This window comes from Strix uralensis, chromosome 26 (assembly GCF_047716275.1).
Source record: "Strix uralensis isolate ZFMK-TIS-50842 chromosome 26, bStrUra1, whole genome shotgun sequence".
NCBI classification, from domain to species: domain Eukaryota; kingdom Metazoa; phylum Chordata; class Aves; order Strigiformes; family Strigidae; genus Strix; species Strix uralensis.
Genome location: NC_133997.1, coordinates 2,219,644 through 2,499,536, shown reverse-complemented (window position 1 = coordinate 2,499,536; position 279,893 = coordinate 2,219,644). Strand labels below are relative to the sequence as shown.

Genomic DNA, 279,893 nt, shown 5'->3' with positions numbered 1-279,893 from the left:
TAAAATTGAGACAAACCATTGGAACAGCTGCATCAGCTGAGCTTACTACTGCTGTGCCCTTCTCTCAGCTCCGGATATTTGTTCTTTCTCAGAATTCACAGAACAACCTATTCATTCTAAGGGATTGCCTGAGTTCTGTAGGAAGTTTCCTTCTCCTCCTCGTGCACTGCTTAGCTCATATCACTGCTGCTGACTTCAATCACGATGCCAACCCACTCTTTCTGAGGCTTTTTTATCAGGTACATCAACGTGTTCCAAATGTAATTACGTTACAGCAATATTCATAAAAGATGACCATTTTAAAAGTAGGGGGGGGGGTAACACTTTTGTACAACTTTCAGTAATAAAAATCAAAAGGAGAGATGCAATAAGATAGTTAACTATCACCTGAACTGCCATTACAGTTACAGAGTGGCCTTTCACAGAAAGATTCATATTCAAAGTTCCAAGAACACTGCTTCACCTTAGGTAAAGCGCTGAGACAGCAGAAAAATCCACCATATCGTGCATTAACATCCTGCCTGTGTACAAACACCACTAACTCAGAAATACCTATTTGTTCCCCTGACAGCTAAAGAGATCAAAACAGATGACTACATTCTAACCATCAGCTGGCCAGTACATGGGAGAATCAGAGAATGCACTTTCATAATTGTAGTCCTGACTCAGAGAACAGTTGTACCAGACAGATTTGTTGAGAAAGAAAAGTGAAACTGCAGCGTTCTTCCCATAACATCTTGATGTGATGCAACCCTTTCCATTCAGCCTTCAATGAAGTGCAGTTTTGAATTGCAGGGGATAGCCATTATCATCTCATTTTCCCCAAAGGGATTCCCAGAGTACACACAGTGATTTTAGTGCCCTACTGAAAGCTATCCTTTATCAATGATGGTTCTTCTCACGCGTGGCAAGGGCTACCAGCATTGTCTAGAAACCAGCATAACACAAATATCCCAAGCAGGATTCCTCTCATGCAAGGCACCATGGTTTCATCCTGATCTTGTCTTTAACAGCTGCATAGTAACCACATTACGCAGCGTAGCTGTGCTCTGTATCAAATCCCCATTAGACCAAAGAAGTTATTGTTTCACATTAAGCAGGCTTCAGAAGTGAAAACCAGTCTTGACGCCCTGCTATTGCTTGATTCCATCTTTTTTCTCCCCCTTATTAATATCTCTATTCAGTGGTTAGCTGTGAAGAATTGTGTTTGACTGCTTCCAGGTGTTCAAAACAGTGGTTTGTTTTTTTTTTTTTCTAGGCACTAAAGGCTTGTCTTAGTGAAACATTCTCTCTCAAACTCCAGCTCTCAGCAGTTCTACACAGTGATAAATCTTATGAGATAAGTCAGATGTTGCTAAAGGAAGAACCATTCTCCAAGGAGGAAATAAATCTCATCTCCCAACTTTTTGAGGTGAAAGTAAAAAGTCTGCCAGACATGGAAGCCTTTGAGAAGGTAATAAGAAAGATCATGAGACCTAGTGTGGTTGAAAGCTCACCATTTGCCATTTTGTAACAAAGAAATTTAAACTGGCTTATAGATGCCTGCCTCTCCAAATCATGGCTTGGTAAGGTCGGACTCCAGTGGGATGTCAGCAGAAGCTCTGCTCATCATTTAAACTCCTAAGCCTAAAGGTACCTGTAACGTATTGGAAAGGCACAGCATCAGCTTTCTGCAGAGATGTTCATAAGCCATGTAGCCAAAAACCTGTTCAGCCATCCCATGAATACCCAGATCTAGGATTAACTATCCCATCTGCACAGTGATGGTAAAATTACTGTGACTCAAACTAAGCTGGTGAAGAGAAGGGCCATTTGCACCATCAGAAACAGGTGTACACTTAAATATCCTGAAGGATATGCATATGCACAAGCAGTTTGAGCTATCTGCACATAAGCCAACTCAGCTGCAATCCAGAGGGGAAACTGCTGCCATCCAGGGGAACCTCAACCAGCCAGAGAAATCGGCTGACAGCAGCCTCATGAAGTTCAATAAGAGGAAGTGCAAAATCCCGCACCTCAGAAGGAGCAACTCCATGCACCAATAGATGCTTGAGGTCGCCCAGGTGGAAAGTAGATTTGTAGGAAACTGAGGGTCCCAGTGGACAAAGTTGAACATGAGCCAACAGCTTGCCCTTGCTGAAAAGGTGACTAACAGTATCGCAGGCTGCATTAGGCAAATTACTGCCAAAAGGTCAAGGGAGGTGATCCTTGCACTCTACTCAGCACTGGTGAGGTTACACCTGGAGTGGTATGTCCAGTTCTGGGCTCCCCAGTACAAAAGAAAAATGGACATAGTGGAGAGAGTCCAACAAAGTGCCACAAAGGTGATTAAGAGACTAGAGCATCTCCCCTATGAGGAAAGGCTGAAAGAGCTGGGACTGTTTAACCTAGAGAAGACTCGGGGGGAATCCTATCAATGTACATAAACGTTTGCAGGGTGCATGTAAAAAAGATGGAGCCTGGCTCTTTTCAGTAGTTCCCAAGGACAGGGCAAGAGGCCATGGACACAAACCAAAACACAGGCTATTCAGTCTGATCACCCTTTTTTTACTGTGAGGATAAGCACTGGAGCAGGTTGCCCGGAGAGCTTGTGGATCTTCCCTCCTCAGAGACATTCAAAAGCCATCTGGACACGGTCCTGGGTAACAGGGTCTAGGCGGCTCTGCTTAAGCAGGGGGGTTGGACAAAATAACCTCCAGAGGTGTCTCCACCCTCAACCACTCTGTGGTGCTGTGGGAGGCCATAACCACTGTTTTAAGTACAATGCTGAGAAACTTTTTACATGCTTTAATATTTTAAGAGCACAAATACCGAAGAGAAAAGCGTGCAAGGGTTGAAGTGGGCTCCCGTATCTTTAGCCATAGATACCCAGCAAATATAACTGTGTTACACAAGTTAAGCTACACAAGCAGCTGTCATTTCCATCTGAAAAACCTCATATCAGGAAAAATTGTTTGGCTTCATGCAAATCATTAAGACAGTATAAAAAGCAGTACCATGAAAAAAATGTGTTTAAGGAGTGTATAAGAAGTCTTTTAAAATTAACACTGATCTGCTTTCTCCGTTTTTGTGCTTATTGCCTAACACGTGAAGAACCACCTCTTGCTCCAGACGAAATTTCAGGAACCACTAAATGACAAATTGCTTGTGAAGAAAAAGGAGAATTTCCTTCATGCCTCAAGCAGCTATGAAAAGGGCAGCTTGGGCTGGAGGACACGGTAAGAATGATTTGACAGGAGGTATTATTAACTTGTATTAAGACAGCAACAACTGAACAATTTGGGGGGGTTGATACAAAGCAAATCATGACACCTCTTCATCATGACCTCACTTTATACTACAAAGCCAGTCTCCATAACCTTTTACATCTGGGCATGTTGTGTAAATGACAGATCAAATTTGATGCCAGGGTATGTCACAGAAAGACTGATTACTTCTCTGTAAGCTACCATCACTCTCTCAGCAATAGAGAAGTTAAGTTTCAGTGAAAATTGTCTTTCTGGCTTGCTCTTGTGAAGAGTCTATGGATATCACTTTAACAGTGGCATTTCTACTACCTCATTTTAAGCATTCCTTTCCATTTTTTTTAGCTTTGAAGAGGAAACCTGCGCTTACTTGTCCCCTTCAGAACTTGAGGATAAAGTGGATGTGTTAACTGAAGAGCTAGTGCATATCATAGAGGATGAACATCAGTTTTTAAACAGTAAAGGCAATGAAGACTTGCTTTTTTACTACCTCGAAATAACTAGTTTGGAGAAAGACCGTTTGGTAAAACAAATAAATGCATTAGAAGAGAAAATAGCCCTAGGCAGAAAGTTGTAATGGTACTCAAGAGAGGACTTGGTGGTTTGGTTTTAACTTGGTCCTCTGCATTTGTCCTCAGGCTTTAAGCCAAGGTAAATCTTGTACTTTTGTTTTAACTATAGTGTATTTTTTTCCCTTCATACTAAAGGCTCATTAAATTAGGAGTGAAAGCAATGTAGTAATTTAAGTGACAAGACTTTAGCCTAAGTGACTGACATTTCTGGTTATATCCAAGTGGTGAAGAGACAAACATGGCTGTAAAAGCTCAAACTCAGAGTTTCCAGAAACAGAAGAAAAATATAGAATCACTCGTAAGTCTGCTTAGTGTTTAAAAAAATTAACTAACGTATCACTCCACTACACATTCTGAAGCCTCTGCAGACATCAGCTGATAGTTACAGAATCACAGAATCATCTCGGTTGGAAGGGACCTTGAAGATCCTCCAGTCCAACCGTTAACCCAGCACTGACAGATCCCAACTCCACCAGATCCCTCAGCGCTGGGTCAACCCAACTCTTAAACACCTCCAGGGATGGGGACTCCACCACCTCCCTGGGCAGCCCATTCCAATGCCCAACAACCCGTTCTGTAAAGAAATACTTCCTAATATCTAGTCTAAACCTTCCCTGGCGCAACTTGAGGCCCTGACTTTATGAGACAGTGAAAACTATAGATATAATCAACCCAAGTAACTGTATCTACACAATTACGCGTCACGAGCAAGAGGTATTACCTCCACCACTGAAAGCAACTCACCCAGCCCAGACAACCTTCGTTTGTTCTCAAGTCACCGTGTTTCAGCTGCTCTGTAGTGCCCCTATACAGGAATGCAGGTCCTGCACTGCCAAAGACTAGCCTTGCTCTTAAGCTTGGCGAGACAGTCTTTCCTCCTCCCAAATTCAAGCGCCAAACCCTGAAACGCATGAAACATCAGTGAAACGTTACCTCTTCTCTGTCTACCACAGCCTCTAGTTTAGGTAAAAAGCAAGTGGGAAAGAGTAAAGTCACCGAAGATCCTTCCTTCTCCGCCAGTTCAAGAACTCATGGAGGCACAGGACAAAATTCAAATTCTTTCATAAATCACTGAATACCCTCAACACTAATGCTGTTACCTCATTATACATCAAATATTCAACACTGAGAAGTGGTTGGATTACTATAATGTCACAAATTATGTGTCCATTCCCTTCTCTCAGAATTGCTGCATCAATTGTTCACACCTTCACCCCATACACAGATGCTTATTTTGGTATTTCTAGGACAAAACCCCACTCCTGATTACAATAAAGGGATTAAGTTGTAGAGTACAAGTTCTATTATCAAAGCTGCAAGACTTTGTTTGAAACAGTGCTTCTGACTTACAGTAATGAAGAAATCTCTCCTCACATCTTGTTTACTCAGCTTATTCAACACCCCCCAGATTGCAATATTCACACATAAAAAATACTTTAAAATGAAGTCTTCTAAGAAAGGAAATTATCTCTAGTTATAGGAAGTGGAGGATTTTTACTTTTTGTATGAGTGATCTACCAAACCCAAGTTTATTGCAAAATTCTTGTGCAAAAGTACACGTGACTGATATGGGTTTGTTCTGAAGAAACATGGACCAAGCCATGGTGAAGCATGACCCAGACAGAGCTGTGAGAATAGTTGATTACAGCCCTTAGCCTCCTTCTGATTATTCCCACCCACATCATATTTGAAAGGTAACCTAGGATGCAGTTTATTGAGCACCTGTGGCTTGACACAGCAGATGTTAGTTTTTCACATCTACTATTAGCTAAATAAATTTCACACCTACTTTTAGCTAAAAGCAATACTATAGTTTTAATTTTTGCTCTTTGTATTCACTTATACAGGTAGCCCTCCAGTCTTGAACTGGCTCCTAGTCGTCTGCTTTTACAGGACAAAAAATGCTCCTGTTCAGGGCTATGTATTAGCAGGTTCTTTTCCATCATTGCTTATTAGGTAATAATAGTTTGACTGGAGCAAGTAGAAATGGCTGCAGTAAGTGACAACCATAGGTATTTACATGAGCTCTTAAGTTTTGACAAACTAGTTTAGCATTTTAACAAAGTTAATTGCAAACCAGACATTACTGACATCACTTCTGTAACCCTTATGCTCCACGGTTTAATCAGCAGGCGATGATGAAGTAGATGTCAAGTATAGTCTGTGGGAAGACATACTACTGCAAGTCAACAGAGCAAAGTTATGTTGATTCTGGTTGTTTGAGACCACTTTTCTACTCAGTACTGGAAACATTATCCCAGAGCATAGCTTTGAAGCCCAGTAGTATTCCAGGGAGTCCTTTCCCACTGAAAGGGGAGTCTCCCTCTGTCTGGACTTCTGGACTGCTAGAAGACAGTTTGACTCAAGTTGTCCAGAGCCATGAGAAAAGCTTCCTATGGGCCACACTATTGCAAACTGGCAGGCTAGACATCCTTAGAGGTAACAGCTCCATCATTCTACAAGGTGATGTATTAGCTTACAGCTGTGGAAAGCTACACCACCATGTATTCACCCCTCTCCTGCCCCTAAGGCTGTGTTCTTCGGCCAGGCAGGCTATAGTCTAGAGGCAAAAGCCTAGCTGGAGCCACAAGGCAGTCCTTCACAGCTGCATACACCAAAGCTTCACTCAAGGGGGAGCATAGAGGTGATTCTGCTTATGATGTGTAGATGTTTTGCTCACAACGCAGCTGCCCTTGCTACCTTTGCCAGAAGAAAGCAGACTATCATTCAAAGCAACTTGGAGGATGTTTTTATCTTCCTTGACTTGCTTGTGTTTTCACCAAAAAGCTTTATAACTCCCTTCAGGGCACTGATAGTAGATCAGACAGCTTTTAAGAAAAAACACGAGTAGATTTATTGATATTTGCATTTCCTTTTTACCTTACAAGTAGAGTTTCACATTAATTTTCAATCTTATGTTAACATTAATAAAACATTTAAAAGGTTATATAATAAAACCCCGAAGTTTCAGATGCACAAAGACATAAGGATTAGACGGGAAGTGCTTTCTGGTTTTATGAAACTTCGTAGTGCCAGCCTTCATCCCATCCTATAGCTCAGTGTTTCAACAGCCTCTAACACGTGCAGCCACAGATCTACCGCTTGGTATTGATCCAGTGGTATCTATCAACACGTGGTCCTGTGAAAGCAGCTGTTGGCCCGTAGACTTTGTAATCCCTGTGCTGGGCATAGTATGAGCCATCAGTCATATAGGTCTTCCTATGAAGGTACTGAGACCAGGGCTGTATGGGTGCCTTGCAGTAGTCACTGAACTAAACAGCAAGAAATGAGATAATGTTAAAATGTGTTTGGGAAAGAGGGGAGATTAGTCTGGCCATCAACTGTCAAGTCTATTGCATTCCTCCATAAGGGAGCCTAGAGGACAGATGTTAGCTCTTACCGAAAGCCACATACCGTTACCACATGCTTACCTGGTAGACACTGTTAGGGTTGCTGACAGTAGGGATAGCTTTTGGCTCCTTGTTGAAGCTCTCCTCGTCTGAAGAAATGCCAGAATGATAGTCTAGTGCTGCTCTGTCAACAGCATACCTGATCTGCTGAGAAAGCTCTGGGTTCTCCTCTCCTTCAAAGTGGGCAATTGTGAAGGGCCGGTTCTTCTCACCGTATCTGAAAGTGACTGTATCTGTATAATGCAGGTCTGCACTAGCAGTACGGACATCTGTTGGTTGTCAGCTGACACTAGTGAGTAAGTACACCCTCAGACACCAAAACTCTTGTAACAGGCTTGGAGTTGATCAGGTTTGTAGAGGGCACTTTACGTGTGTTAGGCACAGCAGCTCAACTCACCTGCAACACACCTCAAATGGGTCAACCCATAGCGTCATCTCTTTCGGCAAGCCAAGCTTATTAAAGTCCACGTTACTCTCCACACAAGCTTGCTCCAGCAGTGGATCTCTTGTCTGATGTTTGTTTATCCTTATACACCTAGGTAAGGACAAAGTGCAGATGGATTTAAGATTTCACTGCAACTTTGCAAGTTCTGCTCACATGGAAGTATGCTTAAGCTCACTCTCTATTTTCTCAACACATTTACCCTGTTGATGCAAGTTCTCATTTATAGCCCCAATCAGCAGGTTAGCTTAACTAGCCGATTTACCAACCCAAACAAGATGTTGTTCTAAACACAATGCAGCAGTTCACTTCATTGGTAATTTTTAAGAGAATTAAAAGCAGTTAGAACAACTCCACGAGTCAGTCTAAGACCGCTTGAATTCTGCATTCAAGAAGTCAGAGGGCTACTTGATGCTGTGCATATTGTCTTAAGATTTCCACCTCTGCTTTCTCATCATACCTACACAGGCACATACAGTGAAACCAGTTTCAAAATAGGTGCCTCTTCAGCAGTTATTAACACTTCTTCCCTCAAGCTTAAGGGATTCTCTTTCAATTTTCTATCACTTATTCCCAGTTTAAGGGCTCCAGGCACCGAAAGGGTATTCACTGCATCTCGAGTATCATACAAAGCTCCATTCCCCCTCCCCTCCTTCTAAGGGTCCTCTTACCTGAAGGCTTGTCCTCTAGATGGATTGTCCAAGTACCAGTGATTCTTATACTTTTCAAACAGTATTGTTGTTAGCTTAGCTGCAAATTTCTCCATTTTATGCTTGCTCAGCTTATCTTCCCTTTTCACTAGCCTCGTGATGAAGAAGACTGTGGCAGCAATTTCATCTTTCATTTTAAGTTGAAGTGCACAAGGTGCTTTAGCTGTTGGATAGTCATCAGTACAGATGAGACACTACACTAGAAAGATTTAATAACATTAAGGTACTATCAAGTTTCAAGGATAGATATTGCAAAACCTGCATAAGCCATGACAAATAGAGCTTAGACAAACCCAATTACTAAGCAACTGATAAATATAGTTCTGGGTAGTGAAACAAGTTTAATGCATTACTACAAGGCACTCACACTAAGTAAATTAACAGAGTATAAAAAAAAATCAGAAGATAGTACTCAGTATATATCACTTATATATTACAGTCAATAACCAGCAGTTCTTACAGTCACATAGTTCTTCTACACACAAGGAAGACTACAAACATTACCTTCTCAGACCAGATTTTTAGAAAACCTGAGATGTCCTTTATAAACGGCTTTAAATAGCCACCAACAAAACAGACCTAACACTACAAGTACCTCTATCACTTATTCATAGGAAGAAGGAAAGAAGAAGAAAAGGAGAAAGAAAGAAAAGAAAAAAAAAACCACCCCACTACTTCCTCCTTCTTCCTCTACTCTAGCTTGTTTAGGGTTTATATAGAACAGGAAATCATGTGGCTCTGAGGAATGTAACAATATTCAGGTGTGCACTGTTAAGACTAACAACATGCTGATTTCAAAGCTATTTCCAATCTACTTGATTTTATTCCAGTATCAGCTCCTTCTTTTAGGGTATATTTAATTGATTCAGTACTGTATTGTGTCCAGCAGTCTATCTCATAAACATCTGTGAAATATTTAAGTGAAATATTCACCATGAGAAAAATAGTACCAGGCTTATTAATTCATTATTAAAATTGCAGTTGACTGCTTCTAGCAGACTTTACACAACACAAGGTGCTTTCCTTATGAAGCCCTCACATTCGATATTCTTTATTCTGAAAACTGTATGACTCTTGTTTTTATCATAACATTAATCTTCCTAGTGATCTACATAAATGTTCACATGATTAGTATAGATTTTTTTTTTTTTTTGAGGCATTTCATACAGAGTGGGGAGGCTCTGTTGAAGAGTTCATACACAAGCAGTTTCTCAAATGTGAGTGCTTCATTGTTTAAAACTGCAGGCAATAATTAGCTGGGGCACATTCAGCGAACAGCTGATGTGCTCTTTTTTCCCTTTGCTGTTTCAGGAAGTTGTGCCTCCAGTGTCAAATATCAGGAACTGTCAAGACAAAAGAACAAATTAGGGTAAAAAGAGCTGAGTATTTAAACTAGCTCTTAATTTGACTGTAGATGTTGCAGCCAAGCAATTCAAGTGCTTACATTTCAGTCGTGTCAATAGATTATGATACAAGACAGGGGATAAGAAGAATAAAGCATGAAGGCACGAATTTGCAGAAGTGCACATCTTTGCAGAAGTATACCCTAAACCTTGAATTTCTGACTATTTCTGGATTTCTTTTCTCCTCCACTCACATAGTTAGTTCCTTGCTCTTTACAGTTTCTTTCTGCATCACAAAAAAAAAAAAAAAAAAAAAAGACAACTTATCAAGACATTTAGTAGAAACATAGAAACACTGGTTTTAAGGAATGACTAATAAAATACAAAAGAAGTCTTCTCTTTCTTTTCCTCACATATTAAAATACTTTCTTAATGAATGGGGACCTTTCAATCACCACTCAAATGAAAGAGAAATCAAAGTCAGAGATAGATAATGAATCTTCAGAAAAAGCATTCAGCAGTACCAGGAGTTGAGCTTTAATATAGCACACCAGTGTTTTGACCACAAGAGTATCCTTATCATGTGCCCTGCGCTGCACTTGGTTGCTTGTGATGACACATAAGGATTTTATTCCATACACAAGCCATGAGTCATTCTTTTCCTTTGACATATAGCATAAGAGGGCAATGGTAGCTGGTCCTACGCTTTCTGGAGAATGATGTAGGACAACAGGAAATCACTGCTATACATTGCCGGGAGGAATTTCCACACAACGTTTTTTAGCAGTTGCTTAGCCTCTTTCTGTGCAGCCTGTGAAGATTTCAGCTTGCTGACTGTCTGCATCTGGCACACCAAAAGTAGCTCTGGGCAACAGATGAGCATTCTTGAACAGGCAAACTGGATTTTCATGCCTGAGGCCTGAATTTTACTCTAGAGATTAAACTTGCTTTAAAAATCTCAGGCAGTTTTTTGATTTTTCTGATCTGAAAGGATTCCCTTGTAAACACTGGAGACGATGTTTACAGCCACATCAATTTTTCTTTGTTTTTAAGCATCTGCTGCATGGTGACATGTCAAAAGAACGAAAAAGTGTTCTCAAGTGACTTGAAACTTCTGATCACATAGATTTTGGTACAGAGTGTAGCTGCATAAGAAGTGAGCATTATAAAAAAATGAGGATTTGTTTCTCATTTGAAGAGTGAATCCATCAATGAGAGGGGCTAGACTAACAGATACAGCTAGATACAGATCTCCTATAAATAGGTCTTCACAGACTCGTTCATGACTCACTGTATGTCTCATGGTGGATTGTCAGCTCTCTCAACAGCACTGGAACAATTTTCAGTCCTGAGAGGCAACGTCTTGTAACATTCTAACCCTGCAGGATTTACTCACAGCTCTGCCAGAGCTATACATTCCTGAGAAGCATTCCAGCATTCTTATCTAGCCCCCTCTGTGGTCCCCACATATTATTTCTCCAAGAGATGATACTTGCTTCATGAAGTATCTTAAACGTCTACGAATTTTCTGCTAGAGTTATAAACAAGTATCCCAGGGCTCTGCAGAGGGTAAAAGCTAGGATAGATGCTAAGTATGAGGCAAATGCAATTAACTGATCCCTTTTCTACTATCTTTACTTCTAAGAAAATGCAGCTGGGAACAACTACCACAGATCTGGGGTTTTTTAACTCTGCTGACAAAATCAGTGTCCAGGAAAATATCAAATGAGAGAGAGATTTTCTACCCAAAAAAATTATGGATAATGCACATAATTATAGTTCTTGAAGTTCTTCTCAAAAACAGTTTAGTCCACTCTGGGTTTCATGCACAATCACAGACATAGAGATTGTGACTCCTCTAGTGATGATGCTGTCTTTTCTGCCAAAGCTTAGGAAGTTGTTATTTAGTCTGGTTTCTTCGTCTTCGTGTCATTTTTTCACAATAGCATATTATAATCTAATAAAAGATATTATTTCTTCCTATAAAGCTTGTTTTCCTTTTATTCTTGAACTATCAAGGCTAAAATAACATTCCCACTGCAAAACAGCAGCAGGCACCATAGGGAGTCCATCTGGTGGCCTGGAGCTCATAATTTGATCATAGTTTCCATGTGGGATCTGACCCTGACACAGTTCAGTCTCAGGAATTACCCAGGTACTGTCTTTTCCTCAATAAATGCCTAACTTGTTTGGATCAGCAGGACACATCAGTTGGTGGGACTTTGAACCGTCTCCTGACTTCCTACTTTCTTCAACTTGTCCAGGCAGGCCCTCTGAGTTAGGAAATTCTGCGACAAAAGAGTGAAGTGACTAGATTCCACAAAGGACAATCAAAGCGAAGTCTGAACCCCTACAACACCTCCTTATGTTGAGTTACTTGTTTCCATAGTTAACATACAAACTGCAAGTCAGCACTGAATAAACTCTTCACCTGAGAAACCCAATTACAGCAGTACAATCAGTCATGCAATAAGGTGCAATTTCTTGCATGTTAGGAGGCAAAACCCAGGCCAAACTGCACACATTTATAACAACAAACACAGGAAAACTTAAGCAAAGTTCTTGGCAATTCATCCAGTTGGCTGTAATTATTGAGGTCGTCATTGTTACAGAAATAAGGTTCTCAGAACTTTTTAATTTGGAGTTTTCAATACCATGCGGGAGTTCAAAAGTACTTCTGTTAATGGCACAGAAACCAGAATAGCAGAGAGTATTCCTGGCTTCCCATTTCAGTGACAAGAAAAACTGGCTCTGTTAATTAGGTAGATTCATTGAACTCAAATGCTGTCAGTTGTCACTGACTTGAAGAAAACATAGCCCTGGGTACTCTGTTTGAATAATAAGCAGCTAAGAAACAAAATGGCAAAACCAAAATTTGAACATCCCAATGTGAGTTCCATTGAATAACAGACGACAAATTGTGCTTCCACTCATTCCCAGTTGCATCCAAACAGGAACTGTTAGCATCCCAGCAGATTTTGCAAAAAACATGATGAATAGCCAAGTGTTCTGACTGACATGATGCATGAGATAAATGAGTAGACATTTGTGCCATTTGTTAAATGGTGCTGTTGTTTTGTAATCCTTATTAGGAATAGAAAAATCCAAACCACTAAAAAATGCTGCATTACAGTGGTTGGACATTCATGGTACTGATCCAGAGCTCACTGAAATCAATGGAAATCTGTCCAAAGACTTCAGTGGGATTCAGATCAGGCCCCTAACTCAGCACAAGCATTCTTAGCCAGATTAAATTATGGGTCTCCTGGGTCACCAGGCAAGCCTAGGCATGAACGACAAAGGGAAAGAGTCAGACACAGTTTCTCTAGTAACTGCAGGCCAAACCAAGAGCAAACACTGTTTCCCTAAACACACTAGTGGCAAGACTCACCCCTGCAGAATTTTTTGCAGTTTTCTTGCTTTAAAGGATTGAGTACATGGAACTAACAAAAAAAAAGCACAGCTTGCTAGTAGCGATCTTCCTCTACAAGCCATTTGATTTGTGGATGGTGGATGACAGACAATTTCTCCAGGTAAGCAGCCAAAGCTCATAACTATTGATGTGAAAATCAGTAAGCCTGAGTTATTTTCATATGGGAAAGCATCCTAGGTGACAATCTGAGAGTAAAGCACTTTGCGTTTGCTTTGTCAGGCTATAGACGGTCCTGCTCGCATTCAGAAGTACGGTGTAACAGCCACGTACAAACGACAGTGGTGCTGCATGAACACAGCATCAATTCAGTGGGCTCTGCTGCAGCGTCGGAGGGCAGAAGAAACCTCACGTCCGGATGCTAAAAACTTACACCTTTACTTAAATCATGCAGTCTCTGTGCCAAGAATTATTTTTGACTGAAACGTGACAGAAACTGATTCCAATCAAAGCCACAAACTAAAATATTTGTATGTTGATTGCTCATAAATTTTTCCCTTTCAGCTTATATAAGTTGACACTTTCTGGGCCTGACGAAAGGGCCTAAGACTGGGTATTTCAGAAATGAGCAGTGTTCCGATGAAGGTTTTCATCTTCACTTAATTACTTCGTTAGTGGGCATTCTGTAAAAACCTAAGTGATAGTACTTACAGACAATTTTTCTGGTTAAAGATTTTACCATGAGTACTGTATTTTATTCTACAAAGCACACATGACGGTATGACCACGCTAATTACACTGATCAGGAGGAGCCTCCTGCCCAAGGAAAACATTTGCTGGGGTAAAAGGTCTTTGCAACAAGGTCTGTGAGAACACTCACATTGTGCAGATAAGCAGGCAAACCACGATGGTAGGACAAAACAGTGTCACACAGGGCAGATGCAGGAGACAAGATGTAACTGCCAAGGAGGTGTATTCCACAACTATAGAAGATGTTCTGGCTTGCAACTCCATCTGTAACAGTTGACTTCAGGACCTGCTTTTACCTTCATTCTGTGAACTGTCATCTTCCCTTGCAGAGGAGAAAAACTCTACAGTTCATGGGGCTATGTAGCAATGTTTAACACCTTCTAATACTTTTAATTCAATTCATATTACAATATGGGAATTGGGAAAACTTAAATTTGCTTGAAGAGGATCTTAAGCGTTTGAGCACCACATATGGCCAGAATTTAACTTAAGATCACCAGTCTTCAGCAACTTAAGCAATGAAATAAACTTTTAAAAAAAGACTGGTGCTGGTCTAGCATGTTCTAAAATTAAATAGCAAAGGAAAGACTGCAAAGCTACCTGGGCAGTCTAAGAGCCATTGCTGTAGCCTTGTAAATTTTTCTGCTAATGTAACCAAGTGTTGATTACTTCTGTCCTTTCTTTCCTCCTCCCTATTTGCATGCCATGATCTTCACAAATGACAAGAGTTTTGAGCCATCCAGCTGGACACAATTTACACGGGCCTTATAGAGGTATGCAGTTTTTGCATGGAGCAAAGAACAGCCTAAAGTGGGGACAGTCAGCACGATACCAATCCCATGGGCTTATCTATCTGCCTTCTGCCCCTCCAAACATAAGTGGCAGCAGGATGGGGTTGTGTTGGGGCTAATTGAGAGGAAGCAAAGGGTTACTTAGAGAAACAAGACCTGAAATGCAAGGGAGTGAGAGGACTGCAGTGAGGTAAACAGGCCAAGGGTAAGCATACAGAAATGGCTGGCTAGGCGCCCAAGAAATAGGGAGAGAGGTGGTGTGGGTCACCATGGGTGAAGATGTGCAGCATGTGCCAGGAGCACAAGACATTGATTCTTTTGAGCTGTTAGTCTGTCTTTTTGGGGCCTCCTTCTATGGCAGCTAGACTCCTGGTATGAACAAAGCCAGGCTGAAGCCCCCGTATCCAGATATTAGCCTAGAGGCATGGGCCTGGACTGCGACACTAAAGCCGGGATCACCTTTGCCGTCTGTGACACAACCTGTAGCCATTTGTCCACAGGAGCAGGGTGGAAACGCCGTGTGTGCTCCATATTGACTTTGCCCATAGAAACCTCTTTTACAACAAAGCTTCCTATGCCAAGAGCCATGTGCACATTTCAAAGCAACGGTCCAGTCTCCATGCACAAGCCCCAGCTGAGTGACCATGACGACAGAATGTACACAAAGGTTACAGGCATGGGGCTGACCCACAGCCCAGACTGGGGACACTCCAACGCAGGAGTCCCAGGGGAAGAGATGGGGCACGCAGGGGCCACCTGAGGAACCATTCTCAGAGGCATGTCTGCCAGTGCAAGACTGCTGGGTGCTCAGCGAACAGGTTGCTGTGCTAGCCGTGGAAAAGGGAAAGAAATGAAGAGTGAAGAAGCCATCTGTTTTTCCCTTGCCATAAATCTTTTAAAGTATTTTATTATAAATGCAGTTCTTATCAGGATTATTACAAGGTAAGCTTCTTGAGGGTAAGTCTTGAATTCTTTTTATGCGTTTTAACAATAAGGCATTTATGGGTGAAAGCTAACAAAATCGTTTAACTTGCGGACAAACTTATCCTTGTAACCTCACAGACTCTGTCTCATTCCTGATTTAGGAAAAGCCTGATAAATCTATATAAAATAGTTTTATCACACTATTAATTGTGTATACCTGTATTAGACACCAGGCATAATTGATTATAACTACTTACACATTCAGTTTTGTTCTGCAGAACAGATTGGCTAATTTCTTTCGCTACCACAAATTAGTGTAAAAGGTGTGAGCAGCCTGGCATCTGACTACCAGCACGATCTGTGTCCCTACTCCCATTTTTCTGGGAAAAAAAGCTTTCTGAAGTTCACAGAGCTAATGAAATTCTACCATTCTTACTGCTGCTGTAGTTACACGCAGTTTCTTCTGAAAACCTTTAAACGGAAATTGCATGAAACCTGTGCTGCAGGACATCAACTCAACTGCCCTGACGAGAGAACAAGGATAAGTAGGATCACTGTGACATAAGCACTAACAGCTGACATGCTGTAAACCAGGCAGACTGTTACTCATGTTGAACATTTTGTCTTGGCCCAAATTTGCACCTGTCTTTACACTTCCAGCTCTGAATGCAGCTACCACCTAGTCTGCGCTCAGGTAGCAAGGACTGCGCACCAAGGCTTTTCTCATTTCCCATTTCCATTGCAGTGCATTATAATAATTTAAATTTTTCTATTTCGTTGCTTTGTCTTTGCACTCCTGAAATGACCTTTGTGATGCATCCACTGCAGTTTTCAATTATCAAGAGCAATTAATCTGATATAAATATTGTGGATTTAGTAGAATAACACTAAGGGTGATATGACCAATGTTTTCTATTATTGTCAATTGCTTGTTGCTACAGGAGCATTTGAGGAGATAGATTGTGTTAATAAAATTATTGGAAGTGCTTTCTTTTTTCTAGGTTTGAATACCACGATCCCATCACAAGAGTAGTGCTTGGTTTGTAGGCAGTGTAGTTAGCTGATTGTATCCATTGCTTCACAATCACTAACTTCACTGCCATCAAAACAAGGCACAGGATTCCCTGCTACAACCCCAGTACAGAAAACTGCTCCTACTGCAAAATTATTAATAATGTTTATTCATTTACAGCTTTATTTCCAGAATTTTAGGTGTCCCAACAGAGGCATATGGTATATGTTGGCAATAGCAAGTGAAATCTTAGATTTCTTGATGTTGATAGGAAATTCCTTAGGAACTTGCCTGCAGCAAGAATGCTGTGTGTTGTGTTTAAATTCTTTAGCCCCATGAAGACTAATTGTATACTGAATTGTTTATGCACCAAGATTGGACTAAGAATTTTTTTGGTTGTACCCTTCAGTTTATCTGTCACGTATTGGGAAAATAGTTTTCATTCAGCTTTCATGTCTTATTTAACAAGCTAGTAAGTGAAGGGGGTTTTGAGCAATGATTAAATATTAAACTCACCGTATGCTATAAATGCTTTTTACCCTCACCACTTTGTTTAATGTACAAGAATTTTAATAATGGAGAAAATACTTAATAGTGCTAGAACCTGCTCTAAGAGGGGTTTTTAACAAAACCCCAGTCTTCATCGATGCAGGAGTTGAAAGCAAACTGTGTCTTACATCAGCCTAGTTACTAGGCAGTGTAGTTAGCTGATTGCCAGAAGTAACAATCACTAGCCACACAGCCAGGTAAAAAGGTTTGGAAGATATCTCAATGGAAATCAGACGCACAGGAATTTTGACAACAGAAGGCAAATAGACCAACCTCTTTGCAGAAGCATCTAATAGACAGGCATGACAGTGAAATAGAACAAGGGAAATGTACTGGATTGCTTGTCACACACGCAAGAGATATCAGTGCATTTGTCAAGCCAATTTTAACTGCACCTTACTAGGTGAAACGCTTCCTTCACCACCATTTTGCATACAGGACACCAAAACACATCAGAACAAACTGAAAGGTTTTTTTCTTCCCAGAATTTGCAGACATCAGCTCCCGTTCTGATTGTGCTCGTCTCGGCCTTACACTTGTCTAAGGCCACAGTTTTCACATTTACCTCCATTTACTCTGGTTGAATAAATAAAATCGAGGCCTGTGGTGGCAGCTATTTCTTGTTCATAGAGAGGCCCAGGGTAGACTTGAGTGAAAATGGGCTGAAGACACTTGAAATGAGATGTACAATGTGGGCAGCCTTCTGGTTTTCCACGTTCACTGTGACAGGCAATGTGTCCCTTACAGTGCAGCTGGTTCCTCAGGCATGTCTGTGCTGCCATGTCCCCTCTGAGATGGCTTCACACCTTCACTACAATCCTTCCTAGTGGCCAGGAATGCCAGTGATGGCAGGGAAAAGGGAAGGGCCCCAGCAGAATGGTCCTGAGTACCCACCACAGCAGGTGGCAGCAACAGGGACGTGTCAGTGGCACAGGCAGCACCAGGGTCCCACCATCCTCTTGCTTCCTCGTGGCCACAGGGCAGGAGCAGACGGGCTGAGCTGGGCAGACCCACCTCATGGAGAGGGGACACCAGGACACAGCCCCATGCAGAGCCAGGACAGCACCTGATGGGTCCCTTTCTTTGCTGGCTCAAGCGCAGCCAACGTGGGCTTTGCCCACAGCTTCTGGACCTCGGCCATGTTCCCACTGCCACTCGTGTCCTGGCTAGGCCCTGCCACCCTGCCCCATGAAGAGACCCTGCCTGGAGCCCTACAGCATCTCTGAGGCTGCACATCTCTCTGCAGGGTCCTGCACCTTACCTGGGTGCCCCTCTCCAGAGCCTCACACGTTTCCTGGGGTCCCCACACCTTCCCTGGGGCCTCACGCATCCTCCTGAGGCCCTGTGCTCTCCTGGGAGCCCCACACCTTTTGCCTGAGCCCTGCACCCTTTCCAGATCCCCCTGCCTCTCCAGACCCTCATGCTCTCCCTGCACCACTCCCCCTCACCTTCCACGGTGCCCTTAACTTGATTTTACTTCCCAAGAGGGAAGTACTGCTCTCCAGGGCCCACAACTTTCTAGAAGTAAGTATGAAGTACTGTGTGTCCCCAGCTTGCTAAATCTTTGTTGCCTAGGTTTCTGGGAGGAATGAATTCTCAGGAACGAATAATGACTCATGCCAGTAAGCTCTGGCTGACAGAAGAGCCACGGTCCCTAGTGTCCACGACTGAGATATTTCAGCTGATACCTACTATCTTGGGATCCAGACACTGGGATCACTAAACTTTCCAAATGGCCCCAAGGTATGCTGTGGTTCTGTTGCCCTCTGTAAAGGACAGTGGTAGTAGGAGCACTTGCTCATTTGTCTCTCATCTGTATTATTTAGAAAGTGAGAAAAACAGTGAGAAAGAGAGATTCGCAGAAACTCAAAGCATGGGGAAAACTAAAGTAAAAGAAAAGTATCTTCTGCAGGTAAGAACCACTGATTCCTACTCTTTTTTCATAAATAATTCCATTCACCGTGTGTCATTTGGTGGCATACTGGGACTTGGGAAACGGTGAACAGTAATGAAAATCACCTGGAGCTGGCCCACTGTGTGGTTTGCATGATGCAGTCTATTTCTTGATGGTTAGCTTAAACTTGCTCCCAGTTGGGTCATGCTGGTTTGGGACAGGGCTGAAAGTACCTCATTTCTTCACAGTAAGCCCATAATGTCTGTTCTGATTTAGTACCTGAAAGTAGCCAACCGAGAGTGGCCAGATTCAAAAGTGGATAATTTTGGGGGGAAAAAAAACACCGTGCTGTATGCGCTTTCACACAAAAAATCCTGGCATAGAGACATTGAAGCAGAGCTCAAAGCATAAGTTTATTTCTTAGTTCTCTTAGTTATTAATAGATCTTCTCCATTAGCCTGTGCCCAGCAGCAGCTAGTGCCAAGAGTTCATTGACTGAGAGGTGCGGGAAATTTGGTAGTGGGCTTCCATGGAAATGCTTCTGCCTTAGCCTGTCACTCAGGGCCAAGTTTAGGTGATATTTTGAGAGAAGCATAATTCAAGAACTGCTAGACCAAACCATTTCAAATTTTGTAGAAACTACTTACCTGCAGAACAAACTGTAGATTTTAGCACACAACATCAAAACTGCGTTTATAGATGATGCTGTCTTTCCAAATGAAGGCGTAGCTGGGATATTGGAGTGCCATTTGGGTTGGATCCTTCTGGACTGTGCAGAGCCTTCTGACTTGGTGGAGTGCTAGCATCCATCTGGCATGCAACCGCTCACTCAGCACTTTAGTTAACAGTTCCTTGTAGTCTGCAATTGGTGGACAGGATCAATAAACTTTAGCATGCTATGAGGTATATATACTCATGTTTGTGCAGCGACTCAAGTATTAAATTGGCCGTGAAAAGAAGCAAAATAAGTGACATGGTATCCGGATCACTGGGGTTCATCTCCTGCAAAACAGTGGGATTGGACCAAGTATATAGAGCTTGGGGTTTCTCCTACTAATTTGTCAAGAAAAAGAAGATGCAGACAACAGTTGTGCTTGCTATTGAGACACTGACACAAACTTCTGCTGAAGCTTTTATTAATCGAACTGGTGAATTAGTGTTCCACATATGAATACAGTTCACACGAGTAATGGAAACTAGGACAACTAGTTTTAAATATTGTAATAACATTTTTAGCCTGACTCTGTAATTATACTTTTTTTTTTTTCCCCTCATTTTAGTAAAACATTCCACATTCTCATTGAAAAGCCTCTAGCCTATATTTGGGAAGGAGGCCAGATGAGAGCAATCTGCAAGAGGTGCAGAAAAGTGCTGAGGTCTGCAAGTCTTCCCTGCAAGTCAGCAATACTTCTTTTGCAATTAATAATTCCTGAATGCATCTCATCCATTATCATCAGTTAGCCTTCTTTCTGAATTCTGGCTGAAGTTAACAACAGTTCCCTGAATCTTCTTTTTTTTCTAAATTCAGTAACAACAGATGATAGCAAGGTTTTGCAGCTTTGGGCGTCTGGCAGCTGTAAAGATGACTGATTCATTTCAATGAGTAAATTATTTTATACAACTACAGGACATGACTACATAAGTGTAAGAAAATTAAAATTAATGCACCATATGAAAGAAAAAAAATGTTCACCTTATTATCGTTCATGGGTGTCATTTCCTGTTCAAATCCAGATTTCAGACTTGATTCAGACATTCTGTTCCTGCAGAAACCTGGAGGCTCTGTTGTGTAGATCTGGGAGGTGAATGTTGTCTCCACAGTGGTACAGGGACAGAGTTTTTTAGAAAGAGAGCCTACCTGCATTAACACTGTTATTTCACAAACTAACTGCGAATTAATTTATTAGAAATGCTTATTTTAATTAGTTAGCTAATTTCATATGAAATAGTAATAAGACACATGGCAAAAAAGCTGTTGTCTTTTGGATGTTTAGTTCACTGGACTATTCTGTAATTCATTAATTTCCACAGGCTTTAGTATGTTTATTCATCTTGACATTTGGAGTGATTCCTTCTGATTTGAGGAAAGAATGATTATTTCAAACCTCATGTAAATCTGGGAAGAGAAGTTTGCTCTCCCAAGTAGTGTGTTTTCAAGATCTCAGATCAAAGAGAAATCAAAGAGAAATCGAAGTACGGTATCCAGCAACCTGTTACGCCTCTTTCTGCTGTATGTTCACTCTAGTTCTCAGCTTCAATGAGGAATTTAGAATTTACAATCAAGTTAAGTATTACATGCTTTTAATTCATTTTTCTGAGCTTGCTGTGGTAAATATATTTCATTTCAGGCCAGAGGAGAGAAGAAATGCTGGCTTTTCTGAGGAAACAGAGAGAAGAAGGGATGGCAGTAAGTCTGATTCCTTTTGATTATGGATGCATCTCAAGGTTTGTGCATGCTGACAGTATGGACAGCGTTCAGAGGACCATAGCCCAGTGTATGGGGGTTCATGAGGTATTGCAAACTATACCATGGCATCAGTCTTGCATAGCAAAAGAACCTTAGTTTGAACTGAGTAGGCATGCGGAAAAGTCGGCTTTATTCAACAAATTCCCTAAGCAAAGAGGATCCTGTAGGCTGCGTGATTCTGAAAGTCTCAGGCCAGACAGCAGGAAGCAATAGGCACAGAAGCCAAATGAAGTTTAAGCAAGCTAAATGTGGTTACTGGACAATTTCCAATCTGAAAACCACAAGAAGCAAGACAGTGATATTATAAATACTTTAAAGTGTTTGAAGGTCTAACTGACTGTTTCTTGATGCTACCTCTTCTTTTTGTATGGGTATATCTATAATTCAGTCAGCTACAACACACTGGTCTTGATTACTTTCTCCAGCACAACAGCATAGAAGAGTCATTGAGAATGGATTGCACGTCTTGCAGACTATCTCAAAAGGATAATTTCATACATCAAAATTCTCATGTGGAGAAAATGTGGAGATGCTTGTGGGAGAAGCAGACGGGAACTGAGGCTGACCTCACTGGTGGAGGCAGACAGGGAACAGGGCAAATATGAGAAAGTGTGGAATCTTAAAAACTGGAAGAACTTGGGACTGAAAAGGGAATAGAGCAGAAGCAATGACGACACGCTGACCGAACGGCAGTGAGGATGTGGCAGCACCCTGCTGAAGGCCCTATATTCTATATAGAGATACATAACGAAAGGACCTCAGTTATTTAAATTAAACCAATTTTAATACAAGTATGTTCAAGTGTCTACCTTACTCAGTTTAATATGCCAAAGGAATCTTTACAGCCTGTCCATTTTTAGTTGCTTTGATTTTTTTTCATTTTTGTCTCTAGGTTTTTTTCCACTGAAACACTGAAAGTCAGTTTATAAAAATGTTATTAAACTACCTGCAGGTTTCACATGCTCTGCTCCCTAAAAAGCCCTCATAAACTAAATTTGAGCAATAAAAGGAAGAACTCCATTTAGGGATTTTTATTATTATCAGTAGTGAACTGTAGATTTGCTGATTTATAATGGTTTTGCTTGGCCTGGCCGGATGTTTATCAGGAGAAGAAAACTCAAGAATAAGAGGTCTGTATTATATTAAGGCACTTCTTTCCTTCAGTTGTAATTCACAAGATACAAAGCAGAGATAGATGAGTTTTTACCCCATATAAGGTCAAACATCTGTCATTCTGAAGAACTACATATCCTAATCAATACAATTTAATTACTCAGTAGTCGAGAGTAGAACTGAAATTTTGAAGCTGGTAAGTGTAGTGATTTGAGAAGTAACTTGGGAAACAAAATTTCAAATGATACTTTCAGAAAGTACGTATTCATTTTAGACATAAAAGCCTCCTTTTTTCTTCCTCCTTATTTAAGCTTTTAAGTTGGTTCATATCAAGTACTTCCTCTCCTCAAAGTTTTAATAAGTGCTGAATCAAGAATATCTACTTTGTCCAAATTCTATGCATTAAAGCTAGGCCTGAAACAAAACATGAGTCTCCCTCCTTCTGACACCATAACTCGTGTGAGTTTTATACTCTGGACCACTCAGGTACCACATTAGCACATGAAAAATCCCCAAACTCTTTACTATTGCTAGTGTAGTCTTTTGTTTCAGTGTTTGTATAAAGCTGTCTTCCAGGGTAAACAGTAAGTTTAGAATGAACCAGTGATAATAAGTCTTTCTCCTTTTTAGAAAGAGCTGATTTCTCATCCACATAAACCAAAGATCAAAACCGATCAAGGTAAAGAAAATGCTTACAGTAAGTTCGGTTTTGGGTTTTTTTTTTCCTCTGTCTAAATAGTCAGGGCCTATTTGTGGGGAGAAGATGCTCTGGGTTTATCATTATTGTTATTATTTTGAAAAGAACTACTCTGTTCTATCCCATATTAATACCTATTATTATAAAATTTAGACAGTAAAAGGCTGAAAGTCTGCTGCTGTTGTTCTGTACTTTACTCCTTTACTTTCTATATACATTCAATTATAGTAGTTAAGGGAAGGAAGTAGAAGCTTAGACATTTTTAAAAAGTTATGAAGACTTTAATTTTGCTATTCTAGTTGGAATTGAGAAAGTCAGGAAAAAGACCAGTTGTCAAAGTGTTTCCATATTTCTGAAAGGGCCAGGAAATATCAGAAAGCCTGTTCCTTTCCAATGCATGTCTTGGCTGAATGAGGGAAGAGGCATCAGTGTGACCCTGTCAGTAGTATCACACCGTATTTCTTTGGTTATATTTTTGGTTCTATATTTCTTTGGTTATATTTTTCCAAATTTTAAGAAGTTTCCATGCTTATTGCCCTGCTATAGATCCAAAAATATATCACCAAAATAGCATATTACATCATCATGTCATGTTGCATGAGATGACTCAGTCACATTCTTTGGAAAGTCAGCCTTACAGATACTGACACACAAATCCTGAGTGAGGGTTTGATCCTGAAAATTATTCTGCCTGGACGCACTGCAGCATTCTTGTGGAGCCCTGTTGAAACTGTCTCTGTCATCACACATGTCTGTAAAATACAGCTGGTAAACTAAGCCTTTAGGAATACCTGAAGATTTTGGAAATATGTGGGATGAAGTGACCTGAAGTGTAGACTTCGCTTAAGTTTAGGCCAGTGACATAGCTGCAACAGTTGATGCAAGTGGCAGTGAAGGATTCCTTAATTTGTAACAAGCATTAGGCCTGAGAGCACTGACGATCTGGTCATGTTATGTGGGACAGTTTCCTTTCTGGCTGTGACCTCCTGCCAAGTGCTGTTACTTTCCAGTGTCAATAAGTATTAAAATAAACAGGATCCCTGCAGCTGTCAGGTAGGGACTACGCAAGCAGAAATACAAGTTTAAGGTCATTCACTGTTGCTGTTAGTCTGGGATTGAGAAGAATTGGAAAACTGCCCCAGCAGAACTACAACAGCATGTTTTGGCTACAGGCAGCGTTGTGCTTCCTCTCCCTTTATGCCGTTTCCCAAAGGGATTCTCTCTTTTTTTAGATTAAAAGGCAGCTTTTTTAACTGGTAAGTCATTTCTCAATTTAGGATAGACAGGATTATTAACTAGTGGCTAGTTGATTTTTTTCACATTTACTGCTAATACTTGGTACAGAGAAGTCGACGCAGTTGCTTTTGCCCTTAAAACACTGCCCTGTCTATCCCAAAACGTTAATCTCCTTCCTCAAATGTAGTTGTGTCCGTCAGACGGGACTACGAGGGCAGTCCTAAAGATGTGTTTGGGCCATGGGCTGCTACAGTGTCAAGAGTTAAAGAGAAGAGCCACCCTTACTATGAAGTTGTTCTTTATTCCTAAAAACTGCCTCATCTTTGAAAATGCTGACAAGGTACCTCACAGCCCTTGATTCAGCAATTTCTTCCTTTTAATAAATGCCATTTAAATTATTTAAGTGAGGCCATTTTTCTCTCATTGGCACCAGTTTAAGCAAGATGGTGCCACTGAATAGCCACAACTTACAGACTCAGCAATGAATCTGCAGCTTACAACTCCCAACTTATCATATGGATATGTAAGCTGAGAGATGACTGACAACAATTCATTTTGAAAGCAAATAGCTCAGGAAAATACTGGGCATTAAGTGGAATTAATTTGTAGTATGACTGTTACCTTTGAAGTTAGCTATAAAAGAAAAACAGAAGTATCTGGAACAAGTGAAAAGGCTGAAGGTGTAACGTCTGCTGAAGTGAGCAGTTGCAGGAGGGAACGACCTACAGAATTCTCCCTTCTATCATCAGATACTTAGAGAAGGAAAGCTTAAGCTGTCTTGAAGCTGGGCCAAAGACAACCAGTGCAGCTCTTTACCTGAAATGGTAGTTAATTACACGGGGAGAGTTAAGATTCACGCTTTATGTAGCAGCTTATGGCCTGTGAAGAAAACTGCAGTCCAGTTTATTAAACTATTACATTTTTTCTTTTAAACATTTTAATCTGAAAAATATGCACTGCTGTATTTACCGAAGCAAACTCACCCAGAGCATAGGGTATTGATTACTGCTGTATTTAATTAGAATAATTGTGTTTTTGTAATGGTCTGTTAGCACTCATTACTAGGAAATACGATCATACCAATTTTACTAATGTCTCATAAAATATTTATAGTCTGTATTGACGAAGATGATCCCTGTTTCCAGTGGCAACTCAGATGAATGGCTGAGAAAGTATTTCATAATTTGAGAAGAGCTACATTTATAAAAATATTTTCCACGGACAGAATAGACTCCCTTCCTGATTCTTTTTTCCTTCAGTGGGCCCTCTTTTTTCTTGTTGCTCATCTTTTTCCTGATTTCAGCAGACTCATGATTTGTGCATGTATTTTCATAGGCCTTCACTTGCCAAGTGTTTAAAAGTAGAAATGATTTCTTCCTTACCAGTATTCAGAGGAAATAGCTTAAATAGTTCACTGCTTTGGGTTTTTTAGATTTGTTTAACCAGCAGCTTGGGGTTTTTGTACTGAATTTGTGTTGCTTTAAATCTACAAATCAATACAGATCTATCAATGTAAAGTTGTATGTACTGATAAAAAGAAAAAAATATTTCTTCAGAGAAAGTCATTAAGCATTAAAGTCATTAAGTCATAAAGCACTTTTATACTGACATATAATTACATCCCTATTGGGAATTCTATTGGAATTGCTTTCCAAAAAAAATCTCACAATAAGCTCTGTACCTTTAGCCATGTAATTAAATGAACACAGTATGTGCATGTTGAAAGGGTTTCATCCAACTGCTTTGTGCCTGAGTGTAGAATATGGAATAGGAAACCTGTGCAGGACTTCACCTGATGAAATGTGATTTTTTTGTTAGCTTCTATACTGCCTTTGAAGTTTTTCTCAGTCAGCTTTTCTGTAAGTTCTGATACTTGTAGGGGCATTCTTTTGTGTGGACTTTCTAAACCTCTGTTCTCCTTTCTACACATAGACAGGCATTTACAAGGCATCGCAGCATTTAGATACACATATAAGAACCTAACGTGACATCATAGACTAAGCTAAAAACTCCGCACCCTGGCAGCTATTTCACACTGACTCTTCTCTGTAGAACTGGCCAAAAGGTCAAAACCCACACCATTTTCAGAACGTTGGTGTAGCTGCAACCAATTGACATTTCATGTAGATTAGCTGCAGCTGCCCCATCACCAGTTTACTTTATCTGATATAGCTCTGTTATTTCCAGCAGGCAGAAGGTGTCCAAAGCTGACTTTATGGATTAAGCAGCAGTCCTTAAATAGTTCAGCTAAATTGTCTGGCAGAATAAAGTGTTTCTTTTCTGCTCCAGAAGAAATATCCTGCTATCAGAACCATGCTGCTTTGGACTTCAAGCCATGTACATTCCTCATCTGACTACGTACCTAGTTGTTCCTACCGAGACATGGCATGAATGTGACAAAAGCTGTGGATAGGCTTGCAGCAACTTCTCAGTCTATCCATAAATTCCTTTGTTTTGCTAAAGTTAAAATAAATGCTTAATTCAGAAACATTTTAAATGATGTAATTTATTTACTTAGTAAACTGTTAGTTCCTAATGTGCTGTTGATGATCTTGGAAACGCTATGTTTTTTATTTCTCTTGCTTTCCTGTTGTCTTGGCATTACAGCAGCGAACAACGTATGCCAATAGCTGCTTATCAAGGCTCAAAATCACTCTGAATTCTGTTCTTTATTGGCATCTTACACCAGTGTACTGTGAGACAGAGCGGGGGGCTCATTTACTGCCTTCTCAGTGTGCAGGAAATGAAAATACTTTTTTCTCTTATGGGTTTTTTGAAGTTGGCAGCATGAAAGGAAAAGGGCAATAAAGTGCAAAAGTGTCAAGCATTTGGGATCCTAGGAATTCTAGAACTGGAAAGACATATGCTTACATCTTTCTACAAGACTATATATTTTCCTCAGGTTTGTGCCAGATACCATCTATTAATATAATTTGCTTCGGGAAAACACATTTTCTATTCTGGTGCTCTCACGTTCTCTTTCACACATGTGCACCCCTCTACCTCAATTAAAGTACCAGTTTTGCCTGGCTAACATTGACATAAATCTTTATCATCAAAGTTAGCTTTTGAAATATTAATGCTAAAGTATTTGGGAGCCAAAATATGTACCTCGGTAGTTGTGGACTTGTATTCCGCGGGCATCTGTGGTCCTGGGATTTCTGACTTGCAGGATTTGAAATCTTCTGAATTTACTAGACAGCTTCCAAATGGCACACGGCTATGATCTGAAGGGGCTGTTAAACTGAATATATGCACTTCACATGTGCTAAATTTACCAAAATTATAAATGAAGAGCAACTGCTTTGGCTATGTTAGGACTTGTTTTTATAAAAGTAGAAAACACATCAAATGAAAAAGTCTGTGGCTAGTAATGTTAAGGCTGCACAATAAAGACACTAAGTTTTGCCACCAAGTGTTATACACAGTATTTGAATGCTTGCAGCTGACCTTTGTTAAAAACAGCTAAACAAAGGCTTCTGTCAGCTGCTGCCATTTTCCTGTTGAAGTTAGTAAAACCTTTGGTAATCACTTTGCTGCTGTCATATGACAGTGTATTCCTCCGTTGTGCTTTTGATATGGGAGAGGCTGTAAAATGCAAGTGGGAGAATATTTATGTACCAGTAATTCAAGAAAGCACACTGATAACGTTGCTACTACTTGCCATGGATATATTCAATTTTTTTTTCCTTCAGAGCCATTACAGAAATGCTTTCCAATGGATTTAGAATACAAAAATGCTGAAAAAAGGAGAGTCTTCTAAAATGGTTAGCAGAAGGGTTTAAGTTGTGTTATAGAAATACCTACGTCTGTAAAGAAGGTGAGGTTTTGTTTAATTTCTAGAAACGCTGTAATTATTTTGTTTACTCTGGTAAGTAAACAAGAAAAAAACTCCCCAAACAAACTTTCCTTTGGCAAAAGTTCTCCAAAGAACAAATGTACTAGTGGAGCTTCAAGATGAAGAAGATCGGCTTGATAAAGGCTTGACTTCAGGGTTACAGCTCAGGCTAGCCAGTTCAGAAGCTTGGTTCTTCCCTGTATTTGGGACATTTTCAATTATATTACCTAACAGTTTAGAAAGAGTTGAATGCATATGTCACTTGCATTGACATACCCCACTTTGAGTTGCTTTGTCTTCTAAAATAAATGCAAAACTGTCCCACTAAAATATTACTCCTCATTCAAGTTCATGAAACCAGTTAAATTGCTCCTATCTGTAAAGTTGCTCAAGTGCCTATAGTTATTTACTAAATCTAAGCCTGGATCACCAAGGACTTGGGAAATAAAAAACTTCAGTTCTGGAATACCACTGTCTTCACTTCACAGACATGGCCCATGCTGCAAAGCCACAGCTTTAGTTCAGTTCCAACACCTACCTCTGAGATTCCTGACTTCTGGTGACCTGGAGTGGAATGTCTTAAGGATATTTTAAAGGGGATCTTTCTCTATTTAAGATATTGAATTCAGAAATAGATTCTCCAGCTGGACTCCCAAGAGTTGGTCTAGGTTTTAAATCTCTCATAAAGTCGTTAATCTCCCATTTTAAAACATCGATCCCAGCTAGTCTCTGAGCAGAAACTGTAGCTCTTAAAGCTCCTGTATTCGTTCATTTTGATGATCTACCCCTTTCGGCAACCTGCAAGAAGCTCTTGGGCTGAGCCGGTAAAATCTTAGCCGGATAGCCAGTGCTCCCGGGACCAGGCGCGCACCAACTCCCCAGGCACCGGGAAGCAAACTCAGCATTTATTACAGCCTGAAACAAAGTTCCCGTGTTCTATTTTCAGTGCCGAGGCAGTTTCTTAAAGGCAGCTGCGCATCAGTCTGGGGAGGGTGAGCCCCTGGTTCCAGGGACTGCAGGTGTGGTTTCTGTCCCTCTCCCTTGGGGTGGGGGGAGATGTCTCCTGCGCTCACGCCTTGTCGTTTAAGCGTGGGACAGGGAAGTTACAAAGCTGGAGCGGGGGGAGACCTGCCGAAGTGATGAGGTGTCTGCAGGGTGGCACAGGGGTAGCTGGGGAGAGGTGCCCCGCAGCGGGCGAGGAGCAGAGATGCGCGGCGAGGGAGGCGGGTCCCACTCCCGGGCTTGGGCTGCGGGTCTTGGCCACCACCGCCCCCAACCCGCGCAGGGGCTGCGCAGGGGCTGAGCGCGGCCCGGCCCGCTGGCCCGGAGCCCGGGGAGGGAGGGAGGGAGGAGGAGATGGCTCCTCCCCGCTCCCTCCCCTCCTGCCCAGCAGCCGGGCCGCGGGCCACTCGCCCAGCACTCGCCGATGGAGCCGCGGACGATGCTGGCGGCCGCGGCCCTTTGCGCTGCCGCGCTGGGCTGGCCCGCGGGGGCGCGGCTGCTCAGCGGTAAGGCGGGGGGCGGCGGGGCGAACCCTCCGCCCAGCCAGGCCGGGGCCGGGGGGGCCGGGGAACGCGCGGGACCGGGCCCGGGGCTCGCGGCGCGGTCGGGACTTGTCCCCTGGCCCGAAGCGGGCATGCCAGCTCCGCCGGCCGCTGCCCTCTGCCTGCCTGGGGCAGATGTGGCGACGCAGGCGAGGATGTGTGTGGCCTCCCCGGTCCAGGCGCTTTTCCCTTCCCACTCCCCTGGGGAGCCCCCACCCGCATCCTCCGCTGGGGGGAGCATCCCCCGCGTCCCTGCTGGGACGGGCGCACGCCGGCAGTCCGCGTTCCTTTTCCTCTTCCCGCTGCTCTCTCCTGCCGTTATGCTCGGTTCCAGGAATTCTAAATGCTGCCCTGGCTTCCAGCACTCCTCTTGTCATCCGACCCTCGGCGGTAATTACCAGCCTGGCTGAGTTTTCAGCCGTCGGTGGGTTGTCTCGCTCTTCCTCTACGAAGTCTCCTGGTGATCGGTCTGGTCTGGTTTTGTGCAAAGGAATGTTGCCTCTTCCGACACCTTTCCTAGGAACAGATAGATGGCAGCTCAACGTTGAACCGGCAGCATTTTTAGATGTAGTACCCAAACCAGGTAGTCTAGTCTGGTTAAAACCAGTCTTGAGGGAAGTTTCTGCCTGTCTCGATAGGTCGGTGTATTCAGCAGAGAGCCTGAACACTGTCACCCATGAAGCGTTCGTGTAATTCCAACATAAGGCAAATAGTTTTATTATATCTATAAATACATTTTTAATTCTGCCATGCTCTTGTCTGCAGTAGCACTTCTGTAGGAGTGAGTTAGAGGGCTCAGCTGCCAGCTGTGGGGTTGGAGATTTATTTATTTTCATGAATTTTTTACTTCTCAGTGAGTCATCCTTAGTCTTGCCTTAACCAAGGCTCACTGGACTCAGCAGGCTTTGAGGCAGATCCCATGTAGGTAATGAGGAGACAAGTGGAAAATAGGAGGAACCCTTTCAGCATTGCTGAGAGCTACATATCCAATTGTCCTCTGTTACCTAAACTGTGTTTGGGAATGTAACTAGCGCTGAAGCCCAGACAATAATCAACTACAATAAATTTTTCCTTAGCTGAAAGCAGTGGCACGTTTGTCTGATATGGCAGAGATTTTCTGCCAGTTAATGGGAAAAAAACATGTTGGCGTATCAGAGAAGAACCCGAGTGCAGTCTGTGGCATTAATTTCTAGACCGATAACGGTGGTAACGGTGTGCTGTCTGTGTTTTTCTTATGTCTTTCACAATAGCAGTGGACATATCCCTCAGAAGAGGTAAGGGGTTTTTGCCTTTTTCACCAAGCTCGCATGAGTGTTAAATTACCAAGAGAAACACAGGTTATACCTAGAGATATATTTTTAAATGCTGCCTTTGCAGTACAGCCAGTTTTAATTTCTGTGTAAAACGTTGGCAGATTCTGAGTAACTTAACTGTTCAAAAATTCCAGTACGAAGGGTGTTTAAATTCCCACTCTTAGAGTGGCCATGCAGGAACGTACAAGAATAAAGAAAAGCCAGCCTATATCCCATAGAGGGGTTTCTGATGGCCTGTCCTCACATCCCATTTGTTCTGAGTACCTTACAAATGTTGCTAAATGTTTTTCGTCTGTAAAAACATGTAGATTAGCAGATTGTGTCTGAAAAGAAATATTTACTGAGTAAAACTAAACTGTTTGTTTCCACAGTCTAAATATTGGGACTCTTCTGCTGAGAAACATACAAGTGCATAATTTTAGATTATGTATCTTTTCACTTTGATCTTTACTTTTCTTGTAATCAAAATAAGCCATGCTGCTTCGTGCATGAGAAAGTCCTTGGCTTATGACAGTCTGAAAACAGACGTTGTTTACTTCCTGGGCAGTCAGTAACATCACAGTGGAGAGCAATGCTTACAACTGAACTGTGTGAACACATCTTGATACACTGCAATATATACTGCATGAAACCGTTACACACACCCCAGAAGATAAATCATTATCTCTGCTTCTGTAAGGGGATCTCTAATTTTAGCCATTTAAATGCCTTAAAAATAATAGTACTTAAAAAAAGCCTCCTTGAACCCTTGTAAAGGAACTCTCTTTTTAAAAGGTTGCCTAAGTCAGCTTGCCCTCTGACACGGCGTTGCTTCTTTGTAAGGAACTCCTAGGGTCTTCAAATCGCAGAACATTCATGAGGTATCTGAGAAGCGCAGGACATGAAAGAACAGTGCTGTGCAGATCAACCTAAACTGTTACGTGCAGTAAGAAAAGTTTGGAGATGCCATTTGCCAGTCCAAGAGGCTTTTTACTCGTGTTGTGTTTTCCCTGTAAACTATCGTACAGCGCAAAACTCAACCAAATGGAAGCATTAGCATGCACTTTTGGTACTAACAGCCATAGTTGCTGTAACAGGTTTCTTTCCATTTCTGCAGGACAGGCAGTTTGCCGGGGTGGAACACAGCAGCCGTGCTACAAAATGGTTTATTTTCATGATGCTTCACGCAGGATCAGCTATGAAGAAGCACACCGTGCCTGCAGAGCTGATGGCGGACATCTAGTCAGTATTGAAACAGAAGCAGAGCAAAGACTGATTGAAAAATTTATTGAGAGTCTCTTAGCTTCTGATGGAGATTTTTGGATAGGGCTTAGGAGGAAAAAGGAGGAGGTAGACAATAGTACAGAGTGTCAGAACCTCTACTCTTGGTCAGATGGCAGCTCGTCCAAGTTCCGGTAGGTACCTGTGAGTGAGACGGGGAAGCAACCTGGTCAGGACTGTCACCTGCCTTTAGCAATCCGAAAGGATTCTTTCAAAAGAATCAAGCAGTGTTGTCCCAGCTGTCATCTGTGGTCCTTCTGCAGTCACTGAAGAGTGGGAGTATCTCCAGAGAGCAATTCATCCCATCCAGATGTAAGCGGTAGACAAACTACCCTCTACAGACCCTGCTCTCTCTTTGTTGCTCTATGTAAGACACCTAGAGTGTCAGCTTGGGCTAGATTGATCATTTTTAATTGCTAAAAGGAGATGGAAAAATGAGCGATCTGGTCTTAAAAATCTCCAGTTAGGCATGGACAAAATACGTGCTTTGCCCTGAAGGTTCCTGCACTTCAGATCCCCTGAAGTTTTGTCCCTGATGTCCTGAGCAAATGGCCCTTCTACTTGCTGAGGGAATGGCATTTTTCTCCTGTGAGACAGTAAAATTGGAGAGCTGCAGTATTTATTGTAGACATGAAAAATTAAAATGTTCACAATACCTGTGCGATTTCTGCCTCCTCGTCTTAAGGCAAGTGGAACCACAGCATTTGCTGTAATTAAAATATAAAGACAACATTTACAACCAATACAAGTTTGCTCCAGTCGTTTTCACTACTTTCACATCTCCGTTTAGCATAGAACCAAAATGCGTTTAGCCTCAGAAGTTCTGCTAAATTAGGATTTGATTTCAATCATGAGTCTCATTTTTCTAGACAAAAGATATTCTTAGATCCAAGCCTACAAGGTCTGGCTTTCTGTGGTATAGAAGTAGAAAATCAGCTCTAAACATTGCCAGGTTGCTGAAAGCCTTAGCAATGAGGTGCCAGCTCTACAGTGAACTTCAAGTTCGAGGGAGTTTTGCCTGATAGATATTTACTATTGAACCTGTGATTAAAGTAATTTTAAAAAATCAAACTATACAATGTTCACTCATTATCCTGAACTTCTGGCTGCATTTACAGTGATTGAACTGCAAATTTCATTAAATAACCCAAACGTTCTTTAATATTTTATGGCAACATGTCATATGTATGACGAGTCTGCCTAAGCATTCTTCTTGATATTGGACATGTGTAAAAGTAACTGTTACTGTGAATTTTATGAGAAATTTTAGTTGCTCTGTGCAGAAATTAATAAAACAACTGCTTTTTGTACTGTTGAATATATTAAAGTTTCTCCTGTAGTTCAGATATTGGGGGTAGATAATAGGAAGCTAGACCCAGATCTGCTGCTGCTAAGAAACAAACACAGCTTTATTGCCTTTTATTGGTGAGACATAGCTTATGCTGAATGATAAAGCCAAGGAAAAGATCACGGGCATGGCAGCAGGGGGACGCTAGGGGAGGAAGGAAGCGAGGAAGGACTACAGCATTGTAATGATTGAAAAAATACTGCTTTAACGTGAGGGGGTTTTCCCGTGTTGAATACCTTGGTATATCTGGAATTATTTATATTGTATGGATCAGTTTTCAGAAAGTGCTTGACATGCAGAAAATTGCTTGTTCCAAAATCAGTGGGTATTGGACATTTTTCAAAATCAGGATACAGAAGTGTTTCTCTGAGATGCATAAAATGCCTCTTCAGTCACAATTGTGTTAGAGTGCTAAGTAGGAAGCCTCCTTCCTGAGTACTACTTGGAAGGGCCTACACAGTTCTCCAGTGGTGAAGTTTATTATTACCAAAAAAAATTATCTGCAAGACAGAGTTTTTTAATGTTAGTGTTTTTCCAGACAGAGAAAAAAACGATCCCACTTTAGCTTTTTTTCATTTGCTTTTTAAATAGGTGTCAGAACTTTGCAGGCATTGGGCACTGAGGCCAGAAAGCAAAAATTATTTTGATAGATGATTTTGCACGTCTAAAATTAGATAGAAAAAGTCAAAGTTCCCCTGAGCTTTTACTCAGCCTCGCAGAGGAGTTTCAGCCAGGGAGGGACACAGCCCTCACTCCCTAATAATTGTTGAACACTTTGCTTGCTGAGTCTTTGAAAACTAAGAATTCCAAAAAGAGAAGATACACTGTAAATAATTGTGTTGTTATTGCTCCTACTTTTACACAGTGGAAGTGGGGGGTGAAGGAGGGGTGGGGTGTGCTGAGCTGTAATCCTCTTTGATTCTGCCCTCTGTGGTGCCCTGCATGCTGTATTTCCATTGGAGCTTCTGCAGTACAATGAAAAATGACGTCAAGTCTTACTTGACATGTTTGTTGTATTTTCTTAGGAACTGGTATGTAGATGAGCCATCCTGTGGGAGTGAAATCTGTGTTGTGATGTACCACCAACCATCTGCCCCACCAGGTGTCGGAGGTCCTTACATGTTTCAGTGGAACGATGACAGATGCAACATGAAAAATAACTTCATTTGTAAATATTCTCTTGGTAATGAGTCATTCTGTAGCTTTAAAAACCAACCAGCTCCCAGTCCCCAAGAGGAGGTGTGAGGAGATTGCAGTAACAGATAGGGAAACCCTTTCTTAGCTTCACTGGGAAGATCTGGTGGGAGACAGATACGTTGAAATTTAAGCAAGACCCGGAGAAATTGTCTAATATCTGTAGCTACCTGCCTTCTGACTTATATGAATTCTCAGGGGATTTTTATAAAGTATTTGAGATCTCAAACAGGGCCTGAGGGAGAGAGAACACTAAAGAAGGGTACTCATGTTGTTAAACTGTATTGAGTACACTTGGTCTCCCTACTCAAGCTTATGAGGAAATTGTCATATCTTTTTTCTTCTAGAGAAGCCAACAAATGCTCCAATAGAGAACTCTCAAAAAGGTAAGTTACAGATACTTGTTTGGGGCTTTTTTTTAATGATATGCTAACTTTCGGTAGAAATACTCTCTGTTACGTTCATTGTCAAGGCCACTCACAGACTGAAAACTTGCTGAGCAAGAAGGTTCCCTGCAGTTTGCACTTTCCTCGTGCTGTTCCATAATCTGTTCTGCAGGAACGCGTCTTCCTGTGGTTGCTGCCATAGCTGGGACTGCTGGTCGTGCTGCAGAAATCTAAGCAAAAGAGTACCAGTACACCTTACACATCTTTGCAGCAGGCAGTCTCTTCAATCTCCTCTTGGTATCCCTTTTTATGATTCTTAAATGCTTTCAGATAACATCTGCAATATTAATTAAGCTGCTTCTTTCCAGATGTTGTAACAGAGCCCTTGAACCCAGTATTCCCAGAAGAATGCCATAAGAAAGATGCTAATGTAACAGTTGTAGAAGCCAAAGGTATGTTGTACATTCAACAGCTGGCCTGTTCTCTCTCTAACGGTGGAGGCCAACATTTCTCAACAGTCAACATTTCAGTTTGAAGTGTTCGACCCTAAATGTAGAAGTCTGAATTTAGACAACTTCATCTGGAAAAAAGACTTCCCTCAAATCTTTTCCAGTACATACCTAAACTGGTTGCTTTGGCTACCAAAATGTTCTAAATCTAAAGCTGTGCAAAGTACTTTGGGTCTGAAAAAGGTACTTTTAATTTCTTGAAACACTTTTGAATGTCTAAATTGTTAATGTTTTGTTTGTAAGTCTATTATTAACTATGAAAAACTTTCAGTTTCTTCTCACTATACTGACTTCTCCCCTACCAGTTCACAGATCTTAAAAGACATTTTGCTTTCTGAAATCTTTTGGCTGGGGGTTTTCTAAGCTTTTAAAAGACAGCATAGCTCGTTAACTTGCACTCCCGTTGCCTTCTTACAGTGAGACAGCGAGGCTTGGTTCCTCATCTTGAAGATTTGAGCTTATTTTACTTTAACCTGCTTAACTAGATGATCAGTCTCCGTTAGACTTGCTGCCTTTGAGAAGTTGATACTGCTAGACTATGAACAAGACTAGAAGCCCATGGAGGTGTGATGATGCTGCCTTTTGCAACTGTTAGTTTTTCTATGAAATTCTGTGCATGTCAAATGCAACTGGAAGTGAATAAAAGTCAGAATCTCATTTTTACCCCCAGAACCTGTTCACAGTCTTGCCTGCATCCTTATTCCTGGCATTCCTGTGCTGCTTCTCCTGATGGTCGTTACAGCCATCTTCTGTTTTTGGCTTTTTGCAAGGAAGTAAGTGACATTTTTGTGTAACAAGTGAACCTGTGATACCTTGTCCTGGCAGTCATTTTACGGCTAGCTTCAGGATCCTGTCAGATGCTCTGGAGAGGACTGCTTTCAACCAAATAAATGTTTAAAAAGTGGCATGGAAGCTTCAGGCTGAGTTACTTGTGAAGTAAAATTTTATGTAAATCACATTACACCATTTTATTCTGTTAACAGACATACAGTAGTTTGGGAATAGTGTGAAACAAGATGATGATTTTTTGTTAGCAGTTAAGTTTTCTTATTAAAGAAAATATTTAAATTATCAGAAGATCCCCTTCAAAAGTGAAAACCGTAGTAACAGAAATAAAAGGATATCCGTTTGGAGCAAATGACATTTACCAGTTTCCTCTCCTCGCTTTCCCTGCGTGCACAGTACCTCTGGTGGGGATGCTGACTGTGGTTTTGGCAAGTGTCAGTGTTGAGTTTTGCTGCCTCAGCATCCCAGCTGGCAGCAGGGTGCGAGGGGTTCCTCAGCACATCCTGCCATGGGACTACCCCAGGTGTGCAGCCTGCTGCCACACACCCAGAACGGCACGTAATAAATGTCATCCTGAGTCCAGGCTCTGAGTGTCAGCTTTCCTCAAGGCTCATCATTAAATTGCTGTAAGAGGGGTGTGGTATTGTTTTGTATTCGCCTCTGTGAAAATGCGTATTATGACTTGTCCTCTTTCTCTAAGGAGACGGAACCGATTAGACGCAAGCCCAAAGAAGGAAGATGCGTGGCTGTCTAACCCCAGAAGGAACAGTCCAAATCTGGATATTTACAAAGTAATCAAGAAACAATCAGAAGCGGATCTGGCTGGAACTAGGCCTGACACTAAGCATTCTTCCTTCCGTACACAGGAAGATAAGGTGCTTGACAGCCTCTCCAGGGATTATGATGATGCAGCAATGAATACATCAACGAGTGGCTTTGTGACATTGGCCAGTACTGAAAGTGGCTTTGTGACCAATGATATCTATGAGCTGTGTGGAGATCATGTGGGGAGGAGCAAGGAATCGGCCTGGGTGGAGAATGAGATCTATGGATATTAAGGAAATGGACAGAAAAACCCTGGAATAGGGATGACAAAGTGAATGTCAATACGAGTTACCCTGTTCTCCCTATGCACTTCTTTTCATAATAGTATATGTGATGTTTATCTTGGTTTTGCATTGTCCCTATATTCTTCTCTTTTTTGAAAGAATATGGGTTTTTAAAGATCCAGACTGAAAAGAATGTATATATTTTGCTTTGCATCAAGCCCCCTTTGCCCCAGGAATGGCTTGTTAATATTCCTGATTCTTTTTTGTACTCCAAAGACAGGCCTTTGAAACTAAAGGACATTCCAAAATCCCTATTTATTTAACTGACCTACTCATCTTCAAAGGTGTTAAAACTCAAGAGTCAATCACTGGTCACACTTGGATTCTCACAGGTGTCCCCAAGAAAGCTGCCGTGGTTGCAGGTTGGTGGTTGTTTCAATGTCAACCCATATCCCTGCTGTGTTGCCCTCCCTCACCATCTGCCTATGACACTGACGTTTCACAAGAAGGAGAGTAGTGTGGTTTCTGCTTCTTTCCCTCCCTCCTAGTTCTTACTGCCAAGGCAACGTATGTGCGTCACAGCACATAACTGCGTGTCACGCCATGAGGTTGGTTTTTGAAGAATCCCAGTAAGCACTTTAGTGTCTTAAGGCTAACTCTGTTCCCTCACTTATCCTCTGGCAAAAGGAATTGCAAAGCAAGGAACAAGGGACTTCTCTGCAATGCTAAAGGGAGGGAGTGGGGTACTCCAGAGCATTCTGATTGGGCTGGGAAATTACAGCAGCCTGGTTAGCTGACTAGAGATGTGCTGATTTAGCCTAAATGACAAATTAAGTACCAATTCCTTTCTTGTAGAAGGAATAGCCAGTTGTGGTTTTATTCCAGGTGTTTTTTCCTCCTTTGGCCTGTGACATGTACTGAATTCCATGGAGACTGACACCCTGGTGTTAATTTTCATAGAGATGGAATTTATGAAAAGGTCAGTGAATGTAAAGAATTGAATTAAAAACAGCACTTTGACAGGTAAACTAAAGTAGCATGCTAATCAGTTATAATAAATTATTTGTTGTCTTCACATATTCCAGTATGTAGATTAAATAAGTGTTAAGGTGAGGTACTGAGGATAGTTCCTGGAATGACAGTGTGAGGGAATGATATCTTATTTTACCACAGTTTTTAAGGCGTTGTTTTTGAAGCCAGTATTAGATGCCTACCACTTTCCTGCACATTTGGAGGAGTAGAAATGAATGGCAGGAGGGCATAGCAACTGCCACACAACTAAACATAAATTCAGGTGAAATGAGAACTTTCCTGTTAGATATGGAGAACAAGGAAGAATATGAAGCAACACCATTTACCTTGGACAAAATTCACAGTCTGTAGTTCACTGCTTGACTTCTAAGGAAAAGAGATGAGACAGTCCTTCACACTAGGGTGTTTGGGGTTTTTTTAGATCATTATCTCTGCCTCTGTTATTTGCAGCACATTTAATAAAGGTGTTAAGGAGCTAGAAGAAATCATGAGTATGCATTTGCCATGGAAGTGGTATGAAGGACCTGTCCAAATTGCAGAAGCAACTTCAGGCTGGAGTTTTATTCTCTCTAAGGGGTATAAGGAGCCAGAGCAGACTAACAAAGAGTTGCACTGAGTTTAATTTCTCTTTATTGAACAGAGAATGTATAGTTATTTTAGCCAACTGTACATAAATAAGAGCTTTCTGGTGTAGGAAGTTAAAAACAGCTGTGATGAACTGTTCCAAGATAAACTGAATTTAACTTGGTCATTGGTGTGTTTTAAGGCCTTTCAAAGCACACTTCAAGAGATCACTTGTATCACGAGAATAAGGAATATATATTGGAAAAGGGAGAAGGTGGTCACACGAATCTTTCTTCACAGCACTGTCTTTTCTGCTTGGAAGAATAACGTCATTTGTCACTGAGAGTGCAGAAAAGCAGCTAAATGAAAAGTTGGGTGCCTAGCATTTTCTTTAAACTGTGCTTGCCTAGCCGTGGTTTGGTGAAGAGGTACCTGGAGTTACCCACAGCAAACTGAATAGCACACAACTTCAGTCACGTAATCAAGAAGGTTCAGAATTTGCCCATCAGCACGGATTCTTAAGTAACTAGATGTCTTTGATTTTGAACTCATCGCATGGACAAGTTTTCATCTTCCATGCATTGACAGAGGACATTCCAGCATCTCCCATACAAGCTTGTAATTTCCTATGCCAGGTACTACAAAGAGCATCCCTGTGTATGTTTGCTGAGAAGAAACACAGCAAAGGGGGCTCAGGAGAAGTGCTGACAACCTGGGATCGTGATTAGCTTGTTTTTTGCTAGGGCTTTCTGATACCTATTTTGTTCATGAGATGTGATCAGATCAATGTTTGTCTCACAGTTAGAAGGACTCAGTGACCTTCACAGGGGCTTGAGCTAATTCCTGTGGCAAGGTCTTTGCACTGTTGCATTTGTAACAGGAGTTTGGATAAAAACTGAGAATCATATTGAATATGCTTGGGGTAAAATCCCATGTGCTGCTGGATATGGGCTGAATTAGCTGAATTCCATTGTAAAAGTTAGTTTACAGAAGCTGGAAGTCTTGCATTTACCATTTTGGAAAGGAATAGGAAGGGAATTTGGATTTATCAAATAAGCACGTGATCTGGTTCCATAAAGGACTACTTTCTGTAAAATGTTTGATATTAATACTGAGATATGCAAAACTGAAAATACGTTTACAAATATAAAATGCCCCCCACTGAAATGAACAGGCACAACCCATCCCTGTGCTCCCCAGCTGCTTCAGTCTATAGACAGACAACACAGCATTGTTTTGCACTTTCTGCTTTTTAAAGATGTTTGTCCTTACCTGAACACATTGGTGCTAAACAGACATGTGGAGTCTAGAGCGTAAGTTCTGCAGCTAGTGGTAGATTCTAAGGCAAAGTCAGTGGCCATGAAGTACTGATTGCAGCAGTGTGGCCTCTGGATTTTTTTCAGTACAGAGTTAGTCTGAGTTTCTCTTGTGAATTGAGTCTAGCTGTTAATACCGAAGTCACGAATATGCTTAGAGGTTTGCAGTCAGAGCTGTACAGCTTCTTGCTAGGGATCTTTGCATGTTAGCAGCTGTGTTTGTGTAGAAATCACTGCGAAGTTTGGCCGTTAAGATCTATCTGTCCTGTCTGATCTGATATTTCAGCTGTTTCATACATTGGTTTATATATTCTCAAGTCAAGTGTATTCAGCTTTGAGTAAACCAGCACATTTTGCTTTGTCTGCACTTTTCTGTTTTCAATTATTCCAGCAATGGAGCTGTTCCTTAAAAATGGAGTTTTATTTGATTGTGTCCCATTGAACTGAGAAACAAGTGGGAGTTCCACGTAGAGAACCAAGTACGTGGAACACTGGCAAGCTGGACATCTGCACTGAAGAAAAGAAAGCATTTAGGACATTCTCCTGTATCTGGGGCCATTTGGGTTCAGCTCTGTCTCAGTCTGATCTTAACTACCGAGTGTCTCAGTCCCATGTGAAAACCAGAAATAACAGCATTTCACAGGTTTCTAGGGATGCCTTGAATCTAAAAATGAGTGACTCTGAAGTGATTTTGAGACTAAAATAACGAGGCCTTGTAATTGACAAAACTTTAATTTTATTGTCCAGCAGATCTGTGCAGCAATTTTGAAGCATGTCTAGACTAACTCATTATGTATAAAAATTTATTTGATTAAAGATATGGTTTGGACGAGCAGTTCTGGTACCTGGCCCTGTGTATAGCAAGTAATCTTTCCTACCTACTCTGTCAGATCATGTTCGACCTTTTCACAAGACAAATAAAAATAGTAAATGCCTGTTTATCTATCTGTCTATGTATAAAAAAACCCCACAACACCCTAAGTTTTGCCATTCTGTATTGGTTGCAATTATATCAACCTTTCAACAAAGCTTTTGTCCATAGATCTCAGTCAAGCACAGGACTTCTGAACACAGGAGCACTTAACAACTGCTGGTCACCGAAGTTAGTCCTTAGTGTTATGATTTAAACAGCCAAGGGAAATTTTTAGGCTTTATAGCCCTGTCTAGACTTTGCAAATCCTTAGTGCAGATTTACTTAGTGGAGTCTTAAGCAATCCTGAAGGTTGCTGTGTAACTCTCCGTCATTTCTCAGCCAAACACCACGATTTAATAGCCTGCCGTATTGTGGCAAGGAAAGGTTTCTGTTCATCTCCTTTCCCTGGTTGAACATTTTCATTAATTTACTTTGTTTAGGATACCTTGTGTACACTGTGATGGACAGAAATGTGATGTGGTAGTGAAGTGCCCGTGTTCTGCTGGGTGAGTTTTGCCTGAAGGCGTACAAGATGTAACGCAGACCTAAAGAAAGGTGCAGGTTGAGGCAATCGTGAGGGTGTGAAATGCTTACTGAAGCCAGAACTCTAAGGAATACATTGTTAAAATCACAAAGAATTATTTTGGCTTTGTCTGGCTTTCCACTAGGGATTTGCTAAACTCCAGGTTTTGGATCCACCTGGTTTTTGGGTTTGTTTTCTCCTCCTTTGGTCAGAGACCATCTAATGGAGGGAGAAAGACCAAGCAAATAAAGAATGCCAAGCAGGAACACAAATATTTCTCACCTATTGCTCTGCAGGTAAATATTTCCAGTTCCAGGAGAGCAACATTTTGCTGCCAAACAAGTCTGTCTATGGAGCATCTGAAATGAATTCAGTTCTTGACAGGGTTCCCTAAAAGTTTGCTCTTCTCCATTGTATTGAAATAACTAAATAGGAAAATGAAGCAAAACCGATTTGCATAAGCCACCAGGAATAAAAAGGTGTGCCAAAGGCTTTGGCAGAAGGTGTTTTATGTGGGACTGAAACAACAACAGAAATGAGTGTACAACCTGGCCATGAGTGAGCTCTGCCAATGTAAATATGCAGGAAGACTTTTCTGGATCTGTGTGCTATTGCTGCCTGTTGCAAACAGGGAAATATTTCAGTTGGGTGCTACAGCTGCTTCTCTCGCTTCCTGCGTGTTACAGGTGAGGTTGATGTGCACAGTGGCTCTGTCCTGTGTATCTGCAGTATCACAGAGTGTCTGCCAATCTCACACTGTTCCTCCACCAGACAGTGGTGCAAGATGAAGCCCTGAAAGAAGTAATCCCTAAAAAAAAAAAAAAAAAATAAAAAAAAATATCTTCTACCTGTTTTGAAAATGACAGCCAGTTAGCAACCATTTCTCCTGAAAAGCAAACTCCTGGTATAGGAGAGTAGGCATTGCTGGGCGCCTGCAATGTCCAGGGTTTCTAATGCAGCAATTAGTGTTCTTCTATCAAGCAGCTGTGTGTCTATCCACTTTTACTCTTGTATGCTTGGTCTCTTCTCTTTTTTTTTGGCAGGCACTAAGCATCTTTTAGGCACTGAAAAACAGGAAATGAGAGGAAAAAGCTCAAGTCAGATGTTGGAGCTTAGGTGTGTAAACATGTAAAGCCACATTTTGGCAACTGTGTGCCCTGGTCTTTTGAGCTGCTGGCTTATCGAACTCAGGCAAGGTCAGCTGCATGTGTTTAGCATCTCTGGAAGTTATTAGAAGGCGAGGTAGCTTTATAATTTCTTTTCTTTGACATCGTTGAGCATCACAGCAGTAGCGTTATGTACAGGAACATTGACCACAAGAGGGCATGTGTGCTCCACAGTCTGTGTCATTCAGCCCATTGTTGGAAATGGCCTGGAAGAGCTCCTCCGTACCAGTGTTTGTCAGAAGCACTTGAATCACTTTTCTTGAAGCACAGCAAAAGCCATCAATGGCCGCTATAGGCTGCTGGACAAAGAATGTTTTGTGACTGCAGTTCCTCTAGCAGCGTTATTAAGAAATGTTTTTGTAACCTGAACTTTCAGGTCAAAAATGGCATTGTGGTGTGCAGCATAAAAAAGTTTCTGCAAAAGTTTTCTGTTGCAAACACAAAATCCGACTTAATAATTGATTTTGCACCAGTCTGGTGAGATTTTACATGGATGAAAGTGGGCAGGAACCAAATATTTTATTACTAAAAATTTTATTTATAATCAAGTGACTGAGAATTAATATTAAGCAATATTTTGCACAATGTAGAAAAAGGTTACTTTTAACACATCAAGCTTGCATCATGCTAGCATTACTGTTTGGTCAGTGTTTCAGATTTCTGAAAAAAGTGAAGCACCCTATAGGGTGAAGCAGGAGTGAAATTTCACAAGTAGCAGTTTGGGATGACACCATTTTCTATTCAAGTGGGATTATGGTAAGCTTGCTCATGCGCCTATCAATCATTTAAAAGGGTGGATGTCTGACTAACTCAAGTCATCAGTTAGTCACTGCCAGAACTTCTTAAGGGGATAAATAGAACAGTAACAACATGGTTATTATCTGTAGCAGTCCAAGTCAGCAGCATCATCTCAAAATGTCATTCCTTAGAGAAATCTGATGAACTGCAAGTGCAGTGAAGGACAAGCATTAACTTTTCATGGACATCTTCAGTTCCCTTGGCAGAAGAGTCATTGCTGTTTGACACACATAACAAATTTAACCAACTTTCCACAAGTATGAGGCAGCTTTACATGTAAGGCATGTATACAAAGGGAAAGCAAGAGACAGAAGTTTGTTTGTTGCATTCTTCCACGCACTTTTTGTGGCCATGCTCTGTTTTGAGCTGTGTTTGCATCTGCTGCACTCTGTGTTCATAAAAGGTCTGTAACTGTTGCTGAACGTGCAGCTGATTCAACAGACACATGTGCTCTTGTACCATCAGCTTCAATAGAATAGAATAGAATAGAATAGAATAGAATAGAATAGAATAGAATAGAATAGAATAGAATAGAATAGAATAGAATAGAATAGAATAGAATAGAATAGAATAGAATAGAATAGAATAGAAGATAGTTCAGTTGGGAGGGACCTACAACAATCATCTAGTCCAACTGCCTGACCACTTCAGGGCTAAAAGGTAAAGCATGTTACTGAGGGCATTGTCCAAATGCCTCTTACACCCTGACAGACGTGGGACATCCATCACCTCTCTAGGAAGCCTGTTCCAGTGTCTGAGCACCCTCTCAGTAAAGAAATCCTTCCTAATGTCCAGTCTAAACCTCCCCTGAGGCAGCTTTGAACCATTCCCACGCATCCTATCACTGGATCCCAGGGAGAAGAGCTCAGCACGTCCCCTCCTCAGGAAGCTGTAGAGAGCCATGAGGTCGCCCCTCAGCCTCCTTTCCTCCAGACTAGACAAGCCCAAAGTCCTCGGCCGCTCCTCACTGGACATTCCTTCCAGCCCTCTCCCCAGCTTTGTTGCCCTCCTCTGGAAGCATCCAAGCACCTTAACATCCTTCTTAAATTGTGGAGCCCCAAACTGCACAGGGTACTCGAGGTGAGTATTGCGTGATGCCGATGGGGATTTTGAGAGGCTGATGGACTCAGAAAAGGCATCTTTCTGATCTGGAATAACTTGGTCCACTGGAAATGCAGCTCGCTGCCAGGGAAAGGGTATTTTTGTCAGGAAACTACCCCCAGAGTCTGACCCCGGTGCAGCCGCCCAGGCTCTTCCTGCACCCGCGACCCTGACCCAGGGCTGGAGGGACACCTGGGTCAGACTCGTTGCTTCTCCTCGTCCTGCTCCTGGGGGCTCCTGGCGGCCCCCCCCTTCCTCAACAGCCGCGCGGGGCGCGCAGGGCCGAGGGGGAGCTTCCCCGGCCGCACTGCAGAGCCGGAGCTGGGGGGGCGCCGCGGGGAGGGGATCCGCGGAGGGGCCCAGAGCAGCGCTGGGGGGGCCCTGGGCCGCCACAAGCCGCGGCGGAGCCCCCCGAGGCCGGCAGCGCCCCGGCCCCGCCGCGGAGGGGAGCGGAGCCCGGGCGGCCGCCCCGGCGCGGTGCCTGCGGTTGCCATGGCGACGCTCCGCCCCCGCTGACGCGCGCGGTGACGGGGGGGGGGGCGGCGCGGCTCCAGGGCGCCGCAGACAGACTCGAGCCGCCGCCGCCGCTCGCGCCGGAGCCGCCGCCGCCCCCCGCGCCCAGCATGGTAATGGCCGAGCCCCGGCGGCCCCCCCCGCTGCTGCCCCGCGGGCTCGGGCCCGTCCGCGTCGGCTTCTACGACATCGAGGGCACGCTGGGCAAAGGCAACTTCGCCGTGGTCAAGCTGGCGCGGCACCGCATCACGCGCAGCGAGGTGAGGCGCGGCGGCCGCGGTCGCCCCCCTGCCCCGGCCTAGCCAGGCCGCGCCGCCAGGCCCCTCCCGCCGCCCCCCGGGCCTCGCCCGGCCGGGCGCTGGGCGGCAGCGCTCGGGGGCCCGCAGGCGCCGGAGCTCTCGGGGCTTGGCGGCGGCGGCGGCCGCGGGGACCGTGGGGCGCTGCTGCAGGGTTCGGGGGGCAGCCGGCCGGAGGGGCTCGGCGGGGCGCGGAGGGGCGGCGGGCCGTGGCGGTGCGGGGCTCCGCCGCAGGCCGCGGGGCGGACAGCCGGCCTCGGCGCTGCGGGGCTCTGCCCAGGAGCTGGGGGGTTCCTGGGGGCGGCCTGGGTGGCTCGGCGGGGCTGTGCAGCAGCGCCCTTGCAGGCTGCTCGCTCCTTTTGTCCCTTCCGGCACTGGAGCCTCCCCCTGCAGGGGAGGGATATTTTATTTACTTGAGGTGTTCGGCTGCGGGCGGGCTTTGGAGCAGGAGCTCTGGCCGCCGTTCTTGTTTTCTTGCTTTCATCTTCCCGGCGAGGGCAGCGATAACGCCTCCCAGCCTGGCTGGAGCGGAGTGCCCCTGTGGCTCCGGCCGCCTTCGGTGTGTGCCTGTCACCGTAAGGATGCTGGGGCTGGGAGGGGGCAGGGGTCAGACAGCTGTTGGCTGAGTTGGTGAGCGTAGCCATGGGATAGGGATAACTTTCTGTTAATAGGGAAGGTTCACTTGTGCCTGCTTTCGTGGCCTGTATATTTTAAGGTTTCCTGACCTGGCTAGTACTTGCAGATGAGCAGTCCTTCTACCTTGGTAATCCGTTTTAGCAAAGGAACTTTTGTGCGTGTGTCCTGAATTCTTCAATACATCATCCTGCCAGTTAACCAAATCCAACCATTTTTGTCTCTTTGTTTAACTGCACCACCCCCCCCCCCAATGTACGTTACCTGATGATTACTAGCCTGTAGATGGTTAATGTCTTACCCTTTACCTAAACCAAAATTGATTTGTAAATCTGCATGGATAAAATGTAGTCACGTTCTCTTCTTAAAAACAGGTATCTGATGAAAGTAATGGCTTTGAAAGATCAGCTTCCTCTTATATTTTCTTTGGTAGTTTTAGTCACTACACCCAGAGGTAAGCTTTTTGTGAGGCTCTGTTATGGTTGCTTTCATTGTTTACTGAAGAAGAGCTTACTGTGCTGCTCTGTACCAGACAAAAGTGAATAAAATACTGTCTGAAGTACAAGGTAAAAACTGAGGAGACCTGCAATTATTCAGTTACTGTGGTAAAATCGTCCTTTACAGCCATGAAAAATGCCCTTAGTGTGGACTTCAGCTAAGGAAAACAAACCTGCAATACCAACATTGTTCTGGCCATGCAGTGATAAATGTGCTTTGCATCCCAAGTATCGGAAGAAATTTCTCTTATTGTCCTGTTTCTTAAGTTTCATAATAAACTGGTAATTATTTTTATGCTATTTTATGCTATTGCTGAAGAGCCAAGCAAGGACCTTGCAATGTTAGTGTTCTGTTCCCAAGTTGGATGGCATACGCCAACCTTCTAAACGCTTCACTTGAAGATAGCAATTTGTGGTTTACTTTTTAAGTTCTTTTTTCTTTGGCAGATTTTGTAATAGGGAAGAAAACAATCTTAATTTTTGTTTGACTTGTTAGAAAGAATATTTGCTTAGTAGTGTTCAAAATAAGAAAGGTTACAGAAAACTTAGAGCTTAACAGTTCCCCAGCTCTGGTATGATTTCCATCTGTGTCCTAAGGAATTGCTGAATTCCAGTGCGTTCTAATACAGTCCTGAATTTTTTAACCAGCTTTCCTTTTCTGAGGAGCCTTGTGTCCAGTTTGAAGCCTTTTTATCTTCTGCATGATTTTTACAGCAGATGTGCCTGTGTTGGAGATTTCTGCCAAGGTCTTTCATTTTTCAATACAGCTACATTGACTTTCTGCAGTAGGAGATGCACAAATGCTTATTTGGAACTTAATTGCTGAGTAAGTTGCTGGAAGTATTTACGTGGCCTTTGAGGAAGGGGAACACTATGAAGATTGTCTGGTGCTGTCAGGGGAAGTTAATTCTAGCGGAATACTACTTTGAATAAGCACTTCAAGTTTGGACCACCTCACTTGATTCAGTGGTAGTTCACTGTGCACATCAAGTGGAAGTCCTGCTTATTAATGTTTCTAGCTGGAAGGCTGTTCGTGTTGCATGTTTGTTCTAAACTGTTGCTTAAATTTTTTGAGTTGCTAACTTCTCACATTCATCTGTGCCTTTATTGAACTTTCAGTGGAAGAATATTCAGCTTATTAGGTTCTGGAAAGGCTGTAGTTGAGTACCATCAGGTCTGTCCTGTGGGAAGATATGCCCTGTGTTGCTGTTGAGACTTGCTCAGAAAACTCTTTTAAAAACAACTATTTCCTTGTCTGAGTTTCGCCTGAATCTCCCATTTGAACCCTTTAAATTGGGAATCTGTTTGTTGTTGGGCTTTTATAGCATCAGTACTTTGAAACTGTATTTAATATGGCTTTGACCTATAAAAATATTTGCCTGTTTTTTTACATAACTGACTAGCAATAACTGTCAAAGTAAAAAAAGATGGGCTCTTATTACCTTAAAAGGTCAGCACTTATGGATTCTATACAGAATCCATCCTATTTATGGAAAACCTACATATCAGAATATAAATGTATAATTGGAACTGAAAATAGTAAACTTAGCAAAGTATAGGTGAAAATAAAATAAAACCAGGCATGAAGCAAAAGATACTCATAAGACAGAGTAGTAGATGGTGTATGCAAATGAACTCAGAAATCATAACTTGAATCCTATATTAATGCAATGCTAAAATTGCATGACTAAGTAATCAATCAGGGAAAAAGTATGAAGGCTAAGAAAAATGGGGAGATTGATATATATTTGTAGTAATAGAGGTAGTGCATGACTCTAATGACAGTCCATACAGTGTGCCTCACAGGGGGCTACATGGTTGAATGTGACCTTTGCTTTGCTTGTTGTTTGTGTGTTTGTTGCCATTTAAGTTAATGACACGTGCTTTTCTGCCATGGTAATTTATCCTGTTGCTGAGAAATCCTGTGATGTCAGGGTAACTTTTGTTAAATGAGGCATGCACAAAATAAGTAAAATTTTTCCTCTGAAGCAGAAAAGGAGACTAAGAAAAGAGAACAAAAGTAATTGGAAGCATAAAGTTCAAGAAGATGGATATTTTCTTCTAGTGAAATATGATGATGTGTGAAATAATGAACAGTAGCGAAAAGCTCTTGGAATAGGTGAAGGTACTACCTGGGAAGAAGCAATGCACTTCAAGGATGAAGGAAGGCCTTTGTGAGTAGCCTATGTGTGAAAGAGTCATGTTCCCCACCAACCCCCAAAACTCTGTAACTAATACCCCCTGAGGATTAGTCATCCACAAAAGAATACTAGCCATTGCTCCTCTGATGAAAATGAAACCCTCCTGGCTAGTATGGCCTTACGGTTCAGTTATGCTTTTAGCTGTGTGGTATGTTATAGGTGGTTTGCACTTTTCTCTGAAAACTATACCAGCTCCTGATACAAGATGTGAAACTAATTTAGATGCGAGTGCCTGATCAAATGTGATTAAGTACATGTAAAAGTGAATGATTCAAGTGGAGACAGCGGCTCCCTGTGCTATATAGCACACAGTTTGAGTTAGTGGACTAATTAAGTGGGAAAATGACACCATTGGCCCCCCTCCACCCAAAAAAAAGTCTCAGTGTGCTGATTTAACTGTTGGCAGCTGTGGGCTCTCTAGACCTGTTGCAGGGGGGAGAGGAGGAACACGGATCTGGAGACAGAGTGGGAGCTCGCAGGTTGACCAGGTTGAGCATAATGTGCTTCGTCCTAGGGGAGGTTAATGCTTTTATAAGTCTGATAGCCACTTTGCTGTTGCAAATTGGAGTTGCTCCAGATTGCAGGAAGTTGTGTTTGTTAATGCAGTTTATTTGCTCGTGGGATGTACTGGGTTAACAACTCAAATCTGAATTTCTGTAACCTGCGCAAAACCTTCAAGCTTGCGCTGACATGGACAAACTTCTTGTACGTTAACTTGTCAGGCCGTGTTGGGAGGGTGTTGTGGTGGGGTGGGGGGTTTTGTCTGGCTTTTGTTTTTAAAGACTAGTCAGAGAATTAATTTAATCGTGTAAAACCAATGAAAATTGAAAGCTGCAGTAGCTGAAGGAGAGAAGAACTTTCTTATTTTTTTGACAAGCATTTCGCCTTCACTGCTTGACAATTTCGATTCCCAGATGTCAGATAAGGATTGAGCAAACTCCAGTTCCCTAGACCTTCAGTAAAAGAGGGAAGGAAATGTGTGCTGTACGTAATATTTTTAAATGAAAAGAAATCATGAAACTTGCAAGGATTTTTTTGGAATATAAGTCATTAAGCAGCAAAAACTGGTGATGGGGAAGGTAAGGGAAGGAACAGGATTCCCTTTTTTTGGGTCATTTGAAGTATGTACTAATACTATGTATTGATGCATGGTTGGGATTTTTTTCAGCTGTTGTCTTTTATTTTCCTTAGAAGTGATAACTATTTTTTTAAAAAAAGCACCAAAACTAGCTGCAAAACTAGTGTAATAGTCCTTCATTTGGCATGTGCCAAGTTAGGTTGCTTGTGCTGTGGCAGTGATGGACCATACTAGAGAAATGAGAATTCATTCCTGCGTGCAGTCTCTTTGCACTGTCTTCTAAAGATTAAAGTGATGTTCCAACATCTCTGCAATATGCTAGTAGCTGTTAGCAAGCTATATATTAAGGAACAAAACACACTTTTCAGATAGGAAACTGTTCCCCATCTTGAAGCAGCTTCTCCACCTCTAAGAATTACTTCTTTTTTTCCTGTCATGGTGACACAGCTGAGATTATGGACAAAAGTGAGCTGTTGCTGTTGAATGCACTGTTCCTTCTCACATCGTTAGCAAGAAGTGGCTGGATTTTAAGTATTTCCAAGTGTTTTTTCTCCGACTCTTCTATGGCCCTGGCAAGATGCATGAAAACTGAAGATTCCAAATAGACTGAGATATCTCATCTGCATTTGACTGTAGAGGCAGTGGTGCCAGCTGCTACTATGCTGCTTGTCCTATAGAAGCCTGCCACTGTGTGCACATATGTATTACACACATTGAGAGTTGTACGAGGATTGCAAACAGCAAATTTTTTTCCTTCAAGTAGGCACATGCTTTTACTCTCTGTGTTCGAAAACAGCCACTTCATAGTACCAAATAACTCCACATTGTAAGACAAAACGTGGTTTGGTGTAATGTGGTGGGTTTTTTAAGCTAAAAATCTGTTTAAACTGGAGATATCCCACTTGTTCTTCATTAGTTTGCATCTCTTCCTCTTGCATCTCAAATAAGATACTACTAATTAGTGGAGAGCTGTGCTTAAAATTAACTCAGATATCCTAGAGACTGAACTGATGTGGTTACACAACACACACGTTTATGAATACATTAGTGATAGCTGTCAACTGAATGATCTCGCTAAAGAAGTCTTGTTTTATCTTTTTCGAACAGATTATGGGTGCAGCAGCACAAAATGCATTTCTTAATATCATGACAGAGGTAGCAAGTAGCCTGCTGAGACAGTGACTTGTTCTGTAGTGCTCCAAAACAATTTGTTTTCCAACATTTGCAAATTCACATATAACATAATTTTTCTAGCTCCGTAGTTGCCTGCAGGAGTTCAGTATTAACTGACTTAATAAAGAGCATTTTATTAGTGCTGGCATTATTGTCTGGCAATATCTTCATAAAAACATTTTTGCAGAAGTATTCATCCAAGTCCCTGATGCGTTGTTGTACCTGAATGCCCAGTGTGTAAACAAAACTCATCTTTTCAGACTCAAAAGCTATAAACGCGTGATAGTTCCATCACTGATACGTGTTAGTGTTATAATTTGGGGAGTAGGTGAGTGATTGTGTAGACAATATAGAACGTTACGGTGTGCTTCTGTGGAGTGCTGCTGTTCTGTGACTTGTTCGAAATCTACGATCAGTTTTTATTTGTGGTATGGGGAGGTAAGGAAATGTTTCAAAACTACTGAAAGAGGATTTTTCTGGAGCCGTTCTGCTCCTAGAAATGTGTGACCTGAAGACTTGTTTTCTTGCCCCCACACTTTCAGAAGAAGGATTTGATTTCAGTCTTTCAACAGTCTCTGGGAATTGTATTTCTAAATGTGTGCAGCAAGGAGATAGGATAGGAAACTTCTGGAAAAAGAAGAAAATATGAAACATTGGAACATGAAGCTCTGTTCTTGGCCAGAAAGTATAGTGAAGGTTATAGCAGGATTTGTAGCCATGCATCCCAAATTTATGACCCATTCTTTTTTTATTATTCTTTTTAAAGTGCTTCTTTCCTCTAATGACATTTTACTGGCTGTTGCTCAGGAAATAAGATCTGTTCGAGGATTTTAACCATGTAAAGATGAAAAATGTCTTCTGCACATTTTTATTTTATATAAAATTACTTTTAGTAACTGAAGTGATTATATAGTTGCGGTCTTATTAACCTCGGAAAACATGAAACTACAGCAGGCACTGATTATTAAGAAACTGAAGTGGAAATGGAAGTATTTAATCCTTAAAACTGAAGAAGGACGAAGGAGTTATCTAGGTTTTTCTAGGGAAATGGATACTTTCGTTATCTGGGAAAAGAAAGTTTAAAACTGATGGGTGGTTTTTTTTGTTGGAACTCTTTGCAGATGTTAGAAGCTGGGAACTGCAGCGTTCAAAATAACGTCTGATATCTCTGGAGAAAGTTGGCAACAGACACTTGTAGATAGGCTTGGAAGTGGTAACAGGCTGCATTTGAAGTGTTGGTACTTTCAGTAAAAGGAATACTCAAGAGCAAACTGAGGAAGTGCCAAACTATACTGAAAAAACACCGAGAGTCAGTGTACTTGTAAAGTGAGATTTTTCAGTAGGATAAGGTGATGGGAGTCAGGCTTCATTGGGTAAAGTAGCACTAGGCAAGCTGTACAGTTGCAGAATTCTCCCCCCTCCCCACTAGGAGTAGGTGAGAAGTATAAATATTTGTGCTAATCAAACTGATGGTAGTGTGATGGACAGATAAACAAAAGTTAGACAATGAGCCCTAGAGAGCAGGCTGCTGGTTTGTTTTTTTTTCTTTTCAAATTGTCCAAACCCACCTTACTTATTGCTTTGCTGCAGTTTCAATTGTTTGGTGGTTTTTTCCTCTTCTATGCTAGACCTAACCTCTTTTCTTCAAAGTCCTGTATTTGCTTTTATTAGCTTTTCTGTACTGCACACACTTCCTATATGTAAGAAGAGTAAATGTGAGGAAGTTACTGTATTTTTTTGCTTGCATTTGAAGAGATCTTTGTAAAACACCTAACTGTAAGGTGAAATCAAATGAACCAGAGCCGGGGAAGGAGACAGTCTTAAAAGCTGCAAGGGATGCAAGTTTTAGGTAGAGCTTCTACACTATGTTGTCTGTGTGAAGAAAGAAGGAGGTGAAGGAAGAAGCTACTGTAAATACCTCAAGTTATTGAGAGGCTGATGTTGTCTGTGTAAATTGCTGTCTTAATTAGATTGCCATTAAACTTTAAATACAAAAAAAAACCCCACGCAGCTGGATTTTTGTTTTTCATTACTCTAGATCGACAAAGGAGGCATTTAGACTTTCCTGAATGCCTGATCTATGCAAGATTGGAGATACCTTATTGCTTGACTGAAAGATGTATTACTGTTTTGTGATAGGAATGCGAGATTGCTACAGATTAATCTTTTCATAGGTTTGTAAATAAGAAATAGTGGGCTCCATTCTTCTTAAATCTGGAGGTCACTCAAATAATGGGTATAAACTGGGGTACATGGGGAAAATGAAGGAGAAGCCAGCTTGTGTCTCTGATTCCAGAGAGACAGCATAAAATAAATCAGAGGAAGGGGAGAAACGTGACACATGGGTTGTTTTTAATAAATATTTCCTGATGTATAAGAATTCAGTCTGATTTTAGTGGTTTGGTTTGATTACTTTGACATTTTGTAACTTTATAATGAAGTGATTTCTTCTTAAGCTAATAAATTGTGCCTGCAAAAAATAAACAATAACCAGAAGTCATTTTATTAGGTGTGATCTTAAATTAAGCCAGGGAGACTCAGGGGTTTGCGTAGTGCTTTTTCTTAAGCTGCATGAATGATTGTTTGCATCCTCTGCTGCCACATGGCATAGAATCAGACCAAATAAGGAAGCAGCTTGCTGTTCTGCCTAAGTGAGCACCAGAGGACCTGCTGAGAGAATGAGCAATTGCTGTAGGGAGTAGTCAAAGGGACTGCAAATCTGGCAAGGCCAAGTGGGAAGTATGCATTTGGATAGTCCAGTCCCATGCATGTTACTGCTTTTCTTTTGCCTGTCCCTTATTCCTTGCATGTGTGAAGCCAGGCCTTTATTACCCAGTTTTATATGTATACCAAGTGTAAGATAGCAAATTAATATTGTATTTGGATGGAATGGGAATAGGATGGGGTGGTAATAAATAGGAACAGAAGCAGGTGATCTGCATGGTTTAGAGATAGTGTCTTCACAGTCAAGAGACGGAGGCTTTCAGAGGCAGATCTGTACTCTTTTAGGACCTGCCATCTCGAGCATCACTGTTCCTGTATGCTTCCCAGTCACTCTGCAGTGTAATGTGAGAGGGCAGCGTAGATGCATTATGGAGAGTGCTGTAAATACAAAGAGCTAGCGGAAGACAACAGGGGAAAAAGCATGTTTTGAAAAGATTAGGCATCAGGATCCCCTAAATTGCTCTATGTTATACTAGGACAGAAGAAAGTTGCAGAGAGCTGGCAGGAAGGAGTGTGCAGTGTCAGGTGGTTGAGTACTGGTTTAGGTACCACTTCTTCCAAAGTGTCCACTGTTATGTTTTGAAGAATAAAGGCTATGGAGTCACTCTTGATTAATGCTGAAAATGTTGTGGGATATGAACCTTCTTGTTTTCTGTCTAATGGCTGTGTATATCATTAATCTTAAAAATGTGTAGTGGTTTTTGATAAATTTAGCTTCAGTGAGTTCTACGTTAATGTTGTTTAAAGAAAATAAACAACCCACACCTATGTTTTGAAAAAAAAGGTTTAAAAATTGCTTGTTTGCTTTGGAAAATAGTCTTGTTCTGCTTCAGCCATGTAAGAGTGCATCCTGCATCTTAAAAGCAAAACCAAATTTTCACTGATTATAAGGCTAGTTCAGTTTATTAATTCATAGCAAATCTTATTTTTCTGGTGATTGGGGAAGACAAGTGACTTTGAAGAGGTTATCAAGCAAAAGCATACTGAAATGAAGTCAATAAATAGTTAATTCTGAATTCAGGTGGGTCTATAATCAGCTCTACTGGAGATAATGAGGTTCACCTCCTGTGGATTTGTCTCCTGCATAGCAGCTGTCTCCTGTAGTTCAATAGTTTGTGAAATGCAGTTATAATTGGAAGCATTTGTGTGACTTATATTTTCTCCTGCTTCAGCATTAATAATGTGATATTCAGGGTGAATAAACACCATTTATATATTCAATACTCCTTAGTATTGTTATCCCTTGCATGGTTTTTTATAGCAGCTATATTTTTCTTCACGGTTTAAATTTATTTTTTAAATATCTTCTGTTTGAAATTTTTAGTCTTCTAAGCATGTGTAGTTACCTGTAATTCACTTTGCAGGTATTGGCTAAAACCCAGGTCAATAGAACCAGGATCTGTTTTCTAAACTAATTGAGATATGTTTGCAAGGTTTGACTGACAAACATATCTATACAGGTTTTTTCCCTGAACAGATGAACTGCAGATGTCTTTATGGTAGCAGCATATTAATTACAGTTAAAATAAGCATGTAACAGTTGAAACTACATGGATCCACCATGTTTGATTATGTTGAGTCAACAGTTTTTCTTTGAAATTAAGATTTTTGCATTTGTGGGATTCAAATTGGCTACCTTGACTCCAGAAATGGACACTGTTAGTGTAAGCCAAAATGGTAACGTTAGGCTTTTTAAGAAAGCTTTTGACTTTACAACAGTGCTCCACAAAGGGTCCTCAGTTGTTCCCATGAGCTACTGATACAAAAGCATTCTGCACCTGGACTTATTGGAGCACTGACCTCATCACCCGTTCTGTCTTCAATTTCTTGTAAAACTTTCTTTTTCTGACATGCTGATGTAGGTGATAGTCCTGCAGCCACTTAGAGGGACTACTGCCGGGTGCTGTTGTGCCGCTGTATTTTTAAGCGTGGGATGTGTATTTCTGAGCTAGAAGAAAGCCCCCGGTTATCTGGGGTTGCATTATTTCCTTTATAATGAGGAGAATGTTGGGGAGTTTTAATCCCACTTTTGCTATTTGTTTGCAGGTGGCAATAAAAATTATCGACAAATCTCAGCTGGATGCTGTGAATCTGGAGAAGATCTACCGAGAAGTGCAGATAATGAAAATGCTTGATCACCCACACATTATAAAGCTCTATCAGGTATGGTTAGTGGTGTCTCTTTTTCTGTTCTCTCCCACTCTTTTGCTCCTGTATGAAGAGTTCCCTCTACACCAGTAGTGACTTCTGGCAGATCACCAGTCCATGACAAACTCAGCTTTTCTGGAATCAATTTGCATTAGATAAGTGTTTTTAACTTTTTTGAAAGTACAGCAGTTGTGGTCTCTTTCGTTCTGTGGTACCAATTAGGCTGGCTGTGTTAGATACTCAAGCACACCTGAAATCTGCTTAAAATACACAGAAGTTTGCACATTTTATGTTAGTGAAAGAGCTGAGTTGGCAATACTTGTTGATGAGACCTTGCTGTCTGTTAGTAGACAAGGTTCTGTGTAAGCTAGAGCAGGGTGGGAATATTCAGCACAATGCATCTAGCAGCGAGTGTGAGCTGGGAGGATCTGTGTGGATAGAGTGGTTTTCTTTAGCTGAGTCTTGGCTCAGAGTGCAGGTTGAGGAGTACTTGCAGCCTTTTTTTTCTTATCCAAAGATAAAACATGAGGATACATAAATCCAGATTCTACAGACGTGCTTATGATGTAAGTGCACACACCGAGCAAGAGCTTCCCAAACACTTTACCTTGAAGTGCATTTACTAGGAGATGGATAACTAGTTCTTTGGATTTATTTTTGTTGGAGTCTTGCATATTGCTTCTGTTGTGGATATGGACAATATGATCTTTATCCTAAAATGAATTGTGTACGTTGTGGAATTGAATGCATCCCTTTCTAACATGAAGGATAAATAATTATGGTATAACAACGTGTCTTTACGTAAGAGATAAACCTGCATTTGTGATAATGCAGACAATGAAAACTCTTGAAGGTTTTTGCTTGTGACTTTTTTTTAGTGCGCATAGTTTGTGTAATAAAATACAGGTTTGTTTTATATTGTTTCTCTTCTGTTTCATTTTTTGTTCCTGCTAGCATATTGTAAAATGTTTGAGGTTGCTGGATTTCTACTTCAGTTAACTCTTTTAAGGCTTTCCTGAGAATTCAGGCCCCCCTTTGGGATCGGTTACTGTTTTGTTTAACAAATCACATGGTGTTTCTGAGATAATCTCTTGCTTGTTTCAAATAAACCTAGCTCAATAAACAAATGAAGATTTGTGCATGCTAAAACCAAACTTTGAATTTAAGTTCATCTGATGATATCTATAAAGGCAATGTGAGCCCAAGGACTTGGACCTATGGCATTGGAGTTGTTCTACTGAATAAAGACGAAGATCACAGTTTAGGCTTGTTCAGCTTTAATTTCATTTTATGGGAAAGAGACTGGCACTTCCTCTTTAAAATATTGATTCATCAGGTGGAGGTGTACCTTAGGGAGTTAAATTTCTAACTAGCTTGAGTAATGTCTCTACCACAGTTCCTTCTGAATGAGTGACAAAACACAAAAGTGATAGAGAAGAGTCTGAGAATAGTTAAATTAAGTCTGGAGATCAGCAAGATAACTTGAAGAGGAGGATAATTGTTACGTAGTGCTTACCCCTTCACTATTAAGGGATTGGCTTGTTAAAAATGCATTTGGTAGCTAGGTGAGTTTGTTTTTTTAAATAGCCTTCAGTCAAGTTGTTTTAGTAGTTTGCTAGTATAACATGCCCATCACTGTATTGTGTCCACGGTACAAGCTTCTGAATTGTCTCATGTCAGGGAACTACTGAGGATTGTCACAGTTAGGTAATGAATCTAGCAATCTTGGCTTGATTAAGAATGGTTCCATATATGTAATCTACAGGCTGTTGCAGCTTCCTGTCTCCAAATGTTGGTTTAAAACAGTCTTTACAAACTGTTTTGCCTTCCAGATACAGACATTTAAGTCATAATATGTTCAGCTGTTGTAGAATTAAACAAGGGTGCAGAAAAGACTGAAGAGCTGCCATCTTGTTCTGTCTGCTGGCTTGTCAGTTTTCTGGTAATTCTGCTGTTTTTATAACTATATATCTTTCAGGATTTGCCTTTTTTTAAAAAGTATTCCTCTAAAAAGAGTTTATTTGTGAGCAGTCTTCTAGTACTTTCAAGCTTCTGCATAAATAAAATGCAAAAATTAAATTTGAGAAAGTCTTGTCCACAGACAGCTCAGGTTGAACTATTTTACTGTGGTCATTGAAATAGACCCAAAATGTGTTGAGTGTTGAAATTTTTGTATTGTACTGAAGGGAAGTCCTAAATGACTTTTTTATTTTGAAGTTGAAGTCAGGTGAGACCGCCAGGAGGCCTGCATGGATGAACAAGGTGCTCCTGGACAAGCTCAAGCATAAAAAGAAAGCCTACAGAGGATGGAAGCAAGGACAGGTAGCCTGGGAGGAGTACAGAGAAACTGTCCAGGAAGCTAGGGATGAGGTTAGGAAGGCCAAAGCCCTGATAGAATTAAATCTGGCCAGGGACATCAAGGGCAACAAGAAAAGCTTTTATAGGTATGTGGATGATAAAAAGATGAGGGAAAATATGGGCCCTCTCTGGAAGGAAAAGGGAGACTTGGTCACCTGGGATATGGAGAAGGCTGAGGTACTCGATGACTTTTTTGCCTCTCTTCACTGGCAAGAGGTCCAGCCATGCTGCTCAAGACACAGAAGGCAAAGGCGGGGTCTGGGAGAAGGAAGAACCACCCACTGTAGGAGAAGATCAGGTTTGAGACCATCTAAGGAACCTGAAGGTGCACAGGTTCACGGGCCCTGATGATACGCATCCATGGGTCCTGAGGGAACTGGCAGATGAAGTGGCTAAGCCACTGTCCATCATTTGCCTACAGGAAAGCTGGGGAGGGACTCTATCAGGGAGTGTAGGGTAGGATGAGGGGTAACGGTTTTGAACTGACAGAGGGCAGATTTAGTTTAGATATAAGGATGAAATTCTTCCCTGTGAGGGCGGGGAGACACTGCCCCAGATTGCCCAGAGAAGCTGTGGCTGCCCCCTCCCTGGAAGGGTTCAAGGCCAGGTTGGACATGGCTTTGAGCAGCCTGGGCTAGTGGAAGGTGTCCCAGCCCGGGGCAGGGGAGTTGCAAGTAGATGATCTTTAAGGTCCCTTTCAACCCAAACCATTCTATAATTTTTCACTTTCAGTGTATCTTTTGATTATGCTATTTGTACAATGTATTCCTGAGTAGCTGTTTAAGCAATTGAGGAGTAGATCATTAGGAAGAAAGCTGCAAGATAAAGGACTGGACTGCCGTATTCAACTTATGTCATGGAAGTATGGACTTTTGAATTGTTGGGTGAAATCTTTCTGTTCAAGGCCGTGAACAGCTGTTCACAGAAAAGTTTTGAAGTCTTCCCTCTTTCTTTTTTCCTGTTTATCTCTCTCTATTCCTTCCAGCCTCCCAAGTTTTTGAATTATGAGTAGTCTGTTCTTGCAATAGAAAGGCTGGAACTCACCAGAAGTGACAAGCAGAAGATGCTTTATGTTTGGTTTTTTGTTGGTTCCCCCCACCAGAGGATATATTGAGGATGTGATAGTTCTGTAGCTGTACTGTCTGATTGTACAACGGGATCTTGTGGTGCTTCTACCTGAATTTTGCCAGGTTTTAAGATTGCTTATGTGGTTTTTTTTCTTTCTATAACTAGAGAACTCTTGGTAACAAAGGTCAGTGTTATCCCCAGTCTTTTTTCCCAAGCACCAGCCATCAGCATGTTAGCAAGGGAATTACTTTAGGCCAGTTCCTTAAAGGAAGGTCTTTAAACTAGCTGCTGAGGATACTACCATTTTGTGTTAGTGACTCGTGGCCAAGAATCCTGTCCACCACCACCTCTATACACTGGCTTTATGAAGTATTTAAAGCTTACCCTTGTGCTTAGCCTGCAAATGCTTCCCTTGAAATTGTTGAGGTAATGCTGGGAAAAAAAAAGTGAAACATTGTGATAGCTGTATGTGCAAGGCAAAGACTTTCACATCTTTACCAGAAGACAACAATGAAAATAAGTATCCATTTGGGTGTTTGTTTGCTTTTTGCTCTTCCCACAAACAATCTCATGTGCGATTTCTCCATCAACAGGTGATGGAGACCAAAAGCATGTTGTACCTTGTGACAGAATTTGCCAAAAATGGAGAAATTTTCGGTAAGCAAGAGAATATTTTCATGTTCAACATTTTAATGTTAACTTCTGAAGTTTGTTGATTGTATTTATCTTGCCCAAGGATCCCTTCTAGTGCAGTATGTCACTTTATTTGTCAAGAAATGTGTAATAACTGTCACTGTTTCTCATTTTAGAACTTTAGGGAAAATTAGCGTAAGCAAAAAGTTAAAAATTACTGAAGGTCCTTTAGCAGAAGACACAGCTTAAACAGAATGGTGCAGGATAAAATCTCATCTCAGCTGACACAATTATCAGGTTTTCAGCACTTAGGTGAGATGAAAAACTGTATTTAAATGTTCAGCCTGATAATGAGCAGTGGCCCAAAACAGTATTTCAGGTAAACTGAAGAATCTGTTTCCTGTGCGGTTGTGCTGATTTGTCAGACATGATTTTTTAATATGTTTTCAGGAAGAACATGGTGGGCAGGAGGGGGTGTCAGGGTGACGTGGAATAACACTCATAAAAATTTTAGGTTGTGTGTGATGACCTGCATGGTCAAGTTCACATTAGTTCTTGTTCTTCGGCTAAAACTCATCACTCAAGCAGGACTCCAGTGTTAAACTTGTTTGCAATATGTTGGTTTTTTTTTTTAGTTGTATTACTTCATGATGGAACTTTTTTGTTTTGTAATGCTCAGCTTCAACTACAATAGAGATATTGTTCTATTTCTTTGGAAAAAGTTGCTACTTAGTGCAGGACAATTGTAGTATATAAATATTCTGAATAGATAAGACTTCACACTTGCTCAGTCCTCTTCTAGTGTACATGATCGCTCAAAGAGCAGAACACTAGAGAATCCTTCAGTATTTTGAAGGACCAGAAGATTTGAGGAAGCTTACTAAATTTTAAAATCTTCTGATGCTGATTACATAGAAGGGAATTTGTGAAGTGGCTGTGCATCAGCCTGTATTCTGCCCAAGGGCTATGGAGTGAATAGTAAAAGTGATTCTACACTCCTGAGGCTTGTGTTCTAGTATTGAAGGTGATTTCTGCACGCTCTCCCCCTTCTTGATTGTGGTGATGGACACAGTAAAAAAACCCTGTGTATGTAACAGACCTAGTTATGGCAGCCAGTCTGTAGCCTTTGAGCTGTCCTTCAGGGTAGCTTGAGTAACTGTCATAACTCTAAAAAGTCAGGTTTATGGCATCTGCTGTGCCGTTATCTGTTATCTCTAGGGCATTTGGTCTTCTGTGATTGTACTGCGTGTACATGTTCCAAGTTACTGTTTGAGATTTTTCTAAGCTATTGAGGCTAGGGTAGCAGTGAAGTCCTCTCAAAGAGGGACAGGCTGAATTTTTTCCCAGAACTAGCTATATTTAGCAGTGCTCCTTTTTAGGCCAAAAGAAGAAACACATAGAATGTGACTTGAAGTAGTTAAATCCATTTCATTTTGACCTGCGTTAGTGCCTTTAACTTTAAAATGTGCATTAGTCATCAAAGTAAAAATGCTTTTTTCAGCTCCCGCACGTGCGACAAAAAATTTGGGTAAGCCTGTATTCTTCTGACCAAAGATGAACTTGCTGTTCGTAACCTTTGAAATGGTTGACAACCTGCAGCACAGCAAGACAGTAAAGACTGAGATGATGAAATACCAAGAATGGGACTAGCATTTCTGTATACAGCATGTTAGCATAGGTCTGGTTTGGAGTCTGGTAACCTTTGGAAATCTTGTGCATTTCTCAGGCTTTGGTTATTTTCGTTTGGTTTTTGTGTTGTGTTTTTCTCTCAAGGAACAGCATAATTTGCTTTATGCTGTGATTACCATCTGGAAACACTGAGTAAGAAGAAAGGGGATTCTGTTTTTTCTCACCTTCTAAACTGCTGTTCTCAAACCAGTGCTAATCTTGAAGCCCGGCCATGAGTTGCAGACTGGCCTAAAACTTTTTTTTTCCCCCCCTTTCTAAAAATCTTTCCATTCATCTTATTACATGCCTTGGGATCTACAACATGGGAGGTTGTTTATCTTGCAAGATTTCTATGCAGACTTGCATCAGCGATAAGCCAAAAAACTATCTAAAAGTTATACTTACTTCAAGTTAAGTTTGTGTATTTTGTGTAGTTTTAAGGTTTCATATATGAAACATTCTGAGTACTTAGTCAAATTTCTGTAACTATTAAGTTGCATTTACACGACCAGAAGGTTTTTTTTGCTGCTACTTTATGTGAGAAAGTGAGATGGTCATAGGGAAAAACGAATTAAGAGATGGCAAAAAATATAAAACTTTACCCAGTGTGGCTAAAGATTCTAGAAGTAACTCGGATGGTGACTTTTTTTTGCCTTCTTATTTGTTTTGGCTTTAATGTGTATAATTTCCTGTAAAACTTTGACTTGAACTCTTAGTTCATTCTGAAGAAGCAAAGCCTTCTGGGCTCTGAGACTTTCTCTGTTTGCAGATCCTTTAATGTCTCTTTCAGATACAGTTTAGCTAATTCTTAGACCTTGTTTTCTCATTAAAATAAAGGAATCTTTCTGGGTCCATTATTAGAGATTTAATATTTCTGTACAGGTTTTCTCTAAATATTTTTTCTGATTCATTGGGATGATTTCTCAGAGTGACTTTTGTAATTAGGGATGGGATATTCTGCTGTTGTATATGCTTGCCACTTATGTTTTTGTAGGAGGAAGCAGAAATGAGGTAACAGCAAAAACATGTTAAAGTCTCTTGGTTTTTCTGCAGGCTCTCAGACAGGAGGTGCACTGCAACAGTTAAGTGCTAGGTGAAGAGCAAATGGTCACTGTCTAGCAATACTTAATGACAACTTTGTTTTAGATTTGAATGGTACCCAGGACAGTGGGTTTATTTTCCATGAATGAGTCTAGCATGTCCTAGTACAGTAACAGAAGAAAGGAGCAGAAAAATAGCAGAAGAATAGAAAGGTAAAGAAAAGCTTTTTAGCTGGAGTATTTCATGTGTATCAGGTATTGTTGCTTTGTTTGGGAATTGGACTGAAGTAACAACTTTTCCTTAATAAAAGCTAGTTTAATGAGTTTTATGCTTGATACCCAGGTACTTAAAGTCTTCACAAGCATTTTAGTCTCAGTAACAAAATTGGAGTTGCTGAGAAGGTTTCACTGATACTATCAGTCAACATCAGGCAGAATGACCTCAGAGGGCAATGGAACAGAGTTCAGCATGTAGGGAGCCCTGGTGATTGGAGTGCAGAAGAGGTGGAGACTGGCTGATCTTAATTTTTTACACTGGGCGGTGAAGGGATGGATTTCATGGAAACAGAACTCAAATGTTCAAAGTCCCTTCTTGTCAGGGTGGTTTTTTGTTGGTTGGGTTTTTTTCCCCTTTAAGCGCTTAGTATTGGACTGCTTGTGTCATAAGCAGGATACCATGCCCAGAGCAACTTTGATGTAACTGGAGAGTAGGGTAGTATTTTAAAAAGTAGAAAGATGACTTGAATGATGAGCTTTTCCTCCTTCCTGTCGTGATCCTTGGAGTGTACTGAATTTGCCATGTCAAGTCTAACAATGTGTGAAATAAAGTCTCCCTTTTATAACAGTTTTCAAACAGCAGAAGTAATGGGATGCTCTTCTGGAGTCCTGTACCCAAGTGTGTTCAAAGTTTTTAACACTTTGCCATGCATGATTCTGCTTTTGGGGGGATTTTACTTTGTTTTCTCTTGTAAAGCAAGATGATTAGAAACCTGTGGAACCTGCTATTTTTGTAGTTAATCAGTCTCCTGACAGCATTTAAGTATTGTGCTTCGATTTGTTCTTTGACTAACCTTTGTTTGTGCTTGAAGGGGAGCTTAAAAACAACAAAACAACCAAAATCCAAACAAAACTTGCTCTGGGTTTGTGGCAAGAGCAGTTTACTTAAATTTTTACTCAAAGGCAAATGAGGTTAGAGAAGTATATTGAGAATGACAAACTTCAGTCTGTTGGGGCTGATCTTCCTATATGTTCCCTCTGTAATCAGAGAAGTGAGAGGCTTCTCAGGGGGCTGGTTCAGAGCTTTGACTCACCCTCCAGAGGACCCTCTTTTTCTTCTCTGAATACAGGAGGAGCTGAGAGAGATTAGACTCCCTAGGTTGAAGTTAGCCTTTATGATAGCTCTTCTGAGTAACTTTGCTACTCGGTGATATACAAAATTTGTGAGAGTTTATAGAAGTCCCTTTTCTATATTCCTCTTGAATAAGACACTTAACATAGCATGTTCAAGATCGGTGTCAGTAGATGGTAGCTGATAAATGTTCTCTTAATACCATGTCAGGCTTTGAAGTTCACTGAGAGTGGCCTCGTATGAAGCCTCACTGAGTCTTTTTAGCTTCGATAAACCATCATTTCATAGTGCTGACTTGTAGTTCTTGGACAAGATTATTTTTAACTCCTGTAGTAACATTCTTCACTGTGACTTCAGTGGAATTTTCTATACTCAACAGCAGTTTTGAATTTGCCTTTTGCCAGGTAATGTTATTGCAGTAAATAATGTTTTTAGCCTGAACACTTCAAATGTTGTTACATTTTAGATTTGGTTTTTAAAAAGGTCTTTAGACTTAATAAAATACTTGAATTAAAAAGGTTTTGGTTGTGCTTCATACTTTACAGATCTACAAAGTTTTTAATTGGCTGTTTTCACTATGTATTTGAAAGTATTGTTACAGCCACCATCTTGTAACCTTCTTCAGCATCTCTCACCTGAAGTATCTAAAACAGATGAGATGCAGATTATCTGTTAGCTAAACTAACTATGGTGAACCTGTTCTGAAGGACTAATTCTCTAGCTTCTAATCAGTGACTGTTTATATTACAAGAATCCAGACTGCAGAGGGGGAAGCTGACTATTAAGCCTAAAAACAATGTAATTGTTCAGCAAGGAGAAAGGGAATATCCAAGCTTTCAGTCATGGTTATTTCTACTCCCTCTTGCTTGCTGTCTAACATTGCTACAAGTGCATTTTAAAAGCAGTAAACTAAAAGCTTGTGTGATTTATGTCTAGCTTAACAATTGTAACTAAAGGAATATGCTGAAGTTTAGGAGCAGTTATTTTGATCTCATTCTTCAGTTGCCTCATGTGGCCTCTCACTGGGTTTTAGCATGAAACTACCAAACAAGTGATAATAGCACAACTTCTTCATCTAGAGCTCCAGTACAGTATTTGACACATGACAAGGTGACTCTACCTATGTATGTACTTTTCAGGTAATTTTTCTACTTCTTGCAAGAAATATGAAGGACAGAAAGACTAAGGAATAGTTAAGAGGCAAACATTTCAACCGCAAGACATGGTGCCTGGGAAGAACAGCTTAACTGCATTTACATACTCACTCTGTTATCTTGCATCTCATAGTTGACTTTCCTGATCGTTTAGGTGTTCCTCACAACCTTCAGTCTGTTTTGCAGTTGGACAATAGCTTGCAAGGACCTTGGTGCCTTTTAGAGAACCTACAATAAATAATAGGATGCTGTCAGGCTATATTATTGTACTAATACTCCTACTCTTACACAGGATCTCAGTTTTATTGTGAAAAACCGTAAGATTATTCTGAGATTTTCAAAAGTGTTCACAGTGGAAGCAAAATGTTTATTTCTTACTCTTGCCAGATGCCAGCCAGGGCAGCCACCACCTCATTTAAAAACATACTTTTGTGGAATTATATAGTAATGCACAGAAATGCAAAATAAGCTCTTTCAGTTAGTCCTGTTTATGTTTTTCCTCTCTTGTCCCAAAGGGTGCCTTGGGACTTAAGCTTGTTTTTGCAAGAGGCTCTTGTGTCCGGTGGTTATATGGGAAAATAGATCAGCCCAGGCAGTCTGGTGGGTGTCATCTTCTACACACACAAAATCAAACATTCCTGAGAAGTAGATCTCAATCTGATTTTGGAATAGCAGAGCACTGAATTTGCAGAGAGACTGGTAAATATTTGGAAAAAATCTCTTACTCAAAACAGCAGCTAGATGCTAAAATACTCTTACATTAAATATGTACGATACCTAGTCACAATCACAGAATCATCAAGGTTGGAAAAGACCTTGAAGCTCCTCCAGTCCAACCATTAACCTCACACTGACAGTTCCCAACTCCACCAGATCCCTCAGCGCTATGTCAACGCAACTCTTGAACCCCTCCAGGGATGGGGACTCCCCCCCCTGCCCTGGGCAGCCCATTCCAACGCCCAACAACCCCTTCTGCAAAGAAATACTTCCTAATATCCAGTCTAAACCTTCCCTGGCGCAACTTGAGGCCATTCCCTCTTGTCCCATCACTTATTACTTGGTTAAAGAGCTTTCTGCAACCTCCTTTCAGGCAGTTGTAGAGGGCCATGAGGTCTCCCCTCAGCCTCCTCTTCTCCAGACTAAACCCCCCCAGTTCCCTCAGCCGCTCCCCATCAGACCTGTGCTCCAGACCCTGCACCAGCTCCGTTGCCCTTCTCTGGACACGCTCGAGTCATTCAATGTCTTTTTTTGTAGTGAGGGGCCCAAAACTGAACACAGTAATCGAGGTGCAGCCTCACCAGTGCTGAGTACTGGGGTAAGATCACTTCCCTGTCCCTGCTGGCCACACTAGTTCTGATACAAGCCACCTAAATGAAGGACAATACTTTAAATGAAAAGCATTGACCACTGGGTTTGCCAGACAATGTGTCTGAGTCATATGTTTTGAAGTGAATACCATCTTAATCTTTCGATTGTCTAGTAAACAAATGTACTTTGGACTACTGAAAAGACTGGACAGGAAGCTGCCTTGTGACAAAAGGCCTCCTGCTTTCTGCTGTGAATCCACATGAATCTTAAGATAGCTTCTCGTTTCTATTTTATTACAGAAAAATGAAAAAACCCTACCACAGAAACGTGTAGCTGAGGGTATGACATAAGGGTAAGATTTGTCAAAGGATACATATATGAAAGCATAGGTAGCTTTGCTATTTCAGTCTTTGCAAGGTACAGCAGGGTGCTTTGCTCTAGGTATCTGCAGTAAAAACTAAAGTCATGATTCTTAGCTCCAGAGGTATATACACGCATACTCAAACAGCGTCCGAATTCTGGCTATTGTGGCAGAATGTCTCTAGCAAGTTTCAGCTGTCTTAAAGTGGTTTCTGTAACCCAGAGGCTGGCACACTGCCTTGTGTTCCATCCTTTCCTGTTTGCAAGCTAGTTAATGCACAAACAGCATCCTTGCGCATACCATCACCTACTTAGATAGACTGTGGTGTGTTCTACTTTGACAGGAGAGAAAGCGGTGTGTTTCAGAATAAATGACCTATTCTATGCCATCTACTAGACTTTGTGGAATACTTAAGGCCAGGGTGGTTTGGAATCTTTGAAGTCCTGACAGGCTAGAGCCATAAAAGCAAATGACAGCTTGAATTCATTAACTTGTTTGCTGCATTGCTAACAAATGAGAGATTAACAGTTTAAAGGGCTGGCTTACATTCAGTGTAATTTAGTTTGTTGCTTTAATACCTGACTTCACCTTATTATCATATGATTTGATAGTCACTTTGTGACTGAATGAGATTTAGCATGCAAATATTATGATCTCCCCTTAGTGCCAGGCTTTTGTTTGTTCTCGTGCTTTGCTGAGTTAAACCAGTTGAAATTGTATTAAGATTTAGGTAGGTTGGAAGCTCCGAGGAGAGTTTTCAGATCTGCAGTTTCCAGAGATCAGATCTAATGTGCTTTGCTTAAAAACATTTTTTGAAGGATGCTGAAATGAGTATACTGCAACTGAGGTCTCTCGTCTGCCACTTGAGATGGTTCAGGAGCAGCCACTTGTGCGCTTGCAGAACCTGCTTGGAAGGGAGTAGCAGCAGCGCATGAAATCCTTCCAATCCTACTGCAAGTAAAGCAGAGTTAAGTTACCTCAGTAACGGGGTATAGAACTCTTTCCTAAATGATCCCCCTATAAAACATCTTTGAAGCAAGCCTGTTTCACTGAGCGTATTAAGCAGGTGGTGTTTTAATGATTGCGTTTATTTATTTAAACTATATGAGTGAAAAACCAAATTCAAAAGTCACTTTGATAATCAGTATGACACTGTGTGGAACACTTAATGGGCAGTGTAGTCTAGTGACCCAAGTGGCATGGAGAACCCATGATGTGTAAGAATGCAGGGTCAGTGAAGTTGTCTGTTTTATATGATCCAACCACAAATAATTTTTTTTTCACGTTTTTCTGAATATTTGCAAAAATCTTCATGGTTTGTGGGTGGGTCTGTGCTCCCTCCTTCTGAACAATATATTTCTTTGTCCTTATCTGTAGTAAGCAGAAGTGCACTGTTGGTGAAGTTTTACTGGAAATGTGTTTTCAGGTTTTAGAGTGTGCTTAATGTGAGCTGCTCAGGCCTTCTCTGCTTATCATAGAGAAAACAGAAAAGCTTAAATTAAGATGTTGCAAGCACCTGTAAAGCCCCTAAATGATATTTTATTTAAAAAAACCCCACAACCTAACAAAGCCAGGTATTGTGTTGGGCAAGATGATCCTTTTTGGATCACTGAGATTACATAACTAGCTTAGAAGATACAATTAATCATTTTACTTATGGATTTTGTCAGAGATTCTTATAAATAAAAGAAGTAGACTCAAACCCTCCATTGCATCATGCTCACTTTTCAGCTTGCAGAAACAGCTGTTTTAACCTGTTCCCTGAATTCAGACAGAAATGTTTGTGTCAGCTGGTCTGTAGATGATTCCTGTTCATGGGACTTTCTCTATAAATGATAATTAGGGGGGGCTGGTGGCAGCTCCAGCAGTTTAGTTCTTGCTCGCTGTTTTTTATTTAACTACAGTATTAGTTGTGATGCAGCAAGTGGTTGGAGATTGCTGCGTGTGTCTATGTTCAGCCCTTGCCTGTGGTCACTGGGTACAGTATCTATATGCGTTTGCTGCACCTTGGCCATTAACTGCACTATTTGTAGGATGCTGAAGGCAATCCTGAAACTACCCTAACAGGTGATTCTTTGATGTTAATGCCTTGTAAGAGAAAGAATAGAATTGGCTATAGAAACTGTTTCTGTCAAGACTTACACAGCTGCTGCTTCACTTGGTTTTGTTCCTGAGGATAAATGAAGTTTTCCGTTTCAGAGCTATCATTTGTTTCTGGGCTAACGTTAGTTTTAACAACATAATCAAATATGAAAACAAAATGTTCTTTCTGCTTGCGATGCAACGAAGACAAGAGAGAGGTCAGGATGGGTACCTTATGAGTGCTTGTTTTACTTCCAGGGAAGAAAATACTTTTAGCCATCACACAGCCTCTGTTGAGGTTTCAGAGGGAGAAGTATGGCATGAAGCTTGCATGAACTGGTAACAGGCTAAAGCTTAAAGTACCTTATGATGGCGAAGCCAGTTATTCCGAGTATTCCCCATTACACAGGAGTTGTGTTATATGAAAATATTTAACAGAATAATCCGGTAACTACAAAAGACGGAACAGAGAGTAGAGTTTCAATATACAGCAGCTTTTCCTTACTCCTTTTTAACTATAAGTACTCTAAGATGAGTACTTAGGTAATCATCTACCTGGACTTGTGCAAAGCGTTTGACACTGTCCCACATGACATCCTTGTCTCTAAATTGGAGAGACATGGACCACTCGGTGGATAAGGAATTGGCTGGACAGTCGCACTCAAAGACTTGCGGGCAACAGCTCGATGTCCAAGTGGAGAGCAGTGCCGAGCCCATTTCTCAGGGGTCAGTGGTGGGACTGGTGCTGTTTAACACCTTTGTTGGTGACATGGACAGTGGGACTGAGTGCACCCCCAGCAAGTTCACCAACGACACCGAGCTGTGTGGTGGGGCTGACACGCTGAGGGAAGGGATCCATCCAGAGGGACCTGGACAGGCTGGAGAGGTGGGTCGTGAAAACCTCCTGGACTTCAACAAGGCCAAGTGCAAGGTCCTGCCCATGGGCTGGGGCAATCCCAAGCACAAACACAGGCTGGGTGAGGAGTGGATGGAGAGCAGCCCCAAGGAGAAGGACTTGGGGGTGTTAGTGGATGGAAAACTGACTGTGAGCCAGCAATGTGCACTCGTAGTCCAGAAAGCCACCTGTGTGCTGGGCTGGGACCCCCAACATGAGAAGGACATGGACCTGATTGAGTGAGTCCAGAGGTGGCCACAAAGATTATCAGGGAACTGGAGCACCTCCCTTATGAGGACAGGCTGAGAGGGTTGGGGTTGTTCAGCCTGGAGAAGACTCTGGGGAGACCTTAGAGCTGCCTTCCAGTGCTTAAAGGTGGGCCTACAGGAAAGCTGGGGAGGAACTCTTTATCAGGGCGTGTAGGGATAGGACGAGGGGTAACAGTTTTGAACTGACAGAGGGTACATTTAGATTAGATGTAAGGAAGAAATTCTTCCCTGTGAGGGTGGTGAGACACTCGCCCAGGTTGCCCAGAGAAGCTGTGGCTGCCCCCTCCCTGGAAGGGTTCAAGGCCAGGTTGGACGGGGCTTTGGGCAACCTGGGCTAGAGGAAGGTGTCCCTGCCCATGGCAGAGGGGTGGAACTGGATGATCTTTAAGGTCCTTTCCAGCCTAAACCATTATATGATTTTTTTTTTTTCATTCTTTTTGGAGGGGAGAGTGGGAAAATAATGGGTCAGAGACTGGGATTGACTGAATTTTTGAGTTTTCTAGTGCTAATTATTTGAGAGAAATCATTTAGTTTCAGAATTGTTGCTTGCTGTCTAATCCATTTAAACCTGCTTTGTTTTGACAGATTACCTCGCCAGCCATGGCCGTCTAAGTGAGTCTGAGGCCAGGCGCAAATTCTGGCAGATCCTCTCAGCAGTGGAGTATTGCCATGGTCGAAAGATTGTTCACCGTGACCTGAAGGCTGAAAATCTTTTGCTTGACAGCAACATGAACATTAAAATAGCAGGTACTCATAATGTAGATGTTACTCAGTAACAAACACCTTATTCTTATGAAGGCACTTCCAGTAATTCAGTTGCTGCTGCCCAAGATACCCTGCTGTGCTTAAGGTACAGAAAATCAGAGTGATAATACATGTAATATTTTTGCACTATGGAATATCGCAGTACATGTAGCAAAAATAATTCCTAGATTATTTCTATTATACTTTCAGGAAAGAGGAAATAATTTTTAGAGTTATAGTCATTTTTTATGGGTGTCATAACATGTCTATAATGCTGCCAGATGTTCAGGTTAAAACAGAGTTAATCAAATAACTTCTTTCAACATTAGAAAAACTCAAAATGGAAGCTTATTGATTTTTTTTTCTTTTTGCATGCATGATTTCATTTTAATTATAAATTTAGACACAGCAGATGTTGCTAGCAGTGGAAAGCATTTTGGCGGTTGTCAACTCATTACAATTCCACGAATCCTTCCATACTGACTTTAGCCCAGTGACACTTGAATTGGTAAAGCTAGATAACATCTTGATCTGGAGGACTGTTGAACTTAAGTCATCAGTAATACAGGAGAGCAGGAAAGGAAGGCTAACCGCTGTAAGGAGCTAGCTTGTATAGGAGTGAGCTTGCTAGCTCTGAGAAGGAAGTGTGAATAGATAGCCAGTCAGGCTGGGAAAGGCAGAGTGATAAAACATTTCTGAGTTGTAGTTCACTACTGGATTATTTTACCCTTGAATCTCCTCTTTGGCATTTCTGAAATGGCTGAACTGGAAATGTATCTTGATCTCTAATGCTTTCTGTAAGTATAAAATTGCAGAAAAATGTTAAAAGCGCCAGCAGCTCTCTAGAAGATGAGTTCCTTTTTGTCTATGAAGTATGAAGACAGTGTCCTTAAAGATTTTAAAGGAAAAGTTAACACCCATTTAACTGGTTAGCATCTGTGTCACGAAGATTCACCCTGTGCTCTGCAGTACTACAGCAAACATGGGGAAGACTAGGCAATTAATTCTGGGGATTTACTTCACCCTCGGGAAAAATCTGTTAAATCCTTTCAAGTCAACTTTATCAGAACAGGAAATCTACACAGTCTTTTAAAATGAGCCCTCACCTTTGAGATGAAAACTATTTCTTGAGCAATAATTTTATCCTCTTAAGAGAAAAGGAACCCATAGTCATTGGTATTAAAAACAAACAAACAAAAAAACTCAACATAGGTCACCTTTGCCTATGAAATGGGATTTTACTGATGGACTAAGGATTTCTTATCAATGTATCTCTTAATGGAGTGGCTTTCCCAGATCCTGGATTTTGTTGCTTTTGTATTGACCTTTGGTTTTGTCTCTACATTTAAAACATCCATTTCTTCATTCCTTTATCACCACCCTTCCATCTCTAGCATCTTTTTCACATGGTTTAAGAGTTTACAGAAGGGTTAAGTAACAGATAAATTAAAACTGAGGAAAAGGAAAATACAGCTCTGTGAGTTCCAGAACCATGATTTTCATAGAATATTAGGCTACTGTTTGTTATCCCCTTACTGTTTGTAACCCCTTACTGAGTGTAAGGGGGTTTTTTTTGCCAGAAGGAAGTGTGGAAAACATTGTCTGAAGCTAGAGAGGGAAGCCTATTAATCTGCTCTTTGGCATGTTCTCTGTATTTCATGGCTCTAGCATCTCAGAGTGGGAATTTTACAGTAGGTTCATAAAAGCTGTAAAAATTGTTATTTAACGCTTTATATTAATAGCAGAGTCTTTGTGCTAGCCTCTTTTTCATTTCAGTTGATATTAAACTGTTTATGGCTATCTTTTAATTTCCTTTGTACTCTATTATGGGCTTTCGTATTCATGTTAAACTGTAAAAATATTAAAATCTACCATCAGAGGAAGTAAAAGGGTTTTGCAGCTGTTGTAGCAGAAAGATGCAGTTTTGGTGTAAGTTCTTGTTTAGGACATTTGATACCTGAAGAAAGCTAAACAAACAGTTTGGGATGGAGATGATGTCTGGACTCTATGGTGAAGTGGCCCAAGTAAAACAACTAATCACATTAAGTTGGTGGTGGTGTCTCAAAATTATGAAAACTACTAGGGCCACCCACACTGTTTGCTCACAGCTGTTGGTAATAAGGCTGTGAATCTGACAGTGATAGGGGTTTGGTACTTTGTTGAGCTTCAATCAGGCGGGTTCATCAGCACTACCATTTGTAGAGTGTTTTTACTTTTCTCATTTCTGATTTCAAACTTGCATTTATTTCTAGCAGCTACTGACAATCAGAGCACCTGGAGATTTATGACTGACATACAGTGGTATTTACCAGGACAATGTGTGGCTTCAGTAAATACTGTGTCTAAGGGCCGCAAGTCACATGCACCCCACTTACTATGAGTAACTGAACTAAATATAAGGGATTTTTTGTGCTATTGTTCATCTGTGCTTTCTTTCCTTGCCTTCTGATCTGCTGCTCTTCCCCCTATTTTTACTACCACATTCTGTGCCTTCTAATTTCTCTTCCTCCACATCAGCGCTCTGCACAGTCGCTTGTCACATTCAGCCTGGCATAGTTTTTCAGAACTCCTCAGGGGCCTCAACTGCGCTGGAGCGGGGCCGTATTCAGAGGTATTCCTTTCATGGATGTCCTTAGCACTGCAGGGATGCAAGTTCCCTGCCTCCCTGAACGCTGCAGTGCAAGCGTGACACAGGCGCACAAAAACACTACTTCAAAGGCATCTCAGGAGACCTGTTAACCAAAGAAAGGTTAGAGACATGAACTGTTCTGTCACAGGGAATTTCAATGCCTAGGTTCTCCAGGGAGTCAAATAAAAGCACTGATAAATGGTAGTTACTAGATTCCATCAGCTGCTGCTCTCTCTTTCCTTCTCTTAGTTGCTCTTGTGCTCTACCTCTGTATTACAGAAAGCTAATTACAGATGGTCTGTATGTAAATGATCACGTTAACTTGCAGTGACTCATATGGTCTAATTCTTTCATGTATCTCTGTCAAGCTTTCAGATTGATAGCAATTTCTGTGTCCACCTTTGGTGATAAAGTAGCTGAAGGAAAGTTATGACTTTGTAGAGATTTGTGCTGAGTCAGTTGTTCTATTTTTCTCTGTAAAGGAGACAGACGATGAATTCCACAAACGGTTTATTTGTGATTTTGGAGTTAGCTGGTGCTGTGCAAATACCTGAGAAAGGTCTCTTCCAGTGGTTCATATTCTTCATGGTTCATTTATCAAACTGTGGAAGAACAAAGGGCAGCCAGGATCCCAACTCTGATAGTTAGAATTACTCTCTAAGGTGAAGGGTTCAAGGCTAGGCTGGACAGGGCTTTGGGCAAGCTGGGCTAGTGGAAGGTGTCCCTGTCTGTGGCAGAGGGGGTGGAACTGGATGATATTTAAGGTCCCTTCCAACCCAAACCATTCTATGATTCTGTGATTTCTTTAGTCAGATACAGAAATTTACCTCTGTATTTCAGCTACCAGGAGAAGAAACTAAGATTCAGAAATAATTGTTCCCAAAACTGTGAGCTGATGAGACTGCCACCCTTTATGCTTAAACAAGGAGGCTGGACTGAAATGTAATAGTTTTGTGTTAATATTGCTTTAAGAAGAAGAAGATAGAATTCAAAGGATCTTTCTTTTTGGTCTTAGTAACTGGAAAAGAAACAGGATGTGTAAAGATCTTGAGGCGAGAGCTTTGATAGACTGTTATTTTCTGGAAGATACCAGGTGGTTGGGAGCAAAAGCCTCAAACCTACATTTTAGCGTAAGTAACATTAAAGAAGGTATTAATCAGATAAAATGTCCACTGCGAAGGTTGTGGCTGAAGAATGCCAAACTAGGCAGTCTCCATCAGGTTTGACATCGAATTTGGTTTTAGGACTAGCAAGGTGTAAATCTTCATGTTCTTCTTGAAGTTATTGCCTGTAGATAGCTGGATTGTTCATGTACCCTTTATTTTTGCTGGTTTTTGAAGGGATCGTAGGGACTGGATTTCAGTTCCTGATCACTGATACGCTATGCTGTCATCAAATAAAACTTGCTCGTTGTCTGTACAGTGAAACATCTGTGCATTTGTGAAAATTAAATACAGCTTTGCATTGAGGATGGAATAGTGACCTCTCTGTATACCTCCAGTCCCACAAAACTGCCAGATTAAGATGCCTTATAGACATCTGCAGAAATCATGCCATCTTGATGGTGAAGCTGCTGTGTTTGAACCCGATGAGGTAGGAGAGACTGTTATTTTGAAGCAGGTTGTAATGCTGGTTTGTCTTGCTGGTGGACAGTAAAATATGCATTGACGTCAGAACTGGCTGATCAGCATTCAGTTCATGAAGTGGGTCAGGTTTGTTTCTAACACACTCATACCTTTCCTTTATCAGTACCTCTCTCCCGATTATCTCCTTTGCTCATACTACTATTATAACAAAAGATCCATGTGGCTCTATGAAGCCAGGCAGATTCAATTCTGTTGGTAATTTTAGAAAAATGGATTAATTATAGCTCTGAAGCTAGTATCCTTTTTAAAGGATTTTTAGAGGTACAAATTAGAGACTACCTCATATTGCTAGATGCACAGCAGAAGTTGCAGTGGCTCTGGCAGGGAGCTTCCATTTCTCAAATTGCAAACAGGTTTGAAATCTTAGTCTGTTTCCATTTTTAACGGGAAAACAGATTCCATTTAAATGATGTATGTTCAAAAAATTATACCTTCTAAATTCAAGATTATTCTAAAGGGGGTAATGAGATTGAGAAACAAAATACCGCAAATGTTGAGAGCCAATATTTGCAGATTGCACAAACACAGAGTTTATTCAACTGAGCACAATGCTGCAAATGATCGTATTTTTTTAACATGCAGATTCAGGCAAATGTTAAGAAGATCACTCCATTATATAATCTCAGTCCTCTGGTAATGAGTCCAATTTCAGTCGTTCTAGAATTCTGTGGCTGGCATATTTTTTTTTGAGGCTGGCACATTTTTCCCTTAAACATCAGTAGGGTTCTTAAAATCTGTTTCTCTGGAATGAGAAATCTTAATAGTGTTCTTAGGTTAAAAACGATGACCTTTGATCCAGAATTATTATGGTAGATCACCACTTACAAAGTAGAAACAAAGTGGAGGGGGAAAGAGAGAGAATGAGAGACTAGTGATTGTTTTGTATTTAATTGAATCCTGGCCATTGTAACACTCCAAACTAAACTGACAGTGCAATAATTAAAAATTGAGGAAGCCCAGTGGACCAAGCATCCAGTATCCTATCTAAATCCTGAACTTTTTCTTTGAAATGCTTTTCATGGATGCTATTAATTCTTGGGTTCTTAAGAAATAGTTTTAAATCATTTGAAAGACATAAGTGTAAAAAGCATAACGGAAACAAAAAGAGGTTACCATAATAATTTATGTACCCTAACAAATAATGCTGATCTCCCTGCACAGGTGATTATTTTGCCCAACAATAGAATATAATTGGATTTCTAAAGATAAGAGCAGATTGCTGAAATAATGCAAGGATGTTCTTAAGTCCTATGTTACATGGAAAAGTCCAGTATGAATTAGAAGGAATCTGGCTCTTACTTGCTTTGTATTGTCAATGCATGTTCTTTTTTCAGCAGAAATTCATAAGTGAAGGATACTGGTGTTCCTTATCCATGAAAAAGGGAAAAAATTGACGTTTTAGAACGGTAAATCAAAGGCAGAATGAAGGAACCATTTTCCAGACACGTACTCCTAGACAAGGTGCACAGACTCATGAGGAATTCCGTGCTGGGTCAGACCCATCTAGCAGTGAGAGTATTCCAGGCTGGCCATTTTCTGCAGCCTGTTCCCCTTGTGCTTGTCCCTACCCTCAGACCCCAGCAGCCAGTATTGTTGTATTAGCTCTTATACAGAGTGCATCCTTGGCTACCCCTTCTAGTATCAATTTACAGACTTTTCATTCATGGATTTGCCTAATAAAACTTAATCATCTATGCTGTCACAAGACCGTCAGATGCGAGCCAGCTGCTGCTGTTTCACCCAGTCAAGCGCTGTCTTGACAGCGTAAGTCGTATAATTCTGTTGCTCAGATAGGGAGCAAAGGTAACAGCCTTGCAAGGATCACACCATTCAGTTCTACGATGTCCTTGCTCTTGAGCTACTTTTGGTAACCAGAAATAAAACTATTATGTTTTATGAAATTAGGCATGTAAAGGTAATAGTCAAAAAGCAAAAATCCCAATTGTAACATAAACCTGAAGCTTCTCTTATATTGATTGGCCATACTTAAAGACTCTGTTCTGTCTTTTACTATTCAGACTTGTTCATATTTCTTTTTGAAGTGGCTTCCACGTGTTCCCATTCACCAAACAGCTAACTTTAAATCAGTCTGGATAGGCAAAGAGTGTCACTTTCTTTGGAATTGAAATCTTGGCTATTTCCAAGCAGGTCATGCTTTCTATAGCTGTGCTTACAAATACCTGTACTTGTGAATCTGATACGAAAATTTATGAGAGTGGCAACTGAGTAGGAGCTGAAGTTCAGACATAAAGATTGGTATTTATCTGCAGTACTAAGAGGATGTTGAAGATCTGACAAATTGAAGGTAAGTGAAGGGAAAGATCAGATTTAATGACACCTACACAGATGGGAGAATGCTTCTGAGAGAAGAAATTGCTTCATGTCTCCTGAAGTATTGTCAAGGTTGCCAAGCCAATTATGTGTGAAGAAAAGTCTCCTCAAAGAGAATAAAAAAATTCACAACAGAAGTCTAGCTGTGATAGGGAAAAGGCAGGTGACATGCAGTGATTGGGGGATTTCTTGGTAGAAGATTTTGTTGTTTCCCCCTGTTATTACAACTGAAGTTGCAGTTGTTTCAGAGCTGAAGGAGGATGTAAAAGGAAGGATAGCACGTGTGTTACATTCAGTGTTTCCTGTGTAGATTTGGGATCTGAGCTGACCTTGGCCATTTGCACCTCCAGAGTATGGTGACATGCCAGGATGCCATTGTGTAACTGTTCATGCAACCGTCGGGCTTTCTGTGTGCTTGCAGAGCTGTTAACGGATCTCACATTGGTCTGACCTTCAGATAGTCTTTCTGGCATTGTTGCTTTCTTACTGATAGGCAGCGGGGCTCTTTGATTATGGACAAGTCCCAAAAGTTCACTGCTGTGAGACTGGATATCTGATTTTCTGACTTTGAGCTAATACAGTGACTTTGGACTGATGTTGGAGATTTAAACTCTTGAGGGTTCCACCTATAACAGATACTTAGAGCAGTGTAAGATGTTCTCTTGTAACAGTATGTTAATTATCTGGAATACAATATTAATTTAGGGATATTGGGGTAAAAGGGTAGAATGAAGCTTAAATACTTGTCTGTCTTTTAAGTTTCCAGTCTGATTGTTGACAGTGCAAAAGTAGATGAGGGGTACAAGTATCCCATGTCACCACAAAAGTGACAGCTCATCATTAGCAGTCAGCACGCAGATACATAAATCTCTAAGGAGCTACAGTGGTTGTAGATCTGGTTTAATCAATCACTGTTTCCAGCAAACTCAATCATTTGTATTTGAACTAGACTTTATCTTTTCAAAAGTCCTTAAATTTCCAGTCATATTTTTATCACCAAATACTACTATGCTGCTCTAGAAGATGATTCTAAATCAGATCTGTTAAGATAAATCATGAAATATAACCGTTTCTAAGTTATTTATGCCCCAGAGCCCCTTGACCAAGCAGTTTGCTTGAGTCCAACGGTTCTGATCATAATCTTTCTTCAGTTATTCTCAGGAATTGTTACTTCCAAACTGAAGCCAGGGGCTGGAGCTCCTTATTTGTCACTAGAATCACTTTAGCAGATTTGATGTCAGATAAGACCTGTAGTTCTAGTCTGGATGACAAGGCTATCTAATGACCAAATCAGCTTTCCTAGAACAGAGATTTACCTGTTCAGTACAAAAGCATTTAGGGGAGGAAGAAAAAAACGTAAAACTGCAAGGATAGAAGAGATGTATCTATTCCTGCTTTGTGTGAATGCAAATAATGGGTATGGTTAGTTTGAGATGAGAAGTAAAAAGGATTAATCCCACAACTGTGGGTGACACTGAAGAGCTCCATGGATTGAGTTACTGTAAGCAGATCTTATTCATGGAGCGTTAGGGACCTGAATCTCTGCAGAAGTTTTGTCCTAGAGGAATTGGCGTGCCCAGTTTCTACTGACTTTACTGTGTTGCTATTATTGTTAGCCCTTTATAATGACCTTGCAAATCTCATCCCACAGGTATTTTGAAGTTTCTAGAAAAGAGAAGGAATATTCTATTCCATACATTCTCTGCTGTGTATTAGAAGTGGTGTCCTAAAATTACTTCCGTGGTTCAGCTTTATCTGCACCAAGGGTTCCTGCAGAATGGTGCAGTTAGTATTTGTGCAGTTGTCAGCTGTCTTGGGAATATGTCCTGTGTAGCTGCACTGAGGCCCTTTGGGATCACTTCCAGGACAGATAAAGATCAGATACTTTTTTTTCTGCAAGAGGAATTACAAGAATGGCTTGGGAGTTACTGGTACCAGAGGAATTTAGCTCTTGTCATTCCAGTAGAGTTACTGGACTTTACCTGGAGTGTACAAGGAGCCAGAGCAGTTACCTGCCCATCTGTCTGTGAAGCAAGACTGAGTTTTCAGAGTCCCTGCAGATCCAAATAAGAGGTTCTCCTGGATGGATAACTGCAGGGTTAGGGCAACCTGGGAGAAGTTTCTGACAGCCCACTATGGAATTGTCTGTAACAGGCTCAGCCCCTGGCCAAGTTTCTTTTAAGGTGTCTAGACAAATAAAGAGCAGGTTTTTGGCAGCTTTGGGTTAAGACCTAGAAGTTTCATGTGTGTGGTCAGGTAGTTGAAAGTAGATGCAGCCCATTTTCCTGTGTTTTCAACACAACCTGGCTGATGATGATATTTAAGCCAGTATCTTTATCATCCAGTCATGGACTAGACTTAATAGGTGTGTTCTGCTTATTTCTAGACTTGATCTTTTATGATAGAAAATTCAGAAATCTGATACAAGATCTCACAGAATGACTAGTTTATTTAGAATAAAACGCAATTTCTGATCAGTTGTTGAGACAGCGATGAAGTATGTACAGAGTATTGGACTGTGTAGTTACAACTGAAGAAAAAATCTGTAAGGCCAATGTTTACAAAAGGAAATGAGACTTAGCACTTCACGTTATAGCCTGATGTATTTGGGTCACTGGACTGAGATGTGCCCAGAGCACGTGATGTACGTGAAAGGTGGCAGAAAGTTTACAGCAGAATTACAGCATCGAATTTCAGGCTGTGGGAACGTTGAGGCGGAAGTCTTCAGCAGAGAGTGACTGATTTCTATTTGCTGTTTAGAGAATGACCAGGCACTTCAGTTATGCTTAGCCCTGGCCTGGGTCAGTCCCTGATTTGTTACCAGACTAGCCCAAATTTGAGTAACTTCTGTGTTCCAGTGTCCTCACCTGTAAAACTGGTATGTTGTTTCACACCCTAAAACCCCTGATAAGAGAGACAAAATCCCATAATCAATACCTTGAAATTCCTAAATACAAATACAGCACTGCTGGTTTATGCATGTTGCAAAGTATTTTTAAAGATGCATTTTTTGGTGGAAGAACACTACTGAGAACTGGTCTAAGTGAGGTTAGACATTTATATTGCTGTATTTAGCTGTTCCATCAAGAAGACTGCAAGTGAGCTTTACAAAATGGAAGGGTAAAATGAGGACAGAATGACATTGATTGTGTGTGTATAACTGTGGCTGATCTACAGTTACCAGTTGCTTACCTGAATCCAATGGATTACCAACACAAGGTATGTAAAAAAGCCCAGTTATACCATGAATGCCCCCCAGTAATATTGCTACTAAATGGAATAGCGACTGTTTTATTACCTTACAGTGTATGTTACTCACTGTAGAGATTTCCATACTGAGAGCTGAATGATTGCATAGTCTTGATTCTGTATTATTCCTAAGTAGTGCATTTTATTAAAGACAATTAAAAATATCTGCTTATATTAGTGGTACTGTCTAACACAACGGAGAGTCAGCAGTGCGATGCAGTAAGGAAAGAGAGGTGAGGAAGGCAGTCTTTGTAATAATTAACCAGTGGTACACAAAGACTTGGAATCTTTTTCTAAGTCTTGCAGATTTCTTGCTGAAATCTTTAGTGACCTTGTAGTTAAAAGAATTAACGAAAACAGCCAAAAGGCCTGTGAGATCATGCTGTTTGTCTATGTTTCCCAGATAATTTTTGAACCTGTTGCTTGCCTGTAACCCAGTTTGACACAGAGCAGGAACCTCAAAAGGCAAATACGTTCATGTACAGGAGTTAGAGCAGTGGGTGGTATGTCTTACCTGTGGAAGGAGTTGCGGAAGGAGCCACAGGAACGACCAGAGAGATGGAACACCTCTCCTGTGAGGACAGGCAGAGAGAGTTGGGGTTGTTCAGCCTGGAGGTGAGAAGGCTCCAGGGATACCTTTATAGTGGCCTTTCAGTACTTAAAGGGGGCTTGTAAGAAAGATGGGGATGAACTTTTTAGCAGAGCCTGTTGTGACAGGAAAAGGGGTAATGACTTTAAACTAAAAGAAGGTAGATTTAGACTAGATAATAAGGAAAAAAAATTTTATGATGAAGGTGTTGAAACCAGGTTGCCCAGAGAGGTGGTAGATGTCCCATCCCTGGAAACATTCAAGGTCAGGTTGGGCAGGGCTTTGAGCAACCTGATGGAGGTTGAAGATGTCCCTGCTCATTGCGGGGGGGGTGGGGAGGGTGGACGGGGGGTGGACGGTGGACTTAGATGACCTTTAAACGTCCCTTCCAACCCAAGCTGTTCTAGGATTCTATACCTTGTTACATGCTAAGGAAAATCTTGGAAGACAGAAGAAAAAAAAGCTCAAAAAAAAGCCTCTTCAGTTCTGGTATTCCCGAAACTGCTTCTTCTGCCTATGTTTATTTTTTATGTATGTTGCAGGAAGAGTTCTATTAAAAGAACTGCTGGAGCTCTTGTGTCCTGTTAGGAAAGCAACCAAATACCTTTACTGTTAAGCTCAGTGTAAGTAGTCTAATTCAATTTCCATACTGCTTCTCTAAAACAAGTCCAGGTTAACTTTATCTAAGCTTAGTAAGTTTTTGTTTAATATCTCTGTATTGTTTTGATTCTGAGGGTTCTGTCATGGTTTTGTAGCTCATGATGTATTATGCCAAGGGAGCGAGGCACTTTAAGTAACACAACCTATACAAATAGAAGTAAACAAAGTGGTACCAGCAGTGCCTGTACCGTGTCTGCTAACCACAGTGTTTATCAGTTTTGCTATCTGCTGATCAGCGCTGTATTGAATTAACATACCTCTGAGGCATTCAGTGCTTGATAGTACTGAAACCACAGCCTGATTACTGTTTATCAACACTGTTGACTTTCACAGGATTCCTCGAGTCATACCAGCGTGCAGTATTACTCTGCAGGAGCCTGGTTAGCTACAAGGGTAAAAGCATTATCACCTTAAGAAAAGAAACACCTTCTGTAACCTTCTACTGCATAGTTTGCTCCAGTGTGGAAAGAGTGGCAGGAGACAGTTAAATCATTGTTCAGATGGAAGTAGACCAGTGACAAACATAAACAATGTTGCTGTGCTTGACTGTCTTTGCATGTCACTTGCTAATGCTCTATTCTGTATTTCCTTCAGAGATACAGCTGACCAGTTAGTAAATTGAAGCCACTTTACCTGAAAGCCTTAAATCCAAAGAATATTTGTCCCTGTTACCAGATCTCTCTCCTTGAGAACAACTTCTTTGCTTTAGTATGAACAGCATGTGTTGTCACAGAGAACATAGAGGGTGGCCTGCAATGCAAGTGGAATAGAGGACCAAGCAGTCAGAGCAGTAATGCTGGGAGCAACAGCGAGAAATGCTGGCATCCTTGATTGAATTCCATGAGAAAACTCCCCTAGACTTCAGTGGAGCAACTATGTTGATTCATGGTGTGAACAGGTGTATCCAAACACCGTGCCCCAATGGCTTTTATTAAAAGCCTGATGAATAAGAGCCTTGTGTGTTAAAACTAAGGAGTGTCATGGAAGGAGTGTATTCAGAATAAGTCTCTGCAGTGGATGTAGGAAGGACTATTATGATCCTGGCAGGAAGAGTAAAGAATGCTAAAGCAAATGATGTATGAACCAAGCAAAGGGACTGAGAGTGATGGCAGATGTAAGAGGAACTGGAGGATCTGGGCTGTGAAGAGCTCCAAAGACACTGGTAAGAGCGGAGTGGAAGGCAAGAGAGCTACAGATCAGAGCACCAGGGAGTTGTAGCAGCCACCTAAAATTCTGTATTTTGAAAATAATCAGCTTCAGTTCAGTTATTAAGCCAGCTTCTCAATATTAATGTTGTTTGCTGTATTGTTCTAGTAAAAAGAAAAAAGGCAACCTGGGAGAGCAGCAACAAGGGAAGCTGAAAAAAAAATTGCATCAGACTCTTATCTGACTTCATGTCTCTGTGCAAGTGGCTGCCATTTTGCTTTTCACTGTTGGATTATTACAAGTGGTGACTAATACTTGAAGGCCCATGGGACCCACATCTGGTCCCATATTAACCCATAAAAAGAAACATTTAAAAGAACCACTTAGCTGTGGAATGGTAGATTCCAGTTGTAGATTGAAAGGGCTGTAGACAATCTCAGTAGCAGTTTCCTTCCTAGCAAAAGGCTTTGTTTTCCCTTGCTTGTTGCCTTTGGCAGAGTTCCTTCCTCCCATCGCCAAAGTTGATGCTTTTGTTGTCAAAATCTGTTGTGTAGCCAGGCTAGTGAGCACCTAAAGAAAACTCAGATCTAAGTGCTGAATCTCAGATAGCTCCAGGCAAGTAAATAAGCTCATATGTATGCACGATTGTCAGTTTGTTGAATTTTAGTGATAGCTATTTATAAACTTGGATTTAGCAAACTGGTAGAAGTTTACTCAACTCCTACAGGTTGTGAAGTTTTACAGAGTGTTTTAATAATTAGATAGTTGTCATAAAAATAGCAGTATAGGACATTCAGCATCCCAATAAATATTTTCAGTGGGAGTACTGATAAAAGGATGAATGAAAGTCAGCTTTCAGGCCTAGTCCATGCATATAATGATTCTTTCTAATGCAACTAGAGTTTGGAGTGACTTTCCCCTTAATTTCTCAACAGATTTTGGATTTGGAAATTTCTATAAGAGTGGTGAGCCTCTGACGACATGGTGTGGAAGCCCACCATATGCAGCCCCAGAAGTGTTTGAAGGACAGCAATACGAGGGACCCCAGCTGGATATCTGGGTATCATTATTCTTTTTTTAACTGGATCCAAGTCAACTTTTAGGAAGCTGGAACAAAGGAATCATCTTTGACTTTTCTTAAGCTGCAGACAAGATGTTCCACTTCGGCTTTCTTTCTTGAGTGTCATAAAATGCCTCTTAACATTGAGTGGAATTGAATTTACCTATCCAGATGGCTATTAAATGTACACTGTAGGTGTATGTTAGCCCACTAGAGGGAAAACTGTAGCTCCTCCAAAAGCTCTCCTGACTGAATGCATGAGCTTTGCTTTTTTTCAGTGTATTTAGTATCTTCTGTATTAAATGGGAATTGAACTTGAAGGCTGTAAGTTCTTGATGAGGTTAAAGGGATTCTGAGCCACTGAAACAGGAGAGATAATGACTGCTTTGCTCTTTGAGCTGGAAACAAGCACATTTGTGCCACACACATTTCTACCATAGGCAGCTGCATGTTTTTGAATCGGTGTGTCTCCATGCACACTGCTCTAATGGAAGAGGATAGAGAGCACAATCCACATTCTTACGCAATGGAAAAGGGAGTAAAATGAACTGAAGAAGTTCTGTGCACCCTTCACACATTGTCAGAGACAGCTCTTCATTCCTCATTTGGTTTTCTTTGGGTGTTTTTGTTTGTTTTTTAATTTTAGTATTCTGGTACTTACAATGATGGGTTCATATCCTAAAGCAACCAGAGGCAGTGCAGTTTGGCAGTCTCTGCTCTGGCACCAGGCTTGCAGTGATAATATTGCACATAAGCATAACAACAGTGGGCACTGACATTTTGGTCTGAGCCTGCTACACAAACAGGGCAGTTCATGGAAAGTCACCTTCAGCTGCTGATCTAACTTAAATTAATCTAATTGCACTAACAAATGAAAACTGTGCTTTTAGATACACATATTTGTGTCTATGCATGTATCTATGTGCATACACATATATGTATGTAGCTAGATAGATTTTTTTTAAAAAGGCTACAGCCTTTCTGAACCTTTAGTAACACCAGACCTCAGCTACGCTTAACTGTTTCAAGTAGCACAGGCACTGTTTGAATGTCAGAAGTGAATCTCTGAACTTTAGTAAATATTCTTTAAATACATAAGATCCTAAATAGTTAACAGGATCTGCCAGCCCACAACAAGAAGTGCACGTGTTCATATTTAAGAGAAAATCATCATCATCATCTTCACTTCAGAGATGAGTTAAGGATTCTGTATCTCTGCAACATCCAGTCACAGAATAGGTCTGCTGAAAGTGCTAAACTTGCAGGAAGAATGCCAACAATCCACAGGTCACTTTTTGGCAGGTGAAGGAAGTGACTTTTAAATGTATTTAATTTTAAAATACCTGTGTACTTAGAAAGTTTTAAGGTGCATGTCGAATGCCTGCTTTTTCCCCTTGAGAAATCCAGTGCTGTGGCTATCTGTGCCAACTGACATGAGGGTCTGGTGTGGTACTGTGGTTTTTTTGGCATATACTGCAATACTATTTCCACTTGCACTGCCAATTAACTTGCATACTTGCAAAAATGAGTCTGGCAGTTGGAGGACAGCTCTTGCCCAGATTGTCTCCTTTTGCTCATATTAAATATTCCCTCGTGCTCAGCACTGCACAGAGCAGTGCAGAGTTATTAGTTGGTGTTCCCCAAAGCTGGCTGTTCATGTCACCAGTGTGCCTCTTACCCAGGCTTCTGCAGATTGGTAAATGTAAAAGGTTAGTTTTTTATTTTGAGCGGCTGCTCTCCGAGGTTTGTTTTTGTTTGAACAACACTGAGATTAATAAAAAGTATCTCTTAATTCTCACCTGAAGTTGGGACTCACTTTTCAGGTATCATTCAGTCACCTGCATGGAGCTTCCTGCTAGCAGCCAGAGTCTCTAACCCATTACGCTTCAGCGTACCTGCTTATCAGCACGAGGTACTGCAAGCCTAGCCATTTTGGGTTAGCTGAGTGTTCTTAATGTTTAGGGATCTTCAGAAATCCAACTCCTTTTTGTATAAATTTCCTACTTCTGCAGAACATAATTTTAATTTTTGCTGTGACAGGATTTGGCTAGCCAACCTCAGAAACTTTGCTTGTAGCTTGAAAAATGAAATGAATATTCTCTCTTACAGAGCATGGGTGTAGTTCTTTATGTTTTGGTCTGTGGAGCATTACCTTTTGATGGACCAACACTCCCCATACTGAGGCAACGAGTTCTTGAAGGAAGGTTCAGGATCCCTTACTTTATGTCAGAAGGTAACAATGTGTCCTCTTATGCTCTTGGTGTGCTAAACCTTGAGTAAATTCTAGAATAATCTCTGCTGTAATACAGCAAAGGGTGGTGCATCTGCACACTAGATCATGGTATAACACACTATTCATTTTCCAAAGAAACACAAATAAGCCTAGGTGAGCTGTATGCGTTTGCAGGTAGGCTGCGAGGCAAACCAGCCCATTTTTCCCTGCGCAGTGCATGGACATCCCAGTGTGGCTGTGCCCATAGGCAGGGAGAGAGTTGAAATGGAAGCTGAAGGATCTCTCAGCCCACTGTGAACAGAAAAATGGGGATGCAGGGGGAGAAGGACACTTATGTAGCAATTAGCTTTTGGTCTGCAAGACCATATACATTTTAACGTGGAAAGAAAATACACTAGGAGCAATATCACTGTGAAACGAAAGCTGTGGATTGGGTGTTTCATCGTTTTTGACAGCATCTGCTAAACAAGAGCAAAAAAAAAAAGTGCACATCTAGTTCATATGTCAGATTCTCACCGTCATGTATCTGGCACTCCCACATGTAACTGACATCTCTCCCTCACTTAATTGCCCCATCTGTTGGGTTTCACTCTCCCTCATGCCTGTTCAGACAAGAACAAGTGAGGCCACTTTTATACAGGGTTTGATGTTGCCCTTCAGCTTCCCTGTATAAAAGGGTCTCTAAAGCAGATTACTTCAAAACCACCTTCATGAATCAAATCCTCTTTTGATATACTACTTTCTGTGCCTTTTTTTTTTAAAAGGGAATTAAATTTTTTTATTAATTAATGTCTTTGAGCCCTGTTGTTAAGGGTTCTGTGGCATAAAACATTCTGATCTTCCCTTTTTCTTGCTGGTGGCATGTACTCCTGTGCACCACCTCTGAAAATAGCCACTGGTGTATCTGTAGTGCACTTGGTTGTCTTTAGCAATGCCATTGTGGCATCACAGCAACCCCAGCTTCATGGGCATAGTTTGCAGCCAGCACAGAACAGTATTGTGTTTCTCTGACTTCGCTGACATGGGTGTGTGAGCTAGATCCAGGTACCTTTCCGTGAGTTGTGATCATTGCTGCGACTGCAGTGTAGATCAGCTCTTTGCTGCTCCCCTCGCTGGTCATTTCGTGATGCAGGGAGTGGGGAAGGGTGTGCCTCTTCGCAAAACTGAAAACGAGAGATAAACAGGAATAAATAGCCAGAAATCTCTCTCTGAACTATTTGTTATAACTACCTAAATGGACCGACTCATAACAACTGTACTGTAGCCATGTCATTGTCAGGTAGAAATGCACAGCAGATTGATAAGCTCCCTTAAAGGAACTTACATTAACTTCCTATCATATACAAACTGCACGTTCATCTCTCGTGTCCTCATCTTCCAAAAACCAACTGAGATCTGAAGAAAAATCTGATGGTTTTAATGGTGTCCAGCATGGCGTGGGCAGAAAGCAGCAATGGTTTGGTGTGTTCAGAATTATTCTGGCACCTAAAGCTACTGATTGTGCTTTGGTCTTCAAATTAAAGCAGATAAACCTCTAGACCCACTGGTTACTATTCACAGCCATGGAGAACTTATTTTTACCTTTGTTTTTGTGACCACTAGGGCAGAAATAAAAAAAAAAAAAAATCCAGACACTAACCCTAGTTTTGCCAATCCCTTGTTTTAGGAGCCTAGACAAGCTATTTCAAAATATGCTGGAGAAGGATGCTAATTACTCCCTACCACACCTCACAGAGGTTGTTTGAACCTGATAAGTTAATGTTGGCACTGTACTTAGAACAGCACAAGCACTTCCAAAGATGTATTAAATATTACTGTTACTCTCATGTGGGAGCTGTGTAGAAGGAATGGCACTGTTAGCCATACCATGCATTTAAAGAAGTTGTGGTTTTGTCCTTAATGTGACTTTTAATCTTGTTTTCAGAGATCATTTTAGCCTTCAGGAAATGTATTTAGCACAGAAGTCGGCTAGAAGTAAGGCAGTTTCCTGTTGTCATGCTCTGTAGTGGTGGGTCTCAGGTGAATATATGCAAGTGCCTCTTAGCAGGTTGGTAATTTTTTTTTTTTCCCCAACAGAATGTGAACATCTGATTAGAAGAATGTTGGTCCTAGACCCATCCAAACGGTTAACTATTGCTCAGATTAAGGAGCACAAGTGGATGCTTATAGAAGTTCCTGCACAGAGACCTATTCTTTATCCACCAGGACAGGAGAATGAGCCTTCCATTGGAGAGTATAACGAGCAGGTCTTACGGCTAATGCACAGCCTTGGAATAGACCAACAGAAAACTATTGAGGTAAAATAGACTCAAACAGGTATTTGTCCCTGAGGGGAAGGTCTCCTGTTTTGTTTTTATGGCTAGAATTCACTACCAGAGTTGCTTGCAACATTATTTTCTCAACAGTTAGGGGGAAAAAACCACAACAAAACAAAACTGGTGTTGTATTTTACCTGGTCAGACCCTAGCAAGGGCAAACATTTTAAACATGCAGTGCTGCTGCCTCCCTGTCCTACTGATGTCTCAGTCTGTGCCAGCAGACTGATCAGGAAGAGGAGAGACACGCTTCAAGAAAGTTTCCTAAAGATCATCTCTAGCAGAGAGAAGGTGCCTGTGTTACACAACCTGCAGGCAAAATGGTGTGCAGTAAACCCACAGACAGCTTCACCTGTGTGCCTTATGCTGGCCAGCCACACCCAGCTATTCCAGTCCAAGGCATCCTTTGCCCCTAGAGGAAAACATCCATGAAAAGGCAGCACTGTGCGAGAGAGGATGCCCCTCTGTGTCAGGAATCCAAATTAGACCCCATGGAAAAGAATAATGTGTTCTGGTCACATATCCCAGAACTAGGTACTATTCCTTCAGTGTATTAACTATTTAATTTAAACAAGCACACATTTCAAAAAAATGGATGTTGCAATTGCTTTAAGTTAGAGGATGCACAGAAATACAGTGTTCACTGTGTAAAAAATGGTAGCCCAACAGGGCTGCCTGTTACAATGGTGATACTTGCTGCTGCTTACAATTGGTCATTTCTAGAGATTTGTTAGTTAAGTCGATTCTTAAGTACAGAAGTAAAATAAAGGAGCCATATTAGGTCCCATGGTGTTAGATTTCCTGGGTGGGGTTGGGTAAACATTACTTGTCAAATGGAGAGAGAGGAGGGGAAATCAGAATGCAAAGTAAATTCATTTTTATCTTCTAAGAGGATGGAAAATGAAATTCAAAAAGCATACAAGCAGTCAACTGTCTCTGTCCAACCGTGCTTATTACCAAACATAAATCATAAATGCTAAGGCTCCCTGTGGAGTTGACAGTCATTTCCTTTAGGATGGTCAATGCTTTAAACCGTAGTGGAGGTTGGCAGTTTGAGTACTTTCTGCTAGAAGAGGCTAGTTTCTGTACTTTGCAGAGGCTTCTAGTGACTTGGAATGGCCAATATATTCAGGAGGTCCTGGAGCTTAGTCCCTTCTCCAGGTTCAAATCTCTGAGTGTTCAGAGTAGCACCTGAATGTTACCTACAAGTACTGTTGCAGCCCAGAACATACTAAGCACCTGTGAGCTTGCCACTAACCTATGGTTGATGCTTTTCTTTGCCTGGCAGTCTGGTTTGAAACTTTCTCAATTCAGAACAGTGTTTGCCTACCCCCCTGCCTCTTAAATATTTTTTTTTTCCCCTAGAGGGCAAGTCTTTCTTCCTAGTCTCGTGGAACATAAAAGATAACGCATATTTGGCTGCACCCACACTTTCATGCTTCTCTTTTTCAGTCTCTGCAGAACAAGAGTTATAACCACTTTGCTGCTATCTATTACTTGTTAGTGGAAAGACTCAAATCACATCGGAGTAGCTTCCCCGTGGAACAGAGACTTGATGCTCGTCAGCGTCGGCCAAGCACCATTGCTGAGCAGACAGTAGCCAAGGTAAGGCCTCATTCCTAGCAGAGGTGGGCTTAAGGTTGTGCAAGACATTCTTCTCTTTCAAAATGGTGTTTCTACACAGATTGACTTAAAATCCATTGCTATTTTCTCATTTCTATAGTATGTAGACTTGCAGTAACATTTCGGAAAGACATTTTTGGATTTGCCTCTTGTCAGAGCTGTATGATGACAAATCAGTTGTCTGGCATGCCTCCTACAACTGTTTGTGCTGTCTCCTCCCCAACACCCCCCCCCCCCTTCAAAAAAAGGGCATTTGGAGGGGATTGAATAAGTTTTAAATGAGAAAGGGAAGTTGCTTGCATTCTAAAACCCAAAATGCAAACAATGGTTTTGGCTCTAATGGGTATCTGTGTGGTTTGACCTTAACTCCCAGGTTATTTCCCAGTTAAAGGGGAAGTACTGTGTCTGTGCTTCTAATTGGAACGCTTCCATTTTTGAGAATTTCAAACCTTTTGTGGGGACATCATGGATTAAAGTGTTAGAGAAATACCATTTCTGGAGGCTGTGCAAGAACTGGAACATCTTTAATGTGATTGACAAGTTGTTGAATTTATGGAGAGCTATGCTAGCATGGGGACTAAAAGCATGCAGGCTCTACTTAGTGTTATAAACATAGTCACTCTAAAGGGTCTTGTTGAAAATAAAATTACTTTCTCCCCTGCTGTTCTCTAGATATGCTTTCTGTCTCCCATGAAATGAAGCGTGACAAAGAATAGTACAGAGGTGCCCAAAACATTAGGATCAACCTATCAGGTTAAGATAGCGGTTCATTGTGATATCTTAAGTACCCAATAAAAATATCGTTGTCATGAGACTCTTAATGGGTCAAGAATCAGAGATTTGTTCCTAAATAATGTAATTTCTTTTAAGATTTGCACCTCTTTTTCCTCCTGTGGCCCAGCAAGAGCCCAGTTTCATGGGAGACTTCGCAGCACGGCTGCAAACCTCTAGGTGCATAGACCCATATGATGACTGACTGATTTAAGTCTTAAGGATGTCACATGTATTTTATCAAGAGCAATTCTGGGTGCTTCTTACCTCAGGTACCAGCCCTTCCATTGCGGAAGGCTGCCCACTTAGCATCCTCTCCAGTTACACTGACTGATTCAGCACAGGCTCTAACACTATTCAGGCTGCTTCTTCCCTAATAATTTTCTTCAGAAAGAAAGGTCATGTACTGTTTGTGTCTTACTCCAGTACTTCTTAGATCTTTTTTTACATGTTCTTTTGTTTCATTAAGATACACAGACACTGTATAACTTTTGATTTCTATTAATGCCTAACTGGAAACATGAAAGACTTGGCCTAAGATGATGCAGATTTATTGTGGTCTCAAGTAAATATTCTCTCAAGTTCACAGCCTCCTAGGTACTGTATTGCTGCTGTATAGAACAAGTGCCCAGACTCAACTTCCAGGAGAAATCACAACCGTGCTGATCCTTTTTTGCTTGAGACAGCAAGACACTATTTGGTTTTGGATTCTGTTGAAATGAAAGCCAAATCGTTTCAGCTATGAAAAGACAGATCCTGGAACAATATGGCTGACAAAGATTCAAACCAGCTATTTTCTTCAATAGTAGTTCTAATGATAGAAAGACACAGCAGTCCAAAGCAGATTATTAATTATAAGATGTATTAAAAGCAGGTGGAGACAGATGAACAAGGAGGAAGAAAAAACCTCCTAGAAGGTAGTTCCTTATTGTACTTCCTCAGGACTGCAAGCAATCTTGCAGTTACCCCGAGTAACAAGATAATTTGTTTTCACACATGGTGGCACCACAGGCTCCTGTATAAGGCTACTTGTTTCCCTTCGGACAGGCGAGCTGTGTGGATGCTGCACTTCAGGAAATTAAGGTTAAGAAACAGTAAAAAGTGTTTTCTTAATTCTGCCATGCTTGCCTTCCCTGAGGCACCTCTCTCCCTTCAACAGTGCTCCCTCTGTTAAAATACCTTCTTTTAGATCCAGCCTGTTCTATTCTCTCATGCTATTCTCTCAATACATGTTAGAAAAGTCATTGAAACTAAACCTATGCCTCATGGTAGTATTAAGGGGTTTTGTACTGAATATAAAAAGGATCAGAAGTTAGAGGGCTAGTAAGTACTCAGCTTCAGTAAGTAGCTAATGAGATTTGTTGGTGTGTGTATGTGCTGTCTTTAAAGTCTAAAGACTAAGAATGTAAAATTCATCAAGAATGAGGAAATAAATCCTATGCTTCTGCTTTGGAAATGGGCTAGGTATTGTTTAGTTTGTGACTTTGTATGTTGGTTTCTGCCTAAAACTGTTCTCGTTTTTGAGTTCTTAAAATCTTTTTCAGGCACAGGCTGTGGTACCCTCAGTTAACCTGCATTCACAAAATGCAAGGTTGTTGCAGTCTCCAGGTCTTCCCTCAGCTTCAGGAGCAGAAGCCTTTTCATTCCCTCCATCCAGCTGCCAGGGAGAGACAGCATTTATGGAGGAAGAAAGAGTTGAGACACCAAAGGTACAGTTTAAAATCACCCTACTGTTTTGTCAGAAATCACTAAGGCTAAAAAAAGATTGTTACCTTTTAAATTACTGCCTAGTAAAAGCACAGCTAGTGGTAGTAGCTGTGGCTCTTCAATAATTAATTGAAGATCAGTTCCTTCTGACAGGGTAGAGTTCATCATCCTAGCACAAAGCACTGTGAAGTCAGGGCCAGAGCATTTGGTAATCCAAACTAACGTCACTTCATTGACCTTGGTACACCTCCTGTGTCTTGACACTTGCAGGTAGCTGAGCTGCAGGGCCCTGCTGCTTCTCTGCTTTCAGTAACCTTTTCCTCAAAGACCCAATGTTCTCAACCTGCTCCCAGGCACTTACTCTTAAGCATATGCTGTCCCCAAAACTCTGGTCACCAGCAAGTTCTCATTTCTGGGTAACCTCTCAGGATAGACAGCAAGTCAAATACAAAGACCTTTTAGGATCTAAACACTTGATTTGTTCATTTTCTTGTACTAACTAGACAGGCACAATGTGTTTTGTTTCCCTAAATTTAAGTATTCTGAGTATCAGAGTTCTAGGTATTCCAGATTCTTTTTCTTCTTCTCTTTTGCATGTAACTCGCAAAAGCTGTGTCTCTTTTTGATCACTAATCTGCCTCTGGTGTTCTTTGCTTACATTCCAATCTTAACCACAGTCATCTGTGAAAGAAAAATCAACCTACAAAAAGCAGGTTTTCTACTTCTTCTCAATTGTATTTTTAAGAGCCCTAAAGACTCATCACATATAGCTTCTAATACAAAAGGTTCACTGCTGAATATCTAGAGCAATGTACTCAGCTACTTATCCAGAAATTCAGACAAATGAGAGCAGGAAGGTATAGTGGAACCTTAACCATAAGCTTCCATTGCCAGCTAATGCAATTAAAATACCATGCACTTAAAATTCCATATCTCCGCCCATTTCATAATAAGCCAGCCAAAAGAGTAAAATTTTTTTTTGCATAGTAAATAGCCAGCAGGACCTTCTGATTGTCAAAAACTATTAAAACTGCAGCATCTCCAATAGGTTGTAGCAGTTCTCAGCTAGGCCCTTTCTGTAACTAGGAATGCCTGTAAAATCTTCACTGGGGACCATGTGAAATTGCAGCTCTGGCTAATGGGTTTTGTTTCCTGTAATCAGACAGGAGGACTTTGTGTAGGCTTTCCACACTTCCACAGTTAACAGACTTAACTGAACTCAACTAATAGGATGTGAGGACTCCACAGCCTTACAAATGTATGGTTACAGCTTAAGTCTCTGCAGGGAGCTACAGGCTGATCCATTTTGCCTTGCAGCTTCGTGGTTTGTGACGATACTCTGCAGGGTAACAAAGAATAGGTGAAATACAGGGAGTTAGCAGTTAGACCTAACTAAAGCTAGTTAGAGGAAGGGGAAACAGCCTAAAATAATTACATTTATGAAGTATATTACGCTCATGAAACTTCTGTTTGCTCTCACATCACATTATAACTTTAATTTCAGCGTACTGTCTTTTGCCTGGGGCTGGCTAGGTGTTTGATTTCACACTTGCCATTTTGAAGCTTTCACTGCTCACTTACTGGTTAGTTACCGACACTAAGAGTGTGGCCCTGGTTCTTACCAGTTTCAAGTAACCCTCTGTGTGGTCTCTTTCAGCCGAAAAGCAAAAAGCAGTTCAAAGACATTTAGAAATTAAAATTGCAAACTTTATTTTGCATCCCCCTTTGCTTTTATAGATGCAGTTTGGCCACAGTAAATCAACAAATGGTGACTACAGCAAGATGTCAAGTTTACTTGGGAATATTCAGTGTCTTAAGTATTACAGAACATGTCTGCTAAAGACCGCCAAGCTCTGATGCATGTGCCGTGGTAGACTGCAGAGACCCAACTGCCCACGTGGTATTGGTTCTCTTTTTCCTTTCCAGGAGTTCAGTAAATAGTCTCTCCAGTGCTTTTGCTGCCAGATCAGTAGAAGTCATTTGAATGGGAGAGTCACAAATGGAAATTAAGGTGTGCAAGAAATTAAGCTTAAAGATATAATCCGTTTTTAGATATAATGCCATTTTAGAAGCAGCAGATCCAGAATTTTCCTGTGCAAGCATCAGCATTTTACTGATGCTCAAAATATTTATAGCTATTTCTTGATATGCTTTAAATATTTTTCTAGAGTACTACCATGTAGTTTGCTTGCAAGACCATTTGTTAACACCTACTGTTAATGCAGTGAAACTTCTTTTCCAAATACACTTGTTTTCAAAATACCAAAGGAAAGGTTCAACAGTTTTACATAAAATCACCCGTAGCAGTGCCAGGTTTTATGCTAAATGAATGTGTTGTTTCATCCATATATTACCCAACCTGATCTACGAAAACAGTAGGAATGACCTGTGCAACAGGACACTAATTAGAGCTTCTGAGGTATTACAGAACAATACCCACCCCAGAACTGCATGGTATGCAAGGCCGTGGTCCTCAAAACCCAAGTAGTTCCATATGGCAAAGAACTGGTTAAGGTACAGAAGGTTTCAGGACAGACTGATTTGAAGAATAAAAACAGAATTAACCACTATTCAGTATTTTAGGTTTGAAAGGTACCTCTAGTCCAACCTCCTGCTAAAAGCAGGTCTGACTTCAAAGCTAGATGAGGTTGCTCAGAGCTTTATCAAGTTGAGTGAATCCAAGGAAGGGGATTCCACAGCCTCGCTGAGCAACCTTTGTTTGCAGAGGAGCACCATGAATCAGAACAACTTTTGCTGGAAAGTGTGTGTTTATTGTATTATTCTTGAACACATCTCTGCAACTCTGCAAGAATGCTGCAGAATTAAATAAAGACTATTTTTTCATAGTGCTTATCTGAGCATGATAAATGAGCACAGTAGGTACAGTAAGGGGAAACAACAATATTGTACATTCCATAAATATTTTATATCTGTGACTAAGCTGGAACAGGTTTTTAATAATTCTTTTTAAAAAAGCAGCCCTGGAGAACACAGTACTGTGGAAATAAATAGTATTTAGATTTAGGGAGTAGAGTACTTGGTGTCAGTGGTGATCCTGCCTGGAGGGATTTGTTTGTCATGCACAATTCCTAACAAGTCTTACTTAGCTCGGTAGATTATAGGGGGGTTCATCAATTTTAAATATCCAGGTTGCCTTCAGTTCACATGATAGCAGATATTTCTTGCACTTTGGGGTGATGCTCTGTGCACATAATTGAAAGCTCTTCATCTTCCTTGTACCTTTTAGGTAAATGGCTGCCTGCTAGATCCTGTACCTCCTGTGGTGATTAGGAAAGGATGCCAATCACTGCCTACCAGCATGATGGAAACTTCTATTGATGAAGGAATAGAGACAGAAGGCGAGTCAGAAGAGGACCCTGCACAGGCACTTGCAGCCCTCCAAGCAGCTCGCTGTGGGAAGCGACGTCACACTCTGGCAGAAGTTACCAACCAGCTGGTGATGATGCCAGGCACAGGTACAGAAGTTAGCACAGACATCTCAAAGCTCAGTTCCTGCTCCCAGCACTCAATCTAACAAGCCCAGGATGAAAAACACTAGGTTTTAAGACTGACAAGCACAAGACAGAGTTTCTTCGTTTTGTTACTTATCATTTGCTATAAAGGCCAAAGAGAAAAAAAACCAACCACAAGACACCCCAAAACCTGCTGTACAGACAGTATAAAACCAAACCAGCAAATATACAGCTGGCTACAGTCACGTGCAACCCCAGCAGCACTAGTAAAGTCTGACACTTGGCTTGTTCTTTTTCATGTCACTAAATGTCCCCAAATCATTCATCCCCTAGGGATGCGCTGGCAGAGTAGGACAGTGGGGAAACAAAACCCTCTGGATTCTTAGGTAATCCAAAACCAGCAAGATGACCAAGCCTTTCAGCTCAGGCTACAGTCTTGTCAGGATTATCAACAGAAAAAAAAAAATACACTGAACCCTCCAAACAAGCCAGTGAACATCATCTGCATAGCATCTTATCGCTGCGATAATACAAAAACGAGTAGCAAATCCCTTTCTGGTACTGAAAGTGTTAAGTTACGATTACTTTATGAAACCTGATTTTTTTTGGTTTTCTCTAAGACAGTCACTGTTGGCAGGAATAACTTGAGCCTATGGCACTTAGTTTGCTTTGCTAAATTACTGATGCACTTTCCTTTTATTCTGGCTTTTGTTTTTTGTCACAGGGAAAGTCTACTCACTGGATGAAAACTCATCTCTGGGCAGTATTGATTCAGAGTATGATGTGGGATCCATTCAGAGAGAGATTAAATTCCTGGAAGACACCCCTTCCTTGAAAGAAATGGTGCTGACTAACCAACAAGCACCCAGAATGACAACACCTTTCATAGGTCTGAGACCTGCCAATCCAGCCATGCAGGCGCTCACCTCCCAGAAGCGAGAGACCCACAACCGCTCTCCTGTCAGCTTCCGAGAGGGGCGCCGAGCTTCTGACACCTCCCTCACACAAGGTAATGATAACCATTGCCATGACATGTTATGCCCAGGCACGGCAGTAAATGTACTCCATACACAGAAGCACCAAGCCACCTTGTGACTTGGTTGTTACTCAGCTTCTCTTATATTTGCTGTGCTAACCAGATACGAATTATCTGATTTTCTGACAAGGGTTTTGCTCAACTCCTCTCCAGGAATTGTAGCATTTAGACAGCACCTCCAGAATCTGGCACGAACCAAAGGAATCTTGGAACTCAACAAAGTCCAGTTGCTGTATGAACAGATGGGATCAGAAGAAGAATCTTCTCTGACATCAACTGCCACCCAGTTGCAGGACCTCATTAATAGTCCTCCGCAGGTACTTAAACCAGAACTCAAGCTCCATCTTTCAGGTGTTAATGCTTTGCGACAGATAAGGAGAGGATAAGGTATTCTGGAGATCTGAGAAGAGCTAATTTACAGCTAACATTCCCTCTTCTCCTTTCCATCTTCTGCAGAATAGAGAATAGGCATTTGCAGGCTAGCCTTTACCGTCCTCAGGGTGTCAGTGAGATGGCCGTGTTCGCTTTCCAAATCCAGCATCTTATTACTGCCTTTAATCTGAAGGATGTTTCAGATTTAACAAAGCCCAATAACATCTTTCACTGTTGGAGTCTGTCTGATATAATTGTAAAAAGTGCAAGAGCCGAGTGATGACAGCCTGATTTGTGTAGTGAAACGCTAAACAGCTTTTAACAGCTCTCTAGTTACTTGTTTCAGATGGAACAGGTAATGGGAATGTGAGTTTCTTTAAACCCCAGGAATGGAATAAAATGGGTAAGAAGTACACAGGCACTGTAAGCAACTAATGTTCCAGGTGCAGCCTGCTATTCTTAAAGCTCCAGCTGTTGCTTTCTGACTGCTGGAAAACTTCAGTTCTGACAACCACAAAGTTGTAATGTTTTCACAAGAATCTCTCACTTGATATAAACACGCTGCAGTGCCCATGTCAGCACTCTCCAGCTTGCTAGATGCCTGCTCCACGCTTCTCCTCTCCACCACTATTGAAAGCTTTTTGCCTTCTGTTTTGAAGCTGAAGTGAGCACTGCACAAAAGCACCTTCACTTTGGATGGTTTTCTAACCCTGTACATTTACTATTTCAGAGGGCAAGTCAGAAAATACATTATATACAATATCATTTTAGTTACAGATGTAAGCCCTTGCCATTTGGCAGCACAGGTACTTCAAAGCTTTGTACTTCAGGCTCCTCACCATGCAGTACAAGTGGTGAGTGACACCAGAGACCAGTCCGTGTGGCAACTATGAAACCTCTGTCAGGGAAATCCTTAAAGAAAGGGTTGAGGCAGAAAAGCCTTTTCTGGGGATGAAACTTGTTCCTCTTCTTTCTGCAGGAGGAAGCATCTCAGCAGCAGCAGGAAGCTGCGTCTGCTTTTCCTAATGGTGCACATCCCCCATTATTATCCAGACGGCAGAGCTTAGAAACACAGTACTTACAACAGAGGTTCCAGGTACCATACCTCCCCTCTACTGAGTTAAACCAGCTGCTGTTACCACACAGCAGACTAGTCTCTTAGATTTTATTACTCGGGGAAAAAAAATCAAAGGCTAAATTAGCAGAGAAACAGCGTAACTTCAAATTCAGCTGACTTTTCTTTTGTCAGACATTGACCCTAATCATGCAAAAAGACTACATTTCTGATATCTTCCTACTCAGTCTGTTACTGTATAGTTACAGTTATTAAAGCAATTTGAAGTAACTGCTAGTGAATACTTATCATCTGTGTTGCACCCCACAAAGATTAGGCATCAGCATCTGAGGAGCAACTTCTGACCCTGTGGGGCTTACTGCTTCTCCTCCCCTCCCCCCTTTTTTTTAAAAAAAAAAAAAAACAATTTTCATATAGTTTTAGTTTATAAAATTTTTTTTCCAGCTTGCAGCTTCTCTTTCACGTGGGAAGAAATTTTTCTGTGGACTTCTATGGTACAGTGTATCTTGCAAAGATATTCTTTGTGGAAGGGTTAGCAGCCAGTAAGCAGCAGTGGCTGTGGCTTTAGATAGTAGCTCTATTGACAGCTGCTGAAAATGGAGCTGGGCTGTTACACTGTCGTAAGGGTAGACAGTCTTCTCTCACCTGCTTTCTGGGCTAACGCATTAAGTCAAATGCAATTTAAAACAGCACTGCTTTTCTTGCAGAAACCCACTCTGCTATCAAAGGCTCAGAACACTTGCCAGCTCTACTGCAAAGAATTGCCCCGGAGTCTGGAACAGCAGTTACAGGAGCACAGGTAAGAAGCTTTCGAACTATGCAGATAAGCTTTTTATTTTTACTCTCAAGAGTAATAAAAGAACTGGAACAACCTTTGTCCACTTAGAAATTCTTCGAAAAACAAAATCTTTGCTTTAAAATTTGTAAGGACACAAGTCATTCTTTTAAAAGAGGTACAACAGTCCTGTCACGTCTTTACAAGTTTGAGCTCTTTATCAGCTAACACGACTAGGGTGCAGGTGAACCACACGCTTCATTTAGCACTAATGGGCATATAGAAGCAGAGGAGGAAACTACCCTACTACTTACGTTGCACTTAATTTCACCCTCATCCTCCCAACCACCCACTGTTTATAACCTACTTATTGCAGTATTTACCATAAGTCAGAACATGGATCTTGTATTTCTGCCTCCTGGGAGGCCCTGCAGTCAGTGAGGTATTTCCTGTCTCACTCCCATGACCCAGTAATTTTACAGTAGAGTAAATCACCCTTTTCTGGTCATGTAAGATCAGTTTAGAAGTGACACTCGTCTAAAAAAGTTACAGTAAAGAGTGAATAGATTTGAAGTGTCCTTTTATAACTGTACATATTAGAGCAGACAAGATTTTAATGGCCACATCAAAGGGCTGTAAGCTCTTTATGAGCTGATCATTTGGTAATCGTCAAACAAGTAAGCAAGATAGAAACTAAAGACAGTCCCTGAGTTTTGCAAAAGAATCACAGAAAGAGAAAGGAAAATAACCTAGTTACGTGCTGTCTAGAACAAAAGCACCAAGGAACAAAGGTATAAAAATACTACTCAATTTCAAGAAAGCATGCAATCTGCAATTACTTTTTAGCTTATGGCTGCTCCCAACAACTGTGGAGTTGATTAATCCTAATCAAGAACTGAACTAACAGTATTGAGAGCAGCTTGATGTACTTTTAAGAACAGGAGGTCTGCACAGAGAACTAAAAGCTGGGAAGCAAATAGATTCATTTTCTGAATGCTGTCAGCTTCCATCAGTAGCAGGTTTCCTATTTCAGCATGCTTTGGGAGTCAGCTGGCAGGAGACCTCCACTTTGACAAATTCCTGTGATACAACAAAGGTAGCTATAACCTTGCATTGTGCTGTAAATTACTGTTTGTAAAGAGTCAAAATCACAGAGTTTCATAAAAGTTCATAGGGAGCAGTGGGGTTCAGAGAAGAAGAATATGGGGGGAAGGAGACTTGGTTCATTTCCGTTAGTAGCCAGCAATACTCAAGTCTTCAGTTTCACAGCGTGAAGCTCCCAGGCTTATAACACAGATACAGCACATCTTATTCTTAGCAAACAAAATTAAACAATGCATGGGGTTAACTTAATTGCACAGGAAAAATTCACTAGGCAACTCAAAAGGTTATCAAAAGGAGATTTACAAACTCAGCCTCTGCACATTTGCTGAAAGGTGAAGATTCTGGTCTGCTGTAAAACTTAATAAACAAGATTGCCCAGGAATTTTCCAATTCTGTACTTCACTCCCTGCTGGAACTGTTTGAGTGACTAGTGTGCAGGACTCCTACTGCACCTTAACACTTCAAAAGGCAAAAATAATTGCTGTTTATGTCCTTGATTCAGGCTGCATCAGAAGCGACTCTTTCTCCAGAAGCAGTCCCAGCTGCAGGCCTATTTTAACCAGATGCAAATAGCTGAGAGCTCATACCCAAGGTCAAGTCAACTGCCACTTTCCTGCCAGGAGGAGCAACAACAGCAGCAGCAGCAATCAACCCAGTTCAGCTTGCAGCAGCCTCTGAGCCCTGTGATGGAGCCTTCCTCAGAACAAATGCAATACGACCCCTTCCTCAGTCAATACCAGAAGGTACAGTTGGATCCACTGCCACCCTCCCAGATCACCAGCTCATCACGGTTGTCATCACCGGTTCAGGTGCAGCAGCCACCACAGTCCTTACAATATTCGTATCAGACTTGTGAATTGCCTGTTGTCACCTCTTCTGAGCCAGACTACACAGACCAGTGCCAGTATTCCATGGACCCAGCACAACAGAGCAGTGTAGCATTGCCTGACAGCCAGAACAGCTCAGCATCTCATGAATCCCAGTCAAACTATGATGCATTAACCCTCTCGGAATTGCCTGGACTCTTTGATTGTGAAATGATGGAGACTGTAGATCCCCAGCACAGTGGCTACGTCCTGGTGAATTAATACCATGGGGTGACTAACATGAGAGTGGAAGACAGAACAAATGGAGAAGCATGTGAATTTTTGGTTTTTGTTCCTACCCCAAAGTTCACGGTAAATTTTCACCCCTTGAATTAACAGGGGAACTAAAAATCCACCTGACTGGAGAAAAAAAAAAAAAAAAAGCAGGAAGTGGCAAGAAGTGTTTGGCCACTAGCTCCTCTTGCTGGTGGCAGGGGCTAGAGAACAGATAGTGCAGTTTCATCCCACAAAGAACTAGTTTGCATAGAAGGAGGCAAAAAAAGTGAATTTTAGAGGAAGGAACTAGCGCCTTCTAAAAAAATTGGGGAGTTTGTCAACATTCATCTAACATTCACTTGGAGAAATGAGTGCACATCATATTGTACTTCTTGACAATAAAAGCAATAGTTTTCATTGAAATTCAGGGTAGCTTTGGGTCTATGCTGATGGCAACTGTAATACTCTTGAAACAGTAGCGTGAGGTGGAATTAAAGGAAAGTTGCACTTTGGCATCCAATTGCTGGTTAAGCTACTGATCTGGAACTACTCCATAGCAAGTGTCTGAGGTCACCAGGCATCTCAGGCAGCCTCCACTTCCTCCTGCTAGCAAGGAAACAGTATTTCCCAAGCCTGCCAAGGAACTCAAACTCTTCCACTAAGGGAAGCTTCTGGATCTCTGCTAAGTGACATCTTGACTCTGTCAAGAGATACCTGGAACTGACACAGGGCACCACAGTGGTTTGTAGAGACCTCTGGGTGGGGATCAGAATACTAAAGGATAAGCTAACAGAGAGATAGCAGGTAAGAAGTACCATGAGAGAAAAAAAAAAATAAATCAAGAGCTATAGCCAATGGCATTTAAAAAAAAAAAATCCACCTGGGTGGCTTTTGAAATCAACCCTTTTGCAGGCTGGCCTTTGTGGAGGGCTCTGTCTTGGAGAAGTTCCAATCACTGGAAAGGATCCATCTGTCCTTCTGTTGCATTTTAAAAACAAGCAAACAAACTGTGTTTTGAATTTGCAGTATGTGTTGCTGGTGGTTTATTGAGCTTTGTATATTTGGACAATTATTTAGGGTTTTAGAACTTAAGGATAAAAACAATGAGCTTAAAAAACCCCCTGTGAAGTGATAGTGCTGTGCCTTTTTCAGTTCTTTATCAGCCTATATGCTTTTTCTGAAGAAAGTAGACAATACCCCATTTATATCCTTGCTATAGCCAAAGTCCCTTCAGAGCACATGTTCCACCATGTGGAACATAATGTTTAACTTTCTTAGTGTTTTGATTGTTCATGTATATATAACATTGAAAGTATTACAGCAATATTTAGCATCACGAACTGTTGATGTATCAACCATTTCAAGAACTACTAAACTCAACAAGCAGTTGTGTGTCCAGAACTTTCAGTCATGAAATGCAAGTCATAGGAGGATTGTTTAGGAATCTGCAGAAAGTTTAGATCTCTACTTTGGGTTTCTAAGTATTGTGGGACATTCCAGGATGACAGACAAACAAGGCTCACAGCTAGACAGTTCAGCCCTTTTCTGAGCAAACATTAAGCACAATTGCAGATTCATTAAAGCACAAAGAATGGCAGAGGAACTGTGCTGATCACCTATGTAGAAAACACCACTGTGTGTGGGAAAGTTTGGCGAGGAGGGTCTTTGATACTACAAATATGAGGATGTAGAAAGGTGGACAATCAGCCAGCATTTACAGCAATAAGACCATATTTAAACGTGGAATAGTAGGCTTTCAGTCACTGCGTTGGGGGCTGTGTGAAGGAGGGAGGAATAACAACTGCCAGAAGGCGCCTTGCTTCCCGTGTACTACACTTGGAGAGGCAACTCCTATTGCTACGTAGCCTGCTCTGATACTGGTCCAGTTGTGCAGCTGTACTCAGTCCATAAGTGCTCAGCTTCTACCTCTGGTATCACAGTGATTCTCAAGGCATCACCAAAGGAGAGTTTAAAAACAGGGATCACATCCATACGCTACTTACGTGATACAAGATTAAAGGAGAGCTTTCTAGCCCTCTTTAATAGCCAAGATGATAGAAAACCTGAGATAAAAACCTTATTGTGTGTTTTCCCTCCAAAAGGAAACTTGACTGGCACAGTAAACACCTATGAAACACAGAAACCCCTGTGACCCCTTAAGTGACTAACAGAGGGAAAGAGCTTGACAAATACTGCAGCAAAACAGACCAGGCATTTCACTACTGCAAAAAAAGGAAAAGAGGCAACAGTGTCCCATCCTTTCATTCCTTCTTCCCTACCCCACAGCATAACGAACACTTCTGGAATTTTAATATCTGACCAAGCACTCAAGGAACTGTGCAGTGAAACGGGCTACACAACACCTATGGAGACAGGCCCAGTTCTGCTCCAAGGAGCTGGGTTACTGCTATAACTATAACCACTTCCTTCCCCATCCAACTCCAGGATACTGCACGTTTCAGGACTCAAAGATCAAAGTAATTCTGTTCTTGAGTCCTGCGATTCATTTATCAGAACGTGTCAACTAGTCTAAGCTCCTTTGAGCTTTGCAGTGCTGGTAAAGGGGAAGTTACACTGTTCTTTAAAGTAGTTTAGACCGACTCTTCCCCTCAATCAAAAGCATATTTAACATTTCATGTAATTTCCTTAAAGCCAGTTAGAATAAAAGGCTTCTAATGCCTTCTAATATGGCAGAGTATCCATTGGGCACCACTTCGTACTACTTTGAAGTGGCTTTTTTGTTCAAATCTGTAATGTCTGACATTAGAGAACTGTGTACACTACTGTTAGAGAAATTACTAGCTTTATCTTGTATTACAGACTCCTTTGAAGAGACTTTGGTGTGATGTATATGGGGTAAAAATTTCATATGGAGAAAAGTGCAATATGTGTGTGTGTGGTACGTTCTTTAATGTATTTTTTTAAGGAGTTAGAGGGTTTAGTCTCTGCTTTGGGATAAATGCACTAGTTTTGTGAGCTCCAGTTTGGCAAGTTCATCTGTAGTATTTACATGCAACTGATATGCTGGACTCTGTAAAGCAATTACAGTGTATTAATACAAAATAAAGAAATGTGTATTTCATTTTTAAATCCCTAGTGAGCTAAAGCAGCCCCTGCCTCTCTTGTTTCCTTAGCAGCCTCTTTACATATTATATTGAGGTTATTTTCTCTCTGAGGCACCAAGCTACCAATGACAAAAAAGAAAATTAATGTCTACTGCAAAAACTGGATTTTCTAGACTGAAGTTTACTTCCCATCATTGACATACTTGGGGTAGTTGATTCCACTGACTTTTGAAGGCAAATATGAATGGACAAAGGATTCCAATAGCTTCAACAAAAAAAAGTTGCATCTCTTTACTGCCTGCTGTGCTACAGAATGTCAAACACTTCAGGACCATGCCTCCAACACAGGCAAGGTCATCTGTCAGTGGTGTATCACCTTGACTTAGGAAGAGGAATGTTATTCCCAAAACTACTATCAGTTTTGACATTCTTCCACATTAATCAGTATACACTACCCAACAGGTGATACAAAAGCAGTTTAATTCTGATCATATAATGCTAAACCCTAGGAACACTATGTGAAGGGTTCAGGGGCTTGGGTACTGCCAGAGGGAATCCATCGTAATTTCCCTAGAGGTGTAATCACAGCGTGCCACTACATCATCCCATGCTCCACTGAGAAGTACCAGTCTGAATTTGACCAGAAAAAGTACTTACAGGAGGAGCTTCTTGGGATCAGAATTATTACCTCACAGAAAGAAATGAGATTTTTCTTTTAGACATCATAGTGGAACAGTTTCTCCAAGACTCCCAAGTTACTGTGAAATTCTTGAGGTTACATTTTTTTTGTCCATCTCCTGTTACATCAAGTGCAATTAAAAGAAGATTGTGTTCACAAGAAAGATCTGCTTACATGCTTTATCCAACCTTCCACATTACCTTTACCTGTAAAAACATTCCTTCTCTGTACGTCCTCTCAATATTTGTTTTAGCAATTCTGCAATAAAGCAGTTTGGGACAGGATGGAGGAACCTCAAAAAATTAAAATCAACTCTTTGCTGGGAAGAACTCCTCAATTTCTCACTAGAAGAAACAGACCCAAATAAAAACACTGTCCTAAACTGTTTGAATTAAACTCTTCTCTGTAGATAAAAGGCTGCAAAAAAAATAGGAGAGGTCCCTTTTAACAGCTATTCTGCATACCTTAGGAGCAGTTGTTAGGGAACTGAGAGCAGGTTTTTTGAAGTTCCTTAGGTAGACTGGACAAAACCAACTGGATTAGTACAACAGGTATGGTTATACCATGCGGTGTCACTTACAACGGTTGTATTTCCATAGGTGTACGAGACTGGGTTGGTTGCAAATAGGTGTCAGTACCACATGTGGATTTTACTGACTGTTCCTAAATTAACAGAGTTTTGGAAGGCTACTCATGCTACAGCAAGTTACAGCTAGGTCCTACTGAGCTAGTTATGCTACCAGCTTCCAGGAGTCCGTATTTCTGCAGTCCACATACACATTGTTTAAGGCAGACAAAAGAATCAAGGCACTGCAGTCTTTTGTAGAGACTGGAAAACTTCATGCCACAAGATTGTTACGGTACTTTCCACTTTCATTAATAGAAAACTCATTCAAAATTAATTCAGGTGAGATCAAAAAACAGGAGGCAAAGTTGAGGAAAATTTTTCTTCTGGGGAATCAGAAACAATAAGATTACCTATGTTTTCAGCTCTCCCTCTGCTCAGACAGCAAGTTTGAATGGGCCTGGAAGAGACCTCCCGAGAAGAAAAGCCCCACTCCCAAGAATAGAAGACGACGTAGATATTCAGGAATTGCATCCTGTGAACTACTTTCCTTAAAACCTTTCACCCTGATCTGCGGGGTAATAATAGGCTTACTTTGACTTAGCCTAAGACAATCTAGGACTTTCCTCTTAGAAAAGAGGCTTCCTTCCTCTAGAACTATAAGCAACAGCAGTGAAAAATTCATCTTACGCCGTTGCTTGAAACATTACACCACTGTCCTGTTGAGGGTGAAAACTGAAAGGGAACTGTATCTGTTCTCTGGTAGTTTAGGCAGAAAGTTTACCTTCACAGAGAAAATGGGCAACTCCAGAAGAGGCTCTGTTGAAAAGCAAAATAGCATGCTCTTCACAGAGGGAGCATCAGAGAGCAGAAGATAACATATGGAAGAACTGTAGTGTTTTCCCTGGGACTGCAACAAGTTACATGACATAAAAGGTCATGATGTGTGTGTATATGTGAAAAACATCTCACCAGCTCTTTTCTCAGCATCACTAGCAACACTTGTGACCCTCAGGGTTTATCAAAGAAACCCTTCCAATAGGAAGAAGGGTGTGATGCTCAGAGATGTCAAGCAAAAATTAGTGTAGTACCCAGCAGATTCACTTATTCCACACCAAAACTGCTGCATTTGTGTAGCAAAGTCAGATACAACTGGCTCTGGGCAGCTGCAGCTGAGCAGTTGGTATGATGCACTGAGACACAAGACACTTTGCAACAGAATTAGTAGTTTGGTTTGCAACAGTACTGACCAACTGACTGATCACCTTCCACATTCCCATGAATCAAAAGTGCCAAGAAGCCTTTAGACTGTGCACTCGGACAGGATACCAGTAATGCTGTGCCTTAACTCTACACCAAGCTCAACACATCCAGTGTATCTCTCTTGGCTGCTTTCCCACATATCCTGCTCTTCTGCTGACATCTAAAACTCCCGATACAGTCTTGGGCAACAACCCCAGTGAGAAGGGTGAAGCCCTGTATCTGCCTGCGTGCCCTGCTCAACCACGGGCCTCAGCCAGAGATCACAGGATGACTCAGGCTGCACAGAGACAGGCACTGTTGGTCACTCCTCCAACAGCACCACAAACAGGCTACATGCAGGACAGGAAAAAGGAACGCAGACACACTTTCCCATACAGACATAGTCTTTCACTGCTAGCAGTCAAAGCAAAACCCAAGAAGGTCACACCTTAAGGGGTTACCTCAACTAACCTTACAAACTGTCTGGAAGACACTTCCCCTCCCCCCAAGGCTAAGCCCTCCTTATCCCAGTGGAGACAGGAGAAAGCCCTCCCCCTCACTGGGATAAAGTCTGACTTACAGACTAGGTCAGAGCCTTTAAATCCCTTTCAGAGTTGCAGAGCACAGCATTTCTCTGCTGGGCCTCAGGCCAGCAGAGCTTTCCTTTTCAGTGTTATCTGGCTGACAGTGCTCATTTAAGTCCCTGGCAGATGGATCAGCAGCAAGGCTATCACAGGAACACAATACACACGAGGTAGCGGCCGACTATCAGCACAGTTTATGCGTGGGGTGAAATCAGAACGCGTACACATCTCTTCTGCTGATTAGGCTTTTACAATCTGAGGGTAGCTTTAAAACTGTGTCTGAATTCAGTGCATAACATCTCTGTGGGTGTGAGCTTCAGCCTCTGTTCACCTTGCACTAGTGTCCCAAACGCATTCAGGATAAGCCTTGAAAAGCTTCATCCCCAAGTCCTTTTGGTATAGAACAAAGCAAGGGGGGGGGGGGAAGGTCAGTTGAAGGAAGAGTGGAGAGAAAGCCCATGAAAGAACTGGTGCATTAGAGAGAAAGGGTGAGTGTCTAGGAGATGGTTGCAGGAGTAGATAGCCCAAGATGGCAAATACTCTCAATGACAGCTCAAAAAGACACAAGCCCTCACCCACACAAAAACCTGCTCCTCTGCACGTACAGAGCAGAAAGGACTTCTGCAGACCAGAACACAGACACATGGCCAGAACAGCGATACAGCCAACAGCTGGAAGCTTTAGTCCTGCGAGGCTTCAGCCAAATCTAGACACTGTTCCTCCTAGTACAGGCAGATTTGTGTACTTGGATAGGTGAACAGCACCAAACAGCAACAAGGCTACATGCATCTACCTGGAGCTGTACTGACTTGGGCACTGGAAGGACACACCTCCCCAGCTGCAAAACTGTTGGCCAGTTTCCTGTTAGAAGGCAGGAGCAGGTTTGTCAGCTGAAGTCTCCCTCCCTCCCCAGCTCTGCTTGCCGAGATACTAACTTGGGATTATCTGAAATATCATAGACAAGCTCCAGAGCTCAGTGTAATCTTCAGATAAACAGCACTGTCCAGTCCTGTGCTACTCAGAGGAACACTCCACAGCCATGCTTCTTCCCAGGTTGTGTTGAGCCCTCCACCACCTACATGCAAAGCCTGCACACAACACCCATGCTGGCTTGCACTTTGCTCACACGTCAGGGAATTGTGACACCGGGAGCCAAACATTATGGCACTGACAGGAGTCATCTGCTTTACAGCAGCAGCCAGTGCAGGACCGTTTGCATGCAAATACAAGATAGTTTCCTTTCTACAGCTCCTCCCAAGAGGCAAACTTTCTCCCACAGTAAAACATCAGGCCCATAAAAGCAAGCACCAAAATAATAAATGCTTCAACTGCTCTTGACAGGTCCAACACCCTGCAGCACAAACAAGGACAAGTTTTATTTCATGCCTACTGCTGAGCATACCTTCATCTAACCCTTGTGAGGTGGCAAATGCAATCAACAAAGCAGAGCTTGAAGAGCAGTACGCAAGCCTGGCAAAGCTCTGTTGCAGGCCACGAGAGAGACTTTGGAGATTTTATCTCCCGATGATATCATTTTTTCATTGGCACTACATGCTTTTTAGATTCAGTTCTTCTGGAGGCTGAGTTGAGAAGGGGCAAAGGAGGAGATGAGGGGACTATTCCCCTCCTGCTGCCCACTGTCTAGAGAAACGTGACAGAAACATGAAGGCTGATGTGAATGGAGAATGAATGGGAACATCCAGGTGTCAAAGCACCAAAAGGAACACAGTGTGGGAGAAGGGCTTTAAGAATAGAAGGTGTAGGTGGCATCTAGATTAACAGGACATTTGGATCCCAGCACATGGTGAGTTAATCCTGACAGCTCACAGAATAAGCAGGGGGGTAGAGGACTGAAGCAGATTGAGAGATTGATCCCCATTAGCTCCTAAAGGGGTTGAAAAGTACAACCCAAACCAGCATCTCACCGCCAATCCAAGAGACATAAGGAGGATGCCATAGGCATCACCCCTGTCTTCCACCTCCATCACTGCAAGGAATCCTGACCAGATCACAAGGATACACACATCTCAGTTCTTATGAGAATGTGGGCAGGGGAGTACAAGTGAGATCAAGTGTATTTTAAATTGAAATCATTTTCCCTCTTGTAAGACCTTATATTGTTGCAACACTGTTTTCTATATTAACTGAACAAGAACACAAGGCATAGGTGGAATGTGTGTAGACTTAATTGCTGGTCAACACAAAAGGGAAACACATTCTAGGCTTTATGCTATGGCTGGTTTAGGAGATTTAAGAAAAACAAACCAGCCAATCTTATCCTAATGGCTGTTATTTCCAAATAAGAATGGAGCTGATGGGCAGAGGGCTGCATTAATTGCAAAACTCAATTCTATTTTTTTTTTGTAAGTAATCACCACATCAAATAGCAGCTGGATCTGCTTAAATAAAGAGTTGGCAGTCAAGTCAGATGTGCACATCCAGAAAGGCAGAGGGCTGCATTGTGGAAATTAGCTAGTAGATCTGAAAAGGCTCAATTAAGTTTATGTTCACACACACAAAAAAAAAAAATTGCAAGGACTCAGGTAATTTATCCCCAAAATGGACAGAGTGGGTAACCTCTTTAAGGGTTCTTCAAAGATGTTTCTGAAGGAACTGATCCAAGAGGAGGAATAACTGGTAATGGCTGTTAGTTTGGCACAACAGAAACAAGAAGACCAAGGCAGACAGGAAAAGAAGGAATTGATAAACTGATGTCATAACATGTTACATGATAACTAGAAAAAGACAAGTTAAGTACCAGTGTGGAACAGCTTAGATAGAAACAGGTGCCAAGAGATCGGGTCCAAAATTGAAATGTGCAGAAGAAGAGGCAAGACAAAGACAAGTCACCTCCCTGTGCCACCCCAGCAGGCTGTCAGACTGTGTGCACACTTACAAGTACATCTTAAGTGGACAAAAACAGCCCATGGCAATGAATATTGCCTGGTAGCAATTCCATTTTTGGAAGGGTTTCAGAGCCTTCCAGTATTCCTGTGTGAGAAATAGGAGACTCTGGTGTGTGTTTGAAGTTGACACCCAAAACACCCACAATCTACAGGCTAAATGGCAAGGCCCTTTTGTAAATATAAACAGATGAGCCTCTGGCATTTAATACAAACCCTCCTTATAAACAAATACCACAGGTGAAGGAAGATGCAAGAAAGAAACTGGAACAGGACCATCAGCAGAGGCAAAAAACACATAGGGAGAGGGGAGGGAGAAAAAAAAAAATCCGATGTGAAAGGTTCACCAGTCAAGGGAAGCTCGTTCTCTCCCGGTGGGGATGGATATGCCTCTTACTGTAAACGGCAACTGCAAAATAACGAGTGTTTCTGCCTCCACTGCTTTAGGGATTATAGGAGGCGACTGCAAAGCATCTGTACTATTGCTCACACCAAGATACAGAGAATAACACTGTGCCAGTGACTAAGGTTTCCAAGTCTAAAGAAATATACTCTTTGTGGACTAAACATGATACTAACCTTGTTTGTACAGGTTATTTGATTCTCAGTGCTTGAAAAATCAGTAGAAAAAAGAGTAATTATAACAGATTATGAACATCCAGACAGACTAAGAAATTTTAGGTTAATCTGACTGTAAAATCCCAAGACAGAGTGGAAATTGAAACCAGGGAAGAGACATGTCTAGCTCACAGTATCCTCTATTTTAAAAGGCCCCTAATGAAAAGTCAAACCTGCAGTTTCAGCAACAGAGAATACCATTCAGTGCCAGTAATTTACTATCCACAAACTGATATCAAACAGCAAAACTATGTGTTATGGTAGAAGCTCAACAAATTTTACCAAAAATGCAAAGTTAACCCTGGGCACTTGGAGAGTAAACAGTGCGGGCTGGGAGGGGAGTAAAGATTGAGAACCTGAAGCTTGTCAGCTCCTAAAGGGGTCATCAGGTATATCCAAAACCTGCACATCACCACCAATCTAAGAATAACCAGAGACGCAAGCAGGATGCCCTAAGGCACCATCCCTGTCCTCAGCCTCATTGCAGGGAATCCCAGACAGACCACAGGGATGTATACACATTATGACACCACGCTCAAGAGCATGTGGGTACAAGGGTGTAACCGATTCTAGCCAGGCTTGTTTTAAAATAAAATCACCTTCCCTTCCTATAAGGACTCACACTGTGGTTTGCTGTATTGCCACAGCATTATTAACTGCCACTGTTTTTAAACAACACAGCTTATGTGCGGGATCTTCCCTCTCCCACCAGCCAAAGACTGCAGGAGTATGCAACAGGAACATTTGTTACCTCACAAAGCTACAGAAATGAGAGGGGCAGTTCAGTACATGGTTCACAGTGGCTTGATTCAAAAACTCTGCAAACCCAGGCAGACAGCTCTGCTCTGCTGCAGTTACACTCAGCTCACATCAAAGCAGCTTTTTCTAACCCAAACTGCCAGAGCCATACTTTTTAATCAAAGCTGAGACTGAAGCACACAACAGCAACACTGCATGACAGTACCAGGATGCCCAAAACACTCTGTCCAGGACCAACCTGCTGCTAAAAAGAAAATGGAATTAATGCTGTGAGACACACTGATTTCTCCTTGTTCCTCTACAAGCATTCCTATCAATAAAAGGCTCTTCAGGGAAAGGAGACTCATACACCAGATCTTACCTTTCCAATTCATTTCAAAAGTTCTACCTGTCCCATTTTTCCAGAGCTTTCCAGCAAGGATTCAATACAATATCCCTAAAGGGAAGGCTCCCTTTCCCACAGAGCTGTCACTCAGTGTTAGGAAAGAGTTTAAATATGGTGATTTGAGAAGAGATCTCTTTGCTTAAAAAGGTACTTAAATGTGGTAATTTTCTGCAAGGAAAGTACCATAATATGGTTTTATGTAATAGTCCCTGCTGAACTGACTTCCCGGCAAATAAAGGCTACAGTGTTTTGATAAGAATCCATGTGGTGTTGGTTTGCAGAATAGGAGCAAAACGAGTTGCACACGGAAAGCTAATAGGAGGTTTGTTCCCAAAATACTCACAAATGGACATTTACTTAGTTGAGAATTATACGCTGAGTTCTGGAAAGGTTAGGCACATTTAGGGAGTTCATGAGCTCTCTGCAGCATGTCTCCTGCAGGCTGCTATAGCGGAGAGAAGCTGAGAGCATGCAGCTGCTGACGTCAATAGGGTAAATAATACCATGTACTGAAATCACCTGGGTGTGCATTACCCTTTCCACAGAGCCTGCTGAGCACACGGGGCTGCAGAGCAGTCTGGGAAGCCCAGGTGTCTGCTCACATGGAAAATGCTGCATCAGATAAGTAAATATTCTCCAGGACCACCACCCCCAAACAAAAAAGAAATACACTGAGCTTCTCAGGACTCAGCATTATCTCTCTTTGAAAGCACAGTATACAGCACCATCGCTCAGTTGATGTACCAAGAGCCAGGTACTGCGATACACAGATGCCGAAGAGCAAAAAGGCAACTTTCCCTATTCCAGGACAGGCTGTTCTGTTTGCAATTAGCAGCTGACATTTTAGTCACTTAGAGAGGCCACTTTGATGCTGGTCTGGAGAATCAGGAGCTTACAGGTCCACAAAGTCAACAAAGCTCCTTTTTATGGCTCTGCAAGACCCTGGGTCCTCTCCTTCAACAAGCCAGCCCACCCAGCCTGGCCTGCATGAGGGACTCACCGCAACCAAAGGGAACTGCACAGCACTTCTGGCCAGCAAATATTGTCAGGGTCTCAGACCACAGCACCCAGAAAATGGTAGGTACAGTAACAGCAGATACTGTAGGCAAGTAACTTTAAATACCTATAAAGACAGAATCCCCTCCACCTCCACTCAGAAAAACAGTGCCAAATCTGGAAAGTAAGTGCACAGCATCTCCCAAACCCCAGCCCAGCACCCCAGCCACTAGGCCACACTGTTTCTCCAACAAGCTGGGTCTGCTGCCTTCAGAACAGGCAGAAAAGGAGCTAAAGCCAGTGGTCCTGCCTGTCAAGAGTTCAGGCATGCACTCCCAACCCCAGGCTCCCAGCCTTGCAGACTGTAAGCTCCAAGTGTATCAGTGTATCTGGGGTGAAGAGGGAAACAACAACTGGAACCACCACGCAGAGAACCTGGCTTTAACCTCCTTCCCTGGATATGCCTGCTATGAGCAAAAGCAGGACAACGTTATTATTAATGCAGCAAATTAGCAGCTGAGTCTTGTTAGCACTGCTCGTATCACTGCAGCTGCATTAAAGGCTGTTAGAGAGACGTATGAATTATTCACACTAATCAGGGTGCTGACAGCAAGATCTGGGGGCACAGCCAGGGCAGTGGCCGCAGCTTCCTGCCTGCAGTACCTTGTCATGACTGGAGGCCAGCTGCTCTACTTTCTTGACAAGCATTTCCTTGGAGCAGTTGCCATGTCAACACATCTGTCTAGGCCATCCTACTTGTCAAAAAGTTTAAGGTAATTTAGCACAGAAAGCCAAGGAAGGTTCTGAACTGCTTTAACCCTTTTGACGCACTAAGCAAGCTCTTCCCCAGGAAGATGGCTGGAGCAGCAGCAAGCCAGAGAGAAGTTGCAGAGCTGCTGATGGAACACGAAGTAGCTGCTGTATTTACCCTGCCAAGGGATCCACCAGCTCCTCCAGATGCAGTAAGGTAAACAACACCCACCAAGCAACAACAGAAACACACACAAATACAAAACCCCCAAAAACCCAAAAGCTCTATACTAGGAGTCCTGGTCCAGCAGCAATTGCCTCAAGCCGAAGTCACTGAGGCACAAACCAGATCACCTTGTGCCCAGCAGCAAGTGGTTCCCACTGAGCATAAGCAGCAGGCTCACAGAGAGGCACACTCTGCACATCCTACTCTTAACCTTAGAAAAACATGCCCACAGCCAGGATACCTGCACACAGATCTCACCACTGTAAGGCTTATTGTTACAAGGCATATCAACTCAGGTTTCCCCATTTCTATCCACAAGGTAAATCACCTTTTCCAACAAGCACAGCAGATCACTGCAGGTCTCTGTGAGCATCCCCCAGCCGCAAGATGATGCTGTGGTATCCAGACCCTCAGCCTCTGCTCCAACAGAGTCAAGTCCAGCAACCTCCAATGACCTGCATGTCTCCAGACAAGCCTGGCCCAAGGACTAGGTTAGGCCAAGTCAAACCAAACGCCGGGTGTGCGCTCCTGAACCAAGCACACATGCACATGAGACCCTGCTCCTCCCTGGACCTGTTTTACAGATTGCACTACCCTGAAGGAGCAGCTACACCTGGCACCAAAGTGTTGAGGCTCCTACCAAGTTGAACAGGAGAAGCTATGCCTGTATGTTTGTTTACAGCATTGTCTGTGAAGAGTCAAAACACACTTTCTGTTTCCCCAGAAAGCCTCTAACAAGAGCGAGAACAAGCAAAATCCAACCAAGGTATCATGAAGGCTATTTTTCCCCTTAATACCTCGGGTTGCCACATATCACTCTGATGCCAAGCTCTCGTTAAATAAGCAAGACCCTGACCTCCTCCTAGAACCACACAGCTTTAACCTTTAGCCTTTCTAGTTTAAACCAGGCCCTTAACCTCGGCCTCCAAAGACACTCTTGTGGCCCCAAGCACTTCACCTTGTTTTATTAATGTTTATTGAAATTAATCCCATATTTGAGGAGAGGCCAGATCTCTGATTCATACTGCCAGTCTAAAAAGATTAGATGTTTCTCAGTTCTCCAGAACTATTTACCCTAAATATTGATGAATGATTAATTAACTGGTTAATTAACTGGTGCATTTAATACTTCACAGAGCAAGATGGACTTGGAAGGCAAATGCTGTGAGTGCCATTCATTTCAACAGAAACAGTTACACTGACAACAGGAATTTTGGGGAAGGCTTTCTAAAAATCACCATCAGGAAAGCTCAACACAACCTACTCCAAAGAGCCTACAAAGACAGTCTGCTCCCTGAGCAAGCATTTCTTGAGCTCCAAGACGCCCTGATAACTCCCTTTTGACATGCTCAGATGACGTGAGTTGATCAAGATAAACACACAAACCCAGCAACAGCAAAAAACCAAGGCAGCTCATACATGTATTACCCTTGACTCAGAAATGGAGGCTGAGCAAAAAGTACAAAGTGCAAGAAATACCCATGCATTTTTGCTTTATTTTGAACATGTTGCCTAGAGCCTGGCATGACATACCCAGATTTTTGTCTTTCCCTGCGGTATTCATCCCAGAATACCAGTCTTTAAAAGGGCTGATTTTTATATCAACAGTTCTTAGAAGCCACAATGGCTTTTTTTTTTTCCCCTCCAAAAGAATTAATTGTAAACTGCCTAAAAATAAGCCTGGAAAAACTCAGAAGGGAAAGCAACGTCAGCTTCTGGCAGCTTTATTACAGCACTCTTTGTACTGCGTGGCCTCCATTGTTCCTAGCTGGGTCACTGGGGGATGGGGGAAACCTATTTTACAGGCCAAGAGACCTCCTGTAGTCACTGAGCAGCTCAGAGACATTCAGTTATAAAGCAACAAAGGCAAACAGCTACACATTTCACCTAGTAACCAACAGGACCTATACTTAGTAGCTACTTCTCCACAGCAACCCTCATCTCTGAAATCAAGTCACCTACATAAACAAGGGCATCCTATTTTCCCTGCACAGAGAGCAGTGGTTATTGGTATCTGACTGTAGGTTTCCAGGAACCACCTCCTAGGAAAGGCTAGAAGCCACTCGGGGCAGGTACTCTTGAGTCTGTACAGTGCCCAAAGACACGTTACAAACAGGATACAGAAACACAGCACCAGCATTACTGGTTGTGGTTATATGAAATCACTGGTGCTGCGGAGCCCCATCCTTTCCACCAAGTACAGCCACATCTCACACAGCACATGCTCTACATGGACCCAGAAAAAACAAGGCTCCCTGCAGCCAGAGATGCAGCTCTCCCTATCCTGCCAACACGCCAGCCCTCAATCCTGTCAGACAGTGACCTGCTTCAATCAGTAGAGCACCTTTCTGAGCCTTTGGAGCCCCCTCAGCCACACTTCAACTGCCTCCCCCTTCCCAACCAGCCCTTCTTCCCAACACCCTTCCACCCACAGTCAAACCCCGTGTCTTACCTCCACGCCTCTACCAGCAAACCCATACAGCACACAACCACCACATACTCTGCCTACATCCGACTCAACCACAGAGAAACTTCTAGAGTGCTCAGTGCCACCCAGGTGGTGGCAATCAGGACTTTTTAGCAGCAGCCAGGCAGGCACAGGTGCTCCAGAAGCAGAGACTGAAGATTGGTAGTTGTGCTCTCACCTGCCCAGAGGGCCAGGGTGCCCTGCATGGTCTGGCTGCTGCACACCTGCAACAGGTTACATGTCCTAGTGGTGTTCTTGGTGCAAAAGTCACTGGGGTAAGGCTGACATGATTCAAACATCAGTTTTAGCAAGCACAAAGGAGAACTCTGGGAAGAGACAACGTAATGCACATAAAAAGCTTGCTTATTACCAAATCATAGAATCACAGAATGGTTTGGGTTGGAAGGGACCTTAAAGATCATCTAGTTCCAACCCTCTGCCCCGGGCAGGGACACCTTCCTCTAGCCCAGGTTGCCCAAAGCCCCGTCCAACCTGGCCTTGAACCCTTCCAGGGAGGGGGCAGCCACAGCTTCTCTGGGCAACCTGGGCCAGTGTCTCACCACCCTCACAGGGAAGAATTTCTTCCCAATATCTAATCTGAATCTGCCCTCTTTCAGTTTAAAAGTGTTACCCCTCATCCTATCCCTACACCCCCTGATCAAGAGTCCCTCCCCATCTTTCCTGTAGCCCCTTTAAGTACTGGAAGGCCGCCATAAGGTCTCCCCAGAGCCTTCTCTTCTCTGGGCTGAACAACCTCAACTCTCTCAGCCTGTCCTCATAATGCCCTAGTCTGTGGAGAGCATCCGCTCAGAGTGTGATGATGGCACCTAGGGTTTGGTTCATAAAATAGAAAAAAGGATGCTGCCCTCACAGGCACTATTCCTATGCAAAGACCTTCCCACAACCAGCAAGGACCCCGGGATCTGGGTCATGCTGGGTTTCACACAACAGTGCAGAACACACTCCTCTAGCTCTCTACAACATAGCATTTTTTCTGGAGTGAAGACAGCATGTGAGGGGTTAATGGGCTAGCACACCAATTCAGGCTGTATCTAAACTGAAAGAAAATTGACCAAAACATTTCTTAAGAGGAGAGGCAGATGACAGCCAGTAGCATCTGATCTTCTGCTGCCAACAGGCAGTTCAAGCACCCAGGATCAGCTGCTGTTAGTGCCCTTCTCCCTGGTTTTGAAGTAGGTCTCAGTCACAAGGCAGGCAAGGCCAAAAGGTTTCCTGGGAGGAATTTCTGTCTGAGGGCATTCTGGAGACAGTTCTACCAAGTCTGCAGTCTCAAAGGCTAGAAATTCTCTGTAAAGTAAAAATGTTTGTTTTTTTTTAAAAAAGCACAAAGTAACACTCCCTATTTTATAACAAAAGAAAATGTCCAAAACCTCAACACCAGCTCTGAGTGGTTTTAAAAATATAACTGGGAACAATCTGACTTTTCCAAAGAGATTGTGAGGATAAGGCCTTAGTCGTTAGTGACAAGCTTAGCTCCAGGCACCAAGGATATTTCCAAGGTCATGCAGAAACACCCAACAAGTGAGATGGTGGGTAAATTCAGCAGAGTCACATATTCCCCACTGCTGCATGGCACTTTAATATGATTTTGCTACACATTTCTGAGGATTTCTCTGGAGAAGGTCCACCAATCCCCCCATTTATCCACAAAACAAGGTGAACGTTAGAGGAAGGCTGGGAGAACCGCGTGCTTAGTGAAACAATGATACCGTTCTGTGGGCCTGCAGCTGAGAACTTGAAGGATGAACTTGTCGGTTCCCAACAGAGAGAAACTGCTGCTAGCTGAAGGGCAAACTGCTGTCTGGGAATTACTGGAAAGCTGTGGTACCCAATGCTGAATGGCTCACTTTGAAATTATCCTGTAACTCCAGCTTTTCATGGCGATACCTTTGGCTCGCTGCGCAACTGTTCCTTCTCTGCAGTGATCTAAAAGCATTGACCTGCCTGCAGGGGAGTTGCTGGAGTCAATATAGGCATGCCTGAAAGACTGTTCCTTAGAGAACACAGACAGGAACAAAGCACCAGTTGGAACAGGGATGAGCAGCCCAAAAGGATAAGCCCCACAAAACAGGTTTTCCAGCTCTGGAAAGCAAGTTCACTGCCTGGTCTGCCTGAAGGCAGAGAGAAGCTTAAAATTTCTCAGCCTTGATTAATTTAATTTTAAAATGCTGTTTGTAAGAAATGTCCACGCCCATCACACAGTCTGCTTTAACAGCAGCTCCTTCACCAAGCACTTGCTCTGTGAATGATGTCACTGCCCAACAGCAAAGTCAACTCCATGCAGAGAAGGCAGCCTCTCAAATAATCATGCCTGGTTTCCCTTTTCATGCTGAATGACTTGTTTCTGTTGTACCTCAGGAAACAAATCCGTTAGTGGCTATTAAGAATATTCATCTAAATCAAGCAATCACAGCAGCTTAAATACACTCCTTTAGAGGCAGACCAAAAGCTCGAGTCCTCAGCAGCAGAGCTCTGGCTCCACTGAAGTCAGGCAAAAGTTCTACTTTCATTTCAGTGTTGAAGGATTTCATGCTTTGTCGTCAGTGAAGTGCAGACTTCGGAAGTGGGGCTGTTTCGAGAGCACTTGCCATTTTGTCCTATTCCCACAAAGGAAGAAGCGTAAAACCATTTTGTCTTTACTGTTGCTCAGCAAGAACAAGAGAACTGAAGCAAAATGAACAGAGGGGTGTTTCCCGCTTTCGCTAAGGTAGCTGTCTCAGAGCCAAGTGAAGGGTCCATAGCAGGGATTCAGGTAAACATTTCCTTTCTCACACACAGCAGGTTGTGAGATGCAAGGGCAGTTTTCTGAGATACCTTTCATACAAAACCAAAGAGCCTTCATGAAAAATCTGAAATTCCACCAAAATCAAAGCCCTTGAACCGAGGAGACATCTGGCCTATCACAGCTGAAGCACAGTGCTGTCATGACCATGGTTATGAACAGAAGGCAGCTTTCCAAGCCCTGCCACCACTACTCCTTTGGAGGGACCTCAGACATGGCTCCTCCCTGCCCTCACAATTAGTCTCCTTCCTGCTCTCTCGCTGTCTTTTCTGGTTAGGTAAGGCTGCTTGCATGGGGAGCTGTCTTTCATTTCATACTTTCTCATTTAGAGAAGTGTCTTTCAAAGCAGGTAGAAATCCTAGTGGAGATAGAGCTGCTGTCCCTTCCGCATGTGTAAGCAGGTCAAGATAAACACATAGGTGAGAGGTTTACCTGCAGAGACGTTTTCCAGGCTAGGACTTTCCCAAATCGTTTTCCCTGAGAGAATGCAAGACTTGAGCATCTGCCCAACAAGACTTCCCCATGTTTCCATAATAATAATAAAATAATGAGCTTTTACATTTCTCTCACATTCAAGAAATTAAACATCTCCTGGATCCCCTTAGAGACACATCTAAGGGAGGATGCACCGCAGCAAACAAAAAACCTTCAGGGATCTCTGGGTCAGGCCCATGGTTAACAGGGTACCATGAAAATCACGTTTTGGCTGGTTCAGTCTGGCCCTTCATGTTATTAGATTCCCCAGGAATGAGCTCATGTTTTCTTATAAATTCATGCATCAACGTTCCAATCAAACTTTGGCAGCTGCTTTGCAAGTCATACACTCTCCCTTGCTTGCCTGCCTGCCTAACCCTTCAGAATGTAATTTTTTACTATAAAAAGCTGAACTTTTACAAGCCAGGAGAACATCTGATGGGGCCCAGCAACACGTTTTCTGTGTTGCTTTGTGGATTGTGAGTACTGAACATATCAGCATCTACTTAAAACAGGGAGTCTGTTTGCTCAGCCTTCCTATTTGATAATAGTTATTGCTACAGTAAAACAACAAAACTCCAATAAGAATAACACAACCATAATCTCTGCTGAACTCAGGAGCTGCTCCCAGGCCAAATGCATTATTATGAAGGGCTCTAAAGAAGCTTTTCAGGTTCGTCTTTGGGAGCCCAGCAGTTCAGGAAAGATCTTCCTTGTAGGGAGAATTTGTTGTGTCCCTGGAGAGCCTGTGCTGAAACCCAGGGCATGTTTGCAACCGCAGGGAGGTGAAAGCCAGTTTTCTCCAACCTGTTTAGTAGTACAGGCTTTCCTATTTCCCCAGCATAGGAGTGTTTGAGCTGAAGCCCTCACCTGACGACTTCCCATCTGGGGATCTCACAGTTTTAGGACCTGATGTCTGACAATACAGCATTGTACCGGCAAATTACAGCTGCCAGGAGGACACAGCTGCAGCAGCCTGGGGCCCAGCGGTTCTGCTGCAATGTTACAGCTGCATGTTTATGCCATAGGAGCACTCAGCTGCCCCACCAAAGCCTCTGCTCTGGCAGGTGCTGTGGAAAAAAAGCGTTACAAGGGGTGTCCTTACTAAAAGGGCATGGGAGCTCAGTTTTCCTGCAGTTCCTGGTCCCTTCAGAAGGTGTGGTGCTCTGTCATTCACAAATAATTGATGCTGGCACACAGGCAAATAAATACATGTGCCTTCCTTACATAGTTTTGCATCTAGGAAATAGATTGCAGCACCTAGGATTGTCTCCTTCCAAAAAGACTTTAGAGACGCCAACTTTTAGAGACAATCAGCAATACGAAAACATGGAGAGAATTGGAGCCTCATATGGAGACCCAGCAGCCCAAAGAAAGCAGGGAGAGGCATTCTGGAGCAGCAGGGAATCTTTCCTGTAGTCCTGCTTCCTCGACTACTGCAACCACCTAAATACAGTCTGTCTTTCCCCCATGGTACTTAACCATCTGCAGTCAGTAAATCATCTCCCATGCAAGCAGTGTTCAGTCCCCTTGCTGCCACTCCTTTGTAAGGCAGGATGTTGCATTCAACAGGACAGAGCATGGCCTCATCCAAGAAAGCTCCAGGGACTCAAGAGACAAGCACTTAATTACTAATTTTTGCCACTATGCTTGCTGGAGCCATGGCATTTTGTGGCTCAGCTTCCCTCCCAAAGACAGTAACAATTTCTCTTCACATTGCTTTCCTGACCTTTTCTCCCCTCTGGATTAGGCAATTACCTACTTCTTTTATCAGTAACAAGTTTTTACGTATCTGGGGAAGCCTGACTGCTAAAGGAAGCACCTAGCTGAAAGCTGCTAATCTCCATGTCTCCTGTGCTGTATCTCATACAAAGTGCACTTCTGGCCAAGATCCCAGAGGCAGGAGATGCCAGGAGCTCTCAATAGGTACATGCCAGCATTCAGGGAGGCACATATCATACACACAAGGCCCCATTCCATTTACTGTAGTTTGGCCCCATCTGAGCTGTGTTTTCCTGCTGATGTTGAAGTATCAGATGCCTCCCCTCCAGCCAACATGCTGGAAACCACCTTTGAAAAGGAGCTAGTGCTAGAAACTGAAACTCTGCTTGCTAGCCAACAGTGCAAAGAGCTTTGCAAACATGAAAAAATTCTATTTCAACCTTTCTTGCAAAGAAAGCGTTTTCTCCATTTGGCATGGTTTGTCACCAGTTTTGTCAGCAATAGGATTGGTAACATGATCTTGAGGCTCAAAGATGCAGGTTTAACTGCAAAACCCATCCTTCCTGTCATGTGAAATGAGAAATGTAACAGGGTTAGAAGATCCTGAGCTCTTCTCTCCATCTAGAGGTAAGAGAACTAGCAACCTCAATTCACACAGCCTGAATAAAGCACCCATCACATTAGAGATTTTCTGCCTTTACTAACCAGACTCTTACTGATCTCCTCTACCCATCACTCCACCTTTACTGGCTTATTTCACTTTTGAAGACAGTGTTTCATTTAGGACCAGGTCCAACATGTTACTTAGAGCACATAGCACCTACTTCCATGAGGATGTCCTAGATGCTATGAGCAAAGAGGCTCTAAGACAACCTTTTATGTCCACACTGCCCTGTTATGGGGTCATGCTGCCTTTCTGTTTGGGAAGACACCTCATGTACTTACAGAAAGAAACCATCATGAAAGACAGGCACTTCCCAGCAAGCTAACTAGGCTCCAGCTGCTGAGATCACACATTGAGACCAACAGTGGTCTGGGCAGGGTTTTACTCCCTAGACACTGCTGTAATTAAACAGAGGAGCTGCTCCCTCCAAAAGAATATCAGTCAAGTCCTACAGAATTATATAGCAACCTTTGCCATCTATAATTAAACATTAATAAATATTATAATAGTTTTTAATTATAGCATCTATACATACTTAAATCCACCATTATTTATATCTACTCATAATTGCTCATTAATCACACACCAAGTCAACCTAGAATCACCTGAAAAAATCCACTTAAGCTTTGTAAATTATCATCGGTCAAAGGAATGTAACCATCCAAAAGTCTCCCTTCAAGAAAAACATGCCACAGCATTTCTTCAGTTATTACCTAACACCATACACGTGTAAGAGCTGGAGAATCCATTTCCCTCCAATCAATCTGCCTCATGTTGCCAGGGAAGCTGCAGGGAAGCAGGCACTGGAGGCTGAATTTCGAGCTTGTGAAATTGCTCCCAAGTGCTGTGGTATACAAGCTCTCTGGAATAACGCAGTCAAAGCAACAGAAGTTGTGCAAGAGGAGAACTGTGTACTCCACAGCTGCACAAATAATGCCCATTTCACTTTGCCCCACAGCTGCTGCAAATGGACCACATCGTGTTCTTAAAATTCAGTCTAACTGGGGCTTCAATACTCTGATACATTTAGGGAACCATATTCCCAGTTGCACTACTGAAAGACAGAACCATGACAACCTGTATTTGGGGCTGGATGAGTTTTAATCCCCTCCCTCTGCTGCAAGGGTATAAATAGTACCTGAAAAGGTTCCACCATTTTCCACACAGTTTCTAGAACTCTCTTCAAGGCTTCCTAGGATTTATTCTCCCCACTCTCCAACCTGTGCAGCTTGTACTTTTTACTCCATCAGCAAAGGGTAAGAATTTATGAAACTGATTTGGAATAAACTTCTCAAAATACTTAAAAGTGCAAAGGACAGAAGGGGAGAGAGAAGCCAACCAAACTAAAATTGGTATTAATTGAGCAAATAATTACCAAGAGAGATTAATCCAGCTGGTATCAAGAGGTACCAGCAAGTGAACATCTGTTTTACGAATTATTTCTACTTTCACAGTTCTTAGGCAGGGCCATCCCAGAACTGTTAGCCCCACACAGACACAGAACTAAGGCACAGTTGTCCTGAGGCCAGAGACAGCAGCTGGGGATAGACAATGAGACTGGCCAAAGGACAAGGAGCCCTGCTGGTTAGCACAACAACACTGGACAGGTTTTTTGACCTTACAGCATAGTGGAGTCTGGAGGACAGAATGGGAGGTGACTGATGCACTGAAGTGACTTTGTAGAGGACGCTCTGGGGAGTCCACTGGAGCTGCAATGATCAGGGAGGCAGAACCATCTCCGGTCAGGCTTTCATACTCAATCACAAGGAAGAATGCCATTGCTACCGCACATTCAGACAGATAAGAGGTGATGATGTGGACTTAAACTTACAGCTGGTATCATAGGAGGAAAGTTGTATTTTAAACTCTAGACCTGAGTGAGTTTAGTGCCTTTAATCACAAGCCAGAGGCTTGTATCTAGTCACCAACACAGACATAATGCACACCAGTGAGATACGGTTTCAAGAACTGTTCAGGGCAGGCTCTTCCTCTCTCACTAGAACTCTTTCCAGTCTTGTCTACGTGGACTTTTAAACGCAGATAAACTAGTGCAAATCACCCTTCAAACCAATGTGGAGCTCTCCTGCACACAAGAGCTTTAAATCTTCTCCATCAAGCTAACTATCCCAGTGGTTATAAATCTCAGGAGAGACAAGCACTTGGAAACAGGCTCACTCAGTGAGGAGTTGCAAAGCATGAGGGACCAGTGGGGGGTATTTTTTTGGCTTCAGCTCCAGGGGCATAAAGATAGATTTCTCTTGGCTCAGTTGCAGAATGCAATTAAGGACCATGCTGCCTTCCCATACTAGCGGAGGAGAAAAGTTTCTTACTGGAGCCAAATAACTTTGACAAACTAAATCATTTGCATGGTGAAGATCTTCAAGCTTCTTGTTAGCAAACCCAAAAGGCAACAGCAAGTGCACTGAAAGGTAGGGCAGCAAATGTAATTCCTCTCTTTAAAAAATACGCTTGGGGATTATAGGAAATTGCAGTAATAAGGATATTGTCACAATAATTGAAAATAAAGTGAGGACTGCTAGACCAAGGACTTGCAGTGACAGAGTTCCAGCTAACGTTACACACAACCTATATCCAAGCAATGCACACACAAAAAAGTCCATTAAAACAGGGCTTTGGCCAAGGTTGTCTATCAGAACTCCCAAAAAAGCTGTAGCTAGACAGCATCCCCTTGTTACCTTTACACTTCAAGTAAGTAATGTAACTGTCATCACCAGAGCCCAATTTAGCATGGTTACAGCACACATGCAAAGGACTTGAAGGCATAAAAAAATGCAGCCAGCACTGATCCCTCCGGTGCATCTGTGAGCTGCCTATTCCAGAACTGTCCTAACCACTCTGTCGCAGCAAATACAGGTGCAACACTTTGCTAACTCCATACATGATTTGTGTACGGGAGCTGGTTTACATGACAACTGCCAGAAACACTGTGTCAGAGTGGAAATGTGTCTGCAGTGATCTGTTCAGACATGTTCAAAAGAGTTTTTCTTAATTTAGGGCATCTCTGCTCCCTTTCTATACCAGGAAGACTCCTTCCCTTTCTGTAGGAGAAGCGTCAACAGATAAACAGCTTTCATAAATGTCATTTAAACACACGTGTGCCCTGGGGTTTTGAAAAGGAATGCCCCAGTATCCTGCCACGAACAGGTCAGCGTGGGAGAATTATGGATCTGTGGCACTGAGCTTTAGGTTGAGATTTATCACCATATGGAAGTTGTACATGCTTTCAGTGCCATGTATCCTTGCATCTAGCAAATACAAAATCACATTAAGACTACAGATTAAAACCATGTTATAATTCTTAGGACAAGGGTGATGGAAGAGGAGTGCCAGCTTAATTTCTATCAGTCTAAGGTGGAACTGTCTTCATAACTCTTGCCTTGGCTGAACAGAACTCGGCAAAAGGCCTGAGGGACAAGCCACCTGCACTCCAGGACAGGGAAGACAGGGCTTTCCTGATGCCCCTGACACAGGCTGACCCCTCATTCTCACCAGGGTGATAATGTCTCACTTTTTACTATGTGTTCAGTCATCATTTCAGGGTGCTGCCTTGGAGGTGCAGGGGAACACCAGGGCTGCAGGCCCAGGATGCAGTGATACAGCACAAAAAAGCAGACAGGAAATTGGTGAGGTGAGAATTGCCAAAACCAGATCTGGGATGCTTTTGTCCTGATAAGAGAGGATGCAAATAAATTCCACTAAAGTCAACAGGAGTTTTCTCATGGATTTTAACGGAAAGAAAATTTCACCTTGGGATTGAATAAATGATCCTGTGGCTTTCTCTTCTCAAACTCCAGGCTTTCTTGAAGCAGATGGGCTGAAACACACTCCACACTCAGAACAGAAAATGAAAACATGACCTGGCAATCATTGGAAGGCTCCCACAACCTTGTCTTCTATGAACGCCCACATGTCATTGCTACACAAACAAGAGCTGCCAGTGTGGGAGACTCTGGGGCAATATTCCAGCAAGACAGGAGAAACAAATACCAAAACAAGAGAGCAACAGCATTTTAACAGCTTGCCTGGAAGAGTAAATATTGACTGGTTAAATGGAAAAAGCCAGCTCATCCTCCTTTTCAGTGAGGGCAGTTTTGGCACAGAGGAGGAGCCCTCACCAGTTAACAAGAACACTGGGCTTACAAAACACTACAAGTTTCTTAGCAAATATTTCTAGAAGGTGGTACTGGATGGCTGATGTGCACAATGACTCTGTTCATGAGCAAAGCAGTCCCAGAGCCCATCTGCAGCCTCTAGAGAGTAAGCTAAAAACATACAAGGAATTCACATGACACTAAGGGTAAGCAGGGCTGAGTTCTCTGCACACCTCCCTGCCCCAGCTGAGAAGGATGGCCATGGAGTTAGAACAGATGGCCAGAAACAGCAAGTGCTCCAGCAGAGCAGGAAACTAAACCCAGCTCCTCTTGGGAAGATGTTGGACACTGGTTTGCCCTCTTTTGTCAAGGAGTTCTTTCAAGAGGTTGAACAACTCAGCTTTTGCCTGCACCAGCGTTCCTTAGCAGTATTTGCTGTCCAAGCACCATCAGCATTTCAGTCAGCTGATGGAGAACAGGACAAAGCTATTTAGGGCATAAAGACCAAGCAAAAAAGCACATCAACAGTTTTCATCACCCCACTGTTAGGTATAAAGTCCACAAAAATGCATCTATGAACTCACCAGTAAAAAACACTAACATTCACAGTCCTTCTCATGCACGGGCCTTTACTAGTGTAATTGGAGCATCGTACGTGGTGACTGCCAGCCAGCCAAAGAAAAAAGAAGGCTTTTGGGGGTTGTAACACAGCTCTAGAGTCATCTGACTCTCACAGACATCGCAGCCACTCTCACAATGAAAGCTCACACACACACACACACACTGCTATTCCTGTAAATCATTAATGCAGCAAGCATGTTAGACCACAATTGACATTTAAAAGGCGTTCCCATTAACTCCGAGTCTGTTGGCGAGCACCCTGTAATCTTTTCTTTCCCTGTGTTTAGGAGAAAATACCTCCCTGCCTGAATACCATGGAATATATGCCGTGGCCAAAATTCCAGGGAGTTTTTATGATGTCAAAAAAAAGGTCCTACAGTTAGCAGTTCTGCCTTGTTCTCTACATTCTCACAAAATGTAGAAATCAGACCACCCATTTCTTCCCTAAGTTCCCTCTCACCTGAGGCCAAAAAAGTGAATGAGGATTGCATCTATTCCTTCACAATGACTCCTGTTTCCAGGCCTGCTATTGCTGGGAAAGACAACTATAGGCTTGGATTCTCCAGAAGCTCGTACATTAGGAAAACTATTTATTTTGGACTGCCAGAAAGATAATATACTTGTTAGCAAATGCTGCAAGACTGAGGATGGGGAGCCTAACCAAAAGGAAGCAATTAATCATTAGTTTTCCTTACAGACATGGATTATCTGTCAATAAGTGTCAACTCTCCAGAGAAAATGAGATCCAGAAATAATCCCAATTAGGCAGGAAAGTTTTCTGGGCTGCTTTAAGAATGGGAAGGGACTTGCTTTGCTTCTCATTTCTTGTGCACAGTAGCAAAGGGACCATCAGCAATCCCTGAGCAAGGGAAAAGGGAAACTCTCAGCATGGTGGGGTGGCATCAAGTTTCCTCACTCCCTGCCTGTTCAGCACCTCCATCTCCCACCCTGCCTGGTTGTACTATCAATAGTGTGTAGCTTTAAATGTCTGTAGAAATCTGGAAAGCACACCACACACTCCATAGGCACTGCAGGAGGCTCTACCCCAGACGGGCAGCAGTCCAATTTGCACAGGAATTGAAACATGCACAGGAATATGCTCAAAACTTTTCCACTGACTGCAGGATTTCAGGCAGGGCACTCTGCTCTCAGTCCAGCACCCAGGATTTGAAGCTGAGAAGTCTGCAGCCCTCTAGCCTCATGCATGCCAGGTGCAGGCTGGGTTCAGACTGCCCCACACAGCAGGCAGCACAATGCTTACTTACCTTGACTGACTAAGGCCAGAGATGCATTCCTGTGATGGACCAGACGACCTGAGTGACCGTTCGGTGGGATGCTCAGACACACACACACAAGCTAGCTGTATTACAACCTGAGGTCCTCACAGACAGACTATACAGAAGCTACTGAAACAACAAGGAGGAACAGCATGTTCGGGAAAGCTGAAGCACTGACCACAGCCCTGTCTCCACACAGCACCAGGGCCCAGCTGCTGGCTGAGCCTCTCCAGGAGCATCTTGCACCCTCCTGTGATGACTCCTCAGGTCAGAGCACAAAGGTGCTGAAGGTTGGGAGCAAGCCCTCAGAGCACAGGGGAAGGGAGCTCTGTTATAATTTGCCCCTCTGGAGGGGAAACACTCAGACATCAGCCACTGACCTCCTCCCCACCTCCCAGTGAGATCCCAGCAAGGTCAGCCTTGCCACACAACTGCAAGGTTGCAGTCCTGAAACCCAAGGCCTTCCCTGTAGCAAAAACCTCCAATTTCCCACCCCATCCCCAAGACTTTCAGCCCGGCAGGCAGCCCTGAAGACCTCATCACTCCCCACTTCTCATGGAGCACAATGCCCTCTCCTGGGGGCCTGAAGAACCAGCTGGAGAAGCGTTTCCCAGCCGGAGTGGGGTGAAACTCAGCATGGTTCCCACCAGGGAGGGACCAGTGCCTTGGGCCTGGAAGGGAGGAACCGGGGCTTAAAACAGAGATTCCCAGCTGTTTGCTGTGATCCCGCTCCCTTATATGAGCTTCTGTCGGCCACGGCCTCCAAAGGCAGATCAGCTTAACAGAACTGAAGAAGCAAGCTCTCCATTTGCAAACTGAAGTCCCTATCTTCTAGAGCTGCCACCACTGATGACCAGCCTGCAGAGGATGCTGTAAGGAAAGCAAGAAAAGCTGAAGGATCACAAAAACAGTTGGAAGCTGAAAGGAAATGAGTATGTTTCTTGTGGGGCAGGTCCTCCAAATCTTTCCCTCTGATGCCTGTCCTGGTTTCAGCTGGGATAGAGTTCATTTTCTTCCTAGTAGCTGCTACAGTGCTGTGTTTTTAATTTAGTATGAGAATAGTGTTGATAACACACTGATGTTTTAGTTGTTGCAAAGCAGTGCTTATCCTAAGTCAAGGATTTTTCACTTTCCCATGCTCTGCCAGTGAGGAGCTCCACAAGAACCTGGGGAGGGAGCATAGCCAAGACAGCTGACCAAAGGAATATTCCATACCATAGGACGTCACACTCAGTACATAAACTGGGGGGACTTGACTGGGAGGGGCTGGTCGCTGCTCAGGGACTGTCTGGGCATTGGTCAGTGGATGGTGAGCAACTGTATTGTGCATCACTTGTCTTTTGGGGGGGGTTTCTCTCTCTTTTTCTATCTTCCTTTTCATTACTACTAGTATTATTATTTTCTTTTATTACAATTATTAAACTGTTCTTATCTCAACCCACAAGTTTTACTTTTTTTAAAAAACTCTCCTCCTCCCCATCCCACCAGGGGGAGGGGAGGAGTGAGTGAGCAGCTGCATGGTGCTTAGTTACTGTCTGGGGTTAAACCATGACGTGCCTCAGCCAACATAATTTCTTCATACAAGCACACCTCTGCTTCCACATGGTTCCACCTCCTGTCCTCTCGTGTCTCCCCTACAGTCTCTATGCCTTACACCACCCTCACTGTATATACCTGGCTGAAAAACTACAAAAGCCTCTTCCCAATGCTACACCCTACACCCATCCTCCCTTTGTTCTTTCACTCCCTGGAATTCACCAGCAAGCCTGAGGCAGAGATTTATAGCCCTGCATCACTCTCCTTCATAGAAGCCATTAGTTTCTGCTTGGGACGCTGTATAACTGGCTTAGGCCAGAGAGCTGTACACACTTCTCTCTATATCTCCCGGGTGTCACTTGCAGAGTGATCTGAGCATCCTATCTCCTTAAAGATACTACCCATTACCCTCTGCATCCATCCCTGTGTCAAAGAGGACTGTGAGTTCTCTGAACACTCCCCTGAGAAAGAGACATCTGCAAGCAAAGAAGATATCTGGAAAGGGGGCCCCAGCAAACAGATGCACAGGTGGCCAACCGGAGACATGCAATATTGTCTCTTCCCTATCACCTCCTCACTGCACCAGGGATGCAGCACCAGACACTGGCTCCGGCTGTTTGCAAAGCAAGCTGCAGGGTGTTGGGAGCATGGTGACACGACAAGTGCTGCGTTTGCACTGCAGTCTACTGCCTGACCTGGTAGGCTGTCCTGTTTTGCCAGGCTTAGCTAGAAGAAACAGAGATCACACAGGGCTGCAAGGCAGACACCTAGAGAAAGAATGAGAAATGTTTTTGAGATTTTTAGCTCCCACACAAGCCCTCCCCACACCCTTAACAGCAACATTCACTGGAGGGTAGCTGGCCGTTTTAATTTTTAAAAAAATACCTCCTTTATCCCTTCTCCAAGCCTAGCGCATGTCCTGGCTATTCTGTGCCTGCCCCAGTTTATACAGACAATAACACAGGGTGCAGTCTGAGCAGCTTTGGGGGTTTTATGTACAGCAGAGGTATTACCTAACAAGTGTAGATAAGAAGAGGAGCCCTGGGTTCTGACAGAAAGCTGAACCCAATTCCCTGGAGCAAATACTGTGCGCACAAAATACAAAATCAGCTTTGCAAGGGAAGATAAAGCACCCCACAGCTAAAAATACTCATCCCAAACAACTGAGAGAGCAGTAGCACAGGCAGGCAGGAGGGTTGGGGGAGTTTCTGCTGGGTAGATTTGGCATCGGGAGAAGACTGCTATTTCATTTGGATGGGAAAGCTAACAGCCTTGAATGTGACAGCAGTCCTGTTAGGCCAGATGTATTCACATGTTACAAGACAGCCTGTGCAATCCAGAGGCCTGCTGCAAAGCTTGTTGAAGTTGGCATTTCCACTGACTTTTGGCAAGCCTTAAATCTGTCCCTCCTCAAACAAGGCAGAGAAAGGAAGTGCTGTCATCCATGTTTCATGAGCCATCGGGGCTTTCTCACAGTCATGCATTTGCTGTTGGACCCAGTACTTCTACTTTAGCCACCAAAGCAGCTGCCTTGCATACCTACACACTGCAGTGACTGTGGCAAGCGCTCTGCCCAGTTGCTTACTACTTGTGTTTTCCCGTCCCCTTCCAAAATAGCTGGCATTTGTCACCCTGCTGACATTGGAGTGGATGTCTCATTAGCACAGCTAGAACTTGGGAGGCTGGAAGAGCGAGGAAGATGAGCTCAGGTGGGAAGAAGCAACAACAGCATCAGGGACAGACAAATTCTGGTGAAGCAGAGATCCATTTTTCTTGCCAGCTTCCCTAGTGAAGAGCCAGAGAGAAAATAATGGATATTTATAAGCAAACCTGTCTCTAAGGCAGCAGTTTCCAAAGTCTAATAATAGGGTTTGGACTTGTTTATTGCGTGATTCAGACAGCATTGCATAAAGCTGCTGGAAAGCTCCTGCCTGTCCCCAGAGCATATTCCCGAGGAGCTGTGAGTTAGAGGAGGGCCTGAATCCAGCTGCAGTGGGTTCAAGCCAGCAGGGTACCAGCAGGTTCTGTCTCTTCAGAGGTGCAGTCAGAGCCAGCAGAGATGCTGGAGCAAACCTGGCTGTGCAGAAGAAGTATAAAAGCCTCCTCCCAGGGAAAGCCAACCACCCACTCACTGTCTTGAAACAGCAAGGTAAGAAGCCAAGGAGCCTGATAATTGCACCTCTTGCTTTGACGCTTTGGTTGCTCACACCTGCAGCAGCACTAAGCAGAGTCCAAGAACCCATGATGCAATGCACTGTGAAATGCAGGCAAGGACTGCACCTGCCTCAAAGATTCTGCAGCAGTGGAAAGAACGTCAGGGATGTGGCAAGCTACCTGTCCCCAAAATCAAGGTGAAAACCCAAGTCTGCAGACTGCCTCTACTATGGCTTGGTCACTGGCCTGGTCTCAAACCAGACCTGGTAATAGGGGCAACTGCTTATGAATTCACCACAAAACCACATCCAGTGGCCCTGTTGTTGTTTCTTGCTGACTCAATACAATGTACTGAAAGTGCAGCTTCCCCAGACAAGTAGGAGGGGAGAATTAAAAACAGGAAAGGTCAAAACAGCCTCCTCTTTGTAGGAGGGAGAAAACAGGGCTGGGCTCTGCAGCACAGGGTAGCACCTGGACAGCATGTTCTGGGGCAGAGCAATTGCAGGATCAGCTCTCCACCCTGCTAGAGAGACAGTTTTCCCAAACAGCCCATTTCAACACAGAACAGAGGAAACTGCCCAGAGAATGCCTCTTTGCTCACTCCAGGCAGGGCAAGTGCTACAAGGTCACAGGAACTATCAGAAACCAGAGAAGGCCAGAGCAGCCTTCTCTGTGCTGGGTAGAACACAAAGAAACTTGCCTTTTCTAGAAAAAGTTGTCTGAAGCCTGTTTTGTCAATCATGTTTGAACATTCACCCAGTAATTTACCTCCCAAGCAGGATTCATGGAGTTACAGGACGAGTGAGTGACAGAATTGCAGGAGAACCCAGGCTCCCGGCTCTCTAGTCTAGTCAGGCACCCAATCATATGCACTTGTCTGGGGGAGGTGAGGGAGTCTCTGCCTCTACATCCAGCCTCAGACCCTCTTCATTGATCCCACAACAAAATGCACCTCTGTCCAGTCCTGGTTGTAGCTCTACAGTCCTGCACAGCAGCTACCCTCTGGATGAAGAACTGGGCAGGAAGGCATTGATCAAGAGTCCTGCTAGGCTATGATGCTTTCTCACCCTGCACATCCACCCTGACCTTTTTTTGCTGCTTAGCAGACACAGCTGGAGTTTGCAGAGCAGACAGATGGGGCCTCATTAGTACCTCTCCCAGCCAAGCAGACAGAGATGTTCAGTTATTCACTGGGACATGCACTGAATCTCAGCAGGGCTGAGATGATGCTCAGGTTCTGACAGATGCTGGAAGAGAAGGAAATTCACAGCTCTTTCCTCCAGCAGTGCCTGAAGAGCTAGGAACTCAAAACCACAGAATTTCACTACCAGGGCCTCCCTCCACTGCTACTTTGAGCCCTTCTTACAGCAACAAAATAAACACACAACCTAGTAACTCCATACCTTTTGTTGGACGTGAGGTGGACTCAAATACTAAGATAGTCCCTGCTTCTGAGGTTAGTACAAGTACCAAGGAAAAAGCTGTTACCAGTAAGGCCACAACGGAGAACTGTCTGGGCATTAGGCTCACTAGAGACAGGCAGGGGAATAGGGGAGGGGAAACAGTAGTTGTTATTTGACACTGACCATCACTGTCCCAGGTACCAAACTTTGGCCCAGTCCCTTCAGTATCACTCAGAGGATGCAGAGTCTGCTTTTGAAATAATGTCACCCCACCATGCTTTACAGAAATCTTCTGGGTGTTGGCAATGCAACATGGCAAGTGAAAGTGCTTTCCCATTCCTACGGAGAGAAGAGTTGTCAAACAGCAGCTGCACTCTGATACGACAGACCAGCTGCCAACATGCCATAAACCTGTCCTAGAACAACCAACTCCTGTGCAGATCTGCCAGTCACACCCGAAAGCTGGCCTGTGGCATTTCCAGCTAAGCCAGCCTGAAGCCTTCCCAGCCTTACCTGCAGCCCTCAACATTTTATTCACTGTTACTCATGTCCAAGGTATCTGCTCCACACACCTCAACTCCTTGGCCTCTACTTCACACACTCTCAGCTCCTGGCTTCTGAGAGAGTACATTACTTCAAATAATTTTCCTGCAGAAGACAAAAAACTTTGAACAAGAAAAAGCCCTGAGTCAAGGAAAGCTTAAGCATCACCTCTGTGGAGATGCAGAGTCCTTTTTGTTTTCCTTTCAAAAAAGAAAATTCGCATTGAACATCTTTGGAAACATGACTGAGTTCAGGAGGGGCCTCTTCTGAGGGCCCCTGAGCCCAGGCAGAACCCTAGGTGGAGATGACCAGTTTACACCTATGCCTGCCTTTGAAGCAGGTTGTAGCTGAACCCCAGGAAAAGGCAGAAAAAGCAGGAGCAAAACTGAAATGGACCTTAAATCCTGCTGCAGCAGATAAGCAGGAAAAAGTAGTTCTGTGGAAATCATGCCTTCCCTCAGCCTATTTCTGAGAGTGTCAGTCTGTCTCATTGCTGGCGCTTCCTCAGGGACTCTCCACCTCAGTGCTCCGTCTTGCAAAGGCTGGATGAGCTCAGACAAGACGAAATTTACTGGGTCCCGGTATTTCACAGCAGCACTTGTCCAACCTGCAGTGCTCTCAGCCTCAGTTAAAAGCTGGAGAAATACTGCCAGCAAAGAGGAGGTTAGAAATACTGTAATCCCTGTACGTTCTCTGACCAGCTTCGAGTGTCTTGCGCCATCTCTCAGCTCCATGTGAGACACCTGATCTAGCCATAGCCATGACCGCAGGGTTGTGCCCATCTATGGTTCTGTCAAGAAACCAGCTTCTGTCAGTGTGTCAGGTCAGACACTAGCAGCAGTGTAGAAATCCATCTAGATACCTTCTTTTCCAGAAACAGCCAGAATAATACGAAGAGCCCTTCCCTCCAAAGACAGAAAGGAGACAAAGGTGGATTGCCTACACCATCCTCATGTACTACCCAACAGGTTTGGTCACAACACCCCTCTCTGCCCAAGGCAACTCTAGGCAGGGAATCCCGCTGAGGCAGATCAGCAATTTGTGGCTTGACCCTTTACACACAAGCTCACAAACCACAAGACATTTTTTTTTAAATAGAGATCATAAATTAGCTGTCCCAAACCTGCCTCCTCACAATGAGATCATACATTTGCTTTAATTAGGGTCAAAGCAAAAACCAAAAAAAAAATATCAGAAGCCTCTCCCTCAAGCTTGCTAACAAAACCCACAAAGCAAACTACAAAATGCCTTTAAAAATGTTTTGTTTTGGATGTAGCTCCACCTTTTGGCACAAACCTCTTTACATCCACACCTGCATTCAAAAAGCAAGGTCCTTCATCCAGCTAAACCTGAGCCAGATGGGCAATTCTTGGAGTCTCTTCCTCAGGCCCTGATGCACATACTCCTTGGACTTGTACTGCTCACTCCATCAAGTCTGTTTAATTACTAGTAATCTTCTCATTATTGATGGCTTTTTGCTTCATCTCAGCACTGCACAGGATGCAACAGTCCTGACTTGTGAATTACGAAAAGATGAGGGGAGCTTTAGCATTTCCTATCAGAAATCTCACCTATGGCTCAGTCTTTACGATAGAAACAGCATTAACAGCAACTTTACCTTCTCATTCCCAGTGGTCTCAGCTAGAATTGATAAATTGCCTCTATGCTACATTCTGGCTGCTGAGTAGCACTACCTATGACAATTATGCATTGCCAGGGACTAAAGGAAGAGAGGCCCTGGCTCCTTTACCTGCTGCCAGGAAGACTCTTTCTGTGTCAAAGACACTAGATGAGAAACAACTTGTAGGCAGACTCCATGCGTGACCTTAAATGAGTTGTTGGGTCAAGATCTTTGCAGCAGACACTCCCAAGTTCCCCCTGAAATCAGCATTAAAATGTGATCTACTCTTGTCATCAATGACAGTAACAACCCTCCCTTTCTCTGCCTCATCTCTTTAGCCTGCATGTTCTCCAGGTAGCAGGACTGACTCCACCTGTTTGCATAGAAAGCAGCAAAATGGAGTCCCTGCCTTGATTTGAAACTCTGGAACGCAATGCTGTCCGCTGTCTAGCTGTCCACTACCTCTAGCTGCACCTGTGTTTACTGCCAGGAACCAAACATTTGCCACATTCCTGTGGAAAACATTGATAACTCCTAATTATTCTCAAGTTATCAGTCTCCCACCACCACCCCAAAACACAAGTCAAACCAGAGAGGAAGGTGGACCAGCCACAGTCATTTAAAGTGGATATTTACTGTACTGTCTTTTCATATTAAACAAGAGCTTACGGGCTATGACAACATGAACAGTCACACAAACAGCACCAGAAAGAGGTGCAATTGGTTCTTTAACTGCATTTGTTTCTTTATTTGATTTAAGGTCAGGGATTAGCAAGGGGAGAGGCAACAAGCCGGGCAAGAGTTTTGGTATTGACTTACTGGCACTGTAGAGCCCCGTTCAACACATGTGAACTTTTATGAGGGGTAGAGCCAGCTGAAAGGAGGTGGAGGAATACTATGAACACAGACACTACAGCACTGATCTGCAATGTGACTCTGATCTTCCAGACCAACTCACCAAAAACACCAGTTGCTTGGCTGAAAACCTTGAAGCTCCACATTTGACCTTACGAAGGGTGGTATTTGCACAGGGTGAAATCCATCTCTCTGAAGAGAGCCAAGATTTAGACACCACAGATGGTTCCCTAAGCCTTCAAAGTTTGAATTTAGAGTCTCAGCTCCAAACTGCTCCTCCATACAGTGAGGGTGCAATGGAAGAGAACTGCATTCTCCATGCTGTAATCATCCACACAACGGAGCAGCACAGTTTGCTCTTGCCACGTTTTGCACTTTATAAGCTGTGTTTCCAATAGAGCACAATGCCATTAAAAAAACTTCTCCTTAATGAAATGCAGGGGACACAGAACACCTTTCCCTGTTTCTAGAGATGCTCTTATGATTCAGCCCATGCCTTGCTCCTCATCTAGTTCCTCCTGCTTTGTCCCAGTAGTATCATGTTAGATTACAGCCTCATTGGTACTCTGCAGACTGGCCAAGAGACCTGCCTAGCACTGCATTCTGCACCTGGACCAACACATGTATTCTCAGAGACATGTGCTTTTCTGTTTGGATCCCAACAGCTTCCAAACATACAAGTCTGCTTCCTGATCCACCTGCTCTGGCGCTGCATACACAGACCAATCGAACCACAGTCACAATGGGGCACGGAGCTTGTGCAGCCTTTTTGCAAAAGGAACTTCCTCTCTGCTCCATCTCATGCCATCCCATCCCCATAGAGCTCCAAGAATGTGAGTGAAAACAGCTCCCTTCATCTAGCTTGTGATACTGCATGTTTTTAAAATGGAGATATAATAAATACAGCATCGCTCTGAAGCATATTGGACCAATGTAACACATACTGTCTATTATGGGAAACAGAACTGCAAATAAAATAATTAATCCTTCTCCTCTCTGGCTGTTTCCAGAAATTTTAAGATGCTGTAGTCTAGAATTCACAGGATGTTACAGGTATTTTAAAAAAAATATTATAAATACCAAACAAACCCTTGCTTTCACAGATAAAACCACTGATCCCATTAAAACAGATAATTGGCTCAATTCCTAAGTTCCTAAGTTTGGGTTTTTTTCTCCCAAAAGCACAGGTTTATCCTTGAAAGTGTCTCCTGGACAGAGCAACTTTAGGCTGTTTCTCTGTGGTGCATACCACTTCATTCCTTGAGATTCAGTGCATTTCAGTTAATTGTCTCTCAGCAGATATTTTCCTCTTTTCCCCTTCATTTTTCTTTAATAAAAAAATAATTTTCCTAAACGTTGTTACCTGAAAAAATTCCCTAGGAGAAGGTGAGCACTAGTTAAGCAGATTGGGGACAGTGGAGGGGGGGCACAGGAGAGAGAAAGAGAGAAGCTGAGCTGGATTTTCCCAGTGCCAGATTGCAACCTGGAGCAGAACCTCAGACTGTCATTCCTTTTTATTCTCCATTTTTCTCTTCTCTGGTGTAACAGATAATAACACAGGGAGCAGCAGGGATAATACATTTGTAGGTGGCTGCTGGATTTTCAAATGGTTTCTTACCAATATGTTCTGTGTAGGCAGAGCAGAGACCTGACACTGAGAACTGAAAGCAGATGATGCACCCTTTTTACAGCTGGAAGCTTGCAGAGCGAAATCACTTCATGGGAAATCTTTATTAGTGAATCTTACAAGCACAGTCTTTCAAAAAGGGAACTGAAGATGGCTTAGGCAGCTGTCCAAGAGTGTCAGCAGATGCTTTTGGTTTTGTTGCCCAGGTGTGTTGCTAGCCTCCCATTTTTTTCCTGGTTTGCTTCGACCTCCGGGATTTCAGAATAGTATAGTTTGCATACCATGTGTACTGTTCTGAGAGGAGAGGGATGTAGAATGCACGCAGCAGCTTTGAGGACCTGAAACCAGAAAGGAAAAACAAATCATCCTTAAAGCGCTCATTTGCCAGTATGTTCAAAATGATACAAATGAGGCTTTGCAAAAGATTTGGGCTGGTGACTCAGTGGTATGAGGAATGATAATGGTTCAGCCATACGAAGCCCAGTCCCGTTTTCTCCTTGTAAGAGCAGCAGCCTGCCCACTGTCCATTCCAGCAGGATGAAGGGGGACAGAGGCCAGGAAGGTGGTGTAATTATAAAAAACCCCTTAGATCCTGGTTAGCACTGTCCAAAAAGTAGACAGTACAACCCTGTGAGCCTTTGGTATCTTACAGACAGGCAGGCCTCCCATTCCTCTGGGCACGCTATTAAGGTGAAAGATAGCAAGGCTGCATTTAGCTCCTGGCATCTCCTCTTCTATCCAATCTTTCTGGCCGCCTGTTCCTCCACACATGTCTGAAGGGCAGACAGAAGCTTTGATGGGCACTGGCCTTTTGAAGTTTTGCTCTTGTGCTGATCTTCTGTCGAGGGTATTGAGTTAAAGAGGGATGGACTGCTCTAAAGTCTACACAGCAGTTTGCTGCAGGCTGCCAGCATTCACTCCGTGCCCTGCTAGTGCTGGGAGCTGGCATTTCACAGCACTTCGCAACAATTGGACCAGTGGAGTACTCCAGCATGGAGGGTCTAATGGCTGCATCAAATTAGTACCTTTTTCTTTGGTTGCTAATCGCTGGAGCTGTGCTAGCTGAGTACATTTTAAATGCATGTATTCTCTTACTGAGCAAACTAATAGTAAAATCCAGGTTTAAATGTGGACAAATATAATGCCCTTCAGCAGCAGCACTAAACCTTGCTAGAAGCTTCAAAAATTTGAACAACTTACTGAAACCAGAGCTGGGGCAGAGTCTTGCTTCCTCAGCATTGAAGCTTATCTCTTTGTCTGTTTAAGATCAACTTGTTGGTAAACTATCAACCCTTGACAGACGTATAAAGCTTGGATAAGCAGCAGCAGCACTTGAATTTGATTTGCAGCATGCTAAGTGGTCAGGGATGGTACAGATTCAGCACGGACTTGCTGGTCACTGCAATTCACACAGCTTTGCTGGTAACACAGCCAAAGTTCCGGACATCCAATTCAAGTCACTTTTTCAGAAGAAAGATGAATTGTGTTTTGTTTGCTTATTGTAAGGCAGCACTGGGTATCTTTCAAAAATGTAGTCCAAAAAACAATGGCAGGAACTGCCACTGTGAACTACATCTCCCTGGAGGCTCCCAGGGTTCTTAGACAGCCTCACTGTAATTCATCTGAGAACAAGCAGCTCCCGATCTGCAACTTGGAGCAAAAGACCATCCAGGAAAAGACTGGTGATATCTACTTGCATTGGCATAGCACCACTCAGCAGCAGGGTCCTGTTACATAAGATGCCATACAAGCACAAAGCAAGGCATTTTTCAGCTGAAACGTTCCCTCTTTAGACAAAGCACTATTCTTCCCACACTGGAGAGGGGAAACTGAGGCAGAAAATATCGTCTACCCTCAGAGAGACTAAGGAAATCTGAATTCCTAAAATTTACAAGTCCTGCTTCTAACTGTGAGACTCTGCCTCCTTTCAGCATCCAGCATCTTGTAAGCCTGCTTTTTGCCAAACCTCAGCTTGTGCTTTACGATATAAAAATGCTGATTGCTTCACTTCAAAGAACAAAAAGCTCAGTGATAATACTTAGGCCCTTTACAAATTGTAAAGCACCCAGCAAAGTTCCTAAATAAAAGAATCACTGGAAATGGTTGCTCTTTGTGAGTTCCTGAGGTGCTGGAATTGGGAACATGTTCAAAGTAGAATCTCTTAGTGGCAAATAACTAGGCAGAAGATGGTAATTTTGGTATACTCTGAACAAGGAACATTTTTTGCAGCTGTCATTTCCTTGTGCCTGGAAATTGGAGGTCAGCCCTCCCTCCAGTCACTAGAAGCAAAGGCATCCCTTTGAAAACAAGTGTTTGATTTTCCTCCTCCATCTCTTGTGGCTAATGAACATCGTGTCATTGCTGAACTTATTCTGGCATCTCCTTCTCTGAGCCTGACAACCCACCATTGCTACCATGGCTGCTCTCTGTGAATAGTGTGGTTTCATTTCAATTCCCTTTAGCAAAGAAAAAGAAAAGAAAGAAAAACAAGCAAAAGCAACTGTGTTCAAGCTGCTTGGGATGCTGTTTAGAACACAAAAAATGAAAAATAAGGTAGAGTAGCAGCTTGAGGCTACATTGTAAGAAAGGGACAGAAACTAGCACAATTCCCCAGAGCTCAGGGTGTGTGCTTGGTTTAGGATGAAGTAATTTGTTGAATTAGCCTTGTGCAGTTTAGCTCAGGGACAGAGAGGAAGGCAGCACCTTCAGCTGATGGCTGAGGTCCTGAGTATACAGTCTGTAGCACTGAAAATGCTTTCAGTCACTCATTCCAGATGTAGAGCTGACAGCAGTCAGAAAACAGCACCCAGTTCACATCCTCCTCTTGACCTGGATGCACCAACATACTGAGAGCCTGACCGGGCCAGCACTGTACCACACAGTGGGCACCCAGTAATGGTGGGTCTGATTGCTGAAGTAACAGAACTAAGGGCCTGTGTTTACCCTCAGTGCTGGCGCCTCTCACAGCTCTGCAGAAACACTACTGTCCTGTCTGTACTTCCTCTTCTTTTTTGTGAGAAACACGCCCTGTACTTTTACTTGTCAATATTCTGAAATACAGGCCCAATGCAGCTCACATGGTTGTGCTCACAGAGTCTTTATGGCATATGTTCAGAATGTGCAGGATTCAGCTTTGCTTTCTACAAAAGGATATTCCAGGAGCTGGTAGTAGCAAAAAACTCCTCCCAATTAAGCCAGTTCAGTGTAACCAACCTGAGTTTGCAGACAGCCTGAAACAACTCTGAGCGACAAAAGCTCTCCATGTGCTCTTAACTTTGCTGGCAACTCAGCCCTTATTAGCAGCAGTTTAAATGGCAGTGTTCCCTGTTTCACAGTTTATATCAGCAGTGAAACAGTAGGAGAAAATACTGTTGGTAAAAAGATCAAAAAAGGAGAGGCAGGAATGACTGATGGAAAAAAATATCAAGGGTGGAAAATTGTGAGAAACACAAAGCAGAAAGATAGCTGCTCTTCCCACCAGTGGATGTCATACATAATGCCAAGGCACTCATGACAAATAACAATACAGTGAATTGGTGTATAAAGGCCACAGCTGATCTACATTCTTGTACTGCTCCCCCAAAACAAGAAGTATGTGCTCCAAGAATGGAGAGCTATAAATCTCATTTAGTCAGAGGAGACCCCAAAAGTGAAGTTCACCCTGCTCTTCAAGGTGAAATGTTGTATTACTCAAACTGTCAAGTCCACAAGGAGTTCTTGGTTTCTACCAGGTGTTAGCTAGTCAGGCTGCTGGTGCCATAGCAAAATAACTCTTCACTAACAAGACTTACAAAGGTGTAAAGGGAACAGTTTACATTGGTTCAAATTACCCAGTCTAAGGACATGGGTTAAAAAAAGGCAACAGAAAATAAAAGAGGTATCTCAAAAATAATATTTATGTGCTCAGAGAATCACATTGCAGATATAAAAACATGAAACCCTGAATACGGCATGGTAAATGGTAGCACCAACGTACCTGCTGCACAGCTATACAGTCAGCCTTTGTATTTGTTCAGCAGCAACTTTCTCACTGAAAAGAGACTCAGACTGGACACGAGCACAAGGCTGCTCTCTCTGCTGCTGGTAACTACACAGTAGCAAAGCCCTGGATGCCTGCTCTCAGCAGCAGCCACGAGAGTACCACGGCTGCTGATGCACCCATGGCTCAAGAGGTCATGATAGAGCTTTAAATTCAGACAGGGAACCTTTACCTCCTGTCACCCGCTTCGTCATGCTCAGCAACCTCAGACAACAGATGGCACATGGAAGAGGTTGGGATGACAGATGACACTGAATATATATAACATTCTATTTGCATTTGCTTCTAAATTTGTCCCCCAGAGACTGTGAGTGTGTGTAGCCTTAATCAGCACACAGCTCCCAAGCAGCATGTTGTAGCAAGATCAAGGCCACAATCACTCCAAGCTGGGTAGCCAAGGGTCTAGTGCAATGCTGCTGGAACACTGATGCAGCAAGGCTCTTTCAGTGGTGAGCTCCAGGCCAGAGCCAGGCAATAGGCAAATTCTGCCCAGCTTTTGCTGTGCTCCAGACATGGGAGGTATGCCACATTCCAGGGGGGGTTTGAATTCTTTTCCAGTTTTTGGTTTCTAGTGGAGCGACTGCTGCAGCACCCAGAGCAGCTCTCAGTTGGGAGAGATGTGCACAGTTACCAGTAGGCCCAGCAGAGCTGGAACCACAGCACCGTTTGGTGCTCAGCGTATTTCTGTCAATTACCTGCTGGACTTCAGGAGAAAGCAACTCATCAGTCCTGTTCTACTAATGCCAGTGGAGGCTCTTCTGGAATGGAAGCAAGGACTGCTAAGTGAAGATGTTCAAGTCCCCCCTCCCAGGCTCACAGACAGGGGATGGATGCAGTTAGACACATGTAGTGGTGGGAGATTCTTCCTAACTGCATCTTGTAACCTGAACTTCTTACCCCAGTGAGAGCAGAATTCATGAAAAGGAAGAAGAGAAGGGAATGGCAGAAAGAAGAGGCAGGAGGAAGCTGAACCTCTGCCACATGGGCAGGATCTAGTACCTTCTAGTTTACAGGCATACAGCTCAAGATCAAAGCTCTCTGAAAACTTATTAATGTTTGCACTTATTCTAGGTGTTAAATTTTGTACCAACCATGCACCTAAGAAGTAATTTAGCTAGTTGTAAAACAGAAGTAGGGAAAGCATTTCACGTAACATGGAGGAAAGCACCATTAAAGGGAATGAGACAGAGTCTCTTACCAAATCAGGGTAATGATATGTTAGAACAAGGTGACCGAATCATTAATTTTTCACTAAGAATATTTTTTTTGATGGAAAACCCAAGTGTTTGGAGCAAGCAGACAGCTCAGCCTAAAGAGCTGGAAAATATGTGCTCCTCAGTGGGGAGCTGTAATATATTTCCCCTTTTCTGTGCCAGATTCGGAGCACTCAGCCAATATAGAATTAAATGGACCTTGGCAAAGCAGCTTCCTGAGGAGCATAATTAGCTGGTGGCTTGGAGTGCTCTCTAATTCAATTAGCAGCACCATTTATCAGAGCCAGCTGAGATTTACATTTGCACTTGCTGACGTCAATGTGAGACTCGCAGGGAGTCCCAGAAGCCTCCAGTTCAGCAGGAGTGAATTGAACTGCTGGGGTCATTTATTTTCAAAGAACACGAGCTGGAGTTTGGGTGGGGAGGTGTTTGATGGGGTTTTTTTCCCCAAATGCTCCTTGCTCTGCAGCCACTGAGCTGCAGACCTGAAATCTACACTGGCAGCTTCCCTCACAGCTCAGTTCAAAGTGACACTTCTTCTGTTCCTCCCTCCCTTTTATGAAAAAACCTGCAATTTCATAGTGTTTTTACACTTACTTCATAGGTAGCAGGGGACATTTCCAAATCATTGTGTGGAAGCAGGTGCCAGATTTGAGAGATGCGTCATTCTGCTGAGCTGGGGAAGGGGAGGGGGGGGAAGGTACATGCTCAGAAATGCAAGCAGCCTGGATCATTACAGGAGTTCTTGATGTATCTTCGCTGACTCTACCCACAGACCTGTGTGTCCGACCCTGGGAAGAACTCTCCCCACAGATCTACTAGCTCTGGGATCCTTTCAGTTTACCAACTTCTACGTGCTGTTACAACTGTGTTACTGCTGCTCTCCTGCAGCTAAACTTCCCAGAACAATCAATTTCTCAACTCTAAGAGAGATAGCTCTGCCTAGATTTGTTGTCTCCAATTAAAATGAAACAAAACCACAGAAGTGTTTTTGCTGGGATTTCCATACCTTCTCCGCTATCAGGCCTGCCAACAACTTTCTGGACTAGAGAAGTATTTTTTGCATCCCTGAAACAGTCTCAGGGCATCACTGATGCCCTCAGAGAACCTTCCAGATGGATGGAGTGGCAACTCTCAGTGTCCTCCCTCTGAGGCTCTGCAGTGCCCACTCTAGCAGGCTCAGTACTCTACAGATTGGGATAAGGACAGAAGCAAGCAAAGCAAGGCTGACTAGCAGCCAGGGAGGCTGCTGCAGCAACAGACACAAAAACACACCAGTAGTACTTGCTTTGCAAGTGAGGTTTTCTAATCTCAACAAAAGGACAATAGTTGATGCCTGGGTCTGCATGGTGAGACCGACCCTTGCATCTCCTTCAATTGCTAGGCAGATCTGCAATTGCCTCTAGCTAACTCATCTGTCAGCTGCCAAACTACTGCAAAACTTGTGTCATTTCCCCTTCTGAGAATTGCTTGAGCCCCATTATTTTATGCAAGTTAAGCTCAATTACACTCAGAAAAAAACCAGAGCAAACAACACTGTCTTATTTTAGGAATGCTATGACACATTCAGAGCAAGGAGCTCAACCAACCAACTATGAACATTTGCTGTGGGAAACCTTTATATGGACATTGCAGCAAAATTCCAATACCCTGATGCAAAACAATGCAAAGGTATTTACCTGCCACCACTGTTATGAAGTTGAAGCTCCTCACTCTCTCATTCATTGCCAACAATCTCCTGGAGATAAGTGGGGAGCTAACAAACTTTTGGTCCAAATGGGAAACTGCAGCACAGGGAGGGTTTAAGAGACCTGGACGGAGTCATGGGAGTATCAAGTTCCAGCTGAGTCCCTCAATCACAAATCTACCCTACCTCTTCTCCAAAGGCCAAATTACAGAAAGAAATTAAAAATATATGACAAAAAATTACAAAGTGGGCAATCCAGAAAGCCCTTCTGGAATTTCTCTTGCTTATGCTGTTGTGGATGGGCTGGCAAAAAGGGCCTTGTCCTTGTCTGTAGTATCCAATTTTAAATGTGATACCTTTAAATAACACACTGGCTAAAACCAGGGCAGATCAGACCTTGCATGGTGTGTTCTTACTGCTCTTCACTGTACCATGAGTTGTCTTGGAAAGCTGTGCCCACTGCTACGCATTTGCCCTGCTAGGCAGGCCGCGGTTCCTGGCTTGCTGTTCTTCTTTCAGGGGGAACAGAGAATCTGTCAGACAAGCAGGGTGACATGATGGGGAGACAATGCTGGTTCTCTCATCCCTCAGTATCAGTGATACCCCCCACGTAAGCACATGCCCTTCTAGTCCTTCACCAGTACTGTGCACTGGAGCTGCCCCACCTGCCGACTGTTGAAGGGACAGAGACCAGAGCTCCAAACTGCGGGAGCTCTGGAGGTACTAACAGCAGGGATGGAAATCAGACCTGCTGCTATGGCAACCTGGCCTCCTCCACCGGTGAAGACACCACATCTCTCCCTCTGCTCCAGCTGTGAGGCGTTGATAAGGAACAGCATGGAGAATTTCCATGCAGCACAAGAACAAGAGCGGAGGAGGCTGACAGGCAACACCAGCAGGGCTAAGGATCCGACTGCCTGATCTCCTCTTGGGACATATTCTGCAAACCCTCTTCAATTCCAGTCTCCCACTAATGCAACAGTATCTTTTGCTAAGGAGGACATAGCAGCAGGAAGATCCCCTTCCCTCCCCACCACCTTTAGATGATCTGTTCTAAGGTCTTTGTGATTGCTTAGCCAGGGAGTATGCTCCCCTTTCCCCACCCCCAATATTCTGCCTTTACATCTCATCATTATCAGGGTCAGTATGCTCTGAAATTTCGGGATCTCTCTGTGACTCTGAGCTTCTCACAACAAGCTGCTGCTCCACGGTGAGATGCTACCTTTGCTAAAACAAACCAAGCCATTACTTCTAGTGGTACCAGCCACATGCACTCTCCCTTCACAAGCCAGACAGGAAGGACCACACACAGAAATCAACATCCCTGTACTGGGTGGGTCACCAGACTTTGGCTGCAGGCTTGCCGAGATACTTAGCCAACAAAAAGCATACAGCTTGGGAATCTTGCTGGAGTTCAGATGACCTAAATGCAACACACAGTATCATATATCAAATTGAAATGATTGTACAGGTTTTCACTGCCAAGCTTGGGAATAAATTACCAGCCTCAGGGTGGCAGGAAGTACTTTGACAGCATTTCCCCTAGAAGCACAGAGCTGCAACACCACATCTACCTATGTATTCAGCCAAATTCCTGAGAAGCCAGCCAGGTATTTAGGTGTGGCAAGATGCAGGGGTTTAGCTGTAAATAGAGAAATTCCTTAATCTTATCAATTTCCCCTAATAAGAAGGAGGGGAAAAAAGAAGAAGGAAAAACGTCAGTGACTCATACAGAAACAGCATTAAAGCAGTGAAGAGAGTGACAAGGACTCAGCTCAGTACTGAGCTATGCGTTTGGCTCTAGCTTAACTCTTTGCACTGATTCCAGTCAGCATTGCAGGCTGCAGTAGGGTCAGGATTGAGATGGTATCACATGTACACGCACCTTACAGAAAAAATCCCCAGCCAAGTTAGGAATGAACAAAAAAGCCTGGGTGAAAGTGGAGGATTCGAAACACTTGTGTCCATCCTGTGGTAAGGCCTACAGTTGCAGACTCACATAGAAAATAGGATAGCACTGAACTCTGTGTGTTTTTTACAGAGATTTTTCCAGTCAGCCTCTCTGTCCTGTTATGACAGCTACATGACCAGAGCTTTAAATGACTAAATAACCATTCCCTTATAGCTGAGGATTTCTGTATTTGCAGGAATGTATTATCAACATTCCCAGTTTGACAACCCTGATTCCACCCCCGTTAGCCTGGAGGAGAGAAATTTCAATCTCTGCTTCTCCTGTTCAGACACACAAGCCAGTTGTTCAGTGAGCAGCAGAACTAATAGAGAACAGATCTAACAGAGGTCTTTTCCATGGATTTTCTGCTGCCTAATAAAGGTGTGATCTTACTGACTTTTCACTAGATGAGACTGCCTCCTCTCTCTCTGTCTGTCAGTTTTCATAAAATCTTTAAGAGCTCCTGCTCTTTGAGACTGACTTACACCTGTCTTAAATTTGGCTGAAACGAGACAGCAGATTCAAAAGTCTGTTGGGAGGAGATGGCACACACCTCATTTCTTTAGAAAGCAAAACAAAAAACATTACTTCAGCAAGAAGTGCACAGGGAGCAGTCTTTTTAAAAATAATCCTTCCCACCATCCTTCTCAGCTAGCTTCACCCTCTAAAGCAACCTAAATCATAAATATTGCAAGTACAAATCTGACAAAGGTTCCACTATAGCCAGCAAGCTGCCTTTACTGGAAACTGGATTTCATGTTGGCATTTGGCAATATATCTTTCCTCCCTGTATATAGCTATTTTTGCAAGTGGATAATTGAACTGAATTAGGTCACAGACCTGCTAGCCTTTCTCCCTCCCTCTCAAAGGTATAAAGCATACCTGGAAGTATCTAGGAATGGCTTGTAGGCAATGGTTACCCACTCTTCTTTGTTGGAGGAATACCTTGGCTCCCTTGGGGTTTCAGCTGCTGTATCCAAGTCCACCAGATAGTGGCATCTGGAAATGTCAATCTGCAGAAAGACAGACATTCTTATGGTTTATTTCCTGTAGGCTTCTGGTTGTATGTGTTCATTTATACAGGCTGTTACTTATCAATGAGAAGGGGGTTAAATTTCTAGCAACAGGTGAAATGCTTCATGCAGGATACATGGTAAAATATTTTGAATGTTTTCAAGTAAAACCTTTATGGGGGAATACAAGCTACCACTACTGCTCTGGTCATGGAAGAAGAGTCCTAGGGTCCCCCTCTGAGGAAGTGCCACTGCCAGCTCTCTCACTGAACTGTCAAGTCACATGCAAGCCTCATGGTACTGGTCTTGTCATCTCACAGCAGGGTTTAAGCAGAATCATGGAAAACAGTGAGTAGTTCCGGTAGAGTAAGCTTGTTGTCTGGCACAAATTATGGTGGGGTTTGTGCGTGAATAACCTGTCCTGTAGCACTGATGACCATCACTGCCTTACTTGCACCAGAGGGACATCGCATTGCACCTCTCATACCATATATCAGCACAGTCACACCTTCATCAGCTGCCTACGACGCAAGTAACTGCTCTGCCCTGACCAAAATATTTGGCAACACCCTGCCAAATTATGAAAATGCATTCAAGGAAGCATCACAGAAATTAATTATGTGTGTGACCTCCCAGTTAAATGAGCTGCGGGCAACATCCTCAGGAGACTCGCATTATGCAACCTTCTCCTTCCTGCTGGGGAGAGTGCTCTTAGATATGAACAGGGTGTACTATTCATTTATATGAATATCCTGTGTCCTTTCTGGCTAACAGCCCCCACCTCCTGCCCTCTTCTCCCCACTCCTCACAGGTACCCCTACAGATGTACACTTGAGCTGCTGAGGAATAAAAACTCTGCCAAGACAAACGTGAACTGTCAGCTACAAAGAAGACTTGAGCTCCTACCAGGACAATTTTCCTTTTAATAATAACCATCAGGTGTGGGATAAGTTTCATACAAGGTAGCCCAACAAGAGGCTACAGTGTGTAGAAACCTCTGCATTGAGTGTAACAGAGCTAGAAGAGAGGACAGGTTACAAATGAGGGCTGATGTCCTCCTGTTGAAGATCTAATTGTCTTTAAGTGATCTAAGTCACATTTTCAAAAGTTAAATAATCCCAAACCTAAGGCCATGTTTAAATTGTACCGGGGTAGTCATATTGTTACAATACACCAGAAAAATGAGTCCCTTGCAGATGGAGTGTAGAGCAGCAAGGCTGAGCTTTTGCTGGCATAATGACTTTCAGCCACTGGAGCAAAGCAAGTTCTACCAGTTAGTGCCTCTGTACTTAGGTATTTTGCTGACACTAGGTTTTGTCAGCCAAGGATCACATTTTCTCACATCTGGCACTGGCTGAGTTTTCTGGCAAAGCTTGCAGTAGTGACCTGAGAGGTACTAGGAATCACAGGACTGATGCTTGCAACTACCTTATGCTCTTGTGCCACTTCCAGACTGATCTGAAAGTTCTATCTCCAGTATTTCTTCTGTGAACAGAGAATGCACAAAACTCTTGGATGCTTTTTCTGGCTCTGTTGGTCCACAAGCCATCCTTGTGGCACTCCAGTATTCCCAACTGCCAAAGGGGACAAACGATCCCGACTTCTGCCGCTGATACGTCACTAAGCATTGTACGTTAAAATGTAGTACAATATTTTGAGATTTCTGAGAAAAGACAACAGTGAAGTACAGCACAAATAAAAGATCCAGCCAGCTCCTCCCAAACATTATGTTGCTGCCAAGCCTGTGTTTGAACTCCCAACTGCATGAACAGGAGGATAGATGCACGCTTCTAACACGCTTCCTTCCCCCTCCCACGTATAAACAAGGATACATTCCACTGAGCAACCCACTGCACTTTCAGCGAAGAAATTAATGAGGAGGCTAAGTGACCTGTAAGGAAATTTTTGTACTAGGCTAAGAACTTCCACCATGCGTCTCAGTGTAAACTAGTTACAAGTTTTCTCTGAAGACAGCAACAAAAACAAATCATTGTGCTGTATTATTGTCTGGAAACAGGCTCCATGGCCCCAGCATCACACAGCATCATAATCAGATTTTGTCAACAGTGCACACACAAAAAAATTGTCTCTCAGCTGGTGACACAAACTCTTGGTCCTTGTTCATCCCTCAAGGGCTCTGAACAGAATGTAGATTGCAATCTTGCTTTTTTTATGCACAAGCTTTTCAATGAACAGGCTACAGGGGAGTTCTTGCAAGGTCAGATCATTACTGACCTTTGTAAAACAACAGACCCCTCCAGATTTATTTCCTTTTTTTGCAAACAGGGCAACAGGGGCTGGAAGGAAAGGACTTAAGGACCCCATCAGGAGGAGGACTCATATTAATAAGTTATGTGCGAGGTGGAAGGAGCATGATCAAGTCTGGGGAGCAGCAAGTCCTGGTCCATTTGGTTTCACTGACTTTTACACAGGGTGCCCGTGACCTTTATGAGAGATCTATATGCACTGCTTAGGAGGCCAGGTCTCCCAAGTGGCAGTTCTCCCTTTAACAATGTCAGAACACAACACATACACAGTTGTGTCTTGTTGATTGCACAATAGTGTGTACCTCTCATTGAGTCAAAAAAAAAAAAAATGGTAATGGGTCATGACCAAGCGCTTCAGCAAGGAAACAAATTTCCTTAGAGTCACTGCGTATGTTTGCCACATCGAAAAGACGAAGAAAAAGGCAGGGCAGCTATAGCTGGATTAGTCAAATGAAAAGCTAAGGCCCCTTAAATCAGGTTTGCAAAGGCCTCTACCCATCAGTTATCTTAAATGCAGGCAGATGAGATTCTCCAGGATGACTATGCCTTATTCTGTCTTACTCCCTCAAACTCTTCCTTGAGGGATCCCACATTTCAGTTTGCTCTCCCACAAAATTTTATTGCAAACTTCCTTGGACATGCTTGAATTCACTTTTCTGAAGCATCTTTGGGGTTTATTGTAACAATTTAGGCTGAAAACAATTTAATTAGGTGGATACCAGATGGCTCTGTGGCATCACAACTGAGTGGCAAATGAAATTACACCATGGTAAACTCAGCTGAGGAGAATGTTGAATCCACTTCTTGCACTGTATGAGAATAACATTCCAGGCCCTGAGAGAGGTTCTGGCTCATTAGCAAAAAGATTCCCAAACCACTAACCAGGTTTTTCTGTAAGTGATTTGGAATCATTCAGAGAAAGACAAGTTACTGCCTCAAGCACTGATCTCACTTACCACATTCTAAATGCTCCCCAAAAAGGACTGGCACTTCCAACGCATGTGAGTTACCTGCCAGGTGAAAGATTTCCCTTCTACCATTCCAAGTAGAACACAGTGTATTCTTATAAGTTACACTGATGCTAAGGATAATATTCATCCTGGTCAGAGGGCCAACACAGCACCTATGAATTTATTTGGTGATTTACACAAGACTTTGATGGTGTACAGACCTTGAAACATTTCTTAGTAGAAAGAAGTCAGTGAACAGAGCTGCAAGGAATTTCTAAATTACATCCTATCCTCTTCTGTTCTCCTTTCCTTTTCCTCTCCCCACTCTTTTTTTATTTGATGGAACCACTATCCTAAAGGGTGGAGAACTACATTTGATCACATCCTGAATAACAGAAGTGGGCACAGTACAGTACAGAGATGGAGCTAAGGGCACAGCCTGCTGCTGCACTGCTGCAGCCACATGTGTCCGGATGGATGTTAGCCTGGCCACACAGAGCACAACAGGAGCTTGTCTTGTTTACCACAGATAAAGTTCAACCATTTTGAGCAAAACCAGACATGTTTTACTGATCACTCAAATGCGTATTTCAAAAATGAGACCAAGCTTCAGGTGGTTCCTATGGTTCAAAACAGAGTTAAAGGGAATTGGAAAAGAAGTGAAAATAAAATGGTTAAAAAAAGCTTCCTCTGAAGTCAGGAGTTTTTAACAGTTTCAGTTTTTAGGCCTAATCTACCGTTCCTGCTTGGATACATCTCTGTAAGAAATAATATCTTATATCTTTCTTAGCAGCTTCAGAGACAAATGCATCTCACCAGTAGAACAAGTACAAGTTAAGTGCTGTTCAACATGATTAAGGAAGGAAGAATTGCAAAACAGGAAGATCAAATCATTCTTTTCCCCAGCGTCTCATAGCAACAGAAACACTGAGATTTACTCTTCCGTTTTCAAGCAGAGCAGTAATAGATACTTACACTTGAAACAGAGATCAGTCCCATTTCTGCAGCCATTCATTGTTTTTAAGCTGTCCACGGCTCAGATAATCCTTCTGAACCAATAAATGACCAACAGACTCATGCTATTTAGATTTATTTGCTCTGATGGTCTTTTCCAGTGCTTGCTAACTTTTTTTTTTTCCAAATCTGGGTATGCTTGCACTCATAAGCTCACTAAACTTGAGAAAAGATATTGTCCTCTTGGTGTTATTAGCAGGTTAGAAGTAGAAGTTTTAAGACCCCATTTAAAATTGACATTTAGTAACTAATTTCTAATGTCCTAGGCCCTTTTGCTTGCATGAGAAATAACAAAATTGTAGGGTGACATTAAGAAACAACCATGAAACAAAAGTGTGTTTTGCTCCATTAGTCACAGGCTGTGCAACAGCCAGCTGTCTGTGCTAAAAATATGCCACAGTTAAAGATTTCGTAAATTAAATGCACTGCAGCAGACAGCTTCTCTCAGGTGGGAACACGCCTCCTTCCCATTTCCAGTAACTACATAATGAGGCTCAAAATAAGAGAGCTTTAACCCAGAAGATAGATCCCTGCTTTTACCCACACAGTTTGCTCCTGTGTTACAGTACTGCCTTCCATCTGCTTCTGTGAGCGGATCGCAAGTGCTTGTACAATATCTAAAAGGTCAAAGTCATGAGCCACATAGACAAGCACATGTATACTGTCTTCAGGCAGGACAGACCCACTCATGTAAACCAGAGACCTGGTCCATTACATGTGAGTGCTTCATATGTACTGATGGACACAGGAAAATATGGACATATCAAAGCTACCCTCTAAGATGCTGAGAGAGAATGAAGAAGGGACTATGCATCTCCTGGTAGTTCCTCTCATTCAAGCCTTAGGACAAAGGATGACTAAATACCTAGTGCACTGCAAAGAGTATTTAGTGCACTGCTAAGATTTAACCTGCTAAATAATTTTAAAGAAGTTAGCCAACAATAATTTTTAAATATTCATACACGTGCACTGTTTTTGTTTAGGTAACACAATACAACCAGGAAAAGTAACAAATTAATAACACCAGTATACATCATCTTAACAGATTCCCACTGAAATCACTGATGCAATTTTTTCAGTGAAGTTCCAAATTAAGTTCCTCCTTCTCAGTTGCAAATATAATGAATACATTTATATTTTAAAAGAAAGGAAAGTACGAAGGAAAATTTCCATCCCTGCTCAGTGATAAACATTTTCTGTGGGGAATTTCAAACTACTCATTCAGTTCACTTTCCTGTGATCACAGTAACACATTATACTAAACCCAAAATTGCAGTAACTAGGAATTGTTAATACTACTTCTTTTTTATTATTATTATTATGTCTTTAAATGAAAAATAGGCAGATAAAATGCAAACAGAAGCAACTCACATAAATGGGGAAATTTCCAAGTGCTGCAGAAAAGTCATTTTTGTTCTGTAACTTGTATGGTCCCCGGGAAACAAAACGGGGACGTGCAATCATAGGCATTATATTAATACAAATTATACAGTAAGGTAAGGAAAAGAAAACAGGAATATAATCCTTACATATCGAGATGGCTCTTCCTTGTTTTGGTCGTTCATGTCAGTGGGAATGATCCGTGTGGCCATTGGTCCCTTGGCAAACGGTTTTGGTAACTGGCCCCTGAATTCTGACAGGATGAACTGGAGCTGCCAACTGCAGAGAAGTGTCAGAAAGCCCAGCAGTAAAATGCAGGAGCTAGTAACATTTTGTGTGAAAAAAGCCAAAAGCACAACGAAGGACATTTCATTTCTGAGGGTAGACAGCCCTGCTAGAGGAGCAGTCCCACTACAAATTTTCAGTAGCTTCTGGCCAACATAATCTGCTGACAACAAACTTCAGGATCCCTTGTTTTGCATATGCTGGTGTCAACAGAGGTACAAGGTCTTGAAGGTTACTTCCATAAATACTTCTTACGAGAAGTGTCCCTCCTTATGAATCTCACCAAGTTATAGCTTTTACATAAAGCAACTTACTTATCTGGCAGGAGAAAGCTGCTTGGAAATCTGTGCCACTCCTTTCCCACACAGACATTAACCTGTCTCCCCTCCGGCACAGTGTGAATACTTGGGTCAGTAGCAATCCTGTGAAATTCTGGGTACAGGTCCAGGGGCCCATGGTAGCCTATGGAAGGCAGAAAGTTGTAAATAAGGTTAAAGAAATGGGTGATATCTACATGACTACTTCTGAAAGACTACAAAAAATTGTTCATACAGAACTTTTTAACTGATAACTTCTTGAATAAATGAATTGGTTCGTGCTAAAAAGTGGCTGGATTCCAAAGCTCCCCCTCCCTTTAAAAGTGCTGGTACCCTACCACCTTTATTCACATTCTCCTGTCCTCACTGTCAATGGCTACCATCAAGCAAAAAAAAAAAAAAAATTGACTATGTGGGAAGGTTCCCTGCATGGCTCTGATTCAAGAAAGTACTTAAGGACCATATCTAATCCATCTCCATTAAGGACACATGCACCTCATTACAAGTTTTACATGGGGAAATCCTTTTTCAAGTAGGATCATGTGTTTGAAAGTTAAAGTATCTGCTTTAATACTAGTCTGGGTACAGGTTTTATATCAGTATAGTTGTACTGGCTGAAGATGAAGGACAGCAGATTTTTAACATATAATTCCAGTGATACATATACATACACACACACACACACACAATCAATCACTAATGGTGACCATTCAAACTTATTCCTTTCCCTACAGCAATGACATCCAAACTTTTGAGGTTCCTTACTTCTACTGTGCTGCTATAGTCAAAGCAGCACAACTTTGGCAGGCTTTAAGACTTGCCAACACCAATAGCCAGGAAAGCACAAAACAAGTCTAAAATACCAACCTCTGAATAAGGCAACAGAGCGTGACAATGACAAAAGGCCAAAGAGAAAGACAGTCCCCAGAGCCAGCCAGTTAGAGGAGACTGTGTAGTGTTCCAGACGGTAGCGCTGGAATACGAAGTGGTAACATTTCTGAGGAAAGATTGAAAAAAAAGACAATATAAAATTACTCAAACTCCGATACAATTAGCAAAATTCTACTTTTCATAAGGACCTTACAGAAGCACCTGCATCTCTCACCAGATCTTTGGTGCTCATTTTCTCATTCAGACCCATAAAAAGTCACATGGCTCAGTCACATTTCTTAACTAATAACCTAGGGTATTTAAAAATGTTTTCAGCTCTTTTCCCTAGGAAGGGGAAGTCAAGCTGTAAAGTGCTCTCTACCAGGGCCCCAGCTTGGTTGTTCCCTGATGAACCAGCAGCAAGTGTCCCTTTCAGACACTTCTGTAGAACTTCTCTACACGGACAGACCTCATTGTCACTGCTGGACTGACTGCCCCTCTAACAGAAGTTCCATGACCCAGATTTACTGAGTGACCTCTGGTTGTTTACACTGTCTGCAAAAGCTACAGCTTTGAAGTGGATAAAAGAACACACAGCACATTCTGCATCCACCTTTAAACACAAGTCATTCTGAAATTGTTAAAAGAAAAGCCCTTTAGGTTATTCTAATTTAAAAGCCTTTCTGGGAATACCCAGGAAGAACTACATCCAATACTTGGCTTGGTCCCTCCCTCCTGCTCTGCCTTTCTGCAGGAGTGATTATTCACTTCCTATCCTAATACAATTTCTGTTCCTCTTGTCTTGTTTGAATTTTTCTCATAACAGTCAGATCCACGTGGTTTGGAGAAGTAGGCTCTGACAAGCTTGTACTACTAGTGGGCAATCAGTTCTAAATTCTCAGCTGGATACCGAATACTGGACAAAATGTCATCAAAAAGTGTTCAAATGTGCAGGACAGAAATACACACTAGATTTTCCTAAAGCCATATTTGGCAAAGGTCCTAAACCATTGCCCTCTGATGAATGTTCCAACAGCACATAGCAATTCTCAGTCAGAGCCATAAAACTGCTGACATTACAGAGCTTGATCCTGTACGAATGCAAGGACTGAAACTCATCTGGGGTGCTCCAGCTTAGCACCATAAAGCATCAGCAATGATGGGAGATCAACAGTCAGAATAGCAACTGACCAGGGGAAGAACAAGAGTGATTTGAGGGGTGCAGGCAATGCTGGTGGGGAGCCCAGGAGCCAGCAGTAGTGCACAGCAGGACAAAAGAGTAATAGCAGAATGAGGTCGAACAGCTGAAACAGGCTCTACGAGGGACTAGTGACTGCATTCCTGTGCCTCTTTAACAGAGGAAAGATGAATAATTTTGAGCTTTGGGAAGGTTTATATCAATCTATATTAGTGCTTTACTCTATGAAGTGTTTCAAGTGATATTTACTAAACATCCAATTTTTGGCTCTTCCAAGTGTCCACCACAATTTCCTAATGCCTAAAATAGATCACTTTTCCTTTTTCAAATCAGTGAAGAATTCCTACTAAGATACAACAAAATGCATTTCCTACACACACACATTCCCACCCCTTAAAGCTTCCTTAACAGTAGACAAAGGAGGCACAACGCTATAAGCGAGTTACTAATCCTCATGATGTCCCTTGGATGTTGTGTTGTATTGGCACAACATCACAACTGCTCCTCACCAGAAATTTCCACTTGGGATGGGAGAACAACTCAAAGTTATCATGAAATAATTAGTGGCAAGGAAATATTCTCAACCATTTACCACTTTACACAATCCCAGACAAGCTCCTAATGTGATCACCTTATAAAGCCATGAAACTTAATCTTTTTTTGCTGGGCTGTTAAGCAGCCTGCACTGCTGCAAGTCCAAGATTACTAGATGAGCTCATTCTGTATGACACTCAGGGGGGAAATCCCAAATATTTTTGCTTTTACATCACATCTTACAGAGGGCTAATAGTTTTCCACATAGTCTCAATCAACCTGTACAGAAAGATTATGGTTTAACTCGTGAAATCAGCAACACACATAATTCAATATTAGAACAGCCGTGCATTTTGTTTCCAGAGCCTCACCAACTATCCACGAAACATGGTTCAAAAATGAAAACTGTACCAGTTAACAGATTAAAGACGATGACCAAAAGTTATGCATAGGACAGTCCTGAACTGTGTAATCACTGTGGATTGTGTCACAGACACAGATATTCTGCAAAAGTTCCCAAATTTTGGGAAGCAATGTCAAAGAAGTCAGCTAGCAGTTATGCTTCCTAAAGGTATGAGCTCATTAAAAACACATTCCACTAAAACTTACCTGAAGAGCAGACAGAGCCACAGCACTGCAGAGACAGATGAGGGGATAGATGGGAAAGAGAAACCTCTCTTCTTTGTGGGGCTGACTGAAGAAAATCATGATCCAAATGTACATAGGAGCTAGTGTCAGCCAGTAGGGACGGCCCAGATTCTGAACTGAAAGAAACAAACACTCAGCAAAGCAGTAATGTAAGAATGAGGGGTTATCCTGTTTCCCCTCTTGCACAATCATATCTCACATTCAGAAGCCCATTATCCAGATGCAAACCATTGCCTTCAGACCCAAACAAACCATGTTCTGAGCAGCCGTGTTGCTAAAATCCAGGTGACACTTCCAGTCAGTATAGAATTTTGATCAGAGAATTTTTGTAGATTCCTACAATACTAAAAATTTCAATGGACTTTAAAAGACCAAAACCAGAAAATAAGGGACTGCATTACTGAATCCAAGCAAGAGAAAAAATCCATCAAGAATTGACATGTCTAAAGAGGTAGTCAGAAGTACTAGTTTTCCTGCTGTGTATTATGGTATGCATACAAAGATCAGAAAGGATCTCCTCTGGACCTACCCTTCCACTTACAAACGGTTGTTTAGTGACTGAAGTTTCCACAACCTTCATTGCTTCATTACAAAAATAACAGCATGAGAGGTCTCTGAGGCACCTTCTGCTTAACGGAGGAAATAACTGACTCAAAAATAACAACAATTACCCTGAATTTTAGTCACACTGAGGAGGGTTCTACAGCGCCTGACAATTTTCAGTCCCTCTTCTGCCCCCTTGCTACTCCCAACAGCAGAGTTAAGCAATTAAGCTAACGGCATTTCACAGACAGTAAGAACAAAGCACTTGGCAGAATTGCTCCCGCTGTTAAGTACAAGAACACCGAGTGAACAGCAGGAAATCTTGCATTTACAGGATCTCCTGCTGAGCTTTTACTGGTTTCTGACAGTATGTCAGTCATATCCAAGGAACAGATATAAGCAAATACCCGTTCACATACATTTTCAGCAAGGATTATGATGTTATTGTTTCTTGTATTCAGTAAAAAAAACAGAGAGCGAAGCACTGACTGGACTGATGAATCTGGAGGCTGCTGTAGACGCTTTATGAATCTTCCCTAGGAAAACGGCAGAGAAGAATTCACACTTCCTCAACACCATTTTCCTCTCTAGTCACTTGCCAAATGTCATGTATTTAAACTGATGTCATTTTATTTAAGAGAAAGTTCAGCATGAAGTAGGGAATATTCTGGTTCCTCCTTTTTCTAGTCTCAGTATATCCACACCTATGGGGACACTTCTCAAAGCATGGAGTAGCAAAGCTGTCCTGCCAGGGCCTCGTCCTGTGAGTTGAAGAGTGCCCTTCACAGTGCACAGAAGAGTCCAGGTTCAGTCCCGACACGGGTGGCAGCAGCAAAGACCAGAGGATGCCTATGTGTAGGCTCAGCCCCAACAATCAAAAAGGAAATAACTGTTCTCTAAAGCTGCTGCAGAAAGCATTCTGGCAGTGGGATAAAAATTAACAATGGAAGAGCCAGCAAAAGGTTCCCCAAATAACTCTAAAGGCTATAATATAAAGGTAGAATAAATAATATAAAGGTAGAATAACTCTATCATTTCCAGCTGCAGATAACAGGAAACAACGAGTACATAGTTTCTTTCCCTCTTAAGATTTCTGACAGGGCTATTTCTAATGCATTTGCACATCTGGTTGAAGGTTAGGTACCATACAATTTGTTAAGCTTACTCTGGGTATGGATAGTTCAGCCTTGAACACTGTTCTTCTTGAGGTGAAGGCAGGGAACACAGGAATCATCCTTAAAGAGAAAAACATGTTTCTGCCATTTTGCAGACAGCATGTGAGTAGATGCATCTCACTGCATGTTCTTTCTGCACAGCAGCTCCATTCCAGGGTCAATACTGAAGTGAGTAATGAGCTCTAGGAACTTTACTATTACTCCAAAGACCTTCCCTGAACCCTAGTTTCACTTCCAGTAAAGGAAAGCTGCTCTTTGGCAGGCAAGCTCTCCCTTCAGTAACAAGGTTGAGATCTGGGCTGTCCGTGCTTGGCTCTCACAGCTGTCTTATACTCACCATGAAATTTCTGAAGCAGGCACTCCATGAGATAGGTCAGTGGCAGCACAAGCAGTGCCAAAATAAATGCCACGTTGAAATTCAGAAAGCCATTGATAAAATAGAAGAACCAGGGTTCTGTACCTAAAGGATGAGAAAAGGAAACAAGAGTTTTTAAATACATGCATGTACGAGATCTAGATTTAACAGCACGCTTTGTTCCTTCTCTGCCTGACACAGACTGAGATAATCAGCAGCAGACATCCATTCTCTCCATTGTAAGCATACTGGAACCAAACAACGGAAAGGGTGTGGACAGAAAATCTTGCAGCTGGACAGAGGATGCAGCCCCACGGAATGAGCCTGAGCCATCTCAAAGCAGTCTCATGGTTCTGCCCCTCACCCATAAAACTAACATAATAGTGGCATGAAAGTTAGTCAACAACCATACAAAGGCACCAGAGTATCTCACAATCATGTCTGCCCAAGAAACTTCACTGTCTTCCTTTTCAGAAATTATTTTTCTCCTTCCTTTTTCGCTGGGTCATAGTCAATATCACATCTGCTGCTCATGAATCACAGGCCTCTCTAAAAGTCAGCCTTGCCCAGCAGAGCCTACGCAGCATGAGAGGCGGAAACTTGTAAAACTAGGAAATTTTACTCCAAATTCATTCTTTCTAATTGCAGAGAAGTACCAGAGGAATAACACAAAAACACACAATGTTAATAAGAGATCATTATAATTCTGGAGTGATGATGGATATTCCATGTTGGCAGAAATAGAAAATGTACCAAAAAGGAACAAGAAAAAGAGTTTACATTCACACTTCACCCCAGCAAAGACTCTGCCACTAAAGTTTATCTGGATGCTAGTTTTGGTACCTCCTTAGAGTCAACATTATTTAAAATGTCTCTACTTCAATTTGTTTTTACAGTGCAGCTTCAGACAGGAGCAAGCCAACTTTGCCTCCTAACATGACATACTTGGGTATTGGTTGCAAGCTTCGAAGGTTGTAAATGGAAAGAAATTCCAGTCCAACTGTCATTTATTTGGACTCTTAATTCAGGATGCTCAAAATCCTGAACAATAAAGAATGCCAGTTCCTCTCCACACATTTGCCACTCTCTCAGTGTGATTAGCTCAATCAGTCAGTAAATGACATGCGGGGGCTTTAATCACTGCACTGTTGTGACATGTGTCACATGCTGCAGCAATTTCCTGCAATCAGAGCCACTTAAATAGGGTCCATGTTGAAATTAATCAGACAACTGAAAAGCAGCAAGGAAAACCCAAAACCTCTGCAGCTTCTATAGATAAATAGGATTAGAAACTGCACTAGTAATGTCAGAAACATGTCACTGGAGTTACTAAGGCCAAGTCCAAGCAACTGAGGTTCATCTAGGAAACCTTTAGCTATTAACACTGAAAGCAAATGGCAATTACAGATCTGGGGAGTAGGGGGCCTTAAGGAAGTGAATTATTAGAAATTCACCTTCCCTCTCCCTCCATCTGCCTCATAATGCTTGAAAGTCCCACATGAGCACAATCCTCAGCCTGTGAAAGGCTGAACATGGGATACAGTAGAGTGAAAGATCATGTCAAGCGAGGACATGACAGAGTTATCTGTGTGGCAACACTGAAGTATTGCCAATGTCCCCTCCTCCTTCTCTAGAGCCTCTTGGTGACTCTCCATATTTAAGGACTGCAATTCTAAATAATCACCATGACAGATCTTGAACACGTGCAGAAAGCAGATCAGTTTAGGACTGAAGCATACTACCCTTCCTAGAAATCAGGGTTGCTGACTGGGATATGTCTGTGAGGGAAAACGTGAGGCAGTCTGGAGTAATCACACTGTAACTCTTCCAGTGGACATCTAGAAAGTGTGTGTGAAGGGGGCTCAGGTTTCTTCTCAGCCCTGCCACCTCCAGATTCTCTTCTGAGGCAACAGTACGAGTTTCTAAATACATACAGCAGGATTAGCACTGGTTAGGCCCCACTAGTAACTACTTCCATGAAGCACCAAGGCCCCTCCTTATATAAAAAAAGGACTGGAACTGGGTTCCATAGCCTGCTTCTCCACTCCCACTGCTGGTAAACAACAGCCACTTTATCATAGAAGATGCCAGGACGAAGTAGAAAGCTTCTTGAACTGATATAAACTGTTACCCTCCTCCGGGTACAATTAGGCTGCACAGCACAGCCAAGTCCCAAATCTTTAATGAAGAGTACCAGGGACCACACTGTCACCCTTTTACCTGCCCCAGCAGCTATGGAAAGTAAAGGAGATTAACTATGACGCTCTCTGGTCTGGTCTCTGATTTGATAGCCTGGGACTCAGGAATGAAGGACACTTCATGAAGCACACCTCTGCCACAATCCAGATACAGCCTTAAAGGCCCAGAGGTGTCCTGAGGGACTCAGCTAATAAAGAGGCCAGCTGGTCTGAAGCACAGTTTTAACAAAAAGGCTACTTTCTCAGATTTTTTTGCAGGATGAAATTGAATTGCTCTTAAGAACTAAGGACTCTCCAATGAGGAAGCTTCTTCTCTGGGTGAGGAAAAAAAAAAAAAGAAAAAAATATGAGAGGAGAACAGTGCACTGCACAAGCAAGCTAAATAATTCACAGACACCAGGCGAAAAGCAATAGGCTTGGTCACTGTGATGACTCACCCATTCAGAGGCATTCAGTCTCAATGCCTCCCAGGGCAAAATGCTTTTATTCTTGTTATCCACAACGACTGGAGGTGATCTGAGAAAAAACTGCAATGTAAAAAAAGAAAAACCCCATTGCATACAAGAAGTCCTGGCCCAGAACAACATCTTTCAAGCAGGGAGGGATACTAAAGAACTCTCCACGCACAGTACTGATGGCAACATGCTTCCACAGCATCGCCTCCAGACCATGACAGAAGATGTAACTTTCCTGCAAGTATCCCACATGCTGAGCAGATGTGGGCTGTAGGAGAGAGAGACTGATGACAGCAGTGGGAAGAACACTGTGGCCCAGTCAGTTCATGGGACTATGGCTCCATGGGATAACCAACTGGAAGCACTGTCAGACACTGAGCCAGAAGCTGGTCTGAATTTTGTGCTCTGTGACAGGCTCCAGGAGCAATTCTAGAAATCAAACTTGCACACAAGTTAATAGAACTTAACAAGCTACCATGTTACAGCCTGACCACAGCAATGGTGAGGGTGGCTCAGGACAAAGCAGAGGAGTTGTAAAATAGGCTTAAACTAAGGTGCCCCACCCTATGTTTGTCACAGGCTAAAAGCCTGCATGCAGACAGGAACTGTAGCTCAGCTGTTAAGCAGTAACTAAGCTGCAATAATTTGATCATGAGTCACAGCCCTCATTCTAAGCAGGTCTGATTCACTGCTAGTATAATAAACAGTCTGCTTTCTGCATTTCATTTATTTTCACTCTATTTCAGAACCAGAACTCAACAGAGCAAGGTGTCATATAAACAGCCCCAGCATATTCCACTCAAGCCAAACAAAGCTTCCCAAAGTGCCATCACACTGCAAGTCACAGCCAAGGCTCTGATCACAGCAAGTGGGACAAAACTTTTGTCACGAATTGTGCATTCTTAGAAGATATGTACACAAAAACATCCCAAAGCCTCAGAATCAGGTTTAGGGATATACGCTTAGAAGCTACTTTCCTTTGGCTGCAGAAACCTAATCACCTCAGGAAAATACTCATTGCACAGACTGTGTTTATCCAAAATGAGTGTACTGTTACAGACAAAAACAGAAAAAAAAAAAAATAATCGAACTTTGTCTCCAGAACTCCAGTCTGCAGACAAAAGGAAAAATACTGTGGTGCTTATACTGAAGATGATATGGGTTGATGGCTCTGCAACCTCCAGCAGTTCCTACTCCCATCATGTGAAAGTTGGGAAATCCCAGCTCCAAAGCCAAAAGGGATTGGCCAGCCTTTCATCTCCCCTAGTAGTGTTATTTTTCCCAAGTGTTTTGAAGCTCTCTAAACCCACAGCGTTGTCCTGGCCACATTGCATTAAAGAGCAATTTCAAGCAGGCTCTTTTACTAGCCTGAGGATGTTATATGAATGTCACTATGAATAAAACACTTCAGAATAGATTGGTCCCTGGAGGCTTCTGGAAACAACTCATGTACCAGTGTGGAAAAGGTCAGGCACAAGCCCATGCCAAAACCTATCAGAGACAGAGACTGGAGTTTACTTACAGAAAATTCATAGCAACAGACTTCAGAGCCTTCCTGCAGAGATGAAGAACCACGGCAAAGCAGCTGTCGCCCTGCTGTGCCACAGCACAAGTAACAAATCACCACTCAGCACCACCCAAAACAGCCCTTCAAATGGACCAACAAATACGGCCTGCAGGGCACTGACAGAGAAAGCCTTGCTGCTAAGCACTGCTGAACCCCTCCTAGAGTATCTCAACAGGGCATAAACAGATGACAGAGATGACACAGGCACCCTGCACCCTAAACTCCCTGAAGTCTCCACCAGCCCCTCTGCAAGAAACACAATACTTTCCTACTCTTCAGCTCTAGAAATACAGGATATGAACAACTTAGTGTAGTGGCAGCTCCCAAATAAACAATATAGCATTGCCATCAAGGTTCACCAAGGTGAGATTGGGGTCACACAGTATCCTAAAAGGCCAGTACCAGGGAACCCCTAGTAGGCAGATGATTTGCCTGCAGATTAGATGCCTTTATGGTAACCTCAGATTCTGCTTGCCAGCAAAGCGCAGGCCATACACTGCCAATAAAAGGAGATTCCCAAGGCACAGCATGGACTCAAAAGTCTGCAGAGACCAGGTTCTGTACTGTTACCCACGTTCTCAAGGTTTTGCACCCTGTGAGGAACAACAGCCAAGAACTCGATTAAAGCTGACAAACTCACACATGCATCACTCGTGTAGTATCCAGACACGTTTGCTACTAACAGTTCTCTGCTGTGACGCCGACACATCTCACGACGGTTTACAGAACTTGAAAGTGAACAGAGCAGCTTAACTCACAGCGTAGAGAAACCCCTGCGGATTCCCAGCTCAACAGAGACATCCTGTGGCAAAAAGGTGGAACTGCAGCCCCATGGAGTTTGCAGGCTGCTTTTGCTCTTTGAGAATACGTCAGAAAAAGGACTGGCAATCAAGACCTGGTGGGTCATGGTAGCAAGACAGTAGCAAGAAAACCGCCAGCTCCCTTTCCGGCTTGTTACCTTAAACTCACCATAGAGATCAGGTCCGTGAGAGGTGAAGACGTTGTATAAAACAATGTTGAGAGGTGCAACTACCAGCTTCCCATAGTAATAGCTGTCCACAACTACCAAGGGCACCTGGAAGAAATCATCTATTATTTAAAGTGCCAGAAGCTTTTCGCTGGACAAAAGCTACATTTTCTTAATGGAACCCACCCCCTTCTATTGCAAGCCCAATTCATTTCCTTTTGGTGTTGTTACAAGCACTTACCAAAAATAGGATCAATGACACCACACACCAGTTGAGGAAACTTTTCCACCTCTGCTTCAGTATCAACAAGTCAAATGCAATAGGAAGCCTGAAAGAGAGACCAGGTATCAACTGGAGACTGTCTTTCCCCACTGCAGGTTCTCCTGACCCTTCAAAGCAAGCAGGGCAGTAGCTGGAAGAAACTCATCACTTCACTGGGCTCTGCTTCTACTCCATATTCCAGTCATCCAACTCAGGTTCTACTCTCAGTATATTAGGGTCAGGAAATCTTCCCAACCTAAGTTCTTCAAAAGCAAAGAAAGCCTGTAGTAATGATCCTGGACTAGGCAGGCAGCTCAGTCCCTGCTAGTTTCTTCCTTCAGCTCTCCAGCCCCTACACTATCCTCAGGCAAGAAACATTTGGCAAAGTACAAAACTCCCGAGCCCTCCTCTCCTTACCCAAGAGCTGCACTGAAGGGCCAGCCCAGAAGGGCTCCAGCAGCCACCCCCAGCACTGCTACAGAGGTCTTGTCCATATACCAGCCAGTCATGGCAATCACCGTGGTGTACATGCAGAAACTGCTTGGGAGGAAAGCTGCAACACAAGGAACAAAAGGGGTTAGCACAGCTTTCCCACAGCAGAACTGCATGAGGCCAATATAAGGCTAATCTCCATTCACTCCATTGGAGCTGGGATACTATAGTGGATACTCTCATTTCAGTGAAAGCACAAAAAAAGAGGATTCTTATTCGGCAAGGCCATAAATACTTCCTTTAAGTACGAACACCTCTTTCCTCAGAGGCACCCCACAGTGGTAACCAGATGACAGCATCCACAGTTACCACTTGTAACAATTGCTGCACCCTCTATATTCTGCTAGATTGAAAAAAAAGAAACAAACCTGCTCAAATGGCAGCAGGAAATGTGAGCTAACTGGGTACAGTCTCTGAAACAACTGGGCAGAGACTGGTGAGAAGCAAAGAACGAGGAGACCTATGACACTGCAAAAACAATGAACAGAAAGTCCTTTCTCCACTCACCATAAACATAAAAAAAGAGTAAAATAGGAAATCTCTGCATTCATAAGTTGTGGTATTTCCCTTTACGTTTCTGTATGCACACAATACAGAAAACCTTTGCTCAAAGTCTCTCTTTGCACCTTCCTCAATACCTACAGCAGGTGTTTTTTAAGTCTTACAGTGGTTGGCTAGACAAATGGGTACAACCAGCCAGAGGGGACAGGGCACAAAACCAAATGACAGTGCCAAAATATGACCCTCCTTCCTTGGATTAAAATATGTTCAAGGAAAGTAGGCTAAGACCCTGTTTAAAAGGCATGGCCCATTGCAGAGAAACTGGAGGCAGCAATGGAAACAAACATGCCCTGGAAATGAAGAGATACAAGAGTGATGCAGGCAACATAATTTGAATCAACACCTATTCTGTCATCACACCTGCCATTAGAAATACCTGCAGCAGAACACAACAAACTAGAGAGATATTTTAGTGCTGAGGATTTTCTTCTCTCTGGACCTGTCTTTGGTTTCTATGGACAAAGTAACTGTTAGTGTCATTGCTAAGCAAATTTACCTGCAGATGAGCAAAACATTCCAGTGCTGAGTACTAAGAAGGCCAACATCAGTCGGCTCACATGCAGCCCAAACTTCTTGCACACGGCCCTAAGGAAGCAAGAGAGAATTATATACCACGAAAATATCCTCAATACATAAAAGAACAGTATCCAATGTATGCAGAACCACAAACAATCCATGGAGCATCCTGCGAGCTTTAAGGTGGGTGATTCTCATTACTCAGCCACTGAAGGCAACCTGAAGGGCAGCATGACTGCTTGTGGCCTGGGATTTCAGATCCTCATAAGTTACACTAGTGCAAAACCCTAGAAGAGACTTGGCTTTGACCAGTGTCAGTTGTGCTCATGCAAATCTCAGGAACTTCAGGAGGCTGCACTGCTGCAGCAACATCAATCTATCTAAGATTTTCACCTCTCAAAATCACACCATGCAAAAAGCCACAACTCACATTCTTAAAACCAGACTATGGCCAACAGAAAAGTCTGTTGCAGGGTCTGAAAGCCACAAATGCAGAGGCAGCAGGTAAAAATAAAAATCCAACTTAAACAAGATAATTGTATGTTCAGGCTACTGCTTTTAGTGGATGTAAGCACCATTGACAGATACATTACATACAGCAACAATCAACGTATTCGACTAAAATTCACTCTGATGAGCAAACACAGCACTAGTCTCTCTTCCAGCAGAGCTCAGTTTATAACACTCCCACCCTGCTTGCTGGTATCAGTGAGAAAACGACTGTAGTCAACAAAATACTGGAGTGGAGATGCAGGTGGCAGATCTGAGAATACAATTTTGTCCTAACAGTGGAATTCTGACCCATATTTCATTGAGTCATGAGAACAAATATTTTCAAGGTTCACTATGAAGTAGCCAAATCTACTAGACACATCTACACATGAGCTTCAGACTGTACTTCCTGTGGTAATAACTAAATACGTTACTCACATTGCTCCAAAACATTCACTGCGGACAGTTTCTAATACTTACTTGTAGAAGTAGAGTTCACAAACGCAGCTCAGGAAGGCCAGGAAGCATCGGAGGAAATAGAAGATAAGGACCTAGGAGACATACTCAGAGTCTGAACAAGGTTTGCAATGAAGCTTATGCACCTATTGCTAGCAAGTTGGTCCCAAGAACAAAAGTTCTGAAGAGGACAGAGCAAGTTTGGCAGTGCTGCATGAAGCTATTCTTGGAGACCCAGATCCCACACCAAGGGATGCTGAAGATCCCAGCAGCTTGAAGCCTAGACCTCTAACACTGAAGTCCTTTACAACACAAAAAGCAAACACAGTCCACTGAACTTACCAGAACTAGCCCCCTTTTGTTTTCTGTTGAGCAGAAAAATGCCAAGAATGGCAATGGATACCCAGGCAGAATGCACATTCAGTGCTTTTTCTTTAACACTTCTGTGAGTTCAGTTTGCAATATCCCTTACAAAATACTAATTTATTTTTTATAGTTTATTGAAAAAAATATATCAAAACAGTCATTAATAGCTGGCATAGAAAACAACACAGGCTTCTAAAGCATCAGGGTGAAACTCACAGGGGCAAATGAGAGCCCACAGCTGCCAGGTAATTGTCCCGAGGCCTGCACACACTCAAAAGGCCATGGAGCTACCAGCCCCTCTGGGACAGCTTCTTAATCAAACCCAAGCCTGACAGTATTTCCCTGCAACTTCACAATCACTTTTCCTTGGATCCCATTGAGTCAGCTCACAAACCGCTGCAAATCCTTAAAGGGAGGTTAGTGTTTGTAAACACTACTTCTCTTACCTCTGATAACAAACAAAGCAGCTGTTTAACACAGACTAAAGGCATGTTTATTCATCACAAAAGAAGCTTTCACACATCTGATTTACCTTGTTGGTTTGTAGAACCCTAGCGTGGAACAAGGCTGGTAAGGCATGAAGCCACAGGTAAGCATAGGAGCGGATGGCATAGGCTGGAGAGTATTCCCACGTCTGAAACCCCTTTCCATAAATGAGGTAGTGTGTCTGCAATGGAGATTAAATCAGTAAATACGCATCGCCCAGAGTAGACAGGTTTGCGTTTCCATCTCTGAATTCTTGAGCAAGAAAATTTCTCTTTGAAACACAGAGATTAGCACAAGGTTCTAGATAAATCTGCATTAGCACAGACTAGCTACAAATTCCCAGGTATCTCCAGGGAGAGAAAGCCACTTACTGGTTCCCAATAGTTGAACGTCTCATCACAATCAGAGATGTTGCTTAAGAGAGCTGCACAGAACCTGGCTGAGATGAGACACTTGAAAGCTGTTGATCCTTCAGGGGCCCAAACCTGTCCTGCTTTGCTCCCAGACGATCTAGTCCAAAGAAAAAATACAAATATGCACCAAGAAGACTCAGTAACAAGATCAAGTCCAGCAATGTGACACCAGGCAAAAAACCGACAAGCATATTTGCATCTCTGCCATTTAAGCACTGTGTAAGTAGGGGTAAGTCTTTCATTCCCTGCTTTCTTTGGAGGATGCCAGTCCCCTCCCAAGGAAGCACCATCACCGCCCTCACTATACCAGAGCAACGGCCCCGAGTTCTTAACCCACCGCTGCAAGACCCCCCCGGGACCACCCCTCCTCCCCCAGAGACAGAGAGCACGGCCACGCAGTAGAGGAGCTCCACAGGGAGACCGGGCAGACCCATTTCCACCAGACACGCCGACCCGGCCGGGCACCCCCCCCGGCCACCCGCTGCGGGGCTCACTCGGGGCTGTGGGTACGTTTGAGACGTAAAAAAAACCAGCCGCGAGGAAACCCCTCAGAGGGTGCTCGCAAGCTGACACCGCCCCGCCGGCGCCGCTGGGCCCCACAGGACCAGCTGCGATCCCGCCCGAGTGACGGTGGCAGAACCCGCCCCCGCGAGGCGGCCGCGCGCTGCCCGGGGAAGGGGCCCGCGCCCGGCGCTCGCCGCAGCCCCGGCTCTGGGTCCCCGCCGCCCCGCTCCGACACCTACTCCAGACGGGCCTCCTCCGCGCCCGCGCCCTCCGAACGCGGCCGGGCCGGCTCCCCGCCGCCTCCGGCCCGCGGCCGCTGCCGGGCCCCCTTGGCGGCCATGTCGAGTACGGGAAGCTGAGCGCCCGCTCCCTGCCACCGGCGGACAAGACGAGCCGAGAGGCGGGGCCGAAGCCGCCGGCCGCCATGCCAGGTGTGGGCAGGGGGGCGTGCGCGGGCGGCGTCTGCGCGCTCTGCCCCGGGACCGCGCGCGGCTCGCGCTGCCGGAGGCCGCGGCCGGTCGCTGCGGGACGGACGCTGGTGGCCGGGAGCGCCGGACCAGAACAAGGCGCCCTCGCCCACCCGCGTGACTTGTATCAGCACTAGCGTGGCCAGCAGGGACAGGGAAGGGATCTGACCCCTGGGCTCGGCACTGGTGAGGCCGCCCCTCGATGAGTGGGTTCAGTTTTGGGCCCCTCACTCCAAAAAGGCCATTGAATGACTCGAGCGTGTCCAGAGAAGGGCGACGGAGCTGGTGCAGGGTCTGGAGCACAGGTCTGATGGGGAGCGGCTGAGGGAACTGGGGGGGGGTTAGTCTGGAGAAGAGGAGGCTGAGGGGAGACCTCCTGGCCCCTCTACAACTCCCTGAAAGGAGGGTGCAGAGAGCGGGGGGGGAATGAGTCTCTTTAAACAATAAGCAATAGAACAAGAGGTAATGGCCTCAAGTTGTGCCAGGGAAGGTTTAGACTAGATATTAGTAAGCATTTCTTTCCAGAAGGGGTTGTTGGGCGTTAGAATGGGCTGCCCAGGGAGGTGGTGGAGTTCCGATCCCTGGAGGGGTTTAAGAGTCGGGTCGACATAGCGCCGAGGGACATGGTGTAGTTGGGAACTATCAGTGCTAGGTTAACGGTTGGACTGGAGGATCTTCAAGGTCCTTTCCAACCGAGATGATTCTGTGATTCTGTTTCTTGAGGGGGCTGCTCTCCCCGTCACACACAGGCCCGACTGTTGCAGCCCCACAGGAGCAGTTACTCACTGCCCCACCTACCCCTGCTGGACTGGGCAGGAAAGGAGCTAATTGGAAAACACGCAGTTGGAGAAAGCATTTTATTGAGTACTCCCAGTCTCACAGGACCCTAGCGAAGAAAGGCTCCACATTTTGAAATGAGGTTTCGTTACACACATGCAGAACAGCAAGGTGCTTGGTCTTCATTAGCAGGAATTTCCACATTTAGAATGTGTGCAGGTACTCGAAGTCCACACCGCCTTTGTAAGAGGCACTGTAATAACACACAGTGTTAGGTCCAACAAGATGTAGGCTACGTTTTCCAGATCAGCAACAAGTGCAGATGCTGCTGACACACCTGAAAACAACATACAACGCTCTACCGAAGAGTTACACGCAAGCGTTGGTTGATTTCCTTCCGAAAGAGCAGCTGCATCTCTGCCACCTCCTGGCGGCTCAGTGCCTTGTCACAGGACTGAAAGGTCAGTCTGTAGCAGAGGCTCTTCCGTCTGGTCTCTGACTGTTGGAAACTGTCGATTAACTGGAGGGATATGACCATTTCACCCGACACCTGCCTAGCAATGGTGTGAAAAGCAACTTCATCAAATTGCTCCCCATCAGGAACCCAAAAGCTGACATCATGCACATAGGAAGGTGGATAGAGAGAAAAACTCTTGAAAAGCCTTAACTCTCCTCTGGGAAACTGATGGAGGAACCGTGTGTCCGATGTCCAGAGCATTCGCCAGTCAGGTATTCCACAGAGCAGCATGGCTAGGAGGTCAAGATTCAGTGAAGCAAAGACAACCACCAACTCACTGCTTACTAGTTCGTAATGAGCTGTCCTTATAATTCCCACACAGGAGCCCTTCTCACAGAAGCCTGAAGTGTCTGTCTTCATACAGATGAAGTACTGAATTTTACTAAGATGAGATTCAAATGCAGCAAAGTCATTTAGCTCAGCTGTTTCAAAGCTCGTTGCTTCCTGCAGATTGATACTCAGTTTAAAACTGGAAACAGCCTGGTGAAGAGAATGTATGCTGGTTTTAATGTTATTCACCAACATCTGGATACAGCTGTTCTCTGTACCCCTGTTAACTGCACATACAAAAACCACCTCATGGAAGACAGGCATGGAGTAAGGACTGATAAGACACTTCCTGAAAACTGGGCCTGAAAGAACATGAAGTGTCCCTGGGAGAAAGTCTCCTCTTTGTGTTATTGCATGAGCATAAGGTAGAAGTGAAGGTCTAAGATAATACCGTTTTGAAATGTGGCATCCCTCTTGCACATTCACCCAGCCATTCTTATCTGTGTCCCTGCAAAAATCAACGTGTGAAAATTTGGGTTTTGCCAGTCCATTAGACATTTCTTCAGTGCTTGGAGTCTCCTCTGGGCTCAGAATGATCCAAAAGATATTTGAGTGACAAACATCATTGATGTGACCTTCATGGAGCAGGGAAAGGCAGCAGTCAGTGTTTTGTAACGGAAAGGCTTGTCTGAGCCCTGCAGTGAGCTTCTCCTTTACTGTCCGTACCGGATGATTTGAATTTAGTTCTAGGAAACCCCTGTGAAAAATAAAAGTGCAGATTACAGACAGCACTAAACAGATTTCCTTTCAGTGCCTTCCTGTGATCATAATTTGAATTCAGCAATTTACCCAAAACAATCTCAGATATTAAGCCGGTTTCTAGTAACTAACTGAACAAGCCAAGTCTTTCATAAAAGGTGCTGCAATGACTAACATGTTTTCAGGTGTTTGCCTCCAGGTTGCACTCAAGAATTAACTGCACTTTTGCTGGTAAAAAAGGAATGGAACTTAACAGTCAGCAGCACCATTTTCACTCAGCACAGTCATTACCGCAATACAGAAATGAATCAAATTATGCTAGCCCTGGATAGTCTCCAAGGTACGCAGCAGTTCGCCAGAGAGGTTAGCATTTTTTATCCTAGCTAGCCTTGGTATTGTGATATTAGCAGACACCAAGTCAGCTCCTGAATTTCTTCCACACTACATTAAAACAGATTAAAGTTTTCATCTTTATTTGTGTGTTCAAGTATATAGCAGCTTGGTCTCAACAATAAAAATAAGTCTACAGAACAAAAAGAAACTTTAAGTAGGCCATAACCAAAAGCCAACATGAAGCAGACTTTAAGAAGAAATGGAACAGGAAATTCTGTAAAGGTAAAAGGGGTGAAAGTGAAGGAATTCCACTTTATCCGACATCTATGCTGGTCATTCCCACTGAGAGCAGGAGTGTGTGTTATTACCAAACAGAAACTAATTATAAAACTTACCTATTAATTTTATCCACAAGTACTTGTGGTACTTGAAAAGAAACTTTTCGGCTTTCCAGTTCTGTCTCGCAGATCATAGGTTTGAAATACAGAAGTGGCATGCTTCGTGTGAAAATGTGGTTCAGAGCACCCTCTACACAGAAAGATTTATCTTGACTCCTGACAATGCACAAAAGCAGAGCAAAGTCATTGATTGTTTCCTGTATTTAATGTGTCATGAGTAAGCGTTACACAGATAACTCAACAAACAAGATACTAGAAGAACATACTGGTGCTAGGCATTATAAGAGCACAAGAATCAACTTTTCAGTTTTGCCACGATGGTTACCTGTAGCCTGTACACTTATATCCATGGATAGTCTCTGCTCTAAAAGGATGAACGTTACTCAAGATAAATCCAGCTCCTGCTGCCACAGCCACTATTTGCCAGCTGTTGTGCCATTCTCTCCTTGGTTGATCAGCAGGTGTCCCACCCTGTCCATTGCAAAGAGCCACATGGACCTCTCCATCCTCTGTCAGCACTTCTGCAGAGCTGCAAGGAAAGCCAGGCAACAAGAAAAATCCCACTAGCACACCCAAAAATTTTATAGTGCCAGAAAAACACCTGTAACACAGCTAGAAATCTGTATCACAGCAGTCAATTAGCTTAGAACTACTTCTGGTTTACTTACCTATGGAAAAAGTGGGCAAGAAGCTCCCTATTCTTCACTACCCCAGCCTTTCTCCCACAGTGAGGGAAGTTGAAATAAATACAATCAAATTCTCTTTTTTCTGGTAAAAAATAGTCCTTCAGCTTGGTGCAGTCCACAGAAAAGACAACTTCAGCTCCTTCAAAAGTAAACGAAAAACAAGAGCCTGATGTTTATCATTATGGAAAATTTTAAAGAAAGGTAGCAAAGTCCTCTAGCCCATTTTTCAGCACACCAGATCAGCAGCTGCCAGGCCTCTTCCCACTCATGTGCATTAGGAAAACCAGAAAGCCCAGGCTCCCTTTGCTCTCTTGCAGAGACTTCTGCTCACTGGCTACTTGCTGCAGTATTATTTCTGTCTGATTAGATTTTAGCGTATTCGATTTAGTCTCTTGGACAACTCCAATTTCTCGTGGCAAAAGGGGTGAAGGGCGATAAAGGGACTGGACGGCTCCTACGGAGGCACCGCAGCACCAGGTCCCTGATTTAAAGCAGGCATTACGGCTCTACAGCCTTGCTTCGGCCGATACGAGGAGAGCGGTTACAGCTAACGGCTGGGTACTACCGACACCGCTTCCCTCTCCGTCCCGGCCTCCTACGTGGCTTTGCCCGAGGGCCCCCGCTACCACCCTCCCTCCCCACCAGCCGGCCCAGCGCCGCCGGCGCCGACCCACCTCTCTCTCGCAGCCGCCGGATGCTTTCCGCGGCTCGCCCCCTCCCGGACACCTCCTCTTCGTTCTCGTAGCAAGTGGCAACGACGTGAGTCCCCGCAGCCCCGCACAGAGAGGCCGCGAAAGAGAAGTTGCCCTCCCCGAGCAGCAGGACTCTCCGCACGGGCGCCATGCCCGCAGCCCGCCCGGCGCCCGGCGCTCCCTCATGACGTCTCGTCGCCTGCTGGTGACGTCATCCCGCACCGCCCCCGGCCGCTCTGGGGCCCCGGCGGTGGGGCCGCCAGCTGCTCCTCGCCGCCGCCCCGGGTCTCCGCTCCTCCTCTGCGCCGGCTTCTCCGCGCGGGCGCGGCCCGGGCCTCTGCGGGCCTCCCCGGTGCTTGGGCAGCAGCCGCTCCCCCTCAGGGACCCTCCGCGCAGGGCGCAGGTAGCGGCCGGCGCCCCTGGCTGTAATGGGCGGGCCCGGGGCTGCACCTTAGGGCTTGAGAGAGAATAGCGATGCTTTTCTGTGGCCTGTTCTGTTTCACAGGATCACAGAATCATCTCGGTTGGAAAGGACCTTGAAGATCATCCAGTCCAACCGTTAACCCAGCACTGACAGATCCCAACTCCACCAGATCCCTCAGCGCTGGGTCAACCCGCCTCTTGAACCCTTCCAGGGATGGGGACTCCCCCTCTGCCCTGGGCAGCCCATTCCAACACCCAACAACCCCTTCTGCAAAGAAATACTTCCTAATATCTAGTCTAAACCTTCCCTGGCGCAACTTGAGGCCATTTCCTCTTGTCCTATTGCTTATTACTTGGTTAAAGAGGCTCATCCCCAGCTTTCTGCACCCTCCTTTCAGGCAGTTGTAGAGGGCCAGGAGGTCTCCCCTCAGCCTCCTCTTCTCCAGACTAAACCCCCCCAGTTCCCTCGGCCGCTCCCCATCAGACCTGTGCTCCAGACCCTGCACCAGCTCCGTTGCCCTTCTCTGGACACGCTCGAGTCATTCAATATCCTTTTTGGAGTGAGGGGCCCGAAACTGAACCCACTCATCGAGGTGTGGCCTCACCAGTGCCAAGTACAGGGGCAAGATCCCTTCCCTGTCCCTGCTGGCCACGCTAGTGCTGATTCTTGTGTGCCCTCAGCTGCTGGCACAGGGCAGGGTCAGTGTTTCAGGAGTCACATGGGTAATGACAGTGGAAGGCTTAAAATTAGCAAAGGCAAGCGCCAACAGAGACCTGCTGATTGCATTTTATGACGTCTGGTCCTGGCTCAGGCATTGGGTCCCTGTGGCCTTGGGTAAATCACTTTGTCTATTCCAAAGTTACTCTGCGAGGTATTCAGTAACATGAAGCTGAGTAATGCAGTATCACAGTTTAGGAAAAGAGATACCACCCCCACCCCCCCAAAAAAAATTAAAAATGCTTTTTGTCATCAAGAAGGAACACATTTTCTGATGCCCCCTGGCACATGTGGAAGTATAGGAGGTCCCTCTCCAGTCACCAGGGGTGTGGAAGGGGCAACATTCCATGTCATGTTACCTGCCCTTGAGATCCAAGATGAGCCCAGGGAGTTGTTGATTCTTATTGCCAGATCGTGTCCAAGATCTGTTTGTACAACTCCCTCCAGGGCTCCTTAATGCATGCTACAGGCTGTGGGGAACTGTGGATGGTCTGGGACACCACTTCTAAGTTACACCAGTATGGCTGCACGTGCACCACCAATGAAAATGATTACTCAACAAAAACCATTATGGGGAACTGGAATGAAGAGCGATACGATATCCAGAGAATTGTGCAGCTCAAGCCACTTCCTTCCCAGGTATGTCCCTGTGCTTTTTCTTTTTGTGGATATAGCAAATCTCAGTTGACACGGTCACTGGTCACTTAATTTGTCATGCACACGGGGCATTATCCTTTCCATCCCCAGCGATGGATACATCAGAGGTAAGCCTCCCATGAGTAGCTTCCCTTTCTGCAGCCCAGCTCCTTGCAGAAAGGCAACAATCAGCACCCTTTCCTCTGATGAGTGCCCTACAACAGTTTCACTACAGGAGTAAAGATGTGAGGAATGCTTTTTTGTTTAAACTCACGTCTTACTCCTTGTACCAGTGGCCCCAGTCCAGCTCTCCTTCTTTTGCTGTTCAGATGGTGAATCAAAATAGTAATCACCAAAACTTTGTGATCTTAGGTTAGACTGATTTGAAAGTAGCAGTGCAATTGCAGATACTTTGGTCTGCCTGTAGGATATAAAATGTTAAAGTTTTTTACTTATATTTAGTCATGCTAAATGTGAGTTTTTCTTTTCAGTATACTCACTGCTTTGAAATAACATACTCTTCAGATTACAGCATGGGAAAGCGTCAGAGAATTAAAAGTACCTGCACAGAACAGAAACACAGTAGTCTGTTGGATCTGTAGTGTAGCTACAGAGGAGCTTCTGAATGACATTTGTGCTTGGAGATGACAGAATTCTTTTCTGTCATTTTCTCATTGTGGAGTTGTGCTCCTGTGCCACCACAGAACAGGTATTTCAAGTCATTCAGGGAGTGGTATTTGCATTTCAAGTGTTCTTGTCTAGCTAACCTCATCACATTTTCCCCAATGAGCTTTCACACAAAATTCCAATTTCTTGCTCCTGAATTTGAGCCTAACAATCCCCTGCTCTACAGAAAAGATTTCCCTCAGTTGTGCTTTCTGGATATATTCTTACTATTTTGCACTTCCTCAAGTTTTTTTGTGCTTATTCTTTTAGGATTTGAAACAGAACCTATTGGTTTCCAGGCCACCACCCTGAGATGGAACCTCCTTCGTTCAACCCAACTGCTCAGTCTTGCTACACAATAGACCCCATATGGCAGCATTTTCTTTGCTTGTGTCCAACACTCAGAGAAGGAACACAAAGGATGCAGGAAAAGCAAGAGAGATGAAGAGAATGTGCAGACTATACCTTCAGAAAAAGAGGAGGCCTGTCTGCTATCAGTGCCACAAGGATATCCTTCAAGCAAAAAGACCTGTCACACATTAAAGCCAAATGTAGCATCATGTGAAGAATTTTCTTCCTGCTTTCTAAGCTGTATTGTTGGTAACCTATGCATATTTCTGTCATTTGTTTTGTGTGCAGAGGTGACTGCAAGTCACCAGTCACCCTGTGCCTTGTCAGTCAAGCCCAACCAACACCTTAACTGGAAGAGCTTAGAACCTAATAGGCTAATAGGAAACACTAGACCTTGGCAATTAGGTGGGATTTGGGGTATTTGACAATGACCGCTCATCACTGAGTGCTCATTTTATTTTTCTCACTTAAAGCCATGGAAGAAGGATGTCCTCACAGTTCATTTGAGATTTAAACTAATCCCTTCTAAGACAAGTTTTGTCTTAGCAGGTATGAGGAACATAGAAAGTAGGTCAGGTCATAACTGAGTCTGATGATCTGTGCAACAGATCTATGGCATTCTGTCCTTTTTGGAGATGAATTTTAGAAATTCAATTCCAGTAATACAGACTTTCCTTTATGCTCATATTCCTTTGAAGAGAGGTGCTAAGCAGATGATGACACCTGAGAAGTGTTTTGTACCACTCGACAATGTTAGCTTAAGTCAGATTAATACCGTAGACGTCAGATCCTGTTCATTGTTTGAAGAGCACTGACAACTTAGTTTCAAAGTGACGTGATTTGTACCATGAGAGCAGGATGTTTTTCTTCTCTGGATATATCTGTGTTTACTGCAGCTATGCAGTTTTCATCTGCAACTGCTCTGAATTGGTTGCCGCACTTGGATGCTTCTCCATAATGTGAGTCATTCTAAAGATTTAAGATACAGTTATGTTCCATTCGGTTGTTATCTAATACCCACAGTTCAAATAGGTTTCGCTTGTCATGAAGTTGTTTTACCAGTCTAATCTCCACTGGAGAAACGTTTCTGTTGCTTGTGAAACATTCTGAAATCCTCTGGCAACATTGAAGGAAAAGGCTAATGCAATTAGATGTTTGCAAAACATTAGAGTACACGAAGTGAAGCTAGCAAAGTGTTTCTGAACACAAGACAAGCTCTCCTGGACACACCTGCCCCTCAAGCTGTAAGCAAGAATGATGCCAGGTATGTTTTCCTGCACAGCAACCTTACACAGCTTTCTTGACCCAACACTTCCTGTGTCCTCAGTGCTCAAAACAAGAAAATACAAACTGCTTATTCATGTTTTATTTGTTAGCAAACTTACTCAGCATAAATAGTAAGAGTAGCCATTCAGTATAGCTGGCACCTGATGAAAAGTGCTCTTGAATGGCCACCAGAGTGATTTTAAATAGCGGCCTACTTCCTTTGGGCTCCTGCAATGGCAGGCTTCTCTTCACGGGTGATAGGGATAGTGCGCTCAGGGACATCACTTAGTTTCCTCGGTGCGCTCACAGTCAGGACACCATCCAGAGAGAGAGATGAGGTTATGGTCAGAGGGTCCACATCATCTGGAATCCTGTATTTCCTGTTGAACTCCCTGGCAATAAAGCCATGCTCATCCTTCAAAAGGAGAAGAGAAGGAACAGCCCTGATTAGAAATGTTCACTCAGTTCCACCTAAACCATGGGCCCTCTGCATAAAGTCTGAGACTGGGAAGCTCCAGCTCTCAAAGGAAAACTTTTCAGAAAGTTAAGAGTTTTTATTATGAGACGCCCTTTTTAAAGAGCCAAGACTGGCCAAAGTGAGCGCCCTGCCTAGGCTGCAGGTGCCTGCAAGTGCACTGTTTATAGGAGGAGGCTCTATGTTCCAGCTTGTGCCAGCCAGAGACTGGCTTCATTGCACAGTGGTGTGCTGTCATTCCTAAAATGCAGCAGCTAGACCTACATGCAGTGCCAACCACACCCGTTCCTGAGGGTCTCCAGAGCTCTAGTAATACACAGCTTTTAAGTGAGCTGATCTCTGCTGTAGTGCTTGGTTATTTTCTTAGCCAAAAATATTTGCAGAAGCTACGTCAGGATTAGAGGCTTCTACCAGCTACAAGTAATGCTGTATTTCCTGACTGACAGTTCTGTGCTCCCAGAAACTCTCAGAGCTGACAATTCCAGTGACATAGCTACTTTGTCATGCATATTCATTTCCTTCTGGCAAGGAGGCAGGGGTGGCAGGTGGGAGGGAGATGGGGACTGACAAACCCTGTTACATACAGCTTCGGACATAGCTTTTGACTTGTGTCTGCCCGGTTGCCACAGAGGTCTCCAGAGCCAGAAAGCAGTGGGATGACTGACAGCAGAACACAACCTTTATGGATTACAAACTGATAGATGGGCCTTTTTCAGGAAGAGGTAGCCTCACGGTAACAGCACAGGGTAATGCATTGATTCATTATGTGGTTTAATTATTAAAGTTCGTTGGTAGCTTATTGAATGCCTCCCTGCATTCCTCACCTCTTCCCAGAAAGAGGGAGGCCCAGAAATGCCCATTTCAAAGATGATTTTCCAGTTCAGTTCACAGTTCATGTAATATCAGCAATAAATCTCCACCCTGTTGCTGCCCAGTCTGGGATCAGCTGGGGGGGGTTGCAGAGAGCATCTTCCATTAGGATTGGTTGGTAAAAAACATTAGAAGTATTTGAGGTAAGACAGGAGAGGATTGTTTTGCAGTCTCCTTGTTTAACCATAGATGAGGAAGTTCACACTGACTTTATCAGTCGCACAGTTAAAGTAGAAGTACCTGGCGCTCCTCGTGTTTTCCATGAATTTCTATCATGTCCCCAAGCACCTTCACTTTTAGCTCCTCAGGGGAGAAATGCTTCACATCAAGATTTACAGAAAATTTGTCCTTCTCCAGTCGCATCTGAAAAACAAGGAGGTGACCTCAGAAAAGAGCAGGTGAGGGTTTCAGCTTGAAAAGGCTCTTAGAATATAGCAGTTCCAGACCCAAGCTGGTATCTACACTGCACTGCCTGACCTTCATTCGATCCTGGGATACTGATCTGCATGGCTTTGTCCATTGCTGGCCTGGTACATTAATGGCTATCACTACAGTATCTAAAATGTGAATGCCTTCTCTTGATCACATGGGATAAATGTTTTGCTTGGGAGTGAGGAAGAGATTTTCTTAATCTGAATTTGTTAAAACTGTCTCTTTAGTTGGCATATGGGTTTCGCATCCAGTTCTTTTTACAGAATGTCTGGAGGTTTCCAGTTTCTGTGACTGAATTTTGCAAAGTCTTTCAAGCAAAAGAAACCTGACTGTGGAGCTGACTGCAGCCCATCTGCAGGCTTGCAGGCTTTCTCCTGCATCGTCACTCTTTGGTAACCAAAATAATGTGTCACTGGCGAGCAGTACTGCCTCACTGCTCACCTCTGTTATCTGAGCAGCAGGACTTCTGCCAAAACTGAGTCACCTGCTGCAAATCTCACCTCCTTCCCTTCTATTTTGCACTGTATCACCTCTAACAAATACTGCTTTTTACTTCTTCCTGAGGTTGAATTTGCACTTTCTGCCTGTCTTGGACATGTTTGTGGGACTTTGCTATATGAGCTGGCTGTCTCTTCCTTCCTGCTGCATTTGTGGTGAGGGAGCATGCGAGCCTTCTGGAGCTCTGCTCTGGGACGTGGAGGCAGCCTCTGTGCCAGCTCTATGCTTCCTGGTTTCCAGTTTGACCCAGGAGTCTAAGTGATTCCATCTCCTTCTAGATTATTTGTGAAGATTTCTCCACTGAGATAGTCAGACGTTGTTAACTGTGGTGCTTATTATGGCTGCTTCAGTGGACAGGCAGACTCAGGTCACTAAATCAAGGGGAAATATTATGCAACAATTAAAAAAACCCCCTCACTCCTTTGGCTTAGAATAGCTCTAAAAGTTACTTGTAAATAAGACAGCTGACTCACAGAACAGGCAAGTTGGTTCGAAATGCGTGCCTCTTGACTCAGCCCCTGAAGCAAGCAGACTGCTGCTTCATGATCCTTTGGGTCCTATATATGTGCTGCTCTTCTCAGCAGTGGTTCTTTAAGATAGGCCTCTTTTTTCTCAGCAACCATGAGGTCCCACACTGCCTGACATGAGGATCCCACTACCCCTGTGCTGTTTGCTTCTCAGCAGGGAGTGGGATTGAAAGTTTTGCACAGCAGACAGGGAAATTAGGCTTCCTCCTTTCTTCCATCAGCACTTACAGTCATTTGCCACACACACTCAGCTCAGTTTGCCTCTATTCCCAACGCTATGGCAATACTTGCTCTCAGTCACAAATGATGAGCAAAGCATGCAGAGGTTCTTGCCTGATGCAGAGAAGCAGAGGCACAAACACAGCACCCTTTCCCCCAGCTTTTTCCTAATAACCACCTACAAGCAGCTTCCAAGCTCTCAGCTCTCATGGGTCTCCAGCTCCAGGCCCATCAGGATGTGCACACAGCAGTAACAAAGAGCATTAAGAAGGGAAGATTACCTCAGAGAGTCCTGTCTCTAGCCAACTGGGCATCCGAAGAATGGGGGATCTCATCAGGAAGGGACTGAGGCTGGGGGAAGCAGGGAGCAGCTCTGACTCCTGCAGGTGTTCTCCGAAAATCTGGTCAAAGATACGACTCGGTGCCAACCAAGATAACAGGGGTCTGCGGATCAGGGGGTTATGAATGGTGATATCCATTGGAGTGCGCTGGAGGAGCCTGGCGAACAACTGTGCTGCAGTGCTGTGCCGCGAGTGCAGGCCAGCTTTATACCCGTACAGCTGGCCTGGCCTTCCCCCCCCCGCGAGGCCTCTTGAACAGTGGTGTCAGGGATTTTATTGTCCCACTCCTGGGCTGGTCCCTTCAGCAGTGCCCAGTAGCTGTCTGGGGGATTTGAACACGCTGCTGAGGAGGAGGGGGAAGGGGAGAAGAAGAAAAGGAGCCTAATGGGGCAGCAAGAAGCCAAACTGCCCAACCACCCGCCCTGCTCCCCACGTGCTGTTTATCTGCAGAGTCCCAGGCAAGCTTGGCGGATGTTCCAGCTGCTTTGGATGCCAGCAGGATCAATGTAGCTCCTATCTTTGGCTCACAGGGAAAAGTACAAGGGGCCATTGTTCCCACTGCCAGCACTGAGACTTCAGCTCCCCACATCACCCACCAGTCTAGGAAGAGCTCTGCCTCTCCTTAAGGCAAAGAAAGCCACAGGCCTGCTTTACTCAGAGGTCAGGAAAGATCCCTGGAGGTCTTTGCTGAGATGCCCCTGGCAGTGTGGCTCTCTGCAACACATACACCTCCCTGCCTTAGTGCACGACCTTTGTGTGGGTGCGAATGAAGGATGGCTTTCTCCACAGTGCTTCAGCCCAGCACCTCTCATCTTTTGCCCACTACAGAAACCACTTTGCTGGAGAGAGAAGAGCCTAATGCTTTGTGACCTCAGAGTGCTCTAGAGGGCTATAAGCAGAGACAAACCGGGCATGCCAGCGGCCACCATGGTGCTGCACTGTGACATGCCTTCTCAGGGATGCAAGCTACCTCTATCTGCTTGTGCCCCTGCAGTAAGCTGATTTCCTGTAATTATGCTCCTAATACATCTTAATTCACACATTTATTTTAATTCCTGCCTCGCCTGTGAACCTAAATCATGAGAATGGGTTCAGCCTAGCAACTGTTCTTAAAGGGCAAGAGCTAGTCTCTGCCTCTGAGAGCCTGCAACTTAAATACAACGACTGGCTCAGAGGCACAACGTTCTTATTGCTAGCACTACCAGTCCTTTGCAAAAGGGTCTAACCCTCTTCCTCTCAGCTTGCCTGCAAGAATAGGGAGCAGAATTTGCTCAGTGCAACAGCTCATGCCATAAATACCTTCTCCAATTCCCCATTACATCAACAGCAATGCACCTGCTCTCTCATACTGCAGGGACATGGACTCAATGAAATCTCTGGTTTCAGAGTACAAGGAGTTTAACTGGGCACTACTCCTCCCCTCCACACACCCCCCCCCATCCCGCCCAGTTCAATAAAACTGTATCTATGCCAGCTTCAGATCCTTGGTGAACTTGTGATCTCTGTCAAAAGCATTTCTCCGTGTCTCATGACATTGTGCCAAAGCCCTGGCCAGCGAACAGCCAGCTTGCAGCAGCATGGTTCAGGATGTGGAGGTGTCAGCAGTGGGATCTGGATCCTGTCTAGCCCTGCTTAACTACTTGCAGCACTTCACCAAAAGGCTTGAGCTGTCTTCTCAGCTTCTGGGAAAATCAAGCTCCTTTGTGTAGGGCACAGGAGGGACTGATTTGGGCCCTAAGCTCACAGTGGGGCGATGGATGTGATGATGGCTTCACACGACTTTGCACAACCTGATCAAGCACCAGCCAGCATTAGCTATTGCCCTGTCCCCACAGCATGCTTCAGGGCCAGCAGGACCAGTGTCAGGAACTCCTTGAACCTGCTTACAGTGAGCCTTCTTGCTGGCCCTTGCCTTTGGGAGCACCACAGGCAGCAGAGCCTGGGGTCTGTCCTGCATTTTCCTACTTCAGTCTCCCTCAACTCACCTCTGTGCCTCCCTGCTGTACTTGGCTGCCCGTTTGCCTCCTGCACCCCCTGCTCGAGGAGGGGATCTCAGAGCCTTGGGAGGAGGTGTGGGATTTTCCTGAGGCATCCCTGACTGCAGGCAGTGCCTGCACTCCCTGCTGGAATGCAGTGAGAAGCTTCCGTCATCACCCTGGCGAGGCATCCTGGGGCCTGTGCGTGTGGCTATTTTGGTCCATCTTTTTATCACACACTCCTCCCTGTGGAATTCACCCAATTAAAACCTTGCAATCTGCAGCCTTCACTCTCAGAGGCAGTGAGTGCTTGGAAAGTCCCCTTCCCAGACACACCATGGCTGCACGGACTGTCCCCCACGCCTACCCCATGAGTTCGGAGTATGAGTTTGCCAACCCTAGCAAGATCTACGACCAGAACTTTGGAGAAGGTAAGAAAGGAGATGGGATCCCCCCCAGCACCTTTCTCTCCTCTGGTGCAGAAGGGCTGGTGGAGTTCCCCTGGGGAGACTGAGCTCCAGAGCAGGCTAGGGAAGCTGGAGCCAAGGAATTTTGAGCATAAGAACTCAGGTCAAATCAGGGGGGAATAGCCAGGGAATAGCCAGGGTCTCTCTCTTCAGGTTGACTTCCTCCATCCATGCCAACTGCTGTTTCTTCTGTCCCTCCCTCATGCCCCCAGTGGTCTGGCATTCATGCATATGCTGTGCAAACATGGAGCAAAATGCTCCAGGGGGGTAGTTTTTGTAGCCGGGGGCTGTGAAGAAAAGCTGAGCTGGGGTGTTCAGCACAAAGCCGGGCAGTGGCTGGCAGAGGGGAAGGAATGTGGGCAGCAGCAGAACCATTCAGCACCAGCACAACAGCGTGAAAAGGCAAAAAGCTCCAAGGAAAGCCCCCTGGACAATGGCACACAAAAGGCCTTTAGTTCTTCAGGGCAGTTTCTTCACCATCAGCATTTTCCATGCCCATCCCTGGCTGTGGGCTTTGCAGAGTGCCCAGTGCACCTACCAGTCCCTCCCTGTCCACCCAGCAGACATGCAAAAGCTGGATGCCAGCCCTTGGCTTGCTGGCAGCTGCCGGCTGTGTGGTGGGAGGCAGTGGCTGGCAGGCATCTGGCTCTGTGCATGTTTTAGAGACGCAAAGGTAGGAACCACAAGAGACTCCATCCATATTGTGCCGATGTGGTGGCAAAACCAGGATGTTTGCCAGGTCTCAGCCTCCTCCTGTCACCCTCCCCTATCTGCTGCCAACCATCCTTGTCCAACTCCTTTCCCTGGAAACCCCACACTCCTCACCGAGTCTCATTTACAGGTGTGTCCCCGTGTGAGATTTTAGCCCCTGTCCTGTACCATGGCTACTACATCAGGCCTCGGATCAATAAGCAGCTGGATCGAGGCACCTCTGAGATCAGCCTCAATGACCACAAATTCCAGGTGTTCTTGGATGTCTGTCACTTCCTGCCAGATGAGCTCACTGTCCGCACCGTAGACAACCTGCTGGAGGTGATGGGACAGCACCCACAGAAGGCTGACCGCCATGGCTTCATCTCCCGAGAGTTCACCAGGACCTACATCCTCCCTCTGGATGTTGACCCCTTGCTGGTGAGAGCCACGTTGTCCCACGATGGCATCTTAAGCATTGTGGCTCCCCGGACGGGGAAGGAGGTGAAAGCCAGAGTCAACGAGGTGAAGATAACCCAACAGGAGCAGCCAGTGGGGAAAGAAGAACAGTCTGAAGAAGGAGAAGGGAAGGAAGAGTTCTAAAGGCCCCACATCTGGGCTTACAAAGGGAAGGTGGGGGAGGACAGGGATGGGGAATCCACAGTACCAGACCCCTATTTCTCACCATCAGTGTTTAGCAGCCACATATATGCCAGAAGTCTGCTTCTTAAAGCTGATGGCTGGAAAAAGGGACTTGGAACTGAAAAAAGAGGGGGACTAAAGTGTTAGTGTGAGGGACTGTAATGCAAGTTTTCTCCTAGGTCAAGTGCTCAATGAGCACAATGTAGGGTGCTCTTCTCTCACCCCAAATGGCAAAGGTCGCTCTTACCCTAAACTGTGAGGCTGTGTCACAGTGGACAGCTGCTGTGCTCTAGTCCAGAAGGGTATTGGAAAGAGGGAAGAAATGATCCCAGTACCTCGCTTCTGAGCTGACCTTTGTGGCGATAAAAGGTGCTTGTTGGTCTGTAAAAGTGCCTGCAGCTCTCAGGAGGAAAGAGGAATAAATCTGCCTCTGATCTTCTCTTGTTTGCCTTGGATTCATGTTGCTTCTGGCCAAGCTACTCTGTAGCAGGAAGGATGAACAGTGGCTCAGCTGCTCTAGATGTGCAGGGCAGAGCAGCGGAGAGTTCACACTGAGCTCATCTGTGGAAGTAGCATCAGTAGGGACTTGGAGGGACTCTGGCCATGGGGCAGCCAGGGGGACCTCTGTGATTGGTCCTCCTGGCTCAGGTGCACCTGGAGTTACTTGCTGTTGTAGGGAGCCCACAGTGGGCAGTAGCCTTGAGGAGAAAAGATGTAGAGAGATGGGCTCTTGGAGGCTCACTGTGCATTTCCAGACCTGCACCTGGAGTTAGCCCAAGTAAAAAAATGCCAATCCACAGTCTCTGCTCCAGCCCTCTAGTTTATGGGGCACAAGGCTTGTTCACCCACAGACCTTTTCGGTCCTTGTGAGGGGAGTGAACCCCAAAATGCTGAAGGGAAAGGCTCTGCTCAGATCCCAGGTGCCTTGCTGACTTCCCAGCCTCTCTGCAGAGCCACAGAGGGGATGAATTTGGCCCCTTTTGCAGACACCATGATGCTACCGGCTACATGAGAACTGTCTCTGTAGTCTTGTGGTGCTGGGCCAGGGATCATGTGTGCTGCTGTAAGTGACAGCTGCTGCCTTGGATGGCCCTGAGGGCTCAGCAGGTGCCAGTTGCAATCCTTGTCTTGTCAGAGCCAATTAAAGCAGCCAAAATGCTGTGTCACTGGCCAAATATGGGGGTCCCTGGCATGCCTCAGTGCAGCCCTCCCACAGAGGAGAGAGGAGGTTCCAAGGTCCCTGTGGACAGAACTTCTCCCTCTCCCTGCCAGGATGTGACCTGCAGGCTTCTGCACTCTGCCTCCATGAATACATAGGGCCAGGTACGCCCTGCTCAGGAGTCTATTCCATGCAGTATACCTCCTCGGTTGCTGAAACACTGGTATAAGGCTGGTCTTTCACCCTTGTCAGGCAAAGTGGGATCCAGTCCGGAGTGAACCACTGTGCAGCTATTTTCTATTTCTCAGGGCCCCTGCCAGCAGTGAGGGTCAATGCAGACCATGGCACAGGCTAGAGCATGAAATGCCCTCTGACTGCAACACAAGGGCTGTGGGTTGCTGAACCACTGCGGACTGAAAACAGCATGTGGCCAGGACTGGGGCTGCACGGATAGTGGTTCTAAGTCAAAAGTGCCCAAAACAGTTCAGAGCTCGCTCTCCTTCATTTTTTAAAGGCAATGCCAGGTTGCTGTGTGCCTGCACCACACCTATCACAGTGTGGTCCCAGTCCCTCAGCATTAGTAGTCATTACACAGTTCTGTTTCCCCTCTGGGCTTTATTAGCCCTGTCTTTGCTCTCCGAGTTCATTCTCTATTGCTGGGCACTTCCAGGCTCATTCTGTGCCAGTTGCACAGCTTGTTACCCAGACAACATCCCTGAGTGCATCAAGACAGCTGCCCCAAGCAGTGATGCAGGGAGAGGGGGCTGGCACTGCCTGGTGTCAGCCACTGGGCTGTTCGTCAGCACCCTGGCAGGCTTTGCGCAAAATAGCCTGATGGGTTTGCTGAGCAGGAGCGCTGGAAGCCATGGTTTCTTTCATCCCTGCAGACACAGCCTGAGGAGAGAATGCAGAGTGGCAGCCAAATGTTCTCCAGCTCTGCCAATGTTTTTGATGCCTTTCTGTTTCTCTGGTGGAGCTCAAACCAACAGTTCCAGTATTTGTGAAAGGAGCTGATGGGAACAGGCTCCCATCCTTTTTTTTTTTCCTTCTCCACAAAGCAACAAAGCCCAAGTTACCCCAGAAATCAAAACAGACACTGACTTACTAAATCAACAGTGTCTGTGGCAAACCCAGAGACACACAGTCTGCAACTTCCCAAGCAGGGACAGACTCCTGCGACCACCCAATCTTTGTAGGACTCTGAGAACATGGTCCTGTTGGGACCAGGACTGAATTTCATCTGCCTGCATAAATCTGATCCTAAATTCTCCCTGCATTGCTGTGGTGCAGGCTGAGCTGTGCAATTTCTCCAGACACATGCTGAGGTGCGATTTCGGAGCAAGGCTCAGGCTCTGCAGGTCACGGTGCAGCTCATCCAGGATTCAGCTAAGAGAGCAGCTGTGCCCCATGGTCTTTCCAAAGCAGAACCCTTCTCCTCCTGCCACTTCTGGACAGTTTGATTTTGCTCTGCACTTGGACAGATGGTAAATGATGCTGTAAGCCTGGCTGAGAGCAGGGGTAGGGGGAGTAGGGGACTAGGGCCGATTCCTGAGATAGCCCATCAGAAGGGTGAATTAAAACTTACCCACTTCTCAGCACATCCCATGAGGCATTCAGACCTGCACAGAACTGGGGCTGGCTGCCAAATCAAAGCTGTGGAGCACAGTTTCTGCTCAAGGACTACATTAACATGGTATCTTTCAGTATTGAGATGCAGCTCTCGGAGCTGCCAGAGATCAGCTATCTGTTGTTCAGTCTAGAAATTACCAGATACAGTCTGAAGGGCTCTCAACAGAAGTAGAGAGGTAAAATGCACGTTAATTTTCCTGTTTGATATGCTGAGGGGTGAGCCTAAGAGCTGTATTGCAGGTCCTTAATGATGCGAGGTCCCTCATGGGATTCTGTAATTCTCAAAAGCACAGATCTGTACACTTTCATCTAGAATCACAGAATCATTCAGGTTGGAAAAGACCCTTTGGATCATCGAGTCCAACCCTCAGCCCGACTCTACAAAGTTCTCCCTACACCATATCCCCCAGCATCTCATCTAAACGACCCTTAAACACATCCAGGGATGGTGACTCCACCACCTCCCTGGGCAGCCTATTCCACTGTTTAACCACTCTTTCTGTGAAAAATTTTTTCCTAGGTAGCTTTACAAAATCTAGGTAGCTTTACAAAAAATTGATTCCCAGTAATGTCCCTTCTGCCTGCAGCAGAAGTAGCAGCACTACAGCTCAGCTGAGAGTAGACCTGCAAGCCTGCTCTCACCTTTGCTGGGGCATCACCTCCCTCCCAAGAAGATACGCTCTCTTTCCCAGATGATGCCAGCCCGTGCCACACATTTTCTGACATGCTGCTTGAGATGCAATGAGGAACACCAGGAACAGCACTGAGTGCTCCCACCCTGGTGTTTCTCCTTTTGTTCAGGAAAGTCCCTCCTCCATCCTCTTTTGCATCACTGCTGGCATCAGCAGGATGGCGTTGGTGGGAGAGAGGGATAGCGGAGGGACATCCACTGTACAAATCATAAAGCAGAATTTTAGCCCCGCGGCTGAGGCCTGGAGGCATGCTGCTACCTTGCCCTCTCCTCCCTGGGTAGCAGGAGGTGAGCGCAAGCCCTGGGGGCACGGAGAGCCCAGGGCAAGCCCTCCAGTAGATGGCACGCACGGGCCTCGCAAAGCCTCACTGCAGCGATGGAGAGAAATCTGACACTGCCAGACACTCCCTTGGAATAGCCAGGGGCCGAGCAGGAACCAGGAAATACAAGCTCTCCCTGTCCAGAAAACACTCCTGCTTCATGGAGGAAGGAGCGACATGGGCAATCTCTGCAGCTGCGGGCGACCATGGTGAGTAGAGCATCCGCCAGGTATGAGGATGGCAGACAAAGCTCCGGGCAGCCTGAGCGGAACTTTGGGTGGACTTTACAAGCTTTGGTCCCTTGTGCTGGGTTTGCCTGGGCTCTTGCCTGGCTCTCAGCCCTGCACCTTGCCAGCTCACACAGACACTGCGAGCGAGTGAGCAGGGGCATTGGGTCACTGCTGTGCAGGTGCCGGGGTGGGGACGGGAGGCTGGGACAGCCCCTGCCTGCCAAAGGCAGGACAGGGGGAGGCGAAGGGGCTTTGTCGCTCACATCTCTCAGCCCAGACGGGCTGTGGCACCTCCTGGGACTGGCAGCTTGGGTTCCCACAGCCATGCCAGCAGCTGAGAATAGCTCGGTTCTAGGAAAGATCTAGTTAAAATCCCTGTCCTTGTCCTAGTGGTCTCCAGCCGGGTAGACACCTTAAGGTGTTCCTTTTGGCTACTGCAGGGAGGGGCCCCTGGGGCAGTGCTGGCACTAAGGGCTCGTGGGTCAGCTACCCCATCCTGCTCTCAACTCCTCCAGCCCCTCTCCCTGCCTGTGTCTGTCTGGGCTTTATGTGCGCTTGGGAAATCCTGGCCACGTTTTTCAGATGATGTTGCTCTTTCTCCCTGAGAAGGAGGATGACAGTTTAATCCCTCCCGGCTCATGTTGTGCCCTGGATCTCCTGCTTGCAGAACAAAAGGCACAGTGGAGCATCATTCCGTGCCAAGCGGAATTTTCAGCTCTAAGAGTGGTACAAGGGGGACAGCCATGACTATCAGATGAAGCTCCGAGGACGTCCTCTCCAACACTGCATTTGTTAAAAGTTTTAGAAATTCATCAGCGCTTTTTAATAATTACAAGAGGCACAGCATCACCTAGTGGCTGAAGCAGACGAGGAGGTTCAGGACACGGAGGTCCTTCCAACCCGAGCCCTGAGCTGGAGGGCAGAGAACTTTGGGATTTAGGAACAGGAGCTGTAGGTGGGAGGTGGAAGGCTGGTTCTTGACATGTCCCCTACCAAAAGTCCCATTTTCTACTCCCTCTACCCTGTGGCAGAGGGTAAATGAGGAACCCAGGGCATCAGCTTCATTACCGCAGCGGACAGGGGCCTGATCAGGGAATGCCTGGGGCATAGGCTGGTTCACTGGAGCAGAGGTGCAGTTGCCAGGCACACTACAGATGCTGTGTGGTGGAGAGAGCCGTGCCACAGCATGGACTGGCAAAGACAGAGACTCTGGAGTACAAACACCACCATTACAGCATATGCTGTGGTGGCGCTTTCACCTCCAGACAGTGCCAGGCCATGCACAAACATTCCTGCCTTCAGAAGGAAGTATAAACCAGAATCTGAAGGTCACTCAAGTATGCAGGACCAGGCAGGACAGCAGCTTTCTGTTCCATTTGGGGAGCAGCATGGTGGCAGACTGGCTTCTCTGGGCCAATATCTAGTTCTGCTACCCCAAAGCTACTGGACCAGGACTCCAGTGTCCCACTTGATTTCTTTCCAGAGGCTGCATGGAAAATAAGAAGCTGGGATGGTATTTCTGTTGGTGGTGTCACTACTACCTTCTGGCAGATTCCTGCAGCAGAGGGCAAAGCTCTGGCCAAAGACCCATTTGGCCCCAGCACCCCTGTGTGACTCAAGTGCTAACATCTGCCTTATAGACTGTGCAGCGAGGAGAAAGCAGAGCTCTCTCCCCAGGAGCATCATTCCCTGTCCTGCACATGGAGACACATGGCTGAAGAATGGCCTCAGGCTCCGGTGCTGTGCAGACTATTCAAACAGGCTCTGAGCAAGGAGAGAGGAAGGCAAATGGGAATGTGCTGCCGGTAACATGGGCTTGGCAGACAGCTACAGAGGACCACAGTCAAGAGCAGACTGGTGCGCTGAAGCGCCACTGCAGAAGTTTTCATGATTCATAGCTTTGCCTTGGTGACAGAGGGGAAAAAAATGGTACTTAATTTTAGTTCAGGTGTTTCCAGGCACCTATACTGCTTTTATTTCTGTATATTTTCTCAGCGCCACAGCTGTGTCAGCAAAGACCTGGGCTTCCTAAGTAAAGCTGAGATTTGCAAAAGGGCTTAGGGGAGGTAGGCACTCACCTTCTCCTGGATAGAAGATCCTTGTCATGATCACTACCAAAGCATGGGCCCTAGGGGAGACAGAGCAAAGAGCAAGAGACTGAGACTGAGAAGGTTCCTGAAGTCTTTAAAGAAAAGCCATTACAGCAAATTTATTCATAGAAGGAAGTTACTTATGAAGGGAAGTGTGCCCTCAGGTCTGGGTACCTCTGCCAGCATGGCCCTGTGGAGGGCAGGCCCCAGGTATTCTCACTACTTGGTTTAGTGCTCAGGGCCTCTGCTGGGCATTGACGACAAAAGATGCCAAAATTCAGGACCCACTGTGAAGCAGGCTTGTGTAGGGTAGAAATCAGGTTGGCAGTGATGTGAAGGAAGGGGAGGGACACGCGTGCTGCTGTGTAGAATACAATGTGCTTCTAGCAGGCTGTGGGTTAGTAACAACATGTCTGACCTGGTTTTGAGACGAGGGGAGAGGTTTGCTCTGCTCTTGTTTCCCTTGCCACATCCATTCTAATTACCGCATATCTGAGGATGGGAGATGCCAGCTCCTGCCTGGCTGTGATTAGCCCGCAGACAGCCTCAGAATAGCTCCAGCCTACACACTGGCTGCTAATGCTCTCTCTACAAAGGGAGGCAACCAAAACAAGCAAGAGCAGCTTGGAAAGCTGATACTGCAACCTACCTCCCAGGAAAGAGGATAGGGACCCTGCTGATTTTGCTTCAAATGATGCTATTTTAATTACATTGCACAATGTGCCTGAATGCTGTAAAGAAGCAACATGCTCTCGCCACAAGCCTTGGCAAGGAGGGCTCTGGAGACCCCACAAGCTCATAGAGATGGTGGCAGAGGAAGCTGCAAGAGCCGAGTGAGAACCACCACAACACAATGCTGCCTTGAGCTGTGCCCCTGACTCCTGGGGGCAGCCCCCCAGATTTTGTCTGTCAAGGACTGGAGGGTTATAGGTGCCTCTGTGGGGCAGCACACAGCAGAGACACGCGAAGCAGTGTCAGATCCTTTTGCACAGGCACATGGCCACCTTGCCTTCCCCAAAACTGCCTTTGGCTTCCCAGGTCTAGCAAGTCTGGTTAATCATTATGGACCATTTTGAAAGCCTCCCATGTTCTTTACCGCATTCATGCTTTTTTTGTTTTGCCATTAGAGTGCCAAAGGCATTACTACACCCACTGTCCTGCTCACCCACCCAGTGAAACTACCTCTAAAAGCCAGCAAAGGCAAAGCTCTGCTTCAGGCACTGCATTGTTCCCGCCTGTGGCAGGACTGTTTGGCAAATGCACACTATGTGGGAACCATCTGGTAGCTCTGTAGCCCCATTAAAAGCCCGAGCTGCCCACTCTCAGATGCTGTCTGACCCGCGTGAGACCCTCAGCTGCACGCTGCGTTGGTCGGCAGCCAGCACCAGATGGACATGCGTACACAGGAGGAGCCATACAAGGGCTGGCACCTGCTCTCCTCCAGCCCTCTGAGTGATGCAACGAAAACATTTCCTTCATGCATCTGGCCCAGAATGTGACACATCTCTGCTCTGCCAGACAGCCTGCGCTCCTCTGCCAGCACCAGCCTGCAGGAGCCTGCTCAGCTTCTGGCTCTGTTGTTACAGCTGGAATGAATTTGGCTCCTGTTCATTCCATGGCTGGAACATAGCTGTATTTGGCTTGTCTCTTTCTGGTCACATGGGTACAGCCGAGATTAGGGTTTGGCTTGGCTTATATTTAGTGCATAGCTTGTTTGGTTTGGTTGTGTTTTAAGTGGAAAACTGAGAACAGGAAAACTGTCTGAAACATTAAATTAGCACAGGGTCTGTGCACAGCTGCTCCTTGGGCAAGGGGGTCAAAGTGCAGGGTATGGGGCTATCAGAGCTTCTGGCCCTAGGAGAAGGGTTTTGTGCCAATTGAGATCATGCTCTGCACCCTGCTTCTTTGATCATACAGCTGCGGAAATGTAGTTGCAAAACTAAAGTGAAATCTGCTCTCATTCACTCTGATGCATGTTGGACAGCCAGGCAGGGCTGAAAGGCAAGGAGACTTGGGGGTGTCTGTGGAGTATAGTAGATGTGTCACAGAAGAAGGAAACACATCCCCACATCTCCCCTTTGGACTTCCTCCCTGCAGGAGTTATTCGGGTTCTGGCTTGTCTCAGTAGCTCTTCTCTGAGACACTTCTTGGGCCTTTCTCATTACCCACAGATGTGGTGCTCTGGGGTGGTGCATTTGGGTTTGGGTGTTATAAGAGCAGAGACTGGGGCTTCTCAGGGCTGACATCTCTCTCTGATTTCAGGAAGTGTCCTTCGCCTTTTAAAAGAAAGAAAGAAAAGCAAGGTAAGGATTTGTGAAAATGCTTTAGAGGACAAGAAGAGGTGGAGTGACTGAGCCCCTGGTTAGCTGACATTAGTGCTGCCTGTGAACTGGATCGCTGAGGCTGAGGGCCCCTCCCATACTCTTTTTACCTAACCTTCCTCAAGAGAAGTTTGGTAGAAGCAAGAGGCAAGATTTCTTTAAAACTTAAAGCAAGGGCTGTGATGTGCCATGGGGCTTGGCAAGAGGGAGGGAAGGGACTTCAGCAGTATCTTTAAAATACCAGAGTCTCACATCAAAACACATGTGAGTACTCTCAAGTGGCAGTATAGCAGAAGCTGCATCAAACTCCTGTAAGAGCTGCAAACATCCATCTGACATCAGTCCCCCAGGATAAAGTGCATTCCCTAAGTAGCCCAGTTGTGGCCTTTGGACCATGCTGGGCAAAATATGTTTGCCAGGCAGCAAAGGAAATAACAAAGTTAAAACTGGATCTGACTTCTCCAAGGGCCTGACAAAGCAGCTCTCTGTGCTGTGTCTGTCCTCCTTGGTTCTGCCAAGAACATTGCGGTCCATCGCATGTTGTCATCCCTGGAAACTGTATTTTTTTCCAAAGAAACAAGCCCAGGCTTTCTTCTTGGAGGTGGGCCTCAGAGACAGCATTAGGGTTGAGGGTGTCAGATGAGGTGGAAATTTGATTTGTGTCCAGTGGGGAGAGCCCATGGGCCAGACAGACACTGCATTTCTGCATTCAAAAGCGGAACAATAAACAGTTGTATTAACCTGATCTGCTGGTGTTTCTTTTTCAGGAACTAATGTGAGACATGAGAGCCAACAGCATCAGCCTGGCAGGAAGGTAAACAGCTTCCCAGAGTTGTTTTCCTAACTGTATATTGAGAAGACACAGCGGACCACCACTTCCTAGGCTAGATGGGTTGGGAGGACATGGGGCAGCTTATTCAGAGCCATGAATTGTCTCATCCTATATAACCTTTAATGGCTGTGGGAACAATGTGCATTGCTGCACGGGGATGCAGGCCCATTTTTTTCCCCTAAAGTGCAGTGGAAGCAGTAGGATGAAATCCCTCTCTGAAACTGAGGTGTCAGAGGGTTGGATGGTGCTGGGGTCAGTGTGCAGGGTGTCTCTGCCTGGTCTGGGGAAGGCATGTGTAGCAGCAGCCCAGGGATCTGACCTTCCAGAGCTCTTTCTCCCCAAAGGCTCCAACATATGAAGATGTCCCAGAGTTTCCCGTCTACGCCACCGTGAGTAAACCCAAGAGTGTGAAGCAGGATGACAGCATTCATTATGCAGACATCCAAGTGTTCACCAAGGTCCGGGAGCGCTCTGCAGCAGAGGTGAAGAACTTACAAATGCAGAATGCCACAGAGTATGCCACCCTCAACTTCCCCCGGCCCAGGCTGAAATATGACAGTAAGAATGGGACCCTGGTATAAAAGGCTTGTTGGCCCCCTTCTCTTTCAGCAGCAAAAGTATTTTACAGACTTAGAGATGCTGTAGATGCAAGCTAACCTCATGAACACATGAAGTCTCCCTGAGAAAGTGCAGAGAGGCTGTGCCTTCCACCTGCATTTCTCATCAGAGGACACAGAAATATTTATTCTCACGTGATGAGAAGTTTCCTATCTGATTCTGCTGACAAAAAACACCTCTTCCCCTTGGATGAATTGCCACTGAAGCTGGCAACCCATCTCCTCTCAGCACTGTGAGAAGACAGAGCTGCTCCTTGGCCGATGAAGGCTAAAACCACAGCTCAGAGCTGCAGTGAGAAAGTTCCTGCTGTGGCAGAGGACCAGCTGAGTGCTGCTCTGCAGACAGATTTGGGAACATGGCATACAGGATTCAATACCGGGACAAGGGAGATGTTCCCACAGGATTTTATGTCAATGTTAAGAAAATTCTGCAATGTGCAGAATGACATGTGGAGGGTACCGTGAAGAAATGGCATGAAACCTTTAATGTTATCTACTGCAATTCCTCCTCCAACACCTGCCACTGTAACTGCAGTCATGCACTATGTGCATCCCCCTTTCTCAAAAGGCAGTGTTCTATAACCATGCACAGCACACTGAAACCAAGGCCAGAAATGCAGAATTAACTGAGGAGTACAGAACAAGTTCTTTCACTGAAGGGCTGTACAGATACGCATCTTCACCCCAACATGCACAGAACTGAGTAGTGAGCTCTTGGCTCTGACTGTAAATGAAACAAGGAAAATTCTCAATTTAACTTCGAGGCAGCCATTTAAAAGCCACTGCCTATATTTAGGGCAGTTATCCAGCCCTTAGGGTACAGCAGCTGTCTGCATGCCTGAGATACTGGGAATGAATCCTGTTCAACTTTAGAGGGCTTTGGACTTTTCCTCCATTTTTTCTTATTTTATACTCTCAGCCTTAGCTATAAAACCCAGGAACATAGAGCACACACCATGTGGTATTTTCTGCTAACCCTCCCAGATACAACTCTGAGAATTTATTTATGGATTTAAAATAGTGTTAGTGATGCAGCATAGCAATCAGCCAAAAGGCTTCTGCCACTGGACTGAATTTGGCAGTTGCAGCATTGGCAGTTGAACAGGGCTCCCAAGCAGTATCTTCAGGCACTAAATCAATGTTTGGCACATTCTGTTCCTAAATAATGGTCTGCATAGCTAAATGCAGGTTGTGGGACAACCTTGTTTATTGCCAGTGTTTAAAGTGGACATCCTGGTACGTTTTGTAAACATACATAATTTTGCATATTATAACTCAACTAAATGTAAAAAGCATGAAGGAGTTCCTGCTCATTAAAAAAAATAAATCTTGTATGGGCAGTGTTTGCTAAAATGGAATTGTTTTGAGGACCAATCCTACAATTTTTCTACCTTTCTGCCTGTGCTACCCAATAGACCTCAGCAGGGCTGTTGTGAGGGCAGAGTAACATTTGCAGAAGGCCCCTTTTTTTATAATATACTGTGTATTTTTCTATCTGAAAAGGGTTTTTGCCTGTGCTATCCAGCTGACCTCAGTGGGGCTGTTGAAGGCCTGCAGTAGAAGGGCCATCATTTATAATGGGTACAGGATTATGTTATTGGAAGGGCTGGTACTTTTGAGTGCCAAGGGTTCCTCTCCCTGCTCCTGTACTCCATGTCCACCATAAAAACCTGTCCTTTGACTGAGGAGGATTGAATGGGCACAGGATTTTCTTACAAGAGTGTGTCAGGGAGGCACGGGACACTCTAGCACTCAGTTCTGCTAGGCCAGCTGTCAGATGGGCTGCCAGACCTGGTTTATGCTGGGCAGCAGTTATGTACCTTCTTGCACTGAGTTGCCGGTACAAAAACTAGAAAGGGACACTGGCTTCAGTTCTGGTCAAGCTCTCCGCATCATAGGAAGAAATTGGCTTTTTAAGAAACATTACTAAATATGGACTACAGTTCAGGAGATGGAAGGTTTTCTAGAAGGTGCAGAACCCAACATGTCATTTTTAAAACCAATTTCAGTGAAACAGCCCATTATTGCAGTGGCATGCACAGTGTGTGGTACTGAAGTTTCTCCTCGCCCAGCAGGAGAGCTGGAGCCGGGGTCAGCAAGCTGCACAGCCACTAAGGTCAAGCTCCTGGGCCCAGAGTGGTGTAAATTTGCACATCCATCAAGTTAAACCAGTTTTGCTGTGGACATAAGTAGGACTGGGTTTGGCTCAGATGAACTTGCTTTCACTTAGTCACGTCCCTTCGTTCTGTTGACCTGTGGATCAGCCCTTTTGTCTTCTGAACCAATGGGAGCTACTACATAGGAGAAACTCTGTTTTAATGAGTGCCTCAAAGCCTGGAGTGGTGGTTTATCTCTTATTCCCTCAGGAGCTCCAGCTTCCACCAGTACTTCGTGGTGTTTCTGAAGTACAGCGTTATCTTAAAGATAATCAAATGCTCTGCATAGGAACAGGAGTAGCACGGTAATTTTGCCTGTTTCAGGCTTTGACTAGACAAAATGTGAAAGCCACATGTTCTGCAGTAAGGATTTTTCTGAAGGACTTGGTTTTGCACTGGATATTAAAAGCTTCCAACAGCGCATCTTCTGTGTTTCCCGAGGTTGTTATGTTTAGGTGTTAAATGAGTGTTAATGTATCAAATGTTCCTTGAATATTAAAGATGTAATTTTTCGTTTTAATTAACCAATTGGCATTTTTGGGGGGGCCGTTGCCCGCTGGCTGCGGCTCTGGGGACACCCGCAGCCCCGAGCGCGGGCCTGCAGAGCCGGGCCCTCGGGCCCCCCCAGCCGGGGGCTCCTCACACTCCTCCTGCCCGACGGGGGGACGACGCCTTGGAGCAGAGCGGCACAGCAGGTGCCGAGCGCCGGCTCTCCCCCCGCCTCCCGGCTTCCGAGCCCCGGTCTCCCCGCCCCGCCGCGCCCCGGCTGCAGGCGGGCCCGGTCCGGCCGGGCGGGGCCTGCGCCAGGCCGCCGCGTCCCGCCCCCGTCCCCATGGCGAGCGGCGACGCGCCGCGGCGGGGACCGGGCCGGGCCTGCAGCCTCCCGTCAGCGCCGGGCCCAGGTAGGGCTGCAGGGCGCGGGGCTCTGGCGGGGCGGGCCCAGCACCCCACCCCACCCTGTCACACCCCGCCCCACCCTGTCACCCTGGTCCTCCCTGCCCCCCCCCCCCCCCTCCTCAGGGGCTCCTCAGCCCCCGGGACCACCCTGCTTCTGGGGATCGCGGCCTGTCCCCCAGCCCGGACCCGCCCTCCCCCAGAGCCTGGTGTCCGCCCGCCAGCCCTGAGCCCCAGGCCCCAATCCCCCCCGGCCAACCCCGCTTCCAGACACGCGGGGCCACGCATCCCCTCCGAGGCCTCAGATCCTTTCCCCACACCTCATGGCCTCCCCTGCTCGCTCGCGCTCAGCCCGGCTTTGCAGAATGGGCCCCAAAATACCTCCAGCCCGAGCAGATGCAGCGGCCATGGCTCTGCCTCTGTTACCGGTCCCGTCCTACCCCGACCTTCGGTCCATTGAGATGTACCAGGATGACGCAACCAAGATAATAGTGACCATCTGCCTAAGGGTTACACTCCTGCCCACCTTTAAATGATTATTAAAAACAGCAATTCCTACTGTCATTCAGTCTTTCTCAAGGAATCTTACCATCATCCATTCCATTACCTTTTCCAAACTTCCCCACCCTTCCTTTCACCAGACTTCACTCTAGACTTCTGAAGGAAGACTAAGCAAGGAAAATATAGATCACCAGAAAATTCCTAAATATAAATGACAGTATGTGGAATTGTTTCCTAAAATTATTTATGAATCTTTGTTGTCTGGGCTAAATGCACTGAATCAAGCAATACCCTGAATATTCGACACTAGGGACCAGTACAGCTTTGGCTGGCGTATTTGACTTCTGTTGAATTTGGATTCCCCCTCCACAAATGGGAAGAGATAATTAGATACTATGTGCAGTGTAAGCCAATGTAATCAGGAATCTTTTTTACATGTGTTTCAGTGGAATTCTGCCCACCAAACATACTTTACATGTGGAAGAAGATACAAAAAATGTGTAAATTGCCCTAAGTCTGTAGCCCTTAGATATATTTTCTGCTGGCAGTGAAAGAAGGTGGAAACTTCCCTCTTTTGTTTTAGTTATATTCAGACATTTCGTTGGTAAGTCTGTTCTCCCTCTAAGAAAATTATTTCCTTTGTATTTAATACATTTGCTTTCTCCCTCAGGCTTCAAGGGGAAAGGAATGGCACTGAGCTGAGCTGTGACACCCAGCATGGGAACTCTGATGGACATACACACCTCACAGCCTGCTGCATCCTCTGTGAGTTTCCAGAAGTCATTTTTGCATCTGACCTCTGTTTTGGATGCTTGATGGGGAGGTTGGGAGGGGACACCCAGTGACACAAAGGCATTAGTTGTGTTAGGCAGCTCTTTTTGCTTTTTGCTCTTACTGCAGTCATGGCATCACAAGTCTCACAGCCTTTGTTTCTGAATCAGCCTCAACAAAAATTTTATTAGCAAGAACTGAACTGTGGCCATTGATCTTTCTCTCTTTCTCAAGAGCTGGTAAGAGAAACAATCAGAGAATGTTGATAAAGTACTTAAGATCCTTGGACGGAAGTCTTGAAGGAAGGCTTATGTGTTGATGCTGGTGGTACTGCGACAGTCTCATCACAAGAACAGGAAAACGAGCAGTAACGGGGCTTTGCCATGCATCGTGCCCGGAATTCAACTCGGGCAAGTACAAGGGTTAGGTTCAGACTGGCCAGGAGAGGGCAATGCCACCAACCAAACTGCCATCCTACATATTTGTTTTGAAGGTCACTCACACGAGGAACAGTTGATGTGGTCATCCTTTTGATATCATTGCCCTGTGCCCTTCATTTTGGAATAATCTTCAGGGAGAATTATGAAGCATTAGTTTTGATGAGAGGCTGTTTTGTTTGCTTCTTGCAGAGATAACAAAGGCATTTATTACAATGTTATAAAACTGAAAGTAAAATACGATTCCTGCTACAAGAAGCTTGAAATTTCAGAGTGAAACACAAAGATGGGAGAACTAGTGTTTAATTTTTAAAAGGTATTTTCAGCACACACATACACCCAACATGCATTTGTGTTACCACAATAAACAGAAGAATGGCTCAGCATGCTCTGCCTCTCGGTCTAGCCATCAGAAAAGGCCTAGTTTCTATTCTCTGACATTCATATTGTCATAGTGAGTTTCAAAGATAAGAAACCCCATGTAGAGCAAATCTTTGATGACAAAACCTCTGATGGAAAACATACTGTGAGCAGGCCTGTACCCGAAACTGGCATGTATAATGAGAACGCTGCCTTTCCCTGTGTTGGTGTTCTAGTAGGTAGAAGCTCTGTTAACAGGGATATGGGACTGGAAGGGACCACCTAAATTTCAGACTTCAGACCCAGCTTTTCTTGGCTGATCCGAACAGGCAGGCAGGGCAGGGCTTCTGGCTTGAATAGTCTCTCCAATCCAAACCAGCTTCATCACAGTTTTCCCAATATGTTCATATGCAAAATGTATTTCTGCATTTCTCAGGGATGGCACTACTGTACTGTAGGTGACATGTCTGGATTTAGGCCCTCTGATTTGTGCAGGAAACAGGTGTATAGGGAGAAGGGGTGAGAAAAATGCTTATCGGTACTAATAACTACATGGGGGTTTTTGTCATTTGCGGTATTTGGGTGGCCTAGGAGAAACTGCCCTTCTCTAGACCACATTTGACTATTGTATCTGTTATACATATATAGATCCATCACTGTGTTTCTGAAAGGAAGACCGGGACTCTGTGTGTGGTTTACATGCAAAGCAGCTACTCAATCCATGTGGCTGACAGCCCCCTCACTATGATGCTGTGTAATATGTCCTGCTCTGCAGCGGCATGGGGAGCACGCTGTGATTGAAGGATTGATATGACCCCTAAGCTGTCATTGGGGGTGGTGCCACAGAGAGCTTATACAGGGACCTTGGAACTGGTTTGAGTTCAGACAGCCGTGTCCCGCTGCTGAACAAAGCCAGTCTGCATCCCTGACAAACTAGATACGCCTGCCAAGACTTAACATACAAACTCCATGGATAAATGCAGGTTGCACTGCAAGCAGTGACTTAATAGCAGACTCTATATCCTGCTGTTGCCCAAATGTTGTAGTTCTTAGAGGTGGAGCACAAGTGTTAAAAGTGCTCCATTGTTGCCTGTCACTAATGCAACAGGACAGCTACTAAATGCCACTAAAGGTGGACCACGATAAACAAACGGGTGTTCTCTGTGTATCATCTTATCATGATTTCAACAGTGTATTTTACATTTAAATCATTTTTGTGATTTGCATTTTTATGCCGTTTGAACAGATGAACTCTTTATTCTTATTTTTACTTATTTTTTTAATCCTGTAAATTTGGGTTATGTCTCCAGCATAAAATTTGTGGCTAGTGACTGCCTGCCTTTGGCTTCTCTGCTCCTCAAAGGACAAGGGTTAATATCTAGAGCTTGCAGGGATTATGAGCATAAAATACTTAATCTGCTCTCAAATTCATCAAACAAATTATAAAAACAATCAGAGAACACCTAACAGCCATCTGCAACCTCTCTGTGCATTCAGAGTGCATTAATTTTACTTCAGTACACCTGGAGTTAAGTTTTTTTGTTCCAGAAACTGAAGTGGTATAGGGAAGGGGTGACCTCAGCATCCTTATCTGTTAATATTAGAAGTCTTCTATGAATGTATGTTTACTATGTAGCACTGAAAAACAGATAATAAATACAACTTTGACATTGTCAAGCATAGCATTATAAAGTCCACAGAAAAGGCTCACAGTGTGTTTTGTGGTTGTTGGGTTTTGTTTTTTAAAAAAATTAGGTCACTTTCTGTCTGATGGGGAAACCACTTACTCAGTTTTTCTGTGAAATTTTCTTGAAATTTCAGAGGCATAAACTACTTGATTGCTTCACAAAAAATGGGGATAAATATTTATTGCTATTTAATGGCATTTTGAGTCTCAAAAGTAAACTGGATCCAGTACTAACCACAAGCATTGCCAGCTTGCAAGACTTTATGCAAAGCCTCACAGTAATTTGTTGTTTTGCTCAACAGATGTGATATTACAATCAATGAAAACATTAAAATCTCAATTTCCGCTGAATTATGAAAAGTGGGGAAGGCAAACGAATAAATAATTTATGTCATGGAGGTGTGGGGGCTGACTGTTTTTTGAATGACTTGGGTTGGTCACAGAGGGAAATTACCTGTTGCTTGTCTTTCTATATTTTAGCTGCATCTCTCTATGTGACAGTGTAAAATGGTAAAATTATGCAATTGCTTTTTCCTCCACATGCTTCAATACTTAGGCAGAAAAACATGTTTGTTTTTAAATGTGTGTCTTGCTTAGAAATGCTTGATGAGATATTTTGCAATCGGAAGGCACAGTCTCATATCACTGGTCAGTACTTGCAGTGTTGCTCTGCGGACCGACAGCCAGAGCCCCTGGCAGAAGGGGTCTTCATCCATTCTGAGAGGTTTTGTTTTTTGTTTTTTTTTTTTTTTCCCTGGCCATTTCCTGTAAGGTGAGATGAAGTTTGAGAGATAGCCTAGAGATATTTGATACTTGTTTCTGAATGAATGCAATTATTACTGATTTAGAAAAAATCCTGGGAATTGTATTTCATTCTAGTTTGAGTTTTCTGTCTTTTTTCTTCTTTCGACTTCATTATCAGCCCAGCTAGAGCAGGGCTGAGTGCTGTGCAAATGTTCCTAGCTGTGTTGTGGTCGGGTTTGAAGCTTCCTGTCTCTACCAGGTTGCTGACATCACTGGTGTTTCTTCAGGACTGCAGAACGATTGCTGAGAATTAAAGCTGGCAGCTCTTACAGTCTTTCGTTTGGCTTTTCTAGCGAAGCAAGGCGTCTGCTATTTGCCATTCTTTGACTCTCTCCCTGCCCCCACGCCATACAGAGCTTGCTGTGTTTGGTGGGTTTGAAAATCTCTTTTACGCAGCAGGTTTTGTGTGAGAATGACTGCTGGAAATGGGTTTCAGATGTTTCCCCAACTCAGTCCTGGGCCTGTATCTTGTAAGCTGAAGCGTTTCTATAGGAACCGTATGACATCTCTCCCGCTACTCCCCCAGCAGCTCCCTCTCGAGCATGCCCAGTGCAAGCTTTGACTTTGGCTCAACTATCTGTGTGCAGTAACGGGCTGCACATATGGGACTATGAATGCGGTTCCTGATGAGCTCCAACTCTTTGTCTTTGAGAGGAGGAAGAGGTCGTGCCCAGAGCTGGAGGATCTGCCCTGTGTCCTCTGAGACCCTCGCCCGTCGGTGGGCTCGTGGAGAATGCTTGCTTGTTTGGCCAGGGGGAATTTACTGGATATTCTTCAGGAGGGCTTCACAGAGGTAAATGCATGTCCCAAGTCTCACACAGACCTTTCCGGGGCAAGGCAGCATGCTTTTGTGCAGCATCTCTCAGGGACTGTTATGTCTCCCAGTGCTCTGAGGAACAGAGAAGAAAAACGAGCAAGATTTCAGGGTGGGAGAGCTGCTTACTAACAGAAGGGCATACTGGGCAGCTCAGCCAGGGGTCTGCAAATCAGCAATAGTTTTTTGAAAAATCTGTGCCTGTTTTACAGCGGGTGGTTTTAGCTCGGAGTTTTTATTCTCTTCGCAGCACTTCACTATTGTACCAGTAAATAATATAAACTGCAGCAAGGTTAATGGAGCACAGTTTATTTTATAGAATTGACTCCTCTCCTGAGTATATGAAGTTTCTATTTCTGAAGGCTGTTGGAAAGCCTGTAAATCTGTTTTGTGGACACACATTTCTTGGGAGAGGCTGACAAAGAGCAGGCTGGCTGGATTTTTTTCCCCACCTTGTTCTGCAGGTTGAATCTCTAGGGGACTGAAATTCATCTTGGTGAGGAAAATATAATTTTAAAATGTTCTTCACTTGCTTATTTTGCTGTTAGGGAGACTAATAAATCATAAAATAAGGAGTGAGAAGTACCAAGAAATTCCAGAGATGGGCATCCTGTAACTGCATGAGGAGTGCAGATTGCTGTTGGCTTCTCTCTTTAGGGTACACAGAAAATTAGTTCTGTTGGACTCTCTGTGGACTCAGTACAACATTCCAGGGCGGCCACTGCCTGGCAGTGCATCGTGCAGACCATGCTGGAGCATGATTTCCTGTCTGTAAACTGAAAAGGAAGGAAAATTGTGGGGGCTTGTGCTGAAACCAAACAGCGGCTGCTATTTGCTTTCTCACCTGGTGGCAGGGATAGTCTCTTGGTGTGTTTTATTCTTAGAGTGCATAGCTTATTTTTGTTTATATTTAGTGGTTCCTTATTCTTGCAAAGCTCAGGCCCCACCTGACTTTTCTTCACAGAAAATTAACATCTCTCTCGGGCTTAACAGCACCAGTCATCACGGGCAAAACAAACTGCGTATGAAACTTGAGCCTCACAGCTTCATGCCAGCCACAGGTCTCCTTTGATTGCTCTGTGTAACTGTGTAAATACTCCATCCCCTCCTCCACAGAGTATCTCAGTCTCATTTTTAGCTAGCAAAGGTATTGCTTTAGCTCAAGCTTACACTTCTGTGCTTGAGGGCAGCAGATTCTTCTCTGACATAAGCTCATAGTAAGCTTTATATTAATAATATAATTAATAAGGGACCAAAGAACGGTTTTACATTCAGTGCTAGCCTCACCCTGACTGTCTGGTTTTACCCACAGACTGCTCAGCTGTGGAAAAAAAGACCCTCTCCCACCATAAAAACAGATTCACTCCCATGTCTCCCACTTGGGATCTCTCTACCACATCCGCACTTCACATTATAACAAAAGTAAAATTAAAATCACTTTTGCAAGTGCAGAACATACGGTACAGAGAGGTTAAGTGACTTGCCGAGGACATACATCACCTCACAGACACAGTTGGAAATGAGCAAGAAACCCTGTAATTCTGTGTCTTCTGTTTTGATCCACCAGCTGTACTTCCATATCTCTTTGTACTTTAGGTGCTTATTTATAGAGGTCCGTGAACGTGAAAGAGTGTCCTAAGGTGGACTAGACTGGTTGGACTAGATGATCTTCAAGGTCCTTTCCAACCTAGATGATTCTGTGATTCTGTGAAGGTGTATGATCCCAACACATCAAATGAATGCAGAAAAGTAATCTCCTCCTAGAAGCAGAGTGTCGTGGGAGTTTACTGTAACGTGACAGGGAGGAGGTCAGGCCTTCTGAAGACATCTGCCTGCTTAAGAGGGATTTTGGGCAAGAATGAAGATTTGGCCAACTTCAAAATGGGCAATACACTAATCTCAGAGGAGATGAAAATTAACCTTTTACAGTGTAATTTAGATGGTACTGATAATAAAGGACAGAGTAGCATATCAAGGCATTGCAACCTACCTGTATTTACTGTCAGGCAGACTGGACTGATTGCTGGTTGAGAGGGGAGAAACATGAGCCTTAAGCAGCAGGTGGTGAATTGCACTGGTTAAATGAGAATAGCAAGGACACCTACAACTGACAGGAGATTTGCAACAGAGCTGCTGCTTTTCTTCCACCTGTGGAAAATACTAGATAATGACATTTAATTGTAATTATCAGTAAGGGATTACAGATGCTGAGAAAAACGTGCAGACCCTGGAAAGGCTCTTTCATCCTGCATATCATTGCCTGTCAGTTGAAAGCGCAAAGATATATGCTCCTCACCTCCACATCTCTTCTCCTAGAGCCAGTAGGTCTAAGGTGCTTCTTCAAGGTATGTGCTGAATAAGTGATCTGAAGTCAAATCCTGCTCTGAGGTGTGTTGTGCTTACTGAAGTGTTTACCTGTAATTTGCTAGCAGAAGTACCTGCAAGTTGGGAAATACCTTATAACTGCAGGTGGCCCCTAGTACCTTGCTTTAAAAAGCTTCTCCTGCTCTGCACAGTCTTTTAAGGCTTCCAGAGTGACTTAGATATAAACACTCTACAATGATCTGCCTAGGAGCTGAAGCAATCTGGGCTCCAACTTCCTTTAGGTAAGGGAGCTGCTCTTCTCATTGCAAGGTACAGGTAAACCTGGCCTTTTTTTGGAACACAAAGCTGTGTTAACATAAATAGGATTAAGCTTAACTCCACCATAATCCTAATAACATGTGCTCTGGATAGTAAATCTTAGACTAGACTGTTATGTTTTTCTTCTGAAAATCCTGGTTTTGAAAGAAATATTGGTGCAGCATCAGCTCCATCAAGTCTAAGATTTGACTGAACAGAAGCTCAAACCAAAATGCCCGGAGAAGCAGAAAACTCATGAGAGGTCAGTGATTGAAGGAAGAATTATTCAGCTAATTATTCAATTATGATGAAAGAAGAAGATGAGCTAGGTAGAACAATAGCTGTTCCCTCTCTGATAGCTCTTGAATCTAGCTGTCAGCCATACCAGGTTATAGACCAACAAGGAGAAGTTCTAGGGATTTGTTCAATCCTGTGAAGTTTGATGTTCTGGAGGAAGCTGCAGTAGCATAGTTCAGCATCAAAGGAATTGGTGTGATAGGTCCCACAGGATCTTTTCCCCTCAACTGGAAAGACAGAAGTTAAACAAGAGGAGTGCTAAGAATTTGAGCAGCTGTCAGCAGGGAACCTGAGCAGGTTTGGGGGACTCCTAGGCACAAAGGCTCACTGAATCCTTTACTCAGTCTGGGTTGTGTTCTCCTGTTTGCCTCTGGGGTTAGTGCCTCTTTTTGACAATTATTTAGAAGGCACAAAATGTAATGTCCTACTCTGTTGTCAGGAAGCAATGTGAAAGCACAGGGGCAACAGCCTTGGAGAAGGAAAGGACAAGTACTTCTGAAATGTCATCCACCTCCTTGTTTGTTCCCAACCTCCTTTCTCTTCTTGGGGTCTTGGTGATTGAGAAGAGCTGAGACCTGTGTGAGACTGAATGGGGCACATGTATTGTTTGAGCTGGGATGTCTGCAGCCACAAAAGGTGTTGGAGCAAGTGGTTTTGGTTTGAGTGTTTCTGTAGACAAAAACCAACCAAACAACAAAGTCAGTCTGCTAATGAAATATGTCTGCAGTATTACAGCAGCTACTTTTTTTTATAATAACAGTGTCGACTTTATCATGCTTTTAAGAGATAGAGGCTAAAAGTTTGACAAAAATGCTTTCTTATGAATGCATGAAGAAGGTTCAGAGAAAAGAAATAGAAAACAAACTGCTTAGTGAAAGGCTCTGTTTTTCCTTTGAGTGAAAATAGAAGCGTCTGAATGGAAGAAGCATATAGACTCCTATAAAAAACTACAAATTTTCTGTAGGCTGAAAGGGGCTGTGCCCTTGTGGAACTACTACAATACTTTGTAAAATGATTTGAAAAATGATAACAAGGTAGTAAACACAAGTGTGAACACAACTGTGATAAGATTCTTTCCCTAAATTACATAGACTTCGATGCAGTTTTCATGCTGCAACCCTATTCAGTATATATCTTTACTTGTGAATCTACATATTTCTATAATGATCCTGTACTACTATAAACAAACCTACCTCTTTTCTCTGGTACCTGTTTCAATAAATTAAAGCTTTATCGAATCTATGTAATAGAAGGCTTGTGGACTCTCTGGCACTGCATTAGACTGTTGTGAAATTGAATCTCAGTGCCCCCATGATCAGTTAAAATACAATTGCAGGAGGTGGGGGTGCTTTTTGCAGCTGGCAAGAGTTACCACTGCCCTTCTGAAAATCAGCACAGGACCATCAACTTGTGCAACAGAGAGAAAGTCAAGGCTTGTTGATACTCCACAGTGCCCATTCACATTAAGTAGAAAATAAAGATCTCTGAAATTGGGCAGGCAAAACTGACATGCATCGTTGCCGTTACAGCCAAAGAAGAGCATGCTGATCCGATCCACGTGACAGGCCAAGTCTGCTTCAGCAAGCATGCGTCAGATCTGCCACTTCTGCTTCCTTTTTTTCAAAAGCCATCAGGCAGTAGTCCCCCAAGCTCATTTCCTCTGTTCTGCTCTTCAGCTCTCTGCTGAGTGAGCGGGACTGATTGAATGCAGGTCCAGGCACCTTTCTGAACCAGCAGACTGAACCGTGGTGTGATTAAAGTTGGATTTCCTATGTCAGGATAATTAAGAGTGAAGCTGTGATCAAATTGTGACTTTGATGGACTATAAAAGCATAAACTGACTGACATTGCTGAGATAATATGGAATGGAGACTTAAAACCTGCTGCATTGGCAGAATAATGGGAAGCTTAGTGAAAAGGGAGGTAATCCCATAAATGGATCAGTTTGTTTACCCTCCATGTACCACACCAGCCCTGCCCAAAGGGATTTCAGTGTTACCAGGGCTCCTACTAGCCTTGGAAGTGCTACTGAGAGGGGGCTGGAAAGGGAAAGATGATGTGAATCTGTTCGTTGCCTTTCAGTCACTTAGGCCAGACAGGTCCTCACACTGTCCAGAAGCCTGAGTTTCAGTTTCTATACAGTTTTCCTGAGTTTCAAGTCTTCCCCTTGTGGCAACACGCACAGCTGTATGAAGCAGCATCCAGTATGACCTGTTGCAAAGGCAGTGTTCTTTGCTCTCAGGTCTTGCAGGTGTTATGTGCTGTGGCGAGCCAGCTTCCACATGAACAGAAATAGAAACTGGGCCATTAGAAATGCTGGTGCAGCTCCAAGAAAATGGAGGAAGGGGACTGTACAACAGGGTGTCTCTTCCCTGTTGCATGACCTGTTACAACTGAGCAACACTGGGAGTGTTAAGAGGGGAGGCTGTTGTCTATTCAGGAAATCTGTCCTGGTTGTTTCTTTTGATAGGTGGCATAGTTTAATGGTAAATAACACAGGGTTTCTTGCTTCTGCATTGTTGGTTTTCTACTTACTTGATGAGTGGATGGGACTCTAAATGCTCTAAGTGAAACAATTCTGGCACCAAAAATGAGGGGATGACAGTATTGGTTTGGCACCAGCCTAGATTAAATGTAATGTAAAGCTCTCTTCTCAGCTGTGCTCAGATCATGAGTCCTGTCCTGCTGCCTGCTTGCTCTTCCTGTCCTGGCATGGAGTGAGCTGCACCACAGTATGCAGTGATGTCAGTTAGTGCTCAGCAGGCTTCGGGGTGAGACCATTGGTGTTTGTTTTCAAGGGCAAAAGAGATCTGTGAAGATGAGAGAAAAGTCAGAGCTATGCAACTTACCCTGAAATGGCAATGACGTGCAAATGTTTTGTTTTCTATTTTCAGCAACAACTACAGGCATATGTGGCCTGGGTGAATTCCCAGCTGAAGAAGAAGCCAACAATAAAGCCAGTCCAAGACCTGAGACAAGATCTCCGAGATGGAGTCATTCTTGCTTTGCTCATTGAGATTGTAGGTCAGTAATGCCATATGGCACTATTTTTCATCTTGCAGTTTTAGATCTTGTGTAGAAGGGGCTGGCCTTGGCTCTGACATCTGTCAGAGCTTATGGGGGCGGGGGGAAGGAGTGACTTTAAAAGAAAACAATCATAAAGCAAATAATAAATGCAATTCTATTAAAGTCCTTCTATTTTAGCAGACAGTTACAACAGATGTGCTAAAACCTGTCAAGGACCATATTAACTCCCATGAGGCTGGAATGGAGTTATGAAAGGGTTTACCTTGCAGAGGAATGGTGCTGTGTGTGGCATTTTTGGAAGAGTGACCTGCTTGCTGAGATACCCTCTTCTTCCCTGGCTCAACTTCACTCCCAAATTCTCTACCTCCTCCCTCTGACCAGTGCAGGGGGTTGGGGAATGGGCTTTGTGGTCAGTTAATTACACATCGTCTCTGCTTCTCCTCACACTCTTCGCTTGCTCCAGTGTGGGGTCCTACACACAGGAGACAGTCCTCCACAAGCTTCTCCAACGTGGGTCCTTCCCACAGGCTGCAGTTCTTCACTAACTGCTCCAGCATGGGTTCTTACTGTGACGTGCAGTCCCTCAGGAACAGACTGCTCCAGCGAGGGTCCCCCACAGGGCCATGGGTCGTGCCAGAAGACCTGCTCCAGCGTGGGCTCCTCTCCACAGGGCCACAGGTCCTGCCAGGAGCTTGCTCCAGCACAGGGTCTCCACAGGGTCAGAGCCTCCTTTGAGGCATATCCACCTGCTCAAGCATGGGGTCCTCCACAGACTGCAGAGTGGATATTTGCTCCGCTGGGGACCTCTGTGGGCTGCAGGGGAACAGCCTGCTTCACCACGGGCTGCAGGGGAATCTCTGCTCTGGCTCCTGGAGCACCTTCTCCCACTCCTTCACTGACCTTGGTGTCTGTAGAATTGTTCATTTCACATAGTCTCACTCCTCTCTCCTGGCTGCTGTTGTGCATCTGGTTTTACCTCTTCTTAAATATGTTCTCACAGAGGTGCTACCAGCATTGCTGATTGGTTCAGCCTTGGCCACCACTGGATCCTTCTGGCATCTGGCTTCTGGCATCTTCTCTCAGAAGTCACCCCTGTAGTCCCCTCGCTACCAAAACCTTGCCATGTAAACCCAATACAGTCTCCAACCTAGTTATTACTAATATTGGATACCTTATAAGCAGGACAAGAAGCCATGCATCTCTTGCAGTATCCAGACAAGAGATAAGATCAGGCCCTACACCTGTAGTCATTTCTGTGACAGCACCAAGTGGTTCAGTTCTTCTCTAATAAAGTTTTTTTTACTCCTTTAGCTGGTGAGAAGTTGAATGGCATTCAGGTCAACCCCACCAGCCAGCAGGAGATGAGGGAAAATGTGGAGAAAGTCTTACAGTTTGTGGCATCAAAAAAGATCCGGATGCATCAGACATCAGCAAAAGGTATGCGTCCTTGGCGGTTTCCACAAATTATTCTGTCTGTTGAAGGCCTGTTTGTTTCATAACAAACAGATAATGGTGGGGGAGTTTTGGGTTTTTTCCTCCTGTGGCTAAAGTAATGGGTTTGGGGTTGAATGACACTGGCGTTCTTGACTGCTTTTAGTAGCAGCACAATGAATAGAAACAGAAGTGTTTTTTCTCCTGCTACTGAGCAGTCAGAAGATCAAGTAATGGTGTAATGAGGAATACAGACTCAATCTTTCACTAAAAGGACATACAAACCTGCTACTGTGAAATGAGATATGGGGAAAAATATTTCTGGTCCACTGGAAGTCTGTGATACTGTTTTGCATGGCCTGTAAATAGGGAAGAGACCCAATATGCAAAATCAGATGTCTATGGCACGTTTTAGTCATATATCACAAGGATTGCTGGTGTGTGTGTGTAGATCTGTGGGGTGAAGACAGGCCCTGATCCTTACTCTTTGACTCTACTGGGAGGGGATACAGTTCTGATTGTCTGTGGCCCTTCAGATGAGAAAGAGGGGAAAAATGCTGAGACAGAGTGCATGGAGTGCATGACCCTTGTTGTTAGCAAAAGAGTACAAGCTGTTGGTTTACAGGCCTTGGTGAGAGGCTTAGAATTTAAGTACAGAGTAATGAGTACTGTTCCCATAGTACTGCTGCTGGCAGATTGGAGGCTATACTGTTTTTCAGTAATGTTGCAAGTTGTCTTATGAGCTCATGACTATAGAAACGATAGCAATATTAGTAAAAGTCTTACAAAAACAAAAGTATCAATCTGGATATGCAATGAAATGATGTCATATGGTCACAAGATAAGATACAGGCACGAGACTCTGGGACACAGGCTCCTGAGCTCCACTCATAGTTCTGACATTGACTCACTCTGGGACTTCAAACAATTCCCACAAACTTTTGGCTTCATGTTCTCCATGAATGACGTGGAGGTAACTGTGACTTATTTTGGCTATTTCTAATTTTTTGGATACTAAAGCAAGTAATAACCAGCCTTCATGCCTCCAGCACTTAGGATTATTTTTTTTTTAGGCTGCCTCTGATACTTGGAAACCCTATTCCTATTATTTTAACGGACTTTGAGTGTGTCAGATGATTGACGTATTTTGAGAAATCCTAGTTTGAAAGAATGGCTGATCTTTGCAGTAAACATGAGATCAACATCTTTGAGCTTGTTTGTATGCTGAGGAAATGCCTAGTGTGATATTATTAAAACTGACTGGTTAACATTTGCAAGGTGCTACTAACAGTTTACGGTACAGAACGCTATTGCTAAAGAAATATATTGCTGTTCTCTGGTCTTTAGTATTGAAAAAAAAAAGCAAACTCGTGTTAATTGAAGTGACTGCTAGTACAGTGGTAGTCTTCAGTAACTGCCGTGCTTTTCCAGTGATCATTTAGTAATTATCATGTGCTGTCACGTAACCTACTGGATTGTTAGCTGGAAATGGCCATAGAGGGAAGGCTCGGGTCTGTTCAAAGCATTTAAACTTGTGATCTGTAGGTGGCAGTTAGTTTTCGGCTCTGTACAAAACAAGCAGAGCTAAGCATCAGTGCTGTACTGCCATCCTTCTTGCATAGTCCTCACTCACTGGCATAGTCCCATTGGGTTTCATTATTTTCAAGACTGTTGGTCAGATACCGCTCTGGTGGGACTTCATGTTAACGACATTGTCCTTGGCTTTACTTGCATTTTGCAGATATTGTTGATGGGAACTTGAAATCTATCATGAGGTTGATCCTGGCCTTAGCTGCTCATTTCAAACCAGGCTCTGGGAGAGCAATGAATCATAGCCCTGCTGGCATGGTGGGGAAGAACTTGTCAGCATCGTCTGCTGGTCACAGGCCTCGCTCAGCTGCTGCAGTGGCCCAGGGGGCGGTGGCTGCTCTGGCAGATGTTCGTCAAGATGTCTTGCAATCCGGCCGGGATGTTTTCCGGCACAGACAGAGGTAATGAGTTTTCCCTGGTTATGTGAGGTCCATTAGCAGATGGACACAATTTCTTTTAAAATAGATGCCTCTTTATCCTGACAATTCCCGGTGTAAGGTAGCAAGGTAGCTCCCATTGTGCAAACAGAATGAAACTGCTGCTGTCTCACTGAAACCTAAATAGACTAACAAAGGGGAGTACTGACCTAGCCTGGCTGCCTCATCATGAAGACTGCAGGTATCCCAGGTTCTTTTCAGGTTTTACAGCAAAATTTGCTGGATTTACAGCAAGATCTGTGGGATCTCTGTTATCTCACTGCAAAAGAACAGGTCATTATGGCCAAGCCAGAGGGAACTCTGCTGCCTCATTTTCCCCATTTCATGCTGAGCCCGGTGCCCTTTCTTGGTGCTGTCTACTTGGAGACATTCTCATTTCAAGTGAAACAAAAGTAAGGTCTTAACTACAGGTACTAGTTACAGATTTGGGAACAGTTACTTCCAGAATTGGGGTATTGAGCCTGTTGTACAAGTCCATCTGTCTTCTACGTTGCTGTTCACACCAATGTTACGCTTGCTGCTATATAAGCAGATGCAGAGTGTTGTGTGCTGTTAATCAGCTGATGCAGCCTACCGTGTAAGCGGAGGAGTTCTGGTGGTAATGAAGGGAGGTGATCCATGTACAGAAGGAATGTGTAATTCTGAAAAGCACATTTAACACTTGCAAAAGGTGCTATGTGGATTATAATAATAATAGTAATGACATTTAAATGGAAGCCAGATGGTGGCCTATTGAGGGTTTAATTTACACAGCTGAAGGTCATTTTCCCATATTATGTTGGCTCAAGGGAGTACCTGTGAAGCAGTTTGGAAATGAGGTTGAAATGGTATATTTTGTTGAAAAATTAAATGTTAAAGGTTTCTCTTGCAAAGGCCTTGGACCAGGAGCTCTTCAGAAAAGCCAGTCCTTGTGTTATTTGCAAATTCTCTTCTTTTCCTTGCCTTCCCAGAGGTTTTGTAGTTTTCTAGTCACAGAATTAGGGATGAGTTTAAAGGGGGAGGGCCTGTTTGCCTGTGTTTCCCTCACACGATGGTGCTTCCTGATAGGAGAATTTTTCTTAATTGGCAGTTTTCTAGCTGTCCTCTTCTTATTACCTTCCTTTCATTAGCTTTCCTACTCTCCTTCTTGGAGACAAGAATTTCTGCTCCTATCAGGTGAGGCTCCCCTCATTCTATGATTATTATCTCCAGAAATAGCAGCATGGATGAGGAGATTGAAAACCCCTACTGGAGTGTCCGGGCACTGGTGCAGCAGTATGAAGGGCAGCAGAACACGCCATTGGAGTCCCACTCTTCTGGGTAAGGAACTTTATTGCCAAGATATGTCCCCTCGTGGTCCTTTGTCTTACATTCCCTAAAGTGCCCTTTCTTATCGCTGTGATCTGGTTAGCTCTAAAAGAAAAGAGGATTCCCAGCATATAGTCTCCTGCCTGATCTGGAAAATGAAGCCTCAGAAACCAACATGAAGCAGTGGTTTATTGCCATTTCTCCCACAGATAAAATTGATCTCATTCATGTTGTGATTGCATAGATAAGAGCTAGGAACTTCTGAGTTTACAATTGTCTAAAGCTCTGGAGTGTCCCTCAGTGAGACCAGGGGAATAGGATTAGGAAATACACAGCTACAGATTTTACTGGGAACCTGAATGTACAGGTGGAGCCTTTTGAGGGAGTGCTGACATGAGGGATGCTGAAATGGAGTTTGTAGCTTGCTTCACAGAAAGGAAGGGGCAGAGCAGCTAGAGCGCAAGGGATGAATATTTCAGAGCTGATGGAAAAGATTTGGAGGAAAAGAACTTAAACCAACAAACCTCATGCCCTTCAGAGAGAGAGAGATGAGGGGACATGTGGATTTGAACAGCAGTTACAGGAACACACCAGTCTTTAATCCAGATATATGGTCCCAGGGGGATCTGCAGCTGTGTCTTCATTGCCATCGTGCCCTCATCCATCACCTTTAACTGGCTCTAGCTTTACAGTTAACTAATTTACCCTTCCATCCCCCAGACCTTCGCCTTCAATCTAAAGTGCAGCATTTAATAATTTTACTGAAAAATCTCCTTTGTACTGCTGTGAAGCCTGAAAGTCAGAGTTCAGTATGGTTTCCATTGGAGGTGACTTTCCCCTTCGAAGTAGGTCTTGGATCCTGAGAATTATGTGGTCTGTGTTATAAACAGCCTGCAGCCTTGGCTGGGGTTCTTGTCTGTATGAGTTAAGCAATGTCAGGCTGGTGCAAGTGGAGGCTTTCTAAGGAAATGGAGCCTGTAGAAGACAGGATTGGTTAGAATGGCAGCATATAATACATTTCCAATAGGAGATGCCACAACTTGCAGCTGTGAACATGAGCAGTGTGTGCCAGTTACAACATGTTACAATGGTGCCTCACAAGCTCTTCTTACTACCCTTTGCTTTGGGGCAGAAGTCAAAGCTCTTGCCCAAATTTACTTGAGCAGTGGAGGGGAGAGGGAGGACACATGGCTGTATTGTTTGTTTTCATGAGTATAGGAGAGACAGTGTAGCTGAAGGGGCTTTTGAAGAAAAGTGGTATTGCAGTGGGGGCGCTGATCCAGCTTGGATAGCTTCATAGTAAAGGACAGCCTTTCCCTTTTTCCCCAGAGAACAAGAAACTACCTTGAAGACAAAGGACTTTGTAAGTGAACATACTAGATCTCCCTCTGGATATGATGCTTTGCTCCATTTATTCTCTTCTGGAACACACTAAGAGGGCAGAGCTGCAGCTCTTTGATTCAGAGTTTCCTGTCCTCAGTGTACGTCCCAACTCTGTTTTGTCATCTCCTTGTCCTGCCTGGGCTGCTCCCTGAGAGTGCCTCTACTAGCCCCCCAGATTTGTGCAGGAGTGAGGAGGTTCATTTTCTTAGGACAGATTGCCCCTGACAGCATCTCAGCAGGCAGGATGTCTCCACAGGATTTCTCAGGCCACTTTTGATGCTCCATAGTACAAAGAGGCCTCCGTGTACCTGAGAATTAAGGTTGCTTGGCCCAACAGAGGAGAAAAAAAAATACAATAGTTTGTACTTATCTGCAAAACTTGCTATGTATCATTGTCAGGTTCAGTTTATGCATACACACACATTTGGAAGAGTGTGGGAACTCCAGTGGACTACTGCCTCCACATGATGTCAGTAGAGAGTGTGCTTTTGAAGCTGTCAGTCCAGGGGAGATGTAAAAATTCTGGTCTTGGCAACAGGATTTCATGGCTAATGTCACAGGACTTTGGTGTTGACTCTTGAACCATGATCTTGGTAGGACAGTGAGTGAAACATGCTGCTCCCTCCACTCATTCTTCAGTTTAAGGTAGCTGTAGTATTTAATGTGTACTCTTCTACCCTGTAACGGATTATCAGACAACTGCTGTTTGCTCATATGTGACTGTATTTTAGTGACGAGTGAAAATTTCTCTGTACATCCTAAATCACTTTGTGGTTTTCGTTTTTCCCTGTAATGTCATGAGTTCTCTTACCAGATGGTAATGGTGATGTTATTGCTGATAGGATGTAATATGGTGAGAATCTTTACATAAGTGATCAGTGATCTACCCAAAGAAATTGGGAGCAATCTGGCCTCTAGCTCCTGGGGATGGCTTCTGCTGACACCAGGCTTCGTGATGAAAACAAGATGCTTATTTCTCTTTCCTTCCAGAGAGAAATGTACTAGCTTTGTTATGAGAACTGGCTGGGAGAAACAAGCCACTTTTTTTATTAGAGATATGGTTATTAACTACAGGCACCCCCCTCCATCTAATTGTGCTGCTGTCGTGTGTGTCCCAGGGCAGCATCCCCTGCCTAGCATCAGCTCATTGCTGCATTAACTCTTCAATAGGAGAGCTCACAGCCTGAATAACAGAATTCCCAGAGACAAAAGCTCTAATAAGCAAAGGCAACTGAAATGATTCATGGAAAATTTGCCAAAGTCAGATGGATTCCCATGCCACTAAGCCCCTCACCCATCCATCTCCCTTTCCCCTCCCCTTCCACCAGCCTTCCCTCCCCCACTCTGAGCCAGGCATCTCAGAGAAAAGGCTGTGCCTTGCACAGCCTGTGTGACAGCAGGAGGGAGAGGGAGCTGGAGATAGCGAGGAAGAGGAAGCCGTGCGTAGGGCTGGGAAGTGCTGCATGCCGAACCGCATCCGAGCCTGGAAGAGCAGAGAACCTACTGCTTGCAGGAGCACCTTCTCTTGGCTGTTCGTTGGCATCTGCAGCAGGTGCTTGGAGTCTAAAGAGGGCAGAATGGGATGAGAAACACCACTGGCAATCCAGACTGCAGTCCTTGTGATGAAAACAACTGGGTGTGCAGCTGACCAAAATGCAGCAGGAAGAGACAAATAACCCGAGCGGAAAACCAGCAAAAGCAAAAGCCAGGCTGCAGAATTCCTTGACTCTGGAATCAAATACATGTGTGGGGGCTGCTGATCTGCCATACGACAGTTTCTTGCAAAGACCCTGAGCGTTTTTTTTTTGTTTTGTTTCTGCTGTGAATCTTTCGGCTAATGTGAAGAGGTCTGGCTTGCAAATATTTCTCCAGTAGTTTGACAGGAGCTGGCGTCCTCTGCGCTGAATTCTGAGCATATGAAGGGACAAGGCATGTCTGTAGCCAGAATCCTGAGGCTCCCCGGGAAACGGATTCTGTGAGGCGAAAGGTTAAATTGGGATCATGGGAGGGAAGCAGGTCAAATGGTGAGCAATTGTTGCCATTGTAATTTGAAACAGCAGGGATGGGGTGTTTATTAAAATTATGAGAATTCAGACTTATCACTGGGGCTGTTGCCCTAAAGCCTTGACTGTGCAGGCACTAGCAACTCTGGGACTCAGTGGAGAAAGGATATGGGTTATGAAACCAACTGGTAAAAGGAATAAAGTGGAACAGTTTGCATCATAAATCTGTCCTAAATAGCTATAATTTCCCAGCACTTATTTCTGCATGCTTTAATCATGAATTGTTATGTACTTTAAAGAACAAATAACATCAGTGGATATTTCACACTTTAATGGGTTTGGTGACCGATACAAAAACCATAGAAATGTTTCCAGCATTAACTTCATGGCATAATGTATGAGGCAACCTGACCTGTGCTACTGCTTCATCTGAGTGCATCTCAGTAGCTCTTTTCACTATTTGGCATGGTTTGAGAGGTTGTCACTGACGCCATGTGAACCCCCTGGCCTTTTAAAATAGGGAAACTGCCTGGAAAGGGGACTGTGGACATAGGAATACTTAAGCAATTATCCGTGTTGTGGACACCTGTAGTGACCACTTCACACACACGCATGCACACACCCCCCCCACCGGGATCATTTGTATTTGCTTTGGGCTGTGGATCAAGTGCTGAGAGGAGCAGACTTTGGAAGAGGGGAATGTTATTTCTAGTCTCTGTATCCCCTTGTGTTTATGTCCTGCTCATTCTTCTTTCCAGTTCCTGGCTCCTGCCCATCCTTCAGTTTTACCACCTTCTCACCCAACACTTGCTAATACTGTTTTTCTAGGACAGCTCTCATTCTTTCATCTTTTGCATGGATGAGAACCAGCAATGCACTTCTTGGGGGCCTTATCAGGATGATGGCGCATTTGGAGTGTCAGCTGAGAATATGTGGGGAAATATTGAGATCTGTTCCTAGAAGGAAGTAAAATCCTTCTCAGTGTTACTGGACATGTTAGATCAGCTGGGCTTCCTGTTTGTACTTGTGCTGTTTGAAAGTTTCATCATTTCCTCTGACCCTTATAATATAATGCAAACCCAGTAGAACCCTCTGGGCTCCCAAACAATTATTTTAACTTTATGCTCTGCACCCATTCAGTGACAAGCAGGAGCAGGGGGCTGGTTACAAATGTTGTATACAAAATGTGCTTAATTGGGGACTGCTGAAATGGAGTTAGCCTTCCTGAAGGTAAATCCTTGAGCAAAGCCAAGGTGGCCTGGACCCCTTTAACAATCATGCACACCCTGTTTGAGCAGGAAAGTACAGGTACTGTATCTGTTAGAGATCCCCGTTAGAAGATGGTTATTCTTTCACGTAGTAAGTTGCATTCCTCTTTTCCTTTAACACGGTGAAAGTCCGTTTAGTCTGGACCATTAAAACTAGACTGCTTGAAGGTCTGTAACGTAAATGAGAAGTAGGCCAGCACTGGCTGTGGGAGTGGACCAGACAGGAGCTGCTACCAAGTAATTTCCATTTCTATTGCAAGGCTTTTCTGATTCTGTGAGAGAGCTGTGGAATACGTAGCAGCCGTGCTGGGAAGATGCGGAAGGCGAGCTGTCGAAGCCTCTTACTTTTCTAAACCTATTATATGATTTCCACAGTGTTTTCTTTTTGTTCTCTGTCCTTTGTTTCTGTGTTGGGGAGAATGAAAAATTAACTCCTGCTCACACTTGCAAGGATTAGTTCCTGCGACTTTAGAGGTACATTGAATGGGTCAGTGAACTTCAGCCACCTTTTGATGTTGTCTGGGCGATGCATTTAGGAAGAATTTGTGAAAAAAGATTGCTTGAACCTCACAGTCATCTGAGATGGCTCTAGTGGAAAACTTCTTTTCAAGAAGTTTTAACCTAAGAACATGAGTGAGTGGTATCTGACTTTCAAAAATATTTTGCCCTTGGAATTTCAAGTTAGTCAAGTGGTGCTTTTGAAAGCCAGAGCAAGAGATGTAGCAAGCCAGGGTGGCTTTTTGTTCAGCTTGCAGTATGATCATAAGGCTCACAGTAAATTGCTCCTGAGCAGACCTTCAGTAGACTGTGGTCTTACCCCTGTGTAAGTGTATGTGAATTCTGTGGTGACAGCCTCAAACTTGCATTCTGCTAAGGAAAATGAAGAGACGCATTACGCTTCTTATCAGTTCGCCTGCTATGACACTGATGTAAAGTGATGTAAAGTGATTCCTGGTTTGGTTTGTTAATGGCTTCTCTAGTATGCAGATAATTCTTAGTTTCAACAAGCCTGCCTGCATATTCACTTTTATCTTCCATGAGGACAATATTGATCAGCACTAGAAGTAACTTTTCTCCTTTCCTCTGCAGTCTTACATCGCCCAGTCCTATCCATAGTGCGAAGAGCGAATCCACTGTAGCCCCATCGGAGGAGAAGGAAAGACTTGTGATTATCCAAACTGAAGAAACAGAAACTAAAACAGGTACCTTGCCGATAATGCTTTACAGCTCACACTTTCTTTGGGATTTGTTTGTATCATAAACTTGCTGAAAAGTACCCCAGTAACTGAAATAAATGTAGAGAATGTGATGCTGAGTATCTGTTCACATAAAACTAAATCCCAAAACTTTTAACACTACAGTAGTGCCATAATATGGCAATGTCTGTGAGGCTTGCAAAATAATGCTTGGGAAATAAAAAGCTCTGGAGAAAAATTGAGTGTCACATATAATTTTCACTGTAGGGTGAATGCTTTCATCACAGCCTCATTAGGCCATGTTGAAAAAAACATTTAAAATTCCCTTAAAAGAGTTCACGTGAGCTTGTCAAGCCCATGATGTGTAACATGACTTTGTGTAAGGGTGTGTGTTTATAGCACATCTGTACATAGGTTGAGTGGCTCTTTGCAAGGATTGAACAGTTGTAGTATTGTTGTGGTGTTTGCATTGAGAAGTCATTGCTGTATTGCCACAAATGCCCTGTGATGTGGTCAGTTTACATTTAAAATTTTCATGCATATTGAAGGACAGGTTTTCAGAGAAGTTCCTGAAGTGATTTCTTTTTGTTTATTTTCCTTCTCAGGAATGCAGCCTAATAGTAAGTCTTTCTAGTTAGCATCCATCCCAAGAGCAAATGACAGAGAAGCTCTCCTAGGATATGCTTTGCAGTGTAGTCCTGCTCCAGTGCTCCTTCAAAAGTGTTTGACAGACTATCTCAGTGGCTGAAGTAGCTGGCAGGCTGTGGGTCTTCCTTAAATTCTTAGCAGTACTGTGTCTGCTTGCTGCCCATACAGTAGACTATTGCAGCTGCTTATCTACAAATGCACAGCAGCTTCCATTGGCCAATTTCACTTTTGGTCAATTAGCTAACAAGCACTGCTATGATTATTCCTCATCAAACCTCATCCCTTCTTAGGGAAACAAAAACCAATCCACATTCCTGGACCAACCAGTGGATGATAGTTAACCATCAATCCAGCTTATGCTGTGGGGATCAGAAAAGGCATGCAAGGCTATTTAACTTGCTGTTAAACTTCTTTTTCGGATTTAGGTGTGTTGTCCGCTTTGAGAAAGCTGTGTTATTTTACAAGTAGAGATAGTGTTTAATGTTGCCTTCAGTGGGTCCTTTGTGCACCCTCTAACACTAAGACATGTTCTTCAAATCACACAGTGGCTTTTTCTTCCCATTAGGTACTTTCTACCACACACGGTGCAGTGCGTCGTCCCCTGCGATGTGCTTTGAAATCTCCAGTACTCAGGAATCAGATGCAGCAAAGTTAATGAAGGGGAAGGATGCATATCTTTGATATGTGTGTATGCAGGAAAGCTTCCTTTGCGTAAAGAATGAGGCATAAATCCTTGAGGTTAGACAAGATGTCACACCTGTAGCAAATTCCTTGGTACCAATTAGAAGACATGCTGGTTTGTTAGTGATAGCTAGTGTGCAGCAAGCAATTATTGTGTGGTGCAAGTGTTTTTTGGACTCCTCTGTCTGTCATGACCACATTCAGCTGCTCTCTCTTCCAGAAGAGACAGAATCTCATTTCCAGCCTGAGTGGCAAGCAGGGAACCCTGGGTCATATTTGGAGAATTCATGGGAGGAGCAGCTTTTGGAACAACAGGACCATTTGGAAAAGGAAATGGAGGAAGCAAAGAAGATGATTTCAGGTTTGCAGGTAACAGATTTTCTTCTCAGCCAGTGTTCCCTTCCACATGCATTTCTTTTCCAAACAGCTGTAGCTGGAAGACAGGTTGTCTTGCAGGTGAGACACTGGCCTGGAACTTGAGAGTCGGATGAGACTCCTGGTCCAGTGAAGTCTCCTGGGGTGATTGTGCAAGAAGTCAGTTGGTCTCTTGGGTCACCTTGGTTAAATAGGGACAGTGGCTCTTCCCTCCCTGTGTCTCACTCTGTGGGATGAGTCCCTTCAGGGAAGAGTTCCTCGGGAATGAGAGTATTTCAGATAGTGTGGCTAGTGTGTATTGGGGTATACTGGCTTCGGCCAGCAGAAACCTTATCCAGCAACAGAATGCTACTGACTAAGCACTCTGACATCATCCTTTCTTGCAATGTTTAGGCTGTCTGGGCTCCTGCAGTTGTGGTTTGGTGCTGGTCACCTTTTCCAGAATGGAGAATGCCAAAATCATCCTTTCCAATGTCCCAGATGCAATTTAGAAGACAGCTGGATCCAGCCACAGTCTTTCTTGGGGCAGGGTGTGCCTGTCTTCTATCACTGTGTAGCATGCTTAACCAGGATTGCCCAGGGAAGGAGGAAAGATGGCTGCAACTTCCCCAGCCCCAGTATATTTACCAGGGTTTCAGAGAAAGGATTTTAACATCAGTCTGTGCAATTCAGACACAACCTTTTTTTTTTTTTTTCTTAGCTCAGGCTTCTCCAAAACTTTGTGTTGACACGATTTGAGGCTCTTATTCAGTAGGGAGGGAGAGAGAAGGGTGTGGAGAGAGAGAGGAAGATTATATTGCTGTGAAGACTGAAGATCAGTGATATTCACTAATAGTAATTTAAGTGGACTGTGAGAGGGCAAAAGGCACACTGAACACGGGTAAGAACAGAACCACTCTGGAGATCTAAAACAAAGCCTGTGTTTAGAAGGTGATTATGTTTCTGTTGTCTTTTGGTTGGAGCTCAGATACCAGCTGAGTTCATTGGCTTGGTCCCCTGTCCTGTGATGGTATGCTAACTCCTGTATGTGCTGTCACTGTGCAAAGCATGTATGTTACCGTGCAAAATAGTAAAGATGCAGCAGTGTTTTCCCACATGCTGGGGCTGGGACTCCCCTTCTTCACCAGGGCACTTAGCAGCCTGCAGGTTTTGTTAGCAGCCTGAGAGAACAGAGCAGTCCTTCTGCGATTTGTGATTGGAAGTAATGCAGAGAGACAAGGAATGTCAGGAAATCAATCAGAATTCACAGAGCTGATCAGGGGTCACATAGGCTTGCATCAGTCTTTCAGTGAGCTAGACTGAACTATAATATTTGGCACATTCTCTATGCAACTATTTATTTGTGGGACCTTTTCCTTGCTGCCCTATTCCAGTCCCTCCCTGACCAAATGACCCTCAGCCTGATGGGTTTGACTTTGCATGGGGAGTAGAGCCCCTGATCCATATGGTAAAGACCCTGAACTCTCTCAGGAATACTCCTTTCTGTTTGTGCTGGGAACCATACTGGCTTTGAATTGTAAATATTTATGTGCCAGTAAACAAAGCAGAGATTGTGTGAGAAGCATAGGCAGCCAGGAGGGAGGGTGGGGTGTGGGCCGGCCGGCACTTTCCCTGTGGACAATGGGCAGGAAACAAAAGACTTCTTAAAAAAAAAAAAAAAAAAAGGCAATTTGGTTCACTGGTAAAATCTGGTTGCATTATGTGCCCACTGGGAGCAGGGAGAGGCAGCACTGGCATGTCCTGTTCCTCCAACCCTGGCCCCATGTTTCAGGAGTGAAGGCGAGCAGCTGGCATTGCTGCCCCCTCATCCTCTGGGAGTAGGAAGAGGCAGCTGATGTTGCTAGCCAAGAAATTGGATTTGATTAATTGATTTTCCCCCCTCTTGCTCAATACTTAAAAGCCTCCAGTTCATGAGAGTTTGATTGAAGTATCAGGGACCTGGTATACGTATACCTCATAAGGCACTAAAACCACGGCAGCTTTTTATGTTCCTGTGTGATTCCTGCTTGAGTGTCCTGCTGGGTAGACTTTGGGATGCACTCAGAAAACAGTTTTCCAAAGAGCTTTTGCGTTAACTGAGTACAGATTGCTTTTTGGCAGCAGCTGCAGCTCTTTAGTGGAAGATTCTGTCAGCAGGCAGAACCTGGCCTGTCAGCCTTGAAGTCTTTAGGGGCTGAACTGGAGTATTACTGCAAATGGGATATTTTGGGTTTAGCCGTGGAGTTCAAACAGAAATAAACTAGAAAGCTAACTGAAAGAAAGAGGCATGACTCTCCAGTGTGTCCAGTTCTATGCAACATCCTGGCACATACCAAGAGCCCTGAATCCTGGAAGTTAGAGACAGAAAGATCAATGTAAAAACCATAAGCTAGAGAAAACCAGTATGGTATACCCTGCTGGAGATCTGGCCTGCTCTTTCTAGTCACACTTCCTACAGTGCATGCTTTTCCCTTCTTCAGGCTGGATTCAGTCTACTGTGAGAATTCTGGCATCTTCCTGCAGACATTTGGGCTACTTGGAGCTGCTGAAGGAGTTAATGCTGTGCTTCTAGTAGCCTTCCTCAAGCACAGGGCATAGCTTAAGATTTTCACTGACTGTGTGGGTGAGGGCTCTTCCCTCACTTGGACAACAGTTCTGAATGTATCTTGGTCTTGTCTAGTGTAGAATAGAATTAGCCTCCCCTGAACATCCAGTTTCTAAAGTGTTTTGTAGATGTGTGGTTGGGAGGATGGCTTCTTTCAGCAGGGGATACTTCGGTCTCATTCCAGAAGAGAAGCCTTACAATGTAAACCTGGTTCAGTCCATGCTTTAGACTTCAAATCTGTTATTGTAGTGAAGGCAACCCTTGGACTGAAGCCTGAGACAGACTTTACTCCCTGAAAATCTGAGTTGTCCTTGTTTGGTGTCTTTCTGTGGGGAAGAATATTGGCTGACAGATATCTCTGGGAGAGCTTTTTCAGGGGATAAATCTTCTTGTTCATTCCTGGAGAACAGGGGAATGGTCAGCAGAAATGGAAAATGAAACTGTTTAGAGACTGTTGATATGAATGACTGTTAGCCATAGCTGCAGCTAGACTATTTTCCTTTGAAACTCCTGAAGAGGAGATTTTTTCCTTCATCTTCCCAGGCTTTGTTGCTCAATGGATCTTTACCTGAGGATGAGCAGGAAGGGTCCTTTGAACTTTGTGAACATGGAGCCTGCCCTGAAGAGCAGCTGGTGAGCACATTGCTGTACCTATATTTCTTTGATCAAGCTGCCCTTTGCACTGTTCTGCCACAGGCAGGTGTCTTGCACAATAATAACCATAGTTATTTTGCATTTAGATCATAATCCGAAGTCGCCTGGATCAGAGTGTGGAAGAAAATCAAGACCTAAAGGTTAGAGGGGGACAGATGAAGGGGAAAGTGAGGTTTTGGGTCAAGAGATGTTTGCAGACTTTGTCCTACTTGATGGGGAGGAGTGGGGCGGATGGGGCAGGGACAGGGGAGGGTGAATAACACAATGGATGACATGGGGGATATATTGTGTTAGGGCTCCAACTCTGTTCCTATATTCTGCTGTGCAGGATCTCCATCCCTCTGGGAGCGTAGATATCTGCTTCCCTGAGACAGTAATTAATTGACCTAGAGAGCACTCACAATACTTGGCTGGGAAGTGTTTATTATACTGTAGTAACAGTTAATAAAAGTTTGTGGGATAGCACCAGAAAAATATATACTGCCTCTCCACTTTGCCTCAAACCAGTGCTGGTAAAGTCAGTTGCTGGTAAAAGAAATATCTAAGTGTTACTGGAGTTTAAATGAACCCTGAAATAGATTTTTCCTGCATGCTCTTGAAGCTGGAGAGATCTGGGTTGTACTAGGGTCGCAAAACTTTATCCAGGACAGCTGTTAAGTTTCTAGCCGTGTCTGATTCAAACAGTCTTTCAAGTAGGAAATAAATGCAGCTAAGAAGAACCTGCCCTATCAAGCCTGCCTTAGTTCAGCTTTCTGATGGGGCTGGCTCTGGGACCAGTTCTGATGCTGGGAGAGAAGTTTTTGACATTGCCCTGAAGGCCAGATTTGGGGGACTAGGCAATCTTTTTCTCTCATGAATTTAATAGCAGGGCCTTAGGGAGGTGCTCAACTGTTTTGTCATGTTTGTAACTTACTAAAATGCCTCAGGGCCTGACGTGCTCTTTGATCTGTGGGAGAAGGTGGGATGTGTGTTCTTCTGAAGCAGGTGTCTGGGGACAGAGAACACTGACTTTACTTGATTCTGAAGAGGTGACAAGATGCCATTTAATGAAATTGTGTTGCATTTACAGAAGGAGCTATTGAAATACAAACAAGAAGCTCGAAACCTACAGGGAATAAAGGTGAGGAAAGGGGCATTTCATCAAATATAAATAGAAAAGCCTTAGAGTCTGCTGCAGCCCATGAGTAGGGCCAGCAGCAACCATACACCTCGGAGGAATCTCAGATTGTGGAGGGAGTTGTATTAGGGGACTTGGAGGTGGGGAATCATATGGTCTGTTTCTGGCTCCAGGGAGAGACTGCAGTTATGGCAGGCACAAGGAGTTAGGTCTCCTGGGTTCTATTTCTTGTCAGTAGGATTGTGGTCAAATGTCCCTGCTTGTCTGTTTCCCCTAAACAAAATATGAGGTGTAGGATGCCTGCTTGGTTCTTGTGGCTTCCGCCCCCTCTGTCTTGGGGTATACACAGTAGGATTGGCCCTGTGAACTCATTCTTGACAGCAGAGGAAAAAGAGCACAGGGGTATCCTTGTCATCTTCAGCTTCAGCATTTTTCACAACTTTTTCTCCTGTTTGCTCAGTTTCTTCCTCTGGAGTTCTGAACACTAATAATCAGAGCAGAGGTATTTTTAGAGCTGCCTGTCAGGCTCCTGTGAAGGAAGGAAACAGCAGTAGCTGTCCAAGGTAGGCCTCTGCCTCTGGGTGACACTGAGTGAAATGTGCAGAATTAGTCCTGACTTTGACCTCTTGAGAGAGGATTTCATTGCATAACTAGATCTCACACAGAGCTTAACTTTTCTTGTGTCCTTGGCTGATGGCCTCTTTCTGCCCTCTGGATGCTGCAGATGCGTGCCTGGAGACACTAGCTGTAGGCTGTGAAAAGACTCTGCAAAGACACTGCTGTTTTCTTCCATAAGAGCAAATTGTCAGGCCACTTCTGGAGCAGGAAGTTCAGGTAGAAGCACAGAAATCCCTCTGTCCCAGATGGCTAGAATGTTGGCAGGGAAATCATTTTTGGGTAAGAGAAAGGCAGAAGGGCTGAGAGCTCACTGGGCAGATGTCCATATACCTCTGGCTCTATTGGGCCCTTGGCAACATTTCAGCCCTGTGAGTGGCCCCACTGTGTTATGGCCACTGGTCTAGGTCACTCCCTTCCCAGGGAAGGATCTCTGCCTCTGTCTTGCACCTTTCTATAGATAACATATTTTCCTAGGATGCTTTACAGCAAAGGCTGATTCAACAGGATGCTTCAGTTCTTCAGCTAAAGCAGGAACTGCTGAGAGCAAACATGGACAAGGAGGAATTGCACAACCAGAACGTGAGTCACTGTGCTGCTGAGGGTTAGATTATTTTAGAAGGAGGTTGGTGGCCCTAAGGGCTCCAGCAGCCACAGGGTGGAGTTGGTTGCAGCATAGTTCTTGGGGTCGTGGGATAGTGAATGATCAGTCAAAGGTCTGCATACAGTCCACTAGCCAGCTGTGGGACTTGCTGGAGTTTCCTGTTCTTCACTCCTGCTTCCTGTCCTCCAAGACCTTCAGCTGAAACAGGGAGGGGATTCCCATGATGTTTTCAGCAGTTGCATTCTCCCTTTCTCATTGTGTTCCCGTTCCCTGGGTTAGCAAGTGACACTTTGACAGGTGGAGCTGCCATGTACAGTGCCTCTCTGGGGAGAGAAGGGCAAGGAAGGAACTGTCCTGTCCAAGAGATTGACATCCTTAGACACTAGCTCCCTTGAACTCTGCTGATATTTGGTCTCAGGTCACCCTTTAGCGCAAGGGGCAAAGAGGTTGTCACTAACTCTCTAGGAATACCTATCTCACACCTATGTGTTATTTCTGCAGGTTGACCTTCAGAGGAAGGTTGAAGAGAGAAGCCGGCTTCTGGCAGAATACAAAGTAATGGAACCTCTCTTCACTGGAGGCTTTTCTGGGGGCAGCATCTGGTGGTTCTTCAGTTTTGTGAATGTGACTGCTGTCTCCCTGGCACTCGGTCACCTCTGGGAATGGCACTGTGGATAGTGAATAAGTTGCAATAGCCATGGATGTTTGCAATGAGATGGAGGGATCACATGTTTTTTGTGTTCTGTCACAGCTTTTTATAGTAGATCTTTTATTGTCGTGTTTTTTCTATGGTGGCTTGCTGAGTATCTAATACTTGTGCAGAAGCCTATCAGGTTAGGTTGGGTCACCTGACTGTCCACTGAATCCCTCAGGAATCTGTTTTCTCTGGGACAGTTGTCTGGCCTCAGTAGTGGATCTTTGCTAGGCAAGGGGACTCCAGGCAACAACCACCTGACCGATCTTTTCAAGAGAAAGTTTAGACACTCAGTTCTAACACCTAGCTAGAAGTACACACATTGTCTAAGTCAGCCTGTAAAGGCACCTTATTCTGGCAGATAACATAACCTTCCCTGCCATGGGAAGATGATTGTGAGCCTTACTGTCCTATTGATTCTCTTGATTACTGTGTTGCAGAAAGAACTGTGCCAGAAGGATCGGCATTTACAGCAGCATCAGACCAAACTGGATGAAATGCTTAGGCAGCTTTCTGAGGCCAGCTACCAACAGGTATGGAGCAGGTGGGCTGCACTGATACCCTGAGAGCTGGCACTTATGTTGGTGACTCAGTGTGTGTTGACTCTTCTACTCCCCTCACAGGTGGATTTGGAGCGGGAGCTAGAGCACAAAGAGGCCCTGCTAGCTCACTGCATGAAGAGAGAAGCTGAAGAGGTATGGGAAGCCTTGGTCTACACATCAGTCTGGAGTGATGAGACTGGAGTGATGTTTCTGTCCAGCACCCTCTAGCTATCTATCTCCAGAAATCATCCACTTCACCCCAGAGTGGCCTGGCTCTGCAATCTCATTGTCAGTGCCCTAACCAATGCAGCCACACTCCACAAAGCATCCAGCTTACCAAAGCTCTCAGCAGTGGCACTCTGGCTTAGCCTCTTCTGTCAAAATCTGAAGTGATGAAACGGTGAGGGGAGCACAGGAGTGAATGCAAGCCAGAGACTCTTGGCTTCTAGCTTCAGCTCTGACACGGGCTAATGGTTAGACCAGGACTTAGCTTCTTGTCCTTTTCCTGTTGACCCTGGTATTGAGCACTTGGAACTGTCTTGGTGGAAAGAGTGTCAGCCCCAATATCTGTCTCTGCACAGTGCCACCTGAACGCTGGTTGTGCTCACTAGAGCTTGCAGAGCCCTCTGATGTAGCAGCAAGCCCCCTCCTGTCTCTGCTTCTTTTTCTCTGCTTGTATGTGAGGAATCATATTTGTGCTCTGACCTATAAGGCTGCCTGCACACTCCTTAGTGAGTAGAAAATGGGAGTTATATCACTGATGTGAAAGTTTTCATGCCCTCTCATCATTTTGAAGTTCACAAATTGGGATCTTCGGGGAGATCCTAACACATTCCTAGTGGTACATGCATCTCCCCCTGAACAGGTGATGGCTTACAGTGGTCATAGTGCTCAGAGCAATGGCTTCCTCCAGACAACAGGAAAAGGAGCTGCTCCCACAGCCCACCGAGGGGTAAGTGCACCTAAGGGTTATTTCTCCCAGCCAGATGCAGATGAGGGCTCCAGATATCCTGGAAGCTATTATCTTGTTAGAGATGTTTCCCCTTTCAAAGACCTGTGGCTTTAGATGGGAAGAAAGCAGCCTGGAGTTAGTCTGACTGACTTGTGGTCTCTTGGGCAGACAAGTGACTTGCAGCTGGTTCGTGATGCCCTTCGCAGCCTCAGGAACAGTTTCAGTGGCCATGATCCACAGCACCACACCATTGACAGCCTGGAGCAGGGCATCTCCAGCCTGATGGAACGCCTGTACCGCATGGAAACACAGAAGAGGCAAGAGAGAAGGGTAAAGGCTTCCTAGGGCACTTAGCTCTTAATTTCTGCCCCTCACACACAACCCAGAGCTAAGCAGCAATGAGAGCTCCAACTGGGAAGTGATACTGTGTTCTCACTCTTTTGGCTTTTCACCCTAGATCCGGGGGAAATCACCAGCAAGCAGAGCAACAAATGACTGTAGAGACTCCTGGCCTCCCAAATCCAGTAAGTGCCTTTCAGCTTCTGCCCTCCCACTGCCAAATTCATTGCTCAGCTTTCCTGGCCAGAGTTGGGGGCATAGCATTCCCTTGGGAATCCGTGACCTCCAGCTGCTTATTCCCTTTACCAGAGTTCACCTTCCTCTCTTTAGTCATTTGCAGTACAGATTAGACTTCACTGCAAAGGAAAGAGGGCAGAGACAATCTATGGCTGCTTGTTTGTAAAGCCCCGTCACACTGTCTGGGCCACTTCGGTAGTACTGCAGTATAAATATTTTTATATATAAATATTTTTAAATTATATAAAAATATATAATATTATAAAACAATATTATATATAAATACAGTTTGACAAACAATTACCCCTTGGGTGAGTGAGAAATGTGATGTTGTTTCAGCTTTTCTGCTGGTTTGCACCATCTAGTGGACACGGGTAACTGTACAGTGGCCTCTTCTGTTCCCCCCTCAGTGTCTAGCTCCTTTCATACATGCATAACAGCACAGCCCTTTCTGGCACCATGTTTCCTGGCTCCAGCTGCAGCAGCTCCACATTTGTTTTTCATCATAAAGGCTATTTTTTCCAATGCTGGTTGTAAATGTCACCTAGAAAGTCTATGAGATTGTAGGGGACTGTAGGTACTGGGGAAAGACAGAAGCCCACACCTTTCAGCTGTATTGTAGTGTCCAGCAGCAGGGTAGCCTTGGAGGTACAAGATGTGAAGGAAGGTAGGAGAGGAACTCAGAAGCCTGAAGTAGGTTGTGGGGAGGATTTGCTGGGTTCTCCCTCCTCTCCCATAAACTGCAGGTTTTAGAGCAGCCACAGTCATGTGTTTTCTGCATGCAAACTATACCTCTCCCTTTTCAGCAGCTCCATCCCCCTCCACTGCAGCAGGAAAATAGAGTTGTGCAGCCACAAATGTAGAATGCCTTGGGTGTAAAGAGCTCTAAGAGGTGGATCCAAAGAATTGTTAAATTAGAAAGCCTTTGACTGGGTGTCCATAGTGTTTTTTGCATGCCGGGAATCTTAAAACTATAGAGTCACTCAGTGTGAACCTTCCTCTGCTTCAGCTTTTGGCACAGTGCATTGCAGGGAAGCAGGAAACAAGGCAGTAGCCAGAGATGGAGAAACACAAATGAGCAGAGAAAAATCCATGCACGAACGCTCATCCTGGCCAACTAGAATGGGAACACGGGGGGGAGGCAGATAACCTTTTGCCTTGATTATGATCAGTAACTTCATCCTGCTCCACCCATCCGCAAGTAAAGGCCAGTGATAATGTAGCTGTACTGGATGGGGTACTGTTCAGTCACTTTTCTCTTCCAGAAAGGTTCTCCTGTCACTGCTGAGGTAGTGAATAGAGTGTCTGTGGAGTAAATGGTGTCAGCAGGCCCCTCTGTGGATGAGACATTAATCCTGAAGGACAGTGCTAGGCAAATCTTCCATGCTAACAACAGTTGGATAGTGACCTTACCTTAAAATGCAAAGTTTTCCAGTAAGCAGGAGAATACCTGGTCCTTCCCAACAGGGATGATTAGCCACCCTGCTAAGAATCTCTTCCCTTCACCAGGTTCTCTGCTGTGATGGCAAATTTGCTGAGATCACCCCTTTTGTCTCCTGTTGTGGCAGGAGACAGGCTGTTCCTCAATGACTGTGCCATTTTCTTTGCAGAACTGCCTCATTCTCACAGCACACCCATGATGAGCACCAGTGCCTGCACCAAAGTGTTGTACTTCACTGACCGCTCCCTCACACCTTTCATGGTCAACATACCAAAGAGGTGAGGTCTGGCTTTGCCTTGCTGACACTGATGTGGGAGGTGCTTGTCTCTTTCAGACTGATCTCTTCCGGGACAACGAGCACACGTTTGCTGTGCCTTAACTTGGGTGTTGGATTTAATACAATTGTCTGGGGAAATTGCCTAAAGCAGTCCCCTAGCTGATGCATTTGTTTTAGAGGCCCAAGAGATACATCTCTTTTTTTTTTTTTAACTTACAAGAGCAAGAGAAAGCAGCCAAGCAGTTCTATTGTGGCATGTAGTGCAGAACACTCCTGTCAAAACAACTATGGTTGTCAATGCAAAAGGGAAAGTGAAAAAGGCTGTTTTGAGGTGGTTCTTAGTAAATCAGGAGGCAGTTCTTCCTCTGAAGAGGACCTTGGGGTTGACAGGCGTGTTCCTGGAGGGGCACGCTCTTCACATCCCTGTGGCCAAAGTGCCACATGCCTAGCTAGACTTGTGCTGTGGCTCTGCATTTCATGAAGTAACCCTTGAGCTAAACCTGGTAATGATGTACCGTGGGATAGTGCCAGACTCTTCCCTTGCAGGTTAGGGGAAGTGACTCTGAAGGATTTTAAGGTAGCTATCGATCGTGAAGGAACCCACCGGTACCACTTCAAAGCCCTGGATCCAGAGTTTGGCACAGTCAAGGAGGAGGTAAGTGTGGAATTTAGCTATCAGCCACTTTGGGTTCAGTGTTACCACACAACCCTGGAGACTGTGGTCACCTTGCTTCTAAACTAATAAAATCTTTGAATTTGCCCCCAGACAGACATGTCTATTTTCACAGCTGTAGATTGAGTTCCTGTCATGGCTTAACCCCAGCCAGCAACTAAGCACCACACAGCCACTAGCTCACTCTCCCCCCTCAGTAGGATTGGGGAGAGAATCGGAGGAGCAGGGGAGGGAGAGTAAAAGTTGTGGGTTGAGATAAAGTTTAATAGTACAGAAAAGAAAGGGAAAATAACAATAACAATAGAATACGTAAAACAAGTGATGCACAATACAGTTGCTCACCACCTGCTGACTGATGCCCAGCCAATCCCTGAGCTGTAGTGCCCCCTGGCTAACTCCGCCCAGTTTATATACTGAGCATGACGCTATATGGTATGGAATGGGTCAGCTGTCCTTCCTGAGTCCCCTCCCAGCTTCTTGTGCACTCCCAGCCTCTCTATGAAAAGCTGAAAAGTCCTTGACTTAGGATAAACACTGCTTAGCAACAACTAAAACATCAGTGTGTTACCAATATTTATTCTCATCCTAAATCCAAACCACAACACTATACTGGCTACTAGGAAGAAAATTAATTTTATTCCAGCTGAAACCTCTTGTAAGGTGCTAAAATGGGCTGTTTTCATCCCCAGCCAGGGCAATTACATGAATGTGATTGCAGTTGCCTGGGGGCTGCAGAGCCCCTTGGGCACAGAGCTGACTATTGGCAAAGACAGTCTGTGACACAGCATTGCTCAGGGGACACGAGGCAAAAACCTGGACTACACTTCTAGCCCCTCAAGTAGTTTTATAAAACCTGCTGCAATGAGACACACTTGTGAGGGGAATGTGCTTTATTCAAAAAGCATTCTCCTACTTCCAAAGGTTTTTCAGAGATAACTGTTTGTGGCATCTTTTCCTTTGTGTACTGCATTACAGCCCTGTTTATGCTCAGTCTGGTATTGGTGTGGATTGGATTCGTTAAAGATTATTGGGATAGTTCCCGTGTCACAAACTGATTAAGACAAGTGCAAAGAGTTACCCTCCCTGGGAACAGTCAGCTGACTAGGTAGCCACTCTGCAGAAACAGCTGGAGATTGTAGTACGGATCAGAAAAGGCATGTTTCCTGTCCTTATTTTACCTTTCCTGTCAAACATGCTAATAATAATCTTGACAGTTACTGGTTGAAGAAGGGGCTTAATCTGTTTTTCACCTAAAACCTGAAAAGATTACTCAGACGTGTGAATGATGGATGAGGTATGCATTCTCTGGGCTGTGTAGTGAAATCTGAGCTAGGAGTTCTGACTTAATGCCTGTCCCTTATGCTGTTTACACTGTAGAATAGTGGTGCCTGGACTCCCCTTTTTTTTTTTGTAGGTATTCCATGATGATGACATCATTCCTGGCTGGGAGGGGAAAATTGTGGCCTGGGTAGAAGAAGACCATGGGGAGAATTAATCAAGCTTTTAAGTCTTGTCACTATGGAAACCTGTAACTGGCTGCTGAGCTCAAAGAATGACCAAAAAGCCTGTGTGCTGGAAGGAGTCCAATTCAAGCTGCCAAAAAAGAGGGCTTCTCTGCAAACAACGGGTAATGCATGTTGTGTGCATGGATGCCTGGCATCTGACTTTCCATGCCCAAATGCAGTGTTCTGAGACTGAAATGACAGGTCTGTGGGAAAGAAAGACCTTGCTTTGTCCTGTGCACTGAACCTTGAAGGCCTTAATGACGCATTGCTCCCTTTCCCTGCTTCTGCATTCTTGCAACATGTGCTGCAGACTGTGATCTGGGCATTTCAAGTCTGGTTTGTTGTACATGGTATTACATAAATCTGCACTGATAGCAAAAATATGAAGCTTTGCCTTCATGAGTCAGAAGAAGCCACTAGATTATGTGACCGAAGGTTTGACCAGCTTTGGTCCCGGACTTGCACAAGCTGCAGGAGCAGAGTGAACTTTCTGGACATTCCAGACTGACAGTATAGAAATCTGACCTGGGGAGGAAAGACAGTCTTCTGGAGGTTTTACACATCGTCTAAAGCAAAGATCACCAGCTTGGCAAAGCTCCCTTTCTCCCAAACTCAGGCTTCCATTTCCTAACCCTACTTTCCCACTTGCTCTCCAAAACTGTACTGACTTCTGAGGCCCTCTGGGTTTGCTTTGTTGCCATGGGGACTGTGGGATCTTGGTGCTTGCTTATTTGCTGAATGATTTCATTTGTGAGGGAGCTGGAATCAGCTACTTCCCTGAGGTACTTATAACCCCTCTTCTTGTTGAGGCTCTTTCCCTGTGCTCCTGCCCTCTCCTCTTTCAGCAAGGCAGACGGTTGGTCACCTCCTGTGCACAGGCATCACCGTGTGCTGCTGTCCACTCATTGCCAGGGCCACCAAACACTTACCCACACCAGTAGGATAAACCCCATCGATTACACCACCAGTTTCCTGGTATGCCTGCTCCTGGGGTGCCTGAAGGATCAGGAAATAAATGACTGCTTAGGAAAGAACAGGCCCTAAAATCCCTGTGAGTGGGTTTTTCTTTTCAGTTTTGTGGGGTTTTTTGTTTGTTTCTGCATTGCCTGTCTCTGCCCTTCTGCTGCCGGTCAGCTGTACTTCCAGAGTGTGGCTGCGATGTGCAACAGACACTGTTGACTTAGAAGGTCAAATGGCAAGTCAAGGCTCTGCTCATTCTTGGTACATGTGGCCCGTCTGTGGACTACCTGTGTGTCTGTGCTGTGCATGAGGCTAGGAGAGGGTGAACCTGGTTTTACTGTTTTATATTGACATGTCCTTTTGTAAACATGTTCCTGTTCTTGGAATTATTTTGTACCAGTTTACATTTGTCTGAGGACTGTGAATATTTTTATACTAGTGCAAGTGCTTTCTGTATATTTCTGCACGCATTATACTGTGTTTTACTCACTTTCTAGTGGATGCTGAGATGTTTTGTATCGTGTCCTGTTAACACAACACTGGGTTCAACTTTATTTTACTATGGAAATCCAACTAGTTCCTACTGGGTTTTATATTTTTGCCAGCTTTAATAGGCAGCAACAATACTATTTATTTTCTCACTGCTTCACTGTCCAGGAAATAGCTCAAGGCTTTTATGTGGCTCTGTGCCACGCTGGCCCAACACAACATGCCTTCTGTTCTGGACAATTTGTTATGGTGACTTTCTCCTCACAGACAGCAGTAGGAAAGTTCATCAATGAACAAGTTCGTCAGTGGGCTGCAGAGGGGGAATACATCTCTCTTGGAAAAGAAACAGATTTTTCTTCCTCCCTGGAAATAGTTTCTCTGTTGCATGATCTCTAGTGAGCTGGTAAAGAGAGCATGGGGTTGTTATACTGAAATCAATTGTATTTGAATTGCAAATTTTTCTCAAGTGTTTCTTTCTTCAGGTTTTGCTCATCAATTTTATTTCAACAAGAGCCATGCACCCAGGGTAGAATTTTATGGAGAAAATTAAGACCATTTTCAAGGTCTGCAGTTGCCAGTTCCATATCCCTCTCTGCTACTCAAAGATGAGCAGTTTGGTTTTGGAGCACTGAAGACATAGGAGGCTGTTAATATGATCAGAGGTTCTAATGGATACGTGTTCAATCCACTGGCCCGTAGCTATCCAGTTTTCCTATGAAGAAAACAGTTGTTAGCTGATACAGGAGACAGCCTGTTTTTGTTCTTAGATCGGTTCAAATGACTAACCATGGTCACATTTAATATTCTTACTGCCACCAGAGAGCCAAGCACTGAACCCCATATGGAAACACAGGCTCTCCAGAGCAACAATGGGCTATATTTGAGGAGGAGCAAGACTGGACAAAATGCTTGCTTTTTGGGGCTGGCAGAAAGGTACATACCTTTCATCCGTGCTAACGTCACATGTAAGCTAGGACAAAAGAAGACATCCCCTGAGACAGAACTGATAGCAGTGCTCTGTTCTTGGGTTCCTATATGCAGCTCCCCTCTGCGATAGCGAAGGTAGAATTGCTGGAGTTGCTGTCACTGAAGCTGAAGGGCTGCTGCTCTGATAAGCTGCAAACATAAACAGTTCGGGTTCAGCTTTATTTCTGTACTGACACTGACACAGCCTTCTTCAGACTTTTTACCTTTGTGTGATTGACAGAAAGGGGTCTGGAGGAGGTACGGAATATTAGGCATGGGGATAAGAGGTATCAGGTGGAAAAGCCGTTGACCAGATGTTTCTCTCTGATAAAAGCAAAAGATGCTGGTTTTAAATCAGTTTGGCACTGCTATAACCCTGACTTCAGTCGATTTATTCTGGGGATGCACTCTTAACATCATACCCAGGACTTGTATTTTTCACTCTTTTGAATCTGTTTATGTCTGTCCAACTTTCTGCAAAGTTACTTTCCTATTCCTGTACTTGTAGCTTGCTTTTGTAATGTACATGCTCTGTGTAAAATTATATTTTCATAGAAACCAATGTTTGCATTCATCTCTTAGAAAGGGCAGTTATTCTAAAGCCTGTTCTCTAGGAAAATGAAGCTTTATCTGTACATCTAAACCAGACATACGTGGCTGGATAAGACTTGGATTAGTGGACACTAATCCAAGCAGTTATCTCAATAAAATGAGGGTTGCAAACTGAGTCTGTTCAGTGCTTGTAAAGGGGAAGATGGCTTTGGAATGATAAGGCACAGATAGGGATACAGTGCATAAATCGCTTGGAACACTTAAGGTTAGCCTCCCATAGGTCCTGGAGAAAACCTTTTCTATCACTTTTCCGCGATGTTTTAGGAAAGCGTAGATTTTCTACTACTTGTGCAATTAGCAAACTTAGAATCACATGCCCTGAAGAGCAGGCTTTGAGTGTTAGTAAAATTAGCATTTACTATTAAAACTAGCATGAACAATGCAAAATTGAAACATGAGCTCTGCTCAGCTGCCTTGGCAAGAGCAAATTTCACTGTTTCAACCCCCAAGGTTGTGTAAACGGCTGCACCTGGCTGAGCTCAGTCAAGGTAAGTCCCATGTGCTTAGGAGCATCCCCTCTGCCCTTGTGCTTTCCACCGCCTTGCAAACACCATTTTAAAGCATGTAGGGGAAGTCTTTGTTTGGGGGAACCTGGGCTGCTGAATCCCGGCACAGAATAGCTTCTGGATTTATGTGTTCCCATACAGAACTGGGATCTTGTTAAAATCTAGGCCATGGGATAGTGACAGGGAGAATCCAAGTGGGCCTGTTGCAGTTTTGGGTGGGTGTTACACGAAGATACGACATACTGGTTTGGCTCAGAGCCCGATTTTCTTGCTGGGGACAAGCTCCTGTCACAGACGCGAACTGCGAGGCTGCAGCTTTTACCCACCAGGCTCCCCTACCCCCTTCTGGGGTCGCGCCGCGTTACGAGTGGGCACGAACACGCGCGTCTCCCGAGTGCCCCAAGGGGCCTCCGGCCCCCCGCGGGAGCACAACAGGCCCGGTCCGCGCTGCTGCCTTGGGGCAGACAGCGGGACCGCCGGGGACAGCCCCCAGGTAGCCTCCTCGGCCTAGGGGGGGGCTCCTGCAGCCCCCACGGCACCGCCCGGCCCTCGCCGCGCTCCCCCCGGCCGTCCCGCCGCTGCGCAGTGAAGCCGCGCACCCTGCGCGGCGCCATTACACGGCGATCCCGCCCCGCCGTGCTTTACGGCAGCGCGGTGGTGTCGCGCGGCGCTGTGCGGCGCCGTGCCCGGACAGAGGAGGTCACCGAGCGGCGGCGGGGCCGCGGCTCCGGCTCCGGCTCCAGCATGTGGCGGGTGTTGGTGCGACGCGTAGCCCGGGGCTCGGCGGGAGCTCCCGGTCTGGTGCGGAGCTGCCGAGCGCTTAGTGCCGCTGGGGCTGGCCGCGGCGCGGCGGTAGGGGTCGGGGCTGTGCCGTTGGGCTGCGGCCCAGCGTGGGGCCGCCCCATGCACCGGCCTGAAGGGCTCCTGCTGCTCTCTGCTTGGCCCCGGCTCGTCCCGTGCCGCTGCTGCAGTCTCCCGGCACACCAGAAGGTGAGAGCCTCCCCCCTCCCCCCACCCTAGGCAGCCAGGGTGCCCCCCACACCCCCTGATGTTCGTGCCTCTATATTCACTGGGGTCCCCCAGAGGACAGACTCGTCCGTCCCGTCCCCTCCCCCCGCCTCGGGGGCAGCCCCTTCACTTTCTCTCTTCAGGTCTTGCTTCCCCTCACCGAGCAGCTCAGTTTGCCCTGGGGAACTGTAGCTCTTCTTTCCCCACTCTCGCAATTCTCATACCCTTGCTGCCACCCTGCCCCTAATCCGTGTACTGTCACCGACTACCACCTCCTTTACCCCTAGTCTTTTTTCCCTGTACCCCTCTGGGTCCCCCAGCATAGCTTCTCCCTTTCTTGGTCAGCCCCATCTTAGCAGCCCAATATTGGTTTGCCCTGGGGTCTTACCGGCAGGTTGGAGGCAGTTCTGACCTGCTGGGGATGTGCAGATAGGCTCTCCTTTGTGCCCCCCTGTCCCAGCCTGTGCCCTGTACGTGGAGTTCCCACTGTTAGAGCTGTCTGGGTTGTAACACTGCCCTATTCCTCACAGGTGGCCTTGCCAGCTCTGTCCCCCACGATGCAGATGGGCACCATTGCACGCTGGGAAAAGAAGGAGGGTGACAAGATCGGTGAAGGGGAGCTCATAGCAGAGGTATCCTGGGAGCACAGGCTGTGCTGCATTTCTAATGAGCTGCATGTGCATCCTGGGTTCTCACTTGAACACAGATCTTGGGTTAAAGATCACAGATCCCAACAGATGCTGTTGGGAACAAGCCTTTCAAAGCTGGTTGCTGCTTTTCCTCTTTCTGAGCAGTAGCAGCATGTAACCTGTTGGAGAGCATGCTTTCCTATAGCTGGTGCCACAGGGTAATTTTTCCAGAACTGTGTGTGTTGTGACCCTACGCTGTCAGACTGGAAGGCTCTGAGCTCACTGATCTTTTTCTGTTGCCGTAATATCTTGTTCTCTCTCAAAGGTGGAGACAGACAAAGCAACAGTTGGCTTTGAGAGTGTGGAGGAATGCTACTTGGCCAAGATCCTGGTGCCAGAAGGAACAAGAGATGTTCCTATTGGGGCCATAATATGTATCACAGTAGAAAAGTATGTATGTTGCTAAACCTTGAGTTGAATTTTCTCTCTTGGGGCTTCTTGTGTGCCTTGGCTTGCAGACAGTCATCTGACTGGTTTTGTGGTTCTGTGTTTCCTTCTAGGCCTGAATATGTTGATGCCTTTAAAAATTATACTCTGGATTCTGCAGCATCTGCTCCCCCTGCAGCCTCAGTGCCTCCCCCTCAAGCTGCAGCTCCCTCACCACCAACTCAGCCTTCTCCTCAGGCTCCTGGCAGCTCTTATCCTCCTCATATGCAGGTAAGAGAGCGTTGCTGATGATTTAAGGCTTGTTACACTCTTTTTCTGTCTTTGGCATTGCTAGCTCCAGTTACTACCGGTAGTTACTAGCTATAATTGCAGGAGTATCTGCCAGTTGAACTGTTGCATGCAGGTGTTTGGGGAGGTCCCAGAAAGCTTTTTGTCAGAAAATTATTGTAGTATCCCAGCTGCTAGTAGAGGAGAGACTTGTCTCCAGCAGTCTAGAAAAACCTGCTACTTTTGCATTATTTGGACAGTTCTGGTATAAAAAGACCTGGTGTTAAGTGTGAATAAGCTCTGAAGGCCCTGCTCACGTCTCAGAGCAGAACTCAAGTCTGTGAATACTCTGATGAACACACCAGATGTGTGTGTGGGTGACTAATAATGAGATGTATTTGAGGATAATCTTTTTACCTTGCTTAGATACTGAAGTGTATATCCACTGTTGTTGTATTTGAGCACTTTGTAGTGGGGTATTTCTAACATTTGTTTGAAAAAGAAAACCTGAAATACTAAACCTCATTCCACAGATGACATGTGGGAACTGGTTTGTCTGAGATGTTACGCAGTCAGTAATTGAACAAAGAATTAATTAAAGGCTTCTTAATCTGACTTGTGTTTTAGCTACTAAACTTGCTTACTTCCCACCGCTTGCCTTATCCGTTCAGTTTTGCTCTGTGCTCACGCGTGTTGTGTTTGTGCACAGCAATGTGCATCTCTGAGTGCTTGTTGGAAGACGTCTGTATGGCTTTTAAAGGGGCCAAACCTGTTTGTCACAGGCAAAGTGACTTGCTTCAGCCTTCCTTTTAGCCTTGCAGATAGCAGCTGCAAGATACTCCCAATGTGGTGGTGTTAATAATTATTTTGATATATAGATTTCATGCTCTTTGCTTTTGCTTGTTTTCTTGCTTAGGCCTTGATAAAAGAAGCCAAACTAGCAATATGGGACAGCACTGTGATTTGCTGTAATGGAGCCAGATCTAGGAGTGCATTAAAGGCTGGCAACTTCTTTAGGTTGGCATCATTTAGTCAGGAGTTCAAACTGTGTTCCTTTTGGATTACCAGAATCTGATTCTCTTGTATTCTCTGGCCTCACAGGTCACTCTCCCTGCCCTGTCGCCTACCATGACAATGGGCACAGTGCAGAGATGGGAGAAGAAGGTTGGGGAAAAACTGAATGAGGGAGACTTACTGGCAGAAATTGAGACAGATAAAGCCACAATAGGTGAGTCAACTCCAAAGTCAAGAATGGATGAGGTGCCCTTAAAAGGGGCGGATCCAGAGTAGCCTCTGTGCCAGCTGTTCTCCTGGCTGCTCAGGGTGTGAAGCTGTGGGGCAACTAAAAGAAATTTTGTTAACTTCTCAATCCATTGAAGAGCTAAACGTTGGAGCTTCTAAAACACTTCTATTTCTTCATCAAATACCTCTTAGTAATGTACAGTGCATGGAGATGCTTCCCTGCTAATTGCACTGAAAAGGATTATCTTACCTACTAAATACAGGACAGCGCTTTAGCTACCGAAGTCTTTAGAAGCAGCATTTAGAGGAACTCTTCAGCTGCATCGGGCACCAAACCAGTTTTATTTCTTTCCCTTACAGGCTTTGAAGTGCAGGAAGAAGGCTACTTGGCAAAAATCTTGGTGCCTGAAGGAACAAGAGATGTGCCATTAGGAACAACTCTCTGCATCATTGTGGAGAAAGAGGAGGATATTCCAGCCTTTGCTGATTACCAAGACACTGCAGTAACTGACATGAAGGCACAAGCTGCTCCTCCTCCTCCTCCTCCTCCTCCACTAGTAAGAACCATTCTTGGCATGTGAGAAAAGTTACAGGGACCGTTAAGAAGTCTGATCTGAACTGTTCTGCTGGTTTGATCGTGTGAAGCCCAGGCTCCAACATTAACATTTATGATTCTTTGAATGCAAGGCTAACACGTGTTGGTGATAGGTGACCGAGTGATCGCTAGTTGCCCTCCAGAAACTGGAGCAGATGGTCATTCATTATGATCTCTTCTCCAGCCTCTTGCTCTGCCAGTTCTAATGCCTCATCCTTGAAAATTGGGAGCATAAGTTATTTATTTCACCTTTTTTGGGTGTATAGTTCAGCAGCTTAGTTGGCCTCCTTCCCAGGAAGTTTTTGATTTAATATCTGCAACTGGGAAACTTCTCTGAATCTGAAAATTCTTTCAGATTAGTGACTGTTTTTGCTATTCTCTTGACTGGTAATTAGATGGTCCTGTTCTCTTACTGTACCTTCGAAGCTTTTGCTGAGTGATCCCAAAGCTAATGGCTTTGATTCTGTTAAGGTGGTGGCAACTCCTGCTGCTGCTCCTCCCCAGCCTGCTGTTCCTTCTACTCCAGCAGTCCCCACAGCTGGGCCACCTCCCCGGAAAGGAAGGATCCTGGTTAGTCCCCTGGCAAAGAAAATGGCAGCAGAAAAAGGAATTGACCTTGCCCAAGTGAAAGGTAGGTTGCCGTTCCGCTTCCTTGCTCTCACTATCAAGTGTCTGTCCCTCTAGGTACATACTTGCCTGTTCTTTTCTTTCATCCCTGTCAGAGACTTGCTGACTATGCAGCTGTCCTCACCAGTGGTTGTGTTAAGTGACTTACCCCTGTTGAATAAAACTGGTGCCTTTAGAAGCAATGCCCTGTTGCAAATAATTGAAATCCTCTTATGTTTTTCTTTGACCCTTTTAGGTACTGGACCAGATGGTAGAATCACAAAGAAAGATGTGGAGTCATTTGTGCCACCAAAGGCTGCTCCGGTGAGTAGGCTTGAGGTCTGCAAGAATGGATATTTTATTATGGTGATGGAAATGCTCTGTAGAAATGCAGTAACTATATGGAACTGTTATTGCTGGACTGGTTGAGTTATGATGCTATGTGGGCTATGGTGACTGTTAGGTTGTAAAGCTTAACCTGTCAGAAACACGAACAAAGTTTTCTTCCTTTATTTGTGCTTTTGGTATTTCACTGAGGGGGAAAAAAAAAAAAGTGTGCTCCCAACCCTTCATTTGGTTGCTACATTGTTATGGATTGAGGTAAACTCAGTCCCTGCTGATCTAACATTACTGAAAAGAGGCAATGAGAATGAAAGCCAGACTTATGATCCAACAGCCTGTCCACAAGTCTGTTCTTATACCTTTGCTTGTCATTTATAGGAGATAATGAAAGTGTTGCTTTGTGTGCTGCTGGAAGGGATGTGGCCAAGTGCAGTTTGAGAGTGCCCTCTAGCATACCTCTCTGCTGTACGTAAAACAACCATCTATCAGGACTTACTACTCTGGCAGCTTCGTAGCAGTGTGTATCAGTGTTGCATTTCTAACTCATCCAATTTAATAATTGAATATAGGACTTCTAAGAAACCTAGTGGGTACTGGAGAGGTGAGGATAGAGAGTAGAAATATCTGCTGCTCTTAAGCAAGAGGCAACTTAGTCTCAGCACTCGTCCCACATACCGGATTATTCTGTACAACTGGTATTTGGGTAGTCCTGTGAATTATGCTGTGTTTCTCTGATCGCAGGCTCCAGCACTAGAGGCAGTTCCTGCAGCTGCTGCAGTTGCAGCAGCACCAGTGGGGACCTTCACAGATATCCCGATCAGCAACATTCGGAGGGTAGGAAGATTTTATTCCTTTCCGAGGTCATTATTTGCAGCTGTGAATTTTCCAAATTGATTTATTTTCATTGTTTCTATTGTATACCTGCAGGTCATTGCTCAGCGGTTGATGCAGTCTAAACAAACAATACCTCACTACTACCTTTCTGTTGATATAAACATGGGAGAAGTACTGGTGCTAAGGAAAGAACTCAATCAGGTAAAGCATTTAGGCATGGTGAGAATGTGTGTGTGGGGAAAGCTGCATTTTCTCCCAGGTTTGCCCACCCTGCTTATTGTTGATAATGCCATTTTGGCTTGGAAAAAAATAGTCTTTTCAGGGCCATTTCTACCTGTTGTGGATCAGTTCTGAACTGTCTGTGACAGAATAAGACTTGTTACCCATGCGCTGATTTCTGACTTCCCTAAGAGGGCCGCTTTGTGCTCTGCTTGGTGGTGTTTGATTCTTCCAGCTGGAAAGTAGGGTAAAAGGGTAAAAAGGTTTTTAAGGGTAAAAAGGGTAGAAATTCAAGCAAAATAATAACTTTAAGCCAAGTTTGGGGAAAAACAGACATTAAAAAAGATTGTGCCTTCTTAAATGATGAAGGAGATGTATTCATGCACTTCAAATATTAATGCTTACAAGTAGTGTGATCATTTTCTAATGTTTTCTCTAAACAAGGCTGCACGGCAGTGACTATCCAAGTTAATAGAGTTAATGTGTAAGAGACAAACTGACGCCTCAAATCTCTTTATTTACAGGAGGTCTCAGATAACATTAAGCTTTCTGTCAATGACTTCATAATTAAAGCTTCTGCTCTGGCATGCTTGAAGGTGCCTGAGGCAAATTCTTCATGGATGGACACAGTTATTAGGCAGTAAGTTTATGGTACGGTCGAAGCCAGAAACTTTCTTTGTTCATGGCTAAATAGCAGACTTCTGGGATTTGAGGAGGGAGGGGAACAGGTATAATGCAAAGGTTGAGGGGCTGTCGTTAAAGTGCTAAGAACTTTGCATCTAAGGCTAGTGTGCAAGGTGAAATAATTGTTGCAGAATTAATATTAATTTAGAGTTGTCTGAACAGTGCTGAAAATTTTTTTTGTTATCTTGCTAAAGTAACTGGCATCCCCCTTGTGTCTTGCAGAAATCACGTAGTGGATGTTAGCGTTGCAGTTAGTACTCCTGCAGGGCTTATAACCCCTATTGTGTTTAATGCACATATAAAGGGCCTGGCTTCCATTAGTAAGGATGTGGTTTCTTTGGCAACTAAAGCCCGAGAAGGTAAACTTCAGCCTCATGAATTCCAGGTGAGAAACTCAGATTGCTGTTAAACACTGCTGCCCTTCACTTCTGTTCAGAAGCCCTGTTCAGAATGAGCAAAGCCTATTTTGTGATGTTTCAGCCATGTTCATTAATATTCCACATGAAACAGCTTTTGCGAATTTGACTATGAATGTGTTTTTCTTGTAGGGTGGTACTTTCACAATTTCCAATTTAGGAATGTATGGGATTAAGAATTTCTCTGCCATAATCAATCCACCTCAAGCCTGCATCCTTGCAGTTGGTTCCTCAGAGAAAAGGCTAGTGCCAGCTGATAATGAGAAAGGGTAAGTATTCATCTGATTCTGTATATACTGAGCTTCTGAATTCAAACTCTGAAATAATGGCTAGTTTTCTAACACTTCCATTAGATTATAATTTAAAAAACAAAATTAATTGTTGACATACTGCTTTCAGTACCTTCTGAAGAAGTGCAGTGACATCTTGTATGAAAGGGTCACACAGGTGTTAAAGAGAAACATGGTGCCTGAGGAATGATCTGCCATACATTTATTCTTGCAACTTCTTTGGAAGTTAATGAAATGCTGTTTCTTTCTTCGAGGGGTAGGGTTAAACTGTGGAAAAGCGTCTGGGATCCACAACAGTTTAGGCACCTGTTCCTCTTTTAACAGCTTAAATTTGCCTTTAAGGAAAACCTAAGGGATGGATTATAATTCAAGTGTCCTGTATGTAATATCACCTTGTCTGGAGCTTGAATTAGCATAGACCCAGGAGCACGTTTGGGATTATTTGAACTTGTTAACAGTCCTAGATATCTATCGCTGATACGTGGGGAAACCGGAGGTTGCTGGTTAAAATGGCTCCTTCTTTAATCATGTTGGGCTCTTCTTGTGATCCAAAGAAAGAGGAGCTTCCTGTTGTAAAGGGAACATACAAATGTGTTTCTTAATTGTAGAAAAGGAATGAATGTGATCTGCTGTCTAGTGTAATCTTTTTTAGAAGTCCACAGGGAGAACCCTCTGTTACCTAGCACCAACTCCTATTGCTGGTTCTCTGATAAAAGCTTTTTTGCTTTGTTAGTGGCACTGACTTGCAGAGGATTGTGTTAACATTTGTCTTTTTTTTTTTTTTCTTACAGATTTGATGTGGCTAGTGTGATGTCTGTTACACTTAGCTGTGACCATCGTGTTGTAGATGGAGCAGTTGGAGCACAGTGGCTTGCTGAATTCAAGAATTTCCTTGAAAAGCCAGTAACCATGCTGCTATAATTTAACCATGCAAGCAAAATTTTCCTGGGTCACAGTGTTTTGTTTTAAACAAGCTATTTAGACTTTAGTGTTCAGACTTATTAAAAGAGTTCCTTTTTTATTTTAAATATGTATTATATTATCTGGTAATGTTATTACCAGTGTGTACAGAAAAAGTTTGCAAAAGTGCTTTTCAGAGCAATACTACAGCTATACTGTATTTTTATACAGTTAAATTGCAAACTCTTCCAAAACAGAGTTAAACATCCCAGATTTGAAAATGATCCAGGCAGTACACATACTGCCATCTGCTTCTAAACTAGGATGAACAGGGGGGTACATACCAAGCAATTTCATGACCTCAGTGTTCTCAGAAATTTGAATTATAAACATCTCTTCACAGGAGTTCAGATGAGATGGTGACTGAAACGTACAAGTTAGTAGAAGGTGAATTCCCTTATTATCCTGTTCTCCTGCTGGGGTGGGTGAGTGTGACAGATGCACTAAGGGACTGAAGCGCCTGGGAATAGTTTCTCAAAGGCCAAGTGCTAGCATTCCAAATCTCTCTTGGAATTTGGCACTGGTCTGGACCTTCTCAGCTATGTGATCCCATTTGAGCACTTTAAGGTGAAAGAGAACTGCTATCTGTGGGATCACAGCTCTCAGATGCCACAGGGAATGTGCTGTCTTCTCATGGACTTTCACTTACATGTGCTTTTTGTATGAAAACTCTTTAATTGCTATTCCTCATGCTAAGACTATGATGACATGGAAGTAACTGTTTTGCAGAATGTTCACGAGAATCTGTGTGTTGGAACCCAATATAGGCAAATCACACATGCTGATAATCCCATCAGTGGATATTAATCATGTGATGACTCGAATGTTTGGAATGATTTTTTTCAAGCATTCTAACATAGGACGCTAGTCATTGGTACTGTGGTTCTTCCCTGAATTGTCTATGTTGTCCCAGCCTCAGTAAGCTGCAGAATGTGCTACCCATGTATATATTGTATGTAAAATGCTTCAGTAGTTTGTTGGACTTGTGTCCAGTTACCCCAGTCATTGTATCCTGGAAGGGGTGCAGTGCTGAACATTCTGAAATTCCACTTTCCACATGGAAATGTTAATGTAAAAAGGACGACTGTGTAGTTACTACAGAGTGACCAGGATAATTAAATAAGGGGGGGGAAGTTTAAAAAAAAAAAGAAAGAAGACGTTAAAGCTGATCTGTTATTCTGTATATTGCATTATGTACTGTTTCCTGTAAAGTTCTACAAAATTCACTAAAGATGTTGAAAGAAAATACTGTGGAAATTAAATATTTTTGTGGGAACTATTTAATGTCCGGTTGCTGTGGTACCTGGTTTTCATGTCTGGCTTAAGCAAAAAAGTGCATTAAGGTTTTGGTTTTTCATTAATGATCTTAAAATATTTTGGTTCCAGACCTGCTCTAGTGAACCTACATTCTATTAAATGTTTGGAATTGACAACTACTAAAACATGTTCCAGTGCTTTTCTGTTCGGTTGTGTGTGGCTTACTGTACTGCTGTAGCACCATCAGAGCTGTTCAGCCTTTCAGTCTGATGGTGAAACTCACCCTATTAACTTTAAATTGTAATCACAAATGTTCCAAAATAATACATGCTTTATTACTGTCACGCAGCAGTAAACTTTAATCTTCCTGGCTTCCTTGCTGCAGTTTTCACCAGAACCTCAAAATTCTGCCTACGGAGACCTTTCACTTTCTCCCTGCAGTAAGACACTAAATAGTTTATGTTACGGAAGCACTCTGTGAATGACACTTGCAACTCCAAAAACCCTACACAGTGCGTGTGCTTGGAGTGCTGATGGTGACTTCTGGTCCTGCCTGCACCCCGCGACAGGCCAGCTTGTGCAGTGATAGAATTTCAGCTTGGACTTGCAACTATAACCACTGAACAGTATTTCAATGCAACCATCTGAGTTTCTTTGAAAGAAAGAAGGGGGAAGACTGAGAGTTACTGCTCGTTTGTAAGCCTGTATTTTAAAGTCGCAGCTCAAAACCAATTTGTTGCCATTTCTGATCTGGTATCAGTACAGAAACATGGTTATAGTGCAGATGTGTCATAGAAGCCATAAGAACGACATACTGCTGAACCAGTCATGAAACTAAGATCACTTAAACTTTTGTCCCTTTCTCAATTAATTCTAGTAATGCTTAGTAATCCTTGAAGTTGTTTTGTGTTGCTTTGTATTACTTTGTATTTTGTGTATCTCTGTAAGCTAACGCAGATCGTTTTCCTAGTTGAAGTGCTCCCAGGTTGGCTTTGGTTGCTAACTTCGTGCTAAGGGTTCCTGAGTTTTGAATCTCTATGTGCTGTTGTGAATAGTACAGAGTAAGTCTATTGTTTTATGGTCTCACTCAGAGATTACCAAACTGGTAAGAAGTGAGGTGAAGCATATTCAGTGACTGAAAAGACCACAAAGCCTGTTCCAGGTAAGATCAGCAGGAATTGTCCTAAAGAGAACAGCAAGAGCATGCAGGGCAACTTGTAGAAGTGTGTATGACGCCTCTGCTGCTTGTTCTGGCATTAAATACACGCGAGAGCTGTTCTAACCGTGTGAATCAGTTATTTAGCAAAAAGACTTCCCAACTGTTATTGCTATACCTTAAGGCAGAATTAATGATGTAGTAAAGCATGTATGCATTTATGGTTCTTTGCTACAGCTGTTAACATATTCAGGTGCTCCTTGAATATTTATGATCTTACTTTTTTCCCCAAGTTTGATGGTCCTAGTGTTCCTCCAGACTTCCTTTTCTACATGCATCTTCTAAAGGCATTTAAGGTATTCACCACTGAAGATTAGAAGGCCGTTAAAAAAAACTACCAACCTCATCACCATCTAAAAGTTAGGATTCTCATTCGAGGCTTTTGTTTTGCTCTGTCGTCTGTGAACAGGACCTGGATAGAATGCAGTCGTTAAAGATCTGTCTTGGCAACTGGCACTGTGATAAACAATACCCGTTTTCCTTTGTTAAATACTGCTGTAGCTGTTTCTTCGTCCACCAATTCTGGCAGATCTAGTTGTAATTTGTATTTTTCAGGGACTTCAATAATTATGTCATCCTAAACCAAGAAAATTAAAATATTTGATTAACTATTTGACAACAAATTAGCAGTAAGCATTTCTAGGAATTCGATACTAGGCAGAAAACACAAGGTTATTCTTTCTGCTATCTTACCTTTGAAATTCTCAGATCACACTCAGAAACAGAGCTAACCTTAGGCAATTCAATTTTGAGTTCAATTTTGAGTGTTTTTTTGTTTGCATCCTTCACAGTGATCATTTCGTAGACAGGGGTACTTAGCTTCTCTGGCATTTCAGTACTGGTAATTTCCTCTATCAGATGTACTTTAGACTGTGTCACACTTTCTTCCTTCAGGAGCACAGGAGCATTGCTGCAGTCCTCAGCTTCCAGAGCGTGTAGCAGCTGATCAAGTGTCAGTTCTTTCAAGAAAAATAAAGTTTTTCACACATATCACTCAGTTACTAAGATCTGTAATGTTATGCCACTTGACAAAAGTATCACGAAAGTTTTAACTGTAATTAATTGTAATTAGCAGTTTTGTCAGCTGAAGACACTGGCAGTTTCTCCTTCACCCGTGATTTGGTTTTATTGTCAACGGGTTAAAAGTTGTTTTCAGACTACTAGTTACAGCAGCAATCCCTTTTACTCAGGTTAGAGCAAAAGAAACTTAGCACCTCAAAGGATCAAACCCAAGTGGAGTTCCCATGTCTGGTGGATATAAGAAAAAGGGAATTTGTTGTTTCAGTGTCACTACAATAAAACAGAGATGAACCCAGGCAGGCCAGCAGGGTTAAACTAGTGTCTGGTATGAATACCACTGCCTTATTCTGAATTCTTAGAGAAGCAGTTGGTTTATGCTTATGGCAAGGATAGGGGTTAGAGAGATGAAGCCTGAATAAATGTTGGAGAATCTGATAGGGCCTGAAAGAAAAGTGACAGCAGATCTCTACATACCCTTCTTTGTGTTCTGACTGAAATGTGGAGTTGGCATCTGCCTTCCTTTCAGACGCTGCTGCATCGTTTCCAGGCTTCCCTTCAGTTTGAATGGTTCAATGGTGTACGAGTAAGAAAGAGTAAGTTTGCATCGCTCCTCAACAAATCTAAGGGTCAAGTGGATCAAGTGCTCCATTTTTTCTGGGTTTTCTTCTCCCCTCTGAAGAACATCTGGGTTATATGCAATATCTATAATGCTGTAAAGGTCTATAAAAATAAGTTATGTGTCAGAATTAGTGCTGTGGTACCATATGCTGGCATTCTTTATAATCACTTGATTTAAAAGCAAAGGAAATGAACTTGTGGCTTCTGGGCAGAGTTCACTCTATCAACCTCACCTAGAGAGGACACCTCTCCATGTGCTCATCCTGCAGGCTGTGTTCGGGGAGGCAGCACAGTCCCAGTTAACAGGAGTGTGTGTGAGATTCCTCCTTCTCAGGATTTAGATGCGTGCAATTTTTGTGCTGCTTCAGCTTTTCTAAAAACGGCCGGGCTCATTTAGAGTCCCCGGTGAGACCCAGCCCCAGCCCCATCCCCAGCCGGCCGCGGCGCAGCCCCAGCTCCGTCCAGCCCCGCACGCGGGCGCGGATCTCCGCGCGGGGCGCTCCTGCGGGACAATCGCGTCCGGGGCGCGGGGCGGGCACGTACCTCCTTCGCCGGACACTGCTGCCAGCGGCCCCGCGCGGACAGGGAGGGGCTCGGCGGGGGCCCTGGGCGCCGGGACCCTTTTCCAGCTGCAGACGTTGATGAACAGCGGCCGCCCAGCGCCCTGCAAGAGACCGGCCCGCGGCTCAGCTCCGCGCCCGCCCCCCGCCGCCCTCGTACCCGCCCCTGGGGAGCCCCAAACCCCGCGCACCCACCGCGGGGCGGGCGCGCAGGCACAGGTGAGGCTCCGGCGGGGCGCGGAGCCGCTCGGCCTCGGCGCTCTGCTGCCGCAGGAGCCGGCGGTAGGCCCGGGGATCGTTCTCCGCCATCTCGTCCAGCAGCGCCCAGAGCCGCCCGGCCAGCGCCGCGCCCGCCATGGCTCCCGCCGTCGCCTAGCGACGGCAACCGGAAGGGCCGCGCTCCGCGGGTCCGCCCGCCGTCCCCGGCCGCCTCCCGCTGCCGCGAGTTCCGGCCCCGCCATCGCCCTCGCCCCGCTCCCCCGGCACCCCCCGCCCCGGCCCCGCCGCGGAGCTGGACGCTGCCCGCCTGTCCCCGGAGCCGCCGCCGGGCCGTTCCGCCCGGTGCCCGCCGCGGCCGGGGGCTCACGGCGGCTCAGCGTCCCGGCGTGTGCTGCCGGGCGGAGGCAACTCGGCGGGCACCGCCTCCGGTCGGGCGCCGAGAGCGAGGCCCGGCCTTGCCCGTCCCTTCCTGCCCGCGGCTGCGCCCCGGTGAGCGGCCCCCACCCGCCCCCGGGGGTGCCGGTGGGGCCGGTGTCCGCGGGGCCGCGTAGGGCGAGAGGATGTCCCGGGTGCCGGTGGGGAAGGTGCTGCTGCGGAACGTCATCCGGCACACGGGCGCGCACAACAAGGTACGGCCGGGGCCGGGGCCGGGGCCGGGGGCGGCCGGTGGCCGGCTGGGGCGCCCCCTTGCCCTCGCTCTCTGCGGTGGCTCCTCCGCCTGGCTCTGCCCCGTGCCCGCCTCTGCAGGCGGCTTTTGTCCGCGGGTGCGAGCGGCGAGGCTCGGGGCTGCACCGGGGCCTGGCCGTGCCGCCTGCGCCAGGCCCGGGACCGGCGGCCCCTCCCGGCGGCGCGGGGCGGGCGCGTGTGCCGGGAGCTGTGACCGTCGGGGGTCTCACGGGCGGTTTAACCTCGTTTTTCTTGAGTTCTCATCGTGGCGAGGGAATGTCTGTGTGTATTTACCTCTACAGTTTGCCCTATGTAAAACATGTTCTCGGAACTTTCATGGAAATTATGGTTTGTCTTTTTAAAAGTAGCAAACTAATGGTTTGGCGTTTTTTTCTTGTTGTGCTGTGCACATACTTTTAATTGAATCGGGGAATTTGAACTTTCTGTTGATGTGCACAGCCAGTATTTTAAAGATTAACAAACTCCCTGAACTTTAGCAAACTAATTAAATCCTGACATAATTCAGCAGCTCCGTTTGTTTCATATGTTTATAAAATCACTCATTTACAGTGTCCGTAAACATAAATCTGTGCCAAACCACGCAGTACTTGCATGCTGTGATTTTTCAGCCTGGAGTGTAACTTCTCATTTTGGCTTGGTCCTTCCAGACGGTATTTCTGTACTGACTTCTCTAACAGTTCGTCTGTTTGGGATGGGAATGAAGGACAAGGCAGGGCAGCCAGAACAGCTGAGATAATAAAATCAGGCAAACCCAACATTTCTGATGGTATTGTACTTAATGTGCTTTGTTAGGGTATTACCATCAAGAGGTTCTCTTTTGGTTACCTTGGTTATAGCTACAAATAATGACCAGTTTTAGTATGATAGGAAAGCTTGCTGTGAATTTTGTTAGCAGGAGTGTTGACCTAGGAGCTGACCTTACATGCTGCATATCTGTAAAGTTTCCCTAACGCTACACTTGTTTCCCTTCTGTGACTTTCAGATTCAGGAAGAGACAGAAATGTGGAAAATAAGGGAGTGGGAGAAGCAGACGGAAGAGACTTACTGGAAAAGGCAAAGCAGAATGCTGTCGGACACCTCCAGGTGTGTTTTAGTTGTGTGGAGGAGATAATTGACTTAGTTGCTGAACCCTTTTGCATTATAACACTTGAAGAGCGTTCTGTGGTGACTGTGTGTTTACAATATATGAAGACTACAGATACATTTATTTTCTCCTTAATGAGTCCCTGGAAAGAGGTCAGACTTCTGCTTAAGTCTAACCTTTTATCTCTTCATCTAGATGTATAGTCTTCAAAATACACATTAAGTGGGCTGGGCTCTCTGAAGGGATGGGGTAGGAAGTGCTTAAGTAATATGTCAGAACGTTGTGAGGGAAGTCTAATGTATTGCTATTTAGGTTAGCAGTAAACAAAGCTGTTATGGTGTGGGGTCCTGCACTGTTATAACACACCAGGATTGACTGCTGCTGGTGTGGGATCTGTTAAATCATTCTGACATGCCTGAGGATCTCACAAGCTACGTGAAACCAAGCTGGGTTTGGGGGAAGCGTTGGGGAGGGCAGGGGGAAGGTTACCACCATGAGGACTTTTCAGAAGCATGAATGTTGCAGGAAGTGGTTTTGGTATCTCAGGGTAGAACACCTTTCAGACTCAGGTGAAGTCCACGGCTGCTGCGTGGCTCAGGAAGTGTGGTGTTTCAAGTGAGAAACAAAACTAAAGCCACGGGCGTGTGAGATCAGTCAAAACTGTTGGTGCTTTCTGGGGATTTGGGGTCTTAGTCCTGATACCTGATCAAATTGCAGTTCTAGTAAGTTGGCTCCTTCAGTTTCTCCTTTGCTGCTTTTACTGCATATTGATAGTCTGCTCCTGCAGAGTATTCCAGAGGAAGAGACCTGCATTTGTTGTGATAGGCAGGATAACCCCTTCCTCTAATTTTGCATTGGGAGCATCTCTGTCAAGAATGTTGCTGTGCCCAGAGGGCCGTAGTAAGTTTTGAAAACCAGTGTTAGCTACTGAACTGGTTTTGTGAGAGCTGTTATCGGTGACTGTCTGTTAAAATGATAGCTGGTCTTCTTGCATAGATGGACATCCAAGACTTGCTGGATTTTTGCTCCTCTCGCTGGACTAACCCCTTGCTCAGAAAGTTTCTCCATCAGAGCTGGCAGCTGAAGGACAACTGTTCTCTTTCTGCAGCAGTCGGATGCGCAGTGATGGCTTTGATGAGGAGGGCTACAGGGCTGACTGGAAAACAAGGAACTCACACTTTCTTGACCTTGTTGAAGATGATCTCCTCAGGGCCCGATCCTGGAATAAAAAGCTGTATGAATGTGAAGCCAACATGCCAGACAGGTCTGTGGGGGAATTAATGTTCTGTGATTACAACTGTAATTAAAACACCTTTTTGGAGTCCTGTACCAAAAAGTTAGTACATTTTCAGTATGTATTCCTATAAAATAATGCTTGATCTCGTTTTGAGAATGAACAAGTAATATGCATGAACTTTTGCAGTGTCACAGAATACGTAATTTGAGTTCATCTATAGAGTTCCTAAGTCACAGTAGGCTGCAAAAGCTCAGTCCTAAGCATAGGAACTAAGCTTAGTATTTATTACTTTGCCCAAGGAACTTAAAAAAAACACTTGAGAAAATGCACGCTAGGGTTATTTTAAAGAAATTTTAGTTGTAGTTTTCCATAATTAGAAGTGGAAAAGAGGCTGAGAACATAAGATGTATTTAAATAGTACCAGCCACATCAGTCATATTTCCCTCCTTCTTTGTTGAGAAGGTTCTGATAGCCCTTCTTCTTTGCTGTCTAAACTCATGTTCGTTCTGTGGCTCTGTCTTTTCAGAATTATATTTTTTCCTTAAACACCTTGTCTGTTTCTAATAGGTGGTTCTGCTTTCTTACAGATGGGGTCACAGTGGCTATAAAGAGTTGTACCCTGAAGAATTTGATACAGATAGGTAAGGCAAGCAGGCTTACTAATGTATCCAGAATCTTCTGTCAGATTATGCAGGGAATTTTGCAAACTGAGTTTTAAATTTTTAATATAGATCAGCCTTGAACGTAAAGCAGCACTCTTTAGTTACAGACACCCACTGAAAAAAATCTAGTCCATTAATGTGGTTCCCCCTTGTCTGAGTCTTAGGAGGGGAGTGCATCTTTTGTAGTGATTAGACAGTCAGCTTTATGTTGAGTTACTAAAATGCTGTGAATCTGGAAGGTCTGTCTGGGCCAACAGAGAGTCATAGTAGTAGGCTGAATCCAAAGCTCAGTATACACCCTCTCAAATATCAGCTCCAGGTTCTTCTTTCCATTTCTGTTTCTCCTTATTTGGAGAATATAAATTCTTGCAGTATCCTGGAGAGTGGGGACTTAACTGTAAAATAAGATCTTGGGTAGAATTAATTATTTTTAAACTACATCTAACAGAATCATCACGTACAATATCTGTCAGGCATATGGATTTGAAGTAACCTGCTATAAATGAGTTTTCATCTTGGCTTTCAGTACACATTCTCCTTGGTTCTGGCTCAAATACCTTATACAGGGGTATTAGCAAGGTGTGGACCCAAGCTGTTAATAAGTACTTGGAACAAAAATGCAGCTACCACATCTGTCAAAGTACCTGCTTCCCTGCTCTAGCCAAATGAATTGATGGGCTTGCTTAAAACTTTGAGACAGAAAAGGCTCAACTGCTGTGTGCCTGCCTGTCTGCTTCCTTCTGGTCATCCTTCATTCTTTTTACAGTGACCAGCAAGAACGAGATGAACAAAATGCCATCAATGGGAAGAAGAAATCTCATCTGGGAAAGCAAACTGCCCGTGAGTCGCACAGACGGAAAAAGACAAAGAAATCGCACAAGAAGAAGCAAAAAAAGCGATCACACAAAAAGCGAAAGAAAAAGAAAAAGGAGCAAGGGAGAACATCATCAGATTCTTCCCGGGAGAGCGAGTGCTCAGAAGAGGAGACTTCAAGCGCCCGTAAAGGGAAACACAAGCGCAAGAAAAAGACCAGGAAAGTGCCTGCCAGGGAACCTACCTCTTCTTCTGGGCAGGAAAGTGACTTTTCTCATGCAAGCAGCTCAACCACCAGCAGCTCCGAGGACAGTGAATCTGAGGAGAAAAAAGAGAAACGGCCCACAAAAAAGAGGAAGAAACGTCACAATTCTGTGTCAGAGAGCCACACTGAAGTACCAGAGAAGAGGAGCAAGAGGAAGAACTGGAAGGTGGCCGCTGATGAAAAATCGGAGGATAGCTCAGATGAAGACTGATAAGTCTAGGCTGCAGCTCAAACAATAAGGTAGAGGACAGAGGCAGGTATTTATCTTTCAGCACTGCCCCATGGTACAACTTGTTTCAACACTGTGGTTTATATACATCCTGCCAGCCCACAGGGGGAAAAACTGAGCCTCAGCAGCCTGCAGTGGGTGCCCCCTTGCTTTTCATTGACGTTCAGAAAACTGGGGGAGCAGTTGCCTGTCTCACAGGTTGACTGGTCCTGCCAACTTCAGATTCTTTTTCTGTGACCAGGTTGACCTCTGATGCACGAAAATGTTACAGGCTGTCTGCAGGGGGAAAACAGGCATGTCTGCACCACTTTTATTTTTTTAAAAATTCAGTTTTAACAGATTGCGTTTTTGGGCTACCAAATCAATGACTAAGACTTGCAATAGGAGAGGGGGGACACAAAAAGTCTCATAACAGAGGAAGTGTCACTGGATTTAACCCTACAGTAGCCTTGTCTTCCCATCCTCCAACAAAAGCAGACCTGTGTGGCAGCATGCACGTGGTCAGCTGGACGCAGAAGGGAGCATGAGGGAATGCTCTCACTCCAGCTGAAGGTGCAGTGACTCCTTCCATAATGATGAAGACACCAGTGCATTTGCTTGTTTTAGACTTCTCTCTGAATCCTGGCATGGGCTGGCCATTGTGTCTACCTTTCCTTCATTCTTTGTAGGGGGATGCTGAAACCGTTTGTGCTGACAGAGATGCCTTGGTGGGTGTTGTGTTCTGTCTCTGGTCTGCCCAATGTATTACTGGAGAAATTGGCACTGGGCCGTTCTCCCTGCAGTTGAACAGCCAAGCCTTTTAAGAAAATAAATAAATCCAGACATGTTTGATGCTTTTGTCGTTGTTTTGGAGTAAAGCCCGGGGACAGAGCACAGGCCTGAGGAGCCTAGGTGGTCCTTGTGTTCTCCCTGTGCCATGTGTTTCTGCCTGATCACACGGGGTGGCTGTGGAGGGCTTGAAGGAGAGGCTGGAGGGGGAAGCAGCCATCCCCGAAACGTGCTGTGCTGACGTGATCGTTGTGTCAGTGACTGAGCACAGCTCCTGCTTTAGTTACACCTGAACAAGTACGAAGCAGCGCCAGTGCCCCGGGTCCTCATTCCCCGTCCTGCCCACGGTCCCTCTTTTCACTTCAAGTGAAATTCCGCGTACGCCCCTGTCTGCCGGCTGATGCCCGAGCCTGGCAGAGAGCGGTGCTGCAGAGCGGCTGTCGGCTGCTTGCCTCGGTCCTGCGGTAACACCGCAGCTGCTGTACCTCCATCACGGGAGATGTTCAAGAGCTGTTTATTTTGCACGGCTTCGCTCGCACAAAGATTTCTCATTACCAAACGCGCAGGTGAGGAGCGCCCGGGTCCATCGTTGTGGATTTTAGGATACCGAGCATCTCCGCGGCGGCGCCCCCGCTCTCCCCCGCTGCCGCTGGGGGCGGCCGGAGCTCTGCGGCTCGGCCCGTCCCGGCCCCCCCCGGGCCGCGCTTTCCCCGCCCAGCCCCGCCGCGGGGCCGCTGCCGCCTCCCCCGCAGCCCGGAAGCGGAAGGGCCGCGGCGGCAGCGACTTCCCGCTGCGGTGCCCTTGGGCCGGCCGGGGACGATGGCGGCGCTGGCGGTGCTGCTGCGGGCGGGGCTGGCGCGGCCGCGCGGCGCCCAGACGGGTGAGTGCCCGCCGGCCCCGCGCCCCGCGCCCCGCCGCCCCGCGCTGACCCCCCGTCCCCGTTCTCTCCGCAGCTCTCCTCGCCAGGACCCTTCTCCGCCGCCCCGCCGTCCTGGCGGCCGCCGCCGATCGGAGCGCTCCGGCCCGCCGGAGCCACAGCCCCCCCCAGCAGGGCCACGGTACGTCCCGCGGACCGGAGTGCGGGGTGGGGGAGGGGGTGCGCGGGGGGGGGCGGGTCTCCTCGTCCCCGGGGCCGGCAGCGGGTCTGGCAGCCGGCGCGGAGCCGGTGTTCCCCGGAGCGGCCCCGCCGGTCCGGCCCAGCGGCGGGCGGGCGGCGCCTGGAGCCGGGCGGGAGGTTTAAACCGTCGGTGTGAGTAGCCAAGGGCAGAAAGGGACCGACGCCCGGCACAGCGCTGTTCTCTCGGGGGGTGCGGGGGGGTCGCTGCTGTCACCGGGATGTGTCACCATCCCCTGCGACGGGCCTGTCCTCAGGCGATAGCGCAGCTCTTGCGCTCTGCCCGGGCTGATTTAAAACCAGGTGTGTGTGGCTTTACACGGCTTCAACTGGAAACCAACGCTTGCGGCGTCAGGATGAAGTGTGTGGATGCTGCGAGCCCTTAAATGGGAGATATTAACTGGATGTTAAAAAAGTAAATCTCTGCTTATTAACAAAGGTGGTAGTTTGATCGACTGTGGGAAAATGGTTGAAAGATTTTTAAAAGAAATCAGAAAGAAGGGTTTAACGTTTCTTTTGGTCCAGCAGCGGTAATAACATGAAAACACCACAATTGTGGCTTCTTTCTTGAACAGTAGAGCTTCTGATTCACTGAGGTTAATCTGAGAAGTCTGATCTGCAGGCGGAGAGTATTTCTTAGATTGTTTTTTCCTCTCTCCGTGTGGTAAGACTATACAGAGGTGATGAAAGATAACCTTGCCAAGACCAAGTGCTGGGCTGTGCACGTTGCTCAATTAGACATGAGAAATGTTGTGACTGGAGGTTAAGGGTGTTTTGTAGCCATTACAATGCAACTTAGAAGTGGAGAGAATGAAGAAAGGCTTGTAAAAGAAATTCACTTAAACACATTAAATCATTTCCTTCCTTTCTACTCGGACTTGATATTAACAGTAGACTTCATGCATGCGCTGGGAAGCCTTCTTGGCTGGGGAGCTCTACAGGGACAGCTTATTATCTGTAGCCTAGGTCCCTTTCATGTTTTACTTCAGGTCCTTTGCTTTCCTTATCTTGTCACTTTTCCAAATTTCTTTCTTCTTGCAAAACCAAAGAAAAACATCTGCATTTTGGTTTAGACGGATGGATAGTATCTGTGTGTTAGGTAAGCACTTTGGGGCTATTGTATTATAAAAGGAATTTCACAGAGTCAATTCTTGATTTTTTTTTTAGCCTGGGCTGATGCTGACATCCTGGTTCAAAGTATTGCTTATGATGTTAGGGTTTTGGTTTGCTCCAGAACCTTCTAGATGTTTGGGTATTTTTTTTTTCCTCCCTAATAGTATTTGCATGCTTCTAAAAAGTAAGAGTTGGTTACAGAGCTCCCTAACTGGTATTTCTGTTTCTAGAGACATCTGTCACGTGGTTCAGATTGTACCCAGCTGAGTATCAATGGAGGACTGAAATCCTTTGGCCTTCAGGCTACTTCTAGACCATATATCACTGTGATGGTCCCAGAAGTTTAATCTGCTGTTTACAGTTAAAAATAGTAATATTGGTTCCTGGGCAGAACTGTGCACAGAGTTATCATGATGTGCCATTCACTGGAACTTGTAATTGTGTTCATCCGGATCTCAAAGCCATTTCTCAAAAGGTGGGAGTAGTAACTAGTATGTAAGTCAGGAAATTCATTAGACAAAAGGGCTTTGCCTTCGGAGACACTTCTTTCCTGTGACGGTTGACTTGGACCTTAGGCCTGAACCACAGGTTGCCAAAGTAGGACTGGTGTTTGTTTTGACTTTACCTGCGAACTTCTATTCTTTTATAGTGAAAGAAGCTTCTCTTTCTTAGCAGCAGCAAAGAGAAGAGTATGTAAAATGAACCTTTTGGACATTGTAAAATAGATACATATTCTATAGCAGTGAGTCAAAGGCATCTAAGTTTTGCTTGGATGAAAACTTAGTAATCAGGTCAGAGAAAACGCGTAATTGTGTGGTGCTGATCAGGATGAGGTATCTGTTTTTAAGATTACAGCACTTCAAACAGGAACTTTGCACTGAAAAATACTTCTCCTTACAGGCAGTTCCAAGGCTGCGTCTTTGCACTGGACAGGTGAGCGAGCTGTCAGTGTCCTCTTGCTGGGTCTCCTTCCTGCAGCCTACCTGTATCCTGGACCAGCCATGGATTATTCACTGGCTGCAGCTCTCACTCTCCATGGCCACTGGTAAGCACAGTAGATCCCTCAGAATTAAGAGTAAAGTGATAGTCAGGGTGGCTCCAAGCCTTAGGTCTTAAATCTGTATATGGCAGTAAGTCTGCTGACATTTCCTGATCTAGTATAAAACACTTGGAAAGAGATGCAAGCAAAGTCCTTACTCTTCAAGTTCCATGTCAGTCGTGGTCTTTGACAAGACTGGGATGCCAGGTTTTCTTAAATCTGAGTTTTGCCCTTATGAAGTTGTACCAGGGATTCTTGCATTTGCCTCACTGTGACTGGGAGCTTCTTCCTGAAGCCCTCAAATCTAGTACAGAATTAATCTGAAATGTGTCCTTGAATATATTTGGCAGAGCTCTTTCAAATATAAAATACGTAAAGTTAAGCTTGCCTGCCTTTGGAGCATTTCTTCCCTTGTTTGGTGTGTGCGTCTTGGTGCCATACTGGATATGACCATGTGGGGAAATTCCAGGCACTAGAACAGGTTGTTGCAGGTTGATGTGTTGAAATGGGTTCTCTGGATGACATTTTTTGTCAGTGCGTGCACATTTGATTTTTTTAGTGAATGTCTCTTGTTGACAAAAGTGTCAGGATTGTTCATACTAGAAATCCCTTTTCCATAAACAGTGCGGGGACGTCCCCGGTGAGAAATAAGTCTTGCTGCTTGTGTGCAGCTCTGCTGGTGACTTGCAGCAGAGTGAATTCCTCCCCCACTTGTGTGGTTTCTCCACTATTAAACTCTTACCTTGGAAAACATTGTCTTAATAACTTTAAGGCATTCCTATGTAGGAAAATTCTCTGCTTGTACTTTCATAGGTACTCAGTGCTAGAATATCTTTAAAAGAAAAAAGATTTGTTTGCTTGCTGTAAGCATTCATTTGCTTGCCATAACAGCTCAGATAAGCCCTCTAGTAGCTGATCAGAAACTGCAGAGGAGTGTTGCATATATTTTTGAGGGGTTTTCTTTCACCTTTTGCTATGTTTTTCCTTGGAAATTTTGTCCTGAAACAGTGCTTCAGATACATCGGTGGTTATCAGTCCAGACACTAACCTGTGAATAGACTTACTCAGGATACCTGAAGCCATGTTCATCTTGTTCTGTTTTTGCTGGCATGTAATAAAGATTTCCCTGTCCAGTGAAGCTGCCACATTGTGAGCTAGAGTGTGTGTCTAGCACACATCAGCTATTTCTCACTAATTCCTTTCCTTGTTCTCAGGGCCACTGGTCTTTTCCTATGATGGCCTTGTGTGAATTAATTAGTGTGCTGTAAAGTCACGCACCAGTTTTTCTGAGAAGTCTTAGCATGACTCAGTCTTATTGTGCCATGCAAAGAAAAGAACTATGAAAATGCCTTATCAGCACTACAGTTGAAGGGCAGCCTGTGAATCCCAAGTTGCATATGCCTTATTTATCTGCACTTTGGAAGGCTCAAGGTACGGGTAAATGCTGCGTGCACTCCTGACCTTATTGCCCTGTCCAGTTGTAAAAAATAGCTGTAATAGTTAGAGAGTAGTCACCTTTCAGACTGCTTCCACTTTCTGCTTCTTTTCTCTGTATTCAGGGGTTTCTTGTGCCCCTTTTGACATCTTTATGGTATTAGAAACCCATCTAAGTGAAACTGAGCTCAGTGTTCACTTGCAGTGGCATCTGCTGCAGGACTTTGAACCTTGCCAGGTCACTAGTGTGTCTTAATTTCTGGAACACAGGTCCTTCAGCTTCAGGCTAGATCAAGACAAAATCCTAGGAAGGAAATTGTTGCATTAAAGATGGTTTTCTTTTTTTACCAAGTTGACATCTGTCATTGCAGAAAGCAAATAAAATTGTACTTTCAGGAAGAGAACTACCACATTAGTTTAATAGCATCCTCTGTCTTCCTGTTGCTGGATAGTTTAAATCTGGCCAAGAGTTCACTTCCCATTTGACTGACGCAGGAAAAAAAATGGAATGTGCTAATTTTTTCATTGCCACTATTTTCTAATCTAAATGCACATCCTGGAATCTTCTGTACATTTTTGGCAATAGCTGGTCCCACACCTTGCTGTTCAAACAAGAAGGATATTTCCTTTGGTTTCTTCAGTCCTTGGAAGTCAGATAAGCTGCCCACTGTTTCTTGGGCACGTATTCAACAGCTTCTGTTGTCTGAAAGAGCTGTGCTCGACACCTTGTTTCCTCAGTACCATTAAGAAAACTCCGAGCCAATATGTGTATTTTTTAATAGAGTATGTGAAATGTTGTTTTGTTTTTTTTAAATAAATGCATCTTCTTTTTGGGTGGGAACTGGGCATTCTTTAGGAAAGGCTGATGATATCAGGTGAAAAAAGTTACGTGTTTGATCCATCTTAGTAGAACGCTCACATAATCTGGGTGGATTTCAGTGAGAAATGCTCTTTCCTGATTGCAGCTTTTTTCTCCCTTATTCTGTAGGGGTCTTGGCCAGGTAATAACTGACTATGTCCATGGAGATACACCCATTAAACTGGCCAATACAGGTCTGTACGTACTGTCAGCTGTCACCTTTGCTGGCCTCTGCTACTTTAACTATTATGATGTTGGTATCTGCAAGGCTGTTGCCATGCTGTGGAGCCTCTAAGATGCGACCGAGTCCCTGACAAACATGATTGTTCACTGCTGCCTCTGCTTCATCATGTTTTTACCAACATTTAATGCAAAACAAATAACCAAGGGTCCATAGTATATATATACTGCAGCGAGTTCAAAGCTAGTCGTTCAGAAATAAATATCCAACAGCAGTAAAAGTTAGAAAACAAAAAGTAGATTTAAAGCGGATAATGTCCAGGTGCGAGTGAGTTGATTTAAGCTGCACTGTAAACTGGGAGGAATTAATTGCATCAGTGACAGACTTACAAAGCTGAAGGTAACTTTCCTTGTAATGGCAGCTTTAACGAGTGTTTTTCTAAAACAACTGTTGTTTGGTTCCCTAATTTTGTAAAACAAACTGGACTTGCAGAAAATTGAACTCTTATTTCTGACATCACAACAACTGAACTGTATGTAAGGCACACCCTGTAACTCTTTGGACCCTGAGAGTTATGTAGAAAAGGGAATACTGTTTTCTTAATCCATACAATAAAGAATTTACAGAAATTGTGTGGGTGTGATTGTGCATGATTTTTACTACTTTTGGGTCACTTAAAATGTTTTCTCTGCAGATGGTTGTTTTTTTTCCTAAAATCAAGTTCAATTACTAATTCATACTGTTATGTTACTGTTCATACTGTTACTCTGCATTACTTCATTTAGATGTTATAAAACAAAAAACATTTTTTATGAATATGTATTGTCTGTAATTCTTAGAGGTGACTTAATACAAGAGTAAAGCCCATTAGAAAATACAGCAATAATTGACTTAGAAGAAAAAGACCTTTGCGGATTAATTTTAGGAGCCATAAATAGCATATGGCTTTCAGAGTTTCCCTAGAACATGTATGTTCATCTGCAACATTTTTTTGGGGGGTTGTTTTCTAAATAAACACTGGTACATTTTCCTGTGTGACTGAAGACAACAAACACACCCTTTCCATCATAGCTTGACATGAGACTGAGGCAGCGTTCTTTACTATGTCTTTAGGTTTTAGAGCATTTTTGGGGGGAAATGAGATGCTGGTTTTTAACTTTCTTCTCTGCTTTATCTTTTCTGACTTTCATAGTAGCGAGTGGTTAACTGTTCCACATTCTAATGGTACTTCTGTGGTACTATTAATAGTAAGAGGAAGAGAATTGTGTGTTACCATCAGTCTGATTATGCAATAAACAGAGTAAGTTGCTGTTGGGATTCTACAAGACTTCCTGATTTAATTTTTTAAAAATCTGTATTGGAAATTTTCATTTATTGATTTACTTATTCATTTAACCATTGGAAATACCATGTAGTTAGTCGCTTTTATTTTGCTAATTTTGTGGTCAGGACTGAGAGGGTTGCTCCTGTCTGATGTGGTCCGATTCAGGTATCAATGTAACATTTAGTATTTTGTCATGGTGAGGAAGATGCATATGGATGAGTCATTGGTACGTACCTTTGTACGATCGGAGCATGTATCATTGAAAGTGTTTGGTGTTTCCTCTTTTGAGGCCAAACACAAGGTGCTTCTGTACGTGGTATTTGTTTAAAATATCTTGTGTGAGAAAAGAGTTGTGTAAGAGCTCTGGGAATGTGGTAGTCCAGACCTATGATGTTAGGGGCTAGCAACTCAGAGCGCTTCATTGTGGTTTTGAGGCAAAATTAAAAGGTTTCTCTGTGAATATCTGCTTGTTCCTCAGTCTTGTTGAAATTGTATCACTTCCCTTTAATTACCGTTAACTTCTCTTAATTATTGTGATGGCTGTAACCACTTGGTCTAATCCCATTTTTGAACATTCATCGGGCATATAAACCTGGGACTCAGTCCTACGGAATATCCAGACATGTTAAATACATTCTTGAGTTTAAGCCCCTCCAGGGAATTCTTCCTAGCCATAGTGCACTCAATGGTGGCTGTATCTTATTCTAAATTGGTTTCTTACTGCCTCTAGGTGCTCTAGTAGCAGCTAGATAGGTGAAATGGCAGGAGCAGCATAACACGAAAAGCTGAGACAATCAGGGTTATCACAGCAGTTTCATGTCTCTGCTTTTTTAAAGCCCCTGAAATTATAGTTCGGTTTGGCTTTTACCAAAACAAGTCCTGAGACTTGTCTTATCTCTTCTGCAAGTTTGAGGATTTTTCTCCATTTCATGACAGAGGCCTTCCTGTTTTCTCTGATTACTTCTCCCTGTTTGGGCTATGACAATTCTATCAGCTCTTCTGCATGGCAAAGCTGAAGGAGCCCAGCTGCAGCCAGTGTTCAGGTTATCACTACCTGGAGTTGGAACAGAAGAGGAAGACAACACTTACATGTAGAAGGAAAGAATACCTGCCATATCAATTTCCTCAATATTAAATACGTAAAATACATGACATTAATTTTGATTTTGGTGAAATCCAGTGCTTGCCCAGCTCTGAATGTGAAATGGAGTTCACAGCTTGACCCCAATATATGCTGCATTATCACATGCACAGAGTAAGATAGGGTCCTTAGGGGAGCCAGCTGTATCTACGTTGTTCCAAATTCTTAGAAGGACAAATGTCTCTCATTTTATCACTAACCTACAATTTACTCTTCACTTTTAAAAGCATAACTCTTTTTTCCTTGGGCTCTCTGAGGACAAACAGCTTTATTAGAACTTTAACTGTTCAGGTAAGTTAGTAGTTTTCTAAGCAAAGATTTCCAGTAAGTTAAAAATTGTCTGTTATTCCTACTTCATTTGAAGGTGAGTGAGAATGTCAGTGTGAAACTGAGATTGATGAAGATGCTCAGGAAATAATCTCGATGCAATAAAGTAATCTCAAAGTCTTTATTGGCCAGTTACAGAGTCTCCTTATGAAATCTATTATTCTCAGGGATTTTCTCTCCCTCCCCAAAGTAGGTCTACGTCATCTATGAGACACAGGATTCAAAAGCTGTTTGATCAACAGGCAGTAAAGATTTCAGGGATCAAACTATACAGGACTGTAGAGACATGCACATTCTTGTTTCTTCATTGTGTAATTTTCTTCTATCTGACTGGAAAACATTCTTCTGCTTTTTTTTGCCAAGAATTTGAATTTATTTTCCTTTGTAAGATGCTTGTTTCTGTACTGACTTATAGTAGCTAAAAACATAAAACTGGCTTGCCTCAGATGAAGAAAGAGTAAGATTTCCTTTATTAAAAGCCAAAATACATTTTAAGACTGATGTCTTAGGTTGTGCCTTTCATTCTGACTGAAGTTAGAAACTTATCTTCATGGTTTCATCCACTTCATCTTCTCTTGACAGTTTCTTTAGAATTAATTTTCTTAAGCAGCCTTCCTCCTCAAAGGCCAAGAACATTCCTCGTTCTAGCGAGTATTCAAACTTAAATGCTCTGGAGCTACAAGATGTAAATGTCTTTTTGAAAAAGATTACATTACTTTCACCAGGAATTTCTTTGGGAACTTCTCCTTCCTGAGGAAGAAAAAGGGAATCTGTTAGTCCCAGCACAAGTCCTGAGCAGTTTTGTCTCAGCTCGCACGTTTCAATTCTTAATTGTGCCTACTACTTATATATACATAAGGTATGGAAAGCAGATACTTACCTTAAATCGAACTATCATTTTTCCACATTCTTTCTCACAACACATGTAATAACTTTTATCTTCTACCTGGATGCTGAATGCAACAGGCATCCCTGCTGAAGGTGTGGTGGTTTTGTAATAGTGAATGTTGAAGTGCATTCCACTGCCTAAAGATAAATTGCTTATTATTAATAGTCTACTCAGGAGAGAGCTGCAACAACTTAACCATATTACATCTTACCATTCCACTGGCAACTGCTGTCTTCCCAGGATACTTTTCCTGACAGGAGAGCCAGGACTTGAATTTTTATGACTGCTGGTAGCACATACTTGACTTTCTGCAGTCATTCAATAACCAAAATTTGCAGGAAAGCCTGTGAAGTTACCAGTTAGCATGGGTAGGATGTTCAGATCCTTTTACGTGCACGTATAAAGTGAGAATTGGATTTGTAACTAGTCATCTGTAAGTCAGATTGTATCTGTATATATGCGATCTGTAGATAAGTATGTTCAACAAATACAGTTCTGAACAAATTGCTGAGGCCCCCCCAAAAAAAATCAAAGCCAAAACAGTAGTTGTTAACTACTGCTGTTAGAAGAAACTAAGAGCTTTTAGTGCTAAATACATTGTCTGTTTAAACCTAAATTATTTTTTGTAATCCAACACAAAACCAAAAAAAGGATAAAGAACTTAGTTTGAGATCAGAGCTAACCAAAAATCTTAACAGCCCTTTTCTGCATGGGACATCCTGCAGGCTTCAGTCTAATCCAGGAATCTAATCCATTACCAATGCATAAGATACAAAATTTCATCTCTCTCAATTTAGCTGTAGTTTTACAAATGAAGTTTAAGTCTTTACTCTCAGTCTCATCATTTAGAGTCAGTGATTACAAAGAACAAAAGCACATCGAGAATAAAGAAACTGTGCAGTGCTTATAGTATGTTTGACAAAGAGCGTACCAGATTTCATCTCCTGATCTGTCACATCTTCAAAAGCTGCCATGTTTAAATCTGGTCGAACCACAAGCAACTGGCTATTTACATTTCGAAGGACTCTGTGGAGAATTTTTTCCTTACAAAAGGCATCACACTCCAGCCCTGCAGAAATATTAAACAAAGAGCTGTAATCTCCTCAGATCTTAGCAGTTTGTTACAGGCTTAATCGTGTCATTAAGAATACGAGGTGAAATAAATTCTTAGAATAGCAACCGCAAACAAAATGGAGGCCATGTCATTCTTTCCACCTCTGGCTTGTACAACCCAGGCAAGACAGAAGGATTTCCCAAAATACAGCAGTCTGTGTACATAATCAAGTAAGCTACTGTATCTGTTACTGTCTCTCTCTTTTGCCCAACAATTAGAATTGCATTAAAAGGTCTGTCTGTTAGGGAAGAGACTACTCTACGTTGGGAAGAAATAAAGCAACAACAACTCTGAAGGAGAAAGTGAGCTGTAGCTCTCTTAGAGTAGCCATTATCAGTTTGAAAACTTGTTCTCTAAGGCACACAAAGCATTTATGTGTTAGTAAGCATGAGCAGGTTAGTTCAGATAAAATTGATAATGAAGTTAAGAAATTATGAGCTTTCAGCTTACCATCATCATCTTGGTTCCAAGCAAGCATTGAAAAAAAGGAGAGAAAAAACAACATTAAGCTGTGCCCCCACAAAAGAAACCACTTTCTATCCGGTTTTGTTCTGCAAGATTGAACACCAGCCAGCCACCTACGCACTTCCAGTTGTACTCCCCAGTATCACTGACTCACCAAGCTGAGCTGTTCTAGCTCCAGAGTGTGTTTTATTTGTGAACATAACAAATAAAACTCAACAGAATGATGAAACCACCAGTCATCTGAGAACTGGAGTTACCACCAAACCAAGAGGCATGCAAAATGTTTTAGGGTTACTTAAAGATGAGCAGCTCAGGTCAGTTTATAATCAAGGAATAAACGGCATTAATCAAGGAATAAACAGCATGTAAGTTTTCATTTGCATGTAAATTTTCATTTTCATCAGTACCTTTATTCTAAGTGAGCAAAAGGACAAGAAACAGTCATTACAAATTGCTTCTAAAGAAGGAACTGTTTTCTAACTAACTTTATCCTGTAAGATTGTAAGTTATCCACCTATTCCAAGTTCACCCCACAGTATTCCAACCTTTCTGAGTGTCCTTTACGGGAATGTATTGTATGAAGCAACAAATATTTCACTGACTCAGATACTTGGCTAACAGTACTTCAGACTGAAGCTTATGGGGAAATTACATGAAATCAGACTGATAAAGGAATTGTTTTTAATCAGTATTCAAACCCAAAAAGTTATTAAACGCTTAAGGTGTTCAGCAGTAACATGGTACTGACCTCTTAACACACTAGGACGGCTGTCCCAAACTCGTTATTTTTACAGTGAACAGCCTGGCTCCATAATCTAAGAACTATCATTCTTCTAAGCAGGTGAGGATTGCAACTGCTGTGAGGATTGCTCAGGTATCATGGGGGGGGGGGGAAAAACAGGATTCTACAAAACCTGGGATGCCAGCCCAAGAAGAGGATTGAATTGTGTATCAGATTTTGATACTCTATGCAGGAAGAAGACAGTGTCTGTCTTTCAGCAGTGGGTAGTAATTACCTGCAAAATAGAGGCAGAAGTTTTCTCCAAGTTGTACTGCACACACAAGAATCTCTTCACCACTCATCTTCACTCTGCCAAAAACACATGGAGAGGATTCAGAGTTAAGAACAAAGCTTCTTACTCCGTAAGGCAAGGGAGATCGTGGGCTCTCTTCTAGTGCACAATACTGTAACAGGGCTGGCATGTTATCACCAAAGACCAGCCAACTTCTGCACCTGAAAGGTTCCAGCCCCAGTTCTACACACTTCAGGGTTAATTTAGAACGAGCCCAGTGCTGCACTGCGCCTCTAATGTCAATATACAACTCCCTCCAAGAACTCCAGAAGAATAATTGGTTTTATCTTTGTTCATATCCTCAACCTCATACAGTTGACAGCCAGACAGGTAAACCATATTCTTTAGCTTTCTGACATAGTGACTGACAGTACATCACACTCTCTGTTTAATGGATAGAACAATGTATATGTTTAATGTATAGAACAAAAGAACAGTGATGATCATAAATTTGCTATACCCATTCCATTTACCTATAAGTGCACCCATCCCTTCTGTCATAAAGTTTCTATTTATGCTGGCAAGAAAAAGATACACCTGAACGGACTGTATTGCTTTGCAGGCCACAAGTGTCTCCATATCTTCCGTTCTAGCAGTCCACCAATGGAAAAAAATATAAAATAAAAATTATGGGAAGTCACCTGTATTGACTAGGACTTGAACTGTGGAGTCTAGTATTTCAGCAATTTTACTGCTGTTGGGATGGTTGCCATTGGAAGGAATAATTCTAAGGAATAAGTACTAAAATATCTTTCTTTTAAAACCAATGATGATGTCCTCTTCGAAATTAAAATAGCATCTTTAAATAAAGGTGAGAATAAGAATAAAGGGAATTATAATACAACAGAGGAAGATGTGGCAAAGAATTTCATTCTTTCCCCTTCTCTGGTGGTAAACAGTTTTAAAATGTCCTCTTCTACGCCACCGATTTTGTGAAATGCAGGTTGTCACTTTCCTTCCTGTTTAATTTTGGTCTGTATCTTCATAAATTTTTTGTTCATTTTCCTAAAATGCTTTCTGCGGATGAATGTTCTTACCTGTTTTATCTACATTTTCAGAAATAAAGGCATTTTACTTTCCAAATATAACTAGCTACTTTACTATGTGCAAGATCTGACTTACTTGGCTTTGTGATTCGTGTAAAATTTTTGGCAAAGTAACACGCACACTGAAATTCCCTGTCGCTGCACCTAACCTTTAGGAGCCCAGCATCTGTATGAAGTCTTCAGCCTGGAGCTACATGCCTAGCCTCTGTATACAATACACGAGAGGAGACAGTCATAGCAGAATGCACACAAACTTACTGATCAGACAGCATCAAATAAACAAAGCCAACAACAGGGATTGCAAAACCACTGAAGTCACTTTTGTAAGTAGGCGAGAATATGAAGTTCTTCATTCAAACCTACCAACTCCTGTCAAGGCATTCTTACCCTCTGCACTAACCACGAAAGTAATAAAAGTGTTAAAGCTAGGTAAACAATGGGAAGAACTGGCTCTTGCACTGGGATTTTATTGTGTAATCAAAACCTTTGGTTTACTTCAAGGCTTTGTCACCACTTGGAAAAGACTCATACAAAACAACTGAGTAATGCCAACTTAAGTAAATAAGCACACACACATCAACCTTAGGGACTGGGGTGCGGGAATTGCAGCGATTTCCATGTCCCTCTAGTAAAGTACTTTGAGGAATGTATTTGAGAGGGATTTTTCCTCACCGCATTTTTTTATAGGGTCTGTAGTTCGAGCTGGTCTGTGCAGAAGAGACACCCAGGTTCACAGCAGAGGACTGCATCTTTGTTTCCAAACATGTATACCCAAGCCTTTGAAATTAAATACCACACCAAACCGTGCATGCCTCACGTAGTGAAGGAACCAAGAAGTCAAGGACTACTCTGTTACTCTAGAGTGGAAGGCACAGGCAGGACTTACTGACAAAGGAGTAAAGGAAAAGGTGGCCCTTGGTTCAATGGGTAACACACACGCAGTGACTGCACTTCCTCCCCTGGTGTGTGGTGAACGATGGTCAGATCTTTTACCAAGCACGTCTGAAAGAAAGGGTAGAAGCTGAGAGCAGTTGTCAGCAGCCTGTTGCAGGTGGTGCGTGATGACTCTCCCCGCGGGGAAGCCGGGGTGCAGGGCAGGGGACGCGCAGGGCCGGGGGGTACCGCGGGTGCGCGGCGCTGCCAGCGGACGGGCGGGTGCCCGCAGCCTGCCCGTGGCCCGGCGCGCTCAGGAATGCCCCCCCTCGCCCCCACCCCCGGCGCAGGGCAAGGCTCTGCCGCTTGCTGCGACCGCGGGGCTGCTGCCGGTGCCCCAGCTGCTGTCCCGCCCGCAGCGAACGCCCCCCCCCAGCCGGCCGGGCTGCTCGCGAAGTTCCGAGCCGCAGAGCGGCGAGCCCGCCTCTCCTCGCCCGCGGGCTGCCAGCGGGACGGGAGGGCGAGGAGCCGGCGCCTGCTCCCGCAGCCGAGCCCACCCGCTGGGCCCCCGGGGCGCACGTTACCTCGGTACAGCCGCGGGGTCCCGCCGGGCAGGGCCGGTGTGACGGTCGCGTCACCTCTGCGCGCTCCCACGACCGGGGAGGAGAGCGAGCTCCGCTGCAGTTCGGTGGCGGCGGTTGGGGCGACCTAGGGAGGGGGCTTTTATAGCGGCTTGCATCACCGCACGACAAAATAAGCCGACTGAACAAGCTGCAGAGGAAATTCGGGCTCTTTCCCAAGATACGTGTCTACGTCGGCATTTATTCTGCGGCACTTCCCCTCCTCGGTGGGGAAAGCAAATCATGCAAATCAAAGGTTACAAAGGCAGCAGTTTGCTACTCCCTTTATCTCACACCCGTGTCAGAGGGACGCCTTCTCACAACGCCAGCCTGTTTGCTCGGTCCGCAAAGTCCCAAGTAGCAGTTTTGAAACGGGTACCAGCCCTCAGCGCCTCGGCTTCCCCTTCTCCACACTCTGCAAGTTGCCCATAAACTTCGCATCTGCCTTGGAAGAAGCCGGTTTAGGATTGAAAACACATTGCGTGTATGTAGTTCTCGCTAACAATGATACCAAGGAATATACCACTAGCGTTTGGTGGGAATCTTCAAATTATTTTCCATCCCTTTTATACATAAGTGGCTGCAGGGGAGGAATTTAGGCTCCTCTCAAAGGAACAGCCAGCCAGAAACTGTGGCTGTTAGTTGATAGCTCCTAATTTACCAGCTGTAAATTGTTTCCCGGCTGTTTTAATTGCAACTAAATGGTTATAGCCATTACTCATACCTGGCTGACGTAACTTCAAAGTGCGATGCTTTTCAGAATGTAAGTGCTGCTTTTGGTGGTTGTGGAGTGCTTACTGCAACAAACGGTGCTGTAATTGCAATGGCAAACACTGTGTCGTGATGGGACAACTAAGGCCATAAGAAACAGGAAAGCAAACTTAGGAATGAATAATTAATATTTGGTATAGCTTGTAGAACTTGCCAGTGTTAGCTGAAATTGCCGTGTCTCGATTTTGTTTATGATGCTGACTAGCAAGGCATTAAGGCACTCAGCTGTGTAGCTCAGGGGGTAAATCTACAAGGCTCAAGTTTTAGCACTGGACTAGGGTGCTGAGGGGGGGACCCACACCAAAACCCATAAAAAATCCGAACCTCAAAAAAACTCCGACTGAACCTAAGACATTCTCGTCTGTCTGCGTGCCTGTTACTGCTTTGAGGAAAACAAACAAAAAAACCCCAACAAAACCCAAAATAAAACAAAAAAACCCCAATATGTGTCTGTAGGGAATGTTTTAATGTCTGTGTGATAAAAGTAGGGAGATAATTTTGAGGTCAAAGGCACATCTTCCAACTTCATCTGAAATAATAATCCTAAAAAATACTGTCTATTTTACTAATAACTATGGATTTTGACTGTTCTGCCCACAGGGAGCAGTGTATTTTTCTGTCATGTTAAGACAAAGACTGTGTGTGCTACAGAAATTTATCTTCTTTCTTTAAAATTGTTGAAAGAAACTAATGATATTGATTCAGGAGAATTTTAAAAAGCAGAGGAATTCAGCAACAGAGTAAAACCTGTTTCAAACAAACAAAAATATGTTTTTGGCATCTATTGCTTTCAGATAAGAAGTGTATGTCCCCATTTTGAGACACACTGAATTCTAACTCGACAGCAATATTACATCATCCCCTTTCAGCTTCCTGTTTTGTTACATGGCATTCAGCACATGCGTGGAGTTGGGTTTACCTAAACCTGTACACCAGAGAGAGAGCCAAATTTGATTTAAACACCTAGATCTAGCTGATTTCTATCTACAACTGTAATTCTACTGTTCCTCTTGGTACTTTATTTGAATGGTTGGTTCTTACAGGAAAAAAAAAAAAAATTATCTTTCTAAATTTAACTGGGTTCTGGTCACCCATTTCTGTACATTTTCCTGATAACCATTTCGTAACAAATAGTTCCTTCCTGTGAAGTACAATCAAATAGCCTCTTGGTCTTTTTCAACTAAAATAAACAGCTTCAGCCCTTTAAGTTTCTACATATGAATAATTTCTTCAGCTTCAAAATAATATTCATGTCTATTTTCTTCACTCCAGCTGACTTTTAACATTTTTTGAAAATTTGGGCACCAGAGCTTTATTCAGGAGAGTTCCCCATTTGGGTGATACTGCTTGTATTTCTAGTTCCCAGATACCGAACTTTTAATTCCACAACAAAAAAATACTCTTTTTTAAAAATTAATGCTGTAATAATTATTTATTATTTAGCCATTTTTTCTCATTAAGTTTAAATTTACATTCAGTTTAAATTTACATTCAAATTAAATAATATTGTACTTGGTACCAGAATCTGTGCAAAAGCACCAAGGACAATGCCAGTCAGCCAACACTGTTTATTTTGTATTAACTGCTGGCACTAATATTTTTGGCCTATTGACATTCTACAGGAACTACAGACCTAGATAACTATGGCTTGGATAACTTTTTTTTTTTTTTTAGTCTGGGCTTTCTCCATAGACTCTCACATCCACAAAGTACTGAAAGTGGTAAAACAATTCAGATGTTTCATTTATTTTAATTCAGGTGGTCTGTTAATAAAAATAGCATACTAATGGTAACTCAATTAGATAAACACTTTAAGAACATTTTCCTAGTGTATTCTTCCGTATCTGTTTCTTGATGTTTAGATAGTATTGCTAGTAACATCAAAATCTCTAATATTTTTGGAGAATTTAATGAAGTGGGCCATGGCAACATATTAAATATTGTTTCTACTTTGGGGAAGTACTTAGTTCTCATTCTTTCAGCGGTTTAATTTCTTGTCCTGAGTTCTGACTTTCAGAGCCTATTTGGATAACATATGTAAGATTAAGATCCTTTCTCCTCTTAAAACCAGAAATCAAAGATGCAAAAATAACCCAAAGTAAAATTCCCTTTACTCCAGCATAACTTCAGATCTAGCAATGATTTTCCTCCCTGTAATGAAGCCAGGATTTAGGGAAGTAGTAACCTGATACAGCATTTAATATTTTTGGCTCACAACATGAAGTGCAATACTGAAAGAGCAATGAATCATTGTCTAGTTTCTTCTTGTTGTAAGCAAGCCACCCCAGGATGTAATCTGACTCAGTCATTTCTTGATGAAACCAAATACAATTTACCTACAGAAGAGAAGCACAACATAAGGAAAATGAAATCTTATCTTCCATTGTTTAGGAAAAAAAGTTGGTCTCGGCAGTCACCTGTTTTAGTGGCATTCATCATTTTAGTGACAGTAATCTCCCAGATTTTACTAATTCACTGCTTCTTTTTTGAAACGTATCCATCTAGCCTCGTCTGGCATTTCACTTTCACCCCAAAACGTTCCAGCAATTCAAATTGTGACGAGGTCCCTCACAGATGCTTCGAAGAGGAAATATGACCAGGATTGTTTGAGTGGACAGTGCAACGCTTTACCTAGCTACAGGTAGTCTCATCGTGCTTTGACTCAAACATGTCATTGGGACGAAACACCGCTTCCTGGGATCACCGAAACAAGAGACATTTTAGCAGTTTCCTCCATCCAGCCTTCCAGAGGTGGGCCTGGCTGTCGAAGCCAGCAGGAGAGGCCTGGGCGGCCCCTCTGGCCTTCCCGGGAGCCGGGCCGCGGCCCAGGCACCGCGAGGCCTGCAGGCGGCTGGGGCCGAGCTCCGGGGCACGCTGCCCGCCGGCCTTCGCTGCCCGCCGGCCTTCGCTGCCCACCGGGGCCCTCTCCCCGGCCGCCCTCTCACGTGCCGGCCGTTAACAGCTGCCAGCGGCCACGAGGGCCGTCAGCCGTCCTGGGCCAGCGCTGCCTGAGGAGAGAGATCTGGGCAGGGGGGAGGCCTCCTGGGCAGAGGGGGTGCCCCCATGTCCTTAAGGGTGGGGGGCACTGGGGAAGCGTAGGTAGAGCCGGGGAGGGACAGATGCCTTTATGGACAAGGCAGACTCGGCCTCAGCAGCCCGAGGCCGAGCTCACGCACCCACCGGCCCTTCTCAGAGCGCCTGGGCTGTGAGCGCCGGCCCTGCCCAGGCTGGCCCGGGGCCGTCCAGGCCTTGGACCCGCCATCTCCAGCCCCGATCGGTGCTCTCGCCGTGCTTTGAGGCTCTGCCTCTCTCCAGTGAGGAGGAGAGCTCCTTTGCAGAGGAGCTTACAGAGGTACTGGTTACAGGTTTTACACATTTTTATATAGGTCTGTTTTCCAGTTGCACAAGACAACCACTTATCAAATACAACATTGTACTTCTTAGCAGGCAACGATGACGAGCAACACACAAAAACCTGATGAAAATAGAAGTAAATGTAAAAGCATGGAGGTGAGCGATACTGTATGAGGAAGGGAGGGAAGACCTGGACCCTTCGGGCCCCAGGGGAGCAATACAACCCACCACCCCCCTGTCCTTCTCTGGCATTGCTATGGGTTCCTGTCACGGAGAGAGGGCAGAGAGCTCCATGTCACCTTATGTAGGTTAGGGGAAACGTGTATGACTTTCTTGTATGAGGAGACCGTAAAATTTCTCCTAGTGTTCAAAGATGAAAAAAACTGGGTATGCGCTGCAACACAGTTATGTAGGACTTCTTGAGCATGAGCTGAAGTACACCAGCTTTTACAGATAGAAGCAAAAATCTCAAACTGGTACTTCCCACCCACTCCCCTGGATGCTGTGCCTGCTCACCAGGGATGGTGTTGATGCTGTGAAGCCAACACTTGCACTTTCTCTGAAAACAGTCTCTCAAGACATATTTTAAATGCTTCTTTTTCTCAGTTAAACACTATCTGTGCTAAGCATGTTTTAAGTCCTAGAACCTGTATTTTTTTATGTGCTCTGTTATTAGAAGGAAGCTTCAGAAAATCCTCAGTTGTCCTCCCTTGACAAAACAGATTCGGCTTTTTCTGAGGGCTTGCAGTCCCCTTACAAACTTGAACCACTGGAAGAAGTTTTAAACGGTGATGTATTAAACATACTGAAAGTAACTATGTAATTACCTAATTTGATGTTGAGATGAAAATTCGTTCAAATGTTTAAATAAAATTACTTTTTTCTTTTAACAGAGATCAACAAAGAAATTATGAACTTGTTATCAAAATATGCTCACACTTTAAGGCAAGTTAACGTTGTCCAGTTTGTACAGCACCTTTCTAATTTCTCTAGATAAGGATTACTGTGGCTGTAGTTTAGATGACTTAGTGCTGGAAACTATCGAACACAGATCTTGAAAGAAAAATGCTGTTTTCTGTTACAACAGAGAACTAATTTGGTCAGAAACTGAGCATTGATAGACAACACATTTTTAAGAAAAGCATAAAAGCAGTTCTAAGTAGTGAGAAAGTTAATGGTGTTAGTATTGATTTTAACTACTGATTTTTTCAATTAAGTGAGAGAGCAGCGATGGATGCTTCTTATGTCCAAGAACTTGATGGAATCTTAAAAGAAGCGAGGACCATAGAAAACCACTTAAAAGAGAAAAGAGAGAGTCTGAAACAGAGATTCACTGTGATTGCAAATACTCTGCAAAGCTAAATAGAGCTTGTTAGATCGCAGAAATGCAGAGCAAAACTTGCAGTGTATTTTATGTATTAAAATACAAACTATGATGAGTGCTATGATGCATGTTTCATAAATGTCTTATGTAAATATTTCTAGCAGTTCAGGAGACTTTCAACAATGTTAAGCAGCAACTTATGTTTTAAATAGATAGATACAATAGTAGTTAGTAAAAAACAATACTAAATACTAGTGGTGGTAGTTAGTAAAAAACAATACTAAATATCCATTTTAAATCCTATGACTCCAAGGGATTCTACACATTAAAACATCTTTTTTTACTTGTTGGCTCATCTCTTGGGCTGTCCCTGTGCTTCCATCCCTAGAAAATACTGGAAGCATTTAAAAAAGAAAGTAGAATGAATTTTGCATTGCTTGGCTTTAAGGCTATGGAAGTTCAGTACAACTGAATTCAGAAGCAGCCATGGTTAAGGATGTTTTCTTTATTTTATTGTCACAACCAGTCTTGCTCTAGAACATAGTATAGAAACATTTCTATGAAACAGAATTTCACAATGTAAGTGGAAAAGGACCTCAGATTATCTCATATTAACCATTTTCTGGTTTTTTCTTTCTACTTTAGAAAAAGTTTTGGTGCTAAAATCTTAGTACAATGTACTTGCAATCTTATTTCCATTTTGTCTCCAAATAGAAATAGATTGAAAAGAAAGCTTAGAAATAGGAGCGTTCTATTAAGAATACTATTTTGGGAAATGTATAAAAGAGGTATAAAGTCTTAATTTGAAAATATACTTTAATACAAAACCAAGGCCATTTTGATATAAACATAAAAGCACATCATCAAAATTTTGCTGGTAATGTCAATAAATAACTAGATAATGTTAACATAATCTAGAATTACACTGCTCTTTTATTTTTTTTTTTAGATACATCAGTATTGTTTGCTGTATATCCAGTTTATTTAAGGATGCTTATGGAGGTTTTGGAGCACTTTTTCTTTCTTGTCATTTGACTGTCAAAAAAGATGAAACATAAAATGTACAAAGCATCATTTGTGCAAATTGTGAGGCTAATGTAATAAAGAAAAGTGCTAGATAGTCCTGTTGGTAGCATAAGATATATTTGTATCTTTACCCCAGTACTGTGTATTAATTTTCTCTTTAAATCCTTTCAGATTTAATCAATCCTCCTTTCCCCCTCTTATTAGATAAGTCACAAACAAATGTGCTACCTGTCAAACTGATAGTATTTAAAACAAATAATGAGAGAAACTGGACATCTAAGGTGAGATTTTCCAAGGTATTTCGATACCTAAAGATGCAGATATGTACTTAGTAGGATTTTCAAAGTGCCTAAGCATGTAAGCACCTTAACACGCTTAGGCATTTTTGAAAATCCCATAAGGTGCCTATCTGCATCTTTAGCATCTAAAGACTTTCAAAAATCTCACCACTAGTCTACATCATATTTACCTGTCTCTTACTTTTTCCTAATAATCGCATCTCATTTTGTACTCAGTCTTGGTAATGCTGTTTAAACAGAAGAAAGTGGGAGAAAAAGATGATTTTGGAAGTTAAATTTTCTAGAATATTGTGCTAAGTGTTTCTAAAATCTACGAGCATCTATAATGATAACAAAAAGCAGAGTTTTAAATTGTCATCTATGAAGTATCTGAATTTAGAAATTCACCTGTAGTTATTCATGTAAGACTTTAAAGAAAAATTACACAAATTTCATTACTGTTGAGTATCTGCCTGTTAGTGAAGTCAGAAGCTTGCTGCATTTTATCTGTGCTTGAGAAAATTATGCAACCTTTTTAGATCACCTGGAGTTAGATAATCTAGATTTAGTTCACGTGGCTAATATATCCAAGTTGCAAACCTCTAGTATTATTAAGAAACAGAACTTAGAAAACTATTGGATCATATAATCTAAGTTTCTTCTCTTGGGAGAAGAGGAGGGGACAGACCCATAGTGTTACTTCACAGAAGTTTGCTCCATTTAAAGACTTCATAAAATCCAATAAAAATTAGTAAAACTATACTCAGAAGAATGAAGAACTGCTTAGTCTGGCGTTCAAGTGCAGTTAAATTCAAGGTGTACCTCTCTAAATGATGACTCTTGTTTTTTCTACAGTGATTTCTTATGCAGCTGGT

At 43.9% G+C, this 279,893-nt stretch overlaps 16 protein-coding genes across 34 annotated transcripts; 10 read left to right on the top strand and 6 right to left on the bottom strand.

Annotated features, from left to right (window-relative positions):
- Positions 1–6,912: 6,912 nt before the first annotated feature.
- Positions 6,913–8,513, bottom strand: BTG4 (BTG anti-proliferation factor 4). The gene is made up of 4 exons (XM_074851072.1): positions 8,341–8,513; positions 7,625–7,762; positions 7,249–7,444; positions 6,913–7,089 (listed from the first exon to the last, which is right to left on the bottom strand). The coding sequence occupies exons 1-4, from the start codon at positions 8,511–8,513 to the stop codon at positions 6,913–6,915; spliced, it is 684 nt and encodes a 227-aa protein (XP_074707173.1).
- Positions 8,514–29,804: 21,291 nt separating this feature from the next.
- Positions 29,805–37,900, top strand: LAYN (layilin). The gene is made up of 8 exons (XM_074851007.1): positions 29,805–29,871; positions 31,158–31,181; positions 32,317–32,614; positions 34,854–35,011; positions 35,370–35,408; positions 35,777–35,860; positions 36,588–36,690; positions 37,404–37,900. Exons 1-8 carry the CDS (start codon positions 29,805–29,807, stop codon positions 37,759–37,761), a joined length of 1,131 nt encoding a protein of 376 aa, XP_074707108.1. The 3' UTR covers positions 37,762–37,900.
- A 6,223-nt stretch (positions 37,901–44,123) lies between these two features.
- Positions 44,124–170,472, bottom strand: ALG9 (ALG9 alpha-1,2-mannosyltransferase). 8 transcript variants are annotated; one of them, XR_012632287.1, is made up of 17 exons: positions 170,298–170,471; positions 169,513–169,651; positions 169,188–169,322; positions 168,314–168,384; positions 167,322–167,410; positions 166,190–166,325; positions 165,752–165,839; positions 165,513–165,618; positions 160,306–160,428; positions 158,212–158,366; positions 155,868–155,997; positions 154,998–155,145; positions 154,548–154,677; positions 148,657–148,787; positions 87,948–88,062; positions 65,809–65,925; positions 44,124–44,281 (listed from the first exon to the last, which is right to left on the bottom strand). XR_012632287.1 is itself a non-coding variant. In XM_074894949.1 (16 exons), the coding sequence occupies exons 1-16, from the start codon at positions 170,396–170,398 to the stop codon at positions 65,917–65,919; spliced, it is 1,806 nt and encodes a 601-aa protein (XP_074751050.1). In that variant the 5' UTR covers positions 170,399–170,471; the 3' UTR covers positions 65,435–65,916. The 8 variants fall into 8 exon arrangements, 4 of the variants coding, with proteins under 4 accessions (XP_074751050.1, XP_074751047.1, XP_074751048.1 ...); XR_012632288.1 differs by lacking the exon at positions 44,124–44,281 and adding an exon at positions 61,925–62,080; XM_074894949.1 differs by lacking the exon at positions 44,124–44,281 and having other exon boundaries at positions 65,435–65,925.
- On the top strand, positions 45,736–105,320 carry SIK2 (salt inducible kinase 2). 3 transcript variants are annotated; one of them, XM_074894943.1, is made up of 15 exons: positions 45,736–45,938; positions 56,327–56,443; positions 60,448–60,511; positions 71,198–71,359; positions 84,542–84,666; positions 86,776–86,899; positions 88,976–89,196; positions 90,667–90,819; positions 93,153–93,317; positions 96,563–96,791; positions 97,513–97,797; positions 97,978–98,141; positions 99,176–99,292; positions 99,979–100,070; positions 101,653–105,320. In XM_074894943.1, the coding sequence occupies exons 1-15, from the start codon at positions 45,789–45,791 to the stop codon at positions 102,236–102,238; spliced, it is 2,754 nt and encodes a 917-aa protein (XP_074751044.1). In that variant the 5' UTR covers positions 45,736–45,788; the 3' UTR covers positions 102,239–105,320. The 3 variants fall into 3 exon arrangements, with proteins under 3 accessions (XP_074751044.1, XP_074751045.1, XP_074751046.1); XM_074894944.1 differs by lacking the exon at positions 99,176–99,292; XM_074894945.1 differs by lacking the exons at positions 45,736–45,938; positions 56,327–56,443; positions 60,448–60,511; positions 71,198–71,359 and adding an exon at positions 82,472–83,622.
- An 896-nt stretch (positions 170,473–171,368) lies between the features above and the next one.
- FDXACB1 (ferredoxin-fold anticodon binding domain containing 1) lies at positions 171,369–175,108 on the bottom strand. Of its 2 annotated transcripts, XM_074894951.1 has the most exons (5): positions 174,940–175,108; positions 174,248–174,404; positions 173,905–174,108; positions 173,577–173,735; positions 171,369–172,846 (listed from the first exon to the last, which is right to left on the bottom strand). In XM_074894951.1, exons 1-5 carry the CDS (start codon positions 175,106–175,108, stop codon positions 171,661–171,663), a joined length of 1,875 nt encoding a protein of 624 aa, XP_074751052.1. In that variant the 3' UTR covers positions 171,369–171,660. The 2 variants fall into 2 exon arrangements, with proteins under 2 accessions (XP_074751052.1, XP_074751053.1); XM_074894952.1 differs by lacking the exon at positions 173,905–174,108.
- Positions 172,008–177,974, top strand: CFAP68 (cilia and flagella associated protein 68). Its single transcript, XM_074851033.1, has 6 exons — positions 172,008–172,031; positions 172,270–172,416; positions 173,089–173,211; positions 174,911–175,360; positions 176,546–176,737; positions 177,671–177,974. The coding sequence occupies exons 1-6, from the start codon at positions 172,008–172,010 to the stop codon at positions 177,710–177,712; spliced, it is 978 nt and encodes a 325-aa protein (XP_074707134.1). The 3' UTR covers positions 177,713–177,974.
- Positions 177,975–179,102: 1,128 nt separating this feature from the next.
- Positions 179,103–182,709, bottom strand: CRYAB (crystallin alpha B). The gene is made up of 3 exons (XM_074894953.1): positions 182,320–182,709; positions 180,603–180,725; positions 179,103–179,432 (listed from the first exon to the last, which is right to left on the bottom strand). The coding sequence occupies exons 1-3, from the start codon at positions 182,515–182,517 to the stop codon at positions 179,229–179,231; spliced, it is 525 nt and encodes a 174-aa protein (XP_074751054.1). The 5' UTR covers positions 182,518–182,709; the 3' UTR covers positions 179,103–179,228.
- A 1,950-nt stretch (positions 182,710–184,659) lies between these two features.
- On the top strand, positions 184,660–186,594 carry HSPB2 (heat shock protein family B (small) member 2). The gene is made up of 2 exons (XM_074894955.1): positions 184,660–184,786; positions 185,664–186,594. The coding sequence occupies exons 1-2, from the start codon at positions 184,693–184,695 to the stop codon at positions 186,113–186,115; spliced, it is 546 nt and encodes a 181-aa protein (XP_074751056.1). The 5' UTR covers positions 184,660–184,692; the 3' UTR covers positions 186,116–186,594.
- Positions 186,595–189,841: 3,247 nt separating this feature from the next.
- C26H11orf52 (chromosome 26 C11orf52 homolog) lies at positions 189,842–198,719 on the top strand. Its single transcript, XM_074851132.1, has 4 exons — positions 189,842–190,162; positions 194,536–194,576; positions 195,362–195,408; positions 195,771–198,719. The coding sequence occupies exons 1-4, from the start codon at positions 190,131–190,133 to the stop codon at positions 196,005–196,007; spliced, it is 357 nt and encodes a 118-aa protein (XP_074707233.1). The 5' UTR covers positions 189,842–190,130; the 3' UTR covers positions 196,008–198,719.
- A 281-nt stretch (positions 198,720–199,000) lies between these two features.
- DIXDC1 (DIX domain containing 1) lies at positions 199,001–238,084 on the top strand. 4 transcript variants are annotated; one of them, XM_074850984.1, is made up of 21 exons: positions 199,001–199,101; positions 200,265–200,359; positions 210,281–210,410; positions 211,725–211,850; positions 213,586–213,835; positions 215,063–215,170; positions 220,902–221,014; positions 222,558–222,706; positions 225,840–225,929; positions 226,037–226,090; positions 227,020–227,070; positions 228,160–228,264; positions 228,788–228,841; positions 229,421–229,513; positions 229,604–229,675; positions 230,388–230,474; positions 230,643–230,804; positions 230,932–230,998; positions 232,661–232,769; positions 233,315–233,423; positions 234,856–238,084. In XM_074850984.1, exons 2-21 carry the CDS (start codon positions 200,312–200,314, stop codon positions 234,934–234,936), a joined length of 2,058 nt encoding a protein of 685 aa, XP_074707085.1. In that variant the 5' UTR covers positions 199,001–199,101; positions 200,265–200,311; the 3' UTR covers positions 234,937–238,084. The 4 variants fall into 4 exon arrangements, with proteins under 4 accessions (XP_074707085.1, XP_074707084.1, XP_074707087.1 ...); XM_074850983.1 differs by lacking the exons at positions 199,001–199,101; positions 200,265–200,359 and adding an exon at positions 204,234–204,446; XM_074850985.1 differs by lacking the exons at positions 199,001–199,101; positions 200,265–200,359; positions 210,281–210,410; ... (1 more) ...; positions 213,586–213,835; positions 215,063–215,170 and adding an exon at positions 217,999–218,565.
- Positions 238,085–239,161: 1,077 nt separating this feature from the next.
- On the top strand, positions 239,162–248,297 carry DLAT (dihydrolipoamide S-acetyltransferase). 2 transcript variants are annotated; one of them, XM_074851083.1, is made up of 14 exons: positions 239,162–239,469; positions 240,018–240,119; positions 240,442–240,566; positions 240,677–240,833; positions 241,932–242,058; positions 242,433–242,629; positions 243,139–243,298; positions 243,530–243,597; positions 244,357–244,449; positions 244,543–244,650; positions 245,193–245,308; positions 245,575–245,737; positions 245,901–246,037; positions 246,850–248,297. In XM_074851083.1, the coding sequence occupies exons 1-14, from the start codon at positions 239,224–239,226 to the stop codon at positions 246,977–246,979; spliced, it is 1,929 nt and encodes a 642-aa protein (XP_074707184.1). In that variant the 5' UTR covers positions 239,162–239,223; the 3' UTR covers positions 246,980–248,297. The 2 variants fall into 2 exon arrangements, with proteins under 2 accessions (XP_074707184.1, XP_074707183.1); XM_074851082.1 differs by having other exon boundaries at positions 243,530–243,612.
- Positions 248,298–249,845: 1,548 nt separating this feature from the next.
- PIH1D2 (PIH1 domain containing 2) lies at positions 249,846–252,159 on the bottom strand. 2 transcript variants are annotated; one of them, XM_074851084.1, is made up of 5 exons: positions 251,885–252,127; positions 251,673–251,793; positions 250,986–251,231; positions 250,185–250,450; positions 249,846–250,068 (listed from the first exon to the last, which is right to left on the bottom strand). In XM_074851084.1, the coding sequence occupies exons 1-5, from the start codon at positions 252,044–252,046 to the stop codon at positions 249,922–249,924; spliced, it is 942 nt and encodes a 313-aa protein (XP_074707185.1). In that variant the 5' UTR covers positions 252,047–252,127; the 3' UTR covers positions 249,846–249,921. The 2 variants fall into 2 exon arrangements, with proteins under 2 accessions (XP_074707185.1, XP_074707186.1); XM_074851085.1 differs by having other exon boundaries at positions 251,673–252,159.
- A 158-nt stretch (positions 252,160–252,317) lies between these two features.
- On the top strand, positions 252,318–257,026 carry NKAPD1 (NKAP domain containing 1). 2 transcript variants are annotated; one of them, XM_074851086.1, is made up of 5 exons: positions 252,318–252,537; positions 253,578–253,678; positions 254,788–254,943; positions 255,504–255,557; positions 256,345–257,026. In XM_074851086.1, the coding sequence occupies exons 1-5, from the start codon at positions 252,469–252,471 to the stop codon at positions 256,865–256,867; spliced, it is 903 nt and encodes a 300-aa protein (XP_074707187.1). In that variant the 5' UTR covers positions 252,318–252,468; the 3' UTR covers positions 256,868–257,026. The 2 variants fall into 2 exon arrangements, with proteins under 2 accessions (XP_074707187.1, XP_074707188.1); XM_074851087.1 differs by lacking the exon at positions 252,318–252,537 and having other exon boundaries at positions 253,590–253,678; positions 254,676–254,943.
- A 1,392-nt stretch (positions 257,027–258,418) lies between these two features.
- SDHD (succinate dehydrogenase complex subunit D) lies at positions 258,419–264,025 on the top strand. Its single transcript, XM_074851091.1, has 4 exons — positions 258,419–258,533; positions 258,607–258,711; positions 260,781–260,925; positions 263,342–264,025. Exons 1-4 carry the CDS (start codon positions 258,473–258,475, stop codon positions 263,505–263,507), a joined length of 477 nt encoding a protein of 158 aa, XP_074707192.1. The 5' UTR covers positions 258,419–258,472; the 3' UTR covers positions 263,508–264,025.
- A 2,266-nt stretch (positions 264,026–266,291) lies between these two features.
- On the bottom strand, positions 266,292–272,427 carry IL18 (interleukin 18). Of its 3 annotated transcripts, XM_074851090.1 has the most exons (7): positions 272,230–272,427; positions 271,659–271,774; positions 269,670–269,743; positions 268,639–268,647; positions 268,006–268,143; positions 267,066–267,211; positions 266,292–266,935 (listed from the first exon to the last, which is right to left on the bottom strand). In XM_074851090.1, exons 3-7 carry the CDS (start codon positions 269,734–269,736, stop codon positions 266,720–266,722), a joined length of 576 nt encoding a protein of 191 aa, XP_074707191.1. In that variant the 5' UTR covers positions 269,737–269,743; positions 271,659–271,774; positions 272,230–272,427; the 3' UTR covers positions 266,292–266,719. The 3 variants fall into 3 exon arrangements, with proteins under 3 accessions (XP_074707191.1, XP_074707189.1, XP_074707190.1); XM_074851088.1 differs by lacking the exons at positions 271,659–271,774; positions 272,230–272,427 and having other exon boundaries at positions 269,670–269,917; XM_074851089.1 differs by lacking the exons at positions 268,639–268,647; positions 271,659–271,774; positions 272,230–272,427 and having other exon boundaries at positions 269,670–269,917.
- A 3,991-nt stretch (positions 272,428–276,418) lies between these two features.
- Positions 276,419–277,752, top strand: TEX12 (testis expressed 12). Its single transcript, XM_074851081.1, has 4 exons — positions 276,419–276,546; positions 277,067–277,178; positions 277,284–277,335; positions 277,608–277,752. Exons 1-4 carry the CDS (start codon positions 276,490–276,492, stop codon positions 277,750–277,752), a joined length of 366 nt encoding a protein of 121 aa, XP_074707182.1. The 5' UTR covers positions 276,419–276,489.
- Positions 277,753–279,893: the final 2,141 nt, after the last annotated feature.

What these genes read in the sequence shown, in the direction of transcription:
- BTG4 (XM_074851072.1), bottom strand. Translation starts at nt 8,513, where the DNA reads ATGAAAGATGAAATTGCTGCCACAGTCTTCTTCATCACGAGGCTAGTG. An exon ending in TCTAGAGGACAAGCCTTCAG is followed by an intron (nt 7,763 to 8,340) that starts GTAAGAGGACCC and finishes GTCCTTACCTAG; the next exon opens with GTGTATAAGGATAAACAAAC. An exon ending in ACCCTAACAGTGTCTACCAG is followed by an intron (nt 7,090 to 7,248) that starts GTAAGCATGTGG and finishes CTTGCTGTTTAG; the next exon opens with TTCAGTGACTACTGCAAGGC.
- LAYN (XM_074851007.1), top strand. Translation starts at nt 29,805, where the DNA reads ATGCTGGCGGCCGCGGCCCTTTGCGCTGCCGCGCTGGGCTGGCCCGCG. An exon ending in GGACATATCCCTCAGAAGAG is followed by an intron (nt 31,182 to 32,316) that starts GTAAGGGGTTTT and finishes CCATTTCTGCAG; the next exon opens with GACAGGCAGTTTGCCGGGGT. An exon ending in GGCAGCTCGTCCAAGTTCCG is followed by an intron (nt 32,615 to 34,853) that starts GTAGGTACCTGT and finishes GTATTTTCTTAG; the next exon opens with GAACTGGTATGTAGATGAGC.
- SIK2 (XM_074894943.1), top strand. Translation starts at nt 45,789, where the DNA reads ATGGTAATGGCCGAGCCCCGGCGGCCCCCCCCGCTGCTGCCCCGCGGG. An exon ending in GACCCCAGCTGGATATCTGG is followed by an intron (nt 84,667 to 86,775) that starts GTATCATTATTC and finishes TCTCTCTTACAG; the next exon opens with AGCATGGGTGTAGTTCTTTA. An exon ending in GGTGATGATGCCAGGCACAG is followed by an intron (nt 96,792 to 97,512) that starts GTACAGAAGTTA and finishes TTTTTGTCACAG; the next exon opens with GGAAAGTCTACTCACTGGAT.
- ALG9 (XM_074894946.1), bottom strand. Translation starts at nt 170,398, where the DNA reads ATGGCCGCCAAGGGGGCCCGGCAGCGGCCGCGGGCCGGAGGCGGCGGG. An exon ending in TGTCATTGATCCTATTTTTG is followed by an intron (nt 165,619 to 165,751) that starts GTAAGTGCTTGT and finishes GATTTCTTCCAG; the next exon opens with GTGCCCTTGGTAGTTGTGGA. An exon ending in AGCTTTCTCCTGCCAGATAA is followed by an intron (nt 154,678 to 154,997) that starts GTAAGTTGCTTT and finishes ACTTCTCTGCAG; the next exon opens with TTGGCAGCTCCAGTTCATCC.
- CFAP68 (XM_074851033.1), top strand. Translation starts at nt 172,008, where the DNA reads ATGTCCAGAGCATTCGCCAGTCAG. An exon ending in ACCCTCCGCGCAGGGCGCAG is followed by an intron (nt 175,361 to 176,545) that starts GTAGCGGCCGGC and finishes AACTCCCTCCAG; the next exon opens with GGCTCCTTAATGCATGCTAC. An exon ending in TCAAGCCACTTCCTTCCCAG is followed by an intron (nt 176,738 to 177,670) that starts GTATGTCCCTGT and finishes TTATTCTTTTAG; the next exon opens with GATTTGAAACAGAACCTATT.
- FDXACB1 (XM_074894951.1), bottom strand. Translation starts at nt 175,108, where the DNA reads ATGGCGCCCGTGCGGAGAGTCCTGCTGCTCGGGGAGGGCAACTTCTCT. An exon ending in CCGGCGGCTGCGAGAGAGAG is followed by an intron (nt 174,405 to 174,939) that starts GTGGGTCGGCGC and finishes TTACTTTTGAAG; the next exon opens with GAGCTGAAGTTGTCTTTTCT. An exon ending in TATAAGTGTACAGGCTACAG is followed by an intron (nt 173,736 to 173,904) that starts GTAACCATCGTG and finishes GTGCATTGTCAG; the next exon opens with GAGTCAAGATAAATCTTTCT.
- CRYAB (XM_074894953.1), bottom strand. Translation starts at nt 182,517, where the DNA reads ATGGATATCACCATTCATAACCCCCTGATCCGCAGACCCCTGTTATCT. An exon ending in TAGAGACAGGACTCTCTGAG is followed by an intron (nt 180,726 to 182,319) that starts GTAATCTTCCCT and finishes CTTGTTTTTCAG; the next exon opens with ATGCGACTGGAGAAGGACAA. An exon ending in GAAAACACGAGGAGCGCCAG is followed by an intron (nt 179,433 to 180,602) that starts GTACTTCTACTT and finishes CTCCTTTTGAAG; the next exon opens with GATGAGCATGGCTTTATTGC.
- HSPB2 (XM_074894955.1), top strand. Translation starts at nt 184,693, where the DNA reads ATGGCTGCACGGACTGTCCCCCACGCCTACCCCATGAGTTCGGAGTAT. An exon ending in CGACCAGAACTTTGGAGAAG is followed by an intron (nt 184,787 to 185,663) that starts GTAAGAAAGGAG and finishes TCTCATTTACAG; the next exon opens with GTGTGTCCCCGTGTGAGATT.
- C26H11orf52 (XM_074851132.1), top strand. Translation starts at nt 190,131, where the DNA reads ATGGGCAATCTCTGCAGCTGCGGGCGACCATG. An exon ending in TGCAGCTGCGGGCGACCATG is followed by an intron (nt 190,163 to 194,535) that starts GTGAGTAGAGCA and finishes CTCTGATTTCAG; the next exon opens with GAAGTGTCCTTCGCCTTTTA. An exon ending in AGCATCAGCCTGGCAGGAAG is followed by an intron (nt 195,409 to 195,770) that starts GTAAACAGCTTC and finishes TTCTCCCCAAAG; the next exon opens with GCTCCAACATATGAAGATGT.
- DIXDC1 (XM_074850983.1), top strand. Translation starts at nt 204,387, where the DNA reads ATGCTTGCTTGTTTGGCCAGGGGGAATTTACTGGATATTCTTCAGGAG. An exon ending in GGCTTCTGGCAGAATACAAA is followed by an intron (nt 228,842 to 229,420) that starts GTAATGGAACCT and finishes ACTGTGTTGCAG; the next exon opens with AAAGAACTGTGCCAGAAGGA. An exon ending in ATGGTCAACATACCAAAGAG is followed by an intron (nt 232,770 to 233,314) that starts GTGAGGTCTGGC and finishes CTTCCCTTGCAG; the next exon opens with GTTAGGGGAAGTGACTCTGA.
- DLAT (XM_074851082.1), top strand. Translation starts at nt 239,224, where the DNA reads ATGTGGCGGGTGTTGGTGCGACGCGTAGCCCGGGGCTCGGCGGGAGCT. An exon ending in TGACCTTGCCCAAGTGAAAG is followed by an intron (nt 243,299 to 243,529) that starts GTAGGTTGCCGT and finishes TGACCCTTTTAG; the next exon opens with GTACTGGACCAGATGGTAGA. An exon ending in TAAGGAAAGAACTCAATCAG is followed by an intron (nt 244,651 to 245,192) that starts GTAAAGCATTTA and finishes CTTTATTTACAG; the next exon opens with GAGGTCTCAGATAACATTAA.
- PIH1D2 (XM_074851085.1), bottom strand. Translation starts at nt 252,150, where the DNA reads ATGGCGGGGCCGGAACTCGCGGCAGCGGGAGGCGGCCGGGGACGGCGG. An exon ending in AGCAGTGTCCGGCGAAGGAG is followed by an intron (nt 251,232 to 251,672) that starts GTACGTGCCCGC and finishes TTATTTTTATAG; the next exon opens with ACCTTTACAGCATTATAGAT. An exon ending in CAGTCAGAACACAAAGAAGG is followed by an intron (nt 250,451 to 250,985) that starts GTATGTAGAGAT and finishes TTTTCTTGAAAG; the next exon opens with AACTGACACTTGATCAGCTG.
- NKAPD1 (XM_074851086.1), top strand. Translation starts at nt 252,469, where the DNA reads ATGTCCCGGGTGCCGGTGGGGAAGGTGCTGCTGCGGAACGTCATCCGG. An exon ending in ACACGGGCGCGCACAACAAG is followed by an intron (nt 252,538 to 253,577) that starts GTACGGCCGGGG and finishes TGTGACTTTCAG; the next exon opens with ATTCAGGAAGAGACAGAAAT. An exon ending in GAAGAATTTGATACAGATAG is followed by an intron (nt 255,558 to 256,344) that starts GTAAGGCAAGCA and finishes TTCTTTTTACAG; the next exon opens with TGACCAGCAAGAACGAGATG.
- SDHD (XM_074851091.1), top strand. Translation starts at nt 258,473, where the DNA reads ATGGCGGCGCTGGCGGTGCTGCTGCGGGCGGGGCTGGCGCGGCCGCGC. An exon ending in GCCGCGCGGCGCCCAGACGG is followed by an intron (nt 258,534 to 258,606) that starts GTGAGTGCCCGC and finishes TTCTCTCCGCAG; the next exon opens with CTCTCCTCGCCAGGACCCTT. An exon ending in CTCACTCTCCATGGCCACTG is followed by an intron (nt 260,926 to 263,341) that starts GTAAGCACAGTA and finishes CTTATTCTGTAG; the next exon opens with GGGTCTTGGCCAGGTAATAA.
- IL18 (XM_074851088.1), bottom strand. Translation starts at nt 269,856, where the DNA reads ATGCCAGCCCTGTTACAGTATTGTGCACTAGAAGAGAGCCCACGATCT. An exon ending in AGATCAGGAGATGAAATCTG is followed by an intron (nt 267,212 to 268,005) that starts GTACGCTCTTTG and finishes ATTTATCTTTAG; the next exon opens with GCAGTGGAATGCACTTCAAC. An exon ending in AAATGATAGTTCGATTTAAG is followed by an intron (nt 266,936 to 267,065) that starts GTAAGTATCTGC and finishes TTTCTTCCTCAG; the next exon opens with GAAGGAGAAGTTCCCAAAGA.
- TEX12 (XM_074851081.1), top strand. Translation starts at nt 276,490, where the DNA reads ATGACGAGCAACACACAAAAACCTGATGAAAATAGAAGTAAATGTAAA. An exon ending in GTAAATGTAAAAGCATGGAG is followed by an intron (nt 276,547 to 277,066) that starts GTGAGCGATACT and finishes CTCTGTTATTAG; the next exon opens with AAGGAAGCTTCAGAAAATCC. An exon ending in AAATATGCTCACACTTTAAG is followed by an intron (nt 277,336 to 277,607) that starts GCAAGTTAACGT and finishes TTTTCAATTAAG; the next exon opens with TGAGAGAGCAGCGATGGATG.